At 36.6% G+C, this 244,047-nt stretch overlaps 15 protein-coding genes and 2 long non-coding RNA genes across 27 annotated transcripts; 3 read left to right on the forward strand and 14 right to left on the reverse strand.

The window, feature by feature from the left end:
* Positions 1-6,174: 6,174 nt before the first annotated feature.
* On the reverse strand, positions 6,175-10,647 carry LOC127169261 (uncharacterized). The gene is made up of 4 exons (XR_007828223.1): positions 10,152-10,647; positions 9,261-9,378; positions 7,743-7,847; positions 6,175-6,789 (listed from the first exon to the last, which is right to left on the reverse strand). It is a non-coding gene; the product is annotated as an uncharacterized LOC127169261 (long non-coding RNA).
* Positions 10,648-12,005: 1,358 nt separating this feature from the next.
* Positions 12,006-21,898, reverse strand: foxp3b (forkhead box P3b). The gene is made up of 13 exons (XM_051116498.1): positions 21,821-21,898; positions 20,953-20,992; positions 18,531-18,688; positions 17,530-17,638; positions 16,647-16,773; positions 16,460-16,564; positions 16,293-16,380; positions 16,005-16,079; positions 15,638-15,776; positions 14,964-15,040; positions 13,924-14,025; positions 13,426-13,547; positions 12,006-13,279 (listed from the first exon to the last, which is right to left on the reverse strand). The coding sequence occupies exons 3-13, from the start codon at positions 18,684-18,686 to the stop codon at positions 13,189-13,191; spliced, it is 1,191 nt and encodes a 396-aa protein (XP_050972455.1). The 5' UTR covers positions 18,687-18,688; positions 20,953-20,992; positions 21,821-21,898; the 3' UTR covers positions 12,006-13,188.
* Positions 21,899-27,632: 5,734 nt separating this feature from the next.
* gpr173 (G protein-coupled receptor 173) lies at positions 27,633-41,295 on the forward strand. Its single transcript, XM_051116501.1, has 2 exons — positions 27,633-28,761; positions 36,031-41,295. The coding sequence occupies exon 2, from the start codon at positions 36,254-36,256 to the stop codon at positions 37,415-37,417; it is 1,164 nt and encodes a 387-aa protein (XP_050972458.1). The 5' UTR covers positions 27,633-28,761; positions 36,031-36,253; the 3' UTR covers positions 37,418-41,295.
* A 903-nt stretch (positions 41,296-42,198) lies between these two features.
* suv39h1a (SUV39H1 histone lysine methyltransferase a) lies at positions 42,199-46,100 on the reverse strand. 2 transcript variants are annotated; one of them, XM_051116549.1, is made up of 6 exons: positions 46,012-46,100; positions 45,653-45,798; positions 44,893-45,552; positions 44,404-44,550; positions 43,230-43,359; positions 42,199-43,103 (listed from the first exon to the last, which is right to left on the reverse strand). In XM_051116549.1, exons 1-6 carry the CDS (start codon positions 46,028-46,030, stop codon positions 42,970-42,972), a joined length of 1,236 nt encoding a protein of 411 aa, XP_050972506.1. In that variant the 5' UTR covers positions 46,031-46,100; the 3' UTR covers positions 42,199-42,969. The 2 variants fall into 2 exon arrangements, with proteins under 2 accessions (XP_050972506.1, XP_050972507.1); XM_051116550.1 differs by lacking the exon at positions 42,199-43,103 and having other exon boundaries at positions 44,360-44,550.
* A 1,043-nt stretch (positions 46,101-47,143) lies between these two features.
* si:dkey-16n15.6 (organic solute transporter subunit alpha) lies at positions 47,144-50,942 on the reverse strand. Its single transcript, XM_051117829.1, is given in 8 exon segments — positions 47,144-47,547; positions 47,550-47,834; positions 48,349-48,601; positions 48,865-48,976; positions 49,079-49,234; positions 49,333-49,406; positions 49,477-49,628; positions 50,676-50,942. Coding segments are annotated over 8 exon segments (1,242 nt in total). The 5' UTR covers positions 50,743-50,942; the 3' UTR covers positions 47,144-47,404.
* Positions 50,943-52,308: 1,366 nt separating this feature from the next.
* mapre1a (microtubule-associated protein, RP/EB family, member 1a) lies at positions 52,309-57,453 on the reverse strand. Of its 2 annotated transcripts, XM_051116575.1 has the most exons (8): positions 57,298-57,453; positions 56,642-56,812; positions 56,214-56,359; positions 55,326-55,521; positions 54,914-54,949; positions 54,526-54,638; positions 53,650-53,802; positions 52,309-53,562 (listed from the first exon to the last, which is right to left on the reverse strand). In XM_051116575.1, the coding sequence occupies exons 2-8, from the start codon at positions 56,760-56,762 to the stop codon at positions 53,512-53,514; spliced, it is 816 nt and encodes a 271-aa protein (XP_050972532.1). In that variant the 5' UTR covers positions 56,763-56,812; positions 57,298-57,453; the 3' UTR covers positions 52,309-53,511. The 2 variants fall into 2 exon arrangements, with proteins under 2 accessions (XP_050972532.1, XP_050972533.1); XM_051116576.1 differs by lacking the exon at positions 54,914-54,949.
* A 2,401-nt stretch (positions 57,454-59,854) lies between these two features.
* Positions 59,855-79,758, reverse strand: dnmt3ba (DNA (cytosine-5-)-methyltransferase 3 beta, duplicate a). Its single transcript, XM_051116573.1, is given in 26 exon segments — positions 59,855-62,125; positions 62,283-62,401; positions 62,623-62,692; positions 64,101-64,186; positions 64,529-64,677; positions 64,814-64,904; positions 65,876-66,021; positions 66,187-66,271; positions 66,577-66,760; positions 66,857-66,969; positions 67,054-67,133; positions 67,241-67,285; positions 67,429-67,569; positions 69,984-70,113; positions 70,224-70,331; positions 70,437-70,586; positions 70,909-70,986; positions 73,942-73,997; positions 74,297-74,365; positions 75,211-75,379; positions 75,526-77,228; positions 77,426-77,624; positions 77,855-77,923; positions 77,925-78,001; positions 78,092-78,221; positions 79,641-79,758. Coding segments are annotated over 25 exon segments (4,383 nt in total). The 5' UTR covers positions 78,216-78,221; positions 79,641-79,758; the 3' UTR covers positions 59,855-61,983.
* A 10,429-nt stretch (positions 79,759-90,187) lies between these two features.
* LOC127169311 (uncharacterized) lies at positions 90,188-93,661 on the reverse strand. Its single transcript, XR_007828227.1, has 3 exons — positions 93,346-93,661; positions 91,093-91,161; positions 90,188-90,988 (listed from the first exon to the last, which is right to left on the reverse strand). It is a non-coding gene; the product is annotated as an uncharacterized LOC127169311 (long non-coding RNA).
* A 1,478-nt stretch (positions 93,662-95,139) lies between these two features.
* nol4la (nucleolar protein 4-like a) lies at positions 95,140-151,343 on the forward strand. The gene is made up of 12 exons (XM_051116574.1): positions 95,140-96,384; positions 119,902-120,054; positions 124,501-124,612; positions 127,594-127,703; positions 135,030-135,183; positions 141,297-141,598; positions 141,712-141,897; positions 142,958-143,146; positions 144,251-144,370; positions 144,508-144,697; positions 144,883-145,120; positions 149,948-151,343. The coding sequence occupies exons 1-11, from the start codon at positions 96,043-96,045 to the stop codon at positions 145,101-145,103; spliced, it is 2,079 nt and encodes a 692-aa protein (XP_050972531.1). The 5' UTR covers positions 95,140-96,042; the 3' UTR covers positions 145,104-145,120; positions 149,948-151,343.
* A 4,335-nt stretch (positions 151,344-155,678) lies between these two features.
* ptk6a (PTK6 protein tyrosine kinase 6a) lies at positions 155,679-164,009 on the forward strand. Its single transcript, XM_051117675.1, has 8 exons — positions 155,679-156,173; positions 156,630-156,751; positions 157,145-157,311; positions 158,849-159,017; positions 159,427-159,585; positions 162,648-162,829; positions 162,919-163,072; positions 163,158-164,009. The coding sequence occupies exons 1-8, from the start codon at positions 155,812-155,814 to the stop codon at positions 163,382-163,384; spliced, it is 1,542 nt and encodes a 513-aa protein (XP_050973632.1). The 5' UTR covers positions 155,679-155,811; the 3' UTR covers positions 163,385-164,009.
* Positions 164,010-171,026: 7,017 nt separating this feature from the next.
* On the reverse strand, positions 171,027-173,430 carry ppdpfa (pancreatic progenitor cell differentiation and proliferation factor a). Its single transcript, XM_051117676.1, has 5 exons — positions 173,268-173,430; positions 171,880-171,985; positions 171,721-171,798; positions 171,520-171,616; positions 171,027-171,437 (listed from the first exon to the last, which is right to left on the reverse strand). Exons 2-5 carry the CDS (start codon positions 171,932-171,934, stop codon positions 171,314-171,316), a joined length of 354 nt encoding a protein of 117 aa, XP_050973633.1. The 5' UTR covers positions 171,935-171,985; positions 173,268-173,430; the 3' UTR covers positions 171,027-171,313.
* A 1,177-nt stretch (positions 173,431-174,607) lies between these two features.
* On the reverse strand, positions 174,608-187,307 carry tpd52l2a (tpd52 like 2a). 9 transcript variants are annotated; one of them, XM_051116788.1, is made up of 10 exons: positions 187,125-187,307; positions 186,570-186,667; positions 184,360-184,508; positions 183,973-184,032; positions 182,984-183,031; positions 179,691-179,792; positions 178,532-178,555; positions 178,161-178,205; positions 176,029-176,077; positions 174,608-175,865 (listed from the first exon to the last, which is right to left on the reverse strand). In XM_051116788.1, the coding sequence occupies exons 1-10, from the start codon at positions 187,141-187,143 to the stop codon at positions 175,797-175,799; spliced, it is 663 nt and encodes a 220-aa protein (XP_050972745.1). In that variant the 5' UTR covers positions 187,144-187,307; the 3' UTR covers positions 174,608-175,796. The 9 variants fall into 9 exon arrangements, 7 of the variants coding, with proteins under 7 accessions (XP_050972745.1, XP_050972748.1, XP_050972746.1 ...); XM_051116791.1 differs by lacking the exon at positions 183,973-184,032; XM_051116789.1 differs by lacking the exon at positions 178,532-178,555.
* Positions 187,308-188,080: 773 nt separating this feature from the next.
* dnajc5aa (DnaJ (Hsp40) homolog, subfamily C, member 5aa) lies at positions 188,081-199,244 on the reverse strand. Its single transcript, XM_051116796.1, has 5 exons — positions 199,101-199,244; positions 195,519-195,650; positions 194,524-194,737; positions 192,320-192,491; positions 188,081-192,210 (listed from the first exon to the last, which is right to left on the reverse strand). Exons 2-5 carry the CDS (start codon positions 195,626-195,628, stop codon positions 192,098-192,100), a joined length of 609 nt encoding a protein of 202 aa, XP_050972753.1. The 5' UTR covers positions 195,629-195,650; positions 199,101-199,244; the 3' UTR covers positions 188,081-192,097.
* Positions 199,245-199,464: 220 nt separating this feature from the next.
* On the reverse strand, positions 199,465-213,147 carry slc17a9a (solute carrier family 17 member 9a). Its single transcript, XM_051117615.1, has 13 exons — positions 212,948-213,147; positions 210,215-210,412; positions 209,995-210,134; positions 206,981-207,080; positions 206,671-206,795; positions 206,154-206,253; positions 203,010-203,106; positions 202,687-202,774; positions 202,390-202,424; positions 202,173-202,288; positions 201,950-202,005; positions 201,832-201,861; positions 199,465-200,499 (listed from the first exon to the last, which is right to left on the reverse strand). Exons 1-13 carry the CDS (start codon positions 213,076-213,078, stop codon positions 200,327-200,329), a joined length of 1,389 nt encoding a protein of 462 aa, XP_050973572.1. The 5' UTR covers positions 213,079-213,147; the 3' UTR covers positions 199,465-200,326.
* Positions 213,148-213,397: 250 nt separating this feature from the next.
* Positions 213,398-217,686, reverse strand: gid8a (GID complex subunit 8 homolog a (S. cerevisiae)). The gene is made up of 5 exons (XM_051116376.1): positions 217,559-217,686; positions 216,794-216,921; positions 216,444-216,640; positions 214,354-214,551; positions 213,398-214,231 (listed from the first exon to the last, which is right to left on the reverse strand). Exons 2-5 carry the CDS (start codon positions 216,912-216,914, stop codon positions 214,058-214,060), a joined length of 690 nt encoding a protein of 229 aa, XP_050972333.1. The 5' UTR covers positions 216,915-216,921; positions 217,559-217,686; the 3' UTR covers positions 213,398-214,057.
* A 2,354-nt stretch (positions 217,687-220,040) lies between these two features.
* si:ch211-196c10.13 (class E basic helix-loop-helix protein 22) lies at positions 220,041-220,886 on the reverse strand. The gene has a single exon (XM_051118116.1). The coding sequence runs from the start codon at positions 220,847-220,849 to the stop codon at positions 220,187-220,189; it is 663 nt and encodes a 220-aa protein (XP_050974073.1). The 5' UTR covers positions 220,850-220,886; the 3' UTR covers positions 220,041-220,186.
* A 12,391-nt stretch (positions 220,887-233,277) lies between these two features.
* ythdf1 (YTH N6-methyladenosine RNA binding protein F1) lies at positions 233,278-242,253 on the reverse strand. The gene is made up of 6 exons (XM_051117652.1): positions 241,833-242,253; positions 241,192-241,216; positions 240,463-240,542; positions 237,818-239,452; positions 235,472-235,516; positions 233,278-234,433 (listed from the first exon to the last, which is right to left on the reverse strand). The coding sequence occupies exons 1-6, from the start codon at positions 241,857-241,859 to the stop codon at positions 234,407-234,409; spliced, it is 1,839 nt and encodes a 612-aa protein (XP_050973609.1). The 5' UTR covers positions 241,860-242,253; the 3' UTR covers positions 233,278-234,406.
* Positions 242,254-244,047: the final 1,794 nt, after the last annotated feature.

Consider the following 244,047-nt stretch of genomic DNA (forward strand, 5'->3'; position numbering starts at 1 on the left):
CCCTAAAAGACCTGCAAAATAAGGGATTGGTTTTATACATGTGATATTAATTTTTTTCCCTCCATTTTCCCTCCAAAGAGAGTTTGCACTGATTATATTGTTAGAGAGTTCATGGTTTGCTCATGAGACTTACGTATTCGTTCTTAACTTTTCCAGTGGTTTTTCCAGCATCACTGCTATGCTTTGGCAGCTATACCATGGAAACATATCCCCATCCAAAACCTGTGTACTAGAGTCACAGAAGTGTACTACAGTCACATGCGTACTGGAACTTCAAATATTTTACAGTCAAAATGTATTATTTTGACTTCACTTGGCTTGCAAGAGAATTATGGAAAGATCCCAAAGCACTGGTTCAACTGGTTTTCTTTAAAACAGCGTGATGACAAACATTAGCAAAAATGAATTAAAACTTCATATTCTCAATCTTTGGCTATGCATCATGCATGACCCACACAGTTTCACAAGGGTTGGTTTTCTCCAAAGGATGTGAACAATTTCCCATCAGACAACGGGAGAACAGGAAGAAGGTCAGAGAGAGAGTCAATAAAACCCACCTGTTACTGTCAGTTTTTCCCAGGAGAAGCCTCTTTCCGTTCTTTCTCTGGCCAATGAGAGCCTCTGATTATATCAGTGAGAACCATACAAGAAATTCTGGTTTTGCTGAGATCACCAAGAGTCAAAGCATTAAGATCACAACCCCTCAAAGAGGGGAACACGTGAAACCCAATCATCAGTCTCTAGATTCACACTGTTACTCAAAGATTCAACTATATAACTGAAAACAACTGTAGTTATTTAAGGTCCTTGGTGAGAAAAAGCAAAAAACTCATGCTCTTTTCCAATAACATCCTGAAACCCGTTTTTATTTGATTATGTGGCAAATACAAAAAAGTGGTTGAACTCCATTCCAACAAAAATTTGACCTAAGGTCAAAGAGATATGAGTTTCTGTTTTTAATAAAACCCCAACCTCTGATAATCCATAACAGAGGCCTTAGTCCAAACTAATGCCTCCTATCTAATCTAACATAATTTTGGATAAGTGATTTGGCAGACACTCTCTATAATGCTGAACATTAGCAGCATGTGTCATACTGATTTCATATGTCTCGGCACCAGAGCACTGTGTAAAGGCATTTAAGGAAATCATACTATTTATTTTAATGAGAAAAGCATGAAAGAAAAAAGAAAGAAAGCCAAAATTCTTAAATGGATTACATCTGGCCTTTCTGCACAAACTAAAACTCATTCAGTCATATCTGCTTGATAAAGTTAGGTTAAAGTCATCATTTTAATAAATTTGAGTTGAAGTAATTTTTTGAAATGTTTATCAGACATTTGCTATTGATAGCAAGCTCTGAGCTAGCAGTCTCAGAAAAAAGACATCTTGCAACATCCAAAATGTTTGTTAAAACCACATATTCAACCACCAATGACAACCCCAAAGAAAATCACATATTTAAAGGGATAGTTCACTGAGAAATTCTGTTATTAATTACTCACCCTCATGTCGTTTCAAACCCGTAAGACCTTTGTTCATCTATGGAACACAAATTAAAATATTTTTGATGAAATCTGAGAGCTTTATGACCCTGCATAGACAGGAACACAACTAAAACGTTCCCAGAAACGAAACTCTTGTGGTACTCTTGTGAATGGCAGCGGAGACCAACACAGAAAAAGTAGAAGAAATTTTTGAATACATTTTTTTCTTTGTACACAAAAAGTATTCTTGTAGCTTTACATTACGGATGAACCACTAATGTCACATGGACTATTTTATCAGTGCCCTTACTACCTTTCTAGGTCTTGAACGTGTCAGTTGCATTGCTGTCCATGCAGGATCAGAAAACTCTTGGATTTCATCAAAAATATCTTAATTTGTGTTGCAAAGATGAACGAAGATCTTACGAGTTTGGAACAACATGTGGGTGAGTAAACAATGACAGAATTTTTATTTTTGGGAGAACTATCCCTTTAAGGAAAGATGCACATAATGCATAACCAAAAGAACCAACAAACACAACACAACAAGTGACTGTTCCAACATAGAAATTTAAGTTGACTACATACAAAAGAAAGTTGTCCACACCGAACATGTTCATTGCTGTTTACACTGGACATGTCAAAGCAAAACTTTTAAAAATATCACCTCAATGGTAAGTCGTTCAGCCTTTTGTCAAGTTGTCAGAAGCAGTTCAAATACTTTAGAAATATAATAGGGCATCTGTCACAGGTTTAGACAGCGATTATAATGGATATTTGACGGATATATGACGGATTCAATTTGTATTTGAGAAATGCAACACCATGCTCACAATTTATGTCAACTAAGATCAAGCATCAAGAAAGTGAGAAAATGACAGATAAAATTAAATAAGTGACATAAATTAATTGTGATGCTCTAAGTCATTGGAAGAACATCTTCCCACTTGTTATTTTTTAGCACTCATTAAAGATTAAAGTTATTTGTAAATGTTGTTTTTAGTCTGCTTCACAGAAACTCAGACAGGCGACAAACCAGACAGATACTGAAGTCTGCACGCAACCAGGGTTTTCTGTCTGAGAAAGAAAGGGTTTTGTGTCTTGTTTTAGAAAAAAAACATCTAAAAGGATTTCCCCTGCCTAGCAATGTTATCTTTCCATGATCGTTATCTCTGAAAGGCGTCCTGATAAGAAAAGCTCAAAGCAACAGGACCAGCTTCTGTAATTAGTAATAAATCATTGACAATTTAAATAGAAATTTATTCGTATTTTGTTGAACTTTTGTGTGTAATTATATTTATTTAAAGGAGAAGTCCACTTCCAGAACAACAATTTACAGATAATGTCACCCCCTTGTCATCCAAGATGTTCATGTCTTTCTTTCTTCAGTCATAAAAAAATTATGTTTTTTGAGGAAAACATTTCAGGATTTTTCTTCATATAATGGACTGATATGGTGCCCCGGTTTTGAACTTCCAAAATGCAGCTTCAAATGATCCCAAAATGTTGTAAACGATCCCAGAGAAAGAAGGGTCTTGTCTAGTGAAATGATCGGTTATTTTCATTAATACAATATAAACACTTTTTAATCTCAAACGCTCGTCTTGTCTTGCTCTCCCTAAAATATGTGTATTGTGGCTCAAGACAGTTAGGGTATGTCGAAAAACTCCAATCGTATTTTCTCCCTCAACTTCAAAAATCATTTCAAAATCATCCTACATCACTGCAAAAGCACCGACCCAGTCTTTGCAAACTGAACACGCAAAGATGATCAAACACCCTTAACAAAAAAGGTAAAACAGCGATATAGGATGATTTTAAAGTTGAGGTAGAACATGAGATGGGAGTACCCTAACTGCCATGAACCGGGAAAAAACAGAGGTCAGGAAGAGCAAGACAAGACAAGCATTTGACATTAAAAAGTATATAAATAATATTACTTTTAAGAAAATAACCAATAGTTTTGCTAGATAAGACCCTTCTTCATCGGCTGAGATGGTTTACAACCACATTTGGGATTGTTTGAAGCCGCATTTAAACTGAATTTTGCAAGTTCAAACTCAGGGCACCATATCAGTCCATTATATAGAGAAAAATGCAGAAATGTTTTCCTCAAAAAACATAATTTCTTTACGACTGAAGAAACAAAGACATGAACATCTTGGATGACAAGGGAGTGAGTACATTATCTGTAAATTATTGTTCTGGAAGTGGACTTCTCCTTTAATGTTCAAATAAATATAGTTTTTTATTAAAAAAATACAAAGAGAAACTGTAGGATTGACATTGGGACTCTTTTTACTGGAGTTTTGTGGCTTTCTTTGTCAGCTACAATGTTTTTTGTCTTTCAGACTCTCTTCGCTGACTTCTCAGAGAGGATTTCTGGGGAACGAGGGGCTTTTGATAACCAACCCAATAGGGATGCTCTTACTCTTTCTCTCTCGCTCTGCCTCTCTCGGTATAGTCCCGTTTGAATGCTGGGACGGGAAGAGGATTTGGGGGGGATGGGTGAATGGGGGGCAGGGGGGACTATAGGCTCTATTTTTCCACGGACTCCATCCATCTCAACTGCATATTTCTGTCAGGTCCTGGGAGATGAGGCTAATTATCCTGCTATTCATCTTCTCGCTCTTCATCCTAATCTCTCCATCCCTCCCTCCCTCCCTCCCTCCCTCCCTCCTTACACTTCGCTGTATGTGCATATATGCATGTGTGTGTGTGTTCCCACATTTCGCTGTGTGTGCCTGGGCATGAATGTGTGTTTTCATGCATGTAAGATTGTTTATACGGAAGCTGTTCGTATCATGATCTCTGCTTTACAAGACTGTCTCATTTAAAGTCCCATCAACAGAAACACCAGTCTGGCGGAGTCAAACCCATTGGAAATCCCTGGACCAGAATTAAGCATGACATGTCTGTGCCTGTGTTCACATCGCCAATCTAACAGGCTTCAAATCCCCTCTTCGTTCAGCTTTCTCTGTGTTTGTACGTGCGTACGCATTCGATTAACAGCAGCGGATCGGTTTGTTCCGTATAATCCAGGTAGTCTACTATTGTGCTCTCTAAATATAAAGGTTTGATATTGACATCTAAGGTCCCATGAATAACCTCATGGAAGCTTTTCAGGTTATATATAGTCGGGAAAAAAAGTTCTTCAGATTTTTAAAAATTGGCAAAAGAAAATGTTCTTTTAAGAACTGTTCACTGTAAGGTTTTTTGGGGAACCCAAAGATGGTTCTCCTATCACTGCAAAACCCCCTTTTGGAACCTTTATTTTTAAAAGTGTGTTCACACTTGGTAGGTTTGCTTCGATTAAATCAAACTCTGGTGTGATTGCTCTGTTAGTACATCAAAGAAGTGGGTCTCGGCCCACTTCCAAAAAAACTCTGGTGCTTTTCGACTGAAATATGAATGCAATAGAGGAATGCGGTGGTGTTCTGAAATGAGGACCCAAAGTCCTTTTTTTTCTTTTTTTTAATCAAAGGTAAATTCATATCAGGGCTCTGCGCTTACTTTTCTTTTTAGGAGCACTTGTGCTTTCAGGAGCACCTTCTAATCAATAATCAAAAAAAAAAAAAAAAAACTGATCCAAAATTAGCCTTCCCATTACGAGGTGCTATTTGACTCCTTAAACTGATTTACAGGGGAATTTTGTTTTTACCTTTGTAATGGCATTTTTCTAACTTTATTAAAAGTATGTCATCTTTTATGTCAAATTAAATAAATAAAAAATATATATATTTTAAGTTTTTTGAAATTTCTGATTAAAACAAAAAAATAAGAACAAGTAGAATAAGAATAAGTTACCAATCAATCTAAATAAGTATTAACTAAATTAACTGGCACAAGAACACAAAAGTGGCTTGTAGATGCATTTTCATATGTTTAACAAGGCTCAGAGGTGGCATGAGTGCAATCAAATTCATAAATTCATGTTGAGATTAATGTTTTAAAAATAACATTTATAATATAGAAATATTAAGTGATTTAAATACCTGAAAAGATACTTAAAAAAAAATCTATATCTGCCAGCAGGTGGTGGCAAGTCACTGATTTAATTACTGAATCATTCATTCATTTGATTCATTCAAATGGCTGATTTATTCAGGAATAAAGCAAGTGACTGTCTTTATGAATGGGAAACAATGTAAGTCACTTAATATTTACTTCTTGTTTATTCAACTGTTGTATTATATCAATATCTTATTTACAAACTCCCTTAAAAACCATTAAAAGCTGTCACTCATCTTAGTTCATCGCGATCTCACAAAGTTCCATTATAATCAATGAAGCTCTCCACACTGCACAACGAATCTCTTATTGCACTCTCTCTACACTGTTTATGAAAGGTTTTGTGAGATATGCCTGCGATACATTACTCAACATTGCAAAAACATGTAGAAACCTTTGAAGCTCCTCTCAGCACAAACACAAATATGCTGATCGGGTCAGTCGCACATGGTGCTCCTAAATATTTTTTCACAGTTGTACGCAGCAGTTTTCAGTCACAAATGTCACATTTTCTAGGTTAAATAAGCATTATTTACACTATCAGAAAACGAAAAAAATCTATTTTATATTTTTACATTAACAATGTAATCAATATTCTATTTATTAAAATGTTTTTAAGCATTTTACATTTATCCCAAAATAATAACTCAAGGCAGTAACAATTTAAGCAGTTTATTTTATTTGTGAACTTATATTCAGCTAAGCTATCCTTGGCATCCCTAGGTTTGGTGTTAAAAAATAACAGTGTGAACGCAAAGCGAACTAGGACAAAATATATCATTTTCTTCTTTGGTCCAGACATAGAGAACCACACTACACGTGTGAACACATCCTAAGAGTGTATAAAGTCCAAACAAAGAGATGAGATTGTTCCATACCGATTTCCAAGTGCATATTTTTCGTCTTTCTAGAATCTTCTCACATCTCCAGACGTCTCTGCCAGGTAATTAGATCACAGCACTTGTTAAGCTAAAAAGAAAAAGAAAGGAGATAAGATTCCCTCTCTCTCTCGCCTCTCCCATTATGGTTTCTTTCTCCCCCAGAGCTATTTGACTACTGTATCATGACTTGAAAGTTGAGGAAAGTCCTGAGCTGTCAGAAGGCATCAGAGAGCTGCGGTGCCCTGCGGTGAGATCGTCTCTCTGTGCTGCTAAGATGGAGGCCAACGCCCTTTCATCCTCTTCTGCAGAAAGACGCTCTTTCATTCTCTCAAAGGTAACACGTCTAACAACATCAAGGTGAGGGCAGATTGCAGATGCGGTACAGGAAATTCTGCTGTGCAACTGGGATGCTGGAAGGAACAAAGCGTTAGTGAGAAAATATCAAACACATTGGGGGATTGGTGTAATGAATTTAGATAGTCTATTTAGATACCGACGTCTGTGTTTGGGTAGAAAAGCCCAGCTTGAAGTTTCACAAACCTGAATGGATGACCAGCGCCTTTCCAGATGAGAAATTAATGAGGTCTAGCAGTGCCTATTAAAATGTGTCTCTCGGTTAAATATGATTTTCCTCTTTCAAGGTCATACAAGTAGCGGCAATTTAGATAACTGTGTACTCATGTAATTAAGCCGCGTACTGTGTAGACACAGCTCAAACCTCACAGATAGCAAATCAGTGACATCTTTAAACAAGAACAAAAGAGCCTAACTGTATTAAACATGGACCAGGAAATTTACTATTCATAGCAGAGTGAAGACCATAGGGATTTGGGTTCCAGTAAATTGAATTGAACTAAATAGAATTTAGCATACTGAGAAAACAGAAACACTTTCACTTTGTCAATTAGTTGGGGGGGGGTCTTGTATTTTGAATAGATTTATTTTAGAATGGACTCCTTAGGCATTAAAATACCTCTGAAAAAAAAATGAGTTTAGTTAAATTACACACATCTGTTGTTGGCATCCAATTGTAATTTTAATCTAATTAAAGCTGTTTTCATGTGCACACCCATGCCCGTGCTGTTTTGTGGTCAAAACAACTCAATCGCTGGGTTTGTCCATATATTTCACCCAGCGCTGGGGTATTTTTAATCCAGCATTTTTTTAGAGCACAAGTGTGAGTGTTTATGACATTTGTTTTTTTTAGAGTCCACAAGAACTCATAATTATAGAAACACCCCAATATGTGTGTTGTTAGCATACAGTCATTTTTAGGAAGATGAATAGACTGACAGGCCGAGAGTGAAGTGTGGCCTTTAGCCTCATAATCCTACTTACAATTCAGAGAGAGCCCTGGACTTACCAGAAAAACACTCTCTGCCTGCCTCCCGCTGAGACGAGAGAATATGAATGCTTGATGGCTGGTACGTCAGCACGTGGGGCCCACACCAATACAAACTCAGTCACACTTGAGAACAAAGACACAGTAAAGGGGATATTAACAAATATCTTTATATACATCTGTTTCTCAAAACCCCAATGAGTGGGAACATTCTACCATCTCCCTTACATCACAAATGAGTTCTGGTATTAAAAAACAGAGTTTCTGATAAATCAGTTAAGGAAATGTAAAGAATTAACACTTCTGAAATGCTTTTCAATGCAATTTTCACCCACTAAACCCAAAAAACGAAGTTTTATAGTGCAGCTGCGTGCATCAGGTTGTACAGGTGCTGAGTGATTTATGGCTTTTCTCTGTGATGTGGTTTAGTTGAAGGAGTGTCATTTATGCTATTCCTTATCTCTGTCCCGGCCTGTCAAACATACCAGCCCGCTGGCTCCGTGTCGAGCGTTTGCATGTCTCAGAGATGGGAAGTTGTCAGGGAGAGACGAGACGGAGGTGTAACAAAATCTACAAGCCCAATTCTCTGTCTTTCTTGTCAAAGAGTGATGGCTAATGAAGTGTGAGATATTCACCTCTGTGCTGAATTGCCTAGATGAACTAGTTTCTCTACTGTTCTGGGGGACAAATTGGATAAGAATCTGCACTACCATTCCATGGAGCTTTTCACACTCACACTGTGCTTAACCACCGATTCAACCCCTAATTTTATAACCCCGGGTAGAGTTTCACACTTGTAGTTTAGAAGTGGGGTTAGCACTGCTTTTTACCCAGGTTTATTAAGTGGTAGCCCTGCAGTGCAAATGTGTACAGTGCTCAGCAATGCTCAACACATGGGCGTCGGAAGCAAAATAAATGTGAGTGGGTCATCCTCCCCAAAAGAATTACTGGAGTAAATCCCATTCTTGTAGTCTGGTCCCTTTTAATTAACAGACATTACCTCTGCCCACTAACATCACAAGATTACAAAAGACGGCTGTTAGAACACATTTCCAGTGGCGTAACGGTAAAGCAAGTAGTTACTGTTTTTGAGTTCACATCTGCCTATTGCCGAAATCGTTCTTCTGGCTTTTCACATCTCATTTTACATCGGAAAGGCATTTGCTTTCAATAAAAATAAAAATGCCTGATCACACGCGTAAGCGTGGAGCTTAATCTATTAGTGCATTCATCATGTGGAATGGATTTGACTGATGGTGCTTTAAAAAGTGCACAGGCATATTCACTGAATATGAGATGGTATTAGAGACGGTAAAAGTGGGTGGGTCCGATATCATTGGTGGGTCCTGTCCAACCCACATTCAGTGGTTCCAACACCCATGAAGAGACACCAAAACTCGTGCCTCATATTTACATGCTTTAGTTTGGACAGTAAGTGATATATATACAGTTGTACAAACAGTCATTTGAAGGAAATGGAGAAAAGTTGGTGACAGAAAAGGTGTGAATTTGAGTCAAGAGGAGACAATTTAATCTTACCTTTATAGTCCACCGAACAGTCCTCTCAGGAAAAGCTCAATAGTACAGTCAGCAATTTTGAGGATGCGTCTGTAAACAGGCTGTGACTGCGTTCATCCAATCAAAGGAACTTGAAAATCTGTAAACAAGAACGTTAACCTGGGGTTTAGGAATGTACACTGTGAAACGCTAATTTATAAATACCCAGGATTGTTAACCCTAGGTAAATTTTGGGCAGCGTGAAACGTGAAAACAACTCTGGATTTCATTTACCCAAGTTTCAAAAGCCCTTATGATATGTTTAACCACAAAATGCCATTTTTATCTGCTTTATCCACGTTTTTCTTTAACGCGGAAGTAAATCTATAGAGACTTCCTGTTTATTAGCCGCTATAGGGAAATAACGAGAAAAATAACAAAGTGCAGTAAACGGTAAAACTGTTTGCACTACAATCCAGTGTGTTCATAATTAAGAAAATACATTAAAATAATATGGCAAGACACACCAATTTGCAATATCAATCAGCGATATCAATTAGCTGTTTTGTACAGCTAAATAGATCCGGCCGCCATGAGACCGGAAACCACACCCATACAATTTACAATTTAAAAAAATGTATGGCCACGCCCACTCTAACGGTAAGAAAATGATGGATATGTTAATTCATGTCTGCCTGTGAGTTACATTAGGTATCTGTGCTCCAATGCAATACTTTTAACCCAAAATAATACGTAACATCTGAACCTGTAAAAAAATCTTACACACTTTCCATCAAAACACACCTATTTTGAGTGTACAGAAAAGAGCTATGATTACGCTCGCCTGGAAAAACACTAAAAAGGACACTGTCCATTAAAGCTGAATGTTTTCTCTGGCTGTAAAACTCTGCAGAAAGTCCCCGAAGTACATACCATCTTCTGTTTCAGATTCGTATCTACAGCAGGTTCGGGTAATGAAAACACAGCAGTCGTATAACACACTCGACGCAGGGGCTGAGACACCTGTTTGGCGCTGGAAGTCAAGTAAGGGAGGAAGAGCAGGTAATAAGCACCTGACACAGAGAGAGGCAGCTGTCAGAAACAGTGAGGCTGTCCAGAGGCCGGTATAATGAGGTGTGTTCTGAAGGAAATGCTCCAAGTGTAATTAGGGTCCAGCTAACTCTAGCCTGCGGCTGTCAACTGCCTATTTTTCATCATAATACATCTGCAGGACTCAAGGCCATGGAAACAAGTAAAAAATAGCGTTTGAAATATTTTGTAAGATCAGTGCTGAACCAATAAAATTATCAGCGGGCATGAGGAGTCCCGTTGAGACAGCTGGAAAATGTGGGCAATAAAACGAGTGGAATATTCTTGTCTTTAGTTTCGGAAAACACTACAATAGCACATTCTCGAAGCTAAAATTGCGAAATTGACAAGGCATTCAGGTGTTTTACTTTTAATCACTTCATTTATAAATTTAGTCACGTGGTTTCAGCCAACGAGGCCTCCTTTACGTCATAACGTCTCGAACCTTGTTTCTAAGGTTCCAGTGGTTCACCGCTAGAGGGCGTTGATCGGGTAAAACGGTGTCTAATGGTTTTAATTGTTTTAATTAATTGTAATAAAAATGCGTGTATAATTAAAAAAAGTACAGTGAAACACAAAACGAACACTATTAATTAAACAGCATACTATTATACATACAATTCATAATAAATGCAATTCATTGATTTGTAGATTACATTTAATTGATTACACTTTCATAAAACAATGGGTTTGTAAAAAATCCAGTCTTTTAGGTTGTATTCACGTTCACTGTTTTGACCAGCAGGTGTCACAAAAGTGCTTTCACGTGCTTCAGAACAATGATTTTTAATTTTTTTTATTTTTTAATCAAACTTTTTAATAGCATTGTTTGTTCCAGCTCTACTGATTTGTCCAGGCAAGCCCATTTGTTCATAACACTGCCATTATTTTTTATATCACACTGAAGACAAATAAAGTGTGGCGCTTTTGTATGTTTTTGTGCAGAATATTACTTGGCAGAAGCTTTAATACAGGTAAGATTTTAAATTAAGTTCACAACTTAAATTGGTATTTCATGTCCGGTATTTATTTATTTGTTTATTTTTTTCTTTAGAATCCAGTGCCAACCACCATCAATGGCATTGTGGGAATTCACAAAGTGGCATTGGAATGTAAGGGTGAACAAAAGCCTGTGGTGGCAGAGGAGCACAAAAGCACAGGCTGAAGCAACATGAGGGATGGATGTGTTACCATCAAGCTGGAAGACAAAACAGAGAACCACATGGGACCAGATGCAGTAGATATATTTGCTCTCCACCTTCAGACTACTGTATCAAGTCACAGATGTGAAAAATAAAATGAAAAAGTGCCCCTTTGCACATCTGAGGAAGAATAAATAGGAGAAAAAGGACAGATTTCAAATTCAAATTACCTTGGTGATGAATTTCATAAGGCATATTGATACAACATACAATCTGACCTTGATCAAACCCAATTCAGTGGCTTAGTTTGAAGTTGTTTTACAATATAAGTATTATCAGAGTATAATTTAGCAATGTGGAAAGAAAATGTCTTTGTCTTTTATTCTAGCAGCTTTGATGATGCTTTTTGTCTTTGCCTGCTCTGTTACAGAATTACCACACCCAAAACCGTGCGCACACACACAGATGCCCTCTTCTGGTCAGGTTGGAGTTTGAACTGTCAAAGTGAAATTCTGAATAATTTTAAATATTGTAACATGTTATTGCTGTTGTATTTCATTTTTAATAATTTTAACCAGACATAGTACAGCACATAAAAATGTTACACTGAAGAAATGCTTACATTCATTCATATGTACACTACCAGTCAAATGTTTTTGAACAGTAAGATTTGTAATGTTTTTTTTAAAGAAGTCTCTTCTGCTCACCAAGCATTTGATCCAAAATACAGTAAAAACAGTACAATTTTGAAATGTCTGAAATGTTTTTACTATTTTACTAATTTTACTATTACTATTTTATTTTCCTATTTAAAATTTAAAACTGATTTCTATTTGAATACATTTTAAAATGTAATTTATTCCTGTGATTTTAATGCTGAATTTTTACCAATTACATGATCCTTCAGAAACCAATCTAATACTCTGATTATCTGCTCAAAAAAACGTTTATTATTATTATTATTATGTTGAACACAGCTGAGTTGACTTTTTTAAGGTTTCTTTGATGAATGGAAAATTCAGAAAAACGCATTTATCTGATACAGAAATCTTTTGTAACGTTATAAATGTCTTTATCATCACTTTTGATCAATTTAAATCATCCTTGCTATATATATACTGACTTCAAGCTTTTGAATGGTAGTGTAAAATGTTGCAAAAGCTTTTTATTTCAGATAAATGCTGATCTTTGGATCTTTTTATTCCTCAAATAATCCTGAAAAATGTACTCATCTGTTTTAAATATTGATAATAATAATAATTAAATGTTTCTTGAACAGCAAATCAGCATATTAGAATGATTTCTGATGGATCATGTGACACTGAAGACTGTAATGATGCTGAAAATGTAGCTTTGATCGCAGGAATAAATTATATTTGAAAATATATTCAAATAGAAAACATTTTAAATTTGAAATTGTAAAAATATTTCTAAATTTTACAGATTGTACTTTGAATCAGATAAATGCAGGCTTGGCGAGGAGAAGAGACTTCTTTAAAAACACTCAAAATCTTACTGTTCAAAACATTTCGACTGGTATACAGACTAAACATTTATAATTTTTTCAAGACTTACATACATTACATACATAAAATTACATAAAGCAAGAGTAAAGTCATATTTTAAGGAAGACTAGTTGAATTTTTTCAGATCGAGATACAAAAATGAGTATTATAATATACCCTTATTTAAGGATCAAACCTAAAAATTGAATATCTACAATTGAACTGCATACTACACTAAACGTTTTTATTGGCTTTTATTGATACATCTGAGGCTTCATGGGATGGACAATGGGAGACGGGCGTCAGCCATTTCAAAGTGTAGTCCCTGTGAAACATCATATGAGACGTTACGTGACTTTTCAAAACAATGAGCATACTGCGTGAATTTAATTCATATTCTTATTTCAATAATCTTAAACATTTCATTGTATATGTAATTTGTCTAATGATACGGGAAGAACATGAAAGGACCTGTGGATTTTCTGCCCTTTTCTCTTCTGAAACTCTTCCTCGTCTACTGTCCACACCGCCCCCGTCCTCCCGTCTACCCGCACAAAGCATTTGTGGAGACTAAGGTTGTGTCGAACAGCATTCTGAGAAAAAAGGTTGAAATAGTTGTTGATCAGGGAATATAATTTATATTCGTATGAAACAGGCCTACTGGTGTTTATTGAGATTATTCAGCATGAAATTGTGTCAACAGCGCCACCATGTGGATATAAATATACTGTCCCAAAGTGCTTTGTGGCCAATCTTAACATAAATAAGAAATAACCTGAGAAATAAACCTAAGAAATAAGCCTAGAGCTTTTTTGTTTTACTTATATTAATTTATATGCCATTAAATCAGACACACAAGCAAACCTTCCAGTCTCTCACAATGTGGTTAAAAAGTACTATTAAAAAATTATCAAATCAAGTTTCTCCAGATCTCAAACTGATGGTTGGCGGTGTCAGCTTGTTTAGTACCTTCCATGTAGGAGAATTATGACGGAAGTAGAAGAACATTCTTGTGAACCAGTTGTAAATTTCGTTTAGCGTCCGCTGTTTGTCTGGGGCTTCCAGGATTGACTGTAGGAATCAATAATACATTTTATATACAGTGCCTTGCGAAAATATACCCTTTCAGTTGAATTTGCCACAGGTTTACTTCACTCAAAGTGTGGTAACGTCTACAAGCAATATAAATGCTCATGAGGTAAATTTTAACTGTCCCAGATAAGGGTATGAATACTTATGCAATGGAATCATTTAAGGTTTTTTTTAATACATTTGCAGAGATGTTAAAAACCTGTTTTTTTGCTGTGTCATTATGGTGTATGGAGTGTAGATTGATGTGGGGAAAAAGGCAATATGAAGCAGTTCAACATAAAAAAATGAAGAGGTATGAATACTTTTGCAAGGCACTGTATATTTATACAGTATATTTATAACATATTGTAACTGTAATTGTAACATATTGTAACTGTATAAATAACTGTATATTTATAACATATATTTTTAAAAAAATACTAGGATTTTTTTTTTTTACAATTCAGAGTGAGTAAAAAGTATATATATATATATATATATATATATATATATAAGATAATTAAAAAAAACTATACTATATGTGACCCTGGACCACAAAACCAGTCATAAGGGTCCATTTTTTTTCAAATTAAGATTTATACATCATCTGAAAGCTGAATAAATAAGCTTTCCAGTCGTTTTTTGGATAGGACAATATTTGGCTGAGATACAACTATTTGAAAATCTGAAATCTGAGGGAGCAAAAAAAATCTAAATTTTGAGAAAATCGCCTTTAAAGCTGTCCTAATGAAGTTCTTAGCAATGCATATTACAAATCAAAAATTAAGTTTTGATATATTTATGGTAGGAATCCTAACAATATTTTTGACCCATACAATGTATTTTTGGCTATTGCTACAAATATATTCATGCTACTTAAGTTTAGTGGTCCAGGGTCACAAATATACAATAAAGGCAAATATAATTGTTGTACTTACCCATCTGATTAAGAAAGCATATGTATATGGAGGTCGAATATTGGCATATTTGTAGTATTCAACACTGCTAACAAAATCTGCAATTGCCGGAAAATGAAATTACTAAGAAGCAAAACACTGCACAATAATTCTTGGAAATTGACCACAAACACTCATTTGTGCATTTTGCTATAAGTATGTCGCTATGTGTTTTGCTGCAAGTGCAAAACGTACGGCCGGTAATGCCTATGAGTCAGTTATTTTCGATAATATACTTGCGCAACGCATCTAGCACATGCAAAATAGACGGCTTGTGAGCAAAACTCCAGCTGAGCCTAAACTACATTTGGTCCAGATCTTAGACTTCCTCTGTGGTCTGCAGGCATGCCAAGTGTGGCAACAGGAAACAAGCATGATCTCAGAATATCAACTGTAGTCATAGTGGTAGACCACCAACTTTCTACTGTCTGGCCAACAACATAAACACATAAAGAGAAAGGAAGTAAGCATAAGATAAGTGTGACCTTTACACTGTAAAGAGCGGTAGATGGTAACGTTTATTCCCCTGTATCTCCAGCATCTGCATTTCAGTTGCACTCGATTGGATTTCTTTTAATTTAATAACACTTCTTTGCTAGATGGTGTGTGTTTTGGGGCACAGCAAGATGTGTATTTTGGATTTTAGCAGGTTTTACCTGGCAGCAGGTGTGGTGGGGGTATGTGCCAGGGTTCCTGTCGTAGCAGTGCTTCACTAGCTCTCTCTGTCCTGCCATCTGGCTCCCCCGACGGGGGCAAATTTAGTGCCAGCGGCCTCCACCAGCCCGTACCGACACCCTGAATGGAAACACGCAAGTCAGTCCCACATACGAGAACGATATTGAGCACAGATATGTTTTTCTGCAGACATCTTGAGATACGACGTGTTCATCTGCACTTTCTACAAATTGACTGATGTTTTATGAAATCACAAAAAGGAAATGTCGTGTTCACTGTGAGAATCGCTATTCTACACGCTCTCACGAAACCTCCAGCAGAGTCAAACAGTATTCAGAGGAGTCTTACGGTACGTGTCGAGATGCGTTCGAACAGTTGAAGGTGAAGCTGCATGGCGTGAAGTTTCTGCTTCTCCTGTATGAGCTGAAATCATCACATTATAGCATGTTAGATTCAGTGGGTTCTCAAACCACTTTTACCAAGACGTTTGATTCTTTTGGGTTCACACTCAATGACTCAAAACCAATGAAACCATGATTCACTTTCTTGTGCCTCATTCATGATAAGTGATGATGATCAATGATGCAAAGCCTGACTTGTGTGTGCTGTCTGTAAGAGATTGTATCGCTGCTATACCTGATTCTCCATGTGGCGTACCAGGTCTTGCTGAACTCGCCACTGCGCAATCGTTTTCTCATCTGTGCTGTGGTCTCGGTTCAGATGTCTAGACAGGTTGAGGATCAAAAGTTTGAAAAAAAATCAAGGGAGGCTTGCTGATGTTAGTGAAAAATTACCTGACTAACCTCAGAAAATGTGTATAGCCTTCAAACACTTTGTCACAGCCTGGCCAGCGACATTGTCCGTTTACAAAAAGAGAGTTGGATCTCTGGATTTCTGACTCGACAGGGCTAAGGAGGACACGTGAGGGACATCAAGATTCTCATTGATGAACATTTAATAACATTGCGATTTTTCTTAAGTGATACTTACCTGTGAGAATGAAAGCTGGAAGATTGTTTCCTGTGCTGGCTTGATTCAGCAACAGCTTGGATGGAAATCTGTGCACTGTGGCCTGCATCTTTTCTTCTGTTCATGACTGTTGGATTACTCTCATTTGCTAAAGAATAAGGCAAAACATTGCACACTTGTGAGTACTTCAACATTTTTTTTCCTGTTTTTATTATATTGTATTGTTTTGTTTTGTTTTTAAATTAATATAATATAATATATAAAAAATTTAAATCAATTAATTGTATTTCAATTATATGTGTGTCTGTGTCAGTCTATAATATATATTCATGATATTAACACTGTAATAAATAAAATAGTATCTAAATATATAATATACTGTATAAAATGACATATAAATATTATAAATAATACACTGCAATCACCACCACTTGCAGAATCTGCAAAATATGAAAAAATAAACAATAATAATAATTAATACTAAAAGATTTGTGTAAATTCTATAATAATACTAATTAAAAAAAGTAACCTGCAATTTTAATGATCACTCTTTAAAAAAAAAAAAAAAAAGATGAACATTTTTAAGATTCTACAATGGGTACGTAAACGTATGACCACAACAGTATTATTTAAAATATATATATTTTAAAATATAAAATACAACATTGTTGAACAGCACATTCTTCAGACAGAGTTCATGTTTTGTTTTATTTCTTTCGAAACCTTTTGAGTTGAAACATGTAGTTTAAGTAAGTTATATGCAATAGCAGTTTTTGTGTTTTAAAATGCCTTTGCTCATCATAACGTGTAAATATATGGAACATAATTACATCTCTAAGGATTTCAGGACTTTGACTATGTCAAAGAAAAATGTGGAAGTTGAATAATTCATTGGAACACAAACCCTGAAGCAGGAGAGCCGTAGAGCGAAGTACAGACGGCCTGATCGGGCCGGTCTGAGAATTCTGAAACACCAGCTGAAGAAACTGCATCCGTTCCTCATCAGCAGCTCTCTGCACACAAACACACAGACAATTAGGCCAACACAATAAAGGCCATTCACTGAGAACTACAGCATCTGCACTATTGCGTTTAAACATCAATAGTTAGTGGTGTCGAGGAAATGTAATTACAAACAATTACAAACATTAAGAACAAATAAAAATAATATGTGAATATATATACAGTTAAAGTCAAGAGTTTACATACACCTTGCAGAATAAGGGGGAATCATGCAAAATGCATGTTATTGTTTATTTAGTACTGACCTGAATTTCACATAAAAGACGTTTACATATAGTCCACAAGAGAAAATAATAGCTGAATTTATAAAAATGACCCCGTTCAAAAGTTTACATCCCCTTGATTCGGAATACTGTGTTGTTACCTGAATGATCCACAGCTGTTTTTTTTTTTTTTTTTTAGTGATATTTGTTTGTGAGTCTCTTGTTTGTCCTGAACAATTATGAACTAAAAGCATTTTTGTATATTTGAACCCTGTGAACCCTGAGGGACTCATATGCTCACTCATAACTCATAACTATTACAGAAGGTACAAATGCTCACTGATGCTCCAGAAGGATAAACAATGCATTAAGAGCATTCAATTTGAAGATCAGGGTAAATTTAACTTATTTTGTCTTCTGGAGAACATGTAAGTATCTTGTGTAGTTTCTGAAGAGCAGTACTAAATGAAAAAATGATATTTAGGCAAAATAAGAAAAATGTACACATCCTCATTCAAAAGTTTACACCCCTGGCAAACAAGGGACTCATAAACAACTATCACTAAACCGGAAAAAAAAAAAGAACAACTGTGGATCATTCAGGTAACAACACAGTATTAAGAATCAAGCGTATGCAAACTTTTATTACAGAAAGTACCAGAGAATAAAGATCACTCACAGAACGTACTCCAGAAGAGAGATGTTCTATGCGCCGAGGTGACGACGATTCGTTTACCAGAGGGGGAGATGCGTCACGCTCTTCTTTCATTGCTGGCTGTCGTTCATTTTCTCTCCCACTCACTCTTTTGTCACTCTCTCTCTCAGACTGAGGCATTCCTGAAGTCAAGAGTTTAAAAAGGATTGCAGATTGATATACAGAGTTACTTACACATTACACTTTAATTTTACTGTACATAATGCATACTGTAGTAGAGACAATGAAACATTTAGCTGACTGTTAGCTTCTTAACTTTAGGTTAACTTTTCTGTATTAGGAAATATGATTGCTTAATATCTAAAAAATTCTTATCAGAAACATTTGATGAATGTCTATGCTATTTTTAATTTGTCATTTCATTTGAATAATGGTGAGATTTAGACAGCTGAAACAGGTTTGAGGTTAACTGATTTATTTATTTATTTATGCATGCATGTCTTTATTTATTTAGTCTCTGGGAAACAATATTATGTCGAAAATATTTTTGTGTCTATTTGTTTTAAAGGGATCTATGGTCACATTAATGTTTTTTTTTTTTTTTTTTTGTTATTTGTGGAGTACAGTATACAGTTTTATTTTAAAATAAGAAGAATTAGACCCTTGGGGTAAGATAAGATGCCCCTCCCCCCCAAGTGGCATGTTGTAACTACTGTAACTATTTTCACATTAAAATATTAATAAGAAATTGTATCAAAAGTAATTTATGCATTCTGTAAAAGTTTTGTGGGTAAATTTTACATTTTGTGCTCAAACAACTAAATTAGCAAATGTTTCTATTTATTTCCTATAATGCCACATTGGCTGATGCAACATTATCCTTCACATGCTAAACTTAATATCTAAATATTCTCTAAATATGTTAGTTTAAAGGTAGATACATGATGTTCTCAAGAGTTACATCTTTCCCCATCTTACCTTACAACCCCCAGAAATGTGTTTACCTGACAGAAATGAGTTACATTTGTTGCAAATGTATGCAAAAGAAAGACTATTGGCATCTCACAGAAAACCAAGAGAGAACTAAAGCTGGTATAATTACATAAAATTCAGCATGCATGTAATGTAAGGAATGTGAGGAACACAGTCCTGCACGCCAGTGTTTTCCTGTAAGCACTGTGTGTGGTCAGACTACATATTTTACAGTAGCCACAAGACCACGATTATTTCTGACAATCTCAGATCTCTAACTGTCTATTTTTTAAGTTAAAATCTCCAGAAAAGCCTAAACACAATTGTTGCTTGAATGCAAACCCAAAACATGCGTGACATCTATCTGTCAAACAAGACACAAACCTCTCCCACCTCTCAGGAAACCACAGAAACACACTTTGCATTTTGCAAAAACATGCACGAGAGAAGCAACCCAGGAACAGGATAAGGGATATAAGACAGCGATAGAATGCGGTCGCTGATGTTATTGAGTCTGAGTTGACATCAGAGCACGTATAACAATAAAAGCATTCGTTTTCATGCACTCCTCTGCACTTAAAACAAACATCAAATGCAAGTGAACGTGACAATTCCATGAATATTCTTTAAAAAGCAGTTTTAATTTGGATTCAGCCTATTATGACTAAAAACAAGAATAATTACATCAACATTCCATTCGCTTTTCTAGACTATGTATGGAGTGTCTGTCGCTCCATGTGTAGTTTTGCTTTCAGGTTCACACCATTTAGCGATGGAATATTACTCACTGTCTCACTTGATTATTTTTCCTCTTTTCACATACATGCCTCACTAGACATAATCTAAGTGAAACTACATATAGGCATCAATATTTGTCAGCTACTTTCCATTCCATCTCTACCACATGAAAGTTGAAAAACTGAACTTTGTTAGTCTTTGTAAAATCAGGATGTTATCCGCAAAGATTTGAGAAAAAACAAACAAAATGACTCACAGTGACCATAAATTTATCTCTTTTATCCTCCTACGCTCATATTTCCAACGTTTGAGTATAGGCATACACGCAGTAAAAATAACCAGTAAATAATTTCAATAATAACACTCTCAATTTCATATGTAACATACATAGTATCAGATCGTATAATCATTTGCTTCGCAAAAAGGTTAAAATCTTATTCAGCTATGCAAAGCAAGTGTTTAAATTTCAAAAAAATGAAAAGTGAACATTCATTAGTACCAAATTAAAATCTTCACAAGCATCTTATGTACATGCAGCTGATGCAAATTCAGATTTAAGTATGCATACACATTTTTGATAATTGGGATATATCATATTAAACAGCTGTCTCATCTAAGGCCTGCATGAAACATTTGGTCATCAAAGTTTTTATTAAATAACAGGCAATATTAAATCAAGCACATTTCAGAAACAAGTACACTAAGTAAATATTCACCAAGATACAGCGTTTTTTACCTCGCGCCTTTGTAGTCAACCGTTGTCTTCCTGTGCCGTTCTGGTTAAAAACGAGAGTGAAAGGACCTTTTTTTAGGATAAAAATCACAATCTGAAAAAAGAGTGATAAAATCTCACATCAAAGGAATAAATATAATGTTGGATTCTTCAGTTTATATCAAAGGTGATATATCACATGTAGATGACATGCAGCAATATTACTCTTCCGTGAATGGCAAAGGACACACTTGAGACTAAAGACCATCTAACACGTCAGTCTGCAGAGGTTGTGCGCAAGATTTCTTGTGGAAGATGAAAGGCAATTCAATGAAAAAAAAAAAATGCTTTATGTTATGTTAAACATTACGTCTTGGGATGTTAAAAATGGATGTTCTTTATACATTTTAATGTTATCTTTGTTTACAGATTAGTCATAGCCTTTTTATTTTTACATATGAAAAGAAATAATAATAATTTAATAAAATGTTGTATGTTTCAGCCTATATTACAAAATTATTCTGTCTTATTAATAATGGAAATACAGTACCTGTTCAAAGCACAATTTAATCATGAATTAATTATAATTTGATATTAGGATCTGGTGGCAATATATAATAATATAAAAATCTTTTTTTAAAAGGAAAAATATGATCCTATCCCATCGGATTCTACGTTATAATTAATGTGTGAGATTTTTCTGGTAACTGTGTTTTGAACAGGTATTGTATTTACATTTTCCAATTCGCTAGTCTGTGTAATCTATGGTCATTGTTTCCAGCAGAGATAAAAACAATAAAAACATGAGCAATAATTGTATCTTGCAAAACATCAGTTAAGTTGTAGGAAAATTAATAGTTTCCGCAGAGCTGTAGTGCATTTTAAGACTCACCTGAAGTTGCCACCTTCCCACATACAATGTGTCATTGCCAGTAGTCAGTATCCAGCACTTATTTATACTCAGAAAATACGGTGTCATCACAAAGGAAACAGAAAAAATGTTCCACAAACAACAAAGTGAGGGTATTCATAAACAATGCGCTCCAAAGACATATGCATATATGGCATCAAACAATGAATGTCAAAAGTAAAATTAATAAAGAATGTCCCACGCATTATTTTATCACTGACCATTAGGAGACTTTTACCCTTTCATTTACTTTTCTAACATTCTTTTGTGTTTAAATACAACATATATACAATAATATGATTTACATACATGTTTGAGGGAGGCATTGCGTAATTATTATTTGTGTGTGTGTGTGTCATTACAAAAACAACAGTGATATCAACAATAATCTTTTTATTATTACATTCTAAATAAAATGTTGGGTTAAATACAACCTAGCACTGGATAAAATATGGGCAAACCCAGCAACTGTTTTGACCCAGCGGTTGGGTTAAATGTTTAACCTTTAAAGCTTCTGGGTAGTTTTATTTAAACCAAACTATTGTTAAAAAATTATTATATGGCTGGCTTAAAATGAACCCAAAATAGGTAAATTAAAAAATCAGACACATAATTACTAGAGGCATCAGCAATAATCAGAAGGTGAACATTTGTTAATAAGCTATTAAACAATGTTTATTATTTATTATACTCATTAATAAATGCTCAGTTACTAAACATATTAATAAATTAGCATTTTCAACCTATTTTGGGTTCATTTTGAGGGGAGACACTGCAGGCAAAAACCTTTTTTTTTATGCACCTGTCAAGTTTGAGATTTTGGTTTATCGTGAAGTGTTTTTTTAGACTAGTGGAAAGAAAACATCCAAAAGACACTGGTAAGTGTTAAGTGTGTCAATAGATTTCAATTACAATACATATTTTTAAAGGCTGTTTTCTCTAAATGAGTTTTTTCTCCTATACTGAGCCATAAATTTCCACTTCAGTAGTTTTTACACACACCAAACTTTACATTTTTATTCCTGTCTATATCCTGAAGGTTTTTACGGAGAGATTTGTTCATATATAATTTGCTTGATTTTATCCAACATTTTATTCCCCCCCAAAAAACTGTACAAATATATTGTTTTCTATCTGTTTTAAGTATTTTCTGAATTATGGAGTGACAAAATGCCCTCTGTAAAACCATTTGACTCTAATATGTCAAAAGAAAATCAAACAAGAACATTGACACTGACTTCTTTTTTTAAAAAATGTTTAGAGTTTTGTACTAGAAATGTTTGCAAATTAGTACATATTTCATTATATAATTCCTCATTGGGTAAGTAAGGTGATAACTATTACTTAATTTTTTTACCCTATTCAGTTGCAGTGTCTCGCAAGAAATGCAGGTGTTTTTAAACAATAATGGAGTTAAAGAAAACTACTCAGAAGGTTGGGTTAAACATTTAATCCAAGCGCTGAGTCAAAACAACCCAATCAATGGGTTTGTCTGTATTTCACTCAGCGCTGGGTTGTTTTTAACCCAGAATTTTGTGTAATGGTAATACTAATTGAGTGTAACAATAAACATCACCATCATAAAGTCTAAAGATCATTATCATTTTGACTGTATCTCTTTCTCTCCAGTTTTCTCTTTTGTATTCAGAAATGTAACCAGAATATAACTAATAATTGCTCCCTAGAAATTGCATAAATGATTACATGAAAATCAATGTATGATTCTTAACAATTATGCAGGCAATTCTGTGTATATTACATGCAATATTCAACGTAACCTTTTGTGCCACTTTTATGAGAAATAAGCGAAAACCATGAAGGTGAAATCATCATCCGTCATCTGAAGAAAGGTGCATTAACAATTTCCTACCGCTGTGCCATTGTTCAAAAGAAAGTTCCTTTATTCTCATTTCTCTCCTACAGTATGTGGTATAAGAAAACACAGAGTCACACTGCAGAGCAAAGGTAACAACAAAAACGTAATAATAACAGTAATGTAGTAAGCCAGCTGCATAATAACATCTGACAATGTTTAATAAAAGGATGATTCACCCCAGAAATGAAAATCCTGTCATCATTTACTCACCCTCATGTTGTTCCAAACCTGTACGGCTTGCTTTCTTCTGTGAAACACACATGCACATAAAAAAATAAATAAATAAAATAAAAAAGTCGACTGTCCATACAGTGAAAATCAGTGGGGTCCAATGTTGTTTGAACCCCAATATTCTTCATAATATCACGCAGTTATGAACATCATGAGGGTGAGTTAGAAATTAGAATGTTTTCAATCTGGGTTGAACTATCCGTTTAATATTTTTGTGAGTATTTTTTATATTTTCAGTGCAATATATATCAGTATAAAATATCCTTAGTGAGGATTGTTGCACTGAATGAAACAAGCTGAAGAAAGTCCCTGGAGAAGATCAACTAAACAAAGTGCTTTGATTCACTTGGCAACCATTAAAATCTTTAAGCTGCCATGACCAGAACTGCAACGTTTAACCCTTTTGTTCTTTAGCAGCAAGGCTGCTATTTTTAAAGTATGACATTTTCTTGGCACGCATCTATATGTTTCTGGTTATCTGAATTTCTGCCTCAGTAGATATTTATCTTTTTTTTTTTTTTTTTTTTACACAAATGTGAGTCAAATGTGTTTTAAGTAGTATGACTCAGTATTTCTTATGGTAGGTGTCTGATTCAGCTGATTCGGATCCGTTTGTAGGCGTAAAAGACTGATTCTACATTGTATTGTCGCCACTGAAACAACATGACCCAATATTCATGTGTGAGAATTATCACACGAAGTACCAACCAGTGTCTGACCAAAGTGCTCGCGCTGTTGTTGAAATGTGAAACTGTCTGGGATTTTGAAAACTGGGTCTCACAGTGTTTTGTTATACATGTGACGCTTTGATCTTAAATTCTAACGACCAGCACGCATTCATCAACAAAACCACCGGTTACGGCTTCCAAAAACTCTGCTTACCACAGCTTCCATTGTAACAAACACCAACAACCGACCGTTAGTGAGTGACCTTTCTAGCAGAGGACCTTGGCGCTATTCTAAAATGGGTTTTGCTTGCAACACGTGCAGATATTTAAATCTTTTGCTTTTTCACAGCAGGATGTGACCGTTTAACTATTAACTTTTCGGGCGTATTTAATTACTGTATTGAATGCGCTGAATCAACGCATCCGATTCAAAATGACTAAACTTAACTGGTTTAATTTAATGCAAACAACTACGAAAACGGCTGCTGCGATCACACAGACACTCTCACACTCAAGAAATAAAATTTACATAAATGGGACTGTCCTCACAAGAGCAAACGACAAGTTTGTTTTGATGAGAATTCTTATTTTTGTGGTTGGCAAATGTCACACATGACATGTTCTGATTTCTGATAAGCTGCATTCTGATTTCCTCTGAAAGCCCGTCACTCAACATCGACAGTCACACGATTTTACCTGCCGTCAAATTTGCACAGATAAACACTTTCACTGGAACGAGTGACAAACGCCCTTCTAATTACGGAAAGAAACTCTCGCTTATCGCAAATAAACCTCTTTAGAATCAATGAACAAATTCCACGCTGTACTTCTATATTCTGTTGATATTTATCAGCGCTTAACGACTATTCTGCTATTTACGCTAGGCCTTGCATTGATCAGATGAACTGCATTATGGGTAAGGGATGGATGCTGATGCAGATGAAGTGGAGGTTAATTCATTATAAACATTCTGAATCACTTCTACAGACTATGAAACACATCTAAATAAACAGTTTTAAGCCAGTTTTTTTGCCCCTGAACTGGCCTCTGAGGTAGAGGTGAAGAAATTGATTTGCACAGGAAAGTAAATATGGAGCCTTCATCTGTGTTAACAGAAAAGAGAGGGATCGGTATTGCGCTATTATTAAAAACAAATCACAAAAGGTAAGTAAATTCAGAAGTACGCCATGTGACAAAATTCTGACAAACAAAATGAGCATTGGGAAGTTGTGGTAACATTTTCATAGAAATTGATATTAAACGTTAATATTATTTTAAATCATATTTTTAAATATCTTATTATATTTGTTGTTTTATATTATATTAAAATAGCACAAAACATTTATTCAGCCATTAACATCACACTAAAGAAATATAAAAAAATAAATAAATAAAAAAAAATATTTACGCCAGTGTCATCAGTGCTATAGGGAAATAAGGAGAAGAATAACAACGTGGAGTTAGTGGTAAAACCGTTCGCACCACAAACCAGTGTGTTCATAATTAAGATAATACATAAAATAATATGGTAAGACACACCAATTTGCAAAATCAAGCAGCAAAACAAGCTGTTTTGTACAGCTAAAAATAGCTGGACACGGATGAGACCGGAAGCCGCACCCATAAAAAGTACAAATGGCCGCACCCACTCTTACCTTCAGAAGAAGGTGGATAAATGACAAACTGATGTCTTCCTACAATTTGAAATAAGTTGAGTGTTTGAACTACGTACATCTATCGTTCTCTCCACTAGAGGGCGCGTAGTGGACACGGAGTGTCCTTATTCATTTAAAGTAAATGAGCTTTTTCTACTTGAGGCTAATGTTAGGTGATTTAAGATATTCAGATTATTAAGAAAAATATGTACAATTATTTTAACAATCGTAATAAAAGATTATACCTGAGTATACAACAAAGTTAAGGAAATATTTAGACTTCTATGAGGTAACAACGTTCAACTTTACAGCCCAAAAAATCATGTTTACACATCAGACCGTGATTGCACTAATGCAGTGTTATAAGCATCACATATGAATCGTCTTACTGATACAAAGGGAAAGCTTTCATCTGACTGCATAATAAAATATTTAAACTGTAGCCTGTATTTACATTTTTGTGCTGCCTCCAAATCATATCAACTTTTAAAAATGTTACCAAACATGCCTGTTTTGTACTTTCGTTCCTTTCAGGTGACTGATTGTGTGTCCTCAAGTCGGCTTTCCCTTTGTCGGGTAAGGCCATCTGTTCCTGCGGCTTCCAGCGGTTCAGGCAGCTGTTTGGCCGGGCATGAGGGCACGCAGCGGATCGTTGTGTCACGCAGAGACAAAACACCTTTTTACCAGGAAGTTACAGATAGATTAAACGCTCACACACCAAGGGCCTACTGAGTGAGCTGGCTTACAACATTCCTCTCTTCAATCAAAAATGTGCCAAAGACCCAAAAGCCATGAAGGAGAGACAGGAGTGTTGTAAACACATTCTGTTTAAATTCTGATGTAGTCCTACATTAATAAAATAAAACAAAATAAATTTATTTTCCACAACGTTACATGAATTTATTACGACAAATTTGTCACTGGGGCAGTACCCTAAGGTACAAAACATTTATTTACCTCTAAATTGTAGCAGAAAGTACATATTTACTTAAAAGTAGACCTACAAAATAGTACCTAAAGTACTAATAGTTTGTAAAATAAATAAAATAAAAAACCGCATGCTTCAAAAAAGTAAATAAAATGTAATTTTCTGCACGGACATTATTAAATGTTAACCCTAAAACACAAGACAACACAATGGTTATGAAACCGTAAGTAAAAATGTAATTATTCTGATGCCATTCTTCATCACCCACCTAATTAAAAAAAGGTAAACACATATTTAAAAAATAATTAAAAACTACATATATGCAATCTTTTCGTAAAAATGCTAATTTTATGTTTTTAAAAAACACTGGCCATTTAAAAGTTCTGGTTGTCTGTGTGACTTCAGTGCACCACTGTGACTGTACGTTAGGAAGAACAGCGTCAATGAGTCTTCCGAAAAATCCCGAGACGTTTCCGAAGGAATCCGATCCAGAGAAAACTGAGGTAGAGCGCAGAGACGGGAGCCGCTGTTTCCAATTCACCATCGCAGAAGAACCCATTTCATTTCGTTCATTTTTCGTTACCATTCTTAATTCAGCGATGGCACCGGGATACTGACAGTCATGGCGAATTCCCGAGCAAAGAATCGGGTCTGACTGCCATGTGTGATCCATCTTTTTTGCGCCTTGCATCACAGACCGTACCAGGCTTATGCATTTTAAATATATAGGGCGCTTACATGTACTGTGTACATGTCTCCACATAGACCGACTACAGTATGTGAGAGGACAACGTTGATGGCAATGGATATACCGAGGGATGGTGCGTGATGAAGCGGATTTATTCCCGTCGAAGATAAGATGTGTATCGGTGTGGCGTGGGAGAAAATGTCTTTGGCTCCAGCCAGAAAATGAAGATGGGAAGAAGCGCCTTGTCCTGTAGCCCAGCAGCGAGAGCCAGTCGTTATTTACACATCTAAATCTGCGCACAAAATAATGATACTGACGCTGTGTCTCAGGATTAAACGGTACCACAAAACACAGCAGAAATAGAGTAATTGTGCTATTAAACTCTGCTTGATTTAGTCACCGTGTGATGGGAATATACTGCTAAGGCTTGGCCTAGCTTTATGGAAAACCCGAAGACATGACATGCACACGAAAAAAGAGGAAACGATATTTTTTGTTTTTTAAAACCCGTACGTGTGTAATATTCCAGCTTCTGGCATAATATTGTTTAAAGCGTTCAGCAAAAGACTTTCCAGCGAAACAGGTCTTGTTTCTGTTTTTCAGACGTGACCATTCCCTGTATTAATTAATTCATTAATTATTTTTTTTTCATTCTCTGTTGTTCATAAAGGACGTCGAGGTTCGTCTTGGATTACAATTTGGATTCATGTGCGATTCCTTGAACGCGTTGTGTCGGGTCGAAAAAACGTATTTGCACCTTTTTGTGTGTGTTTTTATTTTTTATTTATTTTTATTTTTTATATATTTGCAACAAGCTCCCGTTAAGGCCTACCATCGAGACAAGATCCATTGTCTGGAGGAAGATCGAGAATTATAGGTAAGAGCTCCATCACATTATGACTCTTATATTTGACGTTTATCATATAATTAACTGCAAAATGAGGGATGCGAGTACTGGAGCATTTAAATAATAACAAATAATAAATCAAATAATAATAATAATGTAAAAAAACATCAGTGACTCTCGCCATGACGCATACTATGTACTGAAGTGAAATGCAGGCCTGTTTTATGCATTTGTTATTTCATTGTCCCTCATGCAAACACGCGCAAAGCGCGCGCCCGGAATAAGACACACACACACACACACACACACACAGGGAGAGACGCTGTAGTTCTTCATGATATCTCATGATAACCGTGCGGGTCACAATGCTCAGCACATCCAAGAAGATGTGAATCGCACCCAAGAGAGTTAGATAACGAAATATCAGTGTAACACTGTCTGGGACTGTAGGTTATATGCGCTCTGACAGTGTCCATACGGGTCATTTGCACTTTTGCGTATTGGCTGTGCGGGTCACGTCATTAGTTCTAGGTGATTCATTATTTTTATGCTCTTTCATGTGTTTGAAGGAAAACCATCGACTGTAAAACAGGCTCCGGCTCAATAAACGATTCATGTATGTCAGTATGGCGCATCACCGAGCGCACCGATAGCCAACCGCAAATGAATATGATGGAGATACGGAGAAAACGTTTTAGAAAAGCCAACCACGAACGACGGGATCACATTGTTCTTTCTGTATCGTATCAAAACGATAGGTGTGGGAGAGTCGAAATGATTCAGGCTCGTTTGGTTGGTGAATTCCGCGTCGCCTCCTCCCACCGAGACCACGGTAGCGATATTCACTGCTGTTGCTATCCAGCCTTCTACCTCCAACCAACTCCCTTTACATCTGACTCCTCCCAACGACATCGAAGGCCTTCTCACTATTAATGCGAGATAAGAGCACACTAAACCTCTGGAGGGAAGTATTAAAGACTCGGAATAATTAATATAACACAATCATAACCCAAGGGATGACAACTGTAATGGGTACAATGGAGCTAAAGGACCCCCTTAAGAAAAATGTTGGTGTGTGTGTGTGTGCATTTCTGAGTGTGTGGAAAAAAAATGTTTCTTTTCACTGAATATTGTCGATAAATCTATAATTTGTCTATATATCTTTACTGAATCATTGTCATTAGCTTTCTTTTTTGTGTTTTACTGTTTTGTTTTTATACAGTTCCAGCTATTTTACAATATTAGTACAGGTGAATCTCTGTGATTAGGGCCCATTTCCATATTTATCTTAACAAATGTATTCATTTCCAGAGAATTGTATTTTTTTAAAAAGGGAACCTTAAGCTCTCTATGGACTTTTTACCCCAAATACTAACATTTCAATTATTTGACCAAGTAATTTGCCTGACAATAGCAACAAATTTGTAACATTTAGAAATAATCTAATCAAATCTAACCTTTTGGCACTGCACATAACAAACATATGAGATAAAATAATAGCGGTAAGTTTGTGTTAAGGCAAGTACTGTGTTGCTAAATAGTAGGAAATCAAAATGAAAAGTCTTTGACTTAAGAGGCTATACTACACCATAGGGATATTTAAATTCATTAGATTACATGTGGGCCAGCAGACCAGTTAGTTCTCAAAATATATAGCTTACATTCTATACTGAATATCTGAGAGATATCAAAGGGCATATCAAAGAATTGAGGAGGAAAGGAGGGTAAATTCTCTTTCATTGAGCAAATGAAACTTCCAGCCGCCCTATTTGGAATGCGTACGTGTCTCCCACGAGTATGTCTAGAGCTGAGAAAATAGAGAGACGTGAACTTTCACTTATGTAGGTGACATGAATGACAGTACCAGCTCTGACACATCCAAATAAGCCACATTCTTATTTAGCCCTTTACTTCACAGAACAAAGCACCGGCACATTAGCATTTACTGTGGGAAAAATCTGCACGCAAATTGTCATCTTTGGACTGTAACAATGTTAATACTCCCCCCATACCAGGTCACCTAACTGAAACCTTTTCAAGTGAAAAATGTGACATTAAGCACTTGGGAAACAGTTGTTCGGGTTTCATATTCCTTGAGCCTTTCATCTTTTATTTGCATAAAGGTGAGGTGAGGTGACACGCATGTAGTACACTGTCTGGCTTCACATTTATCATATTTATATGTTTTGGTCAGTCTGTTTCTACCCAAATGTTGCCACAACTGAAAACATCTTCTGAACAATAACAATACTTTACTGAAATTGAAACCGCCAGTTGAAATAACACCTGTAACTGATGAACAATTTGTAAACCGGTTACAACAGGTTGTCATGGTAAGGTTGTAACATTTTATCTTCTCTCTGACAGAAACATTCACTTTAGTCGCCGTTCTGGCTGATTATTCCTCATGAGTGACACTTTCCTTCTCAGCTCACCTCAACGCATACAATTCTGAGTTGCATTCAGGCTTACAAAGACACATACACCGCACAAGGCAGAAGGACCCTGTAGCCTAGCAACAAGCAGCTGTAATTGCTGTGACACAAGTGAATTAGTGTTTCTGCTCTAAAACAATGGGTCGGCGCAGCTCTATCTCCTGTTGGACTAAGGTACTCAGTGACTTTGTCATCGGCTGGCGTCTACTTTTAGCTTTCTCTCTACCAGAGGATGTTAGCCGGTGAGGGTTAGCACAAATGGCTCTTTAAATGCTGCCAATAGCACCACAGAAGGTGAAGGTATACACCTGAATTCATGAATCAATGCTTTTTCACATTGAGAGAGTGGGGTAATGCTAGCTTGGCTCTTCTACGGCACAGCAGGGGATGTGTCTGTGCAAGTATACGTGCCCTCGTCTGAATACCATCAACCTGGGGCGGAGACTGCCTTTTCGGTATATGTGGGTGCAAATGAGAAACTCTGGTTTAGGTGGAACTTCCAGAAACATTTAGTGAAAAGTGGGCCGAAATTATTCATGCTGTATCTATATAGTTTGTTCAAGCCGTCACCGAGCTCTGCTGTCGCCTTCAATGCAGATGAGAAAAGCTTTCCCATCCGCTAACTCTTTCATTGCCCATCCACCCCCCTTGCCCCCGCATCCCGGTCCACATGCCTATACTCAAGACATGAAAAGTGATGTGTTGTAGCCTAGCAACAATGAGGTAATTACCATGAAAGACTAGTTGCTGGCATGCCATGTAGCGTGTGGTAGAAACAGCTGATCTGCTCGGCACTAAGGGGGAAGCAGAAGATGTTCCTCAGCATGTTACAGCAGATGCTTACAGGAGCCCTGCTTATCCCATTCAGCAGATTATTGATTGATCTGTTTACTGCTGGACACAATTAAAATACCTTTTTGCTGTCAGGTGCTCTTTTTTCTATTCTTTCTGAAGTGTTTTTTACATTTACTGTAGGCACTTATGATTAAAAGATTTTTATTGTTTAAACAACTAACATTTTAGTTGATCTGTTCTGATCATGTTGTTTATTCTTTTAAAATATTAATATTTAAAGAAGTCCAAAAATGTACACATATATTGTCATCCAAGATGTTCATGTCTTTCTTTCTTCAGTCGTAAAGAAATTATGTTTTTGGTTATTTAGTAGACTGTTATGGTGCCCCGAGTTTGAACTTCCAAAAGACAGTTTAAATGTGGCTTCAAACGATCCCAAATGCGGTTGTAAACAATTCCAGCTGAGAAAGAAGGGTGTTATCTAAAGAAAATGATCGGTTACAATTTATATACTTTTTTAACGTCAAACGCTCGTCTTGTCTTGCTGTGCCTGAACTCTGTTTTTTTCCAGTTCATGACAGTTAGGGTATGTCGAAAAACTCCCATCTCATGTTCTTCCTCAACTTCAAAATGGTCCTATATCGCTGTTTTACCTTTTTTTGTTAAGGGTGTTTGATCTACTTTGCATGTTCACTTTGCAAAGACTGGGTTGGTACTTCTGCAGTGATGTAGGATGATTTTGAAAGGATTTTTGAAGTTGAGGGAGAAAATACGTTTGCAGTTTTTCGACCCTAACTGTCTTGAGCCAGAATACACAGAGTTCAGGGAGAGCAAGACGAGACAAGCTTTTGAGATTGAAAAGTAGTTGAATTGTATTTTTTAAATGAAAATAACCGATTGTTTCGCTAGATAAGACCCTTCTTCTTTGGCTGGGATCGTTTACAGCTGCATTTAAACTGCATTTTGAAGTTCAAATTCGGGGCACCATAGAAGTCCATTATATGAAGAAAAATCCTGAAATGTTTTCCTCAAATAACATAATTTCTTTACGACTGATGTTTTTCATTCACTTCATTTAATTCATATTTAATGTTACTGAAACCTTAAATTTATTAAACTAAAAAGAATCATAAACTGTAGCCGTTACCTGACAGACACTACATAAAGTGTCTTGGGAATTCACTCTAAATCTGTCCCTATACATTTACATGCAAAGTTGAAATCAAGCTGCAGCAGATTTTTGCATAATTGAGGCATATTCTTTATCGTTCTGACACAATGCGAAACCAAATCATGCGCCAACGCTCTTTGACAGCATACATAGATTGTGCACAACGCCCAGCACAACCACATTATCTAGGTCGAATTTGGACTTGCCACCATTTCCGCTGAACCATGTTTTTTCTTTGTTTTTTTATGTAAATACTGTGCCAAGTTAAAATATGTTTAACATTTAAAAACTTCTCCAGACATTTTTTCTTCTCTGTGTGTTAAGTTCCATTCTACTTTTTCGTGTTAACGAGTTACATGAAATTTAATTACAAAATAAATGTAACTGTAATCTGTTACAACTACTGAGAAAAAAAATGTGGAAACAAATTACAGTTACTTAAGTAAATGTTAACGATTACAAAGTGGGTTACATCTGAATATTTTCACACATATACAGAGTAGATTGATTACTTTTGCAAATTGCGAGACTAAAATATGAAACTAATGTTTCAGGAGTTTAGGACACATGCTTATTTGATTCCTAACTTATTTCCTATTTGAATTCATGTGTATGCTTTATTTTTTTTTAAGATTAACTGTTTTTTTCCAGTATATTGTTAAATGCCAGTGTTTCCTGTCATAACTATGCCACATTTGATTTCAAAAACAGTGTCATGGCTACGAAACTATATTTGTTATGATTTTAATTTTTTTTTTAAAAGAGAAGTTCACTTCCAGAAAAAAAATTAACAGATAATGTACTCACCCCCTTGTCATCCAAGATCTTCATGTTTTTCTTTATGCAGTCACAAAGAAATTGTTTTTTGAGGAAAACATTTCAGGAATTTTCTCCATATAATGGATGGCCTCGAGTTTGAAATTCTAAAATGGAGAACATTTCTGAAATGTTTTTCTCAAAAAAACAATTTCTTTACGTCTAAAGAAAGACTGACATGAACATCTTGGATGCCAAGGGGGTGAGTACATTATCTGTAAGTTTTTGTCCTGGAACTGAACTTCTCCTTTAACCCCAGAACGATCTCAGAGGTGCTTAAGTCTGATTTTGTGGTGGCTGTGCTTTAAAATTCATTTTTTATAATCTTAATTCAAGTGATGGAGGATTTTGAGAAGTCTGACAGTAATTTGTGTTGAGTACTGCTGTAAGGTTAACCCTGCCTGCTTTAAATGTTTCAAAATGATTAACAGTTGAAAACATTTGTTTTAGAATTTTAGAAAGTAATCACAAAGTATATTAAATGTAATCAGTTACATTACCAAAGCAATTAAAATAGTTACACTACTTATTAAATTTTAAATAGGGTAACTTGTAATCTGTAACCTAGTACATTTCCGAAGTAACCTTCCCAACACTGATTATTTATTTCTGACTGGAATTTGGGCCTTTAAAGGGCTCGGAAATGTACTGACAGCCCTGTAAGCACACAGCAATAAACAGCAAATTTAAAAAGGAAAAAAAAAAAAGACAAAAAAGCAAATTAAAGCAGAATTACTTCTGCTACTTGTCTCATCTTTTACTTTGGGAATAATGGGCGACCAGCATTAGTGTAGTTTGAAATCTGAACATTTCTGGTACAAATAAGTGAATGTAAATAATATGGTAAATAACTTCAGGTTATTTCCATTGATTGTTTTGCTTTTTAAAGGATTAGTTCACTTTCAGAACAAAAATGTACAGATAATTTATTCAACCCTTTGTCATCCAAGATGTTAACGCCTTTCTTTCTTCAGTTGTAAAGAAACTGTGTTTATTTTAGGTTTTTCTCCATATAGTGGACTTCTATGGTGTCTGCGAGTTTGAACTTCCAAAATGCAGTTTCAGTGCAGCTTCAAATGGCTCTAAACGATCCCAGCCGAGGAATAAGAATCTTATCTAACAAAACAATCTGCCATTTTCTAAAAAATAAAATAAAAATGTATATACTTTTTAACCACAAATGCTCGTCTCGTCTTGCTCTGTCATACGCACACTGCAAAAAATGCTCTTCTTACTTAGATTTTTTGTCTTGTTTCCAGCCAAAATATCTAAAAATCCTAAAATCAAGAAGGATTTTCTAGACAAGCAAAAAATATTGTCTTGTTTTCAGAAAAAAGCAAGTCAAAACTAAGTGAGTTTTTACTTGAAACAAGCAAAATAATCTTGTTTTCTGCTTGAAATAAGATTATTTTGCTTACCCCACTGGCAGATTATTTTGCTTGTTCTAAGCAAAAACTTAGAATTTAAAATCATTTTTAAATTATTTAAAATATTTAAAATTAATTTATTTAAAATAAAGTTTTATTTAAAATAAAACTTAAATTTGATGTCTTTTTTTCTGAAAACAAGACATTAATTTTTGCTTGTCTAGAAAATTCTTCTTGGTTTAAGAATTTTTTGATATTTTGGCTGGAAACAAGACAAAAAATCTAAGTAAAAAAAGCATTTTTTCCAGTGCATGCATACTCTGTGGACTTGGTTCAAAACAGGGTATGTTGAAACGTTTTTTCCAAATTATGAATTACTGTAGTAGTTTTAGAGTTACTTTTTTTTATTCTGCACCAGTAGTTCGCTGTTGTATTTGTGTGGTTTCTTCAATACTCCAACAACTTCATATATTTTATTTGCAAGGAGAAACTAAACTTTAAAAATGCTGTAGTGGTATTGAGAAAAAAAAATCTCTCTCTTTCCTGCATCAATATCACTTAATGTTATCTCACTCTTCTTGACCTAAAACTCCTCCTCTCAGGAATTACAAAAATGCTATACATTCCCCAAAAATCAGTAGTGTCTGGTCTTTAAAGACCAGCATTTGCTAGTGTGAAAAACAAGAGTAACAAATGTTTTGTTCTCTATTCATAGGTGTGGAGGCCAGAAGAGGTGGTGCATTTGAAGGGACGCTCCAAAGAGAACTGTACAAAAATGGGGCAATGCAGATCAAGCTTCTCTCGTTCCATTTGAGACAACAACGAAAGGCAACCACGAGGACGGACGACAGCTCAGCCGGAGGAGGCGGAGGTGGAGGAGGGAGTGGAGGAAGTGGAGGAGTTGAAGGAGGAGGTGTGCAATTCGAGCAGCAAAAGGGATGGCCAACGGAAACGCAAGCAGCGATGGGCCTGGGAACCCCTTGGCGGCCGTGGTGTCTACGACAGGTGGCGTGATGGGCGGAGCGCCTTCTTCGGCAGTGTCTACCTATGTGAAACTCGTCCTTCTGGGGCTGATCATCTGCATCAGCCTGGTGGGCAACTTAGTGGTCTCCCTGCTGGTGTTGCGGGACAGAGCCCTACACAAAGCACCCTACTACTTTCTTCTGGACCTCTGCCTCGCCGACACCATCCGCTCGGCGGTCTGCTTTCCCTTCGTCCTGGTGTCCATCAAGAACGGCTCGGCCTGGACTTACAGCGTGCTCAGCTGCAAGGTGGTGGCCTTCATGGCCGTCCTTTTTTGCTTCCATGCTGCCTTCATGCTGTTCTGCATTAGCGTCACGCGCTACATGGCCATCGCCCACCACCGCTTCTACTCCAAGCGAATGACCTTCTGGACCTGCGTGGCGGTGGTGTGCATGGTCTGGACGCTGTCGGTCGCCATGGCGTTCCCACCCGTCTTTGACGTCGGCACCTACAAGTTCATCCGCGAGGAGGACCAGTGCATCTTTGAACATCGCTACTTCAAGGCCAATGACACGCTAGGCTTCATGCTGATGCTGGCCGTGCTCATCCTGGCGACTCACGTGGTCTACATGAAGCTCCTGCTGTTCGAATACAAGCACCGAAAGATGAAGCCCGTCCAGATGGTTCCAGCCATCAGCCAAAACTGGACCTTTCACGGACCTGGAGCCACAGGCCAGGCGGCCGCAAACTGGATAGCAGGGTTCGGCCGTGGCCCAATGCCTCCCACTTTATTGGGCATCAGGCAGAACTTGCACAACCAGAACAGACGCCTGCTAGGCATGGAGGAGTTTAAGGCCGAGAAGCAGCTTGGCAGGATGTTCTATGTCATCACCTTGTTTTTTCTGGTGCTCTGGTCCCCGTACATTGTGGCCTGTTACTGGCGGGTCTTTGTGAAGGCGTGCACCATCCCGCACCGGTATCTTTCCACCACCGTGTGGATGAGTTTCGCCCAAGCGGGCGTGAACCCCATCATCTGCTTTTTCCTCAACAAGGACCTGAAGAAGGGCCTGCTGGCCCACCTGCCTCCCTGCTGTAGAACTCCACCTCAACTGCCCCGTGAGCCTTACTGTGTCATGTGAAGATGAGTGTTCATTCATGATGTTTTGGGTTTTTTCTTTTTTTTCTTTCTCTTCTGGATGGTCGGAGAGTGGACAGCCAGGGGGGAGGGAATAAGAAGTCTTTACAGATGGAGACACGGACGAACTTTAAGAGCTGTTGTGGCCTTTGATTCAGTTTAAGATGCTTTAAAAGGGGGTGGATGTCATGGAATAAGCATCTACTGTCACCTTAATGATTTTAAGGGGGAAATGGGCTCTACGCTAATGTGTGATTTGGTAAATCAACTCTAAATAGGTTTGAAGAACCGTATGCTTTGCGTTAGGGTGTTGTAAATCAACCAAACTGGTGGTCTGTTTCATGGTGAATGTATGAAGGCTATTGTCAAATGGCTTCTTGTGATCGATCTCAGCAAACATTACCATTTGGTTTGGCTCAGTATCTGTATCCCTCTACCAGGATCCTGAGGGCCTCAAAGATTTACAAAAATATTGTTCATGCCTTGTGAACAGCTGCACTCCTGGCAGAGTAATTTATATTATTTGAACTACTGATTCAAAAATACTCTATGTGCATGTGTATAACCTTATCTTTAAGGGGAAAAACTTGAGATTTAACTATTTTTAAGAATGAGTGCCAAGCATTAGCCTCTAGGAACGAATGAGGCTGACAAAAAAAAAAGACAAAGTTCCTCAAATTTGTGCTAATTGGTTGGGCTGAATCCTTCCTGTGGCTCCATCAGGCAGGAATTAAGATGCTCATAAAACAGTGTTTATACACAAGCAACTTCCAGAACAAATAATATATTCAAAGGAATTGTAGATGAAAGGAACTGACTAAGATTATGAATTTGTGTGAAATATGGCCTATTCAGGTTTGTAGGCGCTCTTTCCCTAAGTAACATTTTTGCTGTAATTTATTGTTTTTTATTCATCTCTTTCTCTCAACTCTATTTACTTATTAATTTATAAAATATTCTCTAGCATTGCACAAACTCATGCCCTTATAATTTCAATAATGAATCTGAATATGTGAACAGTCTTATGATATTCAGAGCAAGAAGAGGTGAAGTGTTTTACTGTAAGTGGTCTCAATTTTGTGAAGAAACAGATCAGGGTTGAGTGAAAATACCGATCTGTCATGTATAACGTTTATCCTTCCGAACGATTGCACAGAAGGTGTTGTAGAGGAGAAGTTACGTAGTCTTTCGAGTCTTGAATTACTTGAATGAAAGTTTGCTAGCCTATCGGATCTATACAAAATCGAAACGTTTTTAATATGTGATTTTCATACATGTATCTTGGACGGTAATTAATTCAGCCTTTATGTTTTCTATCATATGTAAGTGAAAGGTAGGTTCAGTTTGCGTTTACTGTGTGTTGCATATTAACACATGATATGTGGATTCCTGAAAAGAAGCTGTTGGTCAGGTGGTAACGAGAAACCTGAAGTTGAATGTTTGTGCTGGATTGAAGTCTGATAATTCGGCCTCCTGTTAAACAAAAAATCTAATTTTAATCTTGTAAAAAAAAAATATGAATGTGTTTGAAGGAACAAACATGTAAGCTGTTAGTGGAATGTTTAGATTTATTTTTAAAAGTATTCCATTTCATTACGAGCTAACAAGTGGGTGAACTAAATTCCGAAACACGTTCAGTGTCAAATGAATTTCCCTTAATATTTTGCACACAACTCAAGAAATCATTGATCAGCCACATGATTTCTCTGGCATATTTTGACTTGAATCAGAATGCTGACCAATGCAGACAGGACAGATTGTAATATTTCTGTGAATGTTCAATGAGATCTCTCTGTCAGGTAGGCATGGGATTGGTAGGAGCGATCAGACTTTCTTTTTCTGAAACCTGTCATTGCGAGAACACAGAAAACAGCAGAAAACATCTATGATGAACAGAAAACGAGGAATAATTTTTTCTGTTATCTGCATTTTATGCCTTACTCCATTACCAAGGTTTAATGTTACCAATGCAAGAATGATCTGAAAGCTGTATGCTTCTATAGACACCAATAAATCATACTAAAACATATGCTGGGGAAAACACAACACTGTGTATTTGTGGATTATCAGAGGACACGTCTCGCTGCCCTTCACAAGCCTACGGGTTGCGGGAAAGACGGCTGCGTCGGCTGCATTATTGAATTTGCGAACTGCGACACACGGGAGTGTACAATTTTGCTCAGTTCTCTGGAGAGACTTGAATTTATGAAAAAAAAATAAAATAAAAACACGACACAGAGAGACACTTTGATTTTCCGTGGAATTAAAAGGAACTTCTTGGATTCTTAAGGATTTCTTTGAGACTTTTTTTCTTCTTCTTGTCTTTGGGTGGGATCGGGGTGGGGGACAGTATGTGAATGATGGTTTGGGCTATTGTTGTATTCACCTGTGAATAGGAAATCGCTTGGGTCGGTGTTGGGGCTGGGTGAAACGGATGTGATTTTGTAACGAGCAAAAATGCCTGGTAGAACATTTTTAGTTGCTTCAGGCATCTTATCTTTTGTAAAATAACTGTGAACCTCTGTGTAATTTCATGTGTATTATATGGACAACGCACTAACTTCAAGTGGGGGGCGGAGTGAAGGGTGGGATTACGACCCTTGATCGTCATCTTTTTACCACGCATGTGTGTGTGAGTGTTTACGCTGAGTATGAGTGCGTGGATGGAACTGGGTACTCATGAGGAACAAAGCGAAGGTGAAAGGTCAGACATACAGCATGTGATATGAACCACTCCTGCAGTTGATCCACTAAAACTTCACATTTTCATTGATACAACACAACTGTAAAGATTACGAAGAACTGAGCCTTAAATAAGACATAATGTTGATTAAAATCAACGGGGAATATGGATCATAACCACCACTCAAAAAGGAATATGTCTTGTTTACCAGACATCAGTCATTGTTTGACAATTCCGGCAAATATAAATTAATCATTTTTGTTTAAAAAAATCATGAATTAGTGTTGATATTCAAGTTGCTCCTTGGATTTTAAACTTTTATTTTACCAATCTTTTATTTTAGTGTTAACAGTTTAATCAGTCGTTTTTTATTTTAACTGCAATTCTGGGGCTTTTTTTCTCCTGGAATTTAAAAAGCTACAGTTAAACCATTGTGAACCATTTTGAAAAAGCTGCGAGTTGGAGTTTAATTATTCAAAACATCTAATTTAGCAGGCAAAAACTGTTACATAATTTATTTGTGGTAAGTCTTACTTATACCTGTGTCTTAATTTTCTGCCTTTTATATTAATTATTGATAGTGCCTGACTCGATCATCAATCAAATTTCAGATGAATTTCTTGTAATTGCCAAATATGAGTACATGATTTCATCATGTCGGCTCACTGAACTGATGAATGAATGAAAAAATCTTACAAAATAGGGTGACCATATGTGCCCTTTTTCCTAAACACATCCTGGCCAGGATTTCTGCATTGCCAAAAATATCTACGTGTTCCGGGTAATTTGATGTCAAACACCGATCGGTCTGCGTAGCGCTGCTTCAAGCAAGTATGAAAACAGGAAAACAAAGCCAAAACCTGGATACTTCAGGCAATACAAAAATCCTGGCCAGGACGTGTCTGGGAAAAAGGGCACGTATGGTCATTCTATATAAAACAGCTTTGAGATATACAAGCCACTCATACAGCCAACTATTACAAGAGCAATAGACAGCACCTATCCATCACGGGATAAAATTCACAGAACTGAAATTTTAGTTGAGCAACTCGGGAGTTGTTTATTTGCGAATGCATGATGAACGAAGGGGGTAAAGGCAAAACTGAGAAAAGAAACGTGAGTCAGCTTTCAGATATCTCGATCTGTAAATCAACAGGATTTTTTTTCCAACATGACAATAAAAGTTTACTTTTGTTGCATTTTTGACTCCTAATGTTGTGTGACGTTTTACTCAGTACAGTTAGCAATATTGGCCCTGTCCCAAATCGCACCCCTGAACCCTTTTGTGGCAAACGGTGGCTATTGGAAGTCCGCAAGACCACGTGAAGTGTGCCATTTGGGAAAGGCTCATTCTTGATTGAGTTCTAAAGTCTTTATTATTTTGTCAACACTTCTGTATCCTAAACTTTGCCATTTCGCAGGCACAAACTCATGTTCACAAACTTGGATTATGAGTTGACCTTTGACCTTAATCTGCCTGATACTTATGGCTGACGGTCTACACTGCAGAAAGGGCAGAGTGAGTCAGCTAAGATATGTCAGAGTGACACTCAACTCAGGATGGGCATTTCCTCTTGACAGACCAACAATTTAGATTAACTTCATATCAGATTTGAATGGGAAAACAATTACGTCTTTACAATGTTCCTCTGATGAGCATCTAACAACATCATATTGTAGCAGCCTACTGTGATGTCTCTATGGCTGCCTCAGTAATATTGTAATCTAAAGTTGACAGAGAGGTTCCATGGGAGTTCAACAGTGAAGTGATGAGCAGTATGCGGTGGATGAACATTAGTCCACTCGGCGTGAGATTGGCCATGGTTAGATGCTCAGACCATATGTGTGAGGTCAACTGATTAATGTTTGCCAGTCTGCACTTAGTGAGGTTTGATCCACAGCAAATCCAGCAAATCCAATAAAGGAACCACTAGCCCTCAGACTCTTAATAGACAGAGAGAGGAGAATATCGCAATCTTCTGAGTTTATTTAGGTTCCACAGAGAACATAGTTGTGAAAGAGGGATATGGATATATAAATGAACAGAATGATAGCAGGAAGGAAGTACAGGGGGACAGGAAAAGCCGCTGGCCTGGAGGAATCTCACCTCCTCATGGGAGGTTAAAGCTGAGCTGAGCTGACTGTCTGGCCCAAGCTGGGGATTCAGGCCACAGATCAAGCGAGGCCAGATGACTCTATCTGTGAGGTTCTACTGCAACTACTGCACAAATGTGCTACTTTTTGCAGCTATAGTTTGTATATTACACAGAGAAAAACAGCGGTATGTTACAACTGCCTGGTCTGTTTCTGGTTAACATTTATCTGGTGGAAAATCTCACTTCAGTAACTTTATAGGAAATCGAAGTAAAAACTGCCTTGACCTATATTTTGAATAATCTGCAAATCTCACATGGTAATCTCTGTAATTTTCACAAACTTTAGTTTTAAGAATTTTTTTAGCGTGTGCAACCCCCTTGTTGGCATTTCATCTATAAAAATTTGCTTTATGTTATACAAAAGGTGTTATGAATACACTAGCACCATCTGGTGGCAAATATAGATATCTATATAGGTAAGCAACATTCTTGAAGTGAGAATCCATATTGCTCCACATAGTATCAAATGTAATGTTTTATTAATTTGATAAAAGAACACAAAACAAGCATAATCATTGTGGGGAAATGTTAATTTATTAAAACAGTGCTGAAAATGGATTGAATTATTAACTGAATTAATAAAAGCCACCGAACATTACATACAAAAAAAGTTAAAATCAATTTAAAGTATATATACACAAATAAAAGAATAAAAAATAAATTTCATGAAATTATCTTGATGCCTGTCATAGTATGCATGCTTGTGTGTGAGCTAGATTAAAACAGATATTTCCGGCAGTTCTTTACTCCACACTTGCACTCCATATGGATCCGTTTGATGGGTGATCCTTCAATTCCAGCCCGACTAAATTCAGAGTCCATTTTTGAACTCTCTGCATCTACTGGATCAACTGCAACAAAAATGTGGAGTACTCATTAGGCATTTACAACAAATGTAAATATATAAGATATTGTTTTTCCTTTTCGTTATAAATGGTCCCACTCCCAAAAATGTAAGAAAAAGCCAAATTTCCTACCAGTCATCTTGTAGTCAAAAGTGAGCTCTTCTCCAGCTTTAATCCCTCGTTTTGCAAAAAATGCGATTCTGGGAAGTCGCTCATCTAAGTTGTCAATAAAAACATTATATACCTGCAAGTTCGGATCGCACTGAAAATACAATAGTAAAGATTTATTAATTTCATGCTTTGTGAGATTTTACTGGTATAATATTAATATTTATTTTATTTATTTAGAAAAATACACAGGTTTAGTAACTGTTTTTTTATGTAATAGATTTTAATTTATTCCTGTGATGTTAAAGCTGAGTTTTCAGTGTCACATGTTCCTTTACAAACCATGATTTGGTGTTCAAGAAACATTTATTATTATTATTATAATCTTTGTTGAAAACAGTTATGGTGCTTAATATTTTTGTGAATTCTTTTATGAAGTAAAAGTTCAAACAAATACGTTGAAATACAACTTTTTTGTAAGTGTAAAAATCTTTGGCAGAAACTATTAATATCAATAAAACACATATTCATGCAACATACACTACCAGTCAAAAGTTTTTGAACAGTAAGATTTTTCGTTTTTTTTTTTTTTTTTAAAGACGTCTCTTTTGCTTACCAAGCATGCATTTATTTGATTCAAAGTAGAGCAAAAAGTCAATTTTTGAAATACTTTTACCATTTAAAATACGTTTTCTATTTGAATATATTTTAAAATGTAATGTATCCCTGTGATCAAAGCTACATTTTCAGCATCATTACTCCAGTCTTCAGTGTCACATGATTCTTTAGAAATCATTGTAATATGCTGATTTACTGTTGAAGTGATAAAGACATTTATGTTACAAAAGATTTCTATTTCAGATAAATGCTGTTCTTCTGAACTTTCCATTCATCAAGGAAACCTGAAGCAATTCTACTCAGCTGTTTTCAACATAATACTAATAAAAGTTTTTTGAGCAGAAAATTTTAATATTACAATGATTTCTGATTGAAGTAATGATGCTAAATTTTTACCATTTTTGCTGTACTTTTGATCAAATAAATGAAGGCTTGGTGAGCAGAAGAGACTTCTTTTAAAAAACATTAAAAACATTTGACTGGTAGTGTACCTTCTATAAATAAATGCCACTCTACAAGAATCTGTTCCAAATTACTTGAAAGAGAGCCCAGATGATGTGTACAGCTAGTTATTGCTCACGCTGTGGTTGACAAAGTGAGAGATGTTTCCATAATGAGCCGCATCGATGGTGTAGACGTCATCCACATAGTCCAGATCAAACAGGTAGGTGACACCCTGCTTATCATAAACCACACCTCTCCTCTCTGCTTCCTCTGTCGTGATAATCTGCAACAAACAGCTGACAGCAGGTCAGTAATCAACATTCACAAAAAAATTAAACAATAAATAAAATAAATAAAAATTAAAGTACGGTGCCGTTCTGTATTTATTCATTTACTCAGCCTCATGTAATTCCAAACCTGTACGACTTGCTTTCTTCTGTGAAACATATTTTTTTTTAATATCTGTACCATTTTTTGTCTGTTTTGACCCCACTGACTTTCATTATATACATAAAGAGCAAAAGCATTCTTAAAAATACCTTGTTTCATACTTAATATTATATATATTAATGTTACAGGTTTGGAATGCCATTTATTGGGTGAACTATCCTTTTAACTTGCTTACCTCTCCAAGATACTCCATAACAAAGCTGTTTTTGTAAATCCTCTGCAGCGTCCGCACTCCCCATCCTCTTCCATTGGCTGTTTTGAAGATGCATAGATCATACTGAATACCTTTTTGCACAACCCTATTTGCACAGTCCGGCCCACATCGGCATTTGGAGTTACACTCGTAGATGGGCACACCAGGCATCACTTTCACCTGCCCGCTGTCATTATATGCCCTCCGATGCTTCATTAGCCCTGGACAGCAGCCGTCAAGCGGCTGAGAGATGCAGTTGTCACATTCGCAGCCCACTATCACTGGATTCACATCCACTCCTTTCCCTAACCTATTCTCATTAATGTAGGTGAAGTTCTTAGGAGGCCCGTCCAGGTCAACCTCATTACAGACGAATATGCGTCCCTTGTGCCTGCAGGTCTGATTCATGAGGTTTTCCCATTTCTGAAGCTTTATACGCTGCTTGGCCTTCTGGAGAAGGAAGGACACAACGGGGGCACTCAAAGAGTCTGAATCGAGTGGTTCGTTGGCCTGAAGCAAAGCTGCCTTAATGTCTTCTCGGAATTGGTGCAAGAGTGTAGGGCATTTAAGATTTCTGAGAGGCTCCCATGTGTTTTCTGATTCGGTGTAGCCTTTCCACTTCACCAGGAAGAACTCTCGACCCTAAACATGCATCATTTCGAAGGTTACAGTGATATGCACCATGCAAACTGGGAATAAGAACAGTTGGAGCCCTAAATGACAAATGAATTCATTAACTCACCTTGTGTTTTTTGTAGTTACACAGATACTCCACTTCATAGTAATTAAAGTTGTTCTTTGTCACATTCAGATGCTTGCAAACAAGTCTTTCTCTGCGGCACAGAGTCTGGAGGTCCTCCCATGAAAGTTTACAAGACACCCTGCAATCTTAAACCATACGTAAGGGGCTCCATAACGTCTATTCCTTAAGAAAGTACTGTTTGCGTCAGTATTTGCTTTACACGAGTAATGTTATTAACTATTTAAACGCTCCCTAGTATAACAGTATTTAAAACCACACGTTTGTTCATTGTAGTTTATGCGGGACGTGCATCTTAATAGCACTGTTTACTATTTAAAAGAACGCGAAAGAAATCCTACCTTTCAAATCTTGCGCCATGGTCACCTCGACGTCGCAGACTGGACTCCCTAAGCCGGAAAACGCGTTAACGCACTCGCGCTGATGATTGGTCGAGCTGTAGCTAGGTGAAGAATACCTAACGCTTATTGGTCAATCGAACTGACCGCGACACTGCGCGTAATATGAAGCCTCAGGTCGTTTAGTGCCAACAACTGAAAATCAATCTGTGTGTTTGTAATTTTTTATTAGGTAGTATTTTGGGTTTTATATTATTCAGAATAAAAAATATACGTGAAAACATCCGTTTTAATGGACAAATTTCCAAAGTTGTATGCACAGAAATTAAATCCCGCCAGGGTTGCTTTATATTTAATTTTTGACTGGAATAATTTAACGTATATATCTGGAGCCTAGTCTGTAAATGTAAGTAGGCCCTACTGGAGGTCATAAATTATTTTGTACCTTTTACTTAGATGTACTAATAACAGTAAACATCAGATACTTAGAAAAGACAAGAAATAAAACCTTGTTATGCTGGATGAGATTTACATTTCATAACATTGCACTTTTACTTTGGTTAAGTTTCTTGGCCCCCAGTGGAGTCACAGACATATAAAGTGGAATAATGCCACACTTAAAGAGATAGTTCACCCAAAAATGAAAATTCTATCATTAATAACTCACCCTTTTGTCGTTCCAAACCTGTACGTCTTTGGATGTCCAAACGTCTTTGGAACACAAATTAAGATATTTTTGATGAAATCCGAGCTTTCTGACCCTCCATAGACAGTAAGGGTCCTACCACGTTCAAGGTCCAGAAAGGTACCAAGAACATCGTCAAAATTGCCCATGTGACATCAGTGGTTCAACCGTAATCTTATGAAGCTACGAGAATACTTTTTGTATGCAAAAAAACTAAGATAACAACTTTATTCAACAATTTTTTACCTCCGTGTCACCCTATTACATGATCTGCATGTAAACAACACATACACGTGGTGCTGCTGATGTAGAAGTTTTAGTTTTTTTGCGCACAAAAAGGTATTCTCGTAGCTTCATAAAATTATAGTTGAACCACTCATGTCACATGGACTATTTTGTCAAAGTTCTTATTACATTTCTGCATCTTGAACGTGGTAGGACCCTTGGAAAGTTACAGAGCTCTTGGATTTCATCAAAAATATCTGAATTCATGTTCTGAAGATGAACAAAGATCTAACGGGTTTGGCATGACATGAGGGTGAGTAATTAATGACAGAATTTAAGTTTTTGGGTGAACTATCTCTTTAACCTGGAAGCATTCCAATGTACCACCCGCGGAACACTTTGCACTGAGTTAAATTTGAAAGGAATGCTAAAGAGTTAAAGTATAAGACTATACAATCTATATATACATTTTCTCTCTGTTTTCTTCTATACAACAGTAACATCACTATTGTTAACATGGTTAATTTCAGCACTGACAGTAATTGTCGGCCGCTCCACAGTCATGGAGTCCTCAGGTTGTGTTGTAAGTTCTTTCTCAGTGTTTGCTGCAGTTTGCAGACTGTGCTGTAAGGGAAAGGAAAGCGGTCCAGTGGTGCATGTTCAATTTTACAGAGGCTGTCTTCACTGTCGCTATTGTATCCAAAGTTAGAATGGCACAGATCGTCTTCTTGAGAGGAGAGCTGCACAGCGATTGGCAGCTCAACTTCTGTCTGAATTGCCTTTTCATTGAGAGCTCTTATGACGTCAACTTCAATTTCTTCACTCTCGTCATGACAGGGTTCAACTTTCCGGAATGTGTGATGTGCAAAGAGGCTGATGCAGAACATCTCCACAATTACAGAATAGTGGTAGATTACTTCAAGAGCCCACAGGAACAAGAGACAAAAGAAAAGAAAATCATTACTGTAACAAATTAAAGAGTTAGTTCCTCCAAAAATGGAAATTCTGTCATTAGTTACTCACCCTCATGTTGTTCCAAACCCGTAAGACCTTTGTTCATCTTCAGAACACAAATAAAGATATTTTTGATGAAATCCAAGAGTTTTCTGATCCTCCATAGACAACAATGCAACTGATGTCACATGGACTATTTTAACGATGTCCTTGCTACCTTTCTGGGCCTTGAACGTGGTAGTTGTGTTGCTGTCAATGCAGGGTCAGAAAGCTCTCGGATTTCATCAAAAATATCTTAATATCTTAATTTGTGTTCCAAAAATGATCGAAGGTCTTAAGGGTTTGGAACAACATGAGGGTGAGTAATTAATGACAAAATATTAATTTTTGGGTGAACTATCCCTGTAAACAATTAAAGTGGATGTATACCAGATTCCAGATCCCAAAATTTTGGGGAAATGTTTTATGAATCTTACATTGAGACCGAAACAGGTCAGAGAAGGGAGGAGTGCAGGGGATGACATTCAGCGCACCCATGGTCTCCAGAATTCCACTCTGTAGTCCACAAAGGGCCAGGATGACAATGATGCAAATAAACTTGGCTCGAAGACCATATCCTGGCAATGCCCTTTTTGTGGCTGTATAAAACAGCAAGTAGCCATAGAAGGACAGAAATGTGGATACAGCAATGATGGCATTGACATACATGTTGAGATTAGCTGAATTCACCTAAGAGAAACAGATTATGAAGAGTCACATGAGCTATAGTTCAGAAAATAAGACAAAACTACTTCGATTTTTTGCGTGATTTTTTTCCTAAACCAGTGAAAACCTTGCCTCACAGCCAACTCTAAAAATGTCATTGGTCATGCCAATCACACATTTTTTTATTCCTGTGATGGCAAAGCTGAAGTCATTACTCCACTCTTGATTATCAATGTTGAAAAATACTGACACTTTTACATTAACAGAGTAAAGTGTATCGTTCTCACATCTCCATAGTCGTAACGCTCATCAGTCCAGAGAACAAGAGTGACGAAGAACAGGACTGTTCTGACCGCAGAAAGCTGAAGAACAGCAGCCATCATCCAGCTCACGCTGGTCCTAATGGAAGACAAAAGTTAATATTTCTTTCTTAAAATGAAACAGTCTAATTGTTATAAATGTACTTTAAGTTAAACATTTATGTATGTGTATGTGAAGTACTTGTTGATGTTGAAGAGAGGAAGACAGCAGCAGCAACAGCAAGGGAAGGGGTTTGGAGACACCTGCTCCCCTGCTAACATCTCCAGCATGCGAGTCTTTCCACCAAAGAAGTTTTTGATAAGACCCATGAACTTAAAGAGTGTAATGTTGTGATACCTGCCAAGAAATACGAATCATTCCATACAGATATGACTGGCCATTCAGATCACTGTTGTGCAATTCGTTTACAACTGTGGAAGTCAAAAGTCACTTACAGAGATGCAATGAAATTGCACAGAGATGAGGAGCGTGGAACATACAGCGCAACGATAGACGTCATCCCGAAGACCTGTCAAAGAAACAAAGTGTCACCAAAGGGTAACTAAAGGAATGAAATGAATGAGAAAGTACTTCTTTACTGGATATATTCCCAGGATCCACAGGCTGAGACGTCTACGTCGCTGAGAGGGGACATGACGCAGAAAGAAGCCGATCTCCTCCATGAAGAGAGCAAGCAGAAGCATAGCAAACACAGCAGGAATAAGGAACAGCCAGAGATCGTTCTTGATCACTTTAAGAAAAACAAACAAAACCAAACTCCTTAAAATGAAGCAATGCAATGTAAGAGCTATTTTAGGTTCCCAAAAGAAATTGTTCATTTTTAGAAGAACATTTTAATAATCTAAAGAACCTGTCCCCGATAGCACACATACGTCTGCAAGATGTCTGTTAAAGATCACTTGATCTGGAAAGCATCTGCTGTGTACAAACATCTGACAGATTCTGACAGATGTTTGTAAGATGTACAAGATGTAAGTTTTACATACATTCTAAATCATAAACGTCTTAAAGACATCTGATAGGAAACATCCTATAGACGCATTGCAGATGAGCAAACACATTAAAAATACATCTTGCAGATGAAAATGCTGACGTCAAATAGACGTCTCCGTAATGTATGTGGGTTATCAGGGAGACATCGATTAGACGTCTGCATTTACATCTGGAAGACGTATTTTTTAGAGTGTCTGCTCATCTGCAATACGTCCATAGGACGTTTCCTATCAGATGCCAAATAGACGTCTAACAGATGTCTTTAAGATGTTTATGATTAGAATGTATGTAAAACTGACATCTGTCAGATGTTTGTACACAGCAGATGCTTTCTAGATCAAATGATCTTTAACAGACATCTTGCAGACGTACGTGTGCTATCTGGGACAGTATTTCCACTATAATAAAACCTTTAGTAGATGTTAAAAGTTCTTAATGGAACGTCAATGCCAATATAGAACCTTCACTGATGTACTAAAAGGGGCTCAAACAGACATAATTTCCCATCCTGGTACCTATTCATATCTCTAAAATGAGACATCTGGTCAATTCTAGCCCACACTTTTGGGGTAATAATCCTAGAAACAAGTGAAAATGAAGGTACAAGTCTGGAAAATGAGGAAACATCGCAATGGACTGTCATTCCTGTCATTATCTGTGGAAAATTACTTTCAGCATTGGAACACAGGCTTCATAAGCAGCACACAGCAGGCATCGTTTGGTTGGATACATCCGCACATTTTAATCTAAATTAGATCAATTAAATCTCAGTTAAATCTCTTACCTTTAAAGAACTCTGATGACAGAGGGATCCCACCTCCCATGAACGTGCAGTTGCCCGCTTTTCCCATTGTTCAGTGAAATTAGAAAGACACACGAAACACAGAAATTTTGATTAGGATGTCAGGATCAAAATAAGCAAATACCCACTTATCCGTTATCAGTTTAGGCACAAACCCCAGTTGCTTAGATAACAAGCAATTATGTATAGTTTGGTCAAATCTACACCAAGGTGGCTTCCTATTGCCTAAAAGATGTCTTTCTGAGCTCACTTATTAATGATTGACTTGGACACAGGTAGGGTGACAGGTAGAGGGCCAAGTCCATGTTCCCACAGATCTGTACTATCTCAGACAACATCTTTTATGCTTGGGAATACAGTACATGGATAATGTGTAAACATTTCTAATACAGTTCTTTAAAAACTATTTGAAGGACTGATAAAATATGTAGAGTAGCGAATCGTTTTCTGCCTATAAAGAATGAGTTTCCAAAGTGATTTTGCAGTTTTTGTTTGATGTCACTTGGCTGGTTACAAATTACTATATATTTTTAGGAATTATACTGCATAATAACTACTAATTTAACATGATGCATACTTAAAGGCTGATATAGTTTAAGTCGAACTTTAGATATTAGGTTAGTCAAGGAATCTGACACAAAAATGCTGGGTTAAAAACAACCTAGCACTGGGTAAATATTGGACAGAACACATGGCTGGGTTGTTTTGACCCAGTGTTAACCCAACCACTGGGTCAAAACAACCCAGCATGTGTTCTGTCCAATATTTACCCAATGCTAGGTTGTTTTTAACCCAGCAGTTTTTAGAGTGAAGTAAACAAAATTGCGCATTTAGCGTTGAAAGCGCATTGAAAGTCCAGTACTAATATTTAAAATAATATGTATATATGTGGAAAAAATATAAAAGTTAAAAAAAAAAAAAAAAAAGTTTTATCGAGATGCGACCTGTAGTATGAGTATGGGACTTTTATATTAAAATGACTGATTGGAGGAAGGGACATATCCGGAAGTCGAGCGACAGATGTATTTTGTAAACATAAAGGCAGGATGACTTAACATTGAGAATTTCCTAATAATAAAAAATAGTACATTTGATAAATAAGCAAATAAATAAATACAATGTAACGCTGCGTTCAAGGGGCTTATGCGTGCAATTTTGGAAGCGAACCTTTTTTGCACAATAGCCTGAACACTATTTAGGCTACTGAAACATTTTCTTCAGTAACAGGTAAATCGGTAACGCGACATCACATTCGATCACTAAATCTCAAGAGTGAAGTAAATTAAATTATGAATTAATTTGAATTTTCTTAAAACAGCTGTGGTGATCAGCAAATACACCGATGGAGCAGCAGAATGATGTGGAGGTGACTCGAGAGAGGGAGTCAGATACAGCAGATGCGACTGCGGATCCGCCGTCTCTCTCTTTCCCAGAGGTGTTCCGCATGATTCAAGCAGGGGAGGAGGTTCCTGGACTCCAAAAGCTGGACATCAAACCTTGTCAAGAGCAGCCCACGGTTTCTCAAATGCCCAGAAAGTCAAAACCATGGGAAAAATGATCAGTGTTTCTTAATTATAAAATGTGGACCGAGTTAAAACACATTTTGCTTGTATGAAAAAGTCACATTATTTACTTTTTTTTTTTTTTTGGATGTGTATGATTTTAATACATAGCAAATGTGGGATGTCAAATGCAGGGTTTCCACGGGTCCTTGAAATGCTGGCAAGCTTGTGAATCTGAAAAAAAAATTCAAGGCCCTGTAAAGTTTTAAAAAATAAACATACATAGATACAGGTCCTTGAAAGTGCTTAAATTTATTTTGTGCAAAAAAATTCCATATTATTCCCTCCGGTCCGCTGATGTGTTATTTCACCAACACTTTGTGGCCTATGCATACTAGCTGGCTTGTTTTAGGCTAGTTACGCACACTTTTATCAGATCAGTGGCATATGGCCAAAAATAAATGCAAAAAAACCCCACCTTTTTTGCATTGTGTTTGACACATAAAAAATGTAACAACGTATCGTGCAAGGTAACAAGATGTAACCTTGCACTCACTTGAATTTGAAGTCCTTGAATTTGAGGGTATTGGACCTGGAGAGTCATTGAAAGGTCCTTGTATTTAAGTTAACCAAGGTGTGGGAACCCTGCAAATGTAAAAAAGCATGCAACCAAAAAAAAACCCCTAGCTTTCTCAGATTTAGCTTCAAAATGCCTGATGACGGTGGCATTTATAGCTTTGACCAGTTAAGACAAAGTGATGACGACATCACACGGCTCAAACCCAAGGCCTCTCATGACTGTCAAGTGGTTCCTCATGGTCTCATGTACTTGTAAAAGGGAAATGCAAAAGGTTGACACACATCCTGCTTCACAGCTTATTTAGAGGAAGTGACTGTCGCTCACAACTGGTCAAATGTAGCTCACTAGCAGTCAAATGTACAGATCAGAAACTAGATAACAACAGAAGCAGACCTGATTGCTGTACCAGATCAGAACAGCTTGCTCATATTTGAATACAATACCGTGGGTTTGTTTAGTCATTTGCAAGTCAGACCTCAGTAGACTGCTTTATACAAACAGCCTTTGATAAGTACTTTATTTTTCCATTCACAAAAATAATTTTGTTTTGATGGTCAATAAAAAAGCTGAAAATTCAAGGTATAGAACTTCCCTGAATAAAAAGACATTCAAAAAGTCAAAGTCCAAAATGATGGACCAAAGGCAAGTGCAGCAGAACAGGAGGAATCAGCCAGTATGTACATTTGTGTGTCCAGTGGGGTCTCTTTTTTTTTTAAAACCGTCACCCCTGGATTGGTCAAAACTCTTCTGGTTCTCCTCCCTCATCCTCTGGAATTACAAAACCTTCCTGTTGAAATACAGAAGAGCATAGAACTCAGCAGGCTGAAGACAGTTTAGCATGAGACTTTCTTAAAACACTGTGATATATACTTACATCTGTGGCATACAGAATATCCACAATTCTTTGCAGTGTAGGATCACCCTCACCCTCTTTCTCTTGGCAGATGAGCTCGATGTTTCTCAGTTTGCCAAAGTAGAAATCCCTTTCCTTTTCCATGTCAGCAATAGTAGCCTTCAGGTCATTTACCTGCTCAGATGAGCATAAAACAAAGAATTACATACATTTTTATATCACAACAATAAATTATTATTATAATAAAATAATATCACTGCCATTGAAAAGTTTGAAATCAGTAAGATTTTCAATGTTTTTTAAATTAGTCTTTCCTGCTCATCAAAGCTGCATTTATTTGATTGAAAATACAGAAAAAAACTGTAATATTGTGAAATATTATTGCTATTTAAAATAGTGGTAATATACTTTAAAATAGAATTTATTTCTGTGATGCCATGCTGAATTTTCATCAGCCATTACTCTAATCTTCAGTGTCATATGATCCTTCAGAAATCATTCTAATATGCTGCCTTTTTTGTTTTTGGGAGACCCGTGATACTTTTCTGAGGATTCTTTGATGAAGAAAAAGTTAAAAAGAACAGCATTTATTCCAAATAAAAATCTTTTCTAACAATAGAAGTCTTTACTAATTAGCATTTTAAATAAATGCTGTTCTTTTTAATGTTTTATTCATTAAAGAACTCTTAAAAAAAAAAAAATTATCACATACTAATATATATATATATATATATATATATATATATATATAAAAACAAATTTTAAATAAAAAAAAAAAAAACAAAAATAACTAATTAAAAAAAACCTAAACTTAAAAATAATGCACCCAATGTTTTATATAAGCTAAATAAGCTTTATATAACCCTTCATATACCCACATGTCTTGCAAAGTCTTACCATCTGAGTAAGTGCTCCTTTCTCTTCATCGCCGCCGCCTGTTCCCGCGCCTCTCGTTGCAGCTGGAGATGTCTTTGGTGCAGATTTAGGTGCTGCGGCTGAACGCTGTGGAGCTGAACATTAAGACCACATCCATCATCTTGCCTTGAGGATAAGCGTCAATTCTAGCTTTAAACTGACTAACTGAATAAATTATTAAATATATTTATTTCATATATTGAAGCTAAAATTTAAATAAAAAACAACTTAAAAATAATACTTTTTTTTTTTTTTTTTATTCCACCAACAAGTGCCATAGACCCAAAAGAGAACTGCGTGATACCCAGAGGGTGAAGCAACCTTGTAGATAATGTGCTTGAACTAAAACTCGCAGTTATCAATTTCTTACCAACAGGGGCCATTGGCTTGACTGCAGGTGTGATGTCTGAAGTGAACAGAAAAATCCATGCACAGGCAACGTAAGGCTCCACTCATTCTCACACATGTAAAAACAGCTAAAGCATGTATGACTGGCCCACTGGTACGTGACTGGGTCACACCCACATATTTTTGAGTCATAATCCAAAACAGCTGCAGCTGTCATGCACCTGTTAGCATTAGGACAGCTAGCTTCCGACAATAATGCTAGTCCCAACATGAACTAGGACTATACAAACCCAGATACTGATATGTTGAAAACTACTTATAAAAATGATCATAAAATCATTTCGTAAATTTTACTAAGTGGTATTTTTCCATGAGGATAAAACTTAGAAAGGCTGCAATGGTATTGAGAACTTCCCGTATGTCTTTCTCCTTACCTGAGGTGGGTTTCCTTGGCTTGTTAGCTGTAGCTGCCACTGAACTCTGACTGGTGGCAGTTTCTTGTCCCTGTCGAGCCGCCACCGGATCATATTCCTTCCCGTCATAATTTGCATCAAAGAACTTTTTAAACCACTGCACAAACTCAAAGTTATCCTGGAACTTGCCCTTCACAAGCTTGTCAACAGGAATAATCTGCGGAAGTGATGAAAAATGTTTCAACATAGAGGGTTTGCACTTACATCACGGTTTGGTCAGTTACCCAAATGCACGGCCATATTGGAGATACTCAGATGTAAACAACAGCATGGATTGCACGGTTAATGTACTACTAAATATGTTGTTCTGCTAATTTATGCGGTCTAAACCATGGAAAAAACGTTTGGAAGATGCTAAATCATGTTGAGAAGGACTTCATAAGCAGGAAAAGGGCACAATATTTTGACAAAGAAGACCCACATGCATAGATATTAGCCTAATTTCACCTACCTGACCAGAAATGATAAGAACAAACATGAATGTTGTCAAGATTCTTGCCCTGGAAATCCTAGCTTAGTTTGACCAACCACAAACATGTTTTTTTGCACACTTCTGCATGATTTGTTATAACTTTTGGCATTCTATAGTACTCCAAATGTTTTTCCTGGTCCGACCGATTAGTACAGCCCAAAACATGACGACATCGACCATTTTCAGCAGCAATAATAATCTGAATCGAATGAAACTCGCAGTGGCATTGGTTACATCCAGTGCCGCTAATATGGCCAATTGATGACGTGTCATGAAAGCACTACATAATTTACACTTCAAATATATTACATTATGAATATATTTTGTGAAGCTATATGAACACATGATTAGTATGCTAATGAAACTGGTTGACATACTTTGCTAACTCCCATCTTTTTGAAGCTGCCTTGAAGGAGTTTGAAGTTATGGATATATTCGTGCTCAAGTTTGGCCTGGAATTTGACTTTCTTCAGTGGAAGACATGATGGGAACAGCATGTCCATGAATTGACAGTAAGCAGCACCTTAAAACACATTAATGAAGACATAGTCAGTAAATACTAATATAAAAGGGCCCAACCCAAACAAAAAACACTGTATTATCTTCGTCTATTCCCTCACAACAATGTGCTAACCGCTGACTCAGATGTTCACAAATTTAGCATGCAAATGATACTCAGTCTATGACCCACTATTATGGTCAAATGCAAACTAGGCATAAAGTTTATATCTAAAACTCCCTCAGCAATTTAATGATGCTAGGGTTGGGTGTGTGAAGTGAAGGGGCCAGACAGCTGGTCACTGACCTGAGCACAGTTGCTCGATCTTGGCATGGCTCATCTGTAAAGACTCGTTTATCCATGTGAGCATGTCATGGCGGCTGAGGTTATCACTTGTCACTGATGTCGAGAACACGTTCACAGCCATGGCTGGGACAAAACCGATGATTTAAAGCTGAGGACACTTTTCCGCAGAAGCTGTTGGAGAGAAAGGGTGTGGAAAAAGAGTTAAAGCCTCATTTCCTTAAACACACATTCACACCCTTCAACTCATCTGCATCATCATCATCTTACTTCCTACTTAATGTCACTTCATTGTATGGCTGTACATTTATATCCATGTAAGAGCACATTTCTGCATCGAACACATTACTAACAAGATAAAATGGACACAGTATATTCATTTTAAAAAGTTAATCTCTTGTAAACTTTTTAGGATTGCGATTTTACGATCCACTTTAACACTAGTTAAAGTTAATCTGTCAAAATGTTACTATACGCTATATAAGTATATACGTTTTAACCGTTGACTTTTTAATTTCTGAACATTTAAATCACAACATCAGATGACTTTTGTCGCTCAAAAGACCAAAGTACCAATAAAGTATTGTTTTTTTTTTTTTAATATAAAGTAAAGCGTACTGTTGTGCGTGTCACCGATCAAATCAACGCATTTGTCTTACGTTTGGTTCTGAAAGTCCAAACTATGATGGGACGTGATTGAAGCGGGCTGCAGTTTCACCGGCGTGTCGTTCGTAAACCGCCGCTTCTGCAGCAGGCTGTAAAACAGATTGTAAGCTTGAAACCACAGCAGAAGCTTACTAACTAATCACAGATGTCAAAATAAAAGTCATCATTCGCCTATAGGAAATAAATATGTCGTTAACTACTTCAACGCCTCAAAATAAAAGTCACCATCATCAAAATAAAAGTCACAATTGAACGCATAAAACAAAAAATAAAGTTTAAAGAAATCACCTACAGTTTTGGTCAATGTAATAACATAAAATATGCAAATTCAAACGTTACATTTATGTATATTTTGAACTAATCTTCAAAAAGCTGTGGTTTACAGTGAATTTGTAACAGCTAAGGGGCGTTGTTAGGCATAATGTGGAGCCTCCCTTTAGCTGTTCTAAATTCAGTGTAAACCATGGCTTCACGGGGCTTATTGCTTTTAGAAAACGGTTCTTCTATATATGTTTCACAAGTTTCACTAAATAAAACAAAGCAAATTAAAACGTAATGGTATTAATACATTATTAAAGTCCACTTCCAAAACAAAGATTCACATATAATGTGCTCACCCCACTGTCATCCAAGATGTTCATGTCTTTCTTTCTTCAGTCGTAAAGAAATTATGTTTTTTTCAGCATTTTTCTCCATATAATGGACTGATATGGTGCCATGATTTTGAACTTCCAAAATGCAGTTTAAATGCGGCTTCAAACCATCCCAGCCGAGAAAGAAGGGTCTTATCTAGCGAAACGATGGGTTATTTTCACAAAAATAATACAATTTATATACTTTTTAATTTTAAAATGCTCGTCTTGTCTTACTTTGCCTGGTTTTTTTTTCAGTTCATGACAGTTAGGGTATGTCGAAAAACTCCCTTTTCATGTTCTCCCGTCCAATATTGCCATTTTATCTTTTTTGTTAAGGGTGTTCACTTTGCAAAGACTGGGTCGGAACTTCTGCAACGATGTAGGATGATTTTTAAATGATTTTTGAAGTTGAGGATAAAAATACGATTGGAGTTTTTCGACATACCCTAACTGTCTTGAACTAGAATACACCGAGTTCAACGAGAGCGAAACAAGACGAGCGTTTGCGATGAAAAAGGATTTTAAATTTTATTTTTTAATGAAAATAACAGATCATTTCGCTAGATAAGAGCCTTCTTCCTCAGCTGGGATCATTTACAACCGCATTTGGGATCGTTTGAAGCCACATTTAAACTGAATTTTGTAAGTTCAAAATCGGGGCACCACAGCAGTCCATTATATGGAGAAAAATCCTGAAATATTCTCCTCAAAAAAAATTCTTAATGACTGAAGAAAGAAATGATCGAACATCTTGGATGACAAAGGGGGGTGAGTACATTATATGTGAAACTTTGTTTTGGAAGTGGACTTCTTTAATACAAACATTATTCTTCCGCCAAACAATGTAGTTCCTCAGTTATTTACAACAGCTTTGAACATGGCTTAACTAATCAGAATCAAGGACCGGAACTATCCATTTTATAATCTTATAACAATCTACTAATGTGTGTGTAAGATATGCAAGAGTTTTCGATGTCAGTTATTTTCCATTATAAACCTTGTTTCTGATTGGTTAAGACGTGTTCTAAGATGTTTAAATTACTTTACAAACATACACCTTTGTTTACGTCTGTTTGTTGCTCGACAACCACTTTGTTGCAACCACAACTGTTTCTAAGGAACTACATAATTTGGCGGACGAAAAATGTTTTTATTAATATCGTTACACTTTATTTGCGGTTTTATTTTGTGAAACCTTACTACGTATATGGAAAAAACATTTTATAAAAGCAATAAACCCTGTAAAGCCGTGGTTTACAGTGGATTTAAACAGCTAAGGGGTTATAACAAATGTCAACAATGTCAAATGTTTTAAATGCACTGTAATCCACAGCTTCTTGGGGCTTATTGCTTGATTTTTTATTACTGTTGTTTCTATTAACATATAGTGAGTTACCTCTACTATTACCCTATCTCATCTATCCACCTTTTTCTTTAGCATGGAAGTAAGCCTATGGGTGAGACTTTCGGTTCATATAGGAGTAATGAGAATAACAGTGTGCAGTAAATGTTAAACCTGCTTGCACTACCAACCAGTGCTCATAATAAACATATTACTTTAAAATAACATGGTAAGACACCAATTTGCAATATCAAGCAGCAAAATAAGTTTTGTACAGCTTAAAATAGCTAGACGCAGATTAGACTAGAAGTCAGAACCATAAAATTTACAAATGGCCCATTCTTACAAGAAGAAAAAGGTGGATAAAATATTATTTTTATTAAACAGAATTTTAAAGTATTTGAGTAACTCATTTCTCGCTTCTTCGCACATTACTAAACCAGCAATCTAACAGGAAAATATTAAGTCAAAGCCATCAGAAATCTGACACATTGGTCTGAAGGACTGAATGTTTAGTTTTGTGAGCTGATAAAACAATTAACATATTAATTTAAAAAAAGACAGACAGAGGAAAAAGGTTGGTGCAATTTATTTTTCATCACTGATGTTAGTACAAGCATGGTATATTAAAGCTAGGCAAGCAGACTATATCAAATATCAAAAGATATTACGACAAAACCGGTCTTGTCAATCATCAGTTCAAGAAAACATCTAGATCTACATACATCATTAGTATTTCATTTAGCACCAAATGACATCTGGGTTTTAAATGACCTATTCAACACGGAAAAAAAAGAAGAGGTATTAAGGGCAATTTCAAGGATACAAATATATAGAATATTCTGCTCAAAAGAATTGAATAAAAATAATCAAGTGTGACATTAAAGATCACGGTCCTATGAGGCCTGCTGGTGTTGAGAAGACCTGAGGGAGTTATTTCTCCAACTTACACATGGACCATCGTTTCACAACAATTACATGTAACAGCACCAACACACTTCTTACTGGGAATGTCTATATTTCTACAAGACACAGACATCCAAAAGGCATGAAGACATGTAATCCAGTAAACTGATCTTTCATCAAAGAACACATCTCAAGCTGGTTCATGCCTCACTAAAATTAGTTTAATCAAGCTTAGTTTGAGTCAGTTGGTATCATGTTAGAAACTACCAAAAGCTAAAGATCAGCTTTGACTAGGGTGACCATATGTCTTCTTTTTTAAAAACCTAGACAATTTAGGCAAATTAGAAATCCCAGCCAGAATATGTCTGGGGGAAGGGGAAAAAAAAAAAAAAAAAAAAAAAGAGGATGTAGGGTCACCTTAACCTGTGAATGTCAGAACCACAAATCACCATGATCGACATAATGCTTAAAACACACATGCTAAACAACTACAATGAAAACACAGTATTTATACACACATTTTGAAGCACCTAATTTCACACTGACAGTGGACCACAATTAATACCGAAATGTATTCTGAGACATTTCAAAGGTACGATATAATTTAGATACTTGCACTAGACAAATGGAGTACCCAAAATCATTCCCTTTAAAGTCATCTGAAGTCATGCCAGTTACAATCAGTTCAACAATGTTTTCTACATAAAAAAAATAGCCTATCAATTTGTAGGCACTTATTTAGAGTTTCAGCCCTTGATCACATTGCATCATGTTCAACAAAAAGGCTTTAAAGTTAATGCTCACTTAGATGCTAAATCCTCAGCAAAAACAACACAAATCAACGCTGTAGTGACCACAGTTTCAGCCAACAGTTTCAAATCGGAAGTGCGTACAGGTAACAAATGGGGCAAAATGGAAAACAAAATCTTAGTTCTACGAGTGAATGACCTGTCGTAAAAATGATGATAGCACCAAGACGACAAAAAAAAAACAAAAACAAAAACAAAAAAAAAAAAAATCTTAAAAAGTCATAAAACTGCAGTGTTGTTCTGCAAATTGCTTAAAATGATCTAGATTACCATAACACAGATAATATTTGTGCTTCTAAATACATGGAGTACTAAAAGATTGCATGTATTCCTATAAACAAAATGTAGTTTAATTAAAACTTAAGTCATCTATGGTGTTTATTGACATTCATTTTAGTTAAACACATGCTCCTTAAATGTTGACAGTACAGTTGTCATGATGGCCAAACATCCTGTATTATAAAACAGCACCGTGGAATGGCAACCTTAAAAATAACCATTTAAAAAAATTGAGATGCAGTTCCTAAACAAGGAAAAAAAAATAATGCAAAATTGTGATATAAAAAGCCAACATGAGGTTAAAACCAGTAACTAAACCAAACTAATATTAACTTATTTATTAAATTATAAATAGGCATAAAGCGGCATCCCTCCAGATGATGAACCAATCACAGAATAGCATTGAGGTAGTGGGTGGAGTATCGTGTGGCTCTCTCCAGCATTAAAATCACTTTAAAAGCACACAAGGTAAAAACAACAGTACTTAAGCTGTTTAAAATCCAATCTAAAAGTGTCTGTGCATTCCAAGGATAAATCATCAGAATAACATGCTTTTTGAACGTTAAAACAAATGCAACATTAAAATTGGACTATATTCTGTGAGGTCGGAATCTGCAGGAAAATAAAACATACTAAAAACAAATTCATTTATCTGAGAGACTTGATTTGGACCTCCAGTGCCAGTGCTGCCTGGACCAGACAGTGTTTTTACTCGCAAGCAAAGTAATCCTTCAGAGGGGCAAAGAGGTGGCGGATCACAGGAACGCTCCAGGACCGCCCAAGCACCTTCTGCCGCTGTCCCCGTCCCATATTATTCACATCTGTGTAATGCTTTGGGAACCCAAATATTCTGAGTTCAGGAAAAACAAACAAACAAACAAAAAAAAGTCAGTCATTTTTTAAAACCACATTTATGCTGCTTTCTAAACAAATTCACTGATTTACTGTATGCAAACCTGATAAGGCAAAACGCTGAGTAAAATTCAGTTAATGTAAACATATCTGACCTCTCCATTTCAGTGCACCAAAGATAGTCTTCTTTTCCATTCATGGTGACTGGCAGAGGCCCCATCTTCCCCTGTTTGATGGAGTTGGACTTGGTGGTGATAGTGCGAACCTTGCTGAACTGATGATACAGTAAAAAAGAAACGTTTTGTTTAAAAAGGAAGAAATGAGATGTAACCGTTTTTGCCAATCTACCATCTAACTTAGTTGAGTCTAGATTCCTGGAACTAATATGTATACTTTATACGACTACTTTAAACTAAAACCACAAATGAAAATGTGTCATTTCATGCACAAAATATCAACTTTTCAGTCAGAAGGTATAATAAACTTAAAACCTACCATTGCAGTTCGTCCAACCTCCAGGCAGTCCTGCAGATCTGCTTTATCAGTGAGTGAAGTAGCAAGTGGTCTACAAACACAAATTCAAGTTTCAGTCATATTAATTTATGAATGGGTCATTCCAGGAAATTGGTGCCTTTTCCACTTTTCCATTGGTGCCTTTTCCACAATTTGCAACATAAAACAAGTTTAATTCATAATTGTTTTTAAATATCTATGAAATGAAGACACCTTAAAACGACAAGAAATTGTACAGGCTGCAATTTATTATTTTATGACTCTTTTTCTACCTCAGGTTTTGGTATTTTTGTCAACCTTGTTACCAACACAAGCGTTATTAGATACTACAGTTAAATTAGAACTCATATGTCACTGAATGACATAGGAATTAGCTCAATAATATACCAAGGGTGACCTTTAAAATGTTTGAATTTTACACAATCTTTAAAAACCAGGTCAAACCTGATCAATGTCATCCTGTTACCCACTTGTTAAACCCTGTTACTCTAAAAAGTAACAGGTTGACTGTAACAGGTTTGACAATTTCGAACATTGCATGGTGGCCCTTCCTCGGTCAAGCCTCATAAATCATCAAAAATCAAACATTATAAAGGAGTGAGAGAAACATGTCTATGTTTTGTGTTGGAATCCTGGTTGAGAGATGATGTAGCCTCCTAGAAGTGATGTCACGTGAACATACATTATTTTACAAGGATTTTTTGAGGGTAACAGGGCTGACAGGAAATCAGGCATGACATGACACCAATAAAGTGATTTCTATTTTATAGAAAAAATGCATACTTTTCCCAAAAACACTGCTTAACAATGAGACTATATTTAGAACAATATGCAAATGTGATTTTTATATCATTTTGCAAATTAAAAGTCCTGCTGAAAAAGAAAAATCATAGAGAGGGATAGGCAAAAAACCTTATCCTTACCAGCATAAACGCTATTTAAATTATTTAAAATAATATTTAATTGACTTAAAGAGTATTATGTTATCCACCTTATTTTTGCTGTAAAAGTGGGAGCGGCCGTTTGTAAATTTAATGTGTCTGACTTCTGGTCTCATCCTTGTCCAGCTATGTTTATCTGTACAAACAGCTTGTTTTGCTGCTTGATATTACATATTGGTGTGCCTTACCATATTATTTTAATGCATTATCTTAATTATGAACACAATAGTTTGTAGTGCAAACTGTTTTACCATATACGGCACTTCAATATTCTTCTCGTTATTTCTCTATGGCAGATTATGAACAGAAAGTCTAACACATTACCAGACAACAGCTTCCTTCCACATTGAAAAATAAGGTGGATATTAAATCTATGTTTGATTATTTCTTAGGGATCCCAAAGGCACGGATTTCATGGAATGACCTGAATACATACATACTGAACGTGCAATCATTTCCAAAGCTATGCTTTATGTTTACAGATTATATGTGATTGATTGTGTGTGCCTGCATTTATACCGGTTCATTCCAGGTAAATTTCCCCAGAAGTAGCGGGCCCTGTGGGCTGGGCTTACTTTCACAGCATCAATCATCACAGGATTACACTGAAAACAGATAAATGCATGATAATTCATAACCACTTCCAACAACGACAATAACAATAACATGCTCACGTGAGTAAGACGGAAACACCTCCGGTAAAGAGCATGTATAAAGGTGCATTCACATTTAAGCATTGTTTGGCCATTTTAATTGGAATCCACACAATTGGGAATATTTTGTGAAGGCAAAAAATTTTCTTGTGCAAATGTGGTTTGAAAGTGATTTCTGTTTGGTGTGGAATGTGCTTCATATCACCTACAGTGAACCTTTTTGGCCGTTAATATTTCTAAATTTCCGCTAACGTTCTAGCCTGGTAGAAGAAAAAAGGAACAAGTCTTTTTTACCTCCAGGAAACGACAGATATCAGCCTTGTCATGGGCACTCATGGCTACTACATTCTCAAAGAGCCAGAAAAAAGGGCGATCGTCATCCTCTCTTGGCCTCATCATGGTTAACATGCGATAATATTCAAAGAACAGCCGACCTGTGCCTTCTGAAAGGAGATGAGGAATTGAAACTGAAGTTTTTGAAATCAAGTTATATGAATAACTTCTAATAAAAACGTTGCTTAGATTGACCTAAATATTTGCAATTAGCATACAAAAAGAAGAAAAACATATTTCGCTTACCAAAAAGACCTTTTCTGGCTGGATTCACCATGGACAGGTCATTACAGGGACTTCCACCGATCAGGAGGTCAAATGGCCCCCACTCAGCCAGCTATAAAATGGTGCAAGACAAAAGGAACTTGTGTTCTTTCACTCAGGAAGACTGTATTTAAAATAACATTTAGCTGTTAAGTCCGGTTAACCGTTAAACCCTCTAACTGAAAAATGTGGTAGAAAACCCATGAAAGATTTAAGTTATTTAAAACATCCACATTGTTTTATACATATTTTAGACTATGGGGGATGCCATTATTTTATTGACATAGAACGGTTGCATTTGTGAGCTACTGGCACTGAGCTACTGTATTTTTACCATGACACATCTTGGAAAATAACCTACTGAAAGAGCTTTCAGGTAGCGATGGATATCGTAGGCTTAAACCAAATGTCGTACCATGGATTTTCCCCACGAAGAGTCTAAACGCACCCGGATAGCGTGTGAAATCCACACTAAGAAACTCCTTTAGTGGCTGCGGCGTCATGACAAGCATCAACAAGTTTCCATCATTTGTAAGTTCTTTCAGTAGCTGTGGTCTACTAAAAGCCTTAAAGGTATCAGTGCTAAAGTGGAGAAAACAAAGACGCTATTCCTTCTTAAGTTTTATTTGTCCACAGGCATCTACCCATTCTTTTCTCCTCTTCTTATCACTAGGAAAGCAGTGAAGACTTGCTTCGCTTCTCTTGTTGCCCTTTTAACTGAAAATTACAACCAAAAGCTGCACAATGTGGCATCGTATTTGATTTTCCAAGTTGTAGCTCACCCAGTGCAACTGTTCTACGTAATCAAAATATGTCCAAAATATCTATTAAACGATGTTGATTTTTTAAATTAATGTAAATTTTTCATAGGTTTTCTACTGCACATTTTAGTAAGAGACATCATTTACGTAATATTAAGCCATACAAGTATTAACACCCAGGGTTCCCTTTAAAATCCTTGTACTACTTGAAGAATGTTTGTGAAAAATGTGAATGATGACATTCTATGAATAAATGTTTATCGTGATAATGCTCTATACATACATGTTTCCTTGTGATGGTTCGCACATCTTTCACATACTCAATCTGGCCCTCATGTTTGATCATCCCAACAGCAATGGAGTCTTCACAGATCTCAGAAGCAATGTAGCGCTCCACTTTAAAGCCTAACTCTTTTAAAACCAGGTAACCTGCAAAAAAGACAAGTACGAAGAAAAAAAAAAATTATTGATATAAAATTAGTTTTATTACTTTGGTTTTCAACTTCTATAATTCACTACTACTGCACAAACTTTAAAATAAGGACAAAAATATTTATTCAAAAAACTGATTCAAAGCAAAAAGGGTGAGCAGACCTGTTGCAATCCCATCAAACAGGGAGAGAACTCTGATTGGACGACGCTGATGAGCTGGAATAGAAGGATACACTCGGTGTGGCTCCTAAAATAAGGAAAAAAATGTGTTCTTTATATTGAAACATTCTGATTTTCCATATTTCAATAATCAGCATATTATAATGATTTTTGAAAGATCATGTGACACTGAACACTGGAGTGGAATCGCTGATGAAAATTTTTTTACAAATGCAGCGTAATTTTTTTAATTTACAAATTGCAGCACAAGTAAAAAAAGTTGTTGTTGAATTTTTTGAATTGTAGTGTACATTAAAAGTAGTAATGCTAATAGGAAAATATGAATATAATTAATTGGTTATCTAACACAACAAGGATAAGAATGACACTCACAAATTCAAAGGCACTGTTATTGGCGAAAAACTCCTGGACACGAACACTCCAGTCAGGCCTGAGCTTGAGCACGCCGTAGCACTTAGAGGGCAGGCAGATGTAACAGCTCCATGGGTCAACCTCCTTCAGTTTATCGAATGTCCCTGGTCCCACCAACACATTCAAACAGTCTTTACAGAAACACCTGAACAGAGTAAAAAAAGAGAAAGATGGTAAAACAACCTGTTATGAGGGTTAACATGACATTAAAGTTGAAATTTGCATAAATTTCAGTTCAAACCTGCAGCAGCTGGCGTTTCCACAGAGAATGACCTCAAGTCCAGCACAGCAGACAGTGCAGTATGACTGATAGCCATCATCATCATATCTGTACAGAGTCTCTGTAAAGTTCTCCTACACAAACACAAACAAAAATATTATTAATTTTAAACTTAAGATTCTGCACTAAACCGATAAAACACAAGAACTGCTTCATACCTTGCATTTAAAACAAAGGCTTCCCTCAAAAAGAGGATGGAATATTTCAACGTTGGCAGTTCCACAGGACAGGCAGAAATCTAGAGAAAGAGACATGTTTTTCATGCGTTTCATAATTTAAATTGTAAAGCCCTGGATTATCGTCATTAATCAACTCAATGAATTTGACAAGGTTTAAGTGACTCACCTTCAATACGTCTGCCTTTAGTTGTTACCTCATAGACCATTTGATCTGGGAAGAAGAGGAAGACAAAACTTATGTGTTTTCTTACCAAAATTAATTATACGCCTATAAACACACTTATAATTTGCAGTTCAATTATTTATGCCCTTTATGGCAAATATCTAGCCTATACACAAATCAATATAACTCACCTCTGGTGTAATCCTGAGCTGACTGCCCTGATTGTCCTGACTGTCCTGACTGTCTGTTTTTGAAGACATACTTTCTCTTGGCTGGAGGCTGATAATCAGACACAGAGGAATCCGACTCGGTTTTATTACTGGCAGAGCTGTCTGTGAAATGGAAAAGTAGAGGGCACTGTTGTTAATCAGTCCAGAAGAGAAAGGGATGTTCACAATATCAAAATCTCACAATATGATAACATCTCAATATAAAGTCCACATATTTATTGTGATATTAAAAAAACAAAACAAAAAAAAACAAATGAAGACTTGCGGGGGAGCGGGGAGAACATTTTGTACATTTTAAAGTTAAATTATTCTATCTAATCCACTTTGAGAGTTCAAAAGTGCTCCAACTCATGTTCTGGTAGCTTATAATTCCTCTACCGAGCCACCTATTCCCCCGCCGTTGTCTGCATCTTGTTTTTGAGCCAGTTTTCCTTCAGTCACTCAAAGACACTTGCTAAATTGAAACCATCCTCTTCTTCATATGATGTTATTCATCCTAGATTTTTAAAACAAATTGTTAAATCAGTTGGAATGGGCCTAGTGTCCTTTTTTAAAAAGTGTCTTTTAACAGGCGTGGTTCCCGCTTATTTGAAAGTGGCTACTGTCACACTTCTCCTCAAGAAGCCTTCACTCGACTTGTCGGTTTTAAAAAATTAATCGCCCTATCTCTGTTCTACCATTTGTTACTAAGGTTTTGGAAAAGATTGTTTTTCCAATTTCAGTCTTTTCTTGCTTTAAACAGTTTGTTTGAGCACTTTCAATCTGGTTTCTAAGGCTGCCCACAGTACCGAATCAGCCCTTTTGAGAGTGTCAAATGACATCCATTGATACGGGAGACTCTGTGGTCCTTGTTCTCTTAGATTTATCAGCTGCTTTCGACATTATCAACCATTCTACATTAATAAATAGACTAGAATCTTGGGTGGGTATCTCTGGCACCGTTTTAAAGTGGTTTCAGTCATTTTTGTCTGACAAGAAAATTTGTGGTTAGGCTAGGAGAATTCTTCTCTTCCACTTCTTCTTTCCCCTGTGGTCTTCGGCCATGAATGCTCTGTTGTGTGTTTAGATAAAGTTAAATCCTGGCTATCTCAAAATGTCTTATCCTTAAATGAAGAGAAAACTGAGGTGATTGTTTACGGCCTATCAGAAAATATGAAGGCCTCCGATTTTGACCTAGGACCTTTATCGGCTTTTAGGTCCTCACAGATTTAGGTGTTCTTTTAGATGACACGTTAAAATTCGCTAAACAAATTTCTACCGTGATTGGATCTAGTTTTTAGCAGCTCCGCACACTTGCAAAAATCAAACATTTTCTCACTGACAAGACTTTGGAGATGGCCGTTCATGCTTTTATTACATCGCGTTTAGACTACTGCAACTCTTCATACTCTGGCATCTCTAAATCTCAAATTGCCCGTCTTCAGTTGGTCCAGAACACCACTGCTAAATTTCTTTTAAAAAAGAAAAAAAGGGATCAAGTCACTCCGCTCTTGAAGGCTCTTCACTGGCTGCCTGTCCAATTCAGAATACACTTTAAAATTTTATTATTCTTTTTTTTAAATCTTTGCACCATCAAGCACCCATCTACTTATCTGAATTGCTGCACCAGTACACCCCCCTGAGAAGTTTAAGATCATACGACCAGAATCTCCTTTTATTTCCACATTCTAGACTCAAGCGTAGAGGTGACTGTGCCTTTTCAGTAATTGGGCCTCGTCTTTGGAATGATTTGCCAGTTGAGATCAGAACAGATCCTAGCCTGACTATCTTTAAATCACTTAAAAACTCATTTGTTTTCAGTTGCCTAAACGGGTGTTTTTTTTGTTTTTTTTTCCCCTCTCTCTTTGGCTGTAATTTTGTATTCCTAATTTTATGACGATGTCTCTAAGTGTAAAGCACTTTGGTCAGTCTTGTGGCTGTTTTAAATGTGCTATATAAATAAAGTAAACTTGAAACTTCTTAACTAAGAAAACTTAAGTCAGTGAATTGACTTGTACCTTGTACTTTAAAATGTATATTTTGACAGAAACAGCAGTAGAGCTTTTATTTTTGATGGAAAACTCCATCAAAAACGGAAAACGGAAAATATTGGATCACGAGCTAATCACCTGAACGAAGTGCATGATTCATTTTGAAATGCTCAACAAAAAACAAACTTGATGAAGGAATTAAGACATATTTTGCTTTCGGTTTTAGTTTGTTTAGAGATTACAGATACTGTGCCAAAGCATAATGGCCCAAAACACAACTTTAAAGACCTTTTATGTTAGAATAAGAAGTGTAAATATTTTAAAAACAACACTTTTTGCCCAGAAGACTGTTATATATTGTCAAGTGACCACGATAATATTGCTATTGCTATCGCAATATCACAATATTGATAATACCATTACATCCCCTATAAAGTGCTTTCCCTTCAATGCCAAGCCGCACGTTGAAGTCAGTTGTCACTCTGGTACTGTTAATCACCAACAGTTTTTTCAATACAGATTTTTTTATTTTTTTAATATACATACCCACAGGAGGCAAAAAGCCATCAGGACCCATGGGCTGGAAGCCTCCAAATGCCCAATCCAGCATGGCTTTCACGTCTTCCCCTTTCTTCTCAGAAGGGGGGAATGACTTCCCACAGCGCTCCGCTGCCAACTACAGAAGGACACATCAATATAATGCAATATTAAAATATGAACAGAATAACAACTGGTTCTCAATTTGGTTTTCAAAAGAATGGTTAAATAAGTGTGTTTCCACTGTACCTCTAGGATTTGGTAGATTGCATTCTTGTAGGTAGGCAGACCTTCATAGGATTTACTACAAAAGCACTTTGTAAACGCAGCGAAGGGCTGCAGTCCCTCTGTATACATCTAAGATCAACAAGAGAATGTGCTTTAATGCGAAACTGATCCTTTGAAGAATAAGTGGAAAAGTATTTCTCAAATGAAAATCAGAAGAAAGCAAACACTTCTAACCTCTGAAAACATGCCATCTCCAAACCACTCCACACGTCTCATTGACACAGGAAGTGTTCTGCCCTTCCACGCCACCACCAGTCCAGGCCACCAGGAGAAGCCTTTTACTTTTCCCCACACAAGTTCTCCAATGGCATAACCTTTTCCATCCTGCCCAGAGAGAAACAGAGTCAATACTACATTCAATACTACAATGTCAAAGCAATCCAACGCAAACCAAAATAATAATGCTTAAATGTAAAATATTCACCCAAAAATTACATTTTTTTTTTTTTTTTTTGGGTAAACTATTAAGATTCAGCATGTTGTTTGCAATGACACATCATGTGCTTTTGATAATAATGTCTGATAAATAAATCAATGCAAACCCTATGAAACACATCGGACGTTTATTTAATATGGGTGCTAGACTAAAGCAACGGTCATGTTTGCGATGAGATTAAAGAGAGATTTAAAAACCTTTAAGACTTACATTGTACGCTTGTTCTCTCTTTCCAGATCTGGGGCTCAGTGTCGAATTCAATCCAGATGAACGAGCATTGTTCTTAACCTTCAATGAATAGATCAGATACATTAGTAAGACACAAACACACATAACACCCAGTTTTAATGAAGTCTCCTGCTGATCTGTCTTTAAGAGCTTTTACAATGGTAACTGTACTGAGAAAGTCTTGAAGCTTAAAGTGATCAACTTTATAATCACTCATCATTTGTAAACATTACCATGAAAAAATTTATTTTTTTATGTATGTTAGTGTATTAGTACAGCATGCGTGACACAGCACACAATAAATTTTCATTTATTTAAAGCACTTTTCACAACAGACATTACTGTAAAGCAGCATCATAAAAAAAAAAAAAACATGTAGAAGATGTTATGAACATTAGCAATGCAATTACAGAGGAAAAACAGACAAACACATAGCTACAGGAGGAACATAAGACGTAGATGAAGACTCCAATGACTAATCTACTATCCAGAAAGGAAACCACAGGACACATGCACACATTCGTAAAGCGGCATCCATCGCAGCTCAATGTAATACAGAGAGCGTGAAACGGACCAAAGTAAGGCAACCCCTCGACACCTGCGATAAGCCAGACAGAGCACTGAATCTTGACTTGGCAGGTACATACCACCTCTGGTTTGGTGTTCTTGTCTGGGTTTACTGGTTTGCTCCAGGTGCCTGTACCAGCCTGAAAGATTGTACGCTCCTGTGGCTTCTGCCGTAAGCTGCTCTCCCAACCGTATATTCCCCTAACGGAGCCCTATAGACCCATACATATGCACACAAGTTACACACATATGCTGTCACTCAGGTCACATGACTCCTACAGTGAAGTAATCAGTATCAGGGTGCCAAAGTACAGATATGTAGAAAAGGAAAGGAAGATGTTAAACCAAGACAGGTTAGTTTGATGATATGGTTGGTTTGTGTGTGCGCCAGTGTTTTATTTCCCTGTGATAACTGGATCTAATCAGTCTTAGTTTGCTTCATCTCAATACAATGTGAAATAGTATTCAGCAAAAGCATTCACTCCAAAAAGCCTGACCATTAGACTAGAATTAGTTATAGACTGATACAGTTGAAGTCAAAAGTTTACATACACCTTGCAGAATCTGCAAAATGTTAATTATTTTACCAAAATAAGTGGGATCATACAACAATGACTGTTTGATTTAGATCCATATATTCACACTGAGGACAACTGAGGAACTCATATGCAACTATTACAGAAAGTTCAAAAGCTTACTGATGCTTCAGAAGGAAACAAGATGCATTAAGAGCCAGGGGGTGAAAACTTTTGAACAGAATGAAGATGTGTACATTTTTCTTATTTTGCCTAAATATTATATTTTTTCCATTTAGTACTGCTCTTCAGAAGCTACAGAAGATACTTACATGTTTCCCAGAAGACAAAATAAGTTAAATGTACCCTCATCTTCAAATTCAAAAAGTTTTCACCCCCCAGCTCTTAATGCATTGTGTTTTCTTCTGAAGCATCAGTGAGTGTTTGAACCTTCTGTAATAGTTGTAATAGTCCCTCAGTTGTCCTCAGTGTGAGTCTTACTTTGGTAAAATAATTAATTTTGCAGATTCTGCAAGATGTATGTAAACTTTTGACTTCAACTGTATGTTGACCAGGCCAGATTACCAGTACTGCCGATAACCATTTGTTACTTTTATTCAGCAAGGGAACAATAAATAGATCAAAAGTGTGAAGATTTATAAACTGTTACAAAATATTTCTATTTAAAATAAATTGTTATTTTAAGGTTTCTATCAAAGAATCCTTTCCAGTTTTTAATAATAATAATAATAATAATAATAATAATAATAAGAAAGGTTTCTTGAGCACCAAATCAGCAAATTACAATGATTTGTGGAGGATCATGTGACACTGAAGATTAAGAGTAATGGCTACTGAAATTAAATGTTGCCATCACAGGAATAAATTACATTTTAAAAGTTATACAAACAGAAAGCAGTTACTCTTTCTAGAATAGAAAGAGTAATTCACAACATTACCGTTTTTCCTGTATTTATGATCAAATACATGCAGCCTTGGTCAACATAAGAGACTTCTATTAAAAACAGTTTTAAAATCATACTGACAACAAATTTCTGACTAGTAGTACAAATAAAAATATATACTTATACATTTTTTTAAATAACGATTGAATACACTGAAATTATACATATATATATATATATATACACACACACACAACACCGTTCAAAAGTTTGGGGTCAGTACATTTTTATTGTTTCTTTTTTTTTTTAAGAAATTAATACTTTTATTTACCAAGGATGTATTAAGTTAATAATTAAAAGTTTATTAAAAGTTAATAATAAATCATTTACATTGTTATAAAGTATTTATATTTTGAATAAACACTGTACTTTTTAAACTTGTTATTCATGAAAGAATCCTGAAAAAAAAATTACAGGTTCCAAAAAATATTTGGCAGCATAGCTGTTGATATTATCCAACACTGATCATTCTAATAATAAATCCGCATATTAGAATGATTTCTGAAGGATCATGTGACACTTAAGACTGGAGTAACAGCTGATAAAAATTCAGCTTTTCACAGGAATAAATTCTATTTTAAAGTATGTTAAAATAAAAAACATTATTTTATATTGTAAAAACATTTTGCAATATTACTGTTTTTTTTGTTTGTTTTTTTTTAATCAAATAAATGCAGCCTTGATGAGCATAAGAGACTACTTTAAAGACTATTACAAGTCTTACTGACCCCAAACTTTTGAACGGTAGTGTATATATAAATAATGTATATACACATATACTTAGTAGTATTAACATTTAAATCACATTTTTATTGCCATTTTAACAGCCAATCCATTCTCAGTACCGGCTATTAACTAGCCATTAAAATAAACACGTTGGCCAGCCCACTATTTACAGTGACACTCAGGAATGAACTCCTTGGTTAACAACAAATTTAAAAACATTTCAACCAGCCAACTATTATTACCTCATTTAACGTGCTACTGATATCATCATCGGCTCCACCTTTTCTTAAGTCCATTTCTGTAGGGAAATAACATATTTTTAATAATTAAAATAAACAGGTTTAAATTAATATATTTTAAAGTATATAAACCAAGAGCACTGATAGCAGCAATTAACATTACTCTGAGCACAGACAGAGCATTTACATTTGCAATTTCAATGCAATGGATCAACTTTCTTGAGCACTGAGGGTGGAAGCAAAAAGAAGAAAGTTCAGACCAACAGATATTTGCCACCAGAAGTGACCGAGATCGTAAAGCATTATCCTGTAGCTTCTCTAGAACCTCTTAAACTGGTCTTAAGCATTTCATTCACACCTCTCTGACTGGTGATCTTCTGCAGTCGCACCACACACGGCTTCACTGTGTCTGAGTGTTGAACCATCTCTGGAAAACAACACATTGTTTCCATCAATCTAACCAGCCTCTGCTGGATCTGACTGGATAAAACTTTTAACTTTATATTAATATAGATTACAATTTAATCATTTTATTGTTCTTACTATGTGAAGTATGTGACAGTAAGTTAATCCATGACAGTATAGTATGAGGAGAACTCTTTAGCATCTGTGTTAATAACTTGCAAGCCAGAAGATGTTTCTGCATCTTCATACATTTTAATCCAGATATTAGTCTTGCAGAGCTAGACATCTGGCTGTCGGCATAAGGCTGGCTTTACTTTGCAGCTTTTTCTGGCCAAGAACCGCCCACTTAGCCGCTTTGCATTAAGCAATACATCAAATCATCAATACTTGCAGATATTTTGAAAATATTAGAGCCTCTTATGGTCTTGGCAGTGACCAAATGAGCTGCTTCTCCCAATGAAAACCATTGGAACCAATGGAAAGCCATTGTCAGCCTGCTCTGACATGATCTGGTACAAACTTTTTCCTCAGCAATGCAACTTTGAATATCTTTCAAACTGAATGTCATGAACCGCACAAAGCCCAATGATAAGTCAAAGCTTTTAGCTCTTCCCTACAAGTGCTAATCATAGCGGCACTTACCTTGGAACTACAATTTAGCATTCAAATGGACTAATAAATCCTCTGTGCGGCCTAATTTCCAGAAGTTACATATTTATTAGAGGGTCTGTGAGTGTTTTTCTGCTGTGTAGGTTTCTTTTTTCAGGCTTGCCAACTATTGTTGGAGACTGAGGACATATGTCATGATCAATGTGAATTGATTTGATGTGACTGTCAATGGCTTTTTTTTTTAAATTAAGGCCTTACCTGATGTGCTGCCTCTGGTCTTTTTCATTCTCCCATTTCTGATAGGTGAACTCTTAACTTCAGTTTGCTCTAAAGAAGAGTCATCATTGGAATCCAGCTCTTTTGTCATATCTGTGTCACTTTCACTTGAACTATCATCCCAATGAGCAGCATCTCCATTTTCAACAGCCTGTGAGCAATACATTAAATACATTGAGACAGATAGATAGGATGATAGAAGGAACGATAGACAGAACTACAGATGATAGACAGAACACTAAACAAGAGATAGTTTATAAAAGCAAGGAAGCAGCAATCACACACAAAGAAATATACCTGTGCAAAGATCTTTTCTGCTTCAAGAGATGGACAGGGCAACACGAAAAAACAGAGGACAAGTCTCTTGAAGATGGATTCTGGTGGAAAAGTTTTGAGCACATTACACCAGTATCGCTCCAGAGATAGAGTTGAAGATGTGTCTTCTTCATCCTCTACAAGCTGGTACTCCAGGAACTCATCTGTGAGCTTAGCAGAATCCTCAGGTTTGGAGCAGATGCCAAATTGTATAGCAAGTTCAGTAATACTCTTTCCTGTGACCTTCAATCTTCCTGCCGGGCTGAGAAGCTGTGAAACGGCCCTCAGGACACTCTCGCTTAGAGGTAGATTGTCAGCGATGGAGGTCGTAAGAGTTTTGTAGAAAGCTAAACACTCATCATGAAACGCGTTCAGGGAATCTGCTAGTTCCTCTTCTCTGGCTGAGATGAAGTCTTCTACCACACCACCTAGACTGAGCTCAGTAGCAGGAAGGCAGAAAGTTGAGTTCTCCAGGATGGCTGGGTCTCGTTCTTTCAGGTAGCGTATAACCGCTTGAGGGCGAAGAAAGCTGGAGGCATACGAACGCAGAAGTCCACTTGCTTCTCGAAGGATCTGAACAAGATCAGCACGAACAGAGCCTTTGCTTTGTTGCAGGTGTTGCTCGAAGGCACGGAGTGGTCCAAGAGAATGATCCAGAAACATCAGGGTGATCCTAATTTTAGGATTCTCCAACTGTGAACAAATTAGCTTGGCTTTATCATTACTTTCATTGCAGGAAGTGAAGTATGATACCAAATCACTCCACATTCCAAGCATCCTCTGAACAAGCACACAAAACTCCTCACAACCGTGTGAGAGGGGAGCGCTGGTGTCTTTTAGTCCATCAACGCCTGCAAACAGCGTCTTGAGGTTCTCGTTGCTGGTGGAACAAGTTGAGAAGTGTTCATAGATGTTGGCAATAAGTTCCTGAACCTGAGTGGAGTGAGCCTGTAGGCCAGCACTGCAGGCAGTGTCAGGTACGCTGTAAAGTCCACCAAGATCAATCACCTGTGGGTTGAGCTCCTGAATCTGCGATACAACACTTCCTGAGGTCCGTTCCTGGTCATTAACGTAGAACGCTACCATGTTGCCAGCAGGAAGCTCGAACTTTTGGAGGACACTGAGTAAACCTTTAGATACAGAGCTACCATCTTCAGCCTGAAAGACGTCAAGGAGGCGGATGCAATACCTTGCTTGCTTTTCTTCAAAAAAGCCCACTAGCACCACGTGGCAGAAGGTCCTTTCTCTGCTTTCTGCATCGAGAGGCACCTGCCCGTATATGTAGATACAGTACGGATTCATCTTACAAGCTGAAATAATATCATTTGGATAATTTAGGCCGAGGATGTAGCTTGCAGTACGCTGGGAGACCTTGTTGATCCTTGAGGGTAAACTGGAGAGGCAATGGTTTTGAATAAAAAGAAGCATGGTGTCACTACAGGAAAGTGAATTTAACCCTGCCTTCTCATGCCTCATATGCTTCTGAGTCTGCTGGTGTCGCTTCACATCAAAAAAACCTGCTTGTAAAGCTATATTGTGGTCACACAAAGTGCAGTAAGCACAGTTGTCTCCCATATCGCTGGCTCTGATCCATTTGAAGGTTTTTTGCCATTTAGGATTGTAAGTCACAGGTTGGTTCTTCCCATTCAATTCCATATCTTTGTCAGACTCATCTCTGACTCTGCCTGTATAAAATGGAAAACAAGTTATGACACTGATTTCCTAGTCCTATTTATGTTTTTATAGATATTGGGGCATATTTTAACATTCTCCATGATTTGGGGAAAATGAATAAAACCAAACGGTAAAATTCACATACCAAAACAAAAATATGAAAGAAATAATAAAAATAAAAACAGAATGTACAACAATGGAGGCTCACCAGATTCACGTGGTGTTTTCCAGGATTTTGGAGACCTAACAGGGTCATCTACCTGCACAATATCCTGACCACTACGAGCTTCAACTGGGTTGTATTCTCTCCCTTGCTTCTCATTGGCAAGGAAAAACTTTTTGAACCATTTCAGGAAAGTGAAATTGGGTCTAAACTTTCCTGTGAGAAGCTGCTTCACAGGGATTCGCTAAAAGAGGAAATAAAAATGGAGAACATCAATGTTCTGTAATAATCTTGCAAGACAACTTCGCAAATGATACAAGATTTACATTTAAATATCCAACGTGTAATTTCTGTACCACTAAACAGAACAACAGCAACATAAGAAATATAACCAAACTGACACATATTAGCATTTACAATTTTACATCCATGAGGATTGATGGGATTAAAAGAATAGGTTGAGGTAAATCTGACCTCTTTCACGCCTGATTTTCGGAAAGCTGTCTGCAGAAGACTGTAGTTCTGTACAAAATCAGACCTTTTTTTGGGACTCAAACTTTACTTTGCTCATGTCAATGGACCCTGGGAAGAGCAAGTCCATAAGCTGGCAAAAACACGCACCTGAAAAAAAAAGAAAGAAACAATCATGCAAGTTCAGTTTAAAGCTGTTGGCAATGAGTAGATATTAACTAAATAAAACTGAAACAGTACCTGAACGACATTGCTCCACTTGAGTAAAATTAGTTTGTAATGTTTCGTTCATCCAGGACAAAACCTCATAGCGACTGCACTTGTCATCAGGGTTATTGGGGTCCAGACTAACATTCGTAGCCATCTTATGCTTTCAAAAGCAAAATAATAATGCATGTGAGACAGCAATTAGAAGAAAAAGTAATTACACTGGACATTTGAAATCATAGAAAAGTGTTTGTAGTTTTATGGTTACATTTAAGGTATGACACTAAACTACTAAAAAGGCAACTTTGCTCACATATATAAATTTTTGGGGTAAAGAGACTTATTCAAATATATATGTGACCCTGGCCCTAAAAAAAGAAAACAGTCATTAGTAGCATGGATGGGTCAAAATTATTGATTTTACTTCTATGACAAAAATCATTAGGTAAATCACGTTCCATTTAGATATTTTGTACATTTCTTACCATAAATATATCAAAACGTAATTTTTGATTAGTGATATGCATAGCTAAGAACTTCATTTGGACAACTTTAAAGGCAGTTTCTGTGCACTCTCAGATTCCAGATTTTCAAATAGTTGTATTTCAGCCAAATATTGTGCTATCATAACAAACCATACATCAATGGAAAGCTTATTTATTTAGCTTTTAAATCTCAATTTTGAAAAATTTACCCTTATGACTGGTTTTGTGGTCCAGGTTCACATATGAGATGTAAAAAATGAAGTTAGTCTCAGAAGAATATGAAGAATATCTTGTAAAGTTGCACGTTTGAGGCATAATGTTTAATAAATGTTTTGTATTTTGAAGTTTAGTGAGCCTAGTCTTGCTCATGTTGGACTTCCTCAAAACTAAAAAAGACTACAGCCTCTCTTGCGTCAGCGTGCCGAGTTAAACAACTCCTCCCCAGTTCACGAAAATCTCGCGGGGTAATTTTTGCCGCGAATACAGCACGCTTAAAAGTGGCTTTCACTTTTACAGGTTTCTAACCGGTTGAACTTGATACACTTCAAATCGCAAACAATGAGTGCACGAAATCCAACGAAAGTGATGAAATAAACACGATGTAATAAACAACCCAGCAACATGTATTTAGATATTTAGCATTTGATTTATTGGTGCGATGACATTATCAAATTGTGGTGCTTTATAGCATTCGATTCTTCCATAATTTTGTCAGCGACCCTGTCTTTTTGAACCCTTTCAAAACAACTGAATCAACGCTAACGAAACTGAAACGTTATTTCATTTGCGTGATTTTAACTTTGCAGGTCGCTTAACCCAGACGTAAACGGCTAGCATGCAGTGCAAAACATGTTTGCAAATAACGACGATTTAGTAACCCCTTTTTTTATAAACCCTAGCCGTGTTCTCATTGTATTAAGACCGGTTGCCTTTGTTGGCATGTCTTTGTGTAACGTTAGCTGTAATGGTCGCCCAGATACAGCGAAACTGTATGGGACGATGAAATATAAAAATGCTTCCTGATTCAGTACAATCGTAACTCTTCACAAAATATGACAAATCGAAGCGTGCTTTTAAAAACATCAAATATGTCCTACCTTATTTGTACCTTGGACCCGGAGACCTCGCTACTCCCCAGTCTGGAAGATAATCCCCAATCTCTACCCCAGTGCCTTCCCCCAACATATGCATTGAGCTGACAAGGATTGGCCTGTAGAAGCCAAAGTAGGAGGTCCTATAATGCATTAGCTAGCTAGCTAGGATTTCTCACGTACGAAATAGCGTATTGTTTTTCGGCGACAACGCTATTTTCACGTCAAAATACAGATGTGGAACAAGTCTGAACTTGTGTCCAGTTGTTTAATTCGTAACCAGTAGTGAAGACTCTGGTGCCAAGAACAGGCACTCGCGGTTTTTATCAAAAGAGTTAAAAAATATATTTTTTACATTGTGTTGTTAGTGTTTACACTATAAAAACATATTTGTAAGACTTAAAATTATATAGTAAAATAATAAAAAAATAAATAAAAAAAATTCTGAAAGTACAACACTTTTGGCCAACGTTAGTTCTTTACTTACTGCAGAACAGTGATTAACTTTTTACCTAATCTTTTAAAACGAACTGTCAATCATTTCCGATACGATTAAATGACACGGGCAGCGGTGCATTGAAGATTGGTCACAAACGGAAGCCGCATGGCGGGCACGCGCAAAACGGTTGGTGAGCTCAATAATGAATTAAATGTATTTACACTGGTAAATTTTGGGTTAATGTGTATATCAGTTCCCTCAGTCACCAAACGTACGTTTGGAATTGCGTCTTTTTTATTGTCAAACACACATAAAGTACTTTTAAAATGTTTAATGTTTAAATATTATCACGTATTGCTCCGGTATACTCTATACAGTAAACAATGAGAGGTTAGTGACACTGAAATGGCGGCCGGTGCGCCGTGAGTTGAACGCGTGTTGATATGGCGCCAGAAAAGCTTCGGGAAAGGGGCTCGTTTTTCACCGCCTAAAATGGCGGGGCAATTTGAATGGGTTCCTCTACGGTCTATAATAGCGATAGCGAGTGGGTTTTTGTACGTTAAGACCGTAATTTGGTTCCACGTTTACTAAACAAAAGCGAGATGACCCTGCAAGTTTGTTAAGCTCAATTTCACTTTTTAAGTCCACTGTTTGCGACCGCAAGCTGTTTACATTCAGCCACACATCAACACGTGATTTGTGTTTTCCATTCTAACCTATTCTGGAAGACAGTTAAGCCAATCTCGGGCAAACTGGCTTTTTATCATGAACATAGTTACGTAAATAAAGTATATTAAATCTTGCCGAGAAATAAATGTTTCAGAAGTACAAAAGCACAACCTCCTTCACTCTTCACAAAAAAAATGCCAGCGCTGGATGAAATAAGGAGGACAAGGAGGAAGAAGTATGGACAAACCCACCAGTTGGGTTAAATGTACCTACTGCTTAAAAATGACTATGTTTCTTGCTTAAAAATGAACCCTAAATAGGTTGGAAATAAACGTATTAATACGTTCAATAAATTACTGCTGGTCTAGTAATCACATGTCTGATTTTTAAAATTGCAACCTATTTTGGGTTCATTTTAAGTCAGTCATATAGAAATTTTTAAGCAATACATTCTTAAAAATTAAGGTGCATCACGATGCCATAGAAGGACCTTTTTATCTAAATGGTTCCATTAAGAATCTTTAACATCTGAAGATCCTTTCTGTTTCACAAAGGTTCTTTGTGGCGAGAGAAGGTTCTTTAGATTATAAAAAGGTAAGAAAGAGATGGTTCTTTAAAGAGTCTTTGACTGAATGGTTCTTTGTGGAACCAAAAATGATTCTTACATGGCATCGCTGTGAAGAACCTTTTAAAGCACCTTTATTTTGTAAGAGTGTAGTTGAGTTGAATAAAACTGCTCAAAAGGTTAGGTTAAACATTTAACCCAAGCTGGGGTTGTCTATACTTTACTCAGCACTGGATTGTTTTTAAGAGTCTGTTTTTATTAAATTTTGTCCACTAACAAAAGTCTATACAAAAGATTTCTGTAATTGTAAAATCATTTAACCTAAATGTTGGGTTTGTCCATATTTCACCCATGCAGCATTTTAACATAAAGTGACAGTCATTAGCATATTAATACTTCAAATATGTAAATTAAAATAGAAAGAGAAAGTGAAAATAAAGTTAAAGAGTTACCCAGTTTGACAGAGTTGGATCTAATCTGGTTTGGAGACGATCCCTTTAAAACACAATTGCATTTTTGTTTAAAATTTGTTTAAAGGCAAAGCACCTGGACAAACAGGACAGGTGAGCTTCCACCCATGTCAAACACACCAGGAATTGTTTTTATTTTCTTTCTCCCACTCACTCACCCACTCTCTCTCTCTTTCACTTAATCTTTATCCCTTTTGACTTTTTCTTTCATGAATACATTTTTGAAACTGTTTTGTGTAATTGTGTTTCTCTTATCTCATTTGCAGATACAGCTATAGAAAAGACATTTGTTGGAAAATTTCCCAATGAAGCCTTGTGGCAGTATCAAAACATTACTCTGCGCATTATACCAGCGCAAAAAACAATATTGACACAGTCAACACTGTGAGTTTGCGACGAGGCTATGTGCTTTTCTAACCAATAGTAGAGTTTAGGAAACCTGTTTGAAAACAACTATTTTTGCAGTTCTGTTTGGTGATTATAGCTATGATTATGAGATAGGAATTCAGATAGGAATTCCAGGGATAGAAGGAAATTTAGAAAATGGCTACGTTTTACAGACAACTTCTGTTTTTTTGAAATAGCCTGCAGCTTCAACCTTCAACAACAGATTGGAAATGAGAGCAAATTGAAAAAGCTTATCACAAGAGAGAACAGGATGTAGGAGCAAAATCAGGTTATGTGTTTTAACGTTTATGTTAAATTGTTGAAGTTTAAGTCCAGTGAAATACGGAAGCTTAAACTGAAATGAGTTCCTTATCAGAAGTGAAAGAGGCAGTCAGCGATCCCTATCATGCACGGTGCTCGACAAAACAACAGTGGTCTTTATCTACTCTTTTTCCTGTCCCCTCCAGATGTGTGCTGTTTGAAACTGAAAATAACGGTTTCACTACAACCTACCTTAAACCCACACATAAATCTCTCTAATGCATATTTCACAATGTCTCTTTTGGCACGCCCGAGAAAATGACAATTGAACTTATGCTTGAGTTAACATGCTGTTTCTCTTGTGGTTACATGTAGCTATCTGCAAGTTTGTAAAGAACCACTGTTTTTATAACTGAAAACACTTGGGATACCTGGATCTTTCACAGCAATAGTAAATTGAAAATTGTAATCATTTACTCACCCTCACATTTCTCCGACCATTTATCTGTAGGAAACACACACAAGGAAATATTCTGATGACTGTGGTCCTATAAAGAGATACATACAACTCATGTACTGCAAACAAGACTTGTTAAAAGAAAAAAAAAAAAAATCAGAATTAGTCTAATTAGTTAAGGAATCATTTAGACAGTTTTTAAAAAAAACATTAAATTATTCAAGATCTGACTTAAAAGAATAATTCATTCATAAATCAGACATTGCACTGCTCTCATAAATGTTTTAACTAAAGTAGATGTCAGAACTTTAGGTAAACATCAAGTGCACATCCTATGAAAGGTTTAGGTAAAAGCAATATTTTATCCAAAAATGAAAATTACCCCACGATTTACTCACAGATTACGATTTATAAAGTTTTAAATATGGATATTTTTCTTACAGAAATGCATCACTTCGCTTCAGAAGGCATTTAATAAACCCCTGGAGCCATGTGGAGCACTTTTTATGATGGATGGATGCACTTTATTAGACTTCAAAATCTCAACACCCATTCACTGCTATTATAAAGCTTGGAAGAGCCAGGACATTTTTTAATATAACTCAGATTGTATTTGTCTGAAAGAAGAAAGTCATATACACCTAGGATGGTTTGAGGGTGAGTAAATCATGGGGTAATTTTCATTACTATCACTTTAATTTTTTTTTTTTTTCGGATTAAAGCATGAAAACTTCAGTTTATTGTATTTGCATGAAAAACATCTTCAAAATATCTCCAATTCAAAAAGCTTTTTTTGTTTGTTAGTTTGTTTGGGGGTTTTTTTTGCCCTTTTTTTTTTTTTTTTTTTTTTTTTTTTTAAAAAAAAGCTTTTTGTATTTAGTAATTCTAAATAGTGGAGTGACAAATGAATTTTTAAAAGGTACAAATGTTTCATAGTCTGTCTGTTAATATGAGTTTACAACATGTTTTTTTTGTGTGTGTGTGTGTGTGTGTGTGTTTGTTTAATAGTTGTAGATGGAGCATTTCACACAACAGTACACAATACAGATTCAATTGCTTTAAAAATAGTAGCAAACTGAAAAGTGCTTTCTAACAGGAATGCTCCACTCTCGCCTTCAGTCGTAAATGAACCTAAGATCTCAGACAGCTCATCACATCACTGACCTCGCTATTGAGATGGCAAATCCTATCTTACTCAGTGCTAGTCAAGCCTGCTCTAGACCACAACAGAGTCACGGGGTCAAGGTAGGCATTGTGTTATCAAGAAGCAACGCCCTGTGAGTGACAGGAAAGAGTGAGTCTGGTTCCAACAAACTTCAAGAAAAACAGCCGCTGAATGGGGTTCCAGTCAGTGAAATTTCACAGGCACAAAAAGGCCTACTGTTTATTGTTGTTAGTCTAGTGGTGTATGAAGCACAGCTACACAGAAGTCACTTTCTAACCAAGGAATTTTCTGCTGAAATATCCATGACCAACTGCATTAACAGTTAAACTGTTTTTAATGAGTCTTACAACTTCTTGTACTGTGGGTAGTATTGAGCAGTGTTAGGTTTTGAAGCCTTCAAAACGTCAACTGAGAAAGTGTATGTACGTTAGGTAATTGTCTGTGTTTTTAGAGGGAAAGGTTGGGATAAAATCCCTGTAAGAAAATCCAAGGACGATGAATGAGACCGGTAAGCAACTGAGGTGGGGAAAAGACAGAAAACAATACTAGAGGTCAGGTCCTGACAGGTGTGATCAAACTCATCACAAGCTCCCAGGATAAGGGAACTCACAGCCACCACAGGGGGTCACGGTGCACTTGTCACAGCCAATCAGACACAGCCACAGCATGAGCGCTGCCTGTGTTTGAGTCTCCTCACTGTGAGACTTTTCTAGCCAATCATCTTGATTGATTTTGGGTTTGACTGACAGGGATGAGGGAAGGAATTGCAAAGCGTGTAATAAAGGTCAATGGAGCTAGAAGTGGTGTTGTAAACTGCTCTGGACATGTGTATAAAATCTAAAAGATGTCCAAATCTCATCTGTGTGTTTACTTTAAACATACTAATTCATATGTGGGATTTACTCAAATTTTTGGTTTTAAAACTTAAAACTGTGTCAGAAATTATCCAGGGGCTAAGGGCAAAAATGCCACAAAAGAAACTGAAATATCCCAGGTAGCCTATTCAAAATGTGCAGATACTACCACTTAATAAGTTAATTTCCTACACTGTGAGTGTTTCTACATGCATTTCTCAGTACTACACAAGCGCCACTTCTAGTTAAAGCAGACATGAATATTGTTAATGTGTGACTGAGTTAGCTCATGTGGGAGGGTGTAAGTTGAGGCCAAGAGAGTCATAAACACACTTTGGCTTTGAGGTCATTGTGTTATTCTTCAAAGGGGTCAACACAAGGTTTTAACTATTGTTCACAGACTGGGAGTCTCTTTAGAGAAACCTGTACATACAGGCTACATATATTCACACGTGTTGTCTCTTTCTTACCATTTACTTTTAGACCGTGTGCTGTTTTGTCATTTGAAATCCAAAGACTGACATTTATTTTATTCTAAAACCATGAGGCAAACACATGGCCATTGTGTAGCAGTTACTTCCCCTCATGGAAGAAACTCCACCTGCTGGAAAATGTGCTTCAAAGGTACAATGTATAGAATGCCTGGTTAATATATACACAGAGCGACCTCTATGGGGCATGTGTGGTCGTTACAACATCTGTTAGTAGAGCCCACATGCAGCCATTCGTCCGAGGTGTTCTTTTTTGGCTTTGATGGTTCAATGAAGAGCCTTTAACATTAACGGAAACTTACCACTGCACCAAAGGTTACTTAGTGGAGAAAGGGTCAGAAGTTAGTTTACTATGTTTTCTTCTTAAACGTGTTCTTTTAAATACAGTTGACTGAAAGGTGATTGGGGGAAAACAAAATTGTTCTTCTATGGCATCACTGCGACACCACCATTTTGGAACCTTTACTTTTAAGAGTGTATATCCAGCTTTTTTTTTTTTCTTTTTTTTAACCTTTTTCTGAACGTGGAAGTCTCGCCCTACTGGAGCAGTGCTCTGGTGTTCCGGTCTCTGGTGTTTCTAGTCAAATTACCATATTTTCCGAGCCGATAATGTAACGTGAAACCTGCCCACATTTTTATATTCAGATGTATTGAAAAAGTTTCAATTCAGTCTGTTCCCAGATAGCACACGTACGGCTGCAAGATGTCTGTTAAAGATCTTTTGATCTGGAAAGCATCTGCTGTGTTCAAACGTCTGGCAGACGTCTGTAGGATATCAGTTTTACATATATTGTAAATCCTAAACATCTTAAAGACATCCAATAGATGTCTATCTGATAGGAAATGTCCAAAAGATGTATTGCAGATGAGCAAGCTACATAAAAAATACGTCTCGCAGATGTAAATGCAGACGTCAAATAGACGTCTCCAGGATGTATGTGTGCCATCAGGGGTTTAACATGGATTTCTATGGAGACCGGAACATAAAAGCACCCAAACAGAAGTTAGATTTTATCATGGCGCTGCTCATCGGTCACTCAGAAAAAAGGGAGACAATGATAAGAATAACAACGTGCAGTAAATGGTAAAACTGTTTTCACTACGAACAAGTGTGCTCATAATAAGACAACACATTAAAATAACATGGTAAGACACACCAGTTTTAAATATCAAGCAGCAAAACAAGCTGTTTTGTACAGCTAAAAATAGCTGGAAAGCCAGACCCATAAAATTTACAAATGATTGCGCCCACTCTATTTAAAATTAATATTACCGTTAATAATAATAATAGTAATGTAATTTACGACAATTATTTTATAAATCACTATAAATCAATACAAATCAACATTTTCAGCAATAATTTAAGACTTCCTCTGCAGGATCCCTATTGTGCTCCGGCCACGATACTCTGCTGCACCCCCAGGAGTCAAACACACGCGCACACACACACATACCGCCAAGGCACTGACCTTGAGTTGCCATGGCAACCTCTCTGCTCCACATGAAGCTTCACTTAAGTAAACAGGCATGCACACACAGACTTACACATTTGTATGTAAAGTATATTTAACACACAGGCTACAACATGAACTCCAATTACAGTAAGTCTATGGTACAATAAAAATAATATGACATCTATGGAAGGTAGAAAGCAGCCATTTGGAAGACTCTCACAGAGACTTGCAATAGCCTGTTGCAAGGTCATTCCCACTTAAAAAATTTGTTAAGTGAGGTCAAGGTCTCAGTTGTGAGACTTGAACTAACAACCTTATGGTGGGCAGCATAAACACTGGCCTGATTAAAATGACTTGGTGTGTAGTTTTAAATGCCTTCAACATTACTTTGCAAACTTAAAACATTAAATCTGGTAGATATATTGTTTTGTGATATCTGCAAAGCAATTAAAATGAATAAAGGAGAGTAAGAGAGTGCTTAGACAACAACGTGACAAGACTTGTCAAGACATTTCCACACCAACATACACATTTGATTAAATTCAAACATAACTATACTTTCACAGATGGAAGACGTGAAGTGAGTATATAGCTGATCACTTTATAAAGACCACGGGATAATATTTCTGATGTATCAATAATTCTGCTGCGCCACAAAGCTATGTAAGCTGCTTGTATTGAGTAAAGCTATGCTGCTTTTCAAGAAAAAAAAGAAATGTGTTACATTCATTTTAATAGACTACTACCATGTCGTTTTATACGACAACTGGTATGGGAAAAAAATGTTACCTTGTTAATCCTGCAGAAGAAAGAAGTCCTTTTTGTACATTTGCCTCATCCTAATTAACAGAAGTCAGTCCTAATTAACAAAAGTCTTTGTATATTATGATTCATGGATTGCTAAGCGAGTGGTTGTTCAGTGGTTGAACTATATTTGCCTCTAAAACCCATATGAGCATGTTGTCAAGACGACAAGTTTGAGCCTTAAATAACTGTTTTCAACTGGGAAAGTACATTGAGAAAGTTTCGAAAAGCCCTTAAAATATTGTTTTGAGAAAGTTGTTTTTATTTATCTTATGTCTGTACTAAAAAAAATAAATGTTTTTACTCTAAAATGAAATGTTTTGACTATTCACCTTACTCTTTAACATGAAAGTAAGCCTATGAGTGGCATTTCCGTTTTTTAGCTACTATAAGGAGAAATAACAGCATACAGTTTACTCTAAAACTGTTTGCACTACAAACCATTGTGTTCATTATTAATATAGTACGTTAAAATAATATGGTAAGACACACAAATTTGCAATATCAAGTAGCAAAACAAGCGGTTTTGTACGGTTAAAAATAGCTGGACATGGATGAGACCGGAAGCCAGACCCATAAAATTTACAAATGGGCGTAAAAATTCTGTCATAATCTATTATTACCCGTCATTTTAATTTTCATATTTTAATTAGAATAACAGATTTAATTGCTTTTATTTTTGTTCACATTTTCGTTTTTTATCACGAAACTACAGGACGACAGCGCAGTGTTTAAAAACAAAAAATACGCTAGAAAAAAAAAATGTCTTTATTTTAATAGATTATCATTTTAATGAACCAATATTGATTCTTAAATCACAATCGATCTCGTGGTCTATACTGTTTTCAGTTGATGTATGGACAGTACATATTGCGTCTTCCTTTCAATAAATAGCAATAGGCTAGGCTTCACTTTTTTGTTACTTTTGATATGAAACAAAGTCTCAGATTTGAAATTATGTCAATTTCCTTAGGAAATTCAAGCAATAAATACTGTTTTGGCACTCCTTAATGTGGTGTGATAGATCATTGTAGCTTCTGTGTACTGGCCTGTGCTTAATCAAACACATATGAAAACATTCGTGATAATTTCGTTTTTGTTCTGGATCTTTACTACCTATTAACTTTAAATTGTCAAAATATTGTGTGTTTTTCTACTTACTGAGGCCTTCTCTATATGATTTAGCAGCTTCCACATGTTTTTTTTTTCCTGTGGTTAAGACAACATAAATTAGGAGAACACTCTATTCAGTAGTACATTAACTGTGCAATCCATGCTGTTGTTTACATCCGAGTATCGCCAATATGGCTGTGCATTCGGGTAACTGACTAAATCATGACGCAAGTGCAAACCCTCTATATGGAAAAACTGGACCAGTTTTGAAAGTAAAAAATAACAAGTGTAACTTACATTGGAAACCTGCAAACTGACATTGTATTTCTTTTACTTTTTGTGTTAGTTTTTGTTATTGGTTTTGTATATTAGGGTTTTATTAAAATGTGTTAATGTTTATAGCGTTATTTTAGTGTCATGTGTCAAGTCTATCTATCTATCTATCTATCTATCTATCTATCTATCATCTATCTATCTATATTGCCTGTGGGCTTTACACCTTTCTCTTTTTCTCCTCTTCTAACCCCATGTGTCATAGTTGTCACAGTTGGTTATAATGGTGTCAGGAACTGTATATACTGTAGTCCAGAGACTCTGTCAGTCAGCCAGTCTTCACATATGGTGCCCCCACACACCCACACACAGGCAGGTCGAAGCTGCTGTGGCTTTAAGATGCACACAGATGTGTAAATCTACATATTTCCCAAAGTACAAACATGTTGCTTCTTTGTCAATTAGCATCATTGTCCATCAAGAGTTCAAGCCTGTCCCATTAGCGAAGACCTCCCTCCTTCTCGATCTTCTGTCTCTGCTTCTCCCCCTTTCACTGCTCATTTCCTGTTACTTGGTTACCGGTTGCCTCGAACTGCTTGGGCCAATTGCGTTGCCATGGTGACCATGCCCATTCTGTCGTTTCCCAACAGCCTCTTGGCTCTCCTGTCCTGACATTCCCCACTGCCCCCCAGCCTGCGCGCGCCCAGGCCCTGGCCCACCCTACGCTGAAGTCCCACGAGGCTGTCTGTGTGTGTTTGCCTGCGTGCGTTCGTGTGCTCGCTCCCTCCCCCTCACTTCTTCTCCAGTTTGGACGACAAACAGACCGACCACCTCCCTGTACAAGCAATTTAACACCTGCTGAAGAATTCATGGCTTATCTGCATAGAAAGACAGAGGTAGAGAGACAAAGACTGAGTGAGATGCATAACTGGAATCCTGGAGGCCCCCCGTTACTGAACAAAATGTCCAAAATGTGCCATTTTGATGATCGTCCACAACCCTGAATTGAATAAATGACAGATTTAAAGTCATATTATGGTACTGAGTATTGACGTAAACTGTTCAGAGCACAGGAGAGTCATTCTGGACTGGACTGCATTCAGTACGCATTTTAATAAATAAATAAACAAAACGGTGTCAGCTTGGTCATTATTCTGAATGTGAAGTTAAAACATAAAGGTGAATGTACAGAATAAACTCTTTTAGACAAAAACATTCCGCATTGTGAGTGAAGTTCCATGACCGAACTTAAGGTGGCAGCAGCGAATAGATCATAAGTCAACTCCTCATCGGTCATCAACTAAGAAATATTAATGTTCGTCGTCAGCATTTAAACTTCGTCTGATTCAGCAGTGCCCACATAGTCCCTCTCAATCTTTCTGCATTCCTTTCTCAATATTTCATTCTCTTAGCTCCCCTTAGACTGGTAAAATGTTATGTTTATGCGATAGAACCAAATTGGACCAGGCATCAGATATGATGAATGGAGCAAGGACTTCAAGTTATATTAAAGGCATAGTTCACCCCAAAAATGACAATTCTATTATGTTGTTCCAAAGTTACTTTCTTCCGTGGAGCACAAAGAAAGATATTCTAAAGAATCTGTCAGCCGTTATTAAAGTTAATGAGGTTCCAACACATCATCTTCATTCAGGAATGTTTGGAATGGAACGCAGGAATAAATGATGACGGAAGTCTTTAATTTATACACAAAGTCAGAGTGCATCCTACTAAACATCTCAGAACCAGGATGAGACTAGGCTACATCTCCTGCTTGACACTAATCACCACAGTTAGAGAGCAAGGCTTGCCGTTGTACGGCTGAGATGAGTCATGTGACCCTTTGAGGGACCTGAAAGGAGGAGAGATTGCTTCTCCCCAGCCTCCTTCCCTCCTCCAGTTCTAAATGACAGGGTTATGGAGATGATCGCTGAAGGTTCATCATTGTCCTCCTGTGGAGGGGGAAGGGGAGAGTATTAAGGGGGGTTTAATTATGAAGCGAGGGGCTTATTAACAATGTGAAATGATAACCCCCTCCCTACGCAAATACACACACCCCCTCCTTCTTTTCATCCCACCAGCTGATCCTGATGTAATTCGGGCCGCAGGGTGTTCCGGCACCAATCTAGAGGGGCAAAGGTCAAGAAAGTCAAAAGGTCTTATAAGGGACAGAAAGGAGATCTTGTGCTGCACACATACAGTCATTATTATAACAACATGACACACCGGGAGTCTTGTTAATGTCTTTTTTTCTAGCTGTTTCCATAGCTTGTTTATTTATTGTGTGTATCTATTTTCACATAGACATAGCTGGATACTAGAAGCATGTTGTGGATGTACACAGAGAAAATTGAAGCAATCAACAGAAAGGAAGAGAAGGATGGAAAGATACCGAGGTAAAGGAGGACAAAAAAAGAATGAAGATGTTCTGAGAGAGAGAAATGAAGGGAAGCGAGGGAGAGATTAAAAGAAAAAGGGTGACTTTTTTTTTTTTCCTAAGCTAAGTTCTAAGCTAATGCGCAGCTTTAGTTACACCCACCCTGAGCCGGCAAATATAAGCAGAAGAGTGCACACACACACATACACATCCATACAAAACGGCTGCCTCCTCTGCACTGGCACCGTAATCCCTTCTCTCCCATTCACTTCTGCACACACACGCTCTCAATGGGAGTGAGATACACCCTTTGTTGCGGTAACAGAAACCTGGCATGCCGAAGCCAAAGGCTGGTGGTGCGCACAGTGCGTGTGGCCAAAACCAAGAGAGAAACACAGAAAGGCAATGACACGGGAACATAAACTCATAGAAACACATGCAAACGGACAAAAATAAGAGTGTTCGCTTCAGTGCCAGGACGTTTAATCATAGCCAGAAGGCATGATGTAGAAATGTTAGGGTAAGCTCTGCTTTTAACCTCCCTGCCTGTCAGCGATTAGTCATGTGAGCTGATCTGCTAACTCAGAAAGAAAGCTCAGGCCCAAAACAGACCAATCACGGGCCGGACTTGGAATTTGCACATCTCTGTCCAGAGTTTGGTCAAAATGATGAAACTAAGAGAAATTTCCTCAACTGGAAATTCACACCTGAATAGCATATTGCATTGAGGAGGGGGTTTTTTTGTATAGAGGTATACACTAGTACTGGTAGAGTTATGTAAGCTTAATTCTGACTAATTATAATAGAAATACCAAATCATTTTAAATGGGAAACGACTGCCCGAAACAAATATAATGTATTCAATATATCTAATTCATCATCAAATTAGGTGTTTTTTATTACATTTTTAATCGTCTTACAATACAAATACAATAAAATGAAAAATTACGTGTTTGACGCTGACTTTAAACTTTGCGATAATGCTTAAGGAAAGCCGGTCAATAAATTTAATGGAAGTCCACATACCTATATATTTTCCAAAAGGCAGATATTTGTGACCAAAATGTGCAGATAATAATTTGGTTGTCCCTCATTTATGCAATTTTACCTGTGTGTTTTCTATCTGTGGGTTTACAATATAGTATTTCCATGAAAAAGCCATGTCTCTTAAGCAATAAATAATAATAATAGTAATTTATATTAATTTTGTTATTTTTAAATGTAGTAGATTTATGTGAAATACTTTCCCTATTATATACTAATTAGTTTAATACACATTATCATATAAAAATGAATTGAAAATGAATTATTTTTAGCAAATAAACACCTAATTTCAAGGGCCAATATCTTAATAAATCAGTCTAACTAGCTGTCTTGTTCATAATTGACTTGATATAGTTGCTAATTAGCTAACTTTGAATTATGTCTCTTTTATGGCACTTCAAGATGTTGGAAAGATGAAGCAATTAGTTTAATATGTGCCCACACGTTGCTATATTCCAACATTGTTTATCCTTTTACACAGGTTAATGCAATACCAATAAAAAAAGATTATCTCGAACACCTCTGCACAATTTCTCTGCATTATCAAGCCATTTAAGCATCAAAAAAATAATATATTTGCTTTTGAGAAAAGTAAAATAATGAGATTACTCTCACACTCTTTCACTCTCAAGATTACAAAATAAAAAAGATTGATTTAAATATACATTTTCCACAAAAATCAATTTAATCTAAATATAGCCTTGCTGTGTGGTGTTAATTGGTTTGTTAATATCTTTTTAAACTAAAAGGGGGCACATCTGGGACAGATATGCAGGGCTGTGCCAATCAAAGGGGATTTAGTGCTGTCAGTCAAACCTTTTATTGGAACTGACTAGTCAATACTAGCTGCTGGGCAAATGAACATGGTATTTAAACAAGGTGCAATACCCCTTTAAGAATCGGAGAACATCAAAGGGACACATTCCTGTCAGCTCCATCCATCGAATCCCAGACCTTTCGACAGAATTCCGGAGCTCTGGGAGGATTTCGAAATGTTGAAGTGATTCCAGACCTGGGGAAACCTTTTAGAACTCTGAACAGGTTCTAGGACTGAGAGAAGATTCTGGAGTGAGGCAATGCAGTCTGGATGGGGCAGATACAGGCGGCCTGTTCTGCTTCTTCAGCTGCTGGAGCTGAGCTGCTGTCATAGCAACAGCAGCCGACATCACCAGCAGTCCCAGCATGGTCCTCGACACAGCCCCGGAGCACTCGCACTACACAGAGAAAGAGAGGATGCTCACATACCAGCACTCACATATGGGGACATGCACCAACACAATGCAACTAATATGTACACACACATGACCAAACATCAGAGTCTATTAGAAATTAACAGACCAAATACACACACAGAATCTGACATCAGAGGACACTTTAAACACACTTGACCAAACACACACACACACACACATCACAAGCAGTCAAAAACAGCATAACAGTAACCAAGCTATGCCAACAATGATCTATTAGCTAACTTCACAAATAAACATAGGATTTTATTTTTATACATATTTTATTTTATATTTTAATATATAACCCTGGACCACAAAACCAATGGAAAGTAACACTGATATATTTGTAGCAATAGCCAAAAATACATTGTATGGGTCAAAATGATTGATTTTTCCTTTATGCCAAAAATCATTAGGATATTAAGTAAAGATCATGTTCCATGAAGATATTTTGTGAAGTTTTCTACTGTAAATATATCAGAACTTAATTTTTTGATTAGTAATATGCGTTGCTAAGAACTTCATTGAAACAGCTTTAAAAGTGATTTTCTCAATATTTAGATTTTTTTGCACCCTCAGATTACAGATTTTCAGATAGTTGCATCTCGGCCAAATATTGTCCTATCCTAACAAACCATACATGTATGGAAAGCTTATTTATTAATCTTTCATATATATATATATATATATATATATATTAGTGCTGTCAAACAATTAATTGCGATTAATCGCATCTAAATTAATAAAAAAAATTGTTATTATATGTTCTATATTTATTATGTATATATAAATACACACACATAAAATATATATTTTGAAAATATGTATTTACATGTATATATTTTTATTCATACAATTAATACTATATATATAAATATACTGAATATATAAATATATGAATATACATTTAAGAGTTTGACCCAAAAGAATCTCTTATCATTTAAGAAAATATATCAAATAAATAAATAAACAAATAATTTTAATCTAGTTGACTATCTTTTGTAATGGATAGTCAGTTGTTTTCTGTACTGGTATTTTTCACTATACATTCCCTGTATAAGCACGTGATTAGAAATAGGATAAAAATGGCTTTTATTTATTAATATAAATACTGTTAGCCTGTGGGTTTTATATGAACATTTTTCTATATTACTGTAAAATTGTTAGATTGAAAAGATCAGGCTACTTTAACATTAAATGTACTCCCAAATTATCACACTGCTCAAAAATGAGTGCTTAATTCCTAATTATAATCATTGCTACTGTTAATTTGTACTCACTGTCATTTAACAACAAAAACATCTAAGCCATGTTTATGTATATGCAGTTAAGGCTATTTCAGTATATACTCAATAGGGATATTTTCACAAATGTTTAAGTCTGTTCCCCCTTTTGTCTGAATAGGAAATTTTCTCTATATTGCGACACCAGATTCACTGCCTACCCGCTTTGTAACCACTGCGTCCACGCGTTGCACTACTTCCTGAAAAAAAAAACACACTGACATACAAAGAAAAAAACATAGTACTTCGTTACGGCTGCTTTTTCTTTTGCTGTAAGCCACGGAAGACGTTTCTGTCACAAAACTGCCAACAGCCATTAAATCTTGCGGATTGTAAACGAGAAATGTCAATTTGGGACGGTCTGTAGCGTGGCGGCAGCACTTGCAGGTCCGATTCAAACAGGTGGAAAGAGTGGGACAGTCCTACCGCGTGACGGCTGCTCGTGAAGGCGGTCTATTTTAACCCGCATAGCGTTTTTGTTTGAACCAGCATCAGTATTAAATTAATTCGAATCGTTTTTTTGCTAAACATTCTCTCGCGTCCGTATGACATCAACAGGCTTGAGCCACATCCCGTGTTAGAACGCTGTCTCGCGCCGGTCGTTTAAAAAGTGGGCCGTTAAAGTCTGTTACGTCGAGCTTATTTCACCCCTTCCTGGAGCCAGGTTTGCGTGTGTGTTTTTTTTTACATTTACGGCATCGACCCTCGGGGTTTTTCCCACTTGCACTGGTCCTCGAGCCGTTTACGCACAGGTGGGAGATACCCGCTTGGTTAGGACGGCCCCCTCTCTCAGTTCCTCAGCGGATGATGTGTGCAAGTGACATTTGCCGTTGCGGTTTGGGACAGTAGGCGAGGCGTCTCTGCAAACAGGTGTGCGACTGCCCGAAACAGGCACACACAATACGACTTCTTTCGCCTTGTTTAGCGGAGGTGGACCTCCAGCACCGGTGTCGAAGCGATCATCCTCGTAGCGGGACAGGGAGAGGAGGGGGAGTCTACTATCATTTTCAGGCTTTGTAGTTGCATTTGATCGTTTCGGAAAGGGGTTCGCGGCTCACAAAGAGGAAGGGATGGCAACTAAGAAACCATGCGCGGATTTAACAAAAAGGAGCCGAAGTCCCGTCGTGCTGGAGGCAGAGATGTTCAGCGAATTTCAGGACTGGTGTCTCCGGACTTACGGGGACTCGGGGAAAACAAAGACCGTCACACGGCGAAAATACAACAAAATCATGCAGACCCTGCTACAGAACGAGGAGTCGGACGGTGTCTATGTCGACAACAGCCACATCAACGCCAAATTCAAATTCTGGGTGAAGTCCAAAGGCTTTCAGGTCGGCAGCAACATCTTGGGCGAGCACAACAAGAAAGAGCCATCGGGGAAGCCCGTCCTGTACGTCCCTGTCAAGTCTACGGTAAAGTGCTTCTTTTTTCCCAGCTCACTATATGTTTGTGAATTGTGTCTGTGTGTATGTGCTTGTGTGTGACTTCAACTCTCAATATGGTTCTGCTGATGCTGTAGCCCTTTCTCAATATGCTTCGGGACAGCGCTCGTTTGATTCCACCTACGCGCAACCCACATTGCTGTGCGCAACTTTTCAATCTTACACCTCGGGTTGACCGAGCATATTCATCCCTCACCCCAACCGGGCAGAACAGTCTTACTCTGAGAGCTGGCTGCCATAGCAACGCCGGTCCCTCTTAGCAATAACGGCGGTGTAGTAATGGTATCTGACGAATTGGCATGACGTTGTCCTGCTGACGGGATCGGGATGTCACAGAAAATCACAACGTGGCCCGTTTCTTAATCTTAGCAAATCGTGATAATGTTGATTGAGAGAACGCTATTTTATTCACTTTGCTTTATGTCACTGGACGTTTGGAGGCGGGAGCACGCGTGGTGAGCTCGTGTACCCAATTGTTGGGGATGCCGGGGCGCAGAGGGGCGCGCACGGAGAGTTCTCCTAAGGGGCTAACGATATGGTGCACGTTAAAATACAGCTATACTGCTCTGAACGAATCGGTATGTTTTGAGAAATGCGTGTTTGGGGGACTTCAGATCCTCTCGTGGACCACTTGAGGGTCTCACGCACCATCGTCCTCCTCCTGTGGGCATCACAGGCGCGCTCGCCGATCAATGTGTCATTCAGGGCGACGTTTAATAAGCATTAAACAGTGAATAAAAAACGATTAACAGTGAATGATCAGTTGTTTCAACATCGTGCATCGTACGGTTTTATTCTGGAGAGGGAAAGCAAGCTCTTGCATTGTTCTGTACCGGATGAGGGCGGAGCGGACGGTTGGCACCCGTTGCTCTGGTAACCTACCTGTTCTGCTCTACAATGCTCGCGTTTTTTTCACACATCCCAGGACTATGACAGAATCCATCATTAGACAAGACAACCAAAGCAAGGGTTCAGTTTGATGAGCAAGGAACGGACAGAAATGTGCTCCCCGATGTTTAATTTGTTCGATGCATAAAGGCATTTGGTCACGAAGCTTATTTAAAGACCAAATAATAGTTTTAATAATAGTTTAATGGACGGAAAATAGTAATCACGACCTGTTATTACACTTTTTTAAATTTATTTACAATATAAACAAAATTTAATGTACTGTAAAGCCTGAGATATACATGCAAGTCACTGTTTTCTTGAACACTAGGAGGTCCTCGACTACCACTGGTGCATTATGCCGTTCAGGGTGTCATGAACAGACACCATTTTGAGCATTGCCCTCAAGGGGTCCCACCAACAGACCTTTGTCTGCCATCCAGGAGGGACCGACTCCCTTGAGACCGGCACACCTCAGCCTGAGAAAAATAAGCCCTCAAATTAGAAACAATGGTGACAGGACTGTTTTTAATGAGTGTTTTAATGGCTGTTCATAGTTGTTTCACTATTCACATAGAATCCCAGGTGTTTGACTACGCATTTAAAAACACAACAAGGATCAGTAATCATGCCAACGGGGGGCACCAAGTGAGCACTTTGTACAAAAAAAGAGAGAAAAGTATCATTTTACATTCTTTTTGGAAATAACCAAAGCTAAATCAGTGTCAATTAATCCTCGTTAGCAGATAATTGCTATGCAACCATTTGACAGCTCTTAACAGGCAGCTCCCAGCGTGCTTTTCATTTATAAGACCGTGTTAAGAAGAAATGAGGCAGAACTCCGAACATAGTAACGTCTCCTGCCACAGTTAACCCTTCACACAGATGTGTGGGTTTAACTACCCAAAGGACGTCCGGTGAGCCTGTGGCAATTACAGATTCTCTATCCATAAATTGCTCCTGTAATAGAATGAATGTGCAAGTCAGATGTGAAACTGAAGTTCATGATTACACATATGTATTACTTGTTGAGGAATCTGGCCCCCCCCCAGCATACACGTACATTTCTCCACCCACCGCTTTTTCTCTCTTTCTCTGAGGACATGTGGCTGATTTGAGGTCTGTATACACTTGCATTCACTATCATTATTTAACAGCTCCCTAATGCCGTGTTTGTTTTACCTTTCATCAGTCATTCTGTCCCTCTGTGGAGACTCCGTGCATCCTAATACAGCCTCCTGTCACTGCATGACACATGCACATACACTACATCTCACAAACGATCTGTCAGTCAAACAGATGACCAGTTCTGTCATATGAAAGAGGTCATCTGATCTATGGCCATATTTATTATATATATATATATATATAAGACGTGACACCTAAATTTGCTGTCCGATTGCATTCTTCAGTTAAAAATTGGTTTAAATGTATAAAAAAGAAGCCACATATAAGCAGTACCTCTCTCACATTACCCACTTTAACAATTCAAATTTTTCTGTTATTCAAAGTGTCAAAATATCATGTGGTGCGACCGTCCGGTCATAACTGGTATTTTGGAAACATCTTTGAAATTAACCTAAATTTATTCTGATTAATTTTCATTTGCATATGTTTTGTATTTACATTTCCACCATAATATACAAACAAACTTTGTCTGATGATCTCCATTTTATGAAATATCATCTGGTGCGACCAATAATAGTAATAACTGTATTAAATATAAAAATAAATGATCTTATTTCTGTGGCTGAAATATGAATCACTGCTACAGTATGCTTGAGTGAATGGTATTTTTAAAACATTTTTATTAGTTTTATGCAATTTACAGGAAAAATAAGTCTGCTAAATACAATTAAGAAGGCAACTCTGAAATTCTGGAACAAAAATATGAGATCATTATTTACAAAAACTCAAAAGAAATGCAAATACTTTGTTTCTAAACACTTTACTTACTGAAAACATAAAAAAAAATTAAGCATGTTAAGGAAATTAATTAATTTTAATATAAATCATGGTCACACCACATGACATTTTTAAGGCTACGACCGATTCATCTAGATGAAAAACATTAAAATTTTAACATGAATTAATGTGTACACAACATTCTTAATGTTTGAACAACTACAGACATTATTTTTTGTATTTTAAAATTTGCCTATCGAAAATCCTTATGTGTTAATGACCCCTCTATATATATATATTATATATTATATATTCAGATGCAAAACCAGCTAAATCCATCTGACGTATTTCTTTAAAATGAGCATTTCTTTCTGGCTACTTTGTATAGGTTTCTATGTAACTACTGGCACATCTGATTGGGCTGAGGCTGGGATTTAGCAAGTTTGAAGTAAAAGTATTTGATGAATGTATACGATGTGTCAGGAGCATTCACTCAGTATCATTATCTCATTTTTGACCAAGATGGCTTTTAGCTGGTTTTGCATCTAAACTCTTCATATATACATATATATATATATATATATATATATATACACACACACACATGCACACAGTCATTTGAAGTAGAAAACATTTCATAGTTGTCCTAAAACCAAAACAATACCTGTTTTTGTTTTAGAACAACTTTGACTAACTTTTTTTGATCCACTTCAAATGTTGACTACTGTATGTATATATATATATATATATATATATACATACACATATATATACACACAGTAGTCAACAATTTTTTTATATATATATATATATATATTACATTAAATTATATTTACTAGTATAATCAATAAATTATACAAATTATTTATTAATTATTCAACAATTACATCTTAAATAGGGCACAATGTACTATATTAATATGAAGATTTTTTTAAAAAAATTTTTGCATGTTTTACCTTTATTATGAATTTTGCACATTGCGTTGTGATTTGGGGTTAACGGAAATGGCTGTAAAATTACTGGATAATGTTCTGTCGGAAAATTAGTATACTTTTTTGTTTATGTGTGTGAGTACATAAACAAAAAAGTATATTATTATTAATGTACAGTAACCAAAATATAGAACATGATGGTTTTCTCATGCAGGGTAATGAAACCAAGCATCTGAGGTCACTTCCTTTCATACCCACCATGCCATGTTCTAAACCAACCAGCATGCCACAAAGTGTCCAAGAACAAGGAAGCGCAACCATCCACACACTTACACACTAAGCGAGTGAGATGTTCACATCAGCGTTATTATCTCATTACGGACTGGAACAGTAGGGGATCCTTCCCAACCTGCTCTACGCAAATTAGACAACAAACAAAGAAAGAAGAACAAACAAAACAGAGCAGAATAATAAGAGGAACAGAGACAACCGGGGACCTTTTTTACAGTAATAGGATACAGACAAAGTGTGGCATAACATCTGTGTGCTTCCACTTAGCACAATGCATGTAGCGAATTGTTTTCATCAAGTAAAAGTATAATTTAAAAACAGCAAGGTAATTGTCCAAGAACTGGTGTGTTTTTTGAGTTTGAACATGTTTAAGACCTGGTTCTACTTTTATTTCCTGCTTCTATTTAGAGATAGTGTACACTGTCACTTATCAGTCACTCTCTCTTTATCATCAGCAATAAACACAAAATTGACTTCACCCTGGGTGCTCCCTGCCAGCTCCCATCTGAACATTCTCCTCTCCATCTTCCTAGTTTGTTACCCCCACCCCATGCGAGCAGTGTCTTCCTTTTCACCTACCCCTGGGTGGTAGGGCTGCAGGGTGCCATGGTGCGAGTTGGAGCCCCAGTGCAGTGTGTGGGATGCAGAAGAGTGGCAGAGGGCCTCTCTGATGCAGCTACACCATGGGTGTGCCAAGTTTCTGTGTGTGGGGGCGAGAAGGAGGGGGACCTGACAGAGCAGGGGCTCTTTATCCTGTGTGGTTTTAAAAGAGTTACAGTGTCATTGTGGACGAAAGAGAGAGAAAGAGAAGCAAAAGAGCCACTAATAGCATATAAGTCAAGCAGCCTGTGCTATTCTGTCAGCGCTGACTGGGCTCACAGCGCACATATCATTCATAAAGCTATTAAATATGTATCTGTTGTGTCACAGGCCCACTGTAGACTTTGTTTCATGAGAGTGGTGCTCGATTCAGCTGCAGGGCATCACAAGCTCGCTCTGCTCTCTGTCTGTCAAAGTCTTTCTCTATATCGCTTTAATATTCTCATTCTCCCTCTCTCTTGATCTGTTTCTGTTCTTTCTCTTTGTTGCTGTCTTTCTAGCGGAGGGGGCAACTTCATTTATCACCTGTTATGTCCTGTGGCTAGCACTGGGAGCAAAAACACACTCACACAAACACGAAATGTCATAGATGTGACCACAACTTTACAGGCGTTTAAAATTATTTTTTTTACTGCCCAAATTCGGGTCAGTCGTTCAGGCTTTCACTTGTCTTGTTAACAGTTTCACTGGCCCATTTTTACTAACATATTTTATAGACTACGCCTCCTGATCTGCCTAAATGCATTTGTTTACGCAAATCATTTGTGATCCAGCTTCACGTACAGAAGAAGTGGATATAAGTTTTTTTTTATGAATCTTTGCAAGTCGCCTTTGCTAATAATGTGCTAGTTAGCAAGTTATGTGGCTAAAGTTTACAGTCTCTCAGAGAACTGCTTGTCGCCCCACGGAAGAGAGGGACGGGGTGAGCAGAGCTCATTAGCATTTAAAGGAACATACACCGAAATGGGTTGCCGTGAACAAAGCGGTTTATGAGGTAAAAGGGTGTTGTTTTACACTACCATTGAGAAATTTTAACCAAAGTATGTTATAGAACTTTCATTAAGACCCCAAGAATCAACTTGTTGACAATGGACAACCTCTTTAACAACTGACGGTGGAGGTATTTGTTGTTGCAAAAGAGTTCTATTTGAAATAAATGCTGTTCTTTGGAATTTTCTATTTGTGAAAGAATCCTAAAAAATATTAAGCAGCAACTCTTTTTAATACTGATAATAATAAGAGATCCTGACAACTAGATCAGCATAGTAGAATGATTTCTGAATGATCATGTGACACTGAAGACTGGGAGACATTGTGACTGGAGCTGAAAATTCAGCTTTGCCATCACAAGAATAAATGACATTTAAAAATATATGAAAATAGAAAACAGTTGTTTTACAGTAATACCTTACTGTAATAAATGCAGCGTTGCTGAGAGCGAGAGACTTAAAGAATATTTGAAAAATCTAAATGGCCCCAAACTTTTAAGCGGTATGCCCGTTCTCATCAAGTTTTTAATGTTGTTAATGTATTTAGTGCTGTCAAACAATTAATCACGATTAATCGCATCGAAAATAAATTTTTGTTTATATATGTGTGTATATTTATTATGTGTATATAAATACACACACATTCAGTATATTTTAAAAATACTCACATATATTTACATGTATGTTTATTTTCACATAACTGGTATTATATATAAATATTTTTAATATATAAATCTAACATATTTTTCTTAAACATGCATGCGTGTGTATTTATATATACAAAATAAATATGCACAGTACACATATATTATGTAAACAAAAACTTTATTTTGGATGTGATTAATCATTGCGATTAATCGTTTGACAGTTAAATGTGTATATATGTTTAGCCCGATTTTTATATAAAAATATTTTTTTTTACAAAAATAATTAGGTTTTTAGTTTGCACCAGCAGTCAGCTTAAAACCTAATACATTATTTTAAAGAAATTATATTTTATATTCAAGATTTTAAATTATACTAATAGCCACTCTAATATCACTCTATTCATGTTATAATTTCATAAATGATTTTGACATTTCAAAAACTGCATAATATACTGACTTATTTGATGCTTCTTAAAAAATCCACCAAAATTCTGTAATGGCCCATCAACCATTCAAATACTCTTTCACTCTAGCCCTGGTTTATTATTAAATAATAATATATAAGTGAATATATAAGTGTTTACTGTAAAACACAGTAAAAACACATCTCACGGTCTACTGCATTTGCACCAAATGCTGACAATAACATATATACTACAGCTCACTGAAGGACTTCAGTGTGATCTCTTAATGCTCGCACACTCATGTTTTTCCCTTCATCTATGTCTCCGTTGATTTTCAAAAACTGATGAAGAGTCCAGCGAGAGGGAGACTTTTTAAAGATTTTTCTTATTAAGGGGGCAAAGGAGAAGAAAGGATGCTGCAAGATTTTAAGTGAGGGAAATGATTGCTTTCTGTTGCTATGCCAACGGAAACAGAAATATCCTCATTGCTGTGTATGTGTGTGTGGCAGAGGGAAGGTTTAGTCAGTGTTCTGCAGCATGGGCCTATGGCAAGACAACCGTGAGCATATTCTGAGGGGAAATCTCCTGGTCAAGCGTTAGAGACCCTGCTCATTCCATCATATCTACTGAGGGATGATGGAGATTCTACAAAAGCAGGTGTTTCAAACACATACAGGTGTTTCAGAAAACCTCTGGCGTCTTACATCATATTTGTAACCAAATGTGACTTATCTGTTGAGACGCAGAGTGAATTTTTGGACTAGGTAAATGGAACGAAAAAAAGAAAATTATACATTTAGCTCTGCCAGGATGAAATGTTTGAAGTTAATGATGTTGCACCCATGGTAATATGATAACTAGGTAATCATTTATGCAAAATATGTGTTTTAAGAAAAGCAAGACAGTAGATATGTTACAGATTTGTTGTAAAAACAAGCTGTCACAACCTTTAAGTACACTTGAAAGCTAATAATTCTTTGCATCAGAGACGGTGAGGAGGAAAAAAGCTTAAGAACTGACACCTTGTCCAATGCAACATTGCGGTCAGCTATTTTCATCATAGTCTGTGCGTGTTTGTGTGTTTTTTAGTGTCTACCCTCTCTCGCTCAGAACTCCAGGTCAGCAGAAGGCTGATCTGTGCCGAGAAACACTCTCAAGAGACGCTGTTGTCCGGCCTGCAGGGATCAGGAGACACTGTCCTCTGTCCTGAAGGAGTTGCTTCTCTTGGCGACTGATCTCAAAAATACACACATATCCACTCAAATCGCTGTTGACAACAGGACGCGTATTCACACTCAAACGCATGAAGAAGAGACGGACTTAAAACTGTAGCGAACCGCTTTTCGATTCCATTATTAGCATATCAGTGAGGAAAAAAATCAGGCAAAAATCTCATTATGATAAGTGATTAATTAGCGAGCATATCTGCAGAGAGCCTTGGAGAAAAAGGGATCTAAACAGACCTTCCCTCAGCTCCCCTCCCCACCCGTTCAAACCCAAAGACACTCTCTGCCTCAACAGTGGCCTTTTATCTACCAGTCATTTGCATGAATGCTAACAGTTTTGCATGATGCATTTGCAATAGCAGGTTACGACATGAAAAGCCCACAGAGCACACTGTGCTGTCCACACGCAACACACAAGACATTCACAATGTCCACCGATACAAAGACTCTCTTAATACTTCATTAGCACTGACCCAAAAGCCTTTAAATCAGTTCTTGTGCTTAAAGTTTCTCATGTAAAAACTGAATAACTCAAATAAATAGACTTTTATTAAACTTAAAAGTCTCATGCTAACTAAGGCTGGATTAATTAGCTCAAATACAGTTAAAACAGTAATATTGTGAAATATTATTACAATTCAAAATATGAGTTTTCTATTTTTAATATATTTAAAATGTAGTTTATTCCTGTGATGGCAAAGCTAAATTTTTAGCAGCCATTACTCCAGTCTTCAGTGTCACATGATCTTCAGAAATCATTCTAACAGACCATTTTGGAGTAGACATCACAATTACGTCACTTGAAGCTGAGGTGAAGTTGTGCTGGCAGGAAAACAAATGGTAACAAGTGGAGTGAAATAGGTCTAATATTCACATATGCAATTATTAGGGGATATTATATTAGGCCTATAGTAAGGGCCTGAGCACTGATGGTGCGAGGACCCTGTTGGAATTGCTCAGTTTCTTCTTCTTCTTGAATCAAATGAATGACATTTTGATGGCCTAAACATGCTTATAAACTCATAACACTTTGCACACGTGTCAAAAGTAGTGAAAATTTACATCTGATATGGGTTTCAGAAGTGGGTGTGTCAAAATGGCTCAATAGTGCCACCTACAAAATGTAAACAAAGTGCCCCTTGAGCTAAGTTTCACATACGTGTACGAAATTCGGTAGACACATGTAACACACCAATACCTTTAAAAAAGTCCCATGGTACGAAGTCCGAAACCCAACAGGAAGTCTGTTATTTTTAATTGTCTCAAGTTTTTTGTGCCGTTTTTGCCATTTTCAGGTGTTGTATTTAAAGAACTCCTTCTAGAGATTTAAACAGATCAACACCAAATTTGATGTTTTAAAGCCTTTTATGAAACGAAGATCTTGAGTTTCCGTTGAAGTTGTTATGACAAAATTCGATGTTTTGCCATGAAACAGGAAGTTGTTATAATTCAGACATACAATGTCTGATCTGCACTAAAACTTACATGTTTGATAAGAGTCCTGTCCTGAACACACGCCCGTGCCCATATTCCATTAAAGTCATGGCGCCACCTTCTAGCAACAGGAATTGGCATGTTTTATTCTCTAACAAACTCCACCGAAAGATTTAATGACATCAACATTATATTTGGTCAGTCTAATCTAAAGGCCTTTGCAGTGCTAAATTGTGAAGATCTTGAGTTTTCATTAAAGGGTGTGTCCGTGACGGGCCGACGAAATTCGATGTTTCGCCATGTAAAAGGAAGTTGTTATAACTCAGCCATTCAATGTCCGATCTGCCCCAAACTTCACAGGTTTGAAAAAATCCTGGCCTGAACACATCTAAAGGCCAATATTCAGATATGATCATAGCACCACCTGTTGGCAACAGAATATTTCATGTTTTACACTAACTCAAACATATCATGTTCAATCTGTGTCACACTTCATATGTTTGATCAAAGTCTTGGCCTGAAGAAATCTACATTCCAATATTCAGTTATAGACATAGTGCCACCAGCTGGCAGCAGGAAGTTTGGCACATGTAAATGACTTTGAAATATTCCTCCTATATTGACCACTTTAAATGCATATTGCTGTTTTCCTAAAGCCACTGGGTGGCGGTGAGCCTTTTACATTTACCTAATCTACCTTTATCTCACAATTCTGACTTTTTTTCTCACAAATGAAAGTTTATATCTTATTTTTCAGACTTAAGAACTCGATTTAACTCAACAATAGCAAGTTTGTCAGTTCTGAGAAAGAAAAAAAGCCAGAAGTGTGGGATATACTCATGATTCTGAGCAGAGGGGAAAAAAAGAGAATGACGAGTTGAATTTTCTTATCAGAATTGTGAGATATAATCTTGGAATTGTGAGAAATATAACCTCAAATTTCCCTTTTTTAAATTCTTTTATTCCATGGGTTCCATAGAATGCTACTTGAAAACTGACATTTTCTGCCAACCGATAGGCTCCGCCCACAAAAAATGTCATCACTGTTTGCAAACACAGAACTGGTCTATATGCTGATTCAGTGCTCAAGAAACATTATCAATGTTGAAAACACTTGTGCTGCTGAATATTTTTGTGGAAACCATGATTTTTCACGATTTTTTGAATTAAAAATTATTAGACCTCAAAAAGGATATTCTGTGATGTTATAAATGTATTTGCTGTTACTTTTGATCAGTTTAATGCATACTTGCTGAATAAAAGTATTAATTAAAAAAAACAAAACTTACTGACCCCAAAAGTTCAAGCGGTATTAAGTTATAAGTTGCTTAATGAAGTCCATCCACTACATTTAAAATAAGTTTGATTTAACAAAGTTTGCATTGTTAGCTGCAAGCTATTATATAAAAAATGTTACCACGTTACTGTCTAGATTTACTAAGGACTGCTCTGATTGTGCTACACACACACACACACACACCGCTTGATTGACCCACTTCAGTCTGTCTCTTAGAAGTGAGAAGCCTCCTACTTGAAATGGATGTTTGATTCAGAAGTAGGTGATCTGATCCAGTATCCTCTTTCCCATCTCTTACACCATTGTTATTTTGAGTTTTTGGGATTCACATAAGTAGAATCGGTCCACGTGCGTTAACCCTTGCATCTGAACCTATAGGAATGTAGGAGGAATGTTTAAACGCAGTATGCAAAGTTATGTACATTTATGTGCACATGTACAATGTCACTGTGTGTGTACCGCATGTGCTTGTGTGCGTGTGACGCGAGAGGGTCGCGGATGGTGCTGCTCTGGTGTTCCTCCCCTCGGCTCCTTCTCTCTGTTGCCATGGAGAGACCGTTCTCCTCTCCCATAGGAGAAGAAATTAACACCATTTTTAACTGGCTCCAGGGCCTCCCCCCTACCAGAGAGAGAAAGAGAGAGAGAGCTCCTACAAACACACACTCGCACACCTACACAGATAACCACACGCAGACACAGTCCTAGTGCACGCTGCCTCCCTGAGCGGATCAGGGAGGATGTGTGCTTGTGTGTGCTAGCGAATAAAAGCTTTCTCCATCTCTATTCTGGGAGGATGCAGCTTTGGGACAAAAGAGTGTCTCACTCCATCTCCCCCTCCTCATATTCACCCTCCCTACCCTCTATGCCACTCTCTCTCTCTCGCTCACTCTCTCTCTCCTTTGTAATTAACTGCTGCAGTCTCTCATTAGCGTTGTGATCCTGTCCGGTTGTCTCACTGTCTGCACCCCCCTCCCCACCGCGCAATTACACCATGACACCAGGGTCACGTGACCCAGCAGACACCTCAGAGCATGAACAGACCCCACATGCAAACAAGTGTTTTATTTCTTGTGGTTTGGGCTTATGCAGGGCCTTAACCACCGTAGCACTTGAGGCCTTCAGATTAGCGGTTGATCGATATGGGTTTTGAAATGATCTTTTCATTATTTTTAAGATTTACTTTTGGCATCGCTATAGTACAGACAGTAGACAGGAAGGAAGGTGGGAGAGAAAGGGGGGGACCAGATCGGAAAGGACCACGAGCCAGGACTCGAACTTGCCAGAAACGCAATCATGCTACGTGTCAGAGTGCTGCCCACAGGCTATCGGATATGACGGTGCCTACCAATCTTGAATTATTGTTTAGATGTTTTGATTTAGTAATGCATACAGATGAAAAACCTTGCTGAACAGGACACAGTGGTTCAAAAAAACAATGACAATATGGTTTGGAATAAAGAAATGTGTTTTGAATGTGATAATTTTATGTGATGTTCCTTCTTCAGGTGACATTGCTACTGTAACTCCTTTCCTACAACTATTTTTTTTACAATATTGTAAAATATTTCAAATCTTTTTTAGCTTTCAAATATTTTTTTGTCATCTTGAATTACAGTTGAGGTCAAAAGTTTACACCCCCCCTCCTTTTTCAGAATCAGACATTTACATATAGTCCACAAGAGAAAATAATATGATAAAAATGAACCCGTTTAAAAGTTTACATCCCCTTCATTCTTAATACTGTGTTGTTACCTGAATGATCCACAGTTGTGTTTTTTGTTTAGTTGTTCATGAGTCCCTTGTTTGTCCTGAACAGTTAAACTGCCCACTGTTCTTCAGTTAAATCCTTCAGGTCCCACAAATTCTTTGGTTTTCCAGCATTTGTGTATTTGAACCCTTTCCAACAATGACTGTATGATTTTTAGATCCATCTTTTCACACTGAGGACAACTGAGGGACTCATATGCAACTATTACAGAAGGTTCAAATGCTCACTGATGCTCCGGAAGGAAAAACCATGCATTAAGGGTGAAAACTTTTGAATTTGAAGTTCAGGGTAAATTTAACTTATTTTGTCTTCTAGGAAAAATGTATTTATCTTTTGTAGCCTCTGAAGGGCAGTACTAAATGAAAAAATATGATATTTAGGCAAAATTAGAAAAATGTCCACCTCTCCATTTTGTTCAAAAGTTTACACCCCTGTCTTTTAATGCATCGTTTTTTCCTTCTGAAGCGTTCAGAAAATGTTCTGAAGATGAACGAAGGTCTTACAGGTTTGGAACGACATGAGGGTGAGTATTTAATGACAGAATTTTCATTTTTGGGTGAACTATCCCTTTAACATTATCTAATATCTTGCATAGTCTGCATGCAAGTTTTGTCAGCAGAAAATGGAAACTCCTTTCAGACAAAGTTTAAAGATTAAAAAGACATTTTTGGAAAAATGAGCACTGTGAATGTGCATACTAAGATACTAAATTGGGTCAATTTAGATTTAATGTTGACTTTAGCAGTTACACAACAATGTTCAATATCCTGCTCGACAACCCCTGTGTATATCAGAAGCACAAAAATACTTTTAGGGGAGCACGATCGAGGCCAGGGCTTTATAGTGACAGACTAATGCAGATGACAGTTAATGATTAGTTGTGTCTGGGTAATGTGGGTGCAGGGAGTCAGATGGAGCTCAGGGAAGAGCTGCGCCCGTACGAGGAGCTGAAAGCGTCCGTCACACCCTGTCAGAGCGAGAGAGAGGAGGGGAGGAAGAAGCGAGTGGCTGAATGAGAGGGAGGGTTAGGAATGAGGAAAGAGTGAAGGGAGAGAGAGAAAGCGTAATATGGATTTAATGGAAGAGCATCGTGAACTTACAGTGGCAGGAAGGTGGAGAGAGTGGGTTGAGAAGAGGAAAGGAACGGAGGGATTACACTTCATCTTTCCTTGACCTTCATGCACAAAAATTCACACGCAGCTCCCTGCCCCGTAACTCGCTTCTAAATCCCCCACCTCCCGCTGAGAGATCGGGTCCCGACGATTTGTAGGTCCATACCTTCTGCTGGCCTCACAGGGTGGAGATGCGACTTTAAGAGGTGACCTGTTATCAGATTTGCAGCAGGCTGATCTGAATCGCCAGCATTGTTGAAACAGTTTCTCTCTCACACAAACATTTCTGGCTCTTCCACTGTAATACAAATATTTCCCCCATTTTCCCTCAAGCACTATATCACTGTAATGTGTTATGGCAGCTTTAACAAACAAAGCGATTCATAAATATACTGCTGGATATTAAGTGTCTAGGTGTCTGATAGCAGAAAACACTCAATTCGCTCTCACTCTAATAGAATTAACGGTTTGCTAAGGCTAGCAGCACTGTATCTATTCATATGGGTGGTTTAGAATTGAACTTCAGCATGTGAGCCGTCCTGCACCGTTTGTAGCATTTACATGAATGTGTGGTTTGCAGAAGAGGTATACAAAACTATTGTACTATCTGTGCTTGTTCATTCACATTGCTGCAGGAAAAGGTTACATCAATGTGGTGACATCACAGTAATGTTCCACTGACCACTCAAGCTATATGGTTTAAGCTATTGAGTGTTTTGTTTACAAAAAGCATCTTAGATGTATACGCATCTCATGCGTCATGTTCGGTTACGCTGCTCTAGTCTATCAGGTCTTCTCTACCTTTTTCACTGTAAATATTTGCCAGGGCTCCTTTTCTCCGTCGGCCCATGCATACGTGTGTGTGTGTGCGCGAGTGTGACCCAGCTGCCTCCTTTCTCTTGCCCCCTCCCTTCACTGCCCCTGTGTGTGTACGACTGTTCAGAGACTCTCTGTCTGTGTGTGTGTGACTGCCAGAGGGGGTGGGGGGTCGGGGTGGCCGCTTGCCGAATCAGCCCCTCCAGTCTCCTAGCAACAGAGCTGTTTGGAGCGGGACGGGTGAGAGAGGGAAAGAAAGAGAGAGAGAAAGGCAGAGAGAAAGAGAATAGGAGGGATAGAGAAGAGGAGAGGGGGATTGAAAAATATGCCACATCTGGAAAAAGCCAAGGCTTGCGGGGTCTTGAGAAAAGAGAGAGACAGATAGAGTTTTAGAAGGGGAAATGCTGATTGCTGCTGCTGACAATTCACAGCGCTTCTTTAAAATGATGAGAGGATGATGAAACCGTGCACTTTCGGGCCCAGAAAGCAGCATCTCACACACGCCAGTTCAGCTCTACAGAGGTTTAATGATTAAACACACACGCTGTTGCTCCACGTCGGGAACAAACAGTCAGCTCTACCTGTGAATCTAAACACTGTGCTTTTTGTGCTTTGAGGAAGAGTGAGAAAAGAGTGCGTTCACCTGATCAGGGTTAATAACTGAAGCTAAAACACTCACTGTGTGAGTCATACTTTTTGCTGTCACAACTGGTTACTGTTTATTGTATTAGTAATGCTCCGACACTTTCAAATTTAAATTTTCACATTTAAATCGAACAAGCATTCGGTTATTTAATTATTTCGATTTTTAAAGGGATAGTTCACCCAAAAATGAAAATTCTGTCATTAATTACTCACCCTCATGTTGTTCCAAACCCGTAAAACCTTTGTTCGTCTTCGGAACATAAATAAAGATATTTTGGATGAAATCCGGAAGCTTTCTGACCCTGCATGGACAGCAAGGGTCCTACCACGTTCAAGATCCAGAAAGGTACCAAAAAACTCGACAAAATAGTCCATGTGGCAGTGGTTCAACCGTAATTTTATGAAGCTACGAGAATACTTTTTGTGCGCAAAAATAACAACTTTATTCAAATGTTCTTCTCCTCTGCGTCACCCTAGTGCCATTTTGGAGAGTACCATGATGCATGCGTGTGCTTTGATCTGAAAGTAAACAATGTATGTGTCATGGTACTTTCCAAAATGGTGCTAGGATGGCGTGGAGGACAATAATTGTTGAATAAAGTTGTTATTTTTGTTTTTTTGTGCAACAAAAAGTTCTCTCGTAGATTTATAAAATTACGGTTGAACCACTGATGTCACATGGACTATTTTGTCAATGTTTTTGGTATCTTTCTGGACCTTTAATGTGGTAGGACCCTTTCTGTCTATGGAGGGTCAGAGAGCTTTTGGATTTCATCAAAACTATTTTAATTTGACAAACAAAGACAAACAAAAGGTCTTACAGGTTTGGAACGAAGTGAGGGTGAGTAGGCTAATTAATGACAGAATTCTAATTTTTGGGTGAACTATCCCTTTAAGCGCTATTGAATACTTGATTTTGATTGGTTAATTGTTGCATTCTGTAAATATTTTTGACCACTGTTATTCACTGTCATCCCATTCAACCAATTTCTTAAATGGATGAAAATGAAAATTGTGTTATGTGCAACTTTCTTCAGCGGGACCATTTTAGCACATAATAACCTGATATTTAAAACCACGTGGAACACGCTGCTCTTCTGTGCATCATGCAGCATTTCACACTCCAAGCCACTAGGTGGTAGAAATGCACATTTTTATGCTGGTGCATTGAAATAGTAGAAGAAGCAGGTGACCATTTCAACCACCTAGTGGGCTGGAGTTATTTAGGTTGGAAATGACACGAGGGTGAGCAGATAAACTTTTTGGGGAGGAACTGTTCCTTTAAGTAAACACAGTAAAGAAACAGTCAGGTATTATACTCTGTCACATATAATGAAATTTAAACTAAAATTACAGTAGATTTATCTTTATTGTTATTGTGCTGAGTACAGAGTCAATGAAATACAATAGAGGGTTTGACTAACGTCACAACTTGGTCAGTTACCCGGATGCGTGGCCATGTTGGTGATATTCGGATGTAAACAACAGCATGGGTTGCAAAATTGTTTTTGCACATGGATTGCTAATTTATGCTGTCTAAACCACACCAAAAATGTGTGAAGGCTGCTAAATCATATAGAAAAGCAGGAAAGGGCACAATGTTTTGACAGACTAAGGTTATCAGGTGGTAAAGATACGTACGAGCAGTATTAGTTAAGATATTTGCCTAATATTTGTTCAGCCTACCTGACCAGAAATGATGAAAATGACACGAATGTTGTCAAGATTCTTGCCCTGGAAGTCCTGGTTCAGTTTGTTCAACCACAAACGCATTTTGTTCCTCAGACAGTTTTTTGCACTCTTCTCCTTGATTTGTTTTGACTTTTGCCAGTCTATAGTACTCCAAATGCTTTTCCTGAAACATGACAATAATTGAACAATTTCATCAGCAATAATCTGCAAAATATGTAAGTTTCGTTCGGTTCAGTGGCATTGTTTATGTTCAGTGCTGCCAATATGGCCGAACTGATGACACATTGTGAAAACACTTTATATTTCATATCCATCTATTCTTTTCTATGCAAAGTAGCTGTGACATAAATCAGATAATGTAGAGTTAGTCATTATTGCAATACAAACCACTTCAGGATTTTGCATTAGGATTTATTTTATTTATTTAAATGTGATATATTGTTTTTATTGCACATACTGTGGTTCAGTGAACTTTACACTGAACTGGCCCATATTTGGATCTATATGGGTGCAGTATGGTGTCACTGTGTGTCAGATTTGGCCTAAGTTAGGCCTTGGGTAGAGCTGAACAGATCGCCCTGATCCTGCTGGCCTACTTTAGTCACCCACACACTTGTGTCCCAGACTGTGATGTGCCCTCAGATTGGGGAAAGGGGCGGGGGGGTAGAGGAAATGTTTGTGTCTGTGATCGCATGTGTGAAAGCAACCGGAATGGAGCAATCGAGCTGAGATGGAGATGTCTGTAGGACAGAGAGAGTCAAACACACACAGTCCTCCCCCCACGGCTATAGCCGAGGCTTTCTTCTCAAAGGTATTGCGGGAGCCTGTGTCTGGTGTCCTAGAGGGACCGTTTCTAGAATATTCTCTGGTAGAGGGTTTCTGCATAGGTGTGGCGCAGTCACCTCATGACCGAGATCATGAAAACCAGATTGGTGCATGTTTGACTGATCGTGGCATAATAAGAGTGATAATTATGACGAGAGGAGGGAACGCATGCACGAGCCGGACGGCTGGAGAGGGCCGGATTAAAGCGAGCCTGCTCTGTGCGCTGGTTTTAGTTGCCATGGCAACCTTCATTACCTGGCACTTGGGAAAGGGGGAGCGAGAGAAAGAGGGAGAGAGAGGGAAGATGGAGCGGGACAGGAGAAAAAAAGGAATGGAGAGCACCAGAAAGAGAGAAAAAAGGAAGATGTCTTGGGGAAAAGGTGATGGAGAAAGCAAAACAAGTGGAGGAAAGAAGAAAAAACGTTAGGCCCTCTGGGAATCAAAGTAGAAATGTGCAGTTAAAAAATGAGGGAGAGAAAAAAATGATATGAAGAGGAAGGAGAATGACTGCTACTTCCTTCTTTTACACCACACCTGCTGTTGTGTGTGTAAAAAATGAAAACAGGCAAAACAAGCACAGTAGCACAACAAAAGAAAGCAATACTAAAGTCTACAAAAGATGTTTGTGATCAGTTTTGTGTAATTTTCCGATGTTTACATAACCTAAATAAAATCCATTTTAATACTACAATAATCAGAGACAAGCTATTAGTAAATAAATCGCCCCAAAAAGTTTACTGGTGCTCTGTGGGACTCAGGGTTGCCAGGTTTTCACAACAAAACCTGCCCAATTGCTACTAGCCCAAAATACATGAAATACATGTTATACAGGAAATACATGTTTTTTTGTTGGGGTTTCCCTGATAAATTTGCATTTCAGGGGCTAAATCACATTATTGGGGTCGCTTTAACCCACAGACATGAAAAACAACCCGTGGCAACAAGTAGCTAAATTGACCTTTTGCAAAAACCCACCCTCCCTAGTTACTGTTGCTATGTCCGACAAGCCACGCGGCTCTGACACTACACATAATATTCTCACACAGTGAAAAATATATCGTGGAGCAAAGAGAAAACTGACAACACGCCGGCAGACAAGACAGAGCAGGTTACTTCTGGTATAAAACAAGGTCTCAGCTTTTAAATTTTGTCATACTTAAAGCACAAAATAAACATGAATGAACATCTAAAAGTATTTTATTTCAAACACAGAAAGACATCAACACACCCAGTTTTTCAAGTTAAAGTCCAAGTTAGTCTAAAATGTCCTGATGTGTTTGTTGGACAAAATCTATTTGTCGTTATGATTGGTCAGATTACCTGTCAGTCAAGCTCTTTGCGAAGGGTCAATTCCACTGGAAAACAACGGACTTGGCAGCACATTTGGGACTTCATCAAGAACAGTCCGGCATAGCAAGAGCAGCTGAACCAATGGTGTGATTTTGGGGCGGGGCTACCTGCTTGTTTTAACCAATGAAAGCAAGAGGAGTGTTCTGGAAATCTGTTTGATAAGAGTAGTTTTCCCAGTTCAAATTTTTATGCTAGTGGCTCAACAATTACACATTTCGCATTTGAAAGTATTTAAATAAGTTACAGTTACTTCGAAAAAAGAGGTGTCCTTCCGAAGTAAAGCCGAGAAAGAGCTAATGAGAGAAAAAAAATGTGAATGCAACAAAGAACAGGTGACAGTTGGGCCTGTGTAGGACTGGGGGAATAAGAAGGTTGCCTTAGCGATCAGAGTTCCGGCAGGTGTCACATGACCCGCTGCCCTGCACACCTGCCCGAGAGCGCTGCCAGTTGCCATAGCGACAGGGTCAGCTTTATGGAAAACAGGGTTGAAGGTGGCGATGGTGGGAGGTGGGGCTGGCTGTGTGTGTGTGTCTGTGGTGAAGAAAGCAGTTATTTTTAAAATGCTGCATGAAAGTGTTCAAAAACCACAGAATTTCTCTCACACACAAATTTAAGCAGTGGAGATATTCTGTAAGAAACCCCTTGAGCTGTGAAGGACTTAATATTAGATTCAGATCAATGAACGTCTGAATAATACACTACACAAAGAAACTCTCTTAGCCTTATACATAGCCACCATAACCTCATAAATCCCTGTAGCACAACACTCATCTAGCCACTGTTCAAGTGACTGAGATCAGCATAAATGTGGAAAACACAACTTGGAAATCCAAATAATGTATGAGCTGTAAAGAATTGTGCCCGTAAAGATGCCAGTCTGTGGACTGGTGCAGGCAGAGTTCAGCTGGTTGCTGTGTCATTACTGCTGTCAGAGTCACTCTTACTCCTGAAGTCTCATTCTGCCAAACCAGACTACAGTTTACTGGTCTAAAACACAGACAGAATTGCTCTGCAGTAACCTACAATGGTGTAATGGGTTTCATCTGGGGATTTTTGGGGACAAATTTATGGTTTGAGGCTTTCACGGATTGTAGGTTTTTACACTTACTGTCATTTTACATCAGGGCTAATATCGCGAGCTGTTTCACAAGAGACAAACAATCATAAACTAAACAGCGCTTACCTCATTAAATATTCATGAGCTTTGTACAGTTGCAGAAACTTCACATGCTGTTTAGTGGTGTTGTTTGAGAGAAAAATGAAAATGTCGAACAAACGCAACCGGAGTGAAGATGAGAATATGTTATTTGTTTTTGTACAGAGCTGTTATTTGTCCAATCAGTGTTACTGACCTCATGAATATGCAAATAAGAACATTAACCCAGGGTTTGAAAATGTACAGTGGGAAATCTAGAAACCTGAATTGAAACCCAGTAATATCCATTTGCGGTGGTTGTGAAAAGCCTAATAAAGTATGAGCGATAGGGCATGTTCACATGGCAAGCCTTAGGGGCCGTTCACACAGAATGCATTTTTCCATTGCGTTTCTATGTAAACACACTAGACAGATGAGTTTGACCGTTGCATTCATGTCGCGGTGCACAAGTTAAAGGAAGTTCAGCTTTTAAAAAATGCATCTCAAGACCCAAAAACACGTTTGGTGTGAATGGCCCCTTGGTGCTCAATTCTGATTTATCCACCATTTGGAAATTTTATGGGTCAGGCTTCTGGTCTCATTTGCGTATAGCTATTTTTAGCTGTACAAACCATGTTATTTTAATGTATTGTTCTAAATATGAACACATTGGTTTGTAGTGCAAACAGTTTTACTGTTTATTCTTCTCATTATTTCCTTATAGTGGCTAATGAACCCCAAGTCTCACCCATATACATATTGCTGCATTGAAGAAAAAGGAGGATATCTCAAGATTAGATTTTTTAAATGTGGCTAATATCACATTTGAGTGTGAACTGGCAAACTAAAATAACCCACATACGCAAAAGAACAATAACAAAGATGGCACAGAAAGCTGTCATATAAAGGTCAACATGTGACCGAAGAACTACCGTTTTGCAAAAATCTTTGGAATTACTCCCGACATCACAAAATTGTAGTGAATGTCGATCTGAAGTGACATACAAGTAGTATAAATTTCATGAATATGACTGTTCAGACTGAAGTGTCATTGCAAAACATTATACTTGTATGTGAATTAGGACCACATGTGGAAGTGGCCCAAATCAGAATCTGAAAAATTAGATTCCATGTGCTATTCGCACTTCAGTGAAAAAACAGATGATACCCTGTTGAAAAAAACAGCATATAAACAGGTTAGGTATGTGTTAAAGAATGGCAGCAGGTTTGAGCCGATTTAAACTGGTCCTTAGATGGTCATGAGCTGGTTTAAGATAATCCTGAGCTGGTTATAAGCTGGTCCTGAGCAGGAGTTAGATCCTAAGGACCAGCACATGACTAGGGTTGGGTATCGACAACCAGTTCCATTTTAGAACCGGTTCCAAATTTTCAAGAAATCAAATGATTTAAGCACAGGACGTGAGAGAGCTTGCGCACTGTTTGATTGCAGTGCACACATCTGAAGCGTGAGCACCTGTGTCCGTTCTCAAACCGTTTCGTGCATTTCCACTGTGTAAAAGGTTGTTCTGTGTTGGATGTGTCTCTTTCATCTTCTCTTTCACATTTACCACCTAATATGCACAAAATACATCAGTAAACAGATGAGAAAGAAAACGTGTAAGTGTTTTTAAGAACAAAAAATCATTCACTCATGTTGACTGAATAATTTCTTAACTTTAATAAGGATTAATCTATATTTTATTTATGAAAAGAAAACTATGCAGCGTTTTAAACTTTTGATTTAAATTTCTGTACCTGGAATTTGTTCAGTTGTATTTATTTATGGTATTGTTAATTTATTTGCTTGTTTCTATTTTATTATTGACTGTTTACTTGCCTTTAACAATTTAATGTTTGAAATATATATTAGTCTAGTTGCTTTTGTTGTGGTATTTTTTGTTAAAACCATAGGCAAAAGTTCCTCTTAGGCCTAAGTGTTCTGTAGGCTGATGATTTTTGCTCATGTTATTCAGCTGCAACAGAAAGCTTTGTAAAAACACAGAATAAAAATGTGTGACTTAATTTTTTATTGACTTTTTTTATGTTTTTGGAATCGAAACTAGGAATCATTAAAGGAGAAGTTCACTTCCAGAACAAAAATTTACAGATAATTTACTCACCCCCTTGTCATCCAAAGTGTCTTTTGAAGCTGCATTTAAACTGCTTTTTTGAAGTTCAAACTCGTGGGCACCATAGAAGTCCACTATATGGAGAACATTCTTAAAGGAGAAGTCCACTTCCAAAACAAAGATTCACATATAATGTACTTACCCCCTTGTCATCCAAGATGTTCATGTCTTTCTTTCTTTAGTCGTAAAGAAATTATGTTTTTTGAGGAAAACATTTCAGGATTTTTCTCTATATAATGGCTTCAAACGATCCCAAATGCAGTTGTAAAAGAGTCCAGCCGAGGAAGAAGGGTCTTATCTAGTGAAACGATCGGTTATTTTCATTAAAGAAATACAATTTAAATACTTTTTCATCTCAAACACTCGTCTTGTCTTGCTCTGCCTGAACTATGTATTCTGGCTCAAGACAGTTAGGGTATGTTGAAAAACTTCAATCGTATTTTCTCCCTCAACTTCAAAAATCATTTCAAAATCATCCTACATTGCTGCAGAAGTACCGACCCAGTCTTTACAAAGTAAACATGCAAAGAAGATCAAACACCCTTAACAAAAAAGGTAAAACAGCAATATAGGACGATTTTGAAGTTGAGGGAGAACATGAGATGGGGTTTTTTCAACATACCCCAACTGTCATGAACCGGAAAAAAACTGTCCAGGCAGAGTAAGACAAGACGAGCGTTTGAGATTAAAAAGTATATAAATTGTATTATTTTTATGAAAATAACTGATCGTTTCGCTAGATAAGACCCTTCCTTCTCACCTGGGATCGTTTACAACCACATTTGGGATTGTTTGAAGTCGCATTTAAATTGCATTTTGGAAGTTCAAAATCGGGGCACCATAGCAGTCCATTATATGGAGAAAAATGCTAAAATGTTTTTCTCAAAAAACATAATTTCTTTACAACTGAAGAAAGAAAGACATGAACATCTTGGATGACAAAGGGGTTAGTACATTATATGTGGAAGTGGACTTCGCCTTTAAAATGTTTTCCTCAAATAATTTCTTTAGGTAGAAAGACATGAACATTTCTAAGGTAGAAAGACATGAACATTTTGGATGACAAGGGGGTGCTTAAATTAACTGTAAATTTCTGTTCTAGAAGTGAACTTCTCCTTTAAGAACCGGAATCGATAAGCAGAATCGAAATCAATAAAATTGAAACAATACCCAACACTACACATGACCAACTAAAAAATAGCTTAAACAGCTCAAACCAGTTGCCGTGCTTAAAAACATACCTAACCAGCATATGCTGTTTTTTTCAACCCGGTAGTCATGTGAGCAAATAAATTTGGGAATTCGGGCCACTTTTGCCTGCATTCCAAACATAGTCATATTTTTTAAATGTTGACCTTTCTTCTGTTTTTCATAATCGTGTTTCCTCTCTGTCTCTCTGCAGTGTTCAGATGGAGGGGCGGCCCAGGACAGTTCTTTGAAGCGGGTTGCTGTGGTGGAGGATTTTTTTGATATCATCTATGCCATGCACGTCGAGATGGGGGCAGATCCCGGACGAGCCCCCAAACACGCCGGCCAGAAAAAGACCTATAAGGCGGTGAGCAATCATTCAGTACATAAAAAAATAGTCAAGACACACTTAAGCGAAACTCTTTACCCTTGCTATAAAGTACATGCCGCATATGTGCAGCAACGTGCAACAACCTCTCCTCTATTTATTCTTACGACCACACAAGCAACTCTAAAATAGAACATCTGAATAACTATAATGAGTGGAGGCTGTTGCTGGAGCAACAGCAGCCATTTTGAAACACCTGTTGCACTTTTGAGCCATTATAGATTATAAAGCAATCTAAACTTTAGATAAAATAACACATTTTGTAGATTTAGTTTTTTAATGCAGTAATGCACTAATGCATACTAGCGATGCTGACCAGCCTTTTCTGGCTCGCACCCACCCACGCATGTGAAAAACAAACCGATGTGATCTAAAATCTTTTTAAACCTGAACTTGTCTGACCCAACGATGTAAGTCAACATCACTACTTCTCAAACTGTCAAACATGACAAGACCCAAGTGACAAGCATTGCATCATGGGACTTATATAAAGCTGCCTGGCTCGCCAAGCCCAGAGGAAAATTGTATTGCTCAGAGTTTGCCCTTTCGTGAATCAGTACTTCTATTTTTTTAATCGCAATCACAGTTTTTACCAGAAAAATCGATATTTAGATACTAAAACACTATTCATATTGAAATCTCTGACTTGGGAAATTTGTGCACAGTTTCTGACATTGAAGAGCATCTTTTCTGAAAAACTTTCTGAGAAGCAGAAGATCCTTAATTTACTGTATAGGAAATGCAATTTATTTAATATTGCAGAGATCTCGTTTCTGATTTTTCTTTCCTATGGTAGGGCAAAAAAAAAATGGTCATAGCCACAGACAATGGGTTTCATTTTGGCCTGATATCCAGCTGCATTGTAAGTCCAAACTGCAGGCATGAGTCAATCTGTGCATGACCTTGGCAAACCTTTTGTCTTCAGTGTACCTCTCTATTTTCTCTCATATTCTTTCTTTCTCTGACTGTCTGGGATTTTTTGAAAACTTAAGAGTGCCAGACAGAGTTTTTGTATGATATTTAGTGGAGAAAAAAAAGCACAGTGACCATTTTTGGTTCACTTCAAAACAACTCTGTCCAATTTCTTTTCTACTGGTGCTCATAACAAGTGGTTTCTCAACCACTATTCTTAGGTGTAAGGGGAGTTGTGTCTGTGCCTCTGTGTGTGCGTGTGAGTGACTCACTTCTTCTTTATGGTGAATGAAGTAGGAGGAACAAACATAAATGAGTTAGCAACTGAATCTGAGGGGCCAAATGCACTCACACTGAACTGTCATGCAACCCTGTGAGAGCGGTTTTATATCACATGCCTTTATTCTTGTGCAGTGTAATTTCTCTATGAGGCTGCACTGGAGTATTTTGTGTTGTGTGTGTAATTATAAACAGGCTATTATGTTTCCATGCACATGCATTCAGCATAGGTGTTATTGAGTTATTATGTGGCTTATTATTTGATAATGAGGGAGGGAGAAAGTCGATATGAAGTACAACCTAATGCAGCATTTAGGATCTGATCCAATTAAATCAGAACACACGGACTAGACTTAACATATATTCTTCTAGAAGTAGGTAGGGGTGTAAGTGTGTACCGAGTATGCTTGATTATGCTCCCCTGTGCTGTGATTCCTTGGTGTGTGAAAGCAGGTGTCGGGTTCCAGCCCCCACTAAGCTCTGTGCTAATCACCTAATTAAAGCAATTAACTGCCTGATAGCCGTGTTTTTGACATTAGGCACACATTGAACCACTCCAGAACTGCTGGACTATCAGACAAGCAAAGATCAGTGCACTCTAAGTTCTCACCGATTGGCTGTGACCTTCAGAAACCAGCTGTGATTGGCCTGATTTGCTCTGGTTGAACTGACTTTCATTGGCTGTAATCAGCTGCGACTGACTCTGATTGGTGGTGTCCAGAATCCTTCTACGGTTCACTGTAAATCCATGGCTCTGTCCCAAATGCCACCCAAGCTTTTCAGGTCCTGATCAGAGTCCATACTTTTGACACAATTTTGGCACATATGGTGACACGTGCCAAGTCGTAGCCCACTATGAAGCACCAGTGCTAACTTTTTTGGACTGAAATTGTTATTGCAAATTAATATATTGTATTAATTATTTGGATTGCATCAAAATATTGAAATACAACATAAAATAATTATACAAATTATTATTTATTATATTTATTTTAGGAGTGATTTAAACAATAATAATATTCATAATAATAATAAATGATCAGTTAAATTAATTATTAAAAAATAATACATATTCATTGTATTAATTGTAAGTATTGTATTTACCATATAATCTAAATTACTCATAAATCTGAATAATAACTAATAGCAAACTAATGATAATAATAATAATAATATAATTCATTACTGGAAATATAATTAGTTTACTGTATATTGTAATAAATCTAAAATTGTAGTACCTATTATTATTATTATTATTATTATTATTGCATGATTAATTGCTGTAAATATAATTAGTTTTATTGTATATTGTAATACAATTTTAAATCATAGTACCAATAATGAAAATAATAATAATAATAATAATAATAATTATTATTATTATTATTATTAAAATATAAATAAAAAATTAAAATCATAGTACCAATTATTTTTATTATTATTATTATTATTAATATAACTGCACGATACATTACTGAAAATATAATTTGTTTTATTGTATATTGTAATACAATATAAATCACAGTACCAATTATTATTATTATTATCATAACTAATAATAATAAAATTATTATTGTTTTTATAATAATAATAATAATAATTATTATTATTATTATTATTGATAATAACAATAACATCATAACACCATCTAAAATCTAAAATTGTAGTACTGATTATTATTATTAGTATTATTAATATAATTGCATGATTAATTACTGGAAATATAATTAGTTTTATTGTATATTGTAATACAATCTAAAATCATAGTACCAATTATTATTATTATTATTATTATTATTATTATTTATAAAGTCATAGTACCACCATAGTGCCATCTAAAATCTAAAATCATAGTACAAATTATTATTATTATTATTATTATTATTATTATTATTAAAATCATAGTACCAATTATTATTATTATTATTATTATTATTATTGCAGATTAATTACTGGAAATATAATTTGTTTTATTGTAATACAATCTAAAATCATAGTACCAATAATAATAATAATAATAATAATAATTATTATTATTAATCATTATTATTATAAAATTATAGTACTAAATTTAAATCTAAATTTTAAAATCATAGTACTAATTAATAATAATAATAATAATAATAATAATAATGAAATATTATTATTATTAATATTAATAATATAATAAATACAATGTAGGTAACCCTTTATACAGCTGCAGGAGAAAAAGAAAAAAATTCAAGATCACTCTTCCTGTTCTGACCCGCTACCCTTTCATACTGCTGCTGTCTGCATGCTGCTCTCTAGTGGTGGCACGATGGGACTGCAATGATGCTGTATTGAGATTTAGACCACTTAAGGGGCGCCTATAACACCACTACCTGATATTCTATTCATTACTTTTTTGTCATTTATTTAAAAAAATGAAATGCATTTTTGAAATTTCACTTTTTGTGTATAAACAGTGTTCGCTGTCATACTGGACCTCAGCTTGTTCCCTCTCAGTAGAGAGAGGGGGGCATTCATTGGTTTGGACACACAAAAGAAAAGGAAGCACCCCCAATACAAAAGATGCAAAGATGTTTGAATGTCTGTATGTGTGTTTTGGGTGTGTGCGGGGGTGGCAGGGGCCTGCACAATGTCCTTGGGGCAACGTTCACCTCCTCTCCTCAGCCAGTGCCCCGGAGAGCCCTGCTGTCAGGTCTCATAGCACAAGCAGCCCACAGAGACCAGCCCTGCCAGCCTGGGAGGAGGGGGGCAGTCTAGGAGCATGGCATTCTGGGAGGTGCGGTTTTCCCTGTGTGGCCTTTTCCCTCTGTGCCGCCCAAGGGGGGGAGGGTGGTGGGCCTGCCATTCCTACTGCTACATCACCCTCTCTGTGTGAAGGTCGCACACAGAAAGCCTGCAGGAGACGAAAGCAAGCGCAAAAAAAGAGAGGCGAGAGGAAACAGGGACAGAAACAAACCAGAAAAGACTGTGTAGCATTTATGCTGTAAGAAAATGAATAGCTCGGTTCTGAAACCTTCTATGCTGCCTGCTTCCTACACCCTGCATAAGCATTATTATAGTCTTTTTTAAGTGAACAGCCTTCATGTTGCACACTTATTAAGCATTTAAATGCATCCTCAGTAGGCAGCTCCGAACAGAATAAACTATTTTTGTCATTACGCTCCCTCGTTTCAGCTTCCCCGTTTGTCTAATCTCCCCCAAAATGTTTGCTGACTCCTTTCCGCTCTTTCTTTTGGTTGTCAGATTGCAGAGACCTACGCATTTCTTCCACGTGAGGCGGTGACCCGTTTCTTGATGAGTTGTGGAGAATGCCAGAAAAGGATGCACATCAACCCCAGCACGGCAGAGTTCAAAGGTCAGACGGCATCCTTGCACTTCCATGTCTAAATTTGTCATTTTTAACGGTTTTGAACTGCACACGCGAATATGTACGGCTTCGTAAATTGCTTGTTTTTGTTCATTTAATTAAAGTTTTGGGAGTGCATCGCCCTTTAGCGGTAATTAGGAAGACAAGATTTCCAAAATCTTCATTAAAGTCATACTCTTTTTGATGAGCCACAGAAGCAAGACTAAAATTTTGCGCTTCTACGGGCCTCCGGTAATTAATGCACGGATAAACCGACCCACGCTCTTCCTACAGTAAACATCAGATTAACACAAAAAGAATGAAAATAATGCTAAAGGAAAAATGCACACAATCCTTCAAGACATAACATAGCAGACGCTCACGTGATGACCTTCAAATATGCCTTCTGTCTGGATATTTGCATCATTATTTAATTCAGAGACAGTGGTGCTGTTACAATCGAAACAGCTTTATTATTATCACAGTGTTTTATGACTTATTAAATCAGCAGCGCAGCAATAAGCACCTTTACTTCAGCATGAATCACAAGGGATTTGAAGAGATTGGGTCATTTTTCCACAGCTGAGATATTATGCACTATATGCTGTAAGTCAGCTATCTGCGCAGACGTGACGTCGGCCTGCCATTAGTCACAGGCTGATGTGACTAATTCGCACTCTGCCACAGATGAGCATCATTTCTATGAAGCTGAAATAGTCTTAAAAAGTTTTTATATTTGCAAACTGCAATTCACAAACTTATAACCTAATTCATGTTTACAAAACCAGATTTGTGCATTCGGAGAGAGTGAATGTTAAACAAACTTTGAATAGTGAATTAGCTGATCAGTTCCTGTCTGCAGGGGTTCTGAAGGGTTGTGTCATCCCCGCTTTCCAATGCAGTTTATTGAATAAAAATTTGCTATTGAACGGTTCATGCTATATAGTGGCTGGGAACCCTGTAGAGTCAGAACATCTGTGTCCAAACAAAAGCCTGCCTGCGCTTATTGTGTTTGATTTTAACAAAGACCCAAGGGGGGTTTCGGTAGGGTCTGTTGGAGCCTTGTCTCAGGAGCGCCTTCTAGAGGACCGAACATTGAGAACCAGCATTGAGAAGAGGTTTGAGTGAAACTATATTGGCCTTCAAATTATGAATAGGACGTGTATGAAAGGAGTCTTATGAATTAGATACAAATCTTTATAAGGAAGTAGCTTTTTGAAGAAAAAATACACACTACCAAGGTATTTTAATTTTTTTTTTTTTTTAAATAAATCTCTTCTGCTCACCAAGCCTGCGTTTATTTGATCCAAAATACAACAAAAACAGTAACATTTTGAAATATTTTACTATTTATATTTTACTATTACTATTTAAAATGTTTCTATTTAAATATATTTTAAAATGTAATTTATTCCTGTGATCAAAGCATCATTATTCTAGTTTTCAGTGTCACACGATCCTTTAGAAATCATTCTAATGCTGATTTGCTGTTCAAGAAACATTTATTATTATCAATATTTAAAACAGTTGAGTGCATTTTCAGGATTCTTTGATGAATAGAAAGATCCAAAGATCAGCATTTTTAGCAAGGATGCTTTAAATTGATCAAAAGTGATGACATTTATAATGTTACAAAAGATTTCTGTTTCAGCGAAATGCTGTTCTTCTGAAAGAAACATGAAAAAAGCTGTTTTCTACATAATAATAATAATAAATGAGCAGCAAATCAGAATATTAGAATGATTCTGAAGGATCATGTGACTGTAGTAATGATGCTAAAAATTCAGCTTTGAAATCACAGGAATAAGTTACATTTTAAGATATATTCAAATAGAAAACAGTTATTTTAAATAGTACAAATATTTCAAAAATTTTGTTGTTTTTGCTGTACTTTGGATCAAATAAATGCAGGCTTGGTGAGCAGAAGAGACTTCTTTAAAAAAAAAAAATCTTACTGTTCAGATACTTTTGACTAGTAGTGTATATGCTTATGTTTTTGTTTGTTTGTTTGTTTTTTGAAAGAAATGTATACTTCTATCCAGCTAGAATGCATTAAATTGATCAAAAGTGGTAGTAAATACATTTAGAAAGTTTCAAAGATTTGTGTTTAAAATAAATGCTGTTTTTCTGAACTTTCTATTCATCAAAGTTTCCTGATTTTTTTCCCCCTGTTTCAACAAAAATATTTTTATCAAAAAAATATTAAATTTTTTTTAAAATTTGTAATAAGAAAAAATGGTAACACCTTACAGTCAGGTGTCATTTGTTTAAATTAGTTTATTTTAACTAACATGAATGAACAAGGAACAATACTATTTATTCATCCTTGTTAATGTTAGTTAATAAAAATCGTCTTTGTTCATGCTAGTTCACAGTGCATTTACTAATGTTAACAAACCCAACTTGAGATTTTATTTATGCATTAGTAAATCGTGAAGTTACCTTTTGACTGAATCTGGATGAGTGTGGATCTCTTTCAACTTTATATTGTTTTATTTTTGGATCTACTTATGTTTTTTGTCTACTGGTTTCTGGATGCGTGTTTGGCGCTACAACCTTTTTTGTTTGTAAATGCTGAAGTAAACCTTACCTAAGATTAATAAATGCTGTAGAAGAATTGTTCATTCTTAATTCATGTTGACTAATGTAGTTAACTAATGAATATTATAAAGTGTTACCGAAAAAAAAAAAAATCTTTAGCAATAAATCAGCAGATGTTTTTTGAACGATTATGTGACACTGAAGACTAATGTAATAGCTGCTGAAAATTCAGCTTGGTATCACAAAAATAAATTACATTTTAAAATATATTCAAATATATTATATGTAATTGTTTTATAATATTTATGTTTTTACTGTATTTTTGTAAAGCCATAAATAAATAAAGCCATCTTACAGACCTCAAACTTTTGAATAGTACCATAATCAATCAATAAATCAGTCAATCCATAAATAAATGTGAACTTTCATTTGATGTTTTTCACCCACAGAGAATGACCGGCCCACCTCTCTGGTCCCAGACCTCATCGATTACAACATGCCTCTCACTGCCACCTATCTCAAACAGATGAAACTACAGTGCATGAACACCAATGAGCAGGTAGGTAAAAGCCAAACAAGACAGTAAGAGATACAGTACAAGAGCACGGAAGGAGATTTGTTTTACAATCTTTAAAAAAAGTCAGTTTGGATTCACAAGCACATAAACTGAAGTTAAAATCATTTGGTGTTTCAGTCTTGTTTCCACTCTGCATGTGTTTGCTGACAGCTCTTTAACCTGACTTCTACAGACAATATATGCTGCTAAATATGCCTCAGTATCTGGGCAAAGAATTTAATGTAAAAGTCACCCAGCTCAAAGGAACTGCGACAAGGCCTTATGGTGCAATGTGTGGTTGTCAAGGTAAACTCTTATAGACATGGTTGCCTCAGCAACAGTATATGTGATGCCTGGAATAGCAAGAGCTGGATGTGTCTGTGGGTCACTGTGCAATATAAATGGGGTGATGGTAAAAACACAACTCCCATCCTTGTGAAAGACAGTTCCTTATAGCACTGAAGTACATGGATGTAATTGTATAGCTGAAAATAAAAAGCATGCATGTAGAATATCTTTAGAATAGCTATAGATACACCAGGGCACATCACTGGGTCAAATACATTTACAGCTCCCAGAAAAGCTGTCAAGATTTTTTCTTTCCTAGATCACTTTAACTTATGTCTTCATCTCATAACACAACATATAAATGACATTGTGGTTAAGGAAGCTTGCTAAGATTGTGAAATGAACGGAGGTAAGCCTAAAGGGCATTTTGTAAGCATGTACCTGTGACATGCTACATTACCCTTGTCCAGCTTCATCGAATCTGAAATTAGATTTGAGACGTCAACCGAGCTGGAGAAACAAGAAAACGTTCAATACACACCTGGATTATTATTTATTTTTATTTTATTTTTTATATTAAGGAGTACTTAAATTAACGTTACATGCTGTTTGGCTTTTAAATGTGTTTAAATAGACAATTATGTTTTTATCTTTATGAACCAAGCTTGAACCACAACCCAGTTCTAGATAACCGCAGTAAACACTCCTATACTAGTATGAATATAGATAAGTAGGTAAATACTAGTAGGTATCCTACGGAACTGTGGGTAGGGGGCGCCGATGTACCACTGTCTATGAAATAAAAATAATCTGTACATTTTTATGCATTGAGGATGATTTTCCAGAGCAGGACATTTGGTAAGTTAGCTAAATGATGTTGTATTTGTTAAAAGCTCTCTGTCCTTTGTGTTCTTACTTTGATGTAAAGTAAATAAGTAAAATAAGTATATGTTAATATGAGATGTGAAAACTGACAGCACTGTTATTTCTCTGCATGTCACATGGCAACCAATAAGATTGCACAGGTTGAAGATTGTTTAGAGTGTGTTTTATTGCGTCTTTCTTAATGTAATTCACCCAACTATAGGATGTATTCTGGGATCAACTTTTCTATCAACCAATCAGATTTCAGGGCTAACGTTAGGATTATGGTTGCAGTAGGGGCTCAAACAACATTCTTATCAACAAATCATTTCTCTCAGATTATAAGGTAGGTTATGGTTAGAGTAGTCTTACCTTCTGACAGCACACCAACGGGCCGTCTGTTGTTCAGTGACTGGTTGATGCATATTGCACTTTCTCCATCTGGCATGCTCAGTTTTAATTGGCTGGATTTACGCAACTTCTGGAGTGGGGGCACGTGGGATTTTTTTTGTTAGTCCGTCAGGAAGCATAGGTGCCGTTCTGATACAATGAATGCTGTTGAAGATAAAATAATCACTGGATTTGTCAAAGTATGCAAGGTTAGTGACATAAAATCTTAAGAAGATACCCCTATAGAGCACAGTTGTATAATATTATATTATTTGTTTTCAGAGCTACATTACCATTCAAACGTTTTTGGTTGATTTTTTTATGTTTTTGCTCACCAAGCCTGCATTTATTTGATCAAAAATGCAGTAAAAAAAATGCAGCCTGCATTTAAATGATCCAAAGTACAGCAAAAACAGTAACATTTTGGAATATTTAATATAACTTGTTTCTGTCTGAATATATTTTAAAATGTAATTTATTCCTGTGATTTCAAAGCTGAATTTTTAGCATCATTACTCCAGTCACATGATCCTTTAGAAATCATTCTAATATTCTCATTTATTATTATTATTATTATTATTATGTTCAAAACAGCTGAGTAGAAATTTTCAGGTTTCTTTAATGAATAGAAAGTTCAGAAGAACACCATCTGAAATAGAAATCTTTCGTAACATTATAAATGTCTTTATCATAACTTTTGATCACTTTTGATCTAAAGCATCCTTGCTAAATAAAAGTATTATTTTCTATAATTTCTATAAATTAATTATATACAAAAGCTTTTTATTTTAGACAAATGCTGATCTTTGGATCTTTCTATTCATCAAAGAATCCTGAAAAAAATGTACTCAACTGTTTTAAATATTGAATATTGAATTAAATAATTAAATAAATATGTAATAATTATGATAATCAAAAACGTTTCTTGAACAGCATATCAGCATATTAGAAGACGAGTAATGATGCTGAAAATTAAGCTTTTTTTAAAATTACATTTTAAAATATATTCAAACAGAAAGCAGTTATTTTAAATAATAAGTATATTTCACAATATTACTGCTTTTGCTATTTTTTGGATCAAATGCAGGCTTGGTGAGCAGAAGATAATTCTTAATTACAATTTCTTTCAGAAATCATTCTAATATATAAGAAGCATTTCTCCTTCTTCTTTTTTGAAAACAGTTGTGCTGCCTTAATTCTTCATCGGGATTCTTTGATGAATAGAAATTTCAAAAGAATAGCATTTGTTTGAGATATTTGAGATATTTTTTTCTGTTTTGATCTTTTGATTAATTTAATGCATCCTTGTACACGTAATACAAGTATTACTTAAAGTATTAATCTCTCATTTAAAAATCTAACTGGCCCCAAACGATTGAATGGTAGTGTATTACAAAATATTGTATTCGAATATTTGGGCTCATTAAAAAACGAATATTCGAATATTCGTTTTTTGAATATTCGAATATAAATGAGTTTAACAAGGACATTCTTTTTTAAAAATCATGTTTTTGTCACTTTTTCTGAACAAGCATATTATTAGGCATTATAAACAACGTTTTACAACAATTTCATGTTATATCTGAAGGTTTTCTTTTAGTTCAAAACTAATATAATAAATATATAAGGAACAAAAACCTTTAAGCTCAAGCAGACCGTGCCAATTACAATACAGTACTTACATACACTGGAGTTGGCCTATGTTTATCGTGTTTATATTGTTTCTCATGTTAATGTGCAGGGGGAAAAACAATAATGTCGACACGCTCGGGTGAAATTTGTCTCCCCAGTCTGATAAATTAAAAACGTGCGCAAACACAGGCGTTCCAGAGACAAAAACATAAGCAAAGATCTGTTTTCTGTTCTTACACCACTCTCCCTCGAGGAAACTTAAAGGAAACATATGTCTCAAGATGATTTAGCTATTATATAGACTCTCTTATCGTCTCACTCGGGGTACAGCTACGCTTACCTGCAGTCGTAAAAGCAGTGATTTTACAGTCTTTCCTCAGCCATCTGATGTTTGCGTTGATGCTAACTTTACCAGATGTGTGGTGGTGAAATTCTGATAACTCAGTTTCACTGATTAATTTGATCAAAAATTCCACAGCGCCATGCAATGTATTTAGTTATAACTGACTTTTAGTTAGCCAGCTTATGATTAACCGTTGATTCTCATTGATTTACAGCCAGCATCACATAGTAAAATTGGACGTGTTTTTATGTTTGCAAACAATAATTACAAATAGAATATTCGACTATTTGTGCACAGCCCTAAAGTCTTCCTACTCTTATTGTTTTATCCATCTTATTTTCTCCTTAAGATCAGACGCAGCCATTTATAAATTTAATGGCTTTCTGTCTCACCCGCGTTCAGCTATTTTTAGCTGTAGAAAGCAGCTTGTGGTTGATATTGCAAACTGGTGGCTTACCATATTATTTTAATGTATTATCTTAATTATCGACACACTGGTTTGTAGTGCAAACAGTTGTACCGTTTACTGCACTTTGTTAGTTCTCGTTAATTCCCTACGGCGACTTATGAACCGGAAGTCTCACTCATTACCAGAAAACAGCTTACTTCCGCATAAAAAAACAAGGTGGATACCTGCGCCTGTATACCTGCGTCTGCATACCTGCGTCTGCATTCGTCTTTTCTCATCCCTGTCTTTTTTCATCTCTTTCTCATTGCTTGTGTTACTGATGCTCCACTTGGTACCTAATGGAGTCAGTGCTGCACACATCAGCCCTCTAAAACAAACCTCAGAGGGAACCAATTTTTCACAAGACTAAATCAATGAATCACATGTATCCATGTTTACAGTATGCACATGCGTAGTGATTCACAACTGTGGAGGATGGTGTCAAATCACTATTATGAATGAATATCTGTCATGTTTAGGATGACCCAACGTTTCAGGTCTTTCTGCCACAATACTGTAAGTTTCAGAACAGCAGGGGTCTCAAGCTCAAACTAACACTTGATGAATTTGTTAAATCAGTTTATTTGTGACAATTAGTTCCTCTGTGGGGTCCCAGAATGTTTTGTTTCAGACTTCTTTCCTGTGCTGAAAAGAGGAAGTGATTCTTAGTGCTTTACATGGAGAGACAATTCACAGTGACAGTTTGGAGGTGAAATCATAGCGACTTTTCTTCTCTCTTGCACACGTCTCCATCTACACACCTGCATTTCTCACCTTCTCTTGAGCCCTACTGATGATTACATTCTTCCATCCCGCTCTACTCTTCAGGTTACCATGGTTACAATAAACACGGAATTCAGGGACACGTTGTGTAGAGTAGAATCCGGATTTGTTTGTTTGTTTCTGTGTGTGGGGAGAGAAAGATTCTTGGTAAATAAATTTAGCTTATTTGAAAGTAGAATGTACTTTTAATTGTAAGGGCAAGTTCAAATATTTTAATCAATAAAGCTCATTGCAGTGGAATGCTGGGAATGGAGTAGCTTGATGCCCAGGTGTTTGAAGGTCTTTTGGAGAAACAAGGAGATGAATTAAATTCCATGTTCAGGGTGTATTGCTGCAGAGGGGGATGGTTGGATAGTAAAATGAGGGGTTTGTTTGTGGTAAAAATGAGGTGGTGGGTACATACGTGTGGGGGTGGATGCTAGTCTTTAACGCAGCGGCTATAAGATTAGCATTGGTATTGTGAGGGTTTGATCAGAGCAGATGGGTGGCACAGGGTGTATTATGTTTTTTTTCTGGAGCGGTTGGGGAGGGGTTGTGAGGGGAGAAGATGAAGAAAGTGTTGATGCTAACTTTACCAGAAGCTCTAGAACCTGCTGTAAATCACGGTGAACTTTCTCACAGCTTCATTGTCATGACAACGGCAGAGGTAGAGAGGTGTGTTCACGCCTATAGTGTAGGTGAAGGCAAGGGTCACGATGTAATTCGCTATGCCTTCAGCCTGCTAAACATGGATCAGTGCTTATTATGACACACACACACACACACACACACTCTGTCAGTGTGCGCAGATTATGGAGATCATTTTAAAACATTTTTATCCTGAATAAATGTTTAACTGTTTGGTCTTTGATGATAATTAAACATTTTAACACAATGGTGACAAAAATATGGTAAAAAAAAGATATCAGGAATGCACTTAGAACATTTTAATGAGAAAGATCATCCAGAACTTAAGTTGTAAGAGTTAAATACTGGTAATATTAAGGGCTTTTATTTCACTTTTATATTTTAAACTTGAACTAAGTAACTTGAATCAGAATCAGAAACAGTGTGTTATAATGCAACATATTAGTTATTTTCAGCATCATAACTCCAGTCTTCAGTGTCACATGATCCTCAGAAATCATTGTAATATGCTGATTTGCTGTTCAAGAAACATTTTTTCAATTATTATTATTATCAATATTTAAAATATTTGTGTACATTTTTTTCAGAATTCTTTAAATAATTTTACTCTGTGCTGTTTTTAACATAATTATAATAAAAATATATGTTTTTTGAGCAGCAAATCAGAATATTGAATGATTTCTGAAGGATCAAGTGACTGGAGTAATGATGCTAAAAATTCAGCTTTGAAATCACAGGAATAAATTACATTTTAAAATATATTAAAATCAAAAACAGTTGTTTTAAATAGTAAAAATATTTCAAAATTGTACTGTTTTTTTTCTATACTTTGGATCAAATAAATGCAGGCTTGCTGAGCAGAAGAGACTTCTTTAAAAACATTAAAAATCTTACTGTTCAAAAACTTTTGACTAGTATGGTTATACATATGTTGGAAAATATTCCAACATATGCATATGCAATAATATGTATTGCATATTATTGTTAAATATTATGACATTGGGGTCAGTAAGAACATTTACATCAAAAGGCAATAACTATAAACAAAACAAGAAAATGAGTGAAAATAAGTGTTATCTTAAGCGTTATTTACACTTACAATAATACAATATTATAGTATTTATTAATATTTTGAATTGGCTTTTATTTTTATATTTTCATTTTTAATTTTTAGTAAATGTTTATGTGCTTTTGCTTTTAGTGTTTTTTATATTTCTTTATATCTTTGAACATTTATTTCAGTTTTAGTTTTGGTAATTTTAATACTTCAACTTCAGCTTAGTTCGTTTTTCATCTAATGTTTACATGTACCTTATTAAAAAAGTGTTATTTCAGTTACTGATTTTTCTTTTTTTTCTTTTGAGTTTTAGTTAACAAGGACAACACTTAAAAATGAACTGTGTTGTGAAAGGATACATTAGTGGATTTTACACAGCTTTAAACTCATCGTTCTTGAAGAAAACAACACATCTCTCATGCTCTTCTCATGCTGTGTGTGCATCTTTTGGGTTTTGGCTCCTACAGGGTTAAAAATAGCTCCCCTTGTAGTCACTCATTATTTAAGAGTCTCCTCCTTCTGTCCCTTTCCATCCCTCTCTTCCCATCCTTCATCCCAGAATATTGAATTTCCTCAAGAAAGGACACACTGAGATGATAACAGACAGAAGAAACAAGAAAACAGTTTGTAAAGTGAGATGTTTCATAGCAATTTTAAATTGACATCTTACATATAGCAGCATGGTTGAACCAAAAAGGAAGTGCAGGCAACAAAATGTTTGTTTTGACACAGGTTTGAGGACTCTGGCTGTGTGGAGATGGTGTGGGGGAGATATGGGAGAATGTAGTGATGTCTAGGCGATAGTGGGGTGGGTGAGCTTCATTTTGTGCACAGACTATCCTGAGCTCTCTGACTTCCTCCTCCTCCCCCCTCTCTTTCTCTCTCACACACATACAGGATGAGAGTTCGGTGAGCAGTGAGGATTTGGACATGGCTGAGCCCGCGTGGGTCTCTACTGAGCGTGCTCCAGCCGCAGAGCCTAGCAGCCCCACCGCCCCATACACAGAGAGGATGCCTACACCCCCACAGCCCAGCATTAAAGAGGAAGAAGGTACGATGTCTCTCTCACTGTGTTTATGTAGCTGTACATTTCATTGAAATAACAGCCACCTCTTACCGATGTTTGTCAGCATTTATCAGTGAAGACTTTGCGCTGGTGAGAGTCTGATAAGTGTCTTGTAAAGCTGATGTTGAAGAGGTGCCTGAAGGCCCATTATAGCCCTTTTCCCAGCACTCCAGCCTCTCTCGCTCTCTTCCATTACGCTCTGGACAGATGCCGGTTAAATGGATGTCTGGGGTATGCGGAGCCATGCCTACACAGCCTGATTTTTTCATTTTAGTCTGTATGTGAAAATCTTTGGAGTGAAGTTCTATAATGTATGCTGTTCTCAATTGTCTGGGATAGATAGATAAATAGATAGATAGACGATAGATAAACAAACAGATCGATAGATGGACAGACATATATATAGTTAGACTGGCGACAGATGGACAGACGGATGGACAGATAGATAGATCGACAAATAGATTGATAGAAAAATACACTACCAGTCAAAAGTTTTTGAACAGTAAGATTTGTAATGTTTTTTTAAAGAAGTCTCTTTTGCCCACCAAGCCTGCATTTATTTGATCCAAAATACTGCCAAAGCTATTTTTACTATTTAAAATAACTGCTTCTATTTGAATATATTTTAACCTTTTAACTGTCACATAAGTTTACTTCATATTACAAATAAATCCTGATCGACTCATGACAAACTATATATCGTTGGAAAGGTCTAAGACTCCTAAATAGATATTTTACCACTGTTTTTTGTTACAGATTGTATAGGAACAGTAATAGCTAAATTTATGACAAGAGTGCACCTCAAAAATCTACATCATAACTACCTACATAATATCGTTTTTACCTTTGTCACATCACTTTTTCTCTATCACATTTTTTGGAAATATTCCGAATGTATAAATTATTTAAAGGCTTAAAACCTTAAAATTCATCCTGTGAAAGCCATTTTAAAATCAGACATTGCATTATCATGATACTTCAATATCATATTAGAAAATATATTCGTTCATGAATTATAACAATTTAAGTGCACTTTCACGTCTATGTTCAAAAATGGGGGTGATGGTTAAAGGGTTAAAATGTAATTTATTCCTGTGATCAAAGCAGAATTTTGGTGCAAAAGTAAAAGCAAAAGTGATGGTAAAGACATTTATAATGTTACAAAAGATTTCTATTTCAGATAAATACTGTTCTTCTGAACTTTCTATTTATCCAAGAAACCCTGAAAAAATCTGCTCAGCTGTTTTCAACATAATAATAATAATAAATATTTTTTGTGCAGCAAATCAGAACATTAGAATGATTTCTTAAGGATCATGTGACTGAAGTAATGATGCTAAAAATTTAGCTTTAAAATCACAGGAATAAATTACATTTTAAAATATATTCAACTATAAAACAGTTATTTTAAATAGTAAAAATATTTCAAAATTTTACTGTTTTTGCTGTACTTTGGATCAAATAAATGTAGGCTCAGTGAGCAGAAGAGACTTTAAAAACATTAAAAATCGTACTGTTCAAAAACTTTTGACTGGTAGTGTAGATCAATAGACGGACAAATGAACGGATGGATGATAGATAGATAGATAGATAGATGGATAGAAGCTATGCATAATAAGCATTATGAACAGAGTAAGAAAAGAGTAAACATTATAGACAGAAGAACATATTAAATTTATCCATCTGTAACAAATTTAAGAGTCTATTCTCAATCTGAATCATATCTATATATTATATCCTCTTCATAATCAGTGTTATTGTTTTAGTAACGAAAACAAGTCTACAAATTCTAATCCATATCTATAGATAATATAACAGTCGTTATAAATAATATAACAATTTGTAATGAAGAATATACACAATAATCCTTGGCCAAGGCTCCCATATTTGCAGATGAGAATAAACAACTCCAAGGCTTCTGGGTTGTTGACCCTGCCCCCTATTTTGAATTGAACACACTTCCTTCTTTTCACCAGCACTCGCTCCCTCTGTCTTGTCTCTAATTCAGCTGAGTGCAGGGGGGCTGGGGTGGCGCATGAATGGGGCAGGAGAGAAGAATATGAGGGCAGGGGGAGGGGGACGTGGAGATGTTTTTTAAAATGGCTGCTGGGACAGTCAAGGGTCTTATTGGGTGGTAGAGAGGGAGGAAGCAGCCCGGGTCGCTTCTTTGTGGGCTAATCCTGTGTAATCTTGCTCCGAGGGGGCTGCAGGGAACAGCTCGGCCACACACACCGACGCGTGTCCGCTTACTCCATCATAAGGAGAGAGAAAGTGACTAAAGGGCTGTGCACATGCTCAGTGCACCTTACCCTTGACGGACAGCTTTAGAGGCCCCTCTGGGAATTATCCTAAAGAGGGATGATAGTATTTTAGGAATGGCGGTCAGAGCTGGGATCATAAAGGTTACCCTACTACTTGACATTGTAAGCTTGTCTGGTTTTAGCATGTTTGACTTATCGTTGTCTCATATACACTACCAGTCAAGTTTTTTAACAGTAAGATTTTTAGCATCTTTACTCCAGTCTTCAGTGTCACATGATCCTTCAGAAATCATTCTAATATGCTGATTTGCTGTTAAAGAAACATTTTTACTATTATTATTATCAATATTTAAAACAGCTGAGTACATTTTGTTTCTATGATGAATAGAAAGATCCAAAGATCAGCATTTTTTTGGATTCTATTCATCATAGAAAAAGCGTACTCAAATGTTTTAAATATTGATAAAGTAAAAATGTTTCTTTAACAGCAAATCAGCATATTAGAATGATTTCTGAAGGATCATGTGACACTGAAGACTGGAGTAAAGATGCTAAACATTTCGCTTTGATCACAGGAATAATTTACATTTTAAAATACATTCAAATAGAAAGTAGTTATTTTAAATAGTAAAAATATTCACAATCTTACTGCTTTTGCTGTATTTTGGATTATTCTGGTGAGCAGAAGAGACTTCTGCAAAAACATTAAAAATCTTACTGTTCAAAAACTTTTGACTGGTAGTGTAAATGTTAATAAAACACACTTTTAACAGATATACACATTTAAACATTCTTTTAAACATTTATACATTCTATTTATGAAGACATATGCTTTTCACATTCTGTTCTTTGCCTACTATATAGTTAAAAAAGATGCATATTTGAATGCAGCCTATGATGAGAACCTGTGATATGTCCCATCCAAACTTCTTGTTTCAATACGAAATATCATCAGGTGAAAAAAAGGTGCTAATTGATCATGTGGTCTTTATACTAACAACTTCTTATTTTCCTTATTTAATGTGTATTTGACCCTTAAAAAAACACTGTTTAGCTGGAGCAAACACATGCAGATTGTCTGGGACTGCTTATTAATTTGATATATCTTTTATTTCTGCCGTCATCATGTGCGTTTTCCCACAGAAACACTTTTGTAGGCTAGCAGTGCTGCCCTTGTTTACTCAAATCTGCTTTGTAATTTCAATATCTGCGCTGTCTGGTGTGGTTGTTAAGGGATGTGTTTATGATCCACTGCCTGTGTTTTGCGAAATAATGAGGCTTTTCCGCCATCCTCTACTCTATATAAATGTAACCACGCACTAATGGATCCCTCCCTTGACTCACAGCAGACTAGCGTGCTGTTTAGAGCCACACAGGGCAAGAGGATGATGATTTAACCCACACCCCAAAATCACACAGGAGCCGTCCTTTCTGTTGTTTATGTCATTAGTTCCTGACATACTATATTGTTCTTTTATTCCAATTTCTTTGTCAATAGTTCCTTTAAAGGGATAGTTCACCCAAAAATTTTAATTCTGTCATTAATAACTCCAAACTCGTAAGATCTTCGTTCATTTTCAGAACACAAATTAAGATATTTTTGATGTAATCCAAGAGCTTTCTGGCCCTGCATAGTCAGCAATGCAACTATCACGTTCAAGGGCCAGAAAGGTAGTAAGGACCAGGGTTTGAAATTACCGAGGACTTGAGGTAAAAATTCCACCAAAATAAACAAAAATTACCCATAAATTCAAGACAAAGGGGCAAAATGCCCCTGCACAATTGAACAATATATTACGGCTGTCGCAATTAAAATAAATATGAAAATGAATTAAACGTATCTTTCTGGAATTACATTTCAATTAGCTCACAATGCATTGGATTGCTTTTACATGCTGTTTTGTGAAGCGTTGAGCCTAATAACCAATCAAATGCATCTAATAACATTATGGTTAAAGCACTGATGTCACATGGACTATGTTCTTACTACCTTTCTGGGCCTTAAACGTGGTAGTTGCAAAATGAACTGAACAGTAGTGTACATATTTTTCCTGGAAACTACTATAAAATTATAAAAATTATAAAAAGGTGGATGAAATGGTTTTTGTTCTCTTTGGTTCATCATTTTGTTCATCTTTGGCCCCTTTTTGACGGATGGACAGACAGATAGATAGATCGATAGATGGATAGACGGACGGACAGATAGATAAACAGATTGATAGACAAATGGATCAATAAATGGACAGACACAAATCGAAAGATGGACAGATGAACAGATGGACAAACAGGCAGATAGATAGATAGATAGATAGATAGATAGACAGATAGATAGATTGATGGATGGACGGACGGATGGACAGATGGACATGTCAATCTATTTGTCTATCTTTATATGTACCTGTCTGTCCGTCTGTCCAGGCGTCCATCTTCTGATTGATGGGATTTCTCTTTTTTCATCTTTTGCCTATTTTGGACGGATGGACAGATGGACAAACAGAGACAAATGAACAGACAGATAGATCGATAGACAGATGGACGGAGGGATAGATATATAGATTGATAGACAAATGGATCAATAAATGCACGGACACAGATCGAAAGATGGACGGATGGACAGACAGATAAATAGATTGATGGACGGACAGACGGACCTGTGAATCTTTTTGTCTATCTTTATATCTATCTGTCTGTGCATCTTTCGATAGATATAGATAGATAGATAGATAGATAGATAGATAAATATATTGATGGATGGATGGACAGATGGACATGTCCATCTATTTGTCTATCTTTATATGTATCTGTCTGTCCATCTGTCCAGCTGTCCATCTTTCAATTGATGGGATTTCTCTCTTTTTCATCTTTGAACAGAACAGAGACAAATAAATAGACAGATCGACAGACGGATGGACGGACGGATAGATAGATTGATAGACAAATGGATCAATAAATGGATCGAAAGATGGACGGATGGATAGATGGACAGACAGATAGATAAATAGATTGATGGACGGACAGACGGACCTGTCAATCTATTTGTCTATCTTTATATCTATCTGTCTGTGCATCTTTCGATAGATGTATAGATAGATAGATGAATGAATGCATAGTCTGACAGTTAGATGGATAGATTGACGGTTATATAGATTGATTGATGAACGGATGATGGACAGATTGATAGACTGACAAATAGGTCGATAAACGGATGGACAGAGTTCAAAAGATGAAGGTGTTGAACATAGGATTATTGTCATGAACGCGTGTCGAAGACTGACATGAAAGAGAAGATATTGCTGCATAAGGTTATTTTTGTTTTCATTGTGGACAAAAAGCATTTTCACAGCTTCAAAACATTTTGGTTGAACCAATGATGTCACGTGGACTATTTTAAGGATGTCCGTACTACCTTTCTGGGCCTTGAACATGGTAGTTCCGAACTCAACTTAACAGTGTACATATTTTTACTGGAAACAAAACTATAAATTTGCATTACATCTTTTGTTTGATAAGTAGATGCTCCACAGGGGTTCAGCATGTCACATCTATTTTCTAAAAGGGTGGATGAAAAGGGGTTTCTGCTTCCCCCGTAAGCTGTTTTTCCGAATACTTCCTCCTGTCCAGTCAGACACTCTCACAGAACCCCACACCCATCTCATTCCCCTCAGCCTAGCTGCCTCCTTCTTCACCCCTGCCTCCTTCCACTGCTTTGACAGTTGACCCTAATGTTCACACAAAGACCTTCACACAACACACTCTCCTTCCTCCATTACACTCGCACTGACACCCATGTGCATCTTTATGAACACACATTCAAACCTTTCTGTGTCTCTCTGTCAGATGATTCCTCTTCAGAGAACGGCAGCACAGCTAACGGTCTCCCTGCGCTGACTCCGCCTGGTGGTGCTGCCATGGCGACAGGAGGAGTTCCTGCAACTGAGGGGGTGGTTCCATACGGAGAGGTGAACGGTAATGGTGCCGCAGCGCCGCTGGACTTCAGCACCACTTCGTCGTCCTCTTCCTCACAGGAGGGACAGCAGCCTGTCAACCTGAGCGACAGACTGTTGCCCGGAGTGACACTTGGATCCTACGCATCTGACCCCAACAGAAAATTCCCTGTTAAAACTGAGTACGGTAACAAGGTATGAGACTACATTTTTCCATATCGTTCTATGAATTTGTATATAGTAAAATGAAAGTAGTAGTATGCGTAATCAGAATCAGATAAGGTTTTGACATACTGTATGTTGTACAGTCCCCTCAGTACAGCTCAGGAAGCTATGACTCTGTGAAGACGGAACTGAGCACGTGTGGAGAGGACATGACCCCTGGCCGCTCTCAGGTCATAGACGATGATGACGACGATCACGATGACCATGATGACAGCGACAAGATCAATGACGCTGAGGGCCTGGATCCTGAACGACTCAAAGCTTTTAATGTGAGACTGACTCCCTTAACCACTTTATTGCTCATATTTCATATGGTATACATTAGATTTTGTATTTTTTAGCTGTTAGGCTTTAATGGCCTATGTTGCTTGTGTTTGGAGGTACAGTGGAGTCCAAAAGTCTGACACCATAATTGACCATTCTAGGATTCAAAAACAGACTTATCTTTTTAAAAATGTAAAGCAAAGGAATGTAATTTACGTAAAATGTATTATAAATATTAATGTTAAGGTATTCATAATCTGGGTCTGGCTCGGGGACTGAAGCTAAAACTATTTGAAATCTTTTTGTTAATCGAAGTAAAGTACAAATTAAATATATATATATATATGTACACATTTTCATTGAGTTTCATGAGTCCCTTAGTTGTCCTCAGTGTGAAAAGATGGATCTAAAAATCATAGTCATTGTTGGAAAGGGTCGTGGGTCGAGGGTTGTGGATCATTTAGGTAACAACACAGTGTTAAGAAATAACTGTATGTAAACTTTTGAATGGGGTCATTTTATGGACTATATGTAAATGTATTTTATGTGAAATATCTTATTCAGGTCAGTACTAAATAAAAATAACAGATTGCAGATTCTGGAAGGTGTATGTAAATTTTTGCTTAAATAACACTAAAATAATACTATAATATGATCATCAGATTTTACACAGACCTGTGGAGTTCATGCAACTTGACAAAACAAATGCAAAGACAAGCTAAAATTCATACTGATTTTTCATTTTCACTGTTCTCTCATTGTTATGCTGGCAGTATAAATTACATTAAGGAAAAAGCTCATTTTAATAAAAAACATAAGCATTTCAGCCTAGTGATTATTTTCCTCTCAGTGCTAAAGCAGAAGTTTCTCATTACATTTCTCTACTCCCTTCATGTTTACATCTTCCTGACAGTTTTCTATTTCTCGTTAAATATGTTTTATTGAAACTTCAGATTAGTAATTACAAAACAGTTTTCCTTTTCTGATTCATTGGTATTTTCTATCTTCCATCCTTTTCTATTTCCTTTGTTTGGACTGCTCTAATATTTCTTTGTATGTTTTCAGATGTTTGTGCGGTTGTTTGTGGATGAGAACTTAGACCGGATGGTTCCGATCTCAAAGCAGCCCAAAGAGAAAATCCAGGCCATCATTGAGTCCTGCAGCCGCCAGTTCCCAGAGTTCCAAGAACGTGCTCGCAAACGTATCCGAACCTACCTCAAATCCTGTCGCCGCATGAAAAAGGGTGGCTTTGAGGTACGAAAACAAGTATACTGACAAATAAACATGCACATCTGTCATAATCATCTGTGCTACCACAATGCCACAGAAATTCCAAAACGTTTAACATGAAATTAACATCTTGAACATTTTTGTGCTACACACCATTCAATAGCATACTACTGCCCTCTAGTGGCTGATAAGGTCACAGGAAGTCATTTTTAACCCTGGTACTTGAGGATCACAGCACTGAACATAAATATTTGCCAAACCTTATTTAGCTTATAATTTAGCTTAAAATAACTTATAATTAGGTTTCGTTCCAAACCTGTAAGACCATTGTTCATCTACAGAACACAAATTAAGATATTTTTGATGAAATCCGAGAGCTTTCTGACCTTGCATAGACAGCAACACAACTAACATGTTCAAGGCCCAGAAAGGTAGTAAGGACATAGTTAAAATAGTCCATGTGACATCAGTGGTTCAACCGTAATGTTTTGAAGCTATGAGAATACTTTTTGTGCAAGGAAAATGAAAATAACCACTTTAATCAACAATTTCTTCTCTTCCATATCGGTCTTTGAAGTCCATCTCTCTTAGTTGATTGTCTGAATATTCTGTTTCAAATAAGTAAGGCTGGGCAAAAAAAATCATCCTCTGTCAACATTTTCAGACATGTTTATGAATGTTTTATGTACAATATGCAGCTTCTTCTTGAATAAAGTCAGTATTTTTGTTTTCTTTGCACACAAAAAGTATTCTCTTCGGTTCATAACATTACAACTGAACCTTGAACTTGTCATTTGGGGCCCTGAACTTGTCATGCAGGGTCAGAAAGCTCTCAGATTTCATCAAAAATATCTTTATTTGTGATCCGAAAATGAACAAAAGTCTTATGGGTTTTGAACAACATGAGGGTGAGTAATTAATTACGGAATTTTCATTTTTGGGTAAACTATCCCTTTAACAGAATATCCATCTGAATGTGTTTAGGTCCAGAGAAAAGCTCAAATAATAGATTTTTTAATCAAAACTACAACTATTGAGTTGAAAACATCATCCTACAAGATTAGAACATTGTCAGAAATTCATAAATTGATGACATTTACCTTTTTCTGCCCTCTCCGATGGTGTCAGACACGGCCCACACCCCCTCACCTCACCTCCGCCATGGCTGAGAACATCCTTGCAGCAGCATGTGAGAGCGAAACACGTAATGCCGCTAAGAGGATGCGCCTTGACATCTATCAGGCCCATGTGAGTGCATGTGTGCGTTGATCTCTAGATCTTGAATCAGATTGAGTTCATTCCAGAAAATGTTGGTTGGTTTTTAGATTGCTTAGTGAGATATCAGTGTCTTTCTTTTCCTTATTGCATCCATTTGGTCCATACAGGATGAGTCAGCTGCAGCAGACAAGTCTAACTCCAGAGATCCGGCTGCTTTGGCTCACTCAGGCTTCACACTGGCCGCCTCGGCCTACTCCCAGGACCAACTCTATACCAACGGTGGACTTAATTACAGTTTCCGTGGATACGGGACCATTGGCAATAGCCTCCAAAACAATGGCACATCACAAACCAATGGTGGGTTGGATGCAGAAATTCAACATAATTGTTTACTTAATTAACTTTCATTTGTTTATATTTATATTAAAAACCTCTATTAACAAGCTAATATTTAATTAGACAAATGTAATTAAATGTACTGATTACAAAGTGTATTAGATTATATTAATAATATCGAAATTGGTGTCTTCTTTTATTTTTAGGTCCCACTGATCTCAGTATGAAATCTTTGGCAACCAACAGCACTTCCTCCTCCAGTTCAAACAGTCATGGTCAGGGTGGAGGGGGCGGAGGGGCGTCCGCCCAGCTCAGTCCACCCGAGGTCACGGCTGTTCGGCAACTGATTGCGGGTTACCGCGAGTCTGCGGCCTTCCTGCTCCGCTCTGCTGACGAGCTCGAGAACCTCATACTGCAGCAGAACTGAGAACTGCACACAGGCTGGTGCTGCCCGTCTCTCTCTCATTAACACGCATACACAAAAATGCACACTATGACAGGAAAGATACATGTAGCTATGTGCACTTACATGCATATACACCTAAAGCCCATAGGCGGAGTTTGACTTCACTTGGGGGGATCAGAAGAAGCTATATCTGAAGCGTACGTACAGGGTACAAAATTGAGAATATTTACCAGCACTCACCATACATCACACAAATTTCTATATAAAAGCTACCTCTCTTAAAATCTCTTTTTAAATAATTACATAGAGGGAAAAATTGTTAGATAAAAACATTGAGGTCTGTCTTGCAATGTAACTGCTAACTTTATTTAATACATGGTTTTTATTTCAGTATTTTATTACTGTTATAAAATGTTAAAATAAAAAACATATATTATGTTGCCGTTCCAAATAAAGTTACCAGCTAAATTTTACTTAGCAAGTATATATTTTTTTGGCTGTCTTATGTAAAGTGCTTTACACAGACACACAGAGGGAATAATTTTACTTAAAGGAGAAGTCCACTTCCAAAACAAAGATTCACATATAATGTACTCACTCCCTTGTCATCCAAGATGTTCATGTATTTCTTCAGTCGTAAAGAAATTATGTTTTTTAAAGAAAACATTTCTGCATTTTTCTCTATATAATGGACAGATATGGTGCCCCGATTTTGAACTTCCAAAATGCAGTTTAAATGCGGCTTCAAACAATCCCAAATGCGGTTGTAAACGATCCCAGCCGAGAAAGAAGGGTCTTATCTAGCAAAACGATCGGTTATTTTCATTAAAAAAAAATACAATTTAAATACTTTTTATTCTCAAACGCTCGCCTTGTCTTGCTCTCCCTGAACTCTGTGTATTCTGACTCAAGACAGTTAGGGTATGTCGAAAAACTCCAAATGTATTTTCTACCTTAACTTCAAAAATCATTTCAAAATCATCCTACATCACTGCAGAAGTACCGACCCAGTCTTTGCAAAGTGAACATGCAAAGAAGATCAAACACCCTTAACAAAAAAGGTAAAACATACCCTAAATGTCATGAACCGGAACAAAAACAGTCCAGGCATAGTAAGACAAGACAAGCGTTTGGCATTAAAAAAGTATATAAATTGTATTATTTTTATTAAAATAGCTGATCGTTACACTAGATAAGACCCTTCTTTCTAGGCTGGGATCGTTTGAAGCCGCATTTAAACTGCATTTTGGAAGTTCAGAATCGGGGCACCATATCAGTCCATTATATGGAGAAAAATGCTGAAATTTTTTCCTCAAAAAACATAATTTCTTTACATCTGAAGAAAGACATGAACATCTTGGATGACAAGGGGGTGAGTACATTATATGTGAATCTTTGTTTTGGAAGTGGACCTCTCCTTTAAACAGAAACTGCAGTCACTAGAATCATCGTTTAAAGAGATAGTTCAACCAAAAATGAAAATTACCCCATGATTTACTCACCCTCAAGCCATTCTAGGCATATATGACTTTCTTCTTTCAGATAAATACAATCAGAGTTATATTAAAAAAAGGTCCTGGCTTGTATCAGCTTTATAATGGCAGTGAATGGGTGATGAGATTTTGATGCCCAAAAAAGTGCATCCGTCCATCATAAAAAGTACTCCACACAGCTCCGGGGGGTTAAAAAAAGGCCTTCTGAAGTGAATCAATGTGTATATGTAAGAAAACTTTACAAACTATAATCTCTAGCTTCCGCTAAACATTGTACACGCAGTATACACAGAAAGTGGCGGATGATATAGGATGTAGACGTAAGCTCCAGTGAAAATCTGCTAGTCTTGCAAGAACCAAGTTTTGTTTACAGCAAAGGAAAACCAGTCTCCTCTTGGCTTATATCAAAATCCTCCAACACTTTTCTGTACAAATCCTCATTTTGTACTTCTGATTTGTGAGATGGATCGCAACTCTCTCGTGAACACACGTACAACAGTTAGCGGAAGCTAGAGATTACAGTTTATAAAGTTTTAAATATGGATATTTTCTTACACAGATGCATCGCTTCATTTCAGAAGGCCTTTATTAACTCACTGGAGCTGTGTGAAGTACTTTTTATGATGGATTGATGCACTTTTTGGGGCTTCGAAACCTCAACACCCATTCACTGCCATTATAAAGCTTGGAAGAGGCAGGACATCTTTTAATATAAATCCAATTGTATATGTCTGAAAGAAGAAAGTCATATACACCTAGGATGGCTTGAGGGTGAGTAAATCATGGGGTAATTTTCATTTTTAGGTGAACTGTCCCTTTCAGGCACTTGAAGTATGTTGTTGATTATAGTGGACAGCAAAGAGATTATAACATCAGGCCAATGAAAAAGGGTTCACTAATTTTGCCCACAACAACATCATTAATAAAAAGATCATATATTTATTAATATAATTTATTGAATAATTTAATATAATTTATTAATATATTATTTTATTTTTAGATTTACACAAGCAAAGATAAAACCGTTTCAGCTTCAGAAACTCTCGAATCCCCCCAACACCCCCCAAACTCTGCCTATGCTTTTTCTAGAAACCTACCTATCACACATTGCTCATGACAGCTTTATGTCCATGATAGTGTCTTTATCAAATTTCCTTACCTTTGAGTTCAACGAGGCTTAATCCTTTTTCGGAGGGCTGAGATGACTTGTTAAACGTTGTTTTATGATGAGATGATCAGAGAACACAAATCAAGAGGTGTCTGTACTCACAGCAGCATTGCAAGTGTCTTGCACAGAGCACAATCACACAGTGAGAGCTTTCAGTCCACCACAGAGAGTCCAGACCTTTGAGACAAAAAAATAAAAATAAAAAAAAAAACTGTAAATTCAGGAGTGACGCCCAAAACATACACAAAATGATGTCATCTGCCGCCTGAGGTTTACGCTATGGCACAAAACATGTCAGTGGCATCTTGTTTTAACAAAATTCCTCAGATGTTCCTTTAAGTTGTTCTTTTACCATAGACATATCCATGCAGCAGCTTTGCTCCAGATTTAGCCATTTTAGATATAGAACAGTTTAAAGGGAAAAGGGTTTTTGTAAGATCTCTTCTTCTGTTCGATGCTAATGAGGTTTGGGGAGAAGGTGCAATGTAGATGATAATCGTTATAGTGTGTCAGTGTCTGAAAATGTATCATTTTCAATCATAAACACATTACCAGATGTCTTTTGTACATATATATATATTCCTCATTCATATATTAAAACGGTCATCCTAGCTTACACATGCACAATTAAAACCGTGATTAGTGAGCGCAAAGAAGACGCTGAAAGTCTATTGGCTGGGAATGTTGGACATTATGCAAATGAAGCTGTGCTGAGTGGAACGCTTCGAACCCTTTCCTAACCTCCATCCTCAGCACAACAATGCACTGTAGGAAAATGTCTCACGGGAACACGAGCCGACATCGACCTCCTAGACAGGAGGGTCGCAGATGGACTTGAAAAAAGAAAAAATCCGAAAAAAGGACAAGGACTGCATTTCCCATGCTGCATTGCGTCGCAAACACATTCTTTTGAGTTGTGAATGCTGCTCTTTTTTTCTAACCTCATGACTGAGACACTTTCATCTTCACGGGGACCAATCGAAAACAGACGGACTTGACATCCTATTGGCACACATACTGTATATGCATAGTGAGTTTGAGAGAAAGGACCTAATATTAGCAGAAGGGAAACGGTGAACGTTCGGTCAGCAACGCCCCAGAGCTTGAGAGGCATTGATTGGTGAACTAAGGTAGCATCATCCACAGGAACCGAGCGTAAAACATGATGCATTGCTCCTGAAACACCAGCCTCACTCTTCCTCCTGCCTGCATTTTCTCATGTTCACAAATGCCATCGTTAAAAAACTGTACTTAAAAAAAGCAAAAGACAATCCTGAACAATTGTGACTTGATCCCTTGGAAACTAAAACTGCATAGCGTTGTGTGAGATCTCACTCTGACTCTCTAGCCTTTAGTGGAGTGATGACAATACAGGGCCTTCAAGTCTTGTAGCCATAGCTTGAACCGTGTCCTCACTCTGCAACATGATAATGCGCAACAGAGCGTTTTCCTCTGTTTAGCTGCAAACATTCTTTCTTTAATTATCTGGATGTATTTATTTCCGTCTTGCCATTGCAGTTGTGCTTTATTTGTTGTTTTGTGTTAGTATATCAAATTTTTTTTTTTCGTTAAAAACTGGTTGTAGGACACTGACGGTCTGAAGGGAATCAATGTTGCGAGTCTCGACATTCCAAATGTAAAACGTGCATCTCAGATTGGTCTCCAAACGACTGAATACGACATCCAAATGACGCAACGTCTAAAGAGAAAAACTCTAAGTTGTCTCCAACAGCTTAGTTTTGATACGTGGCTCAAAGCCTGCTTATTACCTCTTACTTGTTACTCATTGAAACAGATTCACTGATGAACAGATGAAATGATATGTGCAGGATCATTAGTTAATTTATATTCAGATGGTACACTTTATAAATGATTAAATTGGTTAACATAGTAGCACTTTACAATCCGCAAAGGAAAAATGTTTATGGGATGGAGCCTTAAAACCACCTAAATGATCCTAAATTATGAAATGCAGCTGATCATTCTCAAGCCATATTGTTTTGTGTTTATTTGCTCTGCATTGTAGTTTGTTCCCTTAAACCATTTAGGAAAATGTGAGCCTGTCGAGCTTTCGGCTTCTTTTAACGATATTGCAAGAAAACAAGCATTTGAATTTACCTACAGCATAAATATGTTGGTGTATTGAGAGTCCAGGCCATTGATCTTTTGTTCGTTCTGTGTTTTGTACCTTTTTGTTCCTGAAGTGTTAGATTTTTAGGAAGCTGTCTGGACATCTGAGGTTGGTGAACACAAGACACACGAAAAGAAAAAAAGGAAAAAGAAAGGAAAAGAAATGCTACAACTTTTTATTTTTCTAAACCGTGCAGCTAAACTCTGCAATCAAATGTGGTAACAACCATTGCCTGTGATATATTTTAATTTTGTGGTGCTTTGTAATATTATTATGATTATGGTATTTCATTTGTTTTTACTCCTGTACTTACTAGAAACTGTAAAGCTGATGTAAAGCTCAGTTTCTCTTTGTATACCAATGTGAAGCTTTGTATGATTTCTTTCTGGTTTTTTGACTCAGTGGAAGTGTGTGATGTTTACATGTACAGAATTTAAGATTCTTTTTTGTTGTTGCTTTTATTTTTTATTGTTGTTGGTTTTGTTTGTCCTAGTAAAGCCCCACCTATCGTCCTGTCGTGACCCCGCAATGTGCTTTTTACTTTAAATCAAATCTGAACGGTGGAGAACATGGACATGCTGAACTCAAACCACAGTAAAGGCCTTTGCACACTTTCGTGCGTAAATCTCTGTATATTTATTTTCTCAAGTTGTTGCTTTAAATCCATGGAAATGTTTTTTTTAAAGAACATTGTGTGAATTGTACGTTATTAGCTACGCTTTTGTTTTGTTTTTTCCTTTAGTTGGTTTTCTGTGTAAGGGCCTTTAGACGTGTGGTTGTCACTACTGATGGTAGATGTCGAGGATGAGAGAGAGGAGGGACTTATCATCAGCTCAAAGGGCACCACTAATTTTCTTCTCCACAAATGTGGAGTAAAATGCCCCCCTTACATGTAGTTCCCTTAGAGAAAAAGCAAAAGACAAAACTCTTGATGTCATGTCATTTTTTTTTTTTTTATTACTATTGGGAATATAGAATAGGGGCATTGTGTTTGGGACGGGGCAGATTTACCCAACTCATAAACCAACTGACCTGTGCTCTTTGACCTCAGTCAGAAGCCTCTCAGTGAGTCAGAAAGCCATTCCCCTTACACTGTTCTCATGTACGGGACACACGCAAACCTCAGGAACCCTTTGGATCTGTGTTACTTTTTTTGAACCAGGTCTGTACGTCTTGGCTGACGAGTCCTCCCTCTCTCCAATATCAACCCTATTATATTGGATTTGCTATGTATGTGTTTTGTTTGTTTTTTATATATTTATTGTGATTTTAAAGTGAATCCAGTACATGTGGCTGAATATTTGAATTCTTTAGAAAAGTGTTGATAAACATAAATATATATATATAAATATATGTGAAGCGCCTAAAAGATGGAGAATATGGCAGGTAAAATTCATTTCTGTTTGTTTAATGTAAAAACAAAGAAAAGAAACAAAAAAAAAAAATGAAAAAGCACAGGTGGGTGAATTTCCTGCCTTTTACATATCACTTTGCCGAGAGACTCATTCTAAGACATTTTAAAATTTTCAGTGTGGTGTCATCGCTGTGGTCAGAGAAAGCACCTGCAACCCGAGTTGCTCTTTCCTCCAGAGCTGTCTGAATAAAATCTGTGAACTGAAGTTACTTTGCAGTCTGCCTTTCTTTTACTGGCCTGAAGTGTGTTTTTGTGGCTTAGTCTGATGTTTTTCACTGAATTGTAAAAATTAAGATACTTGAAAAGGAGTAGTTCACTTCCAGAACAAAAATTTACAGATAATTTACTCACCCCCTTGTCATTCAAGATGTTCATGTCTTTCTTTCTTCAGTCATAAAGAAATTATGTTTTTTGAGGAAAATATTTCAGGATTCCTCTCCATATACTGGACTTCAATGGTGCCCCTGAGTTTGAACTTCCAAAATGCAGTTGAAATGCAGCTTCAAAGGGCTGTAAACAATCCCAGCCGAGGAATACGGGTCTTATCTAGCGAAACAATTGGTCATTTTCTAAAAAAAATTACAATTTGTGTACTTTTTAGCTTCAAACACTCGTCTTTTTTACTAGGTCTGCGTGAACTCTGTTTTTTCCGGTTTTAAGACAGTTAGGGTATGCTGAAAAAAACTCCCATCTCATTTTCTCCTCCAACTTCAAAATCGTCTTTTATCGCTGTTTTAACTTTTTTTTGTAAAGGTTGTTTGACCTTCTTTGAATGTTCACTTTGTATACATTAGGTCAGTACTTCCGCAGCGATGTAGGACGATTTCGAAGAAGAACTGAGGATAAAACGACAAGCGTTTGAGGTTAAAAAGTAAACAGATTGTATTTTTTTAAATAACCAATCGTTTCGCTAGATAAGACACTTATTCATTGGCAGGGATTGTTTAGAGCCCTTTGAAGCTGCATTTAAACTGCATTTTGGAAGTTCAAACTCATGGGCACTATTGAAGTCCACTATATGGAGAGGAATCCTGAAATATTTTCCTCAAAAAACAATTTCTTTACGACTGAAGAAAGAAAGACATGAACATCTTGGATGACAAGGGGGTGAGTAAAATAATTTGTAAATCGTTGTTCTGGAAGTGGACTTCTCCTTTAATCTTGCAATCCATTCTGTTGTTTATATCAGAGTATCACCAATATGGTGATACGCGCATGGTAAACTTACCAACTCGTGTGCAAATGCTTTATAACGTGGATAATAGTTGGTACTAATTTGGTGGATAATTTGAGTACATTATCTGTAACTTTTGTTTTGGAAGTGAACTAATCCTTTAAAAAGGTCATGACATGAGAATTCAAAGGGTCTTTGTACTATTAAAACATGCCAGAAGTTTCATAGCTTAAAACCTCCTCCTCACTATAAACAAAGCATTTATTTAATCAGGCTCCAAAAATGGCTTGTTTTGGATCCATGGGGCTAGGTGACATCACCCCGGTGCAGTTGTTTGCATAAACACTGCCTCCAGAGCAACACATCAACGGATAGTCTTGATTACGTTTGAATGTGTGTCGCATTGCGTCAAAAGCAAATAGAAATTACACTTACTGCCGCTATCTTGTCTACAATGGATTCAGTATACAGATATGCATTCACTTTCTGACATAGTCCGCGTGCTTGAGTCTGTTGTCAACAGGACGAATGGAGTGAAAGAACATTCGCTTTAATGCGTTTGGTTTAAACAGCTCGTTCGCATCTTTGTACTAATATCAGAAGGGCCCCAGTATAAGGAACAAGTGGATAGTTTATTTTTTAATGGCATTCCGGATCATGTCCGGGAGCAGTTGAAAGATGAAGCGGTACTAAATCTGACTGCAGCTGCATCACAACCCGTGAGTAAATTAGTTCATAATGCTTTGTCTGGAAATTACCTTTTTATTTTGATCGTGTTGTCAAAACAAACACGTGATGTTAGCCACTCTAAATAGTGGCCAAATACTGAGAAGTCTTAGAGGTCACATTCCTTAAAAACAAGTCATATTAAAGAGAGGGTCAGAATGAGGTTTGAAAATAATGATTTTTCCACGTATTGTGTGCAAAACGTTATTAACATTATAAGTAAACCTCATGGAACATATTAAAACATATTAATAATAATAATAATTATTATATATATATATATATATATATTTTTTTTTTTTTAAATCCATGTCATGACCCCTTTAAGTACTATTTGGAGTTCCTCAGCTCACCGCCACAGTGTTGTTACCACTTGGAGAATCTCTAGACACTGGTTTCACTGGTGCTTAAAACTGTTCACTTATGATGGCATTACTGGAAGAACCGTGGACAGTCTTTATAGATTTCACAGGAACTTTAATAGGCTTGAAAAAAACAAAGAATTTCTCCAGAAAGTTCTGGCAGTGTCACAAATCTGAGGAACCCCACATGGTGGCTCAAGTATCTTTTTTAAATTTTTAAGCCATGTGTTAAAAATTGCAGCTTTTAATATGATGCAATGAACCACATACAAAATTCATACTCGTTCAAGACTTGTAAAAAGTGGCCTCATACTATACTGCATGAAAGTGTATAAAATGTGTTAGGGGAGAGCGGGGTGATTTGGCTTATGGGAAAGTTGAGCCACCCCTTGTTTCTAGGCAACATTAAACAAAATTGGTGATATGACCACACATATTTGTAGAGTAATACATTTTAAGCCACCCTCTGACGGAGAAAGGCCCATGGAATAATTGGTAACTACGTTTAAGTTCAAAAAACATTTTTTGCTGTTGTTTAATGTTCAAGGACTTCTTGTGTCTGAACAATTACAAACAAATCCAAAAAAATATCACACGCTTGTGCTTTTGGAAGTTATAATATTAGCCTATATTGTTAGCATGATGTTAACTCTAAACTGCTGGATGATGCAAGATCGGTAGGAGTTAAAACGGTAGGAGTGGGGTAATTTGAGCCAGTGGCTCACCCTTTCTTATTAATATAGAGTATTATTTTACGTAGTTCTCCATTATTTTTTGACGAAAATTTTTTACATTTTGTTCTTTGTTTTTAACTTTATTTTGTTATGAAAATTCTAAATAGGCCTTGTTAATAAAATTGGCCAATGAAGTTTTTATGAAATTCTATTTCTCTGCAACATTTATAAGTGGGATGTTGACAGTGTTGCTACTTTAACACTGTTGCCGCGGGTTGTTTTTGATGTCCACAGGTTGAATCAACCCCAATAATGTCATAATTAGCCCCTGAAATGCAAATTTACCAGGGGAACCCTGACAAAAACGTGTATTTTATCCCCCAGAATGCGAATGCGAGGACCCCCACCTCTAAACGCAAGTTTTGGGCTAGTTTTGAGTAGCAATTGGGCAGGTTTTGTTGTGAAAACCTGCCAACCCTGGATGTTGAGTACTATTAGGCCAGTTCTGTATGAATTTCAGTTCATTCATTCATTTATTACTTTTTAATTCTTAAATTTAAACTTTTTGTTCTGAAATTTTTAAATAACTTTTAAATAACTTAACTACAGTACACAACTCTAAATGCCTTTAGAGTTGTGAACTGTAGCTTTAAATAAAACTTTTAATAAATCATTCATCCATTTTATTATCAAACCCCTTATTAGGGTTGCAGGGAGCTGGAGCCTAACCCAGCGTCTTGGCCATCCCAAGGCTCACACACAGATTTTAAGAAGTAATTTTTATTGAATTCCCTTCCTTTGATATAGCATGAGGTAAAAATGTTTGCTGTTCTGCTGTTTTACTTCAGCATAATCAGTGGCACAGTTTAACAAAATGTGGCTCAACTTACCCCTCACTGGGGGCAAGCTGAGCCAAAAGACCACTTTTTTAAAAGCCTTATTTTGACTTTTTAGATCCCAAGTGATTATTTCCAAAGATGCACTGCATCCTCAAATTTATATATATTTAAGCAGGACCCAATACTGTCATGTGCTAGGTTTAAACACACAGGCTGAACTTACCCTGCTCTTCCCTACATCATGGCAATGGAGTAAAATGGTCAAAAGCGAACTGGGACATTTTTCCCTAGTCATCTCAATAGCAAAAAAATACCCCAATTTACCCGAATTCACTTTACATACTATAAACAAGTAAAATCTACAAAAGCTGCAAATATCTGTCTAATCTTGATCACTTTTTAATTAATGTAGGAAATTAATTGTTTCTGTCACATGTATATGCATAGTACATTACTACTTCTCTGGATTTGTTAGAATAACATTTTCAAGCTGTGTAAAGCTCTCCGAGTTTGTTCCTGCGTAAACTCTGGTCGTGTCTCAAATCTCATTGTGCTACATACCTACAGCATTCTTGATCACAGGCGCTGTCAGAAATGCTGTCCAGGTTGGCTGTTGCTGTAAAACACAACCTGTGTGTGCTCCTCCCAGCCCTTTCACTCCAGTTTAGTCACCTGCCGATGGAGGATTCAGTTTACACGTCCCATCAATCCGGAACCTGTATTAGTCATCGATTCACATTCAAATGAAATGTCCAAGGACGGGCGCTCCTCGTGCCCCAGTATAGGGGCGCTCTGTGAGAGACTTTTCAGGTCGTCTAAGACCGAAGTTGAACAACCAGCGAATACCGAAAAACTCCAGGCACAAAATGCCCCGAATCCGCCCTCTGTATCCGCGTCTGAGCCCAACGGTGAGATCTACATGGCGCTGTGGCCCTTCCAGGCTCGGGCGGACGAGGAACTTTCCTTCCAGGAGGGAGAACAGTTCCAAATCTGCGAGCGTCAGGGTGACTGGTGTACTGCCCTGAAACTGGACAGAAACGGAAGGGTGACGGCCAGGGGATTCGTTCCTCAGAACTACCTAGCGAGAAGGAAGACCGTAAAAGAGCAACCGTAAGTAGGCATTTTTTTTTTAAAGTTCGTCTTCTCTGTCAGCATTTAATTCGTAAATGAACTGCTGAAAACGTCATTCTTAATCATTTACAATACCGCATGTTAAATAATAGTAATTATTATTATAGTGAAAATATCACAAAGGATGTGTGAATAATATGGCATAAAGTCATCGAATATATATATATAGATATAGATTTAGAAATAACACTAAACAAACAAGCTTTCTCAGTACTTACCTAATAACACAACACTATAAAGAGTTTTACGACTAAAAACAATATGAGTTCAGTTTACAGAGGGCAAATCTCTTTCAATAAGAGTCCAACTATTGTCCCTTATTTTATATTTATATGCATGCATCTAAAGGTAAATGCATTCCTGTCCCAATTCTACTGCACATGAATGTGGTTTCAGATGTGTGTGCAACACCTGAACTACTTTGCTCTTCTTTAGTTGGTATTTTGGGACGCTGAACCGCTTTGAGACCCAGAATTTGCTTTTGGCTCCAGAGAACGGAGTAGGTGCTTTCCTCGTGCGACACAGTGAAAAAGATCACATAGGGTGTGTATTATCAGGTACGTCATAGTAATTGTTGTGTTTACTGAACTGCATTTTATATCTAGCACAGCATACCCAACATTATTGTTATATAGATTAATCTCAGAGGCTTTTTTTTTTTTGCTGTACTGGAAATGTTGTCAATCAGGTCATAATTAGACCTGCTTATAGTGCAAACATGTTCTTCTTCCCTATTCAGTTAATTCAATTCAGCAATACATATTTTGAACGTCTCCTATATCTGACTCATATATTTCAGGTTTTGGAGTTTCTTCTAATGAGATTAAAGTGTGGTGTTGGTGTGTCTTCAGAAACAGGGTTGGGAAACACTGGGTTAATTCATGCTGTTCATCTCTTAAAATTGCTTCTCTACTATCTGCCTCCTTTCTCTTTGTGTGTCATTCTGTCAGTGGTAATCAGTGACAGGGAAGTACAACATGTTAAGATCCATCAGAACCAGAATGAAAGTTTCTATTTGTATCAGAGTGAGAAGTTTCACAGCCTGGAGATGCTAGTGGAGCACTACAAGAGGAACATCCTGAACTGTGGTATCTGTCTCACACGGCCCTGTGCACGGGTAAGTAAAAGCAAAATTAAAAGTATTCAAATACAAGTTGAGATTGTTTACATTATTTACACTACCAGTCAAAAGTTTTTGAACAGTAAGATTTTTAATGTTTTTTTAAAGAAGTCTCTTCTGCTCACCAATACTGCATTTATTCAATCTGAAATACAGCAAAAGCAGTAATATTGTGTATAAAAATGTATTTTTATTATTTAAAATAACTGCTTTCTATTTAAATATGTTTTAAAATGTAATTTATTCCTGTGATCAAAGCTATATTTTCAGCATCATTACTCCGGTTTTAAGTGTCACATGATCCTTCAGAAATCATTCTAATATGCTGATTTGCTGTTAAAGAAACATTTATTATTATTATTATTATTATCAATATTAATATTAAAAAAAATTCAATGGTGAATAGAAAGATCCAAAGATCAGCATTTATCTGAAACAAAAAGCTTTTGTAACATTATATATACTATACCATTAAAATGCTTTGACTCTGTATCATTTTTTTTTGGCGAAAGAAATTATAGAAATTAATACTTTTGTTTAGCAAGGATGCTTTAAATTGATCAAAAGTGATGATAAAGACATTTATAATGTTACAAAAGATTTCTATTTCAGATAAATGTTCTTCTGAACTTTCTATTTATTAAAGAAACCTGAAAAAATATACTCAACATAATAATAATAATAAATGTTTTTTGAGCAGCAGATCAGAACATTAGAATGATTTCTGACTTTTGTGACTGGAGTAATGATGCTAAAAACTCAGCTTTGAAATCACAGGAATAAATTACATTTTAAAATATATTCAAAAAGAAAACGGTTATTTTAAATAGTAAAAATATTTCAAAACTGTACTGTTTTTCCTGTATTTCACATCAAACAAATGCAGGCTTGGTGAGCAGAAGAGACTTCTTTAAAAAACGTTAAAAATCTTACTGTCCAAATACTTTTGACTGGTAATGTACATCATGTCACTTCAAACATGACTTGCTTTGTTCTGTGAAATTTTTAAAGAAAACACTGGCCACTCTTGAATGAAATTTACAGTAGGATTGAGGCTGTTAAGCTTCGAAATGACAAAAAAAAAAAAAAGTCCTCCAAAGTCATAAAATACTTAAAGTCTTTAATTACTCACCCTCATGTCGTTCCAAACCTGTAAGAGCTTCGTTCATCTTTGGAACACAAATTAAGATATTTTTGATAAAATCCAAGAGCGTTCTGATACTGCATATACAGGAACGCAACTAACACATACAAGGCCCAGAAAGATAGTAAGGACATCGTTAAAATAGTCCATATGACATCAGTGGTTCAAACTTAATTTTATGAAGCTACAAGAATAATTTTTGGGTGTAAAGAAAATAAAAATAATGACTTTATTCAACCTTATTTCTTCTCTTCCCTGTCCGTCTTGTGTGTGCATTTCGCGTATATCAGCAAACTGAATTATTGTATGTATATGTAACAAAATGCATTTGTATGTATTACTGCATACTTCCCATACAGAGTTCCACTCTTTTTCTTATTTTACTAACAGCCAGAACCAAAAACACAAGATCTTTCCCACCAAACGGTAGATGACTGGGAGTTACCAAAGGAAGAGTTTACTCTCGAAGAGGAGCTCGGTAAAGGATTCTTTGCTGACGTTTACCGTGGAAAATGGAAAGGGATGGTCAGTGTGGCCATCAAAATCCTCAAAAACAACGGTAGGGTTGTTGGACGTAAAAAAGAAAGAAACAACTCTAAAGCCTAAATGAGGGAATGAGTGGTGGATCTTTTTAGTGGAAGCTACTTCCTCTTTGCCTACTTGTTTAGTGTTACTGATAGAGTATGAATTTGAGAAATGCTGTGTTTCTTGTTCTGTGACTTTGAGAGCTGGATGAATGAGAACACAGTTTACTGCCCTCCTAACCTTTACCCAATAGAGCACGTAGCACACTCGTGAAAAATATGTCTAAAACTCTGTTTAGGTTTCCGTCTGTCAGCCTATTAATGAAAAATTCCCAGAAGGAGTAAAATCCATATTTTGACAGATGTATTAATAAATACTGTGTTGCTCCAACACACTGTTGTACTGATGTGTGTGCTCTGCTGTGTTTCCGACTCCTTCTCTAGAGTCTCTCAATCACAGGGAGTTCCTGATGGAGACTCAAATATTGAAAAAGCTCAGACATAGACACCTCATCTCGCTCTTTGCCGTCTGCACAAGCTCCCCACCCTTCTACATCATCACCGAGCTTATGGAAAAAGGCAACCTGCTCAATTTACTCCGAGGTCACAAACTCTTTATTATCTGATGTTAACCTAGTTAATATGAACGTTTTTCTGACATCAGCTTTAAATGTTTACTGTGTGAACCAGTGTTTATGTGTGACCTAGGCCATCATTTTGAGCTGTTTTGACCACAAACACATTTTGAGTTTCATGCACTGGATGAGAACGTAAAACCAAAAACAATAACTATAACAATAACCATAATGAAGATATAACTATATTAGCGTCCACACCAATGCATGATAATGCTGTTTATTGTAAGAGCAGATTGCAGTTATGTGACCCGCTCTGTGAAGTTTTATAGATTCTGATTGGCTATTAATGTTTTTTTATCACATTCATCAGCTGAAAAAAAGTTCTGAAAGTGAACTATAATGTTCCTCTGAGTTGTTATTGTTATAGCTGAGAGATGGACTTTATTATTCTATTCTCACATAATTAAAACAGTTATTAAAATTAAAATAGTTGCTTATCATCTTTGGTGTGAACTGCCCGTAAGTCTCTGTTTTCTGATGGTATCATTGTTTCTACTCCAAACTGTTGTTGAGATATAATCATTTCAGTATCATATGTCATAAAAGCTTGTTTTTAGATAATCTCCTTTAAAGATCCCAAACAGTTTTCAAAATTAGGAGATTTATTAAAACATACATTAAATGAGAAAAAGGTAAATCTAATGTTTTTATAATATAGTTTACATATTTAACAATATATTTAAAATTCTAGCAATATGCTCTTCAACAAAGTTATTTTTTAGTAGTTCTACCCCCGGTTTTACAGACAAGGCTTAAGTCTAGACTAAAATCTAAGTCTGTTTCAACTGAAAGAAAGCTGAAATAAAATATATCAGTGCATTTGTTTTGTCTCAAAATGCACATCAGTAGAGTTTTTTTTCTAAGCATGTTTATAAATAGAATTGAACTAATTGTAACTGAACTATGGCCTAATTTTGGCTTAGTCTAAGCCCTGTCTGTGAAAGTGGGTCTATATGAGCTAAGGTCATGAATGACTCTGCTGAGGTAAATGTAGGTTTACGTGACGTTCACAAGCTGTTTTATTGATATTTTCTGTGATTAAAAGATCAGTGAATTAAAATTCCCTGATAATTTACTTACCCCCATGTCATCCAAGAAGTTCATGTCTTTCTTTCTTCAGTCATAAAGAAATTGAGGTTTTTGAGAAAAACATTACAGGATTTTTCTGCATTTACTGGACTTCAGTGAGGATCAACAGGTTGAAAGTTTCAGCGGGCTCTACACGATCACAGCTGAGGAATAAGAGTCTTATCTAGTAAAACGATCTGTCATTTTCTAAAAAAAAATTACATTTATAAACTTTTTATCCAGAAAATACTCATCTTGCGGTTAGTTCTTCGACTGTGGACTCCATCTCATTTTCTCCTCCAACTTCAAAATCGTCCAACATTGTTGTTTTACATTTTTTTGTAAAGGGCGTTTGACTTTCTTTGCACGTTCGCTTTGTAAACACTGTAAATACTTCTGCCTACTTTATGCCTGCCCTTTCCTACGTGACTACATAATGTGTGAAGTCGTGGATGCAGAGCTAGTGCAAGACGATCATTTGTGGTTAAAAATTACAGAAATATTTTTTTAGAAAGTGACTAAACGTTTCGCTAGACAGGACCCTTATTCCTTGGCTGGGGTTGTGTAGAGTTATTTGAAGCTGCACTGAAACTGCAATTTGGACCTTCAACCCATTGATACCCACTGAACTCCACTATAAATCCTGGAATGATTTCCTTATAACCTTAAAGGAACAGTCCACTTTTTGGAAAACAGGCTCATTGTCCAACTTCCCTAGAGTTAAACAGCTGAGTTCTACCGTTTTCGAATCCATCCAGCTGATCTCCGGGTCTGGCGGTAGCACTTTTAGCATAGCTTAGCATAGATCATTGAATCCGATTAGACCGTTAGCATCTCGCTTAAAAATGACCAAAGAGTTTCGATATTTTTCCTATTTAAAACTTGACTCTTCTGTAGTTACATCGTGTACAAAGACGGACAAAAAATGAAAAGTTATGATTTTCTAGGTCGATATGGCTAGGAACTATACTATCATTTCAGCGTAATAATCAAGGAACTTTGCTGCCGTACCATGGATGCAGCAGGTGCAATGATATTACGCAGCCGTCAACTCTGCATCTACACAAACTTAGTGCCGGTCACTTTCAGGCGCTGCGTAATATTATTGCGCCTGCTGCACCCATGGTACGGCAGCAAAGTTCCTTGATTAATACGCCGGAATGAGAGTATAGTTCCTAGCCATATCAGCCTAGAAAATCGCAACTTTTCATTTTCCGTCAGTCTTAGTACACGATGTAACTACAGAGGTGTCAAGTTTTAAATAGGACAAATATTGTCATTATATATGGTCATTTTTGAGCGAGATGCTATCGGTCTAATCAGATTCAATGATCTATGCTAAGCTATGCTAAAAGTGCTACCGCCAGACCCGGAGATCAGCTGGATGGATTTGAAAATGGTAAAACTCAACTGTTTAACTCTAGTGGAGTTGGAAAATGAGCCTATTTTCAAAAAAGTGGAGTGTTCCTTTAATTTCTGTTTGACTGAAGAAAAAAAGACATGAACACCTTGGATGACATAGGGGTGAGTAAATTGTCAGGAAATTTTACATTTTGGAGCAAACTAATATTTTAAAACACTGAGTAACTGAGCAATTACATGGGCATTTGTTTAGTAAGTTTTACTTTAAATTTCAATAAACTGATGTTCATTCATGTTTTTTTTTTCCTAGAGAGGCAGAAAAAATTGGTTACTTGCACTGCCATTTGAACTAGCTGCTACAGTGATAATAATCTGTGATTTATTGTTGGAATTTAATTATTAAAATGATATAAAATTGAAGTTAATAAAATGTACATTTTAAAGCTGAGATTGTTTAATCAAAAACATAAAAAGACTAAAGACAGTCCAAATTCAAGTTTTTTGTTGCTAGTCTTGCATTTCTTCACTGCGACTCACATAGAAGTTGTAGAACATTGTAGAAAACAGACATTGATTCCTGCAGTTTTCCCTTCACAGGTGAGGAGGGGCAGAACCTGGAACCGCAGGAACTGATAGAAATGGCGAGTCAGGTGGCTGATGGGATGGCGTACCTTGAGGAGCAGAAGAGCATCCACAGAGACCTAGCTGCCCGTAATGTTCTAGTGGGACCTAACTACATCTGTAAAGTGGCCGACTTCGGCCTAGCTCGAATCATCAAGGTGATGATTACCCTGTAATTAATCAAAGACATGTAAAATATTCATTCTAAAAAACTGCTTTTAAAATATGTGGGGCATTTGTTTCACAGGACCCATTTTACTCATCTGAAGATAAAACAATACCCTATAAGTGGTGTGCTCCTGAAGCCATCAGCCATGGACGGTTCTCCAACAAGTCTGATGTTTGGTCATTTGGAGTCCTTCTATATGAAATCTTCTCATATGGTGGAGTCCCATATCCAGGTATGTACACCACTTATGTATGTTCGTTTTCATGCAGATCTGGGGAAGTTTAAAGTGCATCTTTTTTATGTGTATATTTTTGCAGCTCTCTCAAATCAGGAGGTGTACCGTATGATCACCTCAGGGTACAGAATGCCTTCGCCCCCTAAGTGTCCATCGCACATCTATGACATAATGCTGATGTGTTGGAAAGACTCCGCTGATGAAAGGCCATATTTCAATGAACTTAAAAGGCTCCTGGAGAACTCTTGTACTCGATACATGGAGTTGAGCTGCAGTGACACATCAGATCCAGCAGAAGGCATCAGTTAACAGTGCCATGAAAAGACAAATGAGTGGGACAATAGTTGTTCTTGCATCTAAACACCTTTTCACTCATTTTCACCCCTTTTTACAGTATTCACGCACTTTCACATTTTTGTGTGCTTATTTTCTAATTTCATGCGGAATTATTCACATTTAATGTAATCTACCCTTTCCTCAAATCTACCTAAATAACAATAGTTGATACTAAAGATTACTTTTCTACTTCCATTTTTCCCATCCCGATTTGAAGACAGATAAGTGTCCAAATGGATCACATGGACTTATAAATAAAATAGAGTTGAGGTCAAAAGTTTACATACACCTTGCAGAATCTACAAAATATTAATTATTTTACCAAAGTAAGAGGGGTCATAAAAAATGCATGTTATTTTTTATTTAGTGCTGACCTGAATAAGATATTTCACATAAAAGACATTTACATATAGTCCACAAAAGAAAATAATAGGTGAATTTATAAAAATGACTCAGAAATTAAAAAAATGATCCACAGTTGTTGCTTCTTAAGTGATAGTTCAGTACATGAGTCCCTTGTTTGTCCTGAACAGTTAAACTGCCTGCTGTTCTTCAGAAAAATCCTTCAGGTCCCACAAATTCTTCGTTTTTTTTTTTAGCATTTTTGTTTATTTGAACCCTTTCCAACAATGACTGTAAGATTTTGAGATCCATCATTTCACACTCACAACATATGCAACTTTTACAAAAGGTTCAAACACTGATGTTTCAGAAGTAAACACTATGCATTAAGAGCCGGGGTGTAAATTTTTGAACAGAATGTAAATGTGTCCATTTTTCTTATTTTGCCTAAATATCATAATTTTTCATTTAGTACTGCCCTTCAGAAGCTACAGAAGATACTTACACGTTTCCCAGAAGACAAAATGAAAATTTACCCTAATCTTCAGATTCAAAACATTTTAACTCCCCCGGCTCTTAATACATTGTGTTTCTTTTGGGAGCATCAGTGAGCGAAAAAACTGAATGCTGAAGGATTTTTCTGAAGAACAGCAGGCAATTTAACTGTTCAGGACAGACAAGGGACTCATGAACAACTACCACCAAACCAACAAAAAAAAAAAACAGCTGTTGATTATTCAGGTAACAACACAGTATTAAGAATCCAGTGTATGTAAACTTTTGAATGGGGTCGTTTTTATAAATTTTACTATTATTTTCTCAAGATGACTATATGTAAACGACTTTTATGTGAAATCTTATTCAGGTCAAAGAAATAACATGCATTTTGAATGACCCCTTTTATTTTGGTAAAATAATTATTTTTTACAGATTCTGCAAGGTGTATGTAAACTTTTGACAGGTTTTATCTTGCACTGCAAATTAACTTCCATTCATCAAATCTGCACTCTGTGTTTTATATAAACAGTGTATAATTGAATAACAACTTGAAACATTTAAACAGTTGAATAAATTTTTGCCCCAGAAATTATAAATAATAATCGATTTCAATAAATGACCTGTTTTTCACTAGGGACTGGGAGGGACTTTTGAGTTTTGAAAGTTACAGTGTTTTTATTGTACATATGTAATCAAGGATTTCTCAAGACATGGCCCACTTAAACAAGCTCTTAAATGTGTGAGAGAGAGTACACAACATCCGGAACAGAACGAGTATGGTCAGTTCCTGTGGACGCAGGTCATTTCACAATCTCTAAAAACTTTCCACTGCTGTTTTCAGTTGGCATAATGTTTTTGGTACACGAACAGAAGCAAACTGGTCTTCCAAATGCTTTAAAACCACAGAAATGCACTAGTCATGATACTAGATAGCATGTGCATTTCATAAAAAAACAAACAAAAGTGATTTCATGAAAAAAAAGAGATTAATGATTTGATGCTGTGATATTCATGAGTTAGATATTATTATGGACTACTTATACTGTATGTACACACATGCACGTACTGCAGATATAACACGCCCTACTGAATGTTGCTACTGCTGAACATTTAAACTCAGTAACATGAGTGCTGCCACAACGTGTTCATGTTGTGGGTGTGTGGTGAGCAGAAATAGAACTGAGAACACTGTGGACTTGCCTGGCTTGACTAATCGGAAAAACGACAAGATGTTCAGGGAAGGTGGGCATCTGCATGATGACTGGCATCTCTGGAGGATTCTGAACACCTCTTGTGCTCTGCAATCAGACACCCAATCATTCAGACTTCAGCGGTGGGGCTACAAATCAGAAAGGAGACAAAATGTGTTAAAGACTGTTATAGCCTAAGCTTGTATACTTGCATGTTGTCTCTTTTCTTTTCAGTAATTCATCTGCTTTTCAGTTTTCATCTCAGCTTTGAGTGTGTGTTGAAATACCATTGCAACCCTGTTTCACAAAGCAGTATCACAATAGGAAGGGCTGACTGGTTGTTTGTCACTACCTGTAGAACTTGCATTAAGCCCAAGAGATGTATTTCTTTCAAGTGGTGTGTACTGTGCTATTTTATTACTTTGCTTCATAAGTCTGTATTACAAAATACTGTGTAAAGGTTTCTAGTACAGTCTTACCATGTTTCTGCTGAGTTTATATGTGCAAGTGCAACAAAAGTCCTTTTCTCAACAAGAACTGCAGCTATGTAGACATAATGTCAGAAGAGATTTAACTGATTAGCTAGATGAACTGAAATGATATGTGTGTTATATATAGTGGGCTATCTTGTGCACAATATTCACTAGATTCAGCAAAAAAGCAAAAAGATTTACAATGTAGTCATATGGTTCTATGTTTAGAGGTTCTTGGGATTAGGTCAGTTTTACTAGTACTAGGGCTAATCGTTCAAAGGCTGTTTAAATGCCAGACACTTCAAATATTTGCATAGTGATATGTATCCACCCGTGAAATGTACATACATTCATGAAGTTAACAACAAGGACAGTAAGTAAACGTGTCAGCAGAGAAAATAATAAAAAGGACAAAAGTCATGGCATGTTATTAGTATAAATACTTATATGAGCAATAAACTGAAGTGTAAAAAACAGGGAGGACATATGGGAATGCTAATCATGCTAACTAGAAACTCTGTTCCTGTTTTACTGTTTCCAAACACTCACGGAGACACCGAAACCAACAGAACAGCTTGAACCGCTTCCAAGAACGAGTCTGTACACAAACTTTTCAGTGTGCATGTGTTCACCTTTGTACAGAGTAACCTTGACGCGCGGGTGAGACTGGAGCGGCCTTAGTGAAGTTCACTGTAACGGCAAACTGAGCTGAGACTGTGTGCTCGGTTTAGCTCTTGTCTCAGTTTAGAAACTCAGCGATGGAAGTCTACGGCCCCGAAATATTCATAGGCGAAAGGCAATAATGGACACATTAAAACATTAATTAAATGGCCGAAAGGCAGCATTATATGTGGGGTTCCACACAATATCTTTGTGTATAGAAAAGCTTACTTTTTACTATTATCCACGTTATAGAGTTTTTGCACACGAGTTGGTAAGGTTACCATGCGCGGTCATATTGGCGATACTCGGATATAAACAACAGAATTGATTGTAAGGTTAAGGAGAAGTCCACTTCCAGAACAACAATTTACAAATAATTTACTCACCCCCTTGTCATCCATGATGTTCATGGCTTTCTTTCTTCAGTGTAAAGAAATTGTTTTCTGAGGAAAACATTTCAGCATTTTTCTCCATATAATGGACTGCTATGGTGCCCCGAGCTTGAACTTCCAACATGTAGTTTAAATGCGGCTTCAAACGATTCTAAATGCGGTTTTAAATGTTTCCAACTAAGGAAAAAGGGTCTTATCTAACGTAACGATCGGTTATTTTAATAAAAAATAATACCATTTAAAATACTTTTTAATGTCAAATGCTCGTCTTGTCTTACTCTGCCTGGACTGTTTTTGTTCCGGTTCATGACAGTTAGGGTATGTCGAAAAAACTCCCATCTCATGTTCTCCCTCAACTTCAAAATCATCCTACATTGCTCTTTTACCGTTTTGTTAAGGGTGTTTGATCTTCTTTGCATGTTCACTTTGCAAAGACTGGGTCAGAATTTCTGCAGTGATGTAGGATGATTTTGAAATTATTTTTGAAGTGCAGGGAGAAAATACGATTGGAGTTTTTCGACATACCCTAACTGTCTTGAGCCAGAATTCAGAGAGTTCAGAGAGAGAAAGGCAAGACGAGTGTTTGAGATTAAGAAGTATTTAAATTGTTGTTGTTTTTTTTAAAATGAAAATAACCAATCGTTTCGCTAGATAAGACCAGGGTCATTCCAGCTGGAATCATCAAATTTTGGAAAAGTTCCCCACCTGACCTCCTCAGATTTGTCTGAAAAAAATCTGTGTGATGGGTAATATGCCCAATAGATCATATACAAAATTTCAGATCTCTACTGTGCATACTTTTTTCACAAAAAAATCTGTAAAAAAGTTTGTTTTTTACCCCGTTTTGGCATCACTGTCTGAGTGACCATGTTCAGACTGAAATATCTCCAGAACTATTTGTGCCAGGTCCATGAAATTTTCTGGGCTAAAAGTCCTAGTCCAGAACTGCATGAATTACAACTCACAGCATTGTTACTGAATTTACACCTGAATGCTGGCCCTCTACTTTTCTTTGAAACTATTACTTTAAGGGTTTTCAGATGTCCATAGAAACCTCAATTTTCAATGTATAAGCATCAAACTTGGTAAATGGTCTGATATGTACCATGTCTTTCACATCCTTTGACATCAGACAATAGAGTCTGATGGATGTTGAGATATTAAAGTCCAAAAATGGAAAAAAAATGATTTACACCAATGTTCAGAGCAATATTTCCCATGAATGACACTAGGTGTGAACATAAAACTTGTTTTTTTGAAAGAGCATATTGTTATTGATAAAATATAAAAAAATTGGGATGGGGTTTTTTTCTGTAATGATTTTTTTTTAAACTCAGAGTTTCGTCACTGATCCTATTGTTCACTTTTGCTATTCAACTTGGTATGGGCATTTCAACAGAATTTATTAATGTTCCACTTATACAAAAAATACAAAATACAAAAAACTTACTTCCAGACATGAGTCACTTTAATAATGTATACCACCAACACAAATAAATGTGTGACATAACAGTTACTGAAAGTTGTTCATGAAAGTGTCTGAATCCACAGTTTCATTTTCTTTTATGACATAGCATCGTCCAGTGGAAGTAACTGGCACATCAATTTTCATTATGATGTGCTGGAGAGGCACCCAACAGACATCTTCCCTTTTTGGCCAAAAGTAGCCTCTAGCTGGGCCATGGGGATGCAAAAAAAGCACTTGAATGTCTTGCTCTGTGTTAGAGACGTCTCTGATGATACCAACCCACCATTGTCGGTCATACACACAAGTAACATATTGTCCTGGGGCCATATCTGTGATGTGAAGGCCTTGTTCAACTGGGTCAACCTCAAAGTTGACATGGAATCCTGGTGTTCCTGATACTCGACTGATCTCAAAATTGATCATTGTTGACTGATTGATTGATTGATGCTAGATCTCATACCACCTGAATATTATTATTTCTAATCAATATTGCCCTGCTTTCTCAATGAAAATGGATGTATTATTCATTGAATTGGGTGGAACATCAAGATTAGGTACTTATGTTGCATTCCATTGAATGTCGGTAGTCGGTGAATCTGAGTTAGTTCTCCCGATGTCCGTCGTAAATGCGTTCCATTGTAACAGTTGGCAAAAATATGGATGCCTATGGATAATTCCAACCGACTCGGTCTGCACTGAACTGGCCCGAGTGTGTGTTTCGGACCCCCAACTTAAGTGGGCGTTTCATTGCACTTTCCCGAGGTGGAGGTCGGATTTCCCCGAGTCCCGAGCACAATGGAATGCTGCATTATAGCATTAATTTAGGCATACGAGTTCAAAATAGCTGGTACTACAGTAGTTGTGAATGTCACACAACAATGATTTTTTTAAAAATTATTACAGAAAAATGAGGCAAAACCCCATCCCAATTTTTTTTATATTTTATCAATAAGAACATGCTCTTTCAAAAAAAAAAAAGTTTCATGTTCACACCTGGTGTCATTCATGGGAAATATTGCTCTGAACATTGGTGTAAATGAGTTTTTTTCCATTTTGGACCTTAATATCTCAACATCCATCAGACTCTATTGTCTGATGTCAAAGGATGTGAAAGACATGGTACATATCAGACCATTTACCAAGTTTGATGCTTATACATTGAAGATTGAGGTTTCTATGGACACCTGAAAACCCTTAAAGTAATAGTTTCAAAGAAAAGTAGAGGGCCAGCATTCAGGTGTAAATTCAGTAACAATGCTGTGAGTTGTAATTCATGCAGTTCTGGACTAGGACTTTTAGCCCAGAAAATTTCATGGACCTGGCACAAATAGTTCTGGAGATATTTCAGTCTGAACATGGTCACTCAGACAGTGATGCCAAAACGGGGTAAAAAACAAACTTTTTTACAGATTTTTTGTGAAAAAAGTATGCACAGTAGAGATCTGAAATTTTGTATATGATCTATTGGGCATATTACCCATCACACAGATTTTTTTCAGACAAATCTGAGGGGGTCAGGTGGGGACCATTTGATGATTCCAGCTGGAATGACCCACCATTCTTCCTCGGCTTCAATCATCTACAACCGCATTTGGGATCGTTTGAAGCCGCATTTACAGTACACTGCATTTTGGAAGTTCAAAATTGAGGCACCATATCAGTCCATTATATGGAGAAAAATTTAAGTAATTACTCCGTGTTGAAGAACAAGGTGGATATAACCCCAGTGAATAAATAAAAGTCTTCTAAAGTGAAATTATATGTGTATGAAAAATACAAGTATTTTAAAGTATAAAATTGTCTTATGCGAATATCTGAATTCAAATTTGATGTAAATATCAGCATGTTGTGATGTGAATGCCTGGTCAACCTAACTTTCTATCAAATTCAATCTTTAGAAGTAGGCCAGAGGCTTCGACATATAGCTACTACAGCAGGGTAGTACAAACAATGCTCTGCTTAAGAAGCACAAACTGACTTTCACAATTGGTTTAGAGAACGGTTTAAACAGTGTTTTAGGTCACGGTTTCTAAAACCATTTTATTTTTGGCCAATAATCTGCTTTTGAATCTACGCCACATTTCTATGATTAGTAACAGATATGGGGGAATTATCATTAGGAGTATGCAAAAATACCATTTATTTTCTTTCATTTGCCATTAACACTTTCAAGTTAAGCAGAGGGCCATATTGCAGTTAGCTGGTTTATAAAAGTTAATTCTGCCAGATGGAAAAAACAGCTTTAGTTTCCTGCTGCCACATGTAGAATAGATGCATCCAATGACAGCAGGTGTAGCGTTATATAAACCGCATTAGTGTGTCCTATCTTAACACGTGTTTTAATCGTACGAAAGCCTGCTTAATTCCAAACGTCTTGCACACAGGCTGTTGATTAGCAGCTCACTCTCTGTAAAATAGCAGAGTCACTGAACAGAGACTGTTTAGTGCTAATCCCTGTATGAAAATACATTGATAGCCTAATAGTGATTCACCATAATAATCCATGCTTATGGAACTGCATATGATCATTTTAAATAACACACTGTGTAATGACAGCATGCAGGAGGAACAGAAACCATCACACCATACTTTAGGCTGCAGTTAGTCATTTATTCACAGCAAATATAACAATTGCAAAGTGCACCCAGTGATACAGTGACTTACACTAACATACTCAAGTCATACAGAAAGCATATATTTGCAAGTTTGTTTTACATTGTTGATTTGGTCATAAATACAAAAAGAGCACTATATAGCATGGCATAACAAAGCAGCCGGTTTTTACTAAAAATAAAAAATGGAGCCTCCGCCGCCTGCTTCTGCCCACGGTGACTCCTGGATTGAGGGGTGAGGGGTGTGGAATTGGATCAGGGTGGTTACGAGGGGAGAGGGGATCCAGGCTCCTTCCCAGAGTCACTGCTCTCACTCATTTGTCTTTTCATCACAATCTCTCGGGCAACGCAGGTCACCTGACCGTTTGTCACTGTGTAGGTGCCAGTCCTGCAAACCAAAATCAAGAACACCTTGCATGAAAACCAGAACTCAAAAGCTCAAGCCAAACACAAAGCAGTCTTAAACTCACTTCTGCTGAGATTCGAATCCATTGGGTGTCCCCATTTGATTCTGCTTCCCAAAGAAGAAACTGGCCCACCAGTGGCCAGAGTCCTGACGTGCCAGACCTGCCATGGAATTAGACAGTGAGCTTTTGTATTCTTTTACAAGCTGGCTATATCTTATCACATTTTTATGTGGATTTTAAGATGATAAACATCAGATGATATACCTGGTGGGTGTGGAATGACCTCCCCAGAGTACTCCGAACTGCCACAGGAACTGTTGCTGGATGTAGATCCTATGCGCCCTGCAACATAAAACAAAAATGGTTAAAAAGAGAACTTATTTAACATGTCGATTATAATGTGAAAGAAAAACATTTACTCACTTCGGTAGTAATCATGGGTGGCGACAAGGGAACCACTAGATGGAATTGCTGCCATTTTCCCCGTCCTCGAAGTGTCAACCGTGTGGAAGATGGAAAGATGGTAGACCTGTTTAAAAAAAGATTTACAGTAATAATGAGGACTAATGTGTTTGAGGACGACAGCTGCATGACAACCTGATCTTTTAAATACTAGGGCAGCTTGGAAAATATCTCAGGTAGGCAGGCGAACAAACAATCTATCTGGTGAGGTTTTAACTATGTCTGGATCACACTCAAAGATTCACCAACATTTTTCCAATAGGTTAATGGCAGGGTTGCCAAGTTTTCACAACAAAATCTGCCCAATTGCTATTCAAAATGAGCCCTTTTAGATCCCTGTTAAAACTCATGTTCTGGTTTTTTTTAGTCTGGGTTCCCCTAGAAAACTCACATTTCAGGGACTAAATATGAAGTTATTGGGGTCGCTTCAACCCGGGACATCAAAAAACCCCCGAAGCAACAGTGTTAAAATAGCCCAATTCTTGCAAGACTTGGCAACACTGGTTAACGGTGCTATTATCCTCCTTCTGTAGAGTTTGGTGTGATGAGACTTAACAGCTGTTACTTTAAGAATCATATTTCCATATTCAGCGACCCACTTGCTTAGAACAGACACGACCCCATTGCAACATGCACGCGGAATAGCTCATGTTTCATGACACGTGGCTTTGAAAGTAGCCGGTTTTCCAAAGTTGCAGTAACTTTGAGAATTTAATATAAAGAACAAAATATGGACTTCATGACATTTCCAGGCTATAGATTATACTAAAAAAAGTCATGCACACAAAATAAGTGCATCTCCTTTTACTTGCACTTGAAAAAAATAATTATAATGTAAAGGTAAGCCACCTATGTACAGCAATTATAAATAATAACACAGTGATTAATCCGAATGAATGTAAATAATTTAGTATTAGTGTAGCTTTAGTTTCACGTCAAGGACCTGCAGACGTCAATGTCAAGTTCCAGATGGGAAAAGGGATTTACCACGTGACCTGGATAATACCCTTCTGTGCTACATATAACAGACGAGACGTTTAGGTCACACTAGTGCTTTAAAAACACAACGTGGACTAAATGTTAAAACTACTAAGAAAAAAAAACTGGTGTAGAAGTATAAGTGCAAAAATACTAAAGAAAACCATCTCAATACACTTCATCAATTGCAACTAGGTGACTTCTAAATATGTGAAAAATTCGTACAGTTTATTCATTTGCATCACCTCGGAACTACAGATATTAATAGTTAATTGCAACAACAACAAAAAAGTAAACAATGCTTTTCATTTCTAAACTGCCCTTGTAAAATGTTAACAAAACGATAATGAGCTATTTCTTCATTTCCTTACCTTTTAGTTTTGGTGAGTGGTGATGTTGGTAATGCACCAAAAGCAAGGCTTGGTCGGGTAAACGCTAGGCGACGGGGCCCATTTGTAGTTTGGTTCTTGGGTGAGACCCTCCAAGGTCTTTCGCTCCTCCGCTCCAAATTCTACCGCATATTGGGCGCATGGACTATTTATCACCTGAGTGACGATAAAGTTTGTCCCTCCCAGAGGGCGTGGCTTGGCAGCTGACTTGAAGTTGGGACGTTCATTGTCTGTGGCACACGTTTGAAGGCGTGGTTTGTTTTCTGGCACGATGTTATGGGCGTGGCTTGGTTGCTGGCACGAGATTGGCAGGTCAAAACAACAGTTGTTTCACAGAAGTGGTACGCGGTGTGCACAGCTGTCAAAAAGAGCAGATAAGCGCAGCTAAACAAATCAAATCCGCAAGTTAACCATTCCATTACTCCAACAAGGACACCTGTCTTGGAAGTTTGTTTTCTAAAGGAAAATAAATTGTTGGAGATTATCCTATACTAACAGAAAGGTAAAAAGTGCATATATGTGCATCTATGTTTTCCCGTAAGAACGGACGCAGCCATTTGTAAATTTTATGGGTCTGGTTTCCGGTCTTATCCACGTCCAGCTATTTTTAGCTGTACAAAACAGCTTGTTTTACTGCTTGATATTGGAAATGGGTTTGTCTTACCATATTATTTTAAAGTATTATATTAATTATGAACACACACCGCAAACAGTTTTACTGTTTCATTGTTAGTTATTATGATTGTTATATCCCTATAGCGGCTAATGAACCCAAAGTCTCGCCCATGTGCGTACTTCCCTGTTCAAGAATAAGGTGGGTACTGAAAACAGGGTTCCCACACCTTGGTTAACTTCAAATTCAAGGACTTTTCAAGGACTTTCCAGGTCCAATACCCTCAAATTTAAGGACTTAAGGACCGGAGGTAATAATATGGAATATTTTCCAGAAAACGTCTTTGCACAAAAATAAACTAAAGCACTTCCAAGGACCTGCATCTATGCATGTCTATTTCCAGGGCCATAATTCTTTTTTTCAGATTCACAAACTTTTAAGGATTTCAAGGACCCGTGGGGACCCTGTGAAAAAAAATCTCTATCTTACTGTTCCAATCAGTTTAATTTGTTGCAACTCTTATTCAATGCAATTTACCACGGGCAGCCGAATTAATATGCAAATGTTTGTCGCCACCTGCTGTCTGTCATAATTATTGGCCATTTATGGTAAAGGTCAGAACCATGTATACCAAGTAAATTTGGATGAAATGTAAAGCTTATTCTAAATTCAAGCATGTGCATGGACAGAGCAAACCACAATATTCTCGTTATTTTCTTTATCTTTAATAAACCCTGAACGGTGTAGTATGTTACAGCCACAAAGCATCAAACATGTATACAGTAGTTAGGTCAGTATGGTAACATTCTCTTACAGATCATTGCATGGACAGTACTCCCATCAGCACAAGGAATCAAAAGAAAAATAATAATCTGACCAAAAAATAAATTAAAAATGAATTTTCCACTACATCACAGTGAAATTGACATTTGCCCACCACAATATTTGATTAAATATTATAATCATTACATTATCTTACTTGGAAATATTAGTCTTGCATCTGATTAGCAATTAAATATCTTATAAACCCCATCTTTTCACCAAATTTTCACCTTTATGATCATTGTTACAGTACAGTACTGTGGGGGAAAATCTATGTCTATGCTAGACACCGCCATGTAAAATATAAGCAAACCAAGGGGAAAACATTTAGACAAAAAGTTTTTCTTATTTACCGAGAGATGATGAGAAGAAAAAGGGGAGGTATGTATAGCTTGAATCTCAAAACATCTTTGTTAGAACATGTTGTAGTATATTTTTTATCATGACTTGGAAAACTGGGGAAGAATTAAAAAAAGACAATAAAATAAATGTGAATAATTTAGTACACACCTTCAGAGATGAACATCTGGTGCTCGAGTCATGTCACAAGGAACGCTTTAGCACCTTTTGCCCTGAGTAACAAGCAGGGTAATAACCAGTGCAATATTCTTTGTAGGAAGCATGTAACAATAATAAACAGTGGCAACGAAGCAGGCTGAGGATGCCTGATGTGTTTTAGGACATTCTATGTGTGAGCTGTGCAAACGTTTCACATTTTCATGCAGATCGTAACAGACCAGTTACTACCGAAGTGTCAGAGAAGCCCCATTGCTTGACAAAATAAAATATTACAATACATTTAAAGGTAATTCGGTGCACAGAGGAAAACCTAACAGTCCCAAAAAGGGTTATCCAGTTTTTAATATTCAAATTTGGCTATAATGCATATGCAAGGGTGACAATCTTCAGATGTTAGAGTAATAATTATCTCTTTGCATTAGTTTCTTAAAGCATTGTTTCCTGTCTGTACATTCATTTGACGTTAACTTAGCAGTGGCGAGACTGGAGTGTATTTGGATGCAGCGCTAAAGAGGATCACAGAGGTCAGTTCTTGGTCATGAGGTTGTGCTTCCTGCTCAGAAGGGTGCGTTGTTGCTGGTTGGTGAATGGTCGCTCTCTCCATTCGATCGCCCCATTACTTTGTACTTCAGGAGGCAAAACACACAATGGATGGTAAGCATAACAAAACATGAACATGCATTACTGTCATTATCAGCAACAGAAATTAACAGCTGTGCAAGAAGAAAATGCTCAGCAGGAACTAAAATAGAAACTAATCAATGGAGAAAAAAATTAAAAAGCTCCAACCTTCATGTTCTCCACCTTGTCCTCAAAGGATTTAAAGCTTGGCGAGTTCCTGGGGAGATATTAAAAAAGATTAATGACAAAAAAACTAGCTAGGTTTTATATAGCTTTAGTTTCTCTACATGCAACCTAAGATGCAAAGGAAAAAGTTGACACAAATAGACAGTCTTACAAAGGAAAAAAGAAAGGCTTTCTACCCGTTTAAGAAAAGCAGCGCTGACAGAGCTTAAACAGCCACACAAAGTGAAAAAGCATTTGCTTTCCATGCAAAAAAAAAATGTGTGTATCTACTATTAAACTGTTAACCATCCCTTTGGTTCTACCTGAAACTATCTGTCTTTTCATACCTGTTATACCTCTATATTGCTTCTCACGTAAATATGAAGCTATGAGCTATTTTCCTTAAAAAGCGTATACAGATCAGGGTCGGAAATAATTGAGGCGATTAAAATGAAATGTGAAAATGAAAGAAAAGTATCGATTCGCAGAGTTACATTTAGATCCACTCACACCGCATTAAAAGGCTTTTACGTGCTGTTTTGTGCAGCGCAGAGTCTTGTGACCAATCAAACGCTTTTCTGTTGAACTTAGGAATGCTTTGGCCAGTCAGAGGCACTTAGATTAGTTAGTGCTGAAAACGCACCAATCAGAGATTAGTCAATAGCAACTAAATTAGGCTGCTGTCCCTTTAAAACCGAATGCACAGACCAGTGTTGCCAAGTCTGCGGTTTTCCTACCGAATTGGGCTACTTTAACATTGGGCCATTTTCGATTAACCGGGAGTGACGTGCAGTGATGCGATTCCAAGATGGCAATGGCCGACTACCGCCCACTAAGAGCTTCAAAAATGCTCTTCAGAAACCTACGGGTGACGTCACGGACACTACATCCATATTTTTTACAATATATGATTTTACCCTCTCCCGGAACACGACTTTTACCGGGGACCCCCTGTAATGCAATAGGGCGGTTTTGTTTTGAAAACCTGACAACACTGGAATTTTCTCATCATAAACAACACAGTGCAGATACAATGTAAAGAAAGGATTAATTTTGTAGCGTCAGTGATGATAACAGGAGTTTATGCATAAGTTGCGCTAGGGTAGACTGACGTCATGGACCGACATGTTTGTCTGTGAAGCCAAAATGTGATGTGCTCAAAACAAAACAAAATCATTTTATACTGTTCTATGTCAATAATAATAATCATTACAGTATAAAGAGCAATAATCTACAATATTGATTTCTGTCATAATATTTTAGCCCTCTGAGCTCCTGTTTTTAATAATTGTGATACAATTTTAAACAGTCTATTGTTATTGACACCAGTTTAAAATATTAAAGCAATTGGGTAAATTTAAGCATTTGTGACCCTGGACCACAAAACTAGTCATAAGGGTCAATTTTTCAAAATTGAGATTTATACATCATCTGAAAGCTGAATAAATAAGCTTTCAATTAATGTATGTTAGGATAGGACAATATTTGGCTGAGATACAACTATCTGAATATATGGAATTTGAGGGTGCAAAAAAAAAAATCTAAATATTGAGAAAATCACCTTTAAAATTTCCAAATGAAGTTCGTAGCAATGCATATTAGTAATCAAAAATTAAGTTTTGAGATATTTACAATACGAATTTTACTAAATATCTCCATGGAACATGATCTTTACTTAATATCCTAATGTTTTTTGGCATAAAAGAAAAATCAATAATTTTGACCCATACAATGTATTTTTGGCTATTGCTACAAATATACCCCAGCGACTTAAGACTTTAAGGTTTTGTGGTCCAGGGTCACATTTGACTTTAAAGACAAAATAGTGTGGTTATTATAATAATAACATGATTATAAATATTACCTTTACAAACGTAAAAAATGTCTCCGGAAATGAATTCCAGGGGCGAATATTGCCCCTTAATGGAAAAGTTAATTTCTGACCCTGATACAGACTCGTTCCAAATGGTTGACCTTTCAGTTAAAATTATAGTATGTTACATGTGCCTATGAACAAGTATTACAATTGTATGGAAGTTGAATAAAAGTGATTTGTACAACAGGTGAAAGACAGAACGTTCAGACAGACATTAATATGCAGAGGGGAATGGGCGAGAGAAGGGCTGGTACTTTACCTCATAGCTGGCATACTTAAAGAGTGACGCATGGAAAAGTTGCTACTGCGGAGAGCAGGTTGGAGACAGAGCGAGCAGGCAGAGTTAGCCGAGCAGACAGCGTTAGCCGAGCACAGAGCAGAGAGACAGAGAGAAAAATTGTAGAGCACAATGAAAAAACTCATTAAAGAATCAGAACAAACTTATCTAACATCTCTATCACAGCTCTAGTAATTTAAGGTCATATGCAAAACCTGGACATCAGTGACAGCAATAAGGGTAGATTCAGATATATCAATCGCTTCACAGGTACCATAGAATGCTCTAGAAGGTACAGGAGACCTCAAAAAGAAGATGGCTGCCATCAATGCAGGCTCTCGTTTAGCTCTTACCCAGAGTTAGAGTACGGCAGAGCCCTGAGCAGCCCGAATGCAGCGGTGTGGAGAAAAACACAGCAGTAAACAAAAGAACCATTTCAAACCTCTAGCAGAACATAATATTGATGATATATACTAGACAGAAGAGAGTAAAATAGCTAGAAACTAGCTGTGTAGATAAAGGTTGTAAAATAGGATGTTAGTGGGCACAACACTAGTGTTTAAAAGTTTGGGGTCAGCATATTAGAATGATTTCTGAAGGCTCATGTGACACTGAAGACTGAAGTAATGATACTGAAAATACAGGTTTTGCCATTAGACCCCAAACCCCAAACATCTGAACAGTAGTCTACGTAACAGGTTAATTAGTCACAGAAGCAAAAACAAGGGTATATACGGGAAGCACGATTTGAGAAGCTATGCAAATTTACAACCTGTTTGTTTGGTGTCATATCTGAGTTTAATGTCTCATTCTGATAAGCTCTGTTTTTTTTGTATGGTGTTCAAAACAAGCTGTTCCATTGCTAAACACCACAGAACTCATGCCACTGCAGCCATCTGGAGATTTCCCACCATACAAATACCTCATTATTAGTGCTACTGTCAGTCAGTGGCTGTTGGCTATTAGTCCAAATCTGAAGACAGATGCCTGGCTAAAATATGTATTAAATATGAATGCCTTTTTCACCTTTAAATTTAACACTAAATCAAAACGGACCACATTTTCTATTTTAATGGACATAATGTGCATTCATCAGTGCACATTATTTCAAATAAATTATTTGTCAGCTAAATCAAGTCTAGTCCTACATTCGTCCTGAATATCCTTTTTCCACTCAAATGTCAGAATAGTATTCAAAAACTGAGAGGTGATATATTTTTAAAGCTTTAATCCATGTATTCTTAAAGTTCTATCATAGAAAATAAAAGGGACACTTTATCCTAAAAGGACCAGATCGAAAAGAGGATTGGGACTCTGTTTTCTTCAGAAAACAACTTTGAAACGAAGTCATAAGAGCTTCAAACAGTCAGTACATAGGAAAGCAACCGTCATACAATGAATCAGAGAGAAAGTGATAAAAAAGGAGAATGAAAAGTTTATGAGATGGGAGAAGAAGAAGATGGGAGATAAAACAGTGAGAGAAGGTATGCAGAGGAGGAATATAGAGTTCACCTCATCTCTCCAAATCGGTTTCTGATGGCGGAGCCCACTGTCGAGAACGCAGCTGATGTCATCTGACCTGCCTGAGACAGAGTCTCCTGAGTCCTCTTATAGCTAAAGAAGTCGAGAGACAGAACAAGTTCTCCTTTTAGCAGTTGTCAGTTATATTTTGAACATACCAGTTGGCATTGAACTACTAAAGCTGCCAGTTCAGATAGAGAGGCAACTAAGAACCAAGACAAGCAAAATAAAACATCACTTTAGAGATGAATGCATCAAAAACACAACATTTTTAGATAGACGAAATAGGCATGCAGCTAAATGTTTAAAATAAACTTCAAATTTGAAATTGCCTGCTAATCTCTTAAAAGTCATGGAGTTGACGTTATGGAAAAACACAATGTAAAAGTAACATAAAAGTAGTCTGTACAGTTAGTTCACTATATAAACTACTTTTCAAAGGTCTGGGGTCTGTAAAACTTTTTTAAATGTATTTGAAAGAAGACTCTTATACTCACTAGGGCTGCATTTATTTGAACAAATAATAAAAACAGTAATATGTGACCCTGGACCACAAAACCAGTCATAAGTAGCATGGCTATATTTGTAACAACAGCCAACAATACAATATATGGGTCAAAATTAGTTTTATTAAATAAAGATCATGTTCCATGAAGATATTCTGTAAATTTCCTACCATAAATATATCAAAACATAAATGATTAGTAATATGCATTGTTAAGAACAATGTACCCAATGACTGGTTTTGTGGTCCAGGGTCACATATTACAATTCAAATATAAAATGTTTTATATTTGAAAATATTTTAAGCTGAATTTTCATGATCCTTCAGAAATCATTCTAATGTTGATTTAGTGCGCAAGAAACATTTTTTATTATTATCAAGTTGAAAACAATTGTGCTGCTTAATATTTATGTAGAAATGGTGATACATATTTTCTTCTTTAATGACTAGAAAGTTCAGAAGAACTGCATTTATTTAAAATATAAAATTATAAATGTCTTTACTGTCACTTTTAATCAATGTATTGTATGCTTGCTGATTAAAAAGATTAATTTCTTAAAATTATTATTTTTTTGACCCCAAACTAAATGGTAGTATAAATTTTATCCTGCAGCTAACATACAGGTTCAAAAGACTTGGAATACAGTGAATTAAATTTTTTGTAACCACAGAAAACAATAACAGCATATGGGTTAAAGACGACATAAGGCTGAATAAATAATGACAGAACCTTCATTTTTGGGTGAATTATTCAAGTAAAAGCTGACAGGCCTAACTATCTAGACACCTGTCTGTCCATCTTTTTGTACCAGATGCTGCTGTCTGAATCTTAATGTACAAAATCTGCACCTGGATTGAACACACATTATCATCCTGATTAGATAAGCTCCTGTTCTAATTAAAAAACTATACACACTTTTTCCCCCCACACAATTGTTTAAGTCTCTCAGATGTATTGTAATCTCTGAAGCAAACAAGTGCACAGCCACAGAGAATCCCTCACAGAGTCCTCTAATGACCTTAGGTAAGGCTAAGCCACTTTGCTTTGGGAAAATCCCATCATGTGTTCTCCAAGTCAGCTTTCTCAGCACATGCCCCAAGTACATACACCATACCCGTTCCAAACCACACAACAACGATATCGCAGGGCACTGATATCTAATGAGGCGTGATTGACAAGGGAGTTAGCATAGCGGCTATGGATCTGGGTTGGCAGTAACACTATTTAGATCACTGTTCCCATAAGGAAGATGTCCCCTAAACTATTCCTTTTTAAAACGATTCTTTATTAAAATTATAGCAAGGCAGTAAAGACTTTGTGTCCTTACAGCCTTTTTGATTTATGATCTGATCTATTTGACATCAGAGGGGTCTAACGGGTCATACGATGACGCTTAGGAAACATTGTGCTAGTGTCATCGAGAAGCCTGTTGTTTGGTTTCTTAACCATAGTGACATCAGTGCTCTTACAAGATTAAGGTCTGTCAATCTGAAGAGAAAGGTTTTCAATCTATTTCAGGGTTGAAGTGCTGAGTGCTGCTTTACAGGCCTGGTCTATAATAAAAGGCATTATCATATTAATGTATTAACATACTTTATTGTGTGTGTATTAATTGTACATTTTACTTAATACGTTGTCTAACATTTTATTTTACAGTGTACAGCGTAAAGCTTATTTTACACCTTTGTTACATGTTACACGTACTTGGTAACTAACCCTAAACCAAACTCTAACCCTACAGCAAGTACAGGTTGTTGATTAATATTATGTGGTATTTAACTGGATAATTACACAGTTGCAAGGACATTTTTATATGGCAGTTTGAAACATTTTACAAAACAAAACAAAACCCAGATTAAAAATAAAATACACACTGTAGTCCAATGCAGGGACCTTTTGAACTAGGACCCGTTTTCCGTAATGCGGAAAATGCTAACAGAATTGCGGAATCCAGTCATGAAAACTAATTTTAGTGTATAATGTCGAATGTCACGAATTTGTCAATGAATTAATCAAAAGTAGGTCAGCACACTTAAATCAAATCGTGATATAGACTAGTATCTCTAAATATTAAGCAAAAGACTATCTAAATATGAATTGTGTGTGTGAATGGCGCAGACAAGCGGTTTAGCTTACTACAAACAGACTGAAGTGCATGTGACGCTCGTGATGATTTCAGCATCTGCTGTCTTGCCAAATGAGGACATCAACATTTCCAAAACTGCTTTGAAGTTTATTTTGGGAGAAACTATTGCTATATCATACACACAGAGAAATGTAAATGTATTCACAGCAACCCGTCAAAATAAAAGATTGGTCTAACTTGAAGACATATACTACTATTTTTTAGTAGAATGTAGAATAGTAGAATGTAGAATAGTAGAATGTAGAATAGAATAGTAGAATGTACGTAATACTACTACTACTACTACTATTATTACTAAAATTATTACAAATTTATTTTATTAAGGAATAATCGCACAATATTTCTTTCATGTTGCAATTTTAATAGTAACTTTGTTTGCCAAAAAATAAAGTGTTTATTTTTCATTTGATTAAAATATAAATTAAATTAATATTTTATGTCTTCGTTTTGATAACCAGAAATATTTTAAGATTGTAAAAATATTGTAAAAATAAATGCAGAAAATTAAAATGGAACAAATGGAATTTAGGAAAAAATTAAACGGATTTCATAGGGCCCTACTTTTGAAAATGAAAAGATAAAATGTATTTAAATAAAAAATTAAATATTAATAAAACCAAAATCAAACTTACGCATCAGAACGTCCAATTTCCTCAAGTGTGGATGAAGCTGTAAGGTATCTACAAACACAAATTTCCACTTTATTAACATTATAATGTACAAAACTCTGTAAATTTTGTAAACTGTGCACGCTGCAACAAACTCATGGATGTCAAAACTTTCTGACATCAGACCTCAAATTAATAAAAATAAATAAATAAATAAAATTGAAGGGCCAGGAAAGGAATGGTGCTGGACCAGAACACAAGCCTAAACTTTAAACTTTAAAAATGACAATACCAGAGTATAAACACATTGATCTAAAAGCAAAACGCTTCAAACACAACCACTGAGGGATGTCGAAAAACTACTAAAACAGGTTTGACTTCTTTTTCAAGTACTTTGACTTGTATAAAACCCTGCCTAACACTATATGTGAGCTTTTTATATATATATATATATATATATATATATATATATATATATATATATATATATATATATATATATATATATATATATACATAAATTGCACATTACTAAGCACTAATCTCAAAATGTTCTGCTAAAGAGAATTAAAAACCTTTATGTTTCTACTCATTTATTTACGCACTTTAATAGAGGTCTGATATCACGTTTAGGGAAGCTGAATATATCTGCATACATAACTAGGTGGAAGGAAAGGTCTGTCCTTTCAAATGTTCACATCTGCCCTTATATGAGCCAAAGACCCAACAGCACATGATATAATCTCTTTATTATTAATGATTAGATATATGCTGTCATAATATTTTGGTAATTACAACAAAATCTTTAATTGTCTTGTATTGATTGATTGACTGATTGTGAGCTGTCAAGTTCCTGTTTATAGAAAGGGAACACAGAAACATGTAATCAGGAGAGGATCATGGGAAGGACCAAAAAGAATACAATTAAAATAGAAACAAAAGAGTAGCAGATCCACACCTAGCAAACAGAATCACCAGACCAAGCAACAACAGGCAAAAGAGAGAAAACTCACAAATTAGATGAGGCAACTCTACGATTCAAGTCTCCAAGAGTTTGTGAGGTTCTCATATAACTAGAAGCAGAAATATAGATATATTAACAGAAAAAGTAATTTTTAAAAAGAGTTTAGCTGAGATGCCAGAACACCAAAGATTCGTTTCAAGAAAGTAGGACTGTAGAGATATTAATTTGGTATATATAAATAACTTATATATACAATGTATGCTTTTATACATGTACATGACATATTGAAATAAAAAATTATGTCACATCAGCGGTTACTGTTAAGAGACTCAAACAGCCCATGTAGAAAAACACATTAGAAAAGACAGATGAATGTTAAGATGATGTTTAGTTTAATGTTTAGAGTGGACAGGTGTAACAGACAGGAAGTACTCACGCATTGGAGCACTGAACGTCATGCCAGCCTTTGGTGAGGTTCTGTTTGATTTCAGAGAGGGGACTGATGCCGAGTCTGCGCTTGAGCTCAGCCGCGTGCCTCTCCTTCGCCACGAGAACCTGTCTCAGAGTCTGAATCTCATCCTCCACCTAACACAGAAAAATACATGGTAAAATTAAACAAATGCTTAGAATTTAGAATTAAAGGCAAAGTTCACCCAAAAAAAGAAAATTCTGTCATTAGTTACTCACCCTCATGTCGTTCCGAACCCGTAAGACCTTCGTTCATTTTCAGAACACAAATTAAGATATTAAGATTTTGATGAAATCCAACAGCCTTCTGACTCTGCATAGACAGCAACGCAACTACCACGTTCAAGGCCCAGAAAGGTAGTAGGACATTGTTAAAACAGTCCATATGACATCAGTGGTTCAACCCTAATTTTATGAAGCTACGAGAATATTTTGTGCACACAAAGAAAACAAAAATAACGACTTGAACATCATAGTTGCGTTGCTGTCAGAAAGCTCTTGGATTTCATCAAAAATATCTTCATTTATGTTCTGAAGATGAACAAAGATCTTACGGGTTTGGAGCGACATTAGGATGAGTAATTAATGACAGAATTTTTATTTTTGGGTGAACTAGCCCTGTAATTGTTAACTAGATCTTCCCAGGCTCAAAAACTGGCCTCAGCATAAAATAAAAACATTTTATTAGTTATGCACCAAAACGATTTTTTATAGAAACATCAAAACCAAAAGTAACGTCTTCATTTACCTAAAAAATAAAATAGAGTTTTAGTAATTGGGTAACTGAACGGAGTATGATTATGAGGTTGATGTGCTCTCAGGTGATAAATTGAAACTGAAAAAATGAAAATTTTTATTGAATTATTTTAAATGAATTATTTTCAGATGTCAGAAAGAAATATAATAACACAGTTAAAATGTTTGTAATGTAATGTTGGTAAGTATATCATACAACACCAAAAAAAAAAAAAAAAAGACTTTTACATCTGAGCTTAATTCTAGCAAAACATTTCAGTTTAAATGGTTAAAATGTGAGATGGAAGTAAGTAGCTTTGCATTTTATATATAAAGTCTGTTATAAATAAACTGTTAACATTCAGGGAGACAAACAACTCAACCAGAGCCATTTTCAGTGCATTACGATTAAGAATTAAAGTGTGCATCTTGCAAATGAATACCCTAGACCACAAAACCAGTCATAAGTAGCATGAGTATATTTGTAGCAATAGCCAAAAATACATTGTATGGGTCAAAATTATTATTATTATTTTTTTTTTTTAATGCCAAAATCATTAGGATATTAAGTAAAGATCATGTTCCATTAAGATATTTTGAAAATTTCCTACCGTAAATATTTCAAAACTTAATTTTTGATTAAAAATATGCATTGCTTAAAAACTTCATTTGGACAATTTAAAGGCAATTTTCTTAATGTTTAGATTTTTTGGCACCCTCAGATTCCAGATGTTCAAATAGTTGTGTCTCAGCCAAATATTGTCCTATCCTAACAAACCATACATCACTAAAATGCTTATTTATTCAGCTCTCAGATGATGTATTTCAAAAAATTGACCCTTATGACTAGTTTTGTGGCCCAGGGTCACATAAAATGAATTTGGTTGCACTTTCTTTCAGTAAATTCACAAATCATCCTCAGACCTACTAGAACATGTTAAAACTTGTGGCTTTGACAAGTGTGTTTTTAGGTTGTGGTTAGGACAGACCATCAAAATAAAAATATTTCCAAACAGTTTAAATGCCTTACTTTACAATAACAACTATTTTTCTTTATACAACTCCTTTTTCATTCCATCAAATTTCTCTTATTGATAAGAAACCTCTAAGCATCCGCAACCTTTGTATATTGTAATGCCCATGTCTGGTCTATGCTCAAAATTTAAAGATATAGTTCTCATAAAAATCTATTATTATTCTCTTATCAAGTACATATACAAATTTCATCATTCCAAACCCAAATGCTATTTCTCATGACTATGTGTTGAGTTTTTTTTTTTTTCACTGACACAAACAAAAAGTAAAAGAGACTATTTTAAAGCTATTGTTATTTAATCTTTGCCTTCCAGATGTCTTAAAATGCACATAAGCGGATAAGGAGAATCAACATTTTTTACTGGGGGCCTGACTGGGGTTCAGGATGAAGGACAAAGTCTGTGGTACCTTGATGAGCTCCACCTGTATCTCTTCTGCCTCCTCCTCTGTCAGGCCTGGCGGTAGCGTCCCTCCACTGGCTACACCTGGAGATGTCACTGAAGGGCCTATAGACAAATAAAAAAAGAAGGATTCAGGGAAAAAGAGCTGGTATATTGATACTGTGTGTCTTCATACCTTATCCAGTCAATGACACCAAGAAGAACTACAGCTGTTTCTTTTGTTTAAAAATAGAGTACTTGCTCTAATTCTAGTTTTAAGTATCTCCAGCTAGGTCAACACTACATGTTCAGCTGTCAGGCCGACCAACACTGATCTATTATAGACCTGGCATGTAATGTGCCGACAGTTTTAGTACACCCAATTACAGCCACTACAGTTAAACCCCCAAAATACAAGACATGAAGTTTCTCGTTAATATTATATTTTTTTCTATGGGACACGATCTTTATAACCCTTTAAATATGAGTTGTTTTGCACTTTTTTATTGGCGCCACCCACTAGACACACATCTTCGCGGCACCTGCTCATAGCACAGAAAAATCACCGACAAACGACACTTACCGTGCTCAGAGGACTCCATTTCGGATAAAATACGATCTTCAATTAGGTTTACCTATGTGTAAACAAATGTCACCGCGTATATTTTGCGATAAATGGAAAAAGAAAGTTGACCCTCCCTGACTTCGCCAACATACACAAGAGGCTTTAGGTTTAACCAGCGACGAGCTTCAGCTTCCGGGGCAAGGATATGACGTCACCACGCTCTGCGCTCGCTTCTATGCACTGTAAACATCCTTCAAACTAAGGTTAATATTTGACGTATTTCTAAATGATTCTTTTTCACTGCAATTTCTAACATTAAATTTGGGTAAATATTTCATTTATAAGCCACCAGTCAAAAGTTTTTGAACAGTAAGATTTTTAATATGTTTTAAAGAAGATTCTTCTGCGCACCAAGCTTTCATTTATTTGATCCAAAATACGGCAATAACAGTAAAATTCTGAAATATTTTTACTATTTAAAATAGCTGTTTTCTATTTGAATATATTTTAAAATGTAATTTATTCCTGTGATTTCAAAGCTGAATTTTTAGCATCATTACTCCAGTCACGTGATCCTTCAGAAATCATTCTAATATTCTGATTTGCTGCTCAAAAACATTTATTGTTATTATTTATTATGTTGAAAACAGCTGAGTAGATTTTTTCAGGTTTCTTTGATGAATAGAAGGTTCAGATGAACAGTATTTATCTGAAATAGAAATCTTTATCATCACTTTTGGTTGACGTAAAGCATCCTTGCTAAATAAAAGCATTATTTTTTAAAATTTCTTTCCAAAAATGTCATGCATTTTATTTCTGCATACTGTACAGCCTATATAGAGAGGATGGGGTTCTCTCACATTTAACTCATCCATCATATAATTTATTTTTCACTTCACTTGTTCTCATTTCACCTTCTTAGCTTTAAAAGTAATTTGTTGTTTTTATTTAAGAAGACTACATTCAACCACATCAAATGTTCATAAACATTTATTTTACACCAGCAAATAAATGTTTTTTTCTTTTAGTCATACAATAACCATGCTACAACATAAAGGTCTAGTATTATTCTTTTTAATAATTCAGTGTATGTACAAGAGACCTTCACTATAGAACTATGAGTAGCATAGTTTCAGAGTCAAATTCATGTAACATACCATTTGAAACAAGGACAATTCATTATAAACATGACAAAATAAGATCATAAATAAAATAAAAAATGCATAAAATTACCATTTCACTATAATTACACTAAACATTTTCTCTTCTTTCTGAAGACATAATATGCAACAATTTCCTGACCATTTTTCTCCAGTATATTTTATTTTTTTCTCCTTTAAGCAATGTTCATTCAACGTAAAATCCAACATTTTAATGACTAAGCCATACTCTTTATACGAGTGTAGTTCTGATACAGATAAATGCACAGGAAAAAAGACCACAGAGGCTAACATCCATTAAAAACCATCTAGAGCATTGGAACGAGGGAATGAGAAACAGAGCAAGAGAGAGAGGAGAAAGAGAGCAGATAGTGACCGAAGATACTATTGTACTCCATAATGAAATGTAAACAATTCAATGAAAAATCATTGGCCTTTGAAGAGTAACTAGAAAGAGTGAATGAACATGGCTGGTGACATTTATATTCCGCTCCAGATAGAGCTAAGATGGAAAATAAGAACAGACAGATGACAAACAAAATTCAGACCTGCCCACGTAAGCAGGCAGTGAAGGATGTCTGAGTAAAAAGCACGAGTTAATATGGCATTGATGGTCATCTTAGTGTTTGTAATTGCAAAAAATCAGGTTTGGTATACGAAGGTTATTAAAGCACTTTCAGTTATACTTAAAGAGGGAACTGACCATGTGTACTTAGGCGACTCAGAACCTTTTAGCCACACGCACCATCTAATTCACAACGCGTAAACATAATCAGGAGCAACACAATGAAGTTTCATGATCCTATCACATAACTAAGCATTATGACACAATAATAGTTAATAGTTTAATCTTTTAAGGGATAATGCAACATGTCTGAGGCTGCTCAGAGGAGAATCTATCAAATAAATGCTAGTGTTACAGCATTAAACCTTAGCTGCTCAAAAAAATCTTCAAAACATCAAAGAGACTTAACAGAGAAATTCACTTCCAGAGCAAAAATTTACATATAATGTACTCACCCCCTTGTCATCCAAGATGTGTATGTCTTTTTTCTTCAGTCGTAAAGAAATTATGTTTTTTGAGGAAAACATTTCAGTATTTCTCTCCATATAGTGGACTTCTATGGTGCCCATGAGTTTGAACTTCCAAAATGCAGTTTAAATGCAGCTTCTAAGGGCTCTAAACAATCCCAGCCGAGGAAGAAGGGTCTTATCTAGTGAAACTATTGGTTATTTTCAAAAAAAAAATGACAATTTATATACTTTTTAACCTTTAAATGCTCATTTTGTCTAGCTTTGCTTGAACTCTGTGTATTCTGGCTCATGACAGTTAGAGTATGTCGAAAAACTCCCAACTCATTTTCTCCTCCAATTTCAAAATCGTCCTACATCGCTGCAGAAGTGCCGACCCAGTGTTTACAAGGTGAATGCGCAAGGAGGGTCACTCTTTACAAAAACAGGCAAAACAGCGATGTAGGACGATTTTTAAGATGGAGGAGAAAATGTGATGGGAGACATACCCTTCTTCCTCGTTTGGGATTGTTTAGAGCCCCTTCAAGCTGCATTTAAACTGCATTTTTGAAATTCATACTTGAGGGCACCATAGAAGTCCACTATATGGAAAACATTCCTGAAATGTTTTCCTCAGAAAAGAAAAGACATGAATATCTTGGATGACAAGGGGGTGAGAAAATTATCTGTAAATTTTTGTTCTGGAAGTGAACATTTCCTTTAACAAAAAAGCGCAGCTGCCAAGAAAATAAAATCTCTCACACAGCCTTGCATCTGCTTCATCGTGAAAAAGCCTGTTTTTAAGAAAATTAAGATTTTATGCATTATTTTCATTCTTTTCAAAAACCATGACCACTACTGTAAATTAGCAAATTAAATGTTAATTTAAAAAATCCAGACAAAATAATTTTCATTATTGTTCCAAAACTTGACAATGTCCTAAAATCAGGCTTCATAATATTTAAGTAAAATATATATGTGACCCTGGACCACAAAACCATAAGGGTCATAAGGGTCAGTTTTTTGAAATTGAGATTTATACATCTGAAAGCTAAATAAATATGCTTTCCACTGATGTATGGTTTGTTAGGACAATATTTGGCCGAGATACAACTAAAAATCAAAATACTGAGAAAATCGCCTTTAAAGTTGTCCAAATGAAGTTCTTAGCAATGCATATTAATAATCAAAAATGAAGTTTTGACATATTTATAGTAGGAAATGTACAAAATATCTTCATAGAACATGATCTTTACTTAATATCCTAATGGTTTTTGGCATAAAATAAAAATCGATAATGTATAACCCATACAATGTATTTTTGGCTATTGCTACAAACATACCTGTACTACTTAAGACTGGTTTTGTGGTCCAGGGTCACATATTTTGACCTTTCAGGCTTTGAGAGATTGGACTTTGAGCAAGTATCCAGATGCTTGTAGTGTTAAAAAGAAATTGTCACTTCAATAAATAAATCTGAAGAACAAACATCACAAATGGCTACCGCTCATTAATTAATGTCTTCAAAATACAAGCATTTCTCTCACAATAGACAGTATATCTTGACATAGGGAGACTCAAGTGACCACAAGAGGCCATTACCACAGTCACAAACAATCTTGCGGCAACAACTAAAATATAAAAATGACCAAAATATACATATATTGTACATACACGTGATGTGTGTAGATTGTATATCTATATAAAAAAATGTCTCATTTGTTACATTTTCCACCTTACGTACACACTCACTGTGATATGACACTATAGAAGTTTATGTCAGATTGTGTTCACGATTCCCTTTGGATGAGAGAAAAGAGACACAACTGGGCCAAACTGAGCTTAACACTAAGACCAAAGCTGAGAGGCCAAACATGTTATCGCACATCAACGAACAACCTACACACTACACAGAGATGACAGATAAATCCATTCCATATATAGAGAAGAGTCCTAAGTTTGGCTCAGCTTGTTGCAAATGGTCCTCAGAATAAGACAGGAACATCAACACCCAGATGTAAATGAGCAAAATACTAAGAAGAAATGGCATATTACCAGTTGCATCATTTGTATCTCTCTCTCTCAGAAAAAAACTGAAACAACACTACTACTTATGGATAAAGTTGAAGCAATCTAAATAACCCAATTAATGTCGAATGCTGCTGAAACTTAATATTATGACACAAAGCAGATAAAATTGCCTACAGGGACACAAAAGATACAATTTAATTGGCGAGGTATGCAAACTGAATATTTGAGATTTTAAAAAATGAAACATATTCCTGCTGCTTCTCAGCGCAGTCGCACTAGTCTTCGAACACCTATGGCAAGTTCACGGAGTCGACTTTAAACCACACTCAAGTACTTATAAATGGGAACGAACATTTCATGTCAATAAATATAGCAAAAACCGCGAAAAATTCATTAAACGAAGTTAAGGAACAGTGCATGCCACAGGACGACGAGCAAATCTGGCTGGAGGAGCGAGGGAACGAGTGGAAGGCAAGATCGGAGGTCAAAGGCAACAAAGAGATCAGGGTAAACGACAGGATCTTTTTTATCTTTTTTTCTTAAGCTCGTTTTTTAAGCTACGGTACGGTGAGGCGGACGTGAGCCGCTCTTGTGTGAGGGATGGAAGTGGTGCGTGAATAAGGGACAGGATACGCTAACAAATTCAGCTCCATCGCTGGCTTTCCTCCTCTCACAAACAGGCTTTTTTAGTTGTAGTTGAAGGATTCTTTCCATTCATTTTTTTTTTCCTCTCGGAGAGATGGCGCAGAGTGGTGAGAGACAATCCACAGGGTGAAGAGAGTGGGGCGTTTAATTGAAGCCGGTGTCGGTGTGGTAAGTAGTATGGTAACCGTCAGACGTTAGCTGGGTGGTTTCTGTGGCAGACGAGGGCTGCATCACAATGGGCTCACCTCCACCTGCCTCTGCAAATAGATTTCAACAGGACATAAAGGTTTAAACATGAGAATCTGGAGGATAATAGGAAAAGCTGTTTAAAGGTGCCGTGTTATGTGCGTGTAACACACATCTAACCTCTCTCATCGGACTGCAGTTGGGCCTCTAAGTCTTCAGGGGAGACATAGAATTCCTGTTCCTGTCCCTCAGGTGGCCGTGGTTTACACTTCCCGCAGCAGCAGTTACAACAACAGCACAGGCAACAGCAGAAGTAGCAGCCTGTAGCCAGGCCACAGAAAATAAACAGAGCCTGTAGGGGGAGACAGAGAGCAACACGACAAATTAGAGTGAAATAAAACATTTCAAACTGCTGTGTCAAATGTGTCTTGAGTACTAAATCAGTATATTAGAATGATTTCTAAAGGATCATGAGACAGTGACTGCTGAAATTCCAGCTTTGACAATACAGGAACAAATTACTTTAAAACCTTAAACCTTACGTTTAAGATTCTTTGATTTAATTTTAGTAGGCAATTTTAAAAAGTCCTTGACTGCAATTTGTCCTTGTCGAGTAACCGGCAAAATACTGGAAGTGGCGCATTCCATGTACAAGAATCCATAAAAAAAACATTATTAAACCGATTTCCAAGGCTGCATGATATATTAAACCCATTTAAAAATCATAATGCTTTATGAATACACATAAATGACAGCTTAATGATTTTTTTTTCTTTTTTGTGCATTTATTTAAAGACCATATATAAAAATTTTTGTCAGTGGTGTTACCTTACTTCTTTGCCAATATTAAAGGTTTTTACGAAATATTATTTCTCGATTTTTTTCAGCACAAGTAGTCAGTTACAGAAAAATAATGAAAATGCAAGAAATGCGGAGATTGTGTAACACAGTGACACAATGAATCACCAGTGACATACATAAGGTAGGTAACACCAGTGACAATTTTCACAAAATATGGATTTTACAAAATGGCTGCTGCAAGGTATCAAACCACATGTTGTCAATCATGGTATACTCACTAAATTAAGTAGTTTACTCCACTTGTATTCTAGTTTTTCCATATAATTCCCTACCAATAAAAATATATAACACCTATGACCTCAACTAAAAGCTTCATATGAAATCATGAGAAAATGAGAAAATTTCTGATAACTGCAACGGGACAGTGGACTTATCATGGGCCTTTCTTCATACATCTTCAGAAAATAGGAAGAAGGAAGCCAAGTGATGTCATCAGTGTGATTTTTATTTTAAAAACGATTTTTTTGCTTAAATGGTAACACCAGTGACACTCCAGGGGACCACTATTTTCATTATATATTTTATCATTTTTTTTTCAGCATTTAGTTTTTTATATACCATTTATATCATATATTTGATAGTTCTGAATACATTATTGTATTTTCAAATGGTTTTTGACCTCAAAATAAAGCACTTTTTTTCTCTGTACGTAGCTGTGGGGACGAGCAGTTTTGTGGTCCTTGGAATTCTATATAATTAATTAAAAAACAAATATTTCCACATTGATGGCTCAAGAAGGTGTAATTATTCACAAAACATATTGTTTTATTTTTTTAAATATAAAGAAATCGTAACCCTAAAGTGTTTTTCAAGTGTAATATTTCTGTAAAGGCTAAGGACAGAAAAATGGACCCATATGCAATGGAGGTTTAATAGGTAAATCATTTTCTCAACCTACGCAAATGCAGGAGAATACATCAATAATATCTTTCTCAATATGCTAACTGTTCATCATGACTTTAAAATAAAAGCTCAACCCCTTGCTCTGAGTTTACAAGTTTTGATGTCCACATATTCAAGAAATTACAGTGGTTCCTCATTTCTGTCATAATGAAATGGTCAAATATTAAATATTAGGTTTACATTTGAATTAAATGTTGTTTAGTCAATATTTAACAAGGTTTAGATTGCGCTGTAATGTTTAAAAACAATCGTGAGACCGTTGGCGCCATTTGCAGTCACTGAATATAATGCATAATGCATGTTAGTTCTATTGTTTATAAATTATAATACATGATGTATTTTAACAGTTTTGTTCAATAAAAGCATACGATTACTTGTTTTTAATACTTAGTTAATTATCATTGCCATTATTGCTATTATACATGTATTTTAAGTCATTTTAAAGGCTGTTATTTTGCTTAGGGCTATTTTTATTAACACAAAAAATGCATTATATGGTAATTATCAAATTACTTTTTGATATTAATCGTCAGAATAAATGACTGTTTAATTGATGACCAAAATAATCATTAGTGACAGCCTTACTTACATTAAATCCAGCCAGAAAAACTCAGACTTACCTTGGCCCACCAGCTGGATAGGACAAAGTAAGTGTTGACGTTCTCTTCTCCAAACTGTTCGGCCACATAAAGTCCCAGAGAGCCATACTTATCATAGATGTTTCTCTTTGTTGGGTCATTAAGGATGGCATGGGCATTGTTTATCTCTTTAAACTTATCAGCTGCCTCAGGGTTGTCAGGATTCTTATCAGGGTGATATTTCAATGCCAATTTCCTATAAAAGATAAAAAAGGCACATAAACTACATCAAATGCATCCAGATTTTGGTGTTCAGACATAATGAAAAAAAAAATATTGTATCAATGTATGAGATTTGAATGTTGCAGAATAAATAATAAAATGAAAAGAAAAGAAATGAGAACTGCTTTTGTTATATTGTTTCATTTCAATATAATTTCTAAACTAACCGTGAACAAATTATTAATTTGGTGTAACACTGAAACAAAACTATGAAAATGTGTTTTATTTTGTATCAATATATCTAATATGGATGCAGCCCAAAAGACCTGTCATTGTCACAAAATGTATTTTATTTTTTCTTATTAGTGAAGCAATTTTTACTAAATGAACTGACATTTTTACAAAATTAACTGCATTTTATAAGTTAATATTTTAATTTCACACTTTTTAAATATACAATAAAATGCGTTTAATATCATGAAAGATCATAATGCATAATACAATGATAGCAACACAGTGATATTTCCAGGTTATCATACCATGAAAATCTCACAGTGATATCTCTTTAAAAAACACTTCATAATGAGATCCATTACTTTCACGTAGTCCTAGGGTAGGCTAAAACTGTGCATGGCAAACGGTCCCTAAATGCACTTAGTTTTATTGAGCTGCAGGGTGCCACATTGCTGTGTGCTGCATTTAGCTTATAAACATCTGATGAAATCTCCAGCCAGCAACAGCAGTAAAAGTAAAATGAAGCAGAGCAGAATGCTGTACAAGGATGCTGGGGAAATTGAGGAAATTCCCAGACTCACCTGTATGACTTCTTGATGTCATCGACAGTGGCCAGTTTGTCGACACCCAGCACATGATAGAGTGATTCTCCAGAGGTGGAGAGAGTGCGCTGTCTCTGCTGCTCAGCCATGACAAATCAGGTCCTCAACAATCTGAATAAATACAAACACGTAACATGCTGCGTGCTTATATTACAAAAATCTAAAGCATGCATATTAAAGCATTTAATATGAACGACAGGGAACGTCATAATGCAATATTTCCAAATGAGGACACTGACCTAATGCCAACTGACCTTCATCACAATCATGGATCCTCATTATTTGGCCATCAGGCTTTCATTTACTCACCAGAAGTTTACCTAAGTTCTTTTTATTCATAATACAATCCATATTCTACGGCGTGACTAATTAATTTAGGTGTAGTTGGAATATTCTCAAACTGAAGTGAGGATTTATCTATAATTTCAGCAGAAAACAGATATTCCAAAGCAGTGTTTTGAAAAAACTAACCAATAAAATCTCATTAAGATGTCTGCTTTTATCAAAGTTTATTGATGTTAATGAATCCTTTGAGTTGCTAAATATGTACTGATTATACATTTGCCTCAGAGGACACAGAAAACGCATTATCAGATGAACAGCAGACAGGCAGAGAGAACATGTTCGATATTCTCCAGATCATAGTTTGGGGTTTAAACACTAAAACCACTCAAGATAATTAGTAGTTTAAATGTATTTCAGATCAATACTTCAACTTGGAGACAGCTGGATCTTTTAAAGACGGTATAAAGGGCCCAAACACCAATGAATATCATACTGCTTTTGTTCATCTGTCGTAGCATGATGTTCAGGCTATTGACAAAACATCAATATCACAAAGATGTTTCTAATGACAACTTGCCTGACTGCACACTAATAGTTATTTTAAACAAATCCTTTACTACTGTAATGATGGCATAACTAGCCCTCTCTAATGACCATAAGCATTACTCACGATTCGTCAGCTGACTCACACTATTCCTGTCAGATGATTCTTTCATTTTAATCCCCAGAAGGAGAAATCGATACCACAGGATATCACAGGATTCAGTTTCCAGCAGATGTCATATTCACAACCTAGCAGGGTGATTATGGTTTTTTACAAGTGTCGCCTTGTAAATCAATCAAATCCATATTGTCATGTGTAGACTGTAGATTCGAGCCTTGCCATGGTACTAAAGGATGTGAAATACAAATACTGACATGGTTTCATATTAGTGGAACAATAAAGCAAGTGTTAATCTGTCTCGGTGTGCTTGCTTGTCTCATCTTGTCTGGAGAGGCCTGGGTTTGTGTCAAATCAATCTTGTACACCACAATAAGCTTTCCTCAGCTGACTGTAGTACCTCAGATAGTTTACTCAGCACTGCCAGACCCTAATAATTCAGACAAGCATTCAAGGCTCCTGAGGAAGAGAGAGAGACTCTTCAAATTAAGATATCTGGGCATTCGTGAGTGTCAGATAAGTTAGAAAAATCAAATAGTAGCATTGGAGCATCATTTATAGTTTATCCCTACTATGAAAATGCAGTTAACATGTCTTATATTGATACGCTGTTCACTATAAGAAGATGTTTTTTAAAATACACTACCAGTCAAAAGTTTTTGTAATGTAAGGTTTTAGTGTTTTTTAAAGAAGTCAGCAAAAACAGTAAAAATCTTGAAATATTTGTATTATTTAAAATAACTTTTTTCTATTTAAATATATATATTAAAATGTAATCTATTCCTGTGATCAAAGTTAAATTTCAATATTTTCAGCATCATTACTTCAGTCTTCAGTGTCACATGATCCTTCTGAAATCATTTCAATATGCTAATTTACTGTTCAACATTATGCATTATTATTATCAATATTTAAACATACCATTCAAAAACTTGGAGCCAGTATAATTTTTATTTTCATTTTTATGCTTTGGGAAACGAAATGATAAAATTAATACTTTTAATTAGCAAGGATGCTTTAAATTGATCAAAAGTGATGATAAAGACTTATAATGCTACAAAAGATTTCTATTTCAGATGAATGCTGTTCTTCTGAACTTTCTATTCATCAAAGAAACCTGAAAAAATTCTACTCCGCTGTTTTCAACATAATAATAATAATCATAAATGTTTTTGAGCAGCAAATCAGAATATTAGAATGATTTCTGAAGGATCACGTGACTGGAGTAATGATGCTAAAATTCAGCTTTGAAATCACAGGAATAAATTACATTTTTAAATATATGAAAATAGAAAACTGTTATTTTAAATAGTAAATCAAATTACTGTCAAATCAAATAACTTCAGGCTTGGTGAGCAGAAGAGACGTTTTTAAAAAAACGTTAAAATTCTTACTGTTCAAAAACTTCTGACTGGTAGTGTATTTGTTGATGATCTATACAGAATAAAATAATGATACAAATCCTTAGTATTACAAATGTGTGTAATGGCTGCTCATTTTCCAGAAGCATCATGAGGATTCAGGAGCTGAAGAAAAGGCCTGGCTGCATTCAGCCTCATATCATTCCACGAAACTTTCAGACAGACCCTCCCTCGATCCCCAGCAAAGGTGTCTGGGTTCACAGCTCACAATATTATGCGAAAAAAGCTAATAAGCAGGGATAATATGTAGCGTTTCGTTAGCGGTTCGTGAACGCGCATTATTAAGGATTCCAAGAACCGACTCAATCGATTCCAGAACGAATGACTCTTTTGAGTCGGTTCTTTTATTCACTCCAAAACATAAAGCGAGACTAAAGTCTGAAACTTACATTTGAATAACTGTCTGTTCAAATGGAAGCATGTAGTTAAGTAGTATTTTATATAGCAAATAAATTAATTGTATATGTTACCAATTTTAAAAATGTGGGCCAATCACTCCACTGCATTTGTTCTGCCTCTAAAAGTATGTGAAATGTAATTAAAATGTGTAAACATGCCTTATTCCTGATTTAATTATATCCGTTCTATTGAAATTTTAAATTGTTTTATTACTTGGCAGAACAGAACAGAACCCCCGGGTAAACAACCGGAATCGGAATCGCTAAATCCGCACGATTCCCATCTCTACCGTTCACAGATCGACACGCAACTGCGCTATTCGGTCTGCATGAAAGAGCGCTCGTTTTTATTACAAGAGATGTCGCACCGTGTGTTCGCATGACGACATCTCTATTCAAACACAATGTCAATAAGAGAACATACAAATATGATTCATTCATATTATAAAGCTGAGGAGGGGCAATTTGCTAATGTGAATCTGAGCAACAAACGGCTTTTTTCTGCCTTACAAAATGCTGACAGCGATCTACTGTGTTCATAGATTACTGCAATAGCACCAAACGGAAAGGATTTACTGCTAATCTCTGACTTGTTTCGCTTCTGCATCACCAGGAAGGGCCCCGGTGCTATGGTTTGCTTTGCGCTCCAGCATCCATATTCTCTGGCCTGTGTTAGCTTGCGCTCCCGTTACACCACATAAGACCAATTTACCTAAGCCCACTGATAAATCAGGAGAGCAGGCAATACGCGTTTTTCCTTAAGGTGTAACGTGTTTTCAACGCATGCACGGCTTACCGTTTTGTCGGCCCCGGCGTCGTGATTTAATTTCAGTGCGTTAAAGAAACCGATGTTAAATTTGTGGTTGCATCCCCGGGAACCGCGCGATCACGTCAGTGTACCAGATGCAGCAGATCTCGCTCGGCTCCGCCCACCCGTGACATCACCGCAACGACGTACGCATCACCCCCTGTAAAACCAGGCCCGTTTCACTGGATCAAAGGGGTCTTACACTGTCATCGAGAGGATATGACTCAGAAAACAAAACGGTAACCTTTATATTACTTAAAGACGTGTGTGTTTTAAAAAAAGGTAATGAACACATTTTTAGTACTGTTTATAGTGAACCTTCATGTTTCATATAGAATCGTGATTTTTCATGAAATCATACAGCTCAAACTGCCCTTTGTCACCACCTTCTGGTAAGTGAAAGAACTCGAATCATTTGTAGGCTGCACTGACAGTTTAATTATTCCAATCATATTGGTGGAATGTCGTAGTGTTTCATATATTTCAGATTAAATTACACTGCCCTCCAAAAGTTTGGAAACACCCTAGAAAAGTGGAGTTTTGGACAATATTGGCACGAATCCTTTTTAACTTGTGATAATTTTGCACTGATAAGGCTCAACACAAACTACGAAAACATATTACATAAACAGTTTATACATAGAAAAAACTTACATTTTCGATTCATCACCATCAACAGCTATTACAGCTCTGCATAATCTGGGCCTAAATTCATTGTATTATAAAATTAATTGGCAATCAATTGTTGAAACTATTAAGGTGTGCTGACCCAAAAATCTTTTAAAAACCTGGGCCAAGTTTAAAGCAGTAACCAGGCATCACAGCTGGTAAAGGGGCATGTCTGACTTTGACATGTATGTATTGCCATTATTATTTAATCGTAATGTCAAGTTACTTTAATGTATTTGCACCAAAAAATGATAAGGATTTACGCTGATATCGTCCAAAACCACACTTTGCCAGGGGTGTTTCCAAACTTTTAGAGGGCAGTATACATTTACATTTTAAATAAATATTTGTTGTACAAAACATAAAACATGTTTCATTGCACCATTTTCAACCAGTCCTGCCAAATATTTTAATTCACATTTAAATATATAAATATATAGACTCTAAAAAGTTATGTAAAAAACAAGTGTTGTGGAGTTTCAATCCATTTGTTACAAATGACAAATAAGAAAACCCCAAAATGTCTCTGAGAGGAAGAATTTGTTTCAACATGTTGAGACGGTCTGAGGCTGATCCACCTGATCAACTCGCTTTGCTTCACCCAGCGCTATGAATATGGTGACACCAATGACATTCACCAGAGCCAGGACTGAAAACACATTCACCCAGGAACCTGTGATCTCAATCATGTAGCCAGACAAGTACACCAACAGCAAACCTGTGAGATACAGTACAAAGAGAATAAGGCATGGGGAATAAAATCAATGAAATACCAAGTCTGTGACCCTGGACCATAAAACCAGTTATTTCCATAGATGTATGGTTTGTTAGAATAGAACAATATTTGGCCGAGATACAGCTATTAGAAAATCTGGAATCTAAGGGTGCAATAAAATTAAAATATTAAGAAAATCGCCTTTGAAACTGTCCAAATGAAGTTCTTAGCAATGCATATTACTAATCAAAAATGAAGTTTTGATATATTTACGGTGGTGAAATTTACAAAATATCTTCACGGAACATGATCTTTACTTAATATCCTAATGATTTTTGGCATAAAAGGAAAATCAATCATTTTGACCCATACAATGAATTTTTGGCTATTGCTATAAATATACCCATGCTATTTAAGACTGGTTTTGTGGTCCAGGGTCACAATTATGAGATCCAGATTATGTTATAGGATCTAAATGATTACAACATGTCAAAACTCTCACATACTAAATCTTAATTATGAGATTAAAAGTCATGATATCTTATGATATGTGACCCTGGACCACAAAACCAGTCATAAGGATCAATTTTTTGAAATTGACATTTCTACGTAATTAGAAAGCTGAATAAATAAGCTTTCCACTGATGTATGGATTGTTAGTATAGGACTATATTTGAAATACAACTATTTAAAATTCTGCAAAAAATCACCTTTAAAGTTGTCCAAATGAAGCTCTTAGCAATGCATATTACTAATCAAAAATTAAGTTTTGATATATTTATCAAAGAAAATTTACAAAATATCTTCATGGAACATGAAAGAAAAATCTATAATTTTGACCCATACAATGGCTATTGCTACAAATATACCCATATGCTACTTACGACTGGTTTTGTGGTCCAAGGTCACATATAAAGGTAAATTATTGCCATATAAAGTCAAAATTGAAAAATAAATTGAGCTGAAAGTCTAAATTCTGACAGTAAATTGTGAAATAAAAAGTCAGTTATTATTGTTGTGTAATTATTTTGTCAAATGTTTATTTTTTTTGTCATAATTTTAATTTATGTCATAATTATGACTTTTTTTAGATTAAAAATAGATCACTTCAATTTCAGGCCACTTTGACTATTTTCATTTTTAAAAGACATTGACAGAAGACATTGGCAAATATAATTCAGATGTGTATACTGTGTATACTGACCCTATCAAAAAAAGTACTTTAACTAAAATATTTAAATACTCCTTCCACAAGCATATAAGGACATTAATGTGTCCAGTGCACTGTCTGTATACGTTATTGGATACATTACAGAATAAATGACTTTAACCCACCAGTAAATGCAGAACATGTGTTCATAACCCCTGTAAGAAAGAGGGTGACATATTAAAAACAATACCTAAAACATTGTGTTTAAATAAAATAAAATAATTCTGCAAGAGGTGGACTCACCAAACAATGCTCCTGCACATGATGGTGCCTGGTCATGCACATTCACAGACACCCCACTACACATGAAAAAACACTCTGTTTTACTACCTTTTCACTATACAATCAGCTGTTGATTGGCTAAATCTTCCACACAGTTACATTTGCGCATGAAAGTTCTAAATGTCTGTATACAGGCTAATCAATGCTGTAAGATCATGAGTTGAATATGACAGTTCATTCTAACCTATTATTAAAGGTAGACAGTCCAATAGCCAGAGACACACACGCCACAGCCTGGATAAAGCTGTCCGTCTTACAGAGAAGGAGGATGAACACACCAGCTACTCCCATTGCACAGAACTACACACAAACACAATATTACACAATGCAATATATGAATTGTTAGTGTAATTGTATTGTACATCAGTGCATGTTAAAGCTCATAGCTGATGTTGTGTTACCTGCATCAGTTTCCTTACAGTTGCTGTCCCGCAGCCTGACACAAAGACATAAATGGGACTAATTAATGACAGAAACATCAGGGTTACAGGGTAACTCCTGGGTTAAGACAAAGTGAAATCATGAGAAAATGAAACTGTTTTTTGATGTGATGATTCTGAATTTAAGCATTTTGATTTGTACAAAAACAAATCAAGCAGATTGTTTGAAGATGTACAAATGAGATGCAAAAATTCGTACAAATTAGCCATCGATTCGCCATGAGAGTGTTGCCATGAGACTGTGTTGGATTTGTTCACCTTGTCTAATGAGATGATCAGAGATAGAGCCTCCAAACAGTGAAGTGGGTAGTGCCACAAACCAAGGGATCACATTAAACACCCAATCCTGTCATCAAACAAAACAGAGACTGATTTAACAAATGACAACATCAAACAACCAGTAGTGGGGAAAAAAAACCCATCAAAACCTCATACACTTCCTCTAGCCTGTTTGAATGCACAAAAACTTACAGTAATGTAGAGCTAGATACTTTCACTACTACTTGGTATGTACACTGGAAGTGTAAACATCAATAAGAAGAGAAACAACCATTGAAAGCAACTAACGTGCGATGACGTACCTTGGCATGAGGAAACATGTCTTTGAAGAATGTTGGTAGCCATGACATGAGGGTGTAATTTGTGCTACTAAAGCAGAGATGAGCTATGATCATGGCCCTAAAACACATACACATGCAGTGAGAAACTCTTTGCATTAATACTCATGTGACAGGCTTAAAAAGGTGTTTCCTCTTGCTTTTGTTATTATATGTGTATGGCCCTTTAATTATAATAGAACCGCACCCCCTGTTCATTGGCTGGCGGCCAATGTCAGTCAGTAATATTCGTGCCAGTCAAGAGAGTGGTTTGTGGGGCTTAGTGTAAGAATGCTGTGAAACGGATCACTTCATTTGAATGTGTTTTAACAGAATTAAATGATCCACCCAAGGTGCGAAATGGTTACACTCACATACCTTTTAAAAGACTGAAGTTTTATTTAAAAGGTTAGTTCACTCAAAAATGAAATTCGGTCATTAATTACTCACCCACTTGTTGTTCCAAACCCATAAGACCTTTGTTTATTTTTCAAAACACAAAGTAAGATATTTTTGATGAAATCTGAGCACTTTCTCCATAGACAGCAATGCAGCTACCACATTTTAGGCCCAGAAAGGTAGTAAGGACATGGTTAAAGTAGTCCATGTGACATCAGTGGTTCAACCTTAATTTTATGAAGCTACGAGAATACTTTTTGTGTGCAAAGAAAAAAAAAATTTAATTCAACAATTTTCTCTTCCATGTCAGTCTTCACCGTGTTTTTCACGAGTAAAAAAAAATATTCTCGTAGTTTCATTAAAATTATGGTTGAACCACAGATGTCAGATAATTTTATCAATGTCCTTACTACCTTTTTGTGCCAAAAAACCCCAAAAAACATTCTGTACCTTGAAGGAGTGGTTCGCTTTCAGATCAAAAATTTACAGATGATGTACTCAAGCCGTGGTCATCCAAGATGTTCATGCCTTTCTTTTTTTTCAGTCGTAAATAAATTACGTTTTTTGAGGAAAACATTTCAGGAATTATCTAAAAATAGTGGACTTCAATGGTGCCCCTGAGTTTGAACGTCCAAAATGCAGTTTTAAACGCAGCTTCAAAGGGCTCTAAATGATCCCAGCTGAGGAATAAGGGTCTTACCTAGCGAAATGATCGGTCATTTTCAAAAAAACAAACAAAAAAATGCTCGTCTTGTTTAGCCCTTGTATGGTGTTCGGGTCTGTGGGACCCATTTTCACTTTTTGTCAATAGAAAAATGATACGCAAAATTATTTTTTCAAGCTCATACTCATTGGCCTTGGCTCATTTTCTGTGAAGAACATATATCAGAACAAATTTTCAATGACCACTCACTGTAGACCCCCCCTAACACACATATATTACACACAGGATGTTCGGGTCCACTGGACCTGGGGCTACTAAAAGAGTAGAAAGAGTCGAAAAACTCCCATCTCATTTTTTCCTCCAATTTCAAAATCGTCCTACATCACTGTTTTACCTTTTTTTGATCTTCTTTGCATGTTCACTTTGTAAACACTGGGTCGGTACTTCTGCAGTGATGTAGGATGATTTTAAAGTTGGAGGAAAAATTACATGGGAGTTTTTCGACATACCCAACTGTACTGATTAGGATTACACAGAGTACGTATGAGCATGGCAGAGCTAGACAAGATGAGCTTTTGAGGTTAAAAAGTATATACATTTTTATTTGTTTTAAAAAATTACAGATCGTTTCGCTAGATAAGACCCTTATTCCTCGGCAGGAATCATTTAGAGCCCTTTGAAGCTGCATTTAAACTGCATTTTGGACGTTCATACTCGCGGGCACCATTGAAGCCTACTATATGGAAATGATTCCTGAAATGTTTTCCTCAAAAAACATAATCTCTTTACGACTGAAGAAAGAAAGGTATGAACATATTGGATAACAATGGGGTGAGTACATTATCTGTAAATTTTTGTTCTGGAAGTGAACCTTTCCTTTTTTTTGGCACAGAAAGTAACTAATCCTTTAAAGGGGTCATCGGATGCTAAGTTCACTTTTACATGTTGTTTGAACATTAATGTGTGTTGGCAGTGAATGTACAAATCTACCCTGTAATGATAAAAATCCATGCAGTGGTTTTTAATTAATCTGTAAAAATAATATTCCCTTTTTTAAATCGAGCCGTTCTCAGATGTCTGTCGTTGTGGCATCACACCGACAGAAGCCGCTCCCACGATAGTTGATTGACATGAGCGTTTTACCTCAGATCAGCTGTAACAGTCCACCCTCTTTGTTTCGATGCCAGAGCAGGGATGTAAGTTAGACAAGAATATCTCCGATTGAGTGATTGAGGTGTTGTGTTGCTGGACGTAATAATGAACACAGTGGTCGTCATTTACTCCCGACATCTGAGCCGCTAAAGATGCAGTGGATTACGTTTGTTTGTGAAGGGAATGCGCCTCCCGATCTACATATATCCGTCTATGTTCGTGCAAATCATTCATGATCCAGCTTCACTTACAGCAGAAGTGAGTATAAGGGTTTTTTTTATGAATCTTTGCGATCGCCTTTCCTAATAATGTGTTAGTTAGCAAGTTAGGGGCTAAACGCGGCTAAATGCCGTTAAATGCAGCTAAAGTAAACAGGCTCGTCTCTCCACAGAGAGAAGAGAGAGGCGGGGTGAGCAGAGCTCATTAACATTTAAAGCAGCCTCGGCAGAGCTTATTTTGGCAAGGTAAAAACGGTGTTGTTTTACACAACCACTGAGAATTTTTAACTAAAGTATATTATAGACTTTTCATTAAGACCCTAAAGAATCATATCAACTTGTGGAAAATGGGCATCCGATGACCTCTTTAAACGTGTCAGTTGTGTTTGCTGTTTATGCAGGGTCAGAAAGCTCTCGGATTTCATCAAAAATATCTTCATATGTGTTCTAAAGGTGAACAAAGATCTTACGGGTTTGGAGTGACATGAGAGTGTGTAATTCATTTTTCTGTAAACTATCCCTTTAAGTTTATTTGAGTTTGTAAAATCAGCATTTTACATTTTATATGACAATGTGTGTCCTAAAAATTAGTAATTTTAAGAGAAAATTACACAAAACTCAAAAACGAAACATACCAATGAAACAGTGAGTGAGAGTAGAGTGTAAAATGAGAGACGTGTTTGTTTTGAACCTCACCAGACACTAGGCTCTTTGAGGAGATTTAGCCAATTGATTCTAGGTGATTCAGGTGCAGAACTACTGCTGATCCACAGCGAGTCGAGGGAAAAACCTGGACCTGTGAGAAACAAACAATAAAAAACACTCTGTACTGACACATTTAAAACTGTAAGACATAACAAACATGATTTCTGAATACCAGCGTGAGATGATTAAGATATAGCGGGGACCTAAGTGCAAAATTCTCTTATTCCATGGTGCTGCATGGTGAGTCAGATTTTTAAAAACGGGCTGTTGTAAAATAACACTGGCAAAAAAAGATCCAATTATTCTATCCACACAGTTGCTATGGCAAACACAAATGTGGAAGCCAAGACTGATTGTTTCTGATTCATTGCGACTTCTCTAAGAGACTTGATTATACAAATTCTGACCTTCAGAGCAATAAAACAGCACTTAATCAAGAAAGAGTACAAAATCTCAAGAACAATGTTACTTGTAAAGCATCATATTAAAATAAGTACAGTTCAAGTACCATGCAGAAGACATTTCCATACACAAAAGCTCCAGCAAAGAGCAAGGAGACCAGCTCCATAAAACACACTCCCCCATCCAAACCAGTCCAGCATCAGGGAACCCACTCCTCCAACCAGCAGCATCCTAAGAGAGAGAGAGACACCTCACTTACAAAATCATGAATAGTATGGAACACTACATTAAGGTATGTATTTCCCGAGGTGCTTGCAAATAGAGTGAATCATTTTTATTTTACACTTTAAAAATATGAATAAAAACAGAATGATCTGGAAAACTTGGTATTATTCTTAGCTGGGCATTAGTCTTACCCTAGGTAGCACCCGCAGGCCAGAGTGCTCATCAATAAACCTCTCTCTCCCTCTGTCACACGCTGAGCGCAGATACTGACAAGAGAAGGGTAATGAACCCCTAAAAACAAAGAGAGCATAACACAAACTCACAATCATGTGCTACTGAGAACTACTCATGACCTGCAATAAAAATGCTGCTTACTTTGAATTAATCTCTAGTGAAGCCCATTTCTGCCACATGAGAAAAAAATGCTTTGGTAACAAAAAAGTCATAAGTATGACATAAAAACGTACTAAAATACACAGTCACAATGATGAGATACTATAATTATGAGATAAAAAGTCAATATTAAGATACAAGTCATAATTCTGTGATTAAAAAGATTATTCTCATGACATACTAAGCCATAGTTATGATTTAAAAACTTGGCTTTATGACATACTAAGTCAGAATTATGAGATAAAAACTTACGAGATAAAAAAGATAAATGTCATAATTACAATATAGTCTAAATTATGACATACTAAGTCATAATTATGAGATAAAAAATTTGTCATAATTCTAAAAAAAAATATGAGATAAACAAGATTGATGTCATAATCATGAAACATATACAGTGCCCTCCACTAATATTGGCACCCTTGGTAAATATGAGCAAAGACGGCTATGAAAATAAATCTGCTTTGTTTATCTTTATGATCTTACATTCAAAAAATTCACAAAATGCTAACCTTTCATTGAAGTAAAACAACTAAAAGTGGGGGGGGAAACTTACGTTATGAAATAAATGTTTTTCTCATATGCATGTTGGGCACAATTATTGGCACCCTTAGAAATTACAATGAGTAAAATATCTCTGAAGTATATTCCCATTCATATTTGCATTTATTTAACACACTAGAATGACTAGGAGTATGATATTGTCCAGCAATAACTTCCTGTTTCACAGGATTATAAATATGAGGAGCACAAAGGCCAAATTTCTGTAATCATCTATCACAAGGAATAAAACCAAATAATATAGTTCTGATGTGCAGAACAAGATTGTTGAGCTTCACAAAATAGAAAGTGGCTGTAAGAAAAGAGCTAAAGCATTGAAAATCCCAATTTCCATCATTAGGACAATAATTAAGAATTCCAATCAACTAAAGATGTTACAAATCTGCCTGGAAAAGGACGTGTGTCTATATCGTCCTAATGCATGGTGAGGAGGAGAGTTTAAGTGTCCAAAGACTCTCCAAGGATCACAGTAGGAGAAATGCAGAGATTAGTTGAGTCTTGGGGCCAAAAGAGACTAAAAAAAAAAAAATTCAAACAGCCCCTACGTCACCACATGTTGTTCAGGAGGGTTTTAAGAACAATCCTCCTTGCTCATCCAAAAACAAACTCCAGCATATTCAGTTGTCAGACACAACTTGAATTTCAAATGGGAATGGCTTCTGTGGTCAGATGAAACTAAAAAAAAAGAGCTTTCTGGCAGCAAACACTCAAGATAGGTTTGGTACAGAAAGTACCCCATGCCCACGGTTAAATATACTGCTGGATCTTTAATGTTGTGGGTTTATTTTCCTGCCAGAGGTCCTGGACGTCTTGTTCAGATACATGGCATCATGGATTCTAGCAAATACCAACAGATAAAAAATGTAAACCTGACTGCATCTGTTAGAAGTTCTATAATGAGCTGTGGTTGGATCTTCCATCAGGACAGTGATCCAAATCAAACATCAAAATCAACACAAAAATGTGTCCCTTGGCATACAATAAAGCTTCTGCCATGGCTGTCCCAGTTGCCTGACCTGAACCCTATAAAAAATGTGTGAGGTGAACTGAAGAGAAGAAGCACCAGCATGGAGCTGGGAAACTAAAGGATCTGAAGAGTTTCTGTATGAAGGAATGGTCTCTGATCTCTTGTCAGGTGTTCTCCAAACTCTTCAGGCATTAAAGAAGAAAACACAGAGCTGTTATCTTGAATAAAGCACATTGCAATAATTGGGTGCCAATAATTGTGGTCAACATGAACTACAGAAAAACGTTTATTTCATAAAGAGATTTTCCCCCTGCTTACCATGGTTTGACTTAAATGATAGGTTAGAATATTGTGAATTTTTTGAATGAAAGATTAAAAGGATAAACAATGCAGATTTATTCTTACAGCCACCTTTGCTCATATTCACCAAGGGTGCCAATATTAGTGGAGGGCACTGTAGTCTAAATGATAGCATACTAAGTAATAATTATATGATAAGAAGTTTAAATTATATTTTAAGTCATAATTATGAGATAAAATTCTAAATTATGACATACTAAGCCATAACCATGAGATAAAAAAATCAATTATGAAACATATAGACTAAATTATGGCATACTAAGTCTTAATTATATGATAAGAAGTTTAAATAATACTTTAAGTCATAATTATGAGATAAAAAAGAGGAAATCATAATTACGAAACATACAGTCTAAATGATGACATACTAAGTCATAATTATGTGATAAGAAGTTTAAATTATATTTTATTTAGGTCATCATTATGACACATAAGTCAAAGTTATACCAGTCAGAATTATGACAAAATTTTAACAAAAAGTTGAAATTATGAAAAAAAAAAAGTTGATAGTCATGACATATAAAGTCAAATTATACATTCTTAATAATATCAAACTTTCTATGTCATAATTTTGACATAACTGTGTCATATTTCTAATTGTCATATTTCATTTTATGATGTCATAATTATCATGTACCAAAGCATGTTTTTCTTTCTCATTTGGTGGAAATGGGCTTTCATAAGGCTCAGAAAAAAATAAGCAAATGTAAAAATGTGTGTGCAGCAAAATTAACTACTAATATCAGTCAGGGTTAGCCGATTCTAATTAAATTATTCTTGTCATGCTTGCTGTTGGAAATTTCTAGTTCAAACATGTTGATAGACCTTTCTGCACATTTTTCTGTTCCCTTTTTGAGATTTTCTCTCTAATTTGCCCTCATTCTTTTTACAGTTTTCTCCCGTTATTCCTTAACTGTCTCTCACCTTGCAGTACACCCAACAGAAACCTGCTCACTGTCATAGAAACAAGAGGTTGGAGTCCAATGTTGGCCAGAAGCGGGGTGATAGCAGTCATCACGGCCCAGGAGGAGGTGGACAGCAGCAGTACTCTCTCTCCTCCTATCCTGTAAAAACATGTTCATCATCATTATCTACCACTTTCCATAACTGATCTACAACATGTGCACCTCACAAAAACACTCACCTATCACTAGCATGCCCACCAAGTACCTGAGTAAAACAGTAACCCCAAAAAAAAGCACCCAGCACTATGCCAGTCTCGGACTTGGTCCATCCAAATTCCTTTGCCATGGTCACGGCGCAGATTGGCATAGCCATCCGTGACCAGTAGAGAAGACATGTGACTAGCAGAAGCATCAGGGTCCATGTCAAGGCCCGTGACCTGCAGCAGGTGGGACATTACAATTATAACAGTGTATCTTAATCTGGTGGTCCAGAGCACAGCACATTTAGGTGCCTCACTCTGCAAACAATGAGTTACAATGGTAAACAAATTAGGCAGATATACACTACCGGTCAGTTTTTGAACAATACGATTTTTTATGTTTTTTTAAAGAAGTCTCTTTTGCTCACCAGGCCTGCATTTTTTGATTCAAAGTACAGCAAAACAGTAACATTTTAAAATACAATTTTACTATTTAAAATGTAATTTTTTCCTGTGATTTCAAAGCTGAATTTTTAGCATCATTAAACCAGTCACATGATCCTTCAGAAATCATTCTGATTTGCTGCTTCAATACGTTGAAAACAGCTGAGTAGATTCTTTTCAGGTTCCTTTGATGAATAGAAAGTTCAGAAGAACAGCATTTATCTGAAATGGAAATCTTTTGTAACATTATTAATGTCTTTATCACCACTTTTTTTTTTTTTATCAATTTAAAGCATCCTTGCTAAAAAAAAAAAAAAAAAAAAAAAAAAAAGATTTGAATAATATAGTATATAAGCCTGTTATTTCAGATAAATGCTGATCTTTGGATCTTTCTATTCATCAAAGAATCCTGAAAAAAATTACTGAACTGTTTTAAATGTTGACAGAGAAACTATGCTGGAAATTTTGCTTTGATCACAGGAATAAATTACATTTAAAAATATGTTCAAATAGAAAGCAGTTATTTTAAACAATAAAAATATTTCACAATATTACTGCTTTTGCATTTGATCAAATAAATGTAGGCTTGGTGAGCAGATTCTCTAAAAATCTTACCGTTCAAAAACTTTTGACTGGTTGTGTACAATGGCATGGGATGGCATGGGATATCTATACAAAACTCTTCAGTCATTTAGATATTCAAAGCTTTTAAAAGACCTACTGTAAAGACTTTTTAGTCTTTTGTAAAAGACTTTTTTATTTGTAAGATGTCTTCATAATACTTTAAGGAGTGGAAGATTGAGCTGTCCTGCTCATTCAGAACCACCTCTTAGCAATTGTAAACACTTTTTAATGAACTGTGTACATTTTTAATGCTTTTGATGTCTGTTGAAAGCTCATAGTCATGTAGCATGGTATCTGAACAGTGTTTTCAAACAACCATTCTGTAACCTCAGAATTTAATTATCTCATTGCTCTGTTAATACAGTGCCATGGTTATTTATGTACTCACTTACGCATGTATGTGCGTGCTTTGTTAAGACTCATCTACCAAAAACTTTATCAAGGGACTGCAGAAGCAAAGTAGACATTTTATTGCAACAATAGCCAGGAAGCAAAACTGTCTGTTGACCCATATTGATGTACTATGGTATAAGAGGACAGTGTTTTCAGATAACCTCAGAATTTGAAGTCAGCAGACAGTAAATACAGTCAGTAAGAAAGAAAACAGTAAGGTATTACCAGTGCAGTGGTATATACAGGGGTTGGACAATGAAACTGAAACACTGGCCAATATAGTGTTGGAGGTTTCATGGCTATATTTATGCAGCCTGGTGGCCAGTCTTTACTGATCACACATTCCACCAATAAGAGCAGAGTGTGAAGGTTGACTATGTGCACCCAATAGCTCAAACATTGTACCCTGAAGGTGGTGCCGTGTATTAGGATGATAATGCACTAATACACACAGCAAGACTGGTGACAAGAGTGATTTGATGAACATGAAAGTAAAGTTAAACATCTCCCATGGCCTGCACAGTCACCAGATCTGAATATTATTGAGCCACTTTGGGGTGTTTTGGAGGAGCGAGTCAGGAAATGTTTTCATACACCAACATCACATAGTGACCTGGCCACTGTTCTGCGAAAGGAATGGCTCAAAATCCTTCTGGCTACTGTGCAGGACTTGTATTTGTCATTCCCAAGATGAAATAATACTGTATTGGCTGCAAAAGGAGGCCAAAGGGCATACTAATTGTGGTCTAAACCCAGGTGTTTCAGTTTCACTGTCCAACCCCTGTATATGAAGAGTTCAGATGCAAAGCCTCTAAATCCATCTGATGTATTTCTTTAAAATGAGCATTTCTTTCTGGCTACTTTGTATAGGTTTCTATGTAACTACTGGTACTTCTGATTGGGCTGAGGCTAGGATTTAGCGAGTTTGAAGTAAAAGTATACGAGGAGCATTCACTCAGTATCATTATCTTATTTTTGACCGAGATGGCTTTTAGCTGGTTTTGCATCTTTACTCTTCATATATACACACATATAGTTAGTTAGGACTCATCACTAAAAACTATCAGGGATCGAATAGATAAACCAGACGATTTCTATGAAAATCCTGCCAGGAAGCGAAAGTAAAGGAAGGTGGATAGAGGAAAGCGATGTGAATTTCTCCGTCCGTTGACAGCTACTGATAATTATACGAGAATGTCTCTCCTGTGCTGAGTTCACAGGAGAAACTGTTGTTAATGCAACTGACGCACAAATACATTATTACATTTAGCAATGTTTGTAATCTCTGTTAATAAACAAGTTTCATCGTACCTTGGCCATACTGTTGTCTTGTCGTTAATTTGCGTTATCTTTAACCCGGACGTGTCACACACATTTTTGAAAGGTGTTATCACACAGTCCACAGGTGGTTTGACGTGGTCCGATTCTTGCTCAGCAGCCATTGAATCCAAGTAAAGACCGGCGGACACTGAGCGCCGGTTTTGTGTCGAGCAGGAAAGTTTGCTACTGCATTTAATGTAACGAATGGGAGGCGGAAACGACCGCTGCCACACCTACATTAGATTTTCTGAAGACAACTCATCCTGGTCTGTATTCATTCTTAAGCACTGCACTTGATTATTTGGTCAAGAATGTAGTAATTCTACAATTGGTGGTGCAAGAAAACGTGTAATTATGCTGTGTTCAATCTGTCATCTCTATGGAATCTGGAGAATCAGTCTTATAAAAATGTGATTCAGAAAAACTCAGGCAAACAAAATCTACTGTGAAATCAACTTTATCCCAAACAATTGGTACAAAATGTGAACAAAAATGAGAAACAAATCATACACATAAGGCTTTAAGTCTGTAATGACAATATTTGTTATTTTGTAATTAAAATAGCTTATATAATGAAGGTCTAAAACCCGACATTTTTTACTTGACATTATCAGCATCTTCAGCTTCTCATAAATAAAAAATGAGTTGCTGGATCCATGATAAAGATAGTTATTATATCAGTCTTTTCTTTCCATCCAGGAGCTGATGTTTCCCTCATAAACAGCCTAATATAAGCATGAGGACATACTGTGTGTGAAACCAGTAAAGACGATGAAATAAAATAAAAGTCACAAAACCCATATGACGGAGCGAAAATGAGCAAAAACAGTACCATAGGAATATTCCATGTTCTTCAGAAAATAGGCTACCAGCATAGTAAATGGTAGATTAAAATAAAAATGTAGATTTACGCTTTTCAATCAGTATAGTTTTGTTTGAAATAAAATGATATACTGTTACTTAAGTTACTTTTTATAGATGCATCAAGAAAAAAAACATTATATATAGATTTATATTTTCTATCCAGTCACTGACTGTTCATAAATAGGACCAAAAAAAAATAATAATAATAATCAAATGTGTCCATCTGGATTACAGTCTCTACTTGGGGTCCTCAATGGTGCCCTTGCTGAGGTCTGTCATTCTGGAGTATTTCACTTTTTTCTGGTCCAGTTCGTTTTGAGCCCACAGTAAAAGCTTTAGCAGCTTTGCTAATTTTGGAGTAGATTCCCTGTTCTCATAGTCTAGGACAGCCTGGTTCACCTCGCTCCACACCTACAGAGGGAGACAGAACCCAGCATTAGAGAGTAAGTATATGAAACCACAATCAACTCTCGTGGAAACAAAGATCATTAACCCTTTATGTGGTTATGTCCTACACAAAGAAACACACATACCTTCTGCCTCTGCATCATGTTGAGCAGGTCTCCAAACGGTGATTCTTCAGGGTTGTCGAAGGCGAGCAGTGCCAGGGTTCGCTCCATCTCAGTAAGGCATTCTCTGCTCTCCTCTCCCTGTTCGGCCAGCTGTGACTGCGCAAACTCCAGCGCTGCCTCAGTCTCCCGCAGACGGATGAGCTCAATCAGATGCTGCTGCTACAAGAGTTCACAATAGAAGTTAACAACAGTTTCACAGTGAAGGTCAGGTCAAGTTTTACTACTAGGTTTGTTTGTTTTTTTTTCAGTACTTTTCAATTTTGCTTTCATTACTAAGTTTGTTTGTGCATTTTGAATAAACACAAAACGCTCATGGATTCTGTTATGGTTCAGACGAAATGCTCTGTTAGGCATGGTTTACACCCGGTATTTGGACGCGTTTTCATTGATCCACAAGTAATTGAAAATAAAAACAGGTGTAAACAGGATCTAAAACAAGCTTGTCCACTTTCAACCACTTTCAGTAGTGTAGGCACTGAACCCCCAAATGCTCCCTGGGCACTGCAAGAAAAATGGCTGCCCACTGCTCCAGGTGTGTTTTAGACCCCGTTTACACGTGTATTTACACTTGAAACCGGATCAACAAAAACACATCTAAATACCAGGAGTTAACCTGGCCTAACAGAGCTTTTCAGAGAGCAAAATGTGAACTTGGTAATTTCTAAAGAACCAATTTCTCCCTGGGGCTGTTTTCGTAGTTGCATTCACGCCAGCAGCAGGAACTCTGAAACGGCCGACAGCGATGTCTTTATTCACAGCATTTACAAACATCAGCAAGCTGTTTTTGTTGTGTGTCGTGGGTTTCATGATAAAGATGGAATGTAAAGGCACAATTTACACAATTGAAAAAAGCATGAAAATCTGACTAAGGGCAAGTCTTACTAACAGCTTGCGCCAGCACAAACCGTCTTTTGGCATTAAAATTGTACCGTCAGGTTCTACTGAAGACACGCAGTCATGAATTAGCACTGAAAAGGCCTTATTTTTGAGCCTGACCTTATTGAATATGCATTTGTAGGAGTTTCTCTTTTAGATGTACAATTTATGAGAGGAGAGTATTCAAATGAATCACGCAACACGTTTTACAACATCTGCGCTCATCAAATTACTGGCATTTGTACCATTATTTAAAGGCCCAAATAAACATGTCTTAAACTATTTGTGCTTGAAATGGCAGCAATTATTGTTGCATAATAAGTCATGTTATTTTTAATTTGCTTCAGGAAATAAAAGACGACTTGGAACCTTCAACTAGGAGTCGTGCAATACCAGATCTATCAAAACTACTAGCAAAACCTTCATTTTTTGACCTCCAGTTCTTTTCTTTGTATTGTGGCTTTTTTCATTACTTTATTCTTTATTGCAACTATGCTACTTTGGTGTATCGCGTTGGTCGATATGCAAATGTTGCGTCTGTGTTCTTTAATTTGCGCATTGTTAGTAGACCACCCGCAGAAATTTCCCCTCCCGTCGGCGCTGTTGTGGAATTGTGCAATTTGGCCTGTTTAGTAAAACTGGCCCTAAACCTCCTATGACAACTTGCAGTGTTACATATCATTGAGACTGAGAAAACAGCTAAATGTAGCTATTATTCCAAAATTTTCCATGTTCGTGGAATAAATATTTTTACATGGCTTACTGGTAGCCGGTGTTTCGGATGCGTTTGGCCAATCAGCGTCACTTACATCACTGATAGTTTCTATAGAACTGTTTTAGACCCTACTCTGAAGTAGAAGCCAATTTAGTTCCCTCAAACAGAGTTTGTAGAACTAAATACGTTTCTAAATACATTCCAAACACCCCAAAAAGCAGGTAAAAAGCAGCAAATAGTTCTACACACTATGAAAATGTTATCCTCTGGTGCAAGAGCCCTTAAAGACAAAACCTGGGCATTTTAGGCAATTTAAAAATCCGTCCAGTAAAAAGAGGATGGTCACCCTATGTGATCACTTATATTCTTTCCTTTGCAAACAAGCAGCCTAATGGCTTCATATTCGTATTTGTGTGCTGCATTCAGCCCTCTTGCAAAAGTGATGAGGTCAGATGTTTACCTGAAGGTGAAAGTAGAGGTATCGATTGGTGTCAAGGAGCTCTGGGTGGAGGCTGTTAATGAGAGCAATGGCTTCCTGGATCTGACCTTTCAGAACCATTTCCCTGATCTTTATCCTTTCATCCAGAGAGTCCAGATCCACGTTCGGCTCAATCCCAGATTCCATACGAAACTTCTCCGCAGCCTCTTTAAATCCCTCTGTGAAATACAACCATGATCAGAGGGGAAGTATATGTATTTGATATTGTACAAACATAACGTAAATCATGTAATGTGAAAAGCTACAGGTTAGTCCATTTGACTTGAATCAAGCAGTACACTACATTATACTATAAAATAATACTGACATACCTGTTACTAGATAGTTCATGATAAGCCTGTTCATATCTGCCCTCTGAATGTGCACATTATTCAGTTTATCCATCCATTCTTCCTTTGTAATATCCTCAGGCTTTTCTGAATAACTCATCATGGATGTACTGTGGTAAACATGACATGTAAAAAGAACAAAAGACATTTGCACAAATCCAATCTAAAATATACACATGCACTTACTTTTAAATGCTATTATCAGCGAAATAGTTTGATTCACTTTTAGTGAACATTGTTTCTGGCTGTCCATGTACTAAAAAACGATAAACTTATTTTAATTTTAAGTAGTCTAGGGTTGTGATGTTGGTGTTTGAAAGTAAATGAATGAACTGCACTGTGCACGTTTGTATTTTCGCGGTGTTTCTGCTCACAGAGAGCACAACAGAGCAACCAGCGGCTCACTGGCCAGTCAACAGTGTACGCGACGTAAAAATAATTTTAAATGGTGACACTGGTGCACTTGACAGGTTTAAAAGCACTAAATATTCGATATTAAGTGATAACATTTCGCATTAATTATTTTTCCCTTTTATCGACGCATGAAAACAAACAAGCCCCGAGTGCATGAACCACTGCAGCGAGTGAGACTTGCAGACGGGCTTGTTTAGCTATTTTCTATCAATAACGTTAGCGAATGACCACGCATGAAAACAAAATAATAGTCAATTACATTAATTTTAACTGTTGTTTATTCATGTTGTTTGTTTTTTCGCAAAACATGAAGAATGATGATAAAATACTTACTGTTTACGGTTATAAATAGCGGTGGGCCTCAGCGAAGATCACGCGATAACAGAGGAGAGCTCTTAACGAGATTTGAGGAGACGTCAGTGATTGGTCAGAATACTAACGTCACGGTTGCTGTGGCAAAGCTGGTAAGGTTGCCAGATCAGAAAAAAGGATGCCAGGTGCAGAGTGAACATGGACTGATAGTACAAATTTATTTTATTTACGGAACATTAATATCTGGAACATGTATTTATTTATTTATTTTTATTCGTTTCTGTTTGCTTGGAAACTGTTTAAGAAAAAATAAATAGGGCCCACTAACTGTTGAACTATGAAATATATATATATATATATATATATTGCAGATTAGGTTTACAGTCTACCTGTCAGCTTTTTACTGTTAACTGAAATGTTTTTCTTACACAGTCAGCATGAAATGAATATATATATTAATGTATGTTATAGATCTTTTTGTGCCTAATGCCTAATTAATCAGTGCATCTTTCTTTCTTTCTATAAACTGACCTCGTAATCAAACTTTCATAACTGGACCTTAGCAATAATATCTTTTTAGTGTTGACTTTAACTTCTCCAGCAATTTCAGTGTTTTGTTCATAGCCTACAATAGCCTATATAAACAATAAACTTTGATGGTTTACCTAGTTATTCTAAAACCTTCCCAAAAACAAGCTTAAATTTGCCTAATCCTCTTATCTAACACAATGCTGTTATTGCAAAACAGGCATCAAATATATTGTAGGGCGAGAAAGATAATTGATTATGTCTCAGAGATTAGATGGGACTATCACCTTTATTATGTGGAGCAGATGAGAAATCCCCCTAGTGTATGGGGAGAGGGAGGGGCGGATTTTGTTGTATGTCTAGATAATACAGTACAATGCAGTAAATCTTTTGTTTATTTCCACTCCTCATAACATTTAAACGACAACAGACGGTAATTTCTGCTGATGATGACCAGACGAGCCAATGAAAATATGTTTTTTTTGTGTGTGTGTGCTTTCAGGTTGAACCACACCATATGTTATTTCTTAGACAAAACAGGTGATGCAATAAAACTTTTCTGTGTGACAGATTTGTATTGTGTGTGATTTTATTTATTTAGTATTTATTTACTTAGTTAAATCAACTGTGTCAAAGACTGACATTCTGTAAAAAGTAATAAATATACAGTTGAGGTCAAAAGTTTACATACACCTTGGAGAATATACAAAATGTATTTTACCAAAATGAGAGGGATCATACAAAATGCATGTTATTTTGTATTTAGTACTGACTTAAATAAGACATTTCACATAAAAGACGTTTTCATATGGTCCACAACATAAAATAATTTATTAATTCATAAAAATGGCCCCGTTCAAAAGTTTACATACTGAACAGTTAAACTGCCTGCTGTTCTTTAGAAAAATCCTTCTTTGGTTTTTCAGCATTTTTGTGTATTTGAACCCTTTCCAACAATGACTGTATGATTTTGAGATCCATCTTTTCACACTGAGGACAACTGAGGGACTCATATGCAACTATTACAGATAGTTCAAACACTCACTGATGCCTCCGAAGGAAGCACGATGCATTAAGAAGGGGTGAAAACTTTTTGAGTTTGAAGATCAGGGTAAATTTAACTTATTTTGTCTTCTAGGAAACATGTAAGTATCTTCTGTAGCTTCTGAAAGGCAGCACTAAATGAAAAAAAATATGATATTTAGGCAAAATAAGAAAAATGTACACATTCATTCTGTTCAAAAGTTTACACCCCTGGCTCTTAATGCATAATTTTTCCTTGTGAAGCATCAGTGAGCATTTGAACCTTCTGTAATAGTTGCATATGAGTCATATCAGTGAGTCATATCAGGCATATAAGTTGTCCTCAGTGTGAAAAGATGGATCTCAAAATCATACAGTCATTGTTGGAAAGGGTTCAAATACAGTCAGTTGGTCTTATTTGGATCTGAAAAATTAAAGACTCATTCGTTACCCTTTGGTTAACTAGTTGGTCAGACTAGTTTTTAGGACAGTCTTAACATATGGCTAAGTTTATTTTTCATTATCTTCAGAGAAATTTCCTTGGTTGTTTTTTTATATATGTGTATTGGTTTCTTTTTCTTTTTTTTCTTTTTTTTAACACGCATGATTTTTAGGAACTATAAGAAAAAGTCCTTTGTGGAACTTAAAATGTTTTCCTTAAAACTACTTTCTACTAAACTATACTATTATTGTCATTAAAATATTTGTTACATTTTTCAAAATGCATCCTGTTTTGAATACTGAGCTAGTTAAGCTAAATCTTGTACAGACCTTACGATTCCTGGCCATGTAATTGCATGCAAGTAACTTCATTTGCCCTGTTTCAAGATGAACAAAATAAATAGGCCTACATTTCAAAAACAAAACTCAAGACAAACTGGTCTTGACAGAAATGTCTATATTTATTTTGATGATTTGATTCCACAATAACTACTAAAGCATGACAAAAAATCAGATTTCACACATACATTGTAGTCCTGTAGTTTTCACAGTATTTACAGTGTTCATATTATAAAAATGAAATATATTTTATTGTGTAATTATAGGTCACATTGTAATTATATATATAAATAATTAAAAACACGCTGACATAAAGACTTAAAGTGACAGTATATGTGGTGTCATAATATTGTGTGTCACGTTCAGTTGCTCGACTATTCTCCGCATTTCCTTCAATGCCCGAGCTTGCATCAGGATGTGGTTCTTGGCTAGGAGCAGCGTCGCTATCTTGGATAGTTTATTCACGTTTTGATTCGGCGTGTACGGTATAACAGCTCTCAGGTCATCCAGCGCATCGTTAAGATCGTGCATGCGCCTCCGTTCACGCGCATTGATAAGTAGGCGCAGTGCTCTAGGCTTTTTGACTGTTCCGCTGCTCGGCACCGAGTTTCCGTGAAATCCATTTTCCAGACACTGAAAACTTTTTCTGCCCATCTCCGATGCTGTCTCTTCGATTATGCGATGGTCCGTGGTTAATTCATCGGAGGGGTGCGTGGGAACTCCTTCACCGAGGCTCTGACCGTAGGGCGCGCAGCTCATGGATCTTGTGTAGAAGCGCAGTTCACAGTCTTGGTCACCAACCGGCATCGGATTCATTCTCCTGATGTTCATTCTGTCAGCAAATATGAATGTATTATTTGTCCAAGTCCGGTGTTCCGCTTTGTCGCTTGAGTTTGCTGCAGTAACGCCTATTTGACCTGTCGAAACTTTTGAAGGATTAACAGTCTGTCCAATCACATCTGCGTCCCGCCACACAAACATAAACAAACAGGTGCTGTTTTTAATAGTAAGCGTATTGTTTTTGACTAGAGTCATAACAACAATGATATAAAAATATGTTTACTTGATATAAGATGGCGTTTGCTTGCTAAACGTTTAATCGACATCCAAAACTGTTCATAATGTACAAACCTAATATTTTGATAAACGTAAAATGTCAGTAAAGAACTGTAATTAAAGCAAATAATTAAAGCTATAGGCTATTTAATTATTTACATTTAATCTTTTTTATTATTATTTCTATTACTTGCATGCCAACTGGTCAAATATCTGTTTCAGAGCATTTGATATTCTGTTGTATTAACTGATTTTGGAGGAATAGAAAAGACTGGCTTTGCTTTTGGAAACTGGGTCATCACACCAAATTACTACTCGGTGTTAATCTACCCTGTGTATGCATGCAAGAGAGTGAAGACATTTCCCTCAAAAAGTCGGAAGGAAACTGGGCCGCGCACAAACACTGCTTTTGAATGACAGTAAGGTAACAGTGAATGCTAAAGAATTAATGTAACACATGATTTATTTTAGGAAAACAGTTTGCCCCTATTGTATAAACAGATTTTATGTCAGTCAGATGATATAATAAATGACAATATTCCTCCTACATCTGAGAAATGCCCCAAACAAGTCTGATTAATTAGTCATCATTTACTAATGCAAATGAGCATGATTAAAATTAGACTTGCAGTGCTGGAGGAATCCTGGAGGGGGTTGATGGAAGGCAATCAAGTATTTTGTGATAAGGAGAAACACATCTGTTCAATAAGTGAGAGTTGATGGCCTAATTTGTTTATTCTAATCATTCAAATGCAAACATGATTCCATTAGCCATAAACATTTAAAATAATGACTCAGAAGAATTATTTGAATAATCTAAAAAAAAAAAAAAAAAAAAAAAATGGGATTAAAAATAAACGTTCTTTATTGGCATCAGTGGTTCTTTCAAATGCAGAAAAGGTTCTTTATAGTCGCGTTCTTCAAAAATGTTCTTTAAAATGGTTCTTTTAAGAACTGTTCACTGAAAGGTTCTTTGGGGAACCGAAAATGGTTCTTCTATGGCAGTGGTTCTCAACTCCAGTCCTCGGGGCCCACTGCTCTGCACATTTTGTATGTCTCCCTCATTTAACGCACCTGATTCAGATCATCCTCTTTAGCAGAAAGATCCATGAACTGAAGTGAGTGTGTCAGATTCAGAAAACATACAAAATGTGCAGAGCAGTGGGCCCCGAGGACTGGAGTTGAGAACCACTGTTCTATGGCATCACTGCAAAAACACCCTTTCGGAACCTTTATTTTTGTATAATTATATTTATTTTTGAGTGTATACTTTACATACCAAAAATATTTTTCATATGTTTTCTAGGTGAATTTATCAAATAAAGCTGAACTTATATGAAGTCCTGATTCTTTTTACACTTAAAAATGGAAATTGTGAAAAAAATCATTGGAGTATGTTTTACAGGAACATACTATTTTAGTCAGAATTCCAAATTTTATGCTTAATTCAATATGTTACTTGCAATTTTTAATAATTATTAGTGAAATTTACTGGTTATTTCAGAGTAATATTTTCACTGACCAATTTGACCTAATGTATTTTGTAAATATAAACTATTTTTAATTTTGATGGATGCAACACAGTCCATAAAACTTGGGAGAGAGGCATAATAAAAATGAAAAGGTTATCCAAGTTAAACTGTTTTGAAACAGTCCACAATTGGCAGGTGGCTCAACACTTTGTGGCAAATTTCATGAGAGAATTGTCATGAGCCTTCAGATGGCATTTAATGAGAAACTGTTATGCTACTGTGTAAAATATAGCAATGTGGGCTCAGAAATACTATGGAAAACTGTTGTCACTTAACACAGTCTGCAGCTGCATCAAGAAATGCAGCTTATCTCTGTTACACAAGGAGAAATCTGTCAATTGAGACGCCAGGAGGTTCTCTGGGCTCAAGCTCATCTTAGATTGTCTAAAAGAAAGTGAAAATGTGTGCTGTAGTCAGTCCACATTTTAGCATGTTTTTGGGTAAAACAGACATCAGATTGTTAGTCCCAAAGACCATCTAGACTTCAATTTCAAGAACTGTTCACTGAAAGGTTCTTTGGGGAACCAAAAATGGTTCTTCTATGGCATCACTGCAAAAACACCCTTTTGGAACCTTTATTTTTAGGAGTGTGAAGGTACCATTGACATAGAGGGATACACTGGGATTGTACAGAGACACATACTGCCATCAAGATGACATTTTTCATGGGAAATCCATGGTTATTTGATCAAGACAATGCCAGGTCTCATTCTGCATGTGCTACAACAGTGTGGTTTCATAGACACATGTGGATGAGACTGACTAGCCAGCAGATGTGTTTCCTATTGAAAATGCATCATGAAAAAGGGGAATCAGACAACAACAACTATGGACTGTTGAACAGCTGATGTCTTGTATCAGATGAGACTGTGCAAAAGTTTGGCTTGGAAAACTTTAAAAATTAGCATCCTTAAAGGGATAGTTCACCCATAAATTAAACTTTTGTCATTAAAGTCATTGAAGTCCACTTTCACAACAAAGATTCACATATAATGTACTCACCCCCTTGTCATCCAAGATGTTCATGTTTTTCTTTCTTCAGTCGTAAAGAAATTATGTTTTTTGAGGAAAACATTTCAGGATTTTTCTCTATATAATGGACTGATATGGTGCCCCGATTTTGAATTTCAAAAATGCAGTTTAAATGCGGCTTCAAACGATCCCAAATGCGGTTGTAAACGATCCCAGCCGAGAAAGAAGGGTCTTATCTAGTGAAACGATCGGTTGTTTTCAGAAAAATAATACAATTTATATCTAACTTTTTAATGTCAAATGCTTGTCTTGTCTTACTCTGGCTGGATTATATATCGCTGTTTTACCTTTTTTGTTAAGGGTGACTGATGATCTTTGCATGTTCACTTTGCAAAGACTGGGTCGGTACTTCTGCAGCAATGTAGGATGATTTTGAAATGATTTTTGAAGTTGAAGGAGAAAATACGATTGGAGAGTTCAGGGAGAGAAAGGCAAGACGAGCGTTTGAGATTAAAAAGTATTTAAATTGTATTTTTTTAATGAAAATAACTGATGGTTTCGTCAGATAAGACCCTTCTTCCTCGGGTGGGATCATTTACAACCGCATTTGGGATCGTTTGAAGCTGCATTTAAACTACATTTTGGAAGTTCAAAATTGGGGCACCACACCAGTCCATTATGTGGAGAAAAATGCAGAAATGTTTTCCTCAAAAAACATAATTTCTTTACGACTGAAGAAAGAAACACATGAGGCGCAAGAGAAGAAACAGTTGAATAAAGTTGTTATTTTTGTTTTCTTTGTGCACAAAAACTATGTCACGTGGACTATTTTAAAGATGTCCTTACTACCTTTCTGGGCCTGAGAACATTTCAGTTGCGTAGCTGTCTATGCAATGTCAGAAAGCTCTCAGATTTCATCAAAAATACGTTAATTTGTGTTCCAAAGAAGAATGAAGGTCTATGGGTTTCGAACAACATGAAGGTGAGGAATTAATGACAGAAACTACATTTTGTGTGAACTATACCTTTAATTCCCAGATTATTCAAATATGTAATTAAACGGAAAGGTGATTTGACACAGTGGTAAACATGCCTCTGTCCCAACTTTTTTGAAATGTGTTGTAGACATCAAAATCAAAATTTGTTTAAGTTTACAGTTGGCCAGTGAAGACATTTTTTCTTTGTACTTTTACAGTCAATTAAATAAAGGTTAAAGCGAATGAACAAATTACATATTCTCGATTTTATGGCCTTTCACAAATGTCCCCAATTTTTCTGGAATTAGAGTCGTAGTTATAGGGACTCCGATTCTATTTGTCAAACATACTAAAACAATAGGAGAGGAGGGAATGAGGATACAACAAAGGATATGCACCAGAGATTACCCAGTGACTGATGTAATAATGTATGGAAATTAAACCACACCCTCTTTATATTGCTGATGACCTTTCATCTGAAGGTTACCGCCTTATTCTATTCATTCTGTTTCTATGTTTAATTAGATAAGTTGAATTAGATCATGCATTAAAAACCATAAGTAATATTGTAATGCAGTAATGTAATGTGTGTAATTTTTTCATATACAAAATGTACCCACAACATATCACAAATAAATCATAAAAAAGCATAAAATCATTTTTTTCTGCCAGATTTGGAACACATCTCTCCTCACACGGATCTCAGCTTCCCACTGCTGTGATCTACCCTGTGAAACCGCAGATGCCAGGTAAGACAGTCACACTTTATCACTTATCGACAGATTCATCCACTGGACGGTTGGCTGTGGGGAGATGGGGGTCCCTGAGTAGGAAGTGGGGTGAAAGTAAAACCCGTTGCTGGGCGACTGAATCATAGTTGCTATGGTGAACTTGAGTTGAGCAGCTGGTCCAATCAGCTGAGACATGTAGGGCAGAGTGGATCTCATACTGAAGAGAGTGATGTAGAAACACGTGGGAGGAAGAGAGGAAGAGAGAAGGAGGCTGGAAGTAAAAGAGGGTGCAGAAAAGGAAGACCGGCACAGAGAGGAAAAGAGGGAAGTTGTAGAAAATTATCAAACGGGATGAAAATTGGACAGTAATAGGAAGATATTTAATGAGAAGAAAAGCTAAATATATTTAGAAAATAAAATATTTATGTAGCATACTAAATTTATGTTATTATTGTGTTCTCTGTTCTCAGCACAACTATCTGATTATTTCTCATAATGTTATTTATTTATACAATTGATTAATTAAGATACTTGGCCAAAACAGTTGGTGCCTTTTACATTTTTGCTGTTTTTGTTTCATTTTAGCGTGTATAATTTCTCGTAAAGCCAATGCAGTTTTTTTTCGTCTTTCATCAAAATTGACTCATTGAATTGCAGTACAGTAACAATCGTCGCAAGTTTAAACGCCTTCTAATAATCCCTTAAAGAATACAGAGCTTCTTTGACCTCGACAGCAGGGTTAGATATACATGACAGTAGAAGCAGGTGCAGGCAGTTACTTAAACTCAAAGGGCTTCTCAGCTCTTATTCATCTACATTATCTTGACTCGTCGTCAATGACAAAGCGGCTGAATCGCGCCCCTGCATCACCAAAGCCTCCCTCCTGCACTGACTTGCATTCGTGGTGACGTCTTGTGATGGAGAGGCCCCGGTCGCGCTGTGGGGTGGACAGGCCGCTGAAGAGCAGGGACGCACGGGATGAATGGTCCGGCCGGTATTGTAATGCAAAGACAAAACTCCTCCCTTGCGCAATGGAGAAGGAAGTAGGCCCGAAATATCGCTTCAGGGGGAAGAATAAATAACCGTTTTCCCGGTTGAGCATCTATTCTGGGATTTTACAGTCGAACTGAGGGGGATTGGAAATGAGGTGAATTCAAGATGGTGGATGGATTATCCTACTGCGGCAAGCTGTCAGGTCCATGAAATCACACGTGGGTTTCTAGGGTTTCTTGAAGATTCAAATCCCCGTTCACTTACTACTGGCTTAGCCACTGGCTCTCATTTGTAGAAATTAGATGGGATATTTGTTTACGATTTTCAAATGTTTACGATCATTATAGAAAGTAGCACGACCAAAGAATCTGGGGTAAGACGCGTCAAATATAGCCTACTATTTAGACTGCAACCAGGGTACGCAGCCTATTATGTCTTAAAGGGATAGTTCACCCAAAAATGAAAATTCTGTCATTAATTAATTACCCTCCTCTCGTTCCAAACCTGTAAGACTTTCGTTCATGTGCAGAACACAACTTAAGATATTTTTGATGAAATCTGAGAGGTTTAGACCCTGCAGCAAAGGTTAAAATGTTAAAATGGTCGTAAAATGGTAAAATGGTTGTTAAAATGGTCAATCCCAGCAGGCACTGGACGTCTATATAACGTGAGGTTGACGTTGGACGTGATGTCGGACAGACGTTGCATTTTAGTTTAGAATGAAAATCGTGTTGACGTCAGTATTTGACCTCAATGTGACGCTGATCTTAATGTTGGATTTTGGTTACACAGCCTAAAAACAACAAAATATCAACGTCAGCTGACATTGGTATTGGACATCAATTTAACGTTGACATTAAACGTTGAATTTACATTGAATTTTGGTCAGCCGATGTCGCAACCGAAATTTAACCAAATATCAGCGTCTTATGACGTTGTGTGCCTGCTGGGATGTGACATCAGTGGTTCAACCATAATTTTGTTATTATTAAATAATTCATCTCCATCATCGTCACCATAGGTGCCAGCACAGAAAGTACCACGATGTATACGTGTGTGTTCCTCTGTTTGTAAACAACATGCAACGTTCTACGTCAGCAGCACCACACGCATGCGTCGTGGTACTCTCGTTAATGGCGGTAGACTGTCCCAGAGGAGAAGAAATCGTTGAATAAAATCGTTATTTTTGTTTTCTTTGTGCACAGAAATGTTTTCTTATAGCTTCATAAAATTACTTCAGTTGAATCACTGATCTCACATGGACTATTTTAACAATGTCCTATACCCAGGGGTCCCCAAACTCGGCCCTTTAGCTCCAACCCCAATTAAACACAGCTGAGCCAACTAATCAAGCTTTTACCAGGCATGCTAGAAACTTACAGGCAGGTGTGTTGAGGCAAGTTGTAGCTAGACTTTGCAGGACAAAGGCCCTCCAGGACCGAGTTTGGGCACCCCGTCCTATAGGTTTCTGTACCTTGACCGAGGTAGGACCTTTGCTGCCTATGGAAGGTCAGAGATAAAAAAAAAATATCTTAATTTGTGTTCTGAAGAAAGGTCAGGTTTGGAACGACATGAAGGTGAGTAATTAATGGCAGAATTTTCATTTATGGGTGAACTATCCCTTTAAGATTTAAACCCCCAAAGAATATGCAGGGGGTATGTAGTAGTTTATACTTTTAAGAACATTTTTAAACATTTACCTTACAAGGTCCAAATGCACAAACCATTCGCAAACTGGACAGCTACGGCGCTGCTACCAAACTTAATTGAGCAGAACATTGATAAAAGCTGTCTTTTTAAATTATTTATAACTTTATTACTGATTAACTCATCAAAACTTTTTTTTTAATTTAAGATAATTGGCAGTTAGCTAATCGCTAGGTGCTCTACGAAACTGTTGCGACTTGCGAAAGATCTGTTCCCTGAGAAAACTGAATTAAAATCATGAAATAATTCCCTCGTAGACTACTAATTAGCATGCAACGATTAATCGTGAATAATCGCATCCAAAATAAAAGACTATGTTTATAGGTGTGTACTGTTTATATTTATTAAACTAAAGATACACACATATACTGACAATATTTACATGCATTCATGTATATATTTATATTCATATAATTTACATTATATAAAAATATAATTAATAAACATAATATATTTTTCTTAAATATATCCATTCATGTGTATGTATTTATATATACATAATAAATATACACACAGTACACAAAAACTTTTATTTTGGATGCGATTAATCGTTGCACAGCACTAAAATGATTCTAATATTTAGATGACGTATTTCAGATATATTTTGTAGATTGTTTGCCAAAATGTAAAGCACGCATCCTTCCATAAAAGCTCTGAATCTGCATGCGGTGCGGGATTGAGACGGTGGGGATTGCTTAGAATTCTCGCTCTCTTTCTAAAGTGTGGCAATAAATCTGACAAAAATATGTGAAAGAAGTGATAAACCATGAAGAGTGCTCGGGGACATTGTGGTTATGACCAATTTTGGGTAGCTACTACAGCAACTCAACTGAATGTAAAGGGCGCTAATGGCTCTCAGTCCCCCGAATGTCAGCCTCACTGGTTTTCAAGGGCATCGTACTGATGGGGATTTGGTTAACGGGAGGGGAGGGGGCCTTCGGTGCGGGTCATGACGTCACCATGTCCCGATGTAATCCTCTCGCGCTTGAGTCCTATCAGCAGAGGAGGGCGAGCGCGCGGGGACGCGAGGAAGCTCTAATCTCTCCAGAAGGGATCAGCGCAACCAAGACGCAAACGAGGCCATTTAACACTGCAGCAGAAGACGATTACGAATAAAAACGGGATACAATCGATGTGTTGCAGCGCTGAACGACAGGCGTGACCTCGTTGCGGGATGCAAGAGGGATACGGCGGCAGCTCAAAAAGATGCTCGACGGAGAAAATGGAGCATCGTGTTTACGGGGGGACTGTAGTGGTGTTTCAGTCATTTTGCTTGTTTTGGAGGTGATATTGTTTTGAATAAGGTTGGTTGGCAGCTTTTTGTAAAACAGACGATTGTGTAGGCTATTTTGCGTTTTTTAAAGTGTTTTGTTTACACCTGATGTAGTCTAAAGGATGCACTACTGCAGAGGTCAGCAAAATGAGTGAGAATCATAACAATGCGCGCCCTTCGGACGGATGCTATACCTTCTTCATTGCTTTCATTCTGTCGCCTGCAATGCAAGCCCTTGCTTTATGCGACACCGATTAATTCATATCATGCTATATTTGGCCACTGACATTCTTTTTGAATTCCTAACCGTACTGCCACCGAGGCACGAAAATCCCAGAGACTCAAAAGGAGGAGGACAATAGCCATGGCTGCTTGAATTGAGGCTGCAGAATCATATACAGAGCAGCTTAGAAAGAGAGTGAATATAGGCCACTGGTTGGCCTGCTCTGCGCAATATGTGCTTTGGCATTTGATTGGGTTTCAAGCGAAATTGAAATAGAAAGCAATGTAGAAACACTAACGTGATTATTATTTTGACGTTTTGTCGTCGGCGTGTTGTCAAAACGCATTACGACATCCCTCTTTGCGGTACTCTTTGAAGAGCAGCCCGCTCTGGTGTGCGCGCGTCATGGAGGGTGGTGACACGGGCCCGCCACTCTGCGTGTTCACGGCGGACCTTGATTTAATATCAATACAATTAAGGCACGCGGTGAATGCCAAGAGAGGGGCCTTAAAACGGCAAACCTGTATCGTTTAGGAAAAAGAGCAGCATCCGGAGTGAAGACTGCGCGGTGATTCTCGTAAAGCCAAAGAGCTGAACAGGAACTGAGGCCGCTTGGTTTGCAGGCGCATGATAGGAATATTAATTTCGGGAGCTGACAGGAATGTGAAATTCCTCTTCTAATTCAAAGTATTTTATGGTTTTATCTCGAATATCACTAAGTCTGTTTCTACTAGCATATGAGGTCATTTTCATACACTAAGAGATTTAAGACTATTTAATACATGCTCATGTTCCATGATTTAATCTGAATCTGACATGGATTTGCTAATACACAATTACACTGCTTAAAGGAAACTTAAGCACACATATTTAACATTTCTGTGTACAAAAGGAATCTGCTTACCATTGAAACATCAAAAATGCAGCAAAACCAAAGACGGAGGTCAATATTCATCATGTTTTGTGATCATGTATTGATAATAGTTTTAAAACACACAACGTATACTTGTATAAATACTGAATTCGACTGAAATATATGGATTTGTTTAGATTAAACTGGCCAGAAATGGCAAGTTAAAGTCATGAGGATGTTATTGTGTAACATTTAGAATAGGACTTGCTGTTTTTAAGTATCAAAACTGTTCAATCTTTGCTACCAAAACCTGTCACCTTCTTTCACGCTTTCTTTGTTCACCTGTCAATAAACCTTTATTTCATGCAACGTTGCCTGTCTAGAAATCTTGTTTCAATTTCTAATCAGAACTGTACTTTCTTTTAACTAGATGTGCTAGATGAGTACAAGATGGCAGCCAATCAATTCAGATGGTGCTGTACTCAGCTATCTACAGATTCGACTCTCAAGATAGCATTTTATTTTGAGCGTTTCAGTAATAAATTCAACACCTTTTTTAATATTCTTAAATTATCTTTAGCAAATAATATTGCTATTTATATGTGGCCATGGACCACAAAACCAGGCATAAGGGTCAGTTTTTTGAAATTGAGGTTTATACATTATCTGAAAGTTGAATAAATAAGCTTTCCATTGATGTATGGTTTGTTAGGATAGGACAATATTTGGCTATTTGAAAATCTGAAATCTGAGGGTGCAAAAAATTGCCTTTAAAGCCGTCCATATGAAGTTCTTAGCAATGCATATTACTAACCAAAAATTACATTATATTTACGGTAAGAAATTTACATAATATCTTCCTGGAACATGGACATGATTTTTGGAATAAAAGAAAAATCGATAATTTTGACCCATACAATGTATTGTTGCCTATTGCTACAAATATACCCGTGCTACTTATGACTGGTGTTGCCGTCCAGGGTCACATATGTGCCACACATGCCAAACATCTTTGCGTTTGACCACTGTCAGATCACGATGTGTGATTTAACTACTATCATTGGTTATTTATTTTAATATAAATAAAATGGTCAATCTTTACTGTATAAACACAACTTACACTCTTAAAATTAAAGGTTCCTTATTATAATCAATGGTTCCATGAAGAACCTTAAACATCCATGAAATCTTTCAAATGTAGAAAAGGTTCTTTGGATTTTTAAAATGGTTCTTTTAGGAACTTCAATAAAAGGTTCTTCAGGAACCAAAAATGGCTCTTCTGTGGCATCACTGCAAAAACACCCCTTTGGAGCCATTATTTTTAAGAGTGTAGACAAACACCGCTCATTCTCTTCAACTCAACAATGAATGGTTAGGCAAAGGTGGGGTACATCAAATATTCTTTGCTGTAGTAGTGCATATCTAAAAATGACCAATAACACACTCTAGAAATTTGATTATGGATAAACTATTTAACCCTTTAAAAATGTAGGCAAACAAACATTTGTCATCTGAATAAATAAGCTTTTCATTGATGTATGGTTTGTTAGGATAGGACAATATTTGGCTGAGATACAACCAATTGAAAATCTGGAATCTGTATATATATATATATATATATATATATATATATAGAGAGAGAGAGAGAGAGAGAGAGAGAGAGAGAGAGAGAATCGCCTTTAAAGTTGTCCAAATGAAGTTCTTAGCAATGCATATTACTAATCAAAAATTACATTTTGATATATTTAGGGTAGGAAATTTACAAAATATCTTCATGGAACATGAAATCCTAATGATTTTTAGCATAAAAGATAAATCGATAATTTTGACCCACACAATGTATTGTTGGCTACACTGTAAAAAATAAAAAACACAATTTGTTGAGTCAGCTTAAAATAATTTGTTACCCTGCTGCCTTAAAAAAGTTCAGTCAACTAAAATGTTTAGTCAACTTGACATGTTAAGTTGTACTAAGTAACAACTTAGATATTTGTGTTTGCTAAACTTAACAGATGGCTAAGTAACCCAGCTGCCTTAAAATTTTAAGTTGATTCAACTCAAATATCTAAGTTGTCACTTAGTATAATTTAACATTTCAACTTGAATAAACTTTTTTTTGAGTTGATTGAACTTAACATTTTAAGGCAGCCAGGTTACAAATTATTTTAAATTGACTCAACAAATTGTTGTTGTTTTTTTTTTACAGTGTATTGCTACAAATATACTCATGCTACTTCAGACTGGTTTTGTGGTCCAGGGTCACATTTATGAAGCATTGGTGATCATATTATAATAAACTGTTATAATTAGCAGTATTTCGAAGCTTATTTTACCAAAAAAAAAAATATTAATAATAATAAAAAAAAATACATAAATATGTCTGCCATGTCTTAAAATGAAGCATGTTTATCCAATGTGTTCATCAAAGGTGATTTCTTAAAATGAAATCCTTTTGCGAGTAGGTTATAAAGTGATACAGAACTCTGTGTTTTGGGCATCTTGGTGCAAAAACAACAACACAGACAGTATTCCCAACAAAACAAGGCAGTAAAAAGAACACCTTCAAACAGCAATTACACCATATAGTATTATTTTAATAATGAGCATGATCAAATCTAAGAACGTGATAGATAGTGACCTTCCAATACAATGCATATTCATTTCAGGGGTGACTTAAATGTTTGTCTTGTAACTCTTTTTTTAATATTTTTAGTATTTCATATATTTTCATGAATCTTTTGTTATATGACTATAGAAATCTGAAACCCTCACACGGTTCAATTCCGCTCTCCCACACACAAACACACAAAACAGCAAGCAGGTCCTAAAAAAATCACGCACAGAAACCATATACTCTTTTTTTTGTTTGTTTGTTTGTTTTTCTTACTTTTAACAGTAAATCAGTAACATTAATTTTCAGGTTACACATTTGAGGCGTTCTTCGTTATTGTTATAATTATATGATCCTACGTTAAAGCTTAGCAATATACTGAGGACATGGGGAGGGAAAAAGCGATAAAATGAAATCTGTTAAGAAAGGACAGAACAAAAACAAAAACAAAACAAAACAAAACAAAAAAAAAAAAAAAAAAAAAAAAAAAAGGAGGTGATGCATCTAAGGTGATTTCAAATAAAAAGCAGTGAATTGCTACATCTCTCAGATTGGCTTAAAGAAACAGCGACCTCTGCTGGGCGGGGTTGGAACAGTAAGTAGTTACATTTCTGCTCTTAAACATTAAGCGTGTATGGGAACAGAGTCTGAGCGCTGGGCTCTGAACCGCAACAAAAACATTAGTTTTAGTTTCTTTTTTTTCTTTTTTTTGTTCTTTTTTTTTAGTCCAGCCAGTGACAATGTTGACTTCCCTTGGTTAAGGATGCATGGGATGTCGTCTCCCTGATAACGCTGTTTCAATTGAGGTATAGAACAGCCATTATTAAACGGTTTCCGTAGCTTTAAAATGTTAAGGCTCCAAGCAGGAAAAACAGAAAAGAAAAAACAAAACCTGTGACATAAGTGGCTCGTCACTGAACAAAAAAGTCAAGTGTTACATAATTCAAAAATATAGTTTTTTTTTTTTATAACATCATCTCATGTCAAGACACATGTCATTGTCCCTTCTACGCAGTTGCACGATTCTCCACAAATGGGTTCAAAACCACTGGCCTGTTACAGTTACTGATGCTGGAGATGCCCCTCCCCCAACCAGAGCGGAGTCTGAACACACCCCCCCCCTCCCTTACCTCTGCCATATCACATGACTGACATACACTCCACCACCATCCCTGATACACACACATACACACATCACAGAAGTCACTACCCACTCATTTAACCAACTCTGAAGGGCATGATGAGGAGCAGTGGGGCTGAAGAAACAAAAATATAGGATGAAATAAAAGACTTGTGCAGATATCGGTTGGTCAAAGGAGGGAGGAAGGTGTATGAAAACAATACCAAACCATAGAAAAGAAGAGAAAGAAAAAAAAAAAGAAAAAGAAATGATGACGCGACGTTGAGAGGTGCTAATCGACTTCAGCCGCCACAGGTGAAGCCGGAGGCGCAGAGGCTCGAGTCTGACGCTGGCTGAAGTCACCAGAATTAAATAGAAAAACAAAATGATTGTTTATTTTTTTTTAAATTTCATCTTGTGTCCTCTTTAAATTTCATTTTCAAATGGTCAGTCCTAAAACAACTGCTCATCATATGTAGGGGGCAGCCTTCTATTGTTTATTTCGGTTCTGGCGTTCCTGTAAAGAAGAGAAAGAGAGAGAAATGGAGGGAAGGTTATTTTTATGTACACAAAAAAACAAAAACTACCTTCATTTAAAATACTAATGCATTTTGACAATAAAAGGCATATTTATATACTACTTTTATATTGTCACACGGAGTCCGAAATTCTTGCATGTTAAAAAATAAATATGACCTAACGTTGTGGCAATCACGTTTACAAACGGCCTCCGAATCTTTTGTCCGTCATTAAAAAAACATTTGAATTTGGGCTTAATTTTCTGCACTTTTTGCATCCATAGCAAGAGAGGTGTTTTGACAATTTGGAGCCACTGTGACAGATTTTGATGCATATGAAAATTTCAGACTCAAGGACTCATTATTTATAATTTGGATCTTTAAAAACATTTACACTCATAAGGAAAGACTTTGAAATAGACGTAAAATTTACATTATAAAAATTATCTTTAAAGTTGTAAATAAAACAAAGATTACTGGAGTATTTAACAAAATATTAAATATGACATTAAGTCCTTTTATTTGAATTCAGTGTGTTACTTGCTGTTTCTTTGTAATTATTTGTGAAATTTACTAGCAATTTCTGAGTGAAAATTGTTTCACTATCATTTTTTTTTTTCAGTATGACCGTTAAAAATTACAAATCTATTAATAAACAGATAAATTACATAAAGAATGATAAACTCTATACAGGATTGTAGGTCAAACAAACTTCTTAAAGATGTCCTCTAGACATATTACTAATCACAGTCTTTGGGGGAATTTTATGAGTAAAACTGGTGTATGTGATTAAACAGTACAGTTTAACAGACTGTATTTTAAAGTCAAATGAGTGTTACAGGAGCAGCAAGATGAAAGTTAGCTTCAGTAAAAGGTGCAACTCATAGCCAATTAAATATTTTAGATTTGAGCATAAAAAACACAAAACATTCCACAGTTGGTCTAGAAATCACAATTCACATTTCGAGATCTTCCATAACCACATTATCCTTGGAAGACTATAAAAAAATAAATAAATAAATAAAAGAAAAGCTTACTTGATCCAGTCGGGATCGGTTCTGGAGAGGAGCAGGCTCTAGGTTCTGTCGGTGGAGATGAAAGAAGAGAATAAAATCAATAATCCTTTAACACAAATCAAAAACATCAGCATTGTCTTACATTTTTGTTGCATAAAAAGGCCAATAACTGAAACTTTTCACCAAATTTATACATAAACAGTCAAAAGCAGAGATAATTGACAGTGAATAAAACCACATGAGCAAACAAAGTGAAGCCACATGTATTTTAGCTTACGATCACCAGAAATCTTACTGATAAAATATAATTTTACTAGCAGCTTGATACTTAAAGCATCACGGTACTAAAAACCACTAATGGTTGAAATATCAAAAACAAAATAATGAAATAACTGAAGCATCAACAGCACAAGCAAAGAGCATCAACCATTCAAAAAACAACCAGGTATATATGATCAATGGCACCTAAAAACAGCTGTAACCTTTACTTAGGCAGTTTCAGTGATATGTACAGTACAGTAGCCTGAACCCTTCACATGCCGTTCAAAGTTCTTTGGTTAATCACTGCTTATGGTCATTCACCTCGAAACAGAAAAATTTTCCTTCAGTATATACATCTCTGAACCTTGAGATAATAATCTCACATAAAACACACAATCTGCATCAGTACATCCCAATCGTTAGCTAACAATGCAGTTATAGTGTGTTTTCACGGCGCGTCATCAATCGGCCATATTGGCGGCACTGAATGTGCCACTGAACCAAATGAAACTTGCATATTTAGCTGATTATTGCTGCTTAAGAGTCAATTATTATCATGTTTTGGGCTGTACTAATCGGTCGGACTGGGAAGAACATTTGGAGTACTGTAGACTGCCAAAAGAAACAAATCAAGTAGGGGTGGGAATCTTTCGGTACCTCAGGATTCGATTAAAAACCAATTCACGATTATTTGATTTTCAGTCATGATTCACACTTTTTAACCAATTTTTTGTGCACACTGGACATCAAATGCACCAGTGTTTTAATACAAAAAAAAACCACACCAGTCTATATGGATAGTCCTGACTCAAGAAATCAGGGTTTCCTATTAACTTTCTAATTAAATTAATTAAATGAAATTATACACTTCCCATCAAGGATGTGTCCGAATCATACCGCGTTTATGAACATGCTCCTTCCTGCAGAAAGGAAATGACATGTAACGTTACCCCTAAATACAAGATTGGAGAAAAAATATTTTCAATGCATTCTCTTTCAGTTATATCTTTGGCTAATTATACAGTATATAAACTGTGGTCATCAGGGAGCCGTTATTAATATCCGGAGCACTGAAACCGCTTTTGAATGTGTGCTTGCATTTTTACTTTTACTTTCGAGCTTTGCGATCACGGAGCGGTGGTAGAGCTACTTTCCACATATTTTACAAGTCAGATGTTTGTCAGTGGTGTGCGAATCATTGGCCATCATCCTATCAGCCATCTCAAGATGAAATATATATTATGTACTCTAATTTAACAGGCTATCACTAGCAAGCAGCTAACCATGTCCCTTTAGTGGCTCCATAGAACGCTTTGTTTGTTTTCCACGCCTTTCTGAATACGGATTCATTATTTGGGCACACCTCTACTTCCCATAACAAAAGATGAATAATTAATATAAAAAAAATTTTCCAAACACTTGCCCTGGCTTAAAATGGGGCAGGATGTATTTTCTTCCCTCCTCCATTGCTGTTGCCGTTTTGTTCCAGCAACATCATTCTATTATTACTATTACATTAACTAGAAAATTGATTTTTGAAATTTGTGAATCAATGCAAATTGCTAAAAGACTGAATCGCAATTCACACGTTTGTATAACAATTTTTCCCCCCACCCCTAAAATCAAAGAGGAGAGCACAAAAAAAAAATAAATAAATAAAATAAATAAATAAAAACTGTCTGAGGAACAAAAGGCATTTGTGGTTGGCCAAACTGAGCCAGGATTTCCAGGGCAAGAACCTTGACAACATTCGTGTTTGTTCTTATTTTCAGTCAGGTAAGTGAAACATTAGGCTGATATCTTAATTAATACTGTTTGTAGGCATCTTTACAACCTATTTACTTAGTTTGTCAAAATATTGCACCCTTTCCTGCTTGCTAAGTCCAACTCCATATGATTTAGCAGCTTCCACATGTTTTTTTCCATGGCTTACACAGCATAAATTAGCAAACAATGTATTCAGCAGGACATTAACCGTGCAATAGATGGTGTTGTTTACATCCGAGTATTGCCAATATGGCCGCGATTCCGGGTAACTGACCAAATCGTGACAAAAGTGCAAACCCTCTATTGTTAAAAAAAAAGGTTAGAAAAAAAGCACATTACCTTTCTTACCACCTCTTCCTCCTCCTGCCGTTTCTCGTAGTGTGAGAAGTCATCGAAGATGGAGGTGGTGTGTTTGTAGGTGGCGATGATCTTCAGCACCTGCTTGGCCTTCTCCAGAGGCACCTCCTGCGTGTCACGGGAGTTGGTCACGGGCTTGTTGTCATTGTTCTCCAGGCGGATGTGCCTGAGCTGGCTGTTGGGCACGTCTTTAACAAACAGCCAGTCCACGTCGAATTTGCCCTTCCACTTGTCCTGCGCCCAAACGCCGGCGCTGGTGCCGTAGTCTACGGGCGAGCGCATCTCCGCCACGCCGCAGAAGTGTCCGCTGCCGTTGACGCTAAACAGCAGATAGACGGGACCCTTGCCATTGATGGCGCGAAAGGCCGAATCCAGCCGCTTGTTACCGTGTTCCGTGCTGCACCAGATGGAGTACTTGATGGAGCGGTGGATGTCGTCCTCAGAGTAGCTCTTAATGATGAAAACCCGGCCGTTTTTCAGGTTCCAATCAAAGTCCTTGGGATTGTAGCTGTGCGCCGCACGTAGCTTTTCAAGGACCGGGTGGGATTCGATGGCACCCGAACCCGGAGGTCCGCCACCGCCGCCGTTGCCGACCCCTCCGCCGCTTGACGAGCCGCTGCTGTCCACGCTGCCGCCCCCGCCATAACCAGGGTTGCGGTTACGTGGGGCAACCCACCGGGTTTGAGGGGGAGGCGCAGGGGTGTGGTTCTGGTAAGGCTGCGGAGGGGGCGGACCCTGCATCGCCATCTGCTGGGCAAGTGATTGGGCAGACGGCATAGGGGGCTGAGGTGGGGGCGGGAGTCCGTGAGGGTGAGGCGGTAGGTGACCCTGGGAGTGGAGTGGAGGCTGCTGCTGGTGGTGGGGCGGCAGTGGCGAAGCCACTTTAGTCACAGGCCCCTTATTATCCCAGGTGCCAATGTCCATGTTGTGTTTGATGGGCGGCGGAGGCAGGGTGCCTCCGGCCATGGGCATCCCCGCCTTGCTCTTCACCTTCAGCTGCTGAGGCTTGGCCGGCTTGCTAGCGATGGCCGCCCAAGACGTGGGTTTGGGAGGCGGGAGCCCGATTGGAGTCCCGCCATTCCCCGTGGCCACGGCCGCCGCCACCGGACCTCCACCGATCACCGAACCCACCGTCTTCACTCCAGAACCACCTCCAGTCACGTCGCCGCCGATCTTCAACCCCACCATGCCCTGCTCTAAGCTATTCATACCTGGCGCCTTATTCAGGGTGTCACTCGGGAAGCCCGTTTGCCCGTCGGGTACCAGGGTGCCACCTAAAGAACTGGGCGGGTAACTGTAACTGCCCCCATACGCAGAACTCTGAGTCTGCTGGCCCTGGGAGCCGCTCGTACCCCAAGCGGAAAAAGCTGGGTTTTCAGGGAAAAAGTTAAAGCGGTGCGGATAGATGCTACTGCCCAGACCCCCTGGCTGTCCGAACACAGTGTCATGCATGAAGTGATGGTCTCCATTGCTGAGGGGGGCGTACGGAGTGAGGTACGGGATCGGCGGGTCTCCACCGGTGGACCAGGGGGCCTCGCTGAGGGGGTACGGGAACCCGATCGAGGGGGCATAGTAGCTAGACAGGTATGGGTCGGTCATTGATTGGTAACTGTTATTCTGAGGGACAACCAAAAATAGAGTTGTTAGAATTAATAATGAGCAAATGCAAACTAAATATACTAATTTCAAACAGCATAAAAATAGATCTGAGCTGAATCTTGGCAAACACTCCATATTTATGAATTGTGAATTATTTTAAACTCCAGAACAATTTATAGAAAATGACATGGTATACTGTACAACCAGTTCCTTTTAGTAATGTACTGTGGTTGTGGTAAGGTACTGGTAACTTAAAAAAAAATTAGTCAAATTTCCCAGAGTAAAACCCAGTTGATTGAAATATTATTTTCCCCTGACTCAGTTACAAAAGCAAAAAAGTTATTTCAGATTATTGCAAAAAAGCACAGACAAATTTCCCACTGTGAAACCTAGTTATATATGTGACCCTGGAACACAAAACCAGTCATAAGATCTATCAGCTGAATAAATAAGCTTTCCATTGATGTACGGTTTGTAAAGATAGAACAATATTTGGCTGAGATACAAATATTTGAAAATCTAGAATCTGAGGAAAAAAAAAAAAAAAAAAAAAAAAAAAATCAATCAAGAAGTGTCAATATATTTACGGTAGGAAATTTACAAAATATCTTCATGGAACATGATATTTACTTCATATCTTAATGATTTTTGGCATAAAAAAACAAAAATTTTGATGTGTACAATGTATTATTGGTTATTGCTACAAATATACCACGCTACTTACGACTGGTTTTGTGGTCCAGGGTCACATATTTTTTTCCTATTCTCAGATAAAGCAGCAGAAAAGTTTTTCAGAGGTAGATAAAAAAAAAATTACACTTTGTACCAAGTATGTTTACATGCGCAATCCTACATAAATAATGCATTAAAAAAGCATATTCAGTATTTTGTTTCCTTAAAAATAATTTAAGCAAGAAACAATAATCTGAGAAGCGAAAAAATAAGACTTGCTTTCAGAGAATGCATGATGAAATTCAATGTATTTTCTCTATTTCACACCAAGACAAACACAAAAACACATTTCTCACCGGATTAGACTGGCCAGTGAGGTATGGTTCAAAGTCATTGTCGTGGACCGTTTCCTTCTGATGAAGAGAGCCATTTTGCACTGAAATACAGAATGATGGGTTACTGTTCAATTTTCTACATCTGACAGCAAACTCAAAGCACATGCTAAATCCAACAGTCTTCTCTGCCCCATGGAAGATCGCTTAACCAGCGCTATACCATTACATTTTAGATCTTCGACAAATGATAAATGACTACAGTAATGTGTATTTTACCACAATGACTCCAGTGAGTCACTCACCACATGTTCTGTCTGACTGCCATGATACTACAGACATCTAAAAATTACCCAAGCCCAAAGGATACAAAATCTCAAACACAGTAGTTAATGCTACAGAATTATGAAGCATAATCTATTTAATGTGCTCAAAAGCCAAGCTCCCGCTGCCAACTGATGTGTCAGTGTGGTGTTAATCCTACAGGAGCAGTTCTGGCCTCCAAGAGGAGGTATATGACTCCATCAGGTGATTGATTGAGCTCTCAAACAACATTATTTGAATGATATGTGAGCAACACAGCAACCAGGCCTTGATATATATCACAGAGAATGAATGCCTACATTTGACTTAACAGCCATAGCCAAGAGCATCAATAATGGTTAAAACTGAACTTAATGTGAATTAGTGAGACTACCCTGGACGTTTTATTTCTAAATCTGTATAGACATATATGTTATTAAGGAAACTCACCTTTAGCGTCTTGCCCTTTGGATGTCTTCCCATTCAGTAGGTGATCAGAGATGGACAGAAACAACAAGATAAAACATTAACACCTTTTAATTGCTGTTTTAAACACGAGCTCTTCGTGTTTAACATATAAATACTACACAACGTTTCATGCTCCTAATCCACATCGACTCCATCAGAGCATCAGCAATAAATCAATGCACTATCAGGAGACGCTCGCCATTCGTTATTAAAGAGAAACGGGGGCTTATGTTGATATTTATTTAGTCAATCGAGGAATTACACGTCCACCCGGATAGCTAAAGATTTCGTCGACCACGCAGATCAGCCCAAGTCCAGAGAAAGCTGGTTCTAACTCTCGGAAGCTGATGCGAGATTGTGTACTAAATTAAGTTTTATCCTGACGGTACACTGGAGCAAAACGCATTTAGCGATGTGTCGAACGGAAACGTCTGTTTGGACCGAAGAAACGCGATGTGATACTCAATTAAACGAGTGGAAAAATGCTAACTCGTTAGCCATCGCGCTTGTGTGAAGCAAGCAGAGGCAGATGCCCGTAATGTCTCCGCAGAAGCGGCGGAGGCTGCACGCACATTCCCTGCTCCTCCTAAAGGCCTTAGCGACGCCGTGCCACTCCAACCTACCTGTGGGTCAATACTGGTGGTAGACATAATTCATCAAGAGGGCCTCTTTAGATTCAGCAAGAGTCTTGCAAAGAAAAAAGAAGCAGCAGCGAAGGGTGCTCGGCGTAACCCGAAGCCCGTGGGTTCCTCTCGGCTCCGTGCAGGCTGAACTGCGCTTTTTTCAGCAAGTTCCACGACTTGATTCCGGCGATCCGGTCCTCTCGGGCGCACTAAAAGTCCAGCCTGAGGATGTTTCTGAGAGTATCAGAGGCTCTGCGGTTTTGGGGTTTAATCCAAGGCTGTCACACGCCGAGTGTAAATTTATTTCAAAGTGTATATATATTTTTTCCTCCTCCCAGCCCGCAGTTATTGTGCACCTCTGTTCACTTCCGCCCAATGGCCGCTCCATCCGGGATCTGCGCGGAGGGACTGACGCCACATGGACCGGGTGGCCATGCGGAGGTGATCAACCTGAGCAAATTGGAAAAAAGTTGTTATCCATAAATGTCTTGTTTATTTTAGCAAATATAAATATTTCATATTTTTCTTTTTTCTAATATTTACTTAAAGAAATGTAAAGTGTAGTGGCTAAGTTACTAAATGAGAGGATTCTACATATGCTATTTTTGGGATTGTTGTTTTACATATAATTACATATTTATCATAAGAGTATACATAGACTACCAGTCAAAAGTTTTTGAACAGTAAGACTTTTAATGTTTTTTAAAGAAGTCTCTTCTGCTCGCAAGCCTGCATTTATTTCATCCAAAGTACAGCAATTTTGAAATATTTTTGCTATTTAAAAGAGTACTGTAATATATTCTATTTGAATATATTTTAAAATGTAATTTATTCCTTTGATTTCAAAGCTGACTTTTTAGCATCATTACTCCATTCACATGATTCTTTAGAAATCATTCTAATATTCTGATTTGCTGCTCCAAAAAAAAAATAAAAAATAAAAAAATAAATAAATAATAATAATAATAATAAATATCATTATGTTGAAAACAGCTAAGTACAATTTTTTTTAGGTTTCCTTGATGAAGTAAAGTGTTAATTTCTATAAATAATTCCCCCAATAAATAAATAAATAAATAAATAAAATAAAATAAAATAAAATACTGACTCCAAGCTTTTAAATGGTATAGTGTATAAATGTTACAAAATCTTTATTTCAGATAAATGCTGATCTTTGGATCTTTCTATTCATGAAAAAAAAGTACCCAACTGTTTTAAATATTATAAATAATAATAATAATAATAATAATAATGTTTCTTGATCAGCAAATCAGCATATTAGAATGATTTCTGAAGGATCATGTGACACTGAAGACTGGAGTAATGATGCAGAAAATTTAGCTTTGATCATAGAAATAAATTACGTTTTAAAATATTTTTGAATAGAAAGCAGTTATTTTAAATAGTACAAATATTTGACAATATTACTGCTTTTTCTGTATTTTAGATCAAATAAATGCTTGGTAACCAGAATACAATTCTTAAAAAAAAAAAAAAAACATAAAAAATCCTACTGTTCAAAAACTTTTGACTGGTAGTGTATGTCTATAATAAGTTATTTAAAATAATAATAAAAACAAAAATATATATAGATTATGCTTTTATGTAATGAAAACTAGCTGATTCCTCTACTTGATCTTTGAAATATTACATCACATTCATTCATTCATCATTCACCACAGCTCCTAGTATTGTCAGAGTTTAATTTAGACATAAATATGTTTAATATTTAAATTTCACAAAAACAACAACAACAAAAAAACGTACTGACGAAAACATACATTTCATGCCAGATGTTGTTGACAAGCTTGATTACTTGTCTTTTTCTTCAGGCTATATTAAACTATTTACCTGGGAAGATTACATTTTTATTTAATTATTACTTTTTTTATTTATTTTTTTGGAGTTTGTAGTTTAATTTTATCATAAGCCATGCTGGCACTTTTATCACTTACATTTTCACTATTAAAAGAATGTCATTAACAAGCACTGAGCACTCTTGTGTCAGCTAAACCTCATGCTGATAAAGGGCATTCAGGGTAGCTAATTGATATTTAGATCTAGCTATTGATCTTAGCCAGAGATGGGTGGGATGGGGGTCTTCCTGTTTAATAAGTTTGCATTAGGAAACTATAGGGGACCGGAACCCTGCAGAGAGCAGCTCTGTTTCAACATAACACCCATTTCACAGATAATGCAAGATAATGCAAGAGTT

Source organism: Labeo rohita, chromosome 8 (genome assembly GCF_022985175.1).
Source record: "Labeo rohita strain BAU-BD-2019 chromosome 8, IGBB_LRoh.1.0, whole genome shotgun sequence".
NCBI lineage: Eukaryota > Metazoa > Chordata > Actinopteri > Cypriniformes > Cyprinidae > Labeo > Labeo rohita.

What these genes read in the sequence shown, in the direction of transcription:
- foxp3b (XM_051116498.1), bottom strand. Translation starts at nt 18,686, where the DNA reads ATGCCTCAGTCTGAGAGAGAGAGTGACAAAAGAGTGAGTGGGAGAGAA. An exon ending in TCCAGCTTTCATTCTCACAG is followed by an intron (nt 16,565 to 16,646) that starts GTAAGTATCACT and finishes TGTCCTCCTTAG; the next exon opens with CCCTGTCGAGTCAGAAATCC. An exon ending in TACGCCACATGGAGAATCAG is followed by an intron (nt 16,080 to 16,292) that starts GTATAGCAGCGA and finishes TGATGATTTCAG; the next exon opens with CTCATACAGGAGAAGCAGAA.
- gpr173 (XM_051116501.1), top strand. Translation starts at nt 36,254, where the DNA reads ATGGCCAACGGAAACGCAAGCAGCGATGGGCCTGGGAACCCCTTGGCG.
- suv39h1a (XM_051116549.1), bottom strand. An exon ending in TTATGGAGTATCTTGGAGAG is followed by an intron (nt 44,551 to 44,892) that starts GTAAGCAAGTTA and finishes TGTTTGTTGCAG; the next exon opens with ATTATCACGACAGAGGAAGC. An exon ending in TTTTGACTACAAGATGACTG is followed by an intron (nt 43,104 to 43,229) that starts GTAGGAAATTTG and finishes TTTTTGTTGCAG; the next exon opens with TTGATCCAGTAGATGCAGAG.
- mapre1a (XM_051116575.1), bottom strand. Translation starts at nt 56,762, where the DNA reads ATGGCTGTGAACGTGTTCTCGACATCAGTGACAAGTGATAACCTCAGC. An exon ending in GATCGAGCAACTGTGCTCAG is followed by an intron (nt 56,360 to 56,641) that starts GTCAGTGACCAG and finishes ATGTGTTTTAAG; the next exon opens with GTGCTGCTTACTGTCAATTC. An exon ending in AAGGAGCACTTACTCAGATG is followed by an intron (nt 53,803 to 54,525) that starts GTAAGACTTTGC and finishes TCATCTGAGCAG; the next exon opens with GTAAATGACCTGAAGGCTAC.
- nol4la (XM_051116574.1), top strand. Translation starts at nt 96,043, where the DNA reads ATGGCAACTAAGAAACCATGCGCGGATTTAACAAAAAGGAGCCGAAGT. An exon ending in CAGCACGGCAGAGTTCAAAG is followed by an intron (nt 124,613 to 127,593) that starts GTCAGACGGCAT and finishes TTTCACCCACAG; the next exon opens with AGAATGACCGGCCCACCTCT. An exon ending in AAACTGAGTACGGTAACAAG is followed by an intron (nt 141,599 to 141,711) that starts GTATGAGACTAC and finishes TATGTTGTACAG; the next exon opens with TCCCCTCAGTACAGCTCAGG.
- ptk6a (XM_051117675.1), top strand. Translation starts at nt 155,812, where the DNA reads ATGTCCAAGGACGGGCGCTCCTCGTGCCCCAGTATAGGGGCGCTCTGT. An exon ending in TCACACGGCCCTGTGCACGG is followed by an intron (nt 157,312 to 158,848) that starts GTAAGTAAAAGC and finishes TTTTACTAACAG; the next exon opens with CCAGAACCAAAAACACAAGA. An exon ending in CCTGCTCAATTTACTCCGAG is followed by an intron (nt 159,586 to 162,647) that starts GTCACAAACTCT and finishes TTCCCTTCACAG; the next exon opens with GTGAGGAGGGGCAGAACCTG.
- ppdpfa (XM_051117676.1), bottom strand. Translation starts at nt 171,934, where the DNA reads ATGGCAGCAATTCCATCTAGTGGTTCCCTTGTCGCCACCCATGATTAC. An exon ending in CACCCATGATTACTACCGAA is followed by an intron (nt 171,799 to 171,879) that starts GTGAGTAAATGT and finishes TTTATGTTGCAG; the next exon opens with GGCGCATAGGATCTACATCC. An exon ending in GGATTCGAATCTCAGCAGAA is followed by an intron (nt 171,438 to 171,519) that starts GTGAGTTTAAGA and finishes TTTGGTTTGCAG; the next exon opens with GACTGGCACCTACACAGTGA.
- tpd52l2a (XM_051116788.1), bottom strand. An exon ending in TACAGGTGGAGCTCATCAAG is followed by an intron (nt 184,509 to 186,569) that starts GTACCACAGACT and finishes TTTCTGTGTTAG; the next exon opens with GTGGAGGATGAGATTCAGAC. An exon ending in TTAAGTATGCCAGCTATGAG is followed by an intron (nt 176,078 to 178,160) that starts GTAAAGTACCAG and finishes ATATCTCCCCAG; the next exon opens with GAACTCGCCAAGCTTTAAAT.
- dnajc5aa (XM_051116796.1), bottom strand. Translation starts at nt 195,628, where the DNA reads ATGGCTGAGCAGCAGAGACAGCGCACTCTCTCCACCTCTGGAGAATCA. An exon ending in TATCCAGCTGGTGGGCCAAG is followed by an intron (nt 192,492 to 194,523) that starts GTAAGTCTGAGT and finishes CTCCCCCTACAG; the next exon opens with GCTCTGTTTATTTTCTGTGG. An exon ending in ACTGCAGTCCGATGAGAGAG is followed by an intron (nt 192,211 to 192,319) that starts GTTAGATGTGTG and finishes ATCTATTTGCAG; the next exon opens with AGGCAGGTGGAGGTGAGCCC.
- slc17a9a (XM_051117615.1), bottom strand. Translation starts at nt 213,078, where the DNA reads ATGGCTGCTGAGCAAGAATCGGACCACGTCAAACCACCTGTGGACTGT. An exon ending in GGTGGGCATGCTAGTGATAG is followed by an intron (nt 210,135 to 210,214) that starts GTGAGTGTTTTT and finishes ATGTTTTTACAG; the next exon opens with GATAGGAGGAGAGAGAGTAC. An exon ending in GCCTGCGGGTGCTACCTAGG is followed by an intron (nt 206,796 to 206,980) that starts GTAAGACTAATG and finishes TCTCTCTCTTAG; the next exon opens with GATGCTGCTGGTTGGAGGAG.
- gid8a (XM_051116376.1), bottom strand. Translation starts at nt 216,914, where the DNA reads ATGATGAGTTATTCAGAAAAGCCTGAGGATATTACAAAGGAAGAATGG. An exon ending in ACCTCTACTTTCACCTTCAG is followed by an intron (nt 214,552 to 216,443) that starts GTAAACATCTGA and finishes GAACTCTTGTAG; the next exon opens with CAGCAGCATCTGATTGAGCT. An exon ending in ACATGATGCAGAGGCAGAAG is followed by an intron (nt 214,232 to 214,353) that starts GTATGTGTGTTT and finishes CTCCCTCTGTAG; the next exon opens with GTGTGGAGCGAGGTGAACCA.
- si:ch211-196c10.13 (XM_051118116.1), bottom strand. Translation starts at nt 220,849, where the DNA reads ATGTTTGTGTGGCGGGACGCAGATGTGATTGGACAGACTGTTAATCCT.
- ythdf1 (XM_051117652.1), bottom strand. Translation starts at nt 241,859, where the DNA reads ATGTCTACCACCAGTATTGACCCACAG. An exon ending in CCACCAGTATTGACCCACAG is followed by an intron (nt 241,217 to 241,832) that starts GTAGGTTGGAGT and finishes CTGAATGGGAAG; the next exon opens with ACATCCAAAGGGCAAGACGC. An exon ending in CAAAGGGCAAGACGCTAAAG is followed by an intron (nt 240,543 to 241,191) that starts GTGAGTTTCCTT and finishes TCTGTATTTCAG; the next exon opens with TGCAAAATGGCTCTCTTCAT.